Below are 288,358 nucleotides of genomic sequence, written 5' to 3'. Positions count from 1 at the left end.
AGTTAACATTGATTTTATGTTATAACATTTTTATTTTTAATGAATACATTGGTTTTGCTGTCCTTTACATGCCAACGAAGGAAATTACTAATGTAGACTGAATATGCTATTTTTTGTGAGATTAGGTATGATTAAAGTTAAGGAAGCATTTATTAAAACAAGCTAAAAATTACACTTGAGTAAAAAAGGTTAGAAAAACTGTTACTGTTTAAAAAATCACCCATACGAAATACTGATAGGTCAGCACGAACTAAAAAGGAAATTAGTGCCTCCTTAAACTAGACTAAAACTTAATAGAAATATTAATAACTAAAGTGGAATTTAAATGATGAAATGATGGTGAGAAAAAAATATTACCATCAAATTTTATCTGAGTCAGTATAGCTTAATTGTTTAACAGTAAATAGTAAAAAAAAAAATTAAATAGGAATGATTTAATTCTCAGCTGTCAGCAATGAGCTAGGACTTAGGAAATATATGACAAAGTAAATAATCATTGTTAAAAAAATATATATTCGACTAATTGGAGAAATACAACTATTCTCATTTTTTTTAGTTCATTAAGTATAAAAATTAGTTACATAAGTACCTATACGAAAATTGTGTTTTATGTACATATTAGAATTTTAATTCTTAATTGACCGAAATACTAATTGGCCTGAAACTTAGCCTGATCTATTTAGTTATTGTATATTTTTTGTTAGTACTAATACAGTTATGATATATTTTTTTTTGTTTAATAAGACTGAATATTTGATTACGACTCTGCAAATGACATAAGCTTACACCATTATTACCTGTGATTGTAAAATATATTTTTTTTAGCCAGGTTAATTTTACTTTCATTTTATGCTTTAGATTGAGAGAATGATGTGAGATATTGTAAATCAAAAATTGTCTGTTGATTAAATTAGTTTATAATTTTATTTCTCGTTTTCTTTTTCTTCCCATATATCCTATTTTTATTATTTTGTACTTTAATTTGCGGTATTTCAGTCATTTTTTATGTTTACTGTCTATACCTTGTGTCGTAATATCTACTAATAACCTAAGATATTGTCATAGCCTAACTCTATGGAAAAAATCTCATAAAACATGCACAAATGCAGACCAAATTCTCATACCGAGTTATGAGAGTCTATGAGATCTTATAGATAGGATTCGAATTTAAAGTCAGTGGCTCTTCACTCATCTGTTTAATTGATAAAAATATTTTATACCTATTTTGGTAAATAAAAAATTAAATCGCAAACGGGTTGGCTCAAAAATTCCAGGCCAGGCAATAATTAATTAAAAATTTAAAAATTATATTACTTTTTATTTAACATTGATGAGTTTAAAGAGTTCATTTAATACTAAATAAATTAAAAATAGTAAATTTAATACTGTAAATAATTTGAATCCTGTAGAAAATTCTAACGTTTGGGTTCGGGGACTTATAACCAAATAGGAAATGAATTTTAGCTACTGTGTGTGTGAACTAGTTGTGTGATTACGACAGTAAAGATCAGATGAAGATATGGCCACCCCCTTTTTCCGCGGGTGTCGTAAGAGGCGATTATGGGATAACACAGTTCCACTACCACCTTGGAACTAAAAAGCCGACCGATGGTGGGATAACCATCCAACTGCTGGCTTTGTAATACACTAGCTGAAGACGGGCAGCAGCGTCTTCGGTGCGACAAAGCCAGCCCTACGGTCGCCAACCCGCCTGCCCAGCGTGGTGACTATGGGCAACACATATGAGTTCACGCCATTTTTGGCGCGAACTTGTGGAGGCCTATGTCCAGCTTCGCATGTTCGCTGTTCTCCATGTCCATAAATGCAACGAAGACCGTAATTCTAGCGCAGGGCTACACCTACCAGCCTTCTATTTTGCTGGAAGGCGAACCCTTGAAAGTAGTCGACAAGTTCTGTTACTTCGGGTCAACTGTGTCGAACAATCTTTCCGTTGACGGAGAGATTGATATCCGCATCGGCAAAGCGGCTACGACGTTCGGCAGGCTGCGTACAAGAGTATGGAATAACAAACACCTTACCACAAAGACTAAGATGTGATGTGATACTCTTGTACGGAGCCGAAACCTGGACGTCGTACGCTAAACAAAAGTGAAGACTTAACACTTTTCACATGCGCTGTCTCCGTAGCATACTTAACATCACGTGGAAGGAAAGAGTAACAAATGAGAGAGTTTTGGGGATTGCACAGCTTCCTAGCGTTGTCGCTCTCCTCAAACAGAGACGCCTGAGATGGCTGGGGCATGTGCACCGAATGAACAGTGCGCGTTTGCCCAGACAAACCTTATTGGGCCAAATTGCGTTTGCAAACCGTAACGTGGGGCGACCTGTGCTGCGTTTCAAAGATTGCGCTAAACGAGGACATGGTTGCATTTAGCATTGATCGCAACTCTTGGGAAGACCTAGCATCGAACCGCAATGAGTGGCGGAAGACCGTCTTCACGGGTTGCAAAACCCACGATAGCACCTGGTTCGAAGACCTGGCTCAAAAGCGTGCCAAGAGACACAATCGCGAGGGGGCTCCTCCACCGATGAATCCCCAATACGCGTGTCCAAAGTGTGGACGAATGTGTCGTTCACGGATTGGTTTATTCAGCCACGAACGGCGTTGTCGCATATTTATGCGACGAACACAGACACTGTTTAAATCATCTGTCAAGATGTTACAGGCCTTATGATGATGGACTGTGATAGGCTGAAGTGATTAAACGAATTTTAATTTTTTTTTTTTTTTTGATAGTACACAATAGGCTTAAGTAATATGTATGTCGCAATTAACTGATATCATATCAGATAAATATTTACCGGATTTTTTAATTTGCTTAAGCTCAAATGAATTAAAATTGCGTCATCTAGATGTATTGTTTGGTACTTTATTCAACCAGTCCGCTTAAAAATATTATTCATTTGGTTGGCTAGTAGATGAGCCTGTTTCATCAGTAGTGGATAACGCTATTTGACGTTGACAGTATCCGAATTTTTTTTTTGATAAATTATTCTTTTCTACCATCCAATTCCACTACATTTATGAGATATTTCTATTCGTGAATCATCATTCCAGCCTATTGCAGTCCACTGCTGGACATAGGCCTCCACAAGTTCGCGCCAAAAATGCGTGAACTCATGTGTGTTGCCTATAGTCACCACGCTGGGCAGGCGGGTTGGTGACCGCAGGCTGGCTTTGTCGCACCTAAGATGCTGCTGCCCGTCTTCGGCCTGTGTGTTTCAAAGCCAGCGGTTAGATGGTTATCCCGCCATCGGTCGGCTTCTTAAGTTCCAAGGTGGTAGTGGAGCCTTGTTATCCCTTAGTCGCCTCTTACGACACCCACGGGAAGGGAGGGGGTGGCTATATTCTTTAGTAAATTTAAAACTTGTAGTTTATCAATCGAGGCGAAACAGGTCGAAATGGTCAATGGCCTATTTTGAGGTAGAATAGGCCAGACTGTTTACCTGTAGTGTGCAACAACAACAACAAGCCGACTGCTCTGATGTAATGGTGCATGTGCCGTGTCGGCGGCGCCTAAAACACCGTCGGTCGCGGGTTCGATTCCCGTTCGGAGTGGACATTTTTGTTTATACCAATATTAATTTCCGGTCTGGTTGTTAGTCCATGTGGGTCTCCCCACCGTGCCACCTTGCATTATTATAATGTACATCTCATAGAGATCGTTACTCATAGTAGGGAATATATCCGACACCCGCATTGGAACAGCGTGGTGGATTAAACTCTGATTCTTCTCCTACATGGGGAAAGAGACCTATGCCCAAAATATCCCATATATTACAGGCTGAAACGAGCGATCTACAACAAGCATTTACTATTATTTTTTATAGTTTTCAAGATTGGATGGCTTAGATAAATCCGTTTAAACAAATGTAAAATTTTATCTTTTTATCTAAATATTGTTTAATGTGAATATAAATGAAATTCACTCATGAATTGTGTTCGCGTTGCTAAGGAGAATTTCAGGGTATTAACTATAAGTACCTCCTATAAGTATACGGGTAAAAACTTAAAAAGTTGCTCACAAGTAATTTTAGTTTTAAATTAACACTATTTCTATAAATATCATTAAAGTTTTTGATATATTTTGAAAAAATGAATTGGTTCTTAATTCTATTGTATTTTTTATGTGTGTTTACCTCTTAACTTTTTACTGAATACCGATTTTGATTTGATGTAATTAGACGAAAGATAGTCAAGTAAATAAATACGCGTTATTAGAGATAACCCAGTAAGTACTCGTCAGATCTCGATAAAATTTAAATAGGACCACAATGCAAGCACTAGCTTTCGATTAAGATTCGAAAAAAGAAACATCAAAATCGGTACACCCAGTAAAAAGTTATAATGTAACAAAAAAAATTACATCGCCAAGTTAGCAAAAATGCCCATAATTGTGTTTGCTCGCAAACGAAAAAAAACCGACTTCAATTACATCGACGAGTAATACAACGTAGATCGACGAAAAAATAGTCAAGTAACAACGCGTTATCAAAGATTATTCAAAAAGTAGTTATCAGATCTCAATAAAATTTATGTGACCACATGACAAACATCAGCTTTCGATTAAATTAAAAATTATTAAAATCGGTACATCCAGTAAAAAGTTATTGCGGATTTTCAAGAGTTTCCCTCGATTTCTCTAGGATACCATCATCAGATCTTGGTTTCCTTATCATGGTACTAAACTAGGAATATCTATCCCCTTTCCAACAAAAAAATTATCAAAATCGGTACATCCAGTAGAAAGTTATGCGGTATAATACAACGTAGGTCGACGAAAAAAGCGTCAAGTAAAAACGCATTATTAGATATAACTCGAAAAGTAGTTGTTAGATCTCAAATAAATTTAAATGGGACCAATTGACACACACCACCTTTCGATTAAAACAAAATTTGTCGAAATCGGTCTAAGCGGTCAAAAGTTCTGATGTAACATACATAAAAAAAATACAGTCGAATTGAGAACCTCCTCCTTTTTTGGAAGTCGGTTAAAAAGTATATCTCGATCAAATTTATATGGGACTACAAGACAAGCACCAGCTTTCGATTAACAATAAAAAATAAAATAAATTTTATTCGTAAAAACACTGCTTACATAACATAAAATTCAACAATATTCGATCCTAATACTAAATTACAAAGCTATATACAAAAATATTAATACAAGAATCATCAAAATTATTTATAAACATTAAACTGCTACTGCCCTCTAGTGGATAATATACCTCACTGCGTTACACTAGATCTGGCCGTGTAATATCATTTCATTGATAGACCGAACCGAAGTAGTTTTATTCGGTTCCGATAGATGGCGTCACGACATCGACGCGTAGGTACGCACCGTCACAAATACGCGTCATCAAAGATTACTCGAAACGTACAATCAAAGTTATATACAATGGTACATCAAATTTAAATGCAACTACATGACAAACATCAGCTTTCGATTAAAACAAGAATCATCGAAATCGGTATACCTACCCAGTAAAAAGTTCCTTAGGTAACATACATAAAAAGTACAGTCAAATTGAGAAGCTCCTTTGTCGGAAGTCGGTTAAAAAATAAAAACTACAGAGCCGAACTAAATCAAATTTTTATGTGACCAAATATCAGCTAATTTACATTAATCGAAAAAGAATTACGTAAATCGGATCAAAAATCTTGGCATATATAAAAAAATAAAATGCCAACTGAATTGAAAACCTCCTCCTTATTGAAGTCGAAAATAATTGTTGTTGAAGTTGAAAATAATTTTGACTGGTAAAAAAAATGTAAGGTAACATAACAATTTTTCGATTGTATTTTTGCGAGTCTTACCTTATAACGTTTTACTAAGTTTACCGATTTTGATAATTCTTTCTTTAATCGAAACCGAGGTAAGTATATTGGGGATTAAAAAAAAGAATTATCAAAATCGGTACACTATATTAGTAACAAGACTGCTTTTGCACTTTTTAGATTACAATATTGTTATTTTACTTATGGCCAGTTTCAATACTCTATCTATCTCTAAATTTGCTTACTAGAGATAGAATTTTGACGTTAACTCCATATAAATTGTGTCAAAAATCTATCGCTAGTAAGCAAATTTAGAGATAGATAGAGTATTGAAACTGGCCATTAATGTATTGAACTTAAACTTCAATATTTATACATAGGTAATTGATACTGTTAAAAATTTACTATTTATATATTTTTTTTGTCTGACTAGGCATGTCTAAACGTGCTGACGAAGCAAGAGGCGTCCCCGTGCGTCGAGAAGGAGGAGGTCAAGGTCGAAGTCGAGAGGTTCATCGACCTCGCGAGGCAGATGGAGGCGTTCTTCTTGCAAAAGAGGTGGGTTCTTTTGTACACTACGAAGTTTGTTTTTTTTGGTACGTAAATTTAGAATTAATTGTTATCTTTTCTATTCTTGTTCTCTCCTAGTAGTTTTGGCTAAAAAATTGAAGAATCTGTTTGTTAATTTTTAATTCTAATTTATAATCTAATTAAAATTAAAATTTAACTTTATTCCTAAATGAAATAATTGTCAAAAACAATACACAGTCTTCTTTGAGATTTTTAATTTTGTTTAGAAAATTAAATAATAATAATAATAGTGTGTGTCATCTCCTACGCGCGACTGGAAACCTCCACTAGTCGTGGATAGCGCTATTTGACGGCAGCTATATGACACCTAGACAGTACGCTTGTTTATAACCTAGTCGTATAAATCCTAGTATCGATTGCTTTAGGTTTCTGCTGTCAGCGATGAAGCCAGAACTGCTCGTGAAGGAGGACAACAACGAGCTCAAGTGTGAGCTTCAGCGCAAGGAGGAATTGCTCCGAAGACACTACGACAAGATCAGCCAGTGGCAGAACCTGCTTGCTGATTTGCAGGTAAGATACACACATACATACACATTGTCTGTATTATTGGTCTATTATGTTGTTTATCTGTGTCGTAATGTGAGATTTGACGCCAAAAGAAGAAAAAGTTGAATGGAGTTATAACCCCGCTAGTTAATTGTTCTTGGTTTTCCCGGAAAAGTATGACAAATTTGACAATATCAAAATGAAAAATAGTCAAAATTTCAACAAATTAAAATTTCTGTTAGTTAGTTTCTGTTAGTTTCTGTTAGACTCCTTTGATTTCTGATCTACATTTTAATCTATAGCTATTAAGATTCAAGAAAGATTAATATTTTTGTGTTTTTGACTGTTTGTTAACTGTTGATAAACTGAAAAACTATCCTCACTGAGTGGCATAAGCTGTTTTAAAGTGATAAAATGGACCAGCCGAAATTGTGTAATCCACATGGGTAAATATTCGAGGGGAAAACTAGTTGCTTGAAAAAAAAAAAAAAAACTGTACTTACCTTAAATATGAATGATTGCTTCTTTCGCGTCTTAATAAGAAGGTTTGGAGCCTTAATCCACCACACTGCCCCACTGCGGTTTGGTAGATAACTTCCCTCCAACGTAACGATTTCTATCAGGTGTGAAGTGTGATGACAACCGGAACCGATAGCTTTACGTGCTTTCCTAGGCCCATTGGGAACACACATATACCGTAAACAACAACACCTAATATGTAACCAATAATCGAAATTAAGTTATCTGTCAAAGTTGATAAGTGACAAGTTCAGCGCAGTGTGACCCTGATTTTCGCTCAGGAGTTTGTGGCTGGGATTTCAACTTCGAGTTATGTATGTAATATTTATATGTTTACTCATTGAAAAGAAGAAGATCTATATATGAATATGCCTATGTCTGGCCAGGGCCACACCCAGTACAACAAGTGCCAGCAACAAACCCCTCAACCGGCCCTACAGCAAGCCGCGTCCCCCATGCAGCAACCCTGCAGCGTCCAGCAGAGCGTACAGGTAACGTAGACGAAACTTATTGACAGAATTTAACATATACGTGAAAAAAAAAATACGATTCAGCCCGTAACATTTTTTTTGAGAGATAAGAATCTAGGAGAAGGGTCTGAGCTTGATTCACCACGCTGCTCAGCTGCGGGTTGACGGATACATTCCTTACAATGAGTAACGATCGCTATTAGGTATCTATGATAACAACCGAGTCTGACCGCTTACCGTTCTCTCGAAAACACGGCAGGGAGACCCACAAAGCCAGACATCCAAACCGGAAAGAAATATGTATAAATATCTATCCCGAGTGGGAATCGAACCTGCAAAGCGCCACTACAAACATCTATATGGTCAATACAAATGTCTGCCGTGACCGGGAATCGAATCCACCACAGCCAGCGCAACAGCCAGTGCTGTAAAAAAGTCAAGTAAAAGTCGTTGGCAATATACCAAGATAAAAACTTGAAACCACTGGAAACCTCCAGGCGCAGCAAATGGCCGCCGCTGCAGCACAGCAGGCGCTGCAGCAACAAGCGCTGCAGCAACAGCAGGTAGCGACCCCGCGCCCGCCGCCTCCGCCCGCCTACCCTGCCTCCGTGCAGCGGCGGTAGGCGGGGGAGTGGGGGCACGTCATTAGCATTAGATGATGTTGATAGTAGTTCTTGTTATGGGGGGGGGGGTGGAATTGAAGGCACGTTGTTAAGAGTAGTATGAGCTCGTTCCAATATTTTTAATAATAGTTTTATATCGATAATGTCACTAAATACTTGAATGGGTTGTGAAGCAGGAGAGTAGTAACATGGGTGGGTTGCGAAGTAGGGGGGGAGTAGCACGTCGTAGACCGAAGCCTCGCCTCGGAGTCTTAGTAATGTGCATATTAGCTTTGTATTGACACTAAATACTTGGATGGGTTATGAAATAGGGGAGGTGAGTGTGTATGGAGGGGAGGACACATCGTTGACGCTAATTTCACCTCGTTATGATATTGTTGATAATACTTCTATATTGTTTGTAAATACATAGGGAAGTAGGGGAGGGGGATTAGAGGTAGCCAGTACTGTGTCAAAAGTTATATGTTATAGAATAGTATAAATAGTGACATGAGCAGATATCATTATAACTTGGAGTATTTTTATATAATGACTTTTAGGAAATCATCTCAATGAAAAGAAAAAATGTTTGGTTTTGCAGTTCTTTTTTTAAGAATTAAGTGAAATAAACGATAATTGATTTTATTTAATCATATTGTTGTGCCAAATGTTATATGACATAGAGTGGGGAGGCTTTATATTATTTACTCATTAACTTGTATTAATACTTCATATGGCGTGTTTTACAGGTTACTCTGGATACAATCATATGTCGGATAATGCTATACGACATATCGCTGTCCCCGGGCAATAAAGCGGTAATATCAAAAATAAAATTTTACAGGAGAAATAAAAGAAGCTAATTTGTTTATAGTGCAGTGTACAGTGATCCAAAACAGACGTTCAATATGTCAAATGAAAGCTATTTTTTTTACCAATTTAAGCTTTTAAAAATAATTTTTTAAAAACAAATCGTATAATTTTTTAATGAAATAATTAAAAAAATGTATAATACAATTCATAGATGATACTATTTTTAATTGCAAGATCATTAACAATTACTGTAAAGATGTTCACCGGTTGTTTGTGTTATTTTTCTTAGAGTAATGCAAATAATACATAGCTTAGTCGTAAGAGAATTATCCATGCAATAAAACGGTTATTGTCATTTATTCTAACGAAATATTAATAAAAAAAAACTGAAAAAAATAAGAGTGATAGATTGATACTCAGAGAAGCCAAAAATTAAATAACATTAAAAAGGGTGTAACCGGCGTATACCGCTTTATTGCCCGGGGCCAGCGATATGATTGTATCCAACAGATAAAAAATTATAATACATGCATTCGACTTGACTATCTCAATAAAATATTTCTCTATTTAAAACCTGTGATATCCATAAAGATATGTTTTATCTCCTGATAAATCCTATCAGTTACTTGAGTGGGAGATTAAATTTATCAGTAATCGGTGAACAAGCCCTATGCAAGTGACGTAAAATATTTCAAACAAAATGAATCTTTATTAATTATTAGTATTTTAATTTTATTATATTTTAGTTCTGCGTAACTTAATTTTAGTTTTAAATTTAGTTATTGTTTAGGATTACAGGTTTTTTTTTTTTGATATAGAGCTTAGTTTGTATGCTGTAAAATTTTGAAAAGCACATTTTCTTAATATTTTCATTTCAAATACAATTTTTTTTTATGAGTGTGTTTTATTTGAATACCCCGCACTTTAATAGTATTAGAATGCTTTTGCACAATTTGAAAGTATTATAAATGGTAAGTTTGTTTTTTTTTTTGGTTATCTGTTACTTTATTTTGGAGTTACCGGCCATAGCTTGCTTCGTAAAGAATGATTTTAAATTGTTTTTAATTATATATGCTCGTTGATGATTTTTTTTAATTTTTTTTTTTTTTATTAGAAAAAAGTACTTTTTTATTTTTGATTTTTGTAGTTGCTACACTTTTTTATGTGTTTTAAAGAAAATAAGTTATTTTTCTTTCGAAAAGATGCAAAACATGTTTATGGCGGGCGGGAGAGGCAGCTACGCTGGCGCCACTCTGCAAGGGCCCCTGGCTTACTTGGAGAAGACGGCTACTAATATAGGTGATATTAGTTTAATTATTTGGTCGTAATATCCCACAGCTGGCTTTCCCCATATAGGAGAAGGATCAGAACTTAATCCACCACGCTGCTCCAATACGTGTTGGCGGATATATTCCCTACTATGAGTAACGATCGCTATCAGGTGTAGACGATAACAACCGGGACCGACAGCTTAACGTGCTCTCCGAGGCACGGTGGGGAGACCCACAAAGACAAACAATCAGACCGAAAACAAATATTTGTAGAAACACATATCACCTCCGAGCTGGAATCGAGCTTGCGATTGCGACCGTCGCGTCGGTGTTGAAGGTGCCGGTAACGCGGCATACATTTTATACATTGTAAATTGTATAAACGATAATAATAATATTTAAAAAAAAGAAAAAAAATGTGTGGCTTAATTTTAGTTGTTTGTCAAGTGTTTTATTTCCTGCAAGCGTAAAACTATGAAATATATGCTTTTGATATTCTGACAATGGTTGTATAATACTGCGGTCAGTGACCAGCTGAAAACGGTATTAAAATTCGGGCAGTTCTTTTGTTTGACGACGCGTTAGCGTAACAGTCACAACTCACAGCCCTGGCTCAGGGCCTTTAACTGAGGTAGGGCACAGCAGGAATTTCCTGCTCAAAATATGGAGCAGCCCGACTGGGGTAGTACCTCGACCTTACAGAAGATCACAGCAAAGTAATACTGTGTTCAAGCAGTATTGTGTTCCTGTTGGTGAGTAACGTGACCAGAGCTCCTCGGGGATTGGGGATTGGGTCTATACTTCTATAATAATAAACAAGAGTATATAATTATTGTGTGTCATATACGTGTTAGTGTGTGTAATGTTTTATTTATGCATAGGTACCTAAATAATTGTGTTTGCTCGCAAACGAAAAAAAAACCGACTTCAATTACATCGACAAGTAATACAACGTAGATCGACGAAAAAATAGTCAAGCAACTACGCGTTATCAAAGATTACTCAAAAAGTCGTTATCAGATCTCGATAAAATTTATATGTGACCACATGATAAACATCAGCTTTCGATTAAATTAAAAATTATCAAAATCGGTACACCCAGTAAAAAGTTATTGCGGATTTTCGAGAGTTTCCCTCGATTTCTCTGGGATCCCACCATCAGATACTGGTTTCCTTATCATGGTACCAAACTAAAGATATCCGCTTTCCAACAAAAAAAGAATTATCAAAATCGGTACATCCAGTAGAAAGTTATGCGGTATAATACAACGTAGGTCGACGAAAAAAGCGTCAAGTAAAAACGCATTATTAGATATAGCTCGAAAAGTAGTTGTTAGATCTCAAATAAATTTAAATGGGACCAATTGGCACACACCACCTTTCGATTAAAAGAAAATTTGTCGAAATCGCTCCACCCAGTCAAAAGTTCTGATGTAACATACATAAAAAAAAAATACAGTCGAATTGAGAACCTCCTCCTTTTTTGGAAGTCTCTTCTATATAAACTATAAGTGTATTAAGGAAAAAAAAGAAAAGTAAAGAAGGTCAACCTTTGATAAAACGGACATAGGAGACGAAATGTCATATCGGGGGGGGGGGGGTATGTGTTTTTTTTGTTAACGTGTTTGTGTGTGCGCAGACATGGTGGGTCTGGGTGACGGGCGCAGGTGACGCGGCCGCGGGAGGGGCAGGGGCCGGGGCCGCGGCAGAGGCCGAGGTGAGTGTGGCAGACATACATTTGGCAGAGAATTTGACTGACTTACTTCAAAAATGTATTTAATTTCCTCTAGTAAATAAATATTTCCTAAAAACATATGACATTACAATTGTTGAGGTCAAAACTGTCTTCTTCCTGGTATTTCTAAATAAACAATATTTTTGTTTATCGAAATCTATATATGATACACATGTTGAATGATTGAGTGATTCAGCCTCTAGCATCCCACTGCTGGGCATAGGCCTCTTTCTCCATGTAGGAAAGGGCTCGGAGCTTTATCCACCACCTGCTCCACTGGGGCCCGGATGATATATTTCCTAGTAGAGTAACGATCGCTATCAGGTGTGTATGATTACAACCGGAACCGACGGCTTTATGTGTTCAATATTTCGTTTTGATCTCAATAATGGTAATTTTACTCGCATGGTGTTTAATGTCTGATGGTGTCTTATGGTTTCTGATCGTGTCTCATGGTGTAGGTCGCGGTGCGTCCCCTGAGTATGGTGGCAGTATGACGCCGCCGTAGCGCCCCCTCCCGGCGCGATCCGCGCACACACTCACTGACCCCAGCACCAACACTTACCACCACAGCCATCTTTGTACATAACACGGTACAGTTATGAGCGCTCTAAAAATATATACAAACGATACGACGGTAAAGATTCAGGTATAACTCAGCTTACCTACTGATGATATTGTAATGACGTATAAAATGTACCAAATAACTTGGAAACTCGGCTAATGAAAATCTCTATTCTGATTCTATGTCTTCAAAATTCTTTTAAGGTTGTAACTTGTAATATATAAAGAGGACGGGTACAGAGAAAACGGATCGGTGTAGTCGACATTACAACCTTAATATTCAGTAATATTTTTTTTTTAATAAAATATCAAAACGACAAATGCAGTAAGTTAATAAAAAACCTAAATATACATTCAAAACTAACGATGTTTTAATTTTATTTCATTTGACTTAAAGATTAAGATAAAGTTTTTTCTGACAATCAAGAGTTAATACTAAATTTCATATATTTTATGAATTTACGAAGTAAAACTTCTTTACGCAAGCTTGACTTGGGGAGTAAGATGGTGAATGCGTGACGAAAGCGTTGCGAAAATTGTGATCGGTCAAGGCGAACGGAAGTTGAGATGGAGATATAAGTTAGATGGAGTTAAAGAAGTTTTATTTTAGTCGTGTGGTCTAAAGCACATTCGTTTTTTTTTTTAATATCTGTAAGCTGAGTTTTATTTGGTAACAAAATAATTTCTACACATTAGTTAGAGAATGATTCACCAATGTGACAAAAGAACTATCCAACAGTAATAATAATAGTGTTTATTAATACAACAATTATTGTTACAAATAAAGATGTACAAAGGAGGTTGTATTCCTAGAAAAGCGATTTCTTCCACACTATTCTGGGACAGATTACAGTACAGCAGATTGGGAGCAGAGTAAAGAAAAGGAGTTAATAGAAAAGATATTTTATAAAATTCCTCAATTATTGTTGAATTGTAACCATTACTGGCTAAAAATAATTTAAGTATTTAATGTATTTTCTGTTTTATGAAGAGGTTTCCATAGTCAATAAACAGTAAATTTGCTTAAAATTTATGTATAATAATAATAACACAGGGGGTCTTGGTTTTACTAAATGAGTAAACTGTAAATAAATATATGTTTTAATTTCTTTAAAGTGGGTTTTAATTATTGATTAAATACTTTTTTTTAGGTCGTTTAATAATTTATTTAAAAAAAAATATCCAGATCCAATTGACCTCATTCGGCAATAGTAAAATATTGCGCAACGAAATAACTAGGCATTTTAAGTAAAAAATAACCGAAATAAAAAAGCCGACATAAAAAATAACCGACATTGTTTTGAATTATACTTTTGAAATAATTAACAGTGACAGGATACCTTAGAGTATATTATTGTCCTAAGTCCCATTAATTTTTTTTCGTTAAAAAAATTCTGAAGCCATTCTTGAAATATTTAAAAAAAGATCAGTGAGTGTGAATATCCACTAGAATTCTATTCCAAAAATTAATAATTAAATATTAAAATAAATAAAATAAATATTAAAAATTAAAATACATGCGTAATAAAACTAATTTTATGAAAGTTTTATTTTGATAACATAGAAACGATGCGTAGTTCAAAATAAAATGTTAGTGTAGTTGATTTTATTTGATATATATATTATTAAATATTACTTTTTGACAAACATGTTTGCGGATGTACTTTATTTTTTTTATTCTGTCAAGACACGCAGAAAAGCGATAATTAATATGTGATCAACAGAAATTTGTTTTTAATCATACCGCCAAAATCGTGTTATAGCTACTTATGTCTGACTTTAAGAGCCTGTTTCACATTCAGCCTGTAACAAAGTTTCTTCGTTTAAGAGAAGGATTGGAGCTTAATCCACGCTGCTCCACTGCGGGTTGACAGATATATTCCCTACTATGAATAACGATCGCTATCAGATATTTATGATAACAACCGAGACCGACAGCTTAACGTTCTCTCTGAGGCACGCTGAGGAGACCCACAAGGACAGACATCCAAACTGGAACGAGATATTTGTACAAATACAAATATCCGTCCCGAGCGGGAGTCGAACCCGCAAACCGTCGCTGTTTTAAGCGATTATTTATACCAAAATACAGGAGCGATGGTAGTAGGGTTGGCAACACGTTTGCTATGCTCCTGGTGTTGCAGACGTCTAAAAGTTACTGTAATCGCATAACATGAGCCGTATGCACGTTCGGCGACCTAGTTCTATGAAAAAAAAAAATGTTATCAGATAATATTTACCAGTAATCGGCGAAACAGGCTCTTTACATATACACCAGGTGGTCTCTTTAAGGTTTTGTTTTTCTAATATTTCATTGGACCTTGAATAATTTTATGAAATCATTAATTTATTAATTTTTGTATCTAAATAATCACATATATAAAATGTAAAATAATTAAAAAAAGTATATTATTATTAATAAAATGAAATTTATAAATAAAGTCTCAAAATATCTCGACCGAAGTATTTCTATAAAAGTACATTGTGTCATGTGTATTAGATATAAGGAAATAATGTACTAGTCGTGTAATAAATGAAAATCTAATAAATTCGTTGTTTTATTTCATTACGTAGGGTTTACCTACATTATATATGTATATGATTACATACGATCTCGCTACGTGTGGAAAAGTAAGCAACCTCTTTTGACAACCAAATTTTAAATATTGTTTTAAAATTAATATAAGACTCTGAGATAAGACTTTTCTAATGTCATTTAAATTTTGTATATATAGTCATAAGTTTTTAAAATAAATAGATTCCGATCTGAACAGCAAAAGTGTTATTTCTCTCCAACTATAAAAAGAAGAAGTCTACAGTTAGAATAGTTAGGGACAACGCCCTTACAATTAAATTACAATTTTAAAACCAATAACAGCACGGTCAATAAGCTCTATCTCTTTATAAAAACAGTTCAAAAAGGTTTTCAGGCGATGGTAATCATAATAACCATAAAAAACTTAAGCCAATAAAAAAACGTGTTTACTTATGTACGAATGTAAGAAATTATACTTCATTGACTAGCTAACTGCACGTTGCTAACTTCTTCTTCGTTGACTAGCTAACTTCAGGGTGTCGTGTTTTAGTGACGGTGTGCGCGCGCATTGTAAAAATTTACCCTTATCATTTTTTCCTAACGCGTCAAAAGAATTATAACTTCAATAACAAATCTTAAACTATTAATACCCGTTTGCTTCTGAAAAGATGTATCTACAAGCCATGGGCGTATCCAGTTTTCTGTAAATGGTGAGGCAGAATCAAATAAGCATAAAAATTAAATAATCGGCGTGCATTTAGCCTGTGACATTCCACTACTGGGCATATGCCTCTCTCCTATATATGAATTAGGACAGAATAAAAAAAGTAAAAATTAAAGAAGTATTTTCATAATAGAAAATAAAACAATTCTTTTTTTAACCGTCACTCAGTACGCTATTTCAAAAACAGTTTGGCAACGTTTCGGCTAATCTAAAATTTAAATTATAAATACAAAATTTCTGTTATTAGCTTCAAGTCAGTGTGGGGCAAATTCCCTATCTTGCCCCGTGTTACAAGCGCGACATCTCGATGGCAAAGGCTTTGCATAAGATGCTGGGGGGTAGGGCTGCCATCTCTAAAACCTGCCCTCCAGGACCGTAAGCGCAAGTTCCCCGGATTTTCGAGCTTACACCCCATTTAAAACAGATATTTCAATACTTTTTGCATTCCTTACATCTTGATTAAAATATATTTTACTCCGTACTTGACTTTAATTTTATTTTTTTAATTTTGTAATTCTGAAAATGAATGGGCATTTGGTGTTCTAAAAAATTGTAACTATAGTTGATTAGCATTTAAAAGCTTATCTTCTGCGCTGAGATTTTGGCAAAAAAAGATTTTAAAATCACTCATCTATCAATTTCGTGTCGTCAATTCCTATATTCGTTGTCTTTCGAAAATGCAACAGTATCTTCGATAACAGCCCATTGAGTCTTTTCATTTATATTCGGCAAAAACATACAGTCAAATTTATCAAATTGTTGAAGATGCTGATTCTTCAATGTGCATTTTTATCTATACATATAATAAAATGGTAGGAAAGTCGAAACTGTACATTGAATATTTTTTTTAAAAGAATACTTGTGGTGTGATCTACAATCGACACCGAAGCCAAAAATATAGTTTTTAAACGGTTTTATTTAGCTCACCCCGTTTGTTTTTTTATTTTTTTATTTTTTATTTATTATTTATTCTTGGGTCAAATTTAGTAATTCAAATTTCACCCTCTTCCTGTCATACACTTTGGATTTTGGTGGCAATACAATTATGTTTATTCATTATCATTATAAATTCAAGATGGCCGCCGCTACAAAATGGCGGATAATTTATGTTTTATTAATCCCATCAATATGGGTATCAAATGAAAGGGCTCAACAAGCAGAATACAATATACTATAAAAAATTGAAATCCAAGATGGCGGCCGCTACAAAATGGCGGATAACGTAGGTTTTATCAATCCCATCAATATGGGTATCAAATGAAAGGGCTCAACAAGCAGAATACAATATACTATAAAAAATTGAAATACAAGATGGCGGCCGCTACAAAATGGCGGATAACGTAGGTTTTATCGATCCCATCAATATGGGTATCAAATGAAAGTACTCAACCAGTATAATCAATGTACTATATAAAATTAAAATCCAAGATGGCGGCCTCTACAAAATGGCGGATAACTTAGGTTTTATCAATCCCATCAACATGGGTATCAAATGAAAGGTCTCAACAAGTAGAATACAATTTACTATGCAAAATTGAAATCTAAGCTGGCCGCCGCTACCAAATGTCTGATAACAATTTTTTATCAATCCCACCAATATGGGTATCAAATAAAAGGGCTTGACAAGAAGAATACAGTGCACTATACAACCTCAATATTTAAGATGGGCCTTGCAATAATGAAGCACTAAATGAATTAAACAGAATGCGAAATAAAAACTAAAAACTAGAAAATAAAAATAGGTAAAAAAACTTTTTAAGTTAAACGGTTTTATGTTAAACATACATTGCAATGTTTAAGATAAATGTACTAAAAACGAAAAAATAATAAAATAGATACAGTCGTGGGAATTATAAACATATGCATAGACTAGACTAAAATAAAACCGTGGGGCACGTCAATTGTCTACAATCGTTGATTAAAATGTTTGTTTTGTAATGTTACACTATAATTAGGCAGTTGTTCAACCGACATTTTTTTTTATTTTAGTCTAGTCTATGCATATGTTTATAATTCCCACGACTGTATCTATTTTATTATTTTTTCGTTTTTAGTACATTTATCTTAAACATTGCAATGTATGTTTAACATAAAACCGTTTAACTTAAAAAGTTTTTTTACCTATTTTTATTAGAATTTTTGTCTGTTTGTCTGTATGTATGTCCGGGATAAACTCAAAAAGTACCGCATGGATTTACTTCAAATTTGGCACGAATATTATTAAGAAGTCGAGTCAACATATAGGCTACATAGCATATTTGAATGTTCTTGTTATTATGTTAATAACCATGCTATATAAGCTAGCTTCAAACCATAAAAATCACGCAATATAACTAACTAAGCCGATAAACATAATTAAATAAATATAAGTAGACAAGACAATTTTAAAGCAGCGCCATCTATGAGATTGTTCTGTGGATATGAAATGTAAAGAAGTAACGGGTAAATGAATGTTATTTTAAAAGGTATAATCATAGGTATTTTGGTGCTGTATAGCGTTAACGCAGACGACGTCGCGGGCAGCAGCTAGTTTCATTATAGAAACTCAGAGTACAGTTTTTGAACTCTTGTTTTATCTTCTCGTCGTGTTTGTTTAAAATGATTTTGATACTTAAGGACACGAATGGTCTAAGCTTTTTTTTGTTGTAGATCCAAGAATGTTTCGAGTTTCAAAGACGGAAATGTCGCTTTTTTCTTATTTTTCTGTTTTTCTATGCAAAATATGATTAATGAATTGGACTAGAAGCAAATAAACCTCAGACAGCGGATTTTGGAAAAAAAATCTTTGATTACGACAGGTGGTTTTTGTATGTTTTTGAATAAATAAAATAGAAATAAAGTAGCCTTTCAGTGCAGTGAAGAGGTTGAGAAGGCTTTCTATTGCAGGAAACAGACTAAGCCATCTAGTTTTGGAATTATATGGAAGCTGTTTGTATTCAACATCAACTGTCTCACAGAACTCTGAGGTATTCGGTTCGAACTGTGTATATAGCAAAATAATTGTAAATTTTCAAGACGAAATTGCGGCCGGGTTGCACCCGGACTACGATTTAAACCACGCCCAGACGCTCCACGGACGTCTTCCAAACTAGGGCAAATCCGAGGAAACCCGGATGGCAGTCCTACTGGGGGGTGATGCGAAGTGCAGGCTTTCTTTGACAGTAATGGCTCGAACCGGTAGTGTACACAATAAAAATATGCATATATGTTTTAGATCAAATAAGTGGAAAAAGGTAAAAATATATATATTAATTAAATTGTGTATGTGTTATGTTTGTGCCTGTGAGTATATATAACGAAAACTAAAACATGCTAAAAAAAACAGTAGGAACTATACGCCTATATATTGCTTAGGCTATACGCAAAAGAAAATTTAGAAATGTATAGAAAAAAAAAATAACGACATTGTAATAGAAAAATACCGTCAGCGTCGAACCACGTCCTAGGTTTACAAGGCCCAGGACTGTCGGTCTGCAGTTTTAAGTAATGAACAGCCTGTAGGATACGCACAATGCATTATAATTTAAAAAAAAAAAAAACGTTTTACGGCTTAGAATCTGTGGATATAAAAAAAAACTCGGCGTATTCAGAAAAAGGTTTGTATTGTTAACCATTCATTAAATTTAGAATAAGAAAGATTCAAAAGAGTAATTAGCTGAGTATCTTGCCGATTCATTCCAGAATCTGCATTCCGAATCGGTGGTAGCTTCACTTTTAAAAATAATAATCACTAATTTGTAAAAGGACGATCCGAAGGTGCTTTTGAAGCCTACTTAAATAAAGTTGTTTTTGATTTTGATTTCATATCTAGTTACGAGGTTTAAAAGAGCTCTCGCCACGATCGAATATTTTGCTTTTATTAAGTGTACAGGAATTATTCATGACTTACAAGATATCTAATACGTTGAAAAATTACAAGACTGATTTTATGAATTCCTTTAGAATGCTACGTTATCACTGTGCAACAATGGGCCATCCATAACTTGCGTTACACGTAAGAATCGACAGTGTGACATTGTGTGACAAGGGGGCCAAAATATGTGAAATTAAGTTTCAAAATAAATTTATCTAATTTTTAATAATAATAATAGATAAAGACGTTTATTCACCAAGCAAAACAAAAGATTTCTTAGTCTAATTTACAGAGATATAATAAAAAAATCTCTGTAATTTATAAGTATCTCTCTAATTATATCTCTGTAATTTAGATTATAAAAAAATTAGTATAAAAGGGTATTTTAATTACATATCTATTAACAGTTAACTAAGAACTAAGACAAATAATTGTTTTTTTAGCGAATTGACACTCTCTGTATTAGTTTATTACGTGGGGAAAATCCACCATGGACTTCCTTCGCCGCGGAGGCGCGGGGCAGGGGGGGGGCAGAGGGTTATGTCAGACTCCTACTGACTAAAAAACCACCACGTGTGAGCAGTCATCCGCCTGGGTGGGGCGAGATGGGGTCGCACTAGCATTCGCAACCTCGCCCCAGATAAATTGTCATACCTATGCTAGGCCTATACAGCCAAAATCGTAGTCGACGCGAATGAAACGCTGTTCTTCAAAATGAAATACAATAAAATACTAATATAATTTATTATCAATTAATAAAACAGGGAATACATTATTATTCTTACAACTATTCGATTCCACGATCGGACACAAATCTAATAACATTTATACAACATATGTAAATGCTACAACACATACATATGGAATGGACTTGTTCAAGTAAAAAATAAAATCTTTTATACAAGAAAAAACATTTATGATTAAAAATATTAATTTTTTACTACTGAATATGTGTGTGTAAATAAATGTATTTTATAACCGACTTCAAAAAAGAGGAAGTTCTCAATTCGACGCTATTTTTACACATTATCTAGATATATAAATAAAAATGAATGTTGCTAAGCGCATAACTCGAGAATGGCTCGACCCGTTCGGCTAATTTATTTTATTGTATGTTCCTTAAGGTTCACGGAAGGTTTGTAATACAAAAAAAAAAAAATTACTATTAACTTTTAACAGAACGAAGTCTGACCAGGCTGACCAGGCAAGCTAGTTTATTAATAAAAACAAATATAAATCAAATTGGCCAAACGACGAAACATTTAAACACGCAGAAGTGGTTTTGAAGCTTGGATATAGTTTTTTTTTATTTGGATTATTTTTTTTTCTTAATCACTTTCCAACCTCTGCTATATCGTGCCCTATGCCCAAAGGTTGTTTTGGAGAAATTGAACTTTTTGTTATATTAAAGATTGCCTTTGACTTCTATTTTTTTTGTGTTTTTATTCTGGTGTACCATAAATAAATAAAAGTATTTTTAACAACTTATTGAAATAATTGTACTAATAATAAAAAATTGTATTAATCAAATCAATAATTCTCTAAAATCTCGGCGTAATCGGTGTACATACATAAAAATAAAATACTAACCGAATCGAGAACCTCCTCCTTATTGAAGTCGGTTAAAAGGATCATTTATATGTAAAAAGGTATATTTTCACTGAGAAATTGGCACAAAATATCGGGTATATAAAATGACCAACAGCGATTGTAGTACATATTTCATTTTACATAATTATAAATTTTATTTCTTAAAGATTATAATTTTTATACATTATAATTTTATTTTCTACTCCATAAATGTCCATTCCATACAAACACTTAAATTAATAAGTACAAAACGACTCACTATGATTCATAATTTATATTACTTCTCTGACATATTAAATGTTATAAAAAACTTTTGAAATGTAAGGAGCGTTCAAATTGTACGTATTTTTATTATAAAACTAGCTTCTGCCTACGACTTCATCCGTGTGGAACAGTTTCTTTGGGTTAGCTTTCAAAAGGAAAAAAAAAAAACGATTTTGAAACATTCTTTATTGGTGGTGGTGTCATGATATATAGCCTATAGCCTTCCTCCATAAATGGGCTATTTAACACTGAAAGAATTTTTCAAATCGGACCAGTTGCCTGAGATTAGCGCGTTCAAAAAAAAAAAAAAAAAAAACAATAAACTCTTCAGCTTTACAATATTAGTATAGATAAAAAATATGTAAATATATTATAAATAATTAGTCGATTAAAACTGCACCTAATATGCTATGTAAAATAATCTTCATTTTAATGACAAAAACTTCAAAATTAAATCCCAAATTACCTTTTGGTGATTACAATATGCATTTCTTTATTCCAAGGTAAAAAATAAATCGTATACCTAATTTTAAATACTTGACCGTTCCTTAAATTTCACAAACATTTTATTTGTAAATTAATTTAAAAAAATTAGATCCCAATATATCACAATATACATGTGTATTTACAATCTTATAACAAACAAAAAAAAAAAAAAATGAATTCGTTAAATGATAAAACAAAAAAAGAAATCAATATTATTGTCTCTTGTTCAATTTATGAATATTTTTAGGCCGTTTATAGCAAAAGCTGCCGTTATGGTGATGTAATACAATATACAAAATAAGTGCAAAGCAAAAAATTATCATGCTTTCTCATGCAAAAATGAAGGAGAAAATTTTAGTTAAGTTATTAACAACATTCGTTGATTCTTGTTTTGTTACATTAATAATATTTTTATGTATATTTATAATTTTTAACAAATATTTCAATCTTGCATATAAATACTAATTTCTAATTCACATAAATTGTATAATCCACATTTGTATGTATGTACGAAAAATCATTTTTAAAATCCATATTTTTGAGAGAAATTTCAGTAATAGCTGAAAAAAAAATTGAAGAAAAATATATTAATAATCATTATAAATTATAGGAACAATTTGAATCACGAACATAAAGTACCGTTAACGAAATAAGTACGAAATAAACTTGACAATGTACTGTCAACATAAAACTATTAAAATTACAAATGTTGTTGTCATTTCTTAAAATAAAAAAAGAAAATTTGACAAAAAAAAAATATAAAAAACCCCTAATACTTAATGAATTCATATTTAAGTGACAGATAAGACCACTGATAAACGTATACATCTATGTAAATAAATACAATCACGTATTTCAATTTTTACGTTTAGTAGGTAGCATAGGTAATTAATTAATTTTTCTGTACATTATTTTTAGTGCAATAAAGTATATAATAATAATAGGTAGTTTATCTAGCATATAAGTTATTGATAGGGTTTATAAGCTGGAGGTAAAAAAGAACATTAGGGTCTATCCGTCTCACTTAACTAATAAATTACAACTTTTGGATTCCAGGGGTGAATAGAACCTAACAAAGTTGATTTTGATGATGTTAAAATGAAAATATGTTAAACTTTTATCTGTCGAATATCGTTATATGTCAGATATCTTTATCAGCGGCAGATGCAACTGTCCCTTAATTATTTATGATTTTTTTAATCTAATGCTATTTTTAATTGTATTTTGTGATTTACAAACATACAAATACTGTATTTTTATATATTTTCGATTGAATTAAATTTTGTTTATTAACATTAAAAACTTTGTAAGATAAATATTTTCAAATTGGGACATTATGTACTTTGCAAATGATTAACATACATATGTAGTGTATCCCTTATATAAACCAAATATTAGCTTCTGTGTATATAGTTTATATAAGGCCGAGATATTTTAGTTTATAGTCTAAGAACCGAACTAGAAACGATCTTGACCCGTCTGTTTAATGGATACAAATTATTTTATATTTACTTAAGCATATCAAAAACATAAATCACGAACGGATTGTCTTAAAAATCTTACATCATTATTGTGCTCGCTTGCAAACGAAAAAAAAAAAAAAAACGATTTTAATTTACATCGACAAATAATGCAACGTAGGTAATTGAAAAATATAATCAATGAAAGTCCTATCAAAATCGGTTCAGCCGTTTCAGAGATTAGCCGGAACAAAAAGACAGACAGACAAAAATTGTTAAAAATGTTATTTTGGTATATATACCGTGTATACATCCATATGCATTTTGTGAAAAGCGGTTATTTTAACATTACAAACAGACACTCCAATTTTATTTATTTGTATAGATTAAATACGCATTATTAGAGAACTCAAAAAGTACGCGTCGGATCTTGATCAAATTTAAATGGGACCACATTACAAGCACCAGCTTTCGATAAACAAATAAGTATCACCAAAATCGGTATACCACGTAAAAAGTTATGAGGTAACAAATATACAAAAAATATAGTCGAATTGAGAACCTTAATTTTTAAATCCGTTAAAAATCTACCTTGACCTACTCCTAACCTAAATACAAACTCTAACCTAACATACAAAATAATAATCTACCTACTATTGGCGAATTTTTAAAAGCCTGGTCAGGAATTTTTCACTTAATCCGTTCGCGTTTTATTTTTTTTAACCGACTTCAAAAAAGGAAAAAAAGGTCTGAATTTAACCGTATTTGTTTCCGATTCTGATGATTCTTTCTTTGATAGAAAGCTGGTGCTTTTAGTGTGGTCCTATTGTTAGCATTTAAATTTGTAATTCTGACAATTATTAAAATATTGGATTTACATTAGTTTAATACCGGAACAGTACAAAGATGGTGACACCATCTTTTGAAAACTAAATAATAATTTTCTGATTGGTCAGTCGCCATCTTTGTAATCTATTGGCGGGATTGTTGTCCTGTAAATATGATAATTTGTAAGTGAAGAGGCAATTATTATTTAATTATTGTGCGGTAACGTTGCTACTCGATAAGTGGGATATAAGAGATTAGTGTGATATATTCAATGTAGTTGAAAGTGTGCATTGTGAATGAATAACTATAGAGTTAAAGTGAGAAATAAATGTTATATCGAGTGTTTTCAGTCGTATTCTACACTATTTAAATTTGATCAAGATCAGACAAACACTTTTTGAGTTATCTCTATAACTTGACTATTTTTTTGTATTTATTTGTATTACTGTGCGATGCAATTGAAGTCGTTTTTTTTTCTCGTTCGTACACAATTATAATATATCGAAGTAGAAAAAAAAATTATAACCATTAAACAGATGGTAGTTTCTAGTTCGGATCTTAGACTTTTATTTAACCTTGTACGTAAGATAAAAGCACGTGAATAAACAACGAGCATTATTTTATTACTAACTTACTTATTAATATTCTAATAATTCATATTTTGGCTATTATGACGTTTCGACGCGTGTTTCTTCTTCATTTCATCATGTGTCCCCACATTCTCAATCATAAAATCTTTTAAAATATTATTTCAAAGAAGTAAAAACGCGTGGAAACGCATGTATTTTACATCAAGTGCGTTACTAGAACTATAAAATCCAGTGCATCTTTCTAATTCCTTGTTTTTTTTACTTAAAATAGACATAGATAGGTATATTTTATTTTATATTTCGTATTTTAAACTACGTGACGGATCAATTTACCCATTGAGAAGTTATCATAGGATAAGGCATTTTGTGTTATTAAGGGGGCATTAATAGGCCCCTTTTCTGAATCACTGGTGTTTAATTTGGCTTTTCTTGATTAGGTAAAAGTACTTAGGCCCTGTGGATGTAGGGGGCCTTGTAATAAATTTGATGTGTAAGTGAAGTAAGTTTCCTGCTTATAAGGGGCCTGGTATGAAAATAAACATAATTATGCCTTGATATTTTAAGTTAATATTAGGCTGACTTAGTACGATTTTCGTTTTTCTTTATCACTTCAGCCTATCGCAGTTCACTGCTGGACATAGGCTTCCTCTAGTTCGCGCAAGACATTATGGCGCGAACTCATGTGTTTTGCCCACAGTCACCACGCTGGGCAGGCGGGTTGGTGACCGCAGGGCTGGCTTTGTCGCACCGAAGACGCTGTTGCCCGTTTTCGACCTGCGTATTTGAAAGCAGTTGGACGGTTATCCCGCCATCGGTCGGCTATATAAGTTCCAAGCTGGTAGTGCTGGTCAAGTTCTATTATTATTCTAAGCCTTTAGTGATTCAAAATAGTCACTCTAGGCCACTTATAAACAAGAAACGTGCTTATCGAGGCCCCTTACCTCTACTTTTGTGTCATTTATTAAAATTTGTGGAACAAATAATTTTTCTAATATCATTTTATTTTTATTTTTCACATACATTTATATTTATGTATTGTAATTTAATTATTTAATGTTTTTTTTTGGTCGAATATTAAAACTTTTTAATACTGATAGCCATTTGTGATATCACTTTTTTTTTTAATTATTTATTTATAGTCATAATTTAAAACGATATATAGGACAGAGACAACAAATACACTATTCATATTATATAGCAACACAGAATCAGTGTTACTAGATACAAAAAAGTAAGTATATCTTAAAATAACTACATTTACGATTTTTTGACGTAACATCTATTTAGCGACCATCATCGCTATTATAATTTTAACAATTAATTTTGTTAATAGATAAAAATCGTTATTAAATAAAAATAATTTAAAATTGTACTTAATGTTTTATAATAAATTAAGTATTCGATTAATGAGATTTAATTTTTAATAAATAAATTATTAAGTACATTGATATTTGTAAGTAATTATCGATTTGTATGAAACGTAAATCTCTTACTTCAAATTGCCAAGTTATATATAAGTAATATAGGTGGGAGGGCGGGATGGGTTATCCCCTTTAAGTATTGTCCAAGCTAGTTTCATATATCAAATTATACTCATTCAATACTAAAATCAAGTTCCTATATTCATAAAACGGATAGTTTTCGTTACGAACGGTTCAATTTCGAACTCCCACTATTCAAGTGAAGAATGTTATTTTTGTAAGAAATAAAGAAGTTTCCCATTGCTTGAATGCTTGAAATAATATCATTAGTACATAATGAATATCTGAAAAAGAATGTCTTGAAGAAATTGGCAATAAATTTTTGGCCCGAAATTGGAAGATCATAAAACAATCGCGTATTTTCTTCGTTTTTATTTTCGTGTTAATCGAATTTGTATAAAAAATATTGCTGTAAATATTTTGGTAAATAAACAAGATGTATAGGCGTGTTTCTAGGGAGATGGGGTTGTATCATAGACTAGTAAAACAACTTCTATAGACAAGTTAGTTCTTACTTTTTACTAATTTTTACACCCATTTATACGACATTTTCAATGTTTGAATTGTCCTTTTCACTGGAATTTTTGCTAAAACCCACCCAAAAATCAAGTGGTACTTCTCCCCCAAAACTACCCCTTCTATATACTAAATCCTAGAACATAATTTATTCTTCATAAACCAATTTGCCAAAACTCTATCCCAATCTTGTATTTTCAGACAAAATGGTATAAAGTCCCCGTTTAGGCAAAATTACTACTAAAGTGTCACAAACTACCCTCGAACCCCAATTTCTCTTGTAACACTTCTGCGCTCAAATTTAGATGAAAAACAATGTTTAAATTTAAGTAAAAGTTAGTTTTTCAGTAACTTCTCTTGCTCATCCTTGGCAGCGAAGATATCTCCGTTCCGTTCTGGTGACGTTCGCGACGCGAACGATGCTCGTGTTAAGGGGGATGCCGACACTGGTGGGTTTGGGGATACCTGGGGATACGAAATACATTATATATTTAATTGCAATCTGGTCTAGAACATAAGTACACCTTATTGTCTCTTATTTTGTAATGTAAAATGCGTAAAAAATTTGGTCTTTACTGTCAATGAAGGATTATTTTTAATTTTTTATAGTGTCAGTTCTTCAATTATCAAAAACTAGATAGTGAAATAGTATTACTTAGTATATTACTGAAAGGATCAAAATTAATCTAAAAAATATTCCAATACCTCCAGTTTTAATTAAGCTTATTTTACTAATATAATAATAAATAGGTGATTATCTATTATATATTATAAAAGACATATATTGGTTAAACACACATAGAACCACAAAATACTACGAATCACATATTAACTTAGACAATAATTAATAGTAAATATGTTCTATGATAACTGCAAAAATAAGTTACGAATTAGGAAAAGTTATACCTATAAACAGATGTCTTATTGTTAGATAATATATATTTTTTTTGAGGTAGGGGGTATAGCAGGATATTTCGGTCCAAATCTGGAGCAGCCCGCCCGGAGAAGTACCTCGACCTTACAGAAGATTACAGCTAAATACAGCAGTAGCTCTGCAGTAGCAGCAGTAGTCCTGTGGTATGGTGTCTGGTGCTACTGGGGGTGTTGAGGGTTGGGTCGGCGGTCTTGCGATGCTTCTGTTATTGCAGACAGATAAGCTACGGTAATCGCTTGCCATCAGGCGAGCCGTACGCTTGTTTGCCGACCTACTTGTATGTAAAATTATTGAATTTTACTTTTACCTGTCTCGACGGTGTCTTGTGTTCGCCGCCGATGCTTATATCTTCGTCCACAGACTGTAACAGCTAGAATGAAAATAAATAAATTCATATTAAGTAACGCACCTAATTAAATAACACACGTATTTTTTTCTTCTTCTATAAAATGAAAATTACTGATAAAATATATATTATGATAAAAATGGCATAAGTTTGTAGGTTTAGTAAATCTGGCTCCACCACGAGGCTTTTGACAATTTTAAAAATAATATGAGGAGAGGGAGAGGGGGCGGTTTGAAATATAGCTGTGCAGCTTGTATAATATGACAAGTAAAATTAATTTAAATGGCCTAAATACTCTAATGGCCTAAGCTGTGTGGCTACGGCATTCAAGAATATAGCCACCTCATATAATATATAGCCAGCCTCTTCTGGTTGTCGTAAGAGGCGAGTAAGGGATAACACAGTTCCACTACCACCTTGGAACTTAAAAAGCTGACCGATGGCGGGATAACCATTCAACTGCGAAGACGGGCAGCAGCGTCTTCGGTGCGACAAAGCCAGCCCTGCGGTCACCAACCCGCCTACCCAGCGTGGTGACTATGGCCAACACACATCACGCCATTTTTGGCGTGAACTTGTAGAGGCCTATGTCCAGCAGTGGACTGCAATAGGCTGAAGTGATGATGATGATGATGATGATGATGATGATGATGATGATGATGATGATGATGACTAGGCATTTCAATTTAAGCTTAGGCATCTAGGATCTACAAATTCGATGTGTTTTTTGTAGTTAAGAATATACATTTATTGAACTTGTGAAGCCTATGTCCAGTAGTGGACTGCGAAAGGCTGCTGTAATGATATACATTTATTACAAAAAATTTACTAACAATCACCACTCAAGTATCATCTCGCTTTTCCAATAATCTTACAATCTTTGATAATTGCATCAAAATTTGTTCAGAATTATCCATAACATCCAAATCGGTACATTCGCAACGAGCGTATGTTTTATGTTTGATAAACTTATCATTTTCCTTGGAATTAAGATAATTTATATCTTTGAGACATATTGATTCTTCCCTTTGACTATCTATTCTTAATACACATTTATCAATATCGTGACAGCCACAAATTAGTTCTCGCTTTTTAAATTTCTCTCGTTTATCTGATTTTGTTTTTTGTTTTTCAGATACTTTGTCGTCTTTGGAACTTCCATTTTTATATTTATCGATTTCGTTTTGAGTATCTGCTTGTATATGGGATCCGTGGAACGTAAGCAGCGATTTGTCTGAATGAAATTGAGTTTTCTTTGCACCATCTGGATTCATTAAATTTATTTTTAGGTTTAATCGTAACACTACTTCAAAATATTATCTATACAAATAAATAAAATAGGGGTGTCTGTTTAAGATATTAAAATAACTGCTTTTTGTTAAATGCATATGGACGAATATACGATACATATACCAAAATAACATATTTTAGAATTTTTGTCTGTTTGTTCCGGCTAATCTCTGAAAGGGCTGAACCGATTTTGACGGTACTTTCACTGACACTTCAGATAGCTGATGTAATATCCATATTATTTCATTATAAAATCCTTTTTTTATTTTATAGCTCGGCGAACTGAAATACTTTTTATTAAATCCACGCGGACGAAGTCGCGGGCACAGCTAGTGTTATAATAAAATGATCTAATAAACGTACATTATCATAACTGAAAAGATTCTTAAGCAAATTGAAGTTGAAGTTCGAAGCATTATTTTTATTGAAGCAAGGCATAAGAGAAAATATCTTGGTTGAATTCTGGAGCAGTCCGTCTAGGGGAATCGCTCGTTACAGCCTGTAATATCCCACTGCTGGGTGTAAGCCTCTTTTTTCCCATATAGGTGAAGGATCAGACCTTAATCAACCACGCTGCTCCAATGCGGGTTGGTGGATATCTTCCCTACTATGAGTAACGATCGCTATCAGGTATTTGTGATAACAACCTGGACCGCCGGCTTAACGTGCTCTCCGAGGCACGGTGGGAAGACCCACAAGGACAGACATCCGAACCGAAGAGAATAATTTGTACAAATACAAATATCCCGAGCGGGAATCGAACCCGAAACCTGTTGGTGTTTTAGGCGACTACTCGCACCGCTACACCTATAAATTATTTTTGAATAGCGAACCTCTTCTCCCTTCATCCCTACTTGAATATGGCGATCTTAATATAATATCGGGTTGGTTCACAGTCGGGGACATGTGCGAGGACTTATATTTCGACGTGCTTGGCAAAAATTTCAAATCAGATCTACTCGAATCTTTCCTCGAATCATCTTGCTCGTTCGTAAGTATCTTTTTATAAGTTTTCGCATAAAAATTCTTTTGCTTAAAATCGTCTGAGTTCAAACGCTTCCTAGCTGTGTTGTCTGTGTAAGTTTTCGTTGTAAAATCTGGTATATAATCCGACATATTGGACCCAATATAATTTCTGTCAGTTTTATGCGTCTCATCGATTGACTTTTTTGGTTCATTAATTTGTTCTGCATCACTTAAATCTTTTGGCAACTCTTGGGACAAATGTTTGGTTGTTGTTGACTGAACTTGGTCCAAATATTTCGATGATGTTGGCTCATTTTGGGCATTTGTTTGAAAGTTTGGCCAACTTGATGCGTTTGGCTTTATCGATATATTATCATTTTGGAGAGTCGGAGAAGCTTTTGAGACGCTTTTTAAAGATATAGACGAGCTTTTGTTGGAAGGGCTTAGAGTATCATCGTTTTTAGTTTGCATAAGTTCTATGACTTTGTAACATTGTTTTTCCTGTAATTTTGGTTTTAGTTATAACAATTACAATTTACTAATTGATATAAATAATTACTTTTTCTAGGAATTCCTTTTCAATTTGATTCTACATTTCAAGAGTAATATGACAGTACTAACAGAAGTTTCCAGATTGTCCTGCGCGATCGAAGTGCTGGATCTAGATAGTTTTATCGGTAATTGGCTAGCGCTGGCAGATATACGTAAGGGCTGGGGAAAGAGGTAGAATGAGAAAGAGGGAGAGAGAAAGGGCAATAAAATAACACACTTAGCGGATTCCAGAAGCGTAAGATAATGGTATTCACAGCAAATATAGACAGTTGACAAATAAGTATAATAATATTATCGATTGCTTTTCCTATTAACTATCCTTTTGAACAAATGGCTAGCTGTCGCTAATTAGCGGTCGGGGGTTCGGTTCGTCTCGACAAATATTTGCATTGATAAAAAAAATCGATTACAGGATATCTCAAGTAAACTATAACGCTTGTTTGAAACCCTGTTCCTAAAGGACAATGGCAGATCCCCTAACAAATTTTTGTTGGCATAAATTTTTAGCGTCTACTAATGAAAAATATGTAGTAAAATAGTACTTAAATTCCTAATCACTTTTGCTTAAAGAAGCACCACCGAAAGAAGTAATGAATTGAAGATATTCCAGGTTGAACATTTAGAGGTTATGTGTCAACAACTTGTTGGTACCTGATCAAAAACTTAGTCAAATATATGTTAAATATAGTCCGAAACTACATTTTTAATAACTAGATAGATTGATTACAAAACCTTGTAGTAGATATATTTAGACTATCGACGCACTTACAGCAAAATAATAAATGGCTAATTAGCCATAAGTCCGCCCATTGTACTTCACTGTCTGTAACTATCTTTATGCTTTGTTTGTAATATATTTGTGGTGTACAATAAAGTATAAAATAAAAATAAAATAAAGAAAAATATTTTTCTTAGACGCTTGTTTTAAACCTTAGGACTAAAATACTTCATATTCGGGGATTTTCTTTGTTACCTGTCCTTAGGTATTTCCTACGTAGGTACATCAGCGTTAGCTGTAGGTGATATAAAATCGACGATCGACAAAGATGTTCATCTTCTTAAATCATGAGCGCTGTATGTCAACAGATCTAATAAACCCTGCTCTTAGAATTTCTAGACCACGCTTCTGATTAGATTTTTCTTTAATGATAATCACCATAGATAGTTACCAGGACCATCCACTTATCGTGCCCTTTGCAGCATGGGATCATCTTTTTATCAGATAATCAGATGAGCAGCCTGCAAGGTCTTAACCAAATAAGAAACAGTTTACAATGGCACACAAAATGGTTATTCCCTGCAAAAAATGAAAGTGCGGCCTCTAGGTTAAAAAGCAAACTCTAGAAACCACTTATATACAGATGCGTGGCATAAAGACAGTGGTCCTCTACAGTCAGTCAGAGTATCTGCTCATTTTTTCTAATAGAAGAAAGTCCTGTTTATAAAATAAAACAACATTATTTTCTTATTACGTATATTCTACATCGTCCCTAATAACAATGTCACCCAGATACCCTGCCGGTGCTGTGATATTTTGTTGATGTCTCGCCCAACCAAGGTACCATACCAAAGTCATTGTATGCGCGCAACATCCAACAGTCCTTCCTCCAACTAAACAACTACAACAGTACTCTACTATTCCTGCTCGACCGGGTACATTATTTTTATAATTATATATTTTATTAAAAGCTGGATTCTAGTCCTTCGCTCAATTATGACAGTTATGATTTTCAAGTGTTGTCATGGCTATCATACTATTTTACCTTTGCCATTCTCGAATTATTATTGTATTTATGAAATAATTGGGCTTAGCAAATAAATAAATAACGCGTTATTCTTTGTAATAAAACAATGTTTCGGGTTTATACAATATAAATCGTGTAACTTGATGCAATATAATACGTGTAAAGTGTATTATTTATTTAAAGGCAAAAAGTTCATTTATGTTACTAAGAGAAGATTTATTACCATGTGGCAACATTCAACGGAACTATCGCTAGGTACCTCATATTCCAATGACATGTCAAATCATTTTTACAATAATCAAATGTTCTTTTCATTAAAAATGATATTTTTCCTAGACTTACACAGATCTTAAAAATATATTGAAAAAACGTAAGAAATTATTTTATTGACATTTGACATTAAGACATTTATAGACGCTTAGGAATTCTATCAACAACTTTTTCGCCATTGTTCTTTAAGACGAACCGTTTAATTTCGAATGTAATTTGATGAAAATTATTCTATTTTTTGGGTAAAGAAACCGTGTTTATATCCACACATTGCATAGTAACAAACACCTAAATAAAGAAACCTTCTTACATTTTGTATTACACTAGTAAATATTACATTATTTGAGGAAAGTTACCAAACGATGCTTGAGATGGTGACATACACTTTAAGCAGATGTTTGGAAAATGGAACAATTTATTTTTCATTTCTTATTATTTCTCCTTTCCTACCTTATCGACTTCTGTGTCGAACTGTTCGTTCGTGGCGCCCTTCGACAGCGCCCCCTTCTCCATGAGGGTGGCCCTCTTAGCCGCTAGGTACAGGGACCTGGTGAATAATTAGGAATATACTTTTTTTATACATATGCTAATACTACTATATACTTTATTGTTACGTAAATGTGACACACAGCTACAGAGACGCACCTGCGCACGGCGAGGTAGTAGAGGTCGGCCACGGCGCGCACGGAGTAGTCGGGCACGAAGGTGGGCCGCAGCATGGCCTCCATGGAGATGTTCTGGAGCGAGCCCATCGCCGACGCCGTGGGGGACTCCGCTGGACACGGGCACGCGGTTCTTTTTATTTTTTTATTTATTTAAGTTAACAAACAGTGTTCACAATAATGTTTTACATAACACACTTACAATACAAACATTATTAATCGTGACACCAACACCGTCAACTCCAGATTACAATTTTATAATAGTAAAAAATGCACATCAAGGAAAAGAAACGGTAGGTATCTAATATACATAATACACCACAAATACATCTTTTCCCTAAATACCATCAACCAAACACTAGTGATTATTATTGTTATTATTACTCAGCTATAAATACATACTAAGCAGACAACTTATATATCTTTCTATCTCTTAAACATTAACTGTACATTGCACAGCCGAAGTACATTTTTGTCGGTTTCCGATAATTACACTAGGAAAGCTGGTAGCCACAGATCTGTTTCCCCCATTCTTACTTACAAGTAACTTCAGTCTAGCCATATATTTTCATTCCTCGAGTTTCAAATCACAAAGATTCTAAAGAAGTTTTAAGTTGGGAGTCATACCAGAAAAGAAACTGAGTGAAGTACTATTAAGTCACCGAAACAACTTGACCGATTTAAAAATAGAAAGGGTTATGGCCGTCCACTCACCAACTCCGAGGTTCTGCGCCAGGGCCTGCACCCCGAAGTAGGTGAAGGGCCCCGCCTCGAAGACCAGGTTCTCGCGACCCACCGTCACCTCCACGCGCCCCTCCAGCACCAGCACGAAGTAGTCCACCTGGGGAGGGGGGACTTAATTAACAAATATAAAAACAGTAACTTTTAAAAATCAAACCACGTCAAACGGAACTGTTTCAAGGTTATGTCAATTGTTTGTTTTTGTAGCGATGTGACAAAATAACGAGGTAATTGTAATCGAATATTTTTGTAATCTATAATATATATAAACGCGAAAGGTCATTCATCACGAAATCTCCGAAACTATAACACCTACGAACTTGAAATTTGGCAGGTAGGCTCCTTATAGGACGCAGGCATCCGCTAAGAACGGATTTTACGAAACTCGACCCCTAAGGGGGTGAAATGGTGGTTGCAAGTTCGTATGAACGTCCTATGATTTTGAAGTAAGAGACTTGAAATTTAAAATGTATGCTCATAGATGATGAGAAGGTGTTCAAATAATATATATTTAGAAATCAACTCCCTTTTGGGGTTGAATCGGGGGATGGTAGGTTGACTCACTCATCACGAAATCTCCAAAACTATAACACTTACAAACTTGAAATTTAGCAGGTAGGCTCCTTATAGATCGCAGACATCCGCTAAGAACGGATTTTACGAAACTCGACCCCTAAGGGAGTAAAACGGGGGTTGGAAGTTTGTATGAAAGTCCTATGTTTTTGAAGTAAGCTACTTGAAATTTAAAATGTATATTCTATAGATGGTGAGGAGGTGTCCAAATAATGTATATTTAGAAATCAACTCCTTTTTGGGGTTAAAACGGGGGTTCGTAGGTTGACTCACTGATCACGAAATTTTCAAAACTATAACAGCTATAAATTTGACTTTTGGCAGGTTGGTTTCTTATAGGGCGTAGACACCCGCTAAGAACGGATTTTACGAAACTCGACCCCTAAGGGAGTAAAACGGGGGTTGGAAGTTTGTATGAAAGTCCTATGTTTTTGAAGTAAACGACTTGAAGTTTAAAATGTATGCTCTATAGATGGTGAGGAGGTGTCCAAACAATGTATCTTTAGAAATCAACTCCTTTTTGGGGTTAACACGGGGGATGGTAGATTGACTCATTCATCACGAAATCTCCGAAACTATAACAGCTACAAATTTGACATTTGATAGGTAGGTTTCTTATAGGGCTTAAACATCTGCTAAGAACAAATTTTACGAAACTCGACCCCTAAGGGGGTGAAATGGGGGTTGCAAGTTTGTATGAACGTCCTATGATTTTGAAGTAAGAGACTTGAAATTTAAAATGTATGCTCCATAGATGGTGAAGAGGTCTCTAAACAATGTATCTTTAGAAATCAACTCCCTTTCGGGGTTAAAACGGGGGATGGTACATTGACTCATTCATCACGAAATCCCCGAAACTATAACAGCTACAAATTTGACATTTGATAGGTAGGTTCCTTATAGAGCGTAAACATCCGCTAAGCACAAATTTTACGAAACTCGACCCCTAAGGGGATAAAACGGGGGTTGGAAATTTGTATGAAAGTTCTATGTCTTTGAAGTAAGAGACTTGAAATTTAAAATATATGCCCTATAGATGGTGAGGAGGTGTCCAAATAATACATCGTAATCTATATATATATAAGAGAAAGGTCACTGACTCACTCATCACGAGAACCCAAAAACAGCTGGAAGATCCATCCGTAGATTATAGTTAGTAGATAATAGTAGTAGAGTAGAGAGATTTAACGATATTCCACCGCTTAGGGGGTTTAATTATTAGAGGGGGGGGGGTTAAGCATTTCAAGTGACTGAAATAAAAAAAAATGCGTTAAACATCTTAATAGTAATGCATATTTTCATAACCACGCGGATGTAGTCGCGGGCAACAGTTAGTGTATTATAAAACAAAGTCCCCAAAAGTGTATGTGATCGATTTCCTCAAAATCTACTGAACGGATTTTCATGCGGTTCAAGAGGAACGTTTACGGAACGGCTAAGCCGATTATATTGAGAGTTTAACTGGAAGAGTGCCGGGAAAACTTTGTGACACACTGATTTCAACGCGGGCGAAGCCGCGGGCACAGCTAGTCTTAATATAATCTTTCAGTATGACATAAAATAAAACGTTATAATTTTATAATATATAATAGTTAGTTAATAATATAATAAACCTGGTACGTTCAAACAAAACTTAAGAAAATAGTAGTGTCATAATATCAGACAGATTAATTTAAAAAAAAAACACTGAAAATAAAATTACTTACTACTTTGATTTTGAAAAAGATGAAGATGCTTTTAAAAGAAGCACGCGAAAAAGTCACAAGAGATGACTGGATGAAAGTGGTTGAAAAAACTAAAAAGATTATATTTGATGACTTTGACCGCGATATCCGTATAGATACTGTGAATGATAATAATTTGATTATACACGATTTTGACGGGACTTTCACTGGCAGATAGCTGATGTAATAAGGACTACTTTTATTTTAGAAATTTATTCATTTTATAACTGCGAACTGAACAATAACTTTTTGTTAAATTCTACGCGGGCGAAGTCGCGCGCAAAGCTAGTAACATATATGCATATACGGTCGGTCTCAGTTGGAGATATTTTTCTCAAAATATGGAGCTGGAACTAGACTGGGAAAGTACTTAAGCTGCTAACTGAGGTAGGGCACAGCAGGAATTTCCTGCTCAAAATATGGAGCAGCCCAACTGGGGTAGTACCTCGACCTTACAGAAGATCACAGCAAAATAATACTGTTTTCAAGCAGTATTGTGTTCCTGTTGGTGAGTAAGGTGACCAGAGCTCCTGGGGGGATTGGGGATTGGGTCGGCAACGCGCTTGCGATGCTTCTGGTGTTGCAGGTGTATAAGCTACGGTAATCGCTTACCATCCGGTGAGCCGTACGCTTGTTTGCTGACCTAGTGACATAAAAAAAAAAACTTAAGCTTAACAGAAGATCACAGCTAAATAATACGAGGTACCGCTCTCAAATAGTGCTGGGTTCCTATGGTGAGTAAGGGACCAGAGTGTTTAGGAAAGATGGTCCTGGTGTTGCATTCATAGGCTACGGTGACCGCTTACCATCAAGGACGCTTATTTACTACCATATAGTTCTATAAAATAAGTTAGTTGATAATTTATTTAGCTATAGGGAACATTTCGACACCAAAAATTTATACTACGCCAACTCGACTTTTCGATATGTTGGTTTTTTTAATGGTAACTTGATAAAATGTGTTTTTATATGTAATGAAAATATTGTGCAATTGCAATGAATAAATTAACTATTGAAATACCAAATTTCAAATAAGTTTCTTAATTAATATAAAAGGTTTTCACGTTTTTCCCTTTTATAAGCCTCTATTGTAAAGTTCACTTTTAAGAGTTAGCTTAGTATAAATTGCTGGTGTCGATTTGTCAGCCGGTGTCTAAGTATACGGCCTTTTTAGTCCGTGACGTTCAAAAGGCAAAATGACCCAACAGCGGTAGACATTTCGAAAAGAGTATAGGCTGTATTACCGCCTTTCCTTGCTGGTAGACGTATGTGCTGAGCTCCTTCTTACTTTTGCCCTTGATCTTGATGTAGTGTATGACGTCTTGCCTTAACAGCCTACGGAGGACCGTCTCTGATACCGACTCTGGCTTGAAAGCGTCCACGCCTGCAAAATGTGAATACTATAGCAAAAAATCATATTAGTGTGTAAGTTTGTGGGGATTTACGCTTTAACGCAGAAACTTCTCAGCTAATTGTAATGAACTTTGATACCTAGATGGAACAAACATAGAAATAACATAACATAGTCTACACAGGGATTTCAAAAATATTTTAGACAGGAGACTATATTTCTTAAATGAACTGGATATCGCAGACGCTCACGGCTAAATTACTTTATAAATCTTTGCAGTTTTCGTTTATGCCAAATCCTGAAAAAGCGATACGATCCCTCGGGACTCGGGTTTTCTCAGTACCAGTCCACGACTGGGGAAGAATATATATAGAAGTAACAGTCAAACCAGAATATCAGTTCCTCTCCCCCCAATGACAAAGATAATTTTAATAAATAAATATATTTTACCGACGACGCCTAAACACCGTCGATCTCGGGTTCGATTCCCACTCGGAGTTGATATTTGTGTTTATACAAATATTTATTTCCGGTCTAGTTATTAGTACTCGAGGGTCCCCACCGTGCCTCGGAGAGCACGTCAGTCGTCGGTCCCGGTTGTTATCACGTACGCCTGATAGCGATCGTTACTCATAGTAGGGATAATATCCGCCAACCCGCAGTTGAGCAGCGTGGTGGATTAAACTCTGATCCTTTTCTTACATTAGGAAAGTGGGCCATGCCCAGCAGTGAGATATCACAGCCTGAAGCGTAAATAAATAAATATATAAATATCTTATAACATACACACACGGCCGTCTGTTCATGTGATAAGCAACTTAATGCTTGTGTTATAAGTAACACTTGAATAATAAATAAGAGAAGAAAAATATGAATGGTGTTATCACCCCCCCCCCCCTACGTACTGGTGCTGAGAAACTGGAAGGTGGCCAGCGTGAGCTGTGGAGATATGTGGATGCGTTGATTCTCATGTCTCTCAGCGAACGCCGCGAAGTCCTGCAACTTGTTCTGGGGACGATTCCGCCGACGCTTCGTACGATTGTCCACTGGAAATTAAGGAAAACTCATTTTATTTACCCAAATAAAGTGGCTACCGATTTGGACTGCGTTAACAATTTTAATTAGCTGTTTATCTTGAACCGGGGTGATTGAAACAAACAAAAAATAAACAGCAAAATTAAATAATATGTGCTTCAAAATTCATGTCAATACGAATATCAACAATAGACCCAAGTGACTGTTAGCTGATTTGTTGAATATTTCGGTACATTTTTAGTAAATCGTGGTTTAGTAGTATGGAGTACTCACTGAAGACGTCGGTCTCGTCCACGATCTCCGCTTGGATCATCTCCTCGATGACATCCTCGAGGGTCACCAGCCCCATGGTCTCGTAGAAGGGGTCCCCCTCGCCTTCGTTGTTGATGCGGTGGACGAACGCCATGTGGCCCTTATTACCTGCACGTTACAACAACATTTATGGGGTGGACACATAGAAGGGCGTGTATGGGGGTTTAAATAGGGATTTTAATGGATAATTACAGCAAAAAAATCAGTACAATGATATTGATACGTTACGCCGTGAAAGACGTATATTTATAATCAATATCTACCTGCTGTGTGGCTACAGCAGTAAGGAATATAGCCACCCCCTTCCTGCCCACGGGTGTCGTAAGAGGCGACTAAGAGATAACACAGTTTCTTTACCACCTTGGAACTTATAAAGCCAACCGATGGCGGGATAACCAGCCAATTGCTAGCTTTGAAATACACAGACCAAAGACGGGCAGCAGCGTCTTCGGTGCGACAAAGCCAGCCCTGCGGTCACAAACCCGCCTGCCCAGCGTGGTGACTATGGGCAAAACACATGAGTTCACTGGAAGCCTATGTCCAGCAGTGGACTGCGATAGGCTAAAGTGATGTGATGTGATGATGTGATCTACTTTCATTTATTTGACTGTATCTTTAAGTGCCTAACAAAATATTTTTTTGGCAGTTCTTTAAACTGGGGAATATTTTATCAGGTGCTAGAATTATTGTCTTTATTCAAACTTAAAATACGCTGATGATTTGATATTGTCTTTTTAATAAACACATGCAATTTTTATTGAGGTAGGGTCCAGCACGAAATATCTTGTATAAAATTTGGAGTGGCCAAAGTCCAAACTGGAGAAAAACTTCAACCTTAAAGAAGATCACAGACAAATAGCAGTACTATCCAGTACTAGTAGTAGCAGCTAGGAGCTCCTGGGGAGGGTCGAGAAAAAGGTTAGCAACATACTTGCAATTCTTCTGGTGTTACTGGCGTCTAAACACTATGGCATCAACATGCCGCCAGAACATCGGCTTACCACCAGACGGACCGTACGCTTGTTTTTCACTTTTTGAGTAAAAACCAGACCTAAACAACATACCTTCCTCAAAACACCCACCTTCTTTAAACTGCTTGAACATGACGTCGAGGGTGACGTCCTCGAAGACGAAGTTGCAGGGGTTCTGGTAGTACTGGCAGAGCGTGCGCAGCGGCGTGTTGTCGTCGGGGTCCACGAAGGCCAGGTCCTTGATGAACAGCACCGTCACTATGTTGCCGCGGTTCCCCTCGTACACCGGGATGCGGGAGTAGCCTGGGAGGCAATTTCATGTGTTTTTAGTTTATTTATTTACTATTACTTGATTGCATAAGACATAGTAAAACACATTCACATAGTAAAAAAAAAACATAGTGGTACAAAAAAAAAGTTTATTGTTAATATATTATTAATTTTATAGACTACCCTCAATATTTATTTTCAAAATATGTTACTACAATTTAAAGAAATTAACGACTGCCAATTATAATTATATATATGTATGTAAAACACTTCTGCGACGTAACTTTGGGGGAATGGATAGAAGTAAACTCTGCGACGATGCTTGTCACATAGATTGGTCATCAGTTTTTGACGCTGACACTATAGACAAGAAAGTGGACTTATTTAATACGCAGCTCATTCAACATCCACGCGCCAATTAGGCCGATTAAATTTAAGCACCTTCCAGCTCCTTGGTTATCTGAAGATCTAAAGGAGCTAATTAATAAAAAGAACAAAGCCAAATCTCGATTCAAGTCCAATGACACTGAACATAACCGCGAAATTTATAGAAAAATTCGAAATCGCTGCAATGCATGTTGTAGGGACGCTCAACGACGTTACATCCAAAAATCAGTCGAAAACGGCGACCCTGGTAAGACTTGGAAATTTCTCGAAACACTTGGAGTTGGTAAAGCATCTCGTAAAACTTCTATTAATATCGACATTGAACTTTTAAATATTTTTCCTCTTCTACTTTACTCGATAATACTGAAAAACAACGAACGCTAAATTTTCTTTCTTCGCTTCCAACTTTTAATTTTTCACCGTTTACCTTCTCTTCTTTTACCGAATGTGATGTTAGAAGGAGCGTATTGTCCGTGGCTTCGAATGCTGTTAGTACCGACTATATAAGCCGTAATATGATCATTCCTATCCTAAATATTATTATTCCCGTTCTAGTTCACATTCTAAATTATTCTATCACTAGTTGTAAATTCCCTGACGCGTGGAAGGAGGCTCAAATTATCCCGCTTCCTAAAAAAGCTAATGCTTCCAAGCTTTGTGACTTCCGACCAATCTCCATCCTCCCTTTCCTTTCAAAAATTCTCGAAAAGCTAGTTTTTCACCAGTTAAACCTTTTCCTCAACAAAAACTTGCTTCTCAGTCCTCTCCAATCTGGCTTCCGCAAAGGTCATAGTACGGTTTCAGCTCTAGTCAAAGTTACTGATGATATTCGATTAGCTATGGACAATAAACAACTCACAATTTTGACTCTACTTGATTTCAGTAATGCATTCAATTGTGTTGATTATGACATCCTACTGAGTGTGTTGCGTTCCTTCAACATATCTCCATCGGTGACAGATTGGTTTCTGAGTTATCTCAGGGGGCGTCGTCAACGCATATGTCTTGATGAGGCTTTCTCCTCATGGTGCGACGTCCAATCTGGGGTACCTCAAGGCGGCGTTTTATCTCCTTTGCTTTTTTCAATTTTTATTAATTCAATTACTCACTATATTTCTTCTCACTACCACATGTATGCAGACGATATTCAGATTTATCGCCATTCCACGCCTGAGGATGTTGTGAGTGCAATCAACTTAATTAATATGGGCCTTAAAAAAATTTCTGATTGGAGCAAGCGATATGAGCTTAGTATCAACCCTGGCAAGTCGGAAGTCATTGTTATAGGCAGTCCTGGCATGATCGCAAAAATAAATAATTTACCACCTATTACCTATAATGATACTAGCTTGCCTTACTGCTCCACTGTCAGAGATCTCGGCATTCACTTAGACAAGACGCTGTCATGGTCGGATCATTTAAAGGTCTAAATTACTAAGAAAACTTTTGCGACACTGAGTTCGTTACGTCGCCTTAAATCCGTTCTGCCAATCCCTACAAAAATTATGTTAGCAAACTCTCTTCTCTTATCCATTCTAGATTATGCAGATGCGAGCTACACTAATTTGACCGAGGACCAACTTAATAGGCTTGAGCGACTTCAAAATCTTGCCATTCGGTTCATATTTTGCCTACGTAAATTTGACCATGTTTCGGAGTTTCGTTCCAAGCTCAAGTGGCTTCCTATACGCCTTCGCCGGAACCTACATATTCTTTCTCTGTTGTACTGTGTGCTATTTAATCCAAATTCTCCTTCTTATTTAAAAGATAAATTTATATATCTCGGCGAAGCTTCAGAATTAAGAACATCTCGAAGACTTATGCTGAAGCTACCCGTACATAAGTCCAAGTACTTTAGTCAGTCTTTTACTGTTCAGGCTATTAAATTGTGGAATAGTCTGCCCTTAGCCATAAGGGAGGCTAAATCACTGTTAACTTTTAAAAAAAACGTTAAGGATTATTATCTTAAGACGGAGACGATTTAGTGTATATATGGTGCAATCTCTTTTCTTTTTTTTTTTCTCTTCTCATTTTGTTTATAATATATGTATATTTGTATTTATATCATTTCACTTATTACTTTATTCTTCTTTTTATTTATTTATGTATTTTTTATGATAGTGCTAATGATAATAATAAATTCTTTATTTTATTATAAGTATTTGAATGTAGACATTTGTATGTAAGTTTATTATACATCTACATCACCTACCCAATTTAGATAATAAGTTTCCTTTCTATGTATGGGTTGTCTGGAAGAAATGGCTAATTAGCCATAAGTCCGCCCATTGTACTTCACTGTCTGTAACTATCTTTATGCTTTTTTTGTAATATATTTGTGGTGTACAATAAAGTATAAAATAAATAATGTGTACACCTGGTAGCGATCGTTACTCATAGTAGGGAATATATCTGCTAACCCGCATTGGAGCAGCGTGGTGGATTAAGCTCTGATTCTTCTCCTACATGGGGAAAGAGGCCATGTATAGTATGCCCAGTAGTGGGATATTACGGGCTGAAGCGATGAATTATAATTTACAGATTTATTACAAACTGACACGGCTCTGAGCTTGTGAAGTGTGTGTATACAATTCACACACGGCAGAAGTGAAACTTCTGAAAAATACCGTACGAGAGTGAGATGGCTATATGTGATTGCTTCTTTATCGTGACGCATTTACGTTTCATCGAGTTGCAAATCACATCGATTCTAGAGAAGTTTCAATTCAAAAAGAATTATACAATTCGGTGGTATTGTTTGGAAGTTACCACGTACCTAAACTTCGGGGAAACATTTTTGTATATTTATGTACATATATAGATATATATTTAGGATATAATATATCTTAAGTTTTTGTAGCACGCGGGAAATTAATACAAGTAAATAAGATTACCCTGAATAAATCGACTTCAATTACATCGACCAGTACAAGTAAGTAGTAGTAAGTTACAACGTATACGAATAATTGTGTATGCAGGCAAACGAGGAAAAACCGACTTCAATTATATCGACAAGTAATAACTTAAGTAGACGAAAAAATAGTCAAGTAAATACGTATTACCAAATATTACTCCAAAAGTTGTAATCAGATCTCGATGGTATTTAAATGTGACCAAATGGTAAACATCGGCTTCCGATTAAATTAAAAATCATCAAAATCGGTACACCCAGTAAAAAGTTATGCGGCTTTTCGAGAGTGTCCCTCGATTTCTCTGGGATCCCATAATCAGATCCTGGTTTCCTTATCATGGTACCAAACTAGAGATATCTCCTATCTAATAAAAAAAGAATTATCAAAATCGGTTCATAAACGACGGAGTTATCGCCGAACATACATAATATATATACGGTCGAATTGAGTAACCTCCTCTATTTTTTGGAGTCGGTTAAAAAATAGATGAGCAAATACGCACTATTAGGGATAACGTATAACTTGTTGTATGTTCAATGCGGTGTGCCTGAGGGTCGATGTTGATCTCTTTAGCACTAAAAAGAGCGATGCGTAACGATTTTTTCCCACGTCAAAGCTAGTCTATTTATTTCAAAAGTGGTGTGTTCTCGGCTTTTGTTTAGAATTATTTGGATAATTATTGTTTTCGATCTTATACTAAATTAATTTTATTCCATATATCCATTAATACTATTTTGTGAAAACTTGTCATTGGCCGTAAATCACTGTTTTTTTTTTTTTTTTATTGTAATTTAGCTGTAAGTTTTCGAAATTTGAAAATAAAATAAAATAAACTCAAAAAGTACTCGTCGAATCTCGATTAAATTTAAATGAAATCACACGACAAGCAGAATCATCGTTCATTAAAATTTATGAAGTAACACACAAAAAATACGACGGATTGAGTACCTCCTATTTTTTTAAGTCGGATAAATATTGTTGAAACTAAGGTTTAAAAGCTCCATTGCATATACATACATACATGATTACAGGCAGTCAGGTTAATAAAGGCGTGTTCACAAGTAAAACCACGAGAGCAGAGATGTACAGTTCCATAATAAAATTGGCATCAAATTTTATATCATTACACAAGACGGCTATATATAGAAAATTGTTTACGTTATTGCCTTGGACGGCGCCCAGCTGCGAGCCAATATTATACCACCATTGATTCATGGGTTTATGACATGGCTCGAGTGGAAATATTTAAAATATAAACTTCATCAGTACAGTGATATCACAATGGATGAGATGGGAAGCTGACTTTATGGTGTTTATACCCTTCAAAATATTTCCATCGAACGGCCAGTAGTTTTCGAAAAAAGGCGCCTTTGAATTTTTCACATACTATTGTTCTACATCTTTTTTACGCACGCTTGACTGGAGAGTAAGCTGGTGAATGCGTGACGGGAGCGTAACAAAAAATGTGATCGGGCGAGGTGGACGGAGCAAGAGAGAGATGCGAGCATACATTTTTTTTCTCTTTCTCTCATAGACAGTTACGTTTCGTATATCTAAGACAAAGTTCAGGTTTATTGCTAAAGAAGTTTTACTTCAGTCGTGTGGTCTAAAGTTAATTTGTATTTCTTCGTTTGTATCAATGCCACAGACAGAAACACAGACACGTCTAAACCCCTCCTTCTTGGCTTAGGATTAAAAACGCTTTCGCTTCAGCCTATATTATCCCACTACTGCGCATAGGCCTCTTTCCCCATGTAGGAGAAAGATCAGAGCTTAATGCACCACGCTGTTCCAATGCGGGTTGGCGGATATATTCCCTACTATGAGTAACGATCGCTATCAGGTGTCCATGATAAAAACGCTTTGAGAGTTTTAAGCAAAAATTATAAAATATTTCCTTAGGTCCAATAAACTAATAAAGAAAAATAAGACCCTCAATCCCCAACTCACCAGACTTGATGATCTCCGACATGGTCTCGAAGTCCAGCACCGAGGTGATGGGCAGCATGAACACATCCTCGAGCTTCGTCATCACGTCGGAGACCGTCTTCTTGCGGAGCTCCAGCGCTCCGGATATTATGTTCACCTCGTCCTTGTCCAGGTCGTTTACGCCTGTCGTCACCTGGGTAGAGGGGGGGGGGGTTATATTAAAGGCCTGTTTCGTCAGTTGACTTCACTATCTGATAAATATTTTTATCATATCCATAAGTATTTATTAAGTAATGGCTTCTTTACAAAAGAAATATGATTTGATGACTCAGGTTTAAGATATTGTTCGTACAAAACAAGTTCATAATACCTATCTGGTACGTACTTATGTATGTTACCAGTAAAGTGTACAATCCGGCGATCTATACAATGTCTAAACTGTTCAGACAAGTATGGATTAAAAATTATTTGTATCTTTATTTTTTTTAAGCGACTTAAATAGAAAGAAGATTCTCAATTCGGCTGTATTTTTAACGTGTGTTACCGCATAAGCCTTTACTAGGGCGTACCAATTTCGATATTCTGATGAAGATCTTAGGAGTTAAGTCGTTTTTGAATTGAAATGGTTTATACACTATAAAAACCAGCCCTAGACGATATTCAGGCTACACTCAAATTAATTTGATTTAAGAAGGATTGACAGTCAATCACACGATTAAGCTGCTTGTACAGAAAAGTGATTCCATGAGCCTGATTGCCATTATGGACGGTAACTGAAATAACGTAACCGGTTCGTAATACAGTGTATTTATCACTTCAAGACATTGACACAAACATAGACACTTCAGCCTATTGCAGTCCACTGCTGGACAAAGGCCTGCCTAAGTTCACGCCAGACATCCCGGTTTTCCGCAAATTATTTAAAAAACTTTTAGTACCCATATTTGCTAACATATATTATGGACGAGCCCTAAACAAGCTAGGCGTTTTATAGAATGTCTGGTTTACACACTTTGCCGACACAATAATTAAGAATTATTTACATAATTATCTTAGACGCACACCTGCGTTGTTTCCGTTGTGTCTAAGAATACATTAGGAAAGGACAGGAACATTTAGTAGTTACGAGTGCCAAGTACTAACATTAAACATTTTAAACATAATTATTTAAAGGCATTCTTCGCCGTCATATCGTGGTAATATTACCAAATTTTAGACACCAAAAAGGAGTGAAAGAAAAAAAAAAACGTGTGTGTACTTATGTACGCACGTAAGAAGTAATACTTCATTAGCTAGCTAACCGCACGTTGCTAACTTCTTCTTCGTTGACTAGCTAACTTCAGGGTGTCGTGTTTTAGTGACGGTGTGCGGGCTAATCGTAAAAATTTACTCCCATCATTTTTCCCTAACGCGCTACTAGAAGTGTGACTTCAAAAACTTTTGCCATTTAAGTTTTGTACTTCAGGACATGTACATCGACCCGACAGAAGGCATCATTTTTCCCTAACGCGCTACTAGAAGTGTGTCTTCAAAAACTTTTGCCATTTAAGTTCTGTACTTAAGGACATGTACCTCGACCCGATAGAAGATCACAGCTAAACAATACTGCTCTCAAATCAGTGTCACGTTCCTCTGTAAGGTGGTCCAAGCTCTCGTACGATTGGTAGCGTACCAATCAATCTATGAACTTATCCATCCAATGTCCGTCACCCCATTTATTATTATCAAAATTATGTCCAAATTGAAATAGATCAAATACAAGTAAAAAATTTAAATTTATACTGCTGTGTGGTTACGGCATAAATATAGCCACCCCCTCTCTTTCCGTGGGTGTCGTAAGAGGCGACTAAGGGATAACAAGGTTCCACTACCACCTTGGAATTTATAAATACGACTGATGGCGGGATGACCATCCAACTGCTGGCTTTGAAATACACAGGCTGATAGCGGGCAGCAGCGTCTTCGGTGCGACAAAGCCAGCCCTGCGGTCACCAACCCCAGCGTGGTGACTATGGGACTCTAACACACATAAGTTCACACCATTTTTGGCATGAACTTGTGGAGGCCTATGTCCAGCAGTGGACTGTGATAGGCTGAAATGATGAAATACAAGTAGCACTGCTCATTAGTAATTTTGTATTCCTGTGGTAAGGTGGCTAGAACTCCTGGGGAGAAAAATGGGGTAGGATCGGCAACGCGCTTGCAATTCTCCTCTTGTCACATACGTCCATAGGCTATGGTAAGCGCTTACCATCATTTTAAAATAAACGAAAAAAAGAAAAAAATATTTATTTCAGTAACATCGAGTTATTTTATACATTGTGATAAAAAATGATAATTACCTTCACGAGTTCCTTCAGCCTTTCTCTATTGTACACGTTTCCTATCTCCTCACCCAGAAAGTAGTCGAGCAGCTTGCTAACTGGAAACGCTAACGGCGCGGTCAGAGCCATCACAGCCTGGAATATTTTTTTTTAATAATTTTAATTTTTCTGCAATACATATAAGTTAAATTTTAATAAATTCTTTATGGAAGAACAGCGCTGCATTCTAACAGGGGGTCGGGGTCTAGTAGTTTAGATATAAGTCGTATTCTTCCGTTACTTTATCATTGTAATATTTGTAATACTAGTACCGAAATAAACATTTTTTTTATTTTCTTTTCTTTTCAAAATTGATATACATTAATTTAGTAAAACTAATGAAATTATAAATTTATTAATAAATAAATTTATTATACACCACTCTGGTGTAATGGTCCTTGTGCAGTGTCGATAGTGCCTAAACACCGACGGTGGCGCGTTCGACTTCCGCTTCCGTAATGGATATTTGTTTATACAAACATTAATTTTCGGTCCGGTTGTTAGTCCTTGTGGGTCTCCCCACCGTGCCTCGGAGAGCACGTTAAGGCGCCAGTCCCGGTTGTTATCATGTACACCTGATAGCGATTTACTCATGGTATATCCGCTAATCCGTATTGGAGCAGCGTGGTGGATCAAACTTTGATCCTTCTCCTACATAGGGAAAGAAGCCTATGCCCAGCAGTGGGATATTACAGGCTGAAGCGTAAATTTATTTACTACAATTTGCGTTAAAATATAATAGGAAATAATGTTCAAAAATAGTCAAAATCACTTTAGCACAATTCAACCAAAAACATTTGAACGCTATTTTTTAAAATAGGGACACACATAAAATTATGTACAAGTCATTTTAGTTTTACGACTTCATTTGATATGAATCAAATTGATTAAGCATCCAAAATCATGTGCAATGAATTTGCAAATTCGCAAATAAAAAAACCGACTTCAATTTCTATTGATAAGTATAAGTACACAGACCTAGCTCAAATTTAAAAAGGGATCACAAGACAAACGACAGCATTCGAATGTAAAAGGAATCAACATAATCGATAAACCCGGTAGAAAATTATTTTTTATTAATTTTAGAAAGTTTCTTTATTATAAATTTACCTTCAAATTTACGCAGAAAATCGAATAATTTTATACACAAAGATTATTCGTATAAAACTGAGTCACTGGACTCTGCGTAATATACTACTCACTTTCGTAATCATGATGCTCTTCGCCCCTACCATCAGTCCGTGTCTCGAACATATCGCTTGCGGCGTTATCTCGCCCAACAGTACGATGGCCAACGTCGAAAATATAACCGCAAACAAACCGGACGTCAATTCGTCCAACAATATCGTAAACGTCGAGTTCACAGCCACGTTACCCAACAAAATACTGCACAGCAAGTAGTTGCCATGATCTCGTACTGGCATTATTGCCCTTGCGTACTTTCGCTCCTGCTCAGTTCCCGTGTTTGATATAATCTTTAGTTCAGTCCGATCCAACGACATAAGACCTAGGTTTAGGCCGGAAAATAGCGCAGAAAACGTTAGACAGATTAAGATTAATATCAACGTAACCCACAGCGGTAGTAATTTATTGTGTGTAGCCAAGATCTTCCAGTGTTCCGTGCCCTGGTGTATATACTTATCTTCGTCCTGCGAAGGGTCTTCGATTCCCGGTTTTAAATTCTTGGCGCAAATGTATAGTTTTGATGCTACTAGTGGTGATGGTGCCGTTATTTCGAATAGTGCTGAGGTTTTAGTGATGGATCCTTCCTTTGCCTGAAAACGAGTTTCGAGTGAGTTCGAGAACAAATGGTACGGATTTTTTTTTTAGGTCATAAATTTACTTTTCATATTAAAAAATCTTTTGTTTGATGTTCTATCATATCGTTTTAGTATAATAAAGTCTTTAGTACTAATAAAAGTTCTTTGTTAAATGTTTATAATAAAGTCGGAGATAAAACGTTATTTGTATTATTTTAAGAAAAAACTTTCAGGAAACATTTTTACTTATTAATTATATTATTTTATGATTTCTATTCAAAACTTTTATGAATAAAGCTTCAAGCCACTTTTGTATCGTAATTTTACACAACATGTAATTAAAAATAATAATATTAATTAATTAACATTTAAATGTCATCCATTAGGGCAATTTGTGTTTTGTATCGAGTGGGATTTGAAATGAAACTGTCTGTGTAGGTGTGTGTGTGTGTGTGTGTGTGTGTGTGTGTGTGTGTGTGTGTGTGTGTGTTAATTTATTATTCGAAACGCAGATGTACAACATAAATAATGAAATAAATAATAATAAATAAATAAATAAACGCTTCTTATTCACAACGATTTTCTCCTGGTCCGAAAACCCACAATACTGTTTACTGTGTCTGTTACAATACAATTTTAACTAAGGTAGGGCACAGCAGGAATTTTCTACTCAAAATATGGAGCAGCCCGACTGGGGTAGTACCTCGACCTTACAGAAGATCACAGCTAAATAATACTGTTTTCAAGCAGTATTGTGTTCCTGTTGGTGAGTAAGGTGACCAGAGCTCCTGGGGGGATTGGGGATTGGGTCGGCTACGCGCTTGCGATGCTTCTGGTGTTGCAGGTGTCTATAAGCTACGGTAATCGCTTACCATCAGGTGAGCCGTACGCTTGTTTGCCGACCTAGTGACATAAAAAAAATACAGAAGTACAAACGCCCAGACCACGATAAACATTTATATGGCCAATATGTGTCGTGTCGTGTGTGTAATTGGATTAATTTAGCGGAAAAGCTTTTATTTCATACGTAGAACATGAAGAGGCAACGTTAAACTGTATTTGGAAAAATGGCAAGAAAATAAATGAAAAAATATATTCTAGGAAAAATTGAAAAGTTCGTCTGTTTAAAGGCGCTTATCTCAGGAACTACTAATTAAAAAAATATATATATATATTTAGAAAAAACGTTTACATAACATTATACCGTTGTTGGGACATCCTTTTAAGTAAGTGTTTTACCTGTGTCAGGATGTCCCGCTCTTCCATATTCATACTTATAAAATAAATTCGAATTGAAGTAAAAATCTAAAACTATAGGCTATTTTGCACATGAAATGAACCCGTTGTTAATATACTGACTCAAATAAATAATATCTTTACATACGTACCATGTACTCGCCCTTCAGAAGGAATTTACAAGGCTGTCCGTAGGGCAGAGGGTCATGCGTGAAGGCTATCACTGTTCTTTCGCTCAGACCCTGACCGAAGAGCCTGAAATTAGCACCGAAACTCAATACAGTTACATATTTCACTCATCTTTATAAAACGTGAAGCAACAATTTTGTACACCTTTTTACGAAAATTGCGCGGACGGAGGAGTATGAAATTAATATTTGACACACACACACACACACACACGCATATTATAGTCTTTTGTTGATTGTCAAAGTCTGTAGTCAAATTGAAATTTTTAGAAAAAGGTTCTTTATTTCCATTATTTTTTGTCTTTCTTTGATATAAATTTTTAATTATGGTCGAATTTCAACCTCTGGGCGACCACTAGTATATATAAATGTATAAATTAGCAGATTAGTTACGAAAAGCATTTAATTAAGAAACATATACCAAATACACAATTGTAAAATTATTTAGTATAATATAACTATCAAATAGGAGCTGTAGTTTAGACACAAAATAAGCAAACAACTAAACGTTTCCTTTCTGGGTCACGGTATTCGCATGTATAATACCACAAACGATTTTGGAATTGTCTCAACATAAATTTAAAGTTTTTATTTAAAAAAAATTAATAGATAAAGCTTTATTACTCGGTGCAGGATTACATAGTTGATAAAGATGTGTGGACTTAGTGACGCTGTATTTCATGCAACATGTCTCTAATTTTGTACTAAAACACAGTTTATATATTATTTTCAAAAGAGTAACTGCGGAGTTTCTTGCCGATCCTTCTCTGCAGAATCTACATTCCGAATCGGTGGTAGCTTCACTTTTACAAAAATAATAAATTATTTTTAAAGTTTTAATTTGTAAAATGATGATTCGAAAGTGCTCTTGGAGCCTATTTGAATAAAGCTATTTTTGATTGATTGATTGATTGACTGAATTTAAAGTACTATTTCCATTTTACTGATTTTATTGTGTATAAGTACCAATTAAAAAAATGGTATTGGATAGCCTATTAAACGAAGAAGACTACAGGCATTATAAGATTATTTGACGACCAATAGGAAAGAAGCATCACCGAAACATGTTGGTTAAAACAAAAATATATTCCCTTCGATATCATAATATACGGGATAATATAAAAATTGCTATACGAACCAAGTCACGGGAAACTTAAAGTGTAACAGTTCTTAGTATAAAATTTAAAGTTACTAACCTGAGTACAACTTTACTATCCGCTAGAACACTCGGTATACCATCCTCGATAATTTTAGGCTCCTTATCTGAATCTTCAACTCTGATACCATCTAAATCAATGGGTATCTGAGTACTCCTCACTATGGAGAGATCGCCGATCTGTGGACTAGCGATTATATCATCGCCATCATTCTTAAGCACATCGTTACCAATACTTCCATCCTTGTCTTTCTCATTTACATTAACATCTCTTATAATTTCCCGTTTCTTTCTATCGTTCAACAGTTCCGTATTGCCCATATCATTAATATCATTAAGTTCATTAAATTTATACGTATTTTTTGTTATATCTCTATATTGTAAAGTGTTTAGAGGTACATATCTGCTATCATTAAATACTTCGATATCATTCGCTTCATCTCTACTTGGTCGGTTCGTTTGTATATAATTGACATCGGTATCGTGGGACAGATCGACCCAACTTTCTCTGGATTCTTTTAAACTATTTTCTTCTTTATTCACTTCTAATCTGTGGACAAAATATTTATTATTAGTAAATCTATACTATTTTTAAAAAAAGCTGAAAACTTTGTTTCTTTAAACAGAATTATTTCATGAACTATTGCTTCGAATTGAAAATTCTTTTCGCGTTGGATAACCCATGTACCGTGGAAGGCTAAAGGCTACTTTTTCTTTAAATCAATCCGCGTAAAGCCGCGGGGCAAAGTTATTATAAATAGTATTATAAATAGTTTAGTTTATAATATGTCAATAAGCACATGATACATTGGTTAATTGATAAGTAGAATGAAGGAGCAAATTAATAATACTATTTTGTAAGAGTAACTTATTTTACCGAACAGCAACAGATTTTTGATGCAATTCATATTAAATACTCATAAATAGTGCTGTGTGGCTACGGCACTAAAGAATTTAGCCACCCTCTCTCTTCCCGTGGGTGTCGTAAGAGGCGACTAAGGGATAACAAGGTTCCACAACCACCTTGGAACTTAAGAAGCCGACCGATGGCGGGATAACCATCCAACTGCTGGCTTTGAAATACACAGGCCGAAGACGGGCAGCAGCGTATTCGGTGCGACAAAGCCAGTACTGCGGTCACCAACCCGCCTGCCCAGCGTGGTGACTATGGGCAAAACACATGAGTTCACGTTATTTTTGGCGTAAACTTGTGGAGGCCTATGTCCAGCAGTGGACTGTATAGGCTGTAATGATGATATTAAATACTCACTAGTAAATAATTGGATTATTGATTGTTGAGATCGGGCGTTAGGAGAATTATAATTTATTTATTTAGGGTCCATTTTATCAGTCGTTTATGAAGATTATATTATTTACGATATCGATAGGTTTTATCTACCCTTAGGTCCTGTTTAATGTCATCATATATATATATATGATGACATTAAATATATATATATATATATATATATATATATATATATATATATATACATATATATATATCGTGTCACGATGTTTGTTAGCGATAAACTCCGAAACTACTGAACCAATTTTTATCAAATTTTACAAACATCTGCAAAATTGACAACTTGGGAGATAGGGTAGTTTTTATCTCTACTATTGATCTCAATATTTGTTATTGCAAAATTAAATGTTTATTATTTATCGGTTAGTTATATAAAATCCTAATAGATGGTGGTTTCAGATCTGGTAGATTGCGCCGTATTTCTATTTCTAAATTATAGATGGCGCGTTTGAATATAGAATTTACAAATATTTTAATCCCACATGAATGAATCTATTTTTAATTTTTTTTTAAATAATATTAATCCGTATGAAAAGAATTAGTAAAAAATGGATTCAATCTATTATAATTACTGAGCCACAGCAACGCGTGGCTGGGTCAGCTAGTAAAATATTAATTCACGAGTTGCAAATATAAATATATGTGTATAAGTGGGTATTTATCGTGAATTGTATTTGCAAACGAAAAAAAAACCGACTTCAATTATATCGACAAGTAATACAACGTAGTAGACGAAAAAATAGTCAAGTGAATATGCATTATCAAAGATTACTCCAAAAGTTGTAATCAGATCTCGATGAAATTTAAATTTGACTACATGATAAATATCGGATTTCGATTAAATTAAATATGATCAAAATCGATACACCCAGTAAAAAAGTTATACGGATTTTCGAGGGTTTCCCTCGATTTCTCTGATATCCCATTATCAGATCCTGGTTTCCTTATCATGGTACCACACTTAGGATATCTCCTTTCCAACAAAAAAAAAAAAAAATCAAAATCGGTTCATAACCGACGAAGTTATCCCCGAATATACATTAAAAAATATATATATATTTTTTTAATGTATATTATGTTATACAGTCGAATTGAGTAACCTCCTCCTTTTTTGATTTCGATTAAAAAATCATCGTGATACGGCCGCTGCCGTTTACATAACTTCGCGTTAGATAACTCATCATGCGAAATAGTAATTATTCTAAAATATTTATCCTCACCGCAATCTTAGGCACAATGCCAATTTTATTTTACGCGGTCGAATCGGAGGAAACTCAGTGCATGTTACATTTAACGCGATTTATCAGACGTGCGGTTAGACAACGTTGCATAAGATGTAATGTCGGGTTCAGACTGGTCGTGTAAAGCGAGCGATGTAATCATGTAACATGTGCGATCCCCCGGATTTATCTCTAATGATACGTATTTGATTGCCTATTTTTTCGACTACCAACGTTGTATCACTGCCGATATAAATTGAAGTCAAAGTTTTTTTCGTTTTTAAGCAAACTGTTATTAGACATCAAGGAGAGGTTGTATAAAGTTAAATCCAAGTTTGTGACGCTGAAACCCTTGTCGTTGGGTCTCTAAAAAAAAGGTTAAACTAAATTACACTAGTCTGTCCCCAGCATATGTCCTACTTCATTCACGATGTGTGACGCACTTGGCGCTGAAACGTTGTCAGACAAGTCCACGTGGTCGGTTCAATTAGACTACATTGTAATTATTTTTAACCGATTTAGGTGATGTTAATGAGAGTAATGTTTTTATTTTAATATGATATTATGGTTTTATGCAGATTTTTTTCGAACGGTCTTTTGTTTAGGTTGTCTATTATTTTTTTTTCGATCGGTCTTTTGTTTTTCTCTGGATTTGAAATACAACGTAGTAGGTAGATGAAAAAATAGTCAAGTAAATACGGATAATCAAAGATTACCCCAAAAGTTGTAATCAGATCTCGATGAAATTTAAATGTGAATATCGGCTTTCGATTAAATTAAAAATCATTAAAATCGGTACACCCAGTAAAACGTTATGCCGATTTTCCAGTTTTCCTCGATTTCTCTGAGATCCCTTATTATATTAATATCTTCTTTCCAACAAAAAAAGAATTATTAAAATCTGTTCATAAACGACGAAGTTATCCACGAACATATATATATATATATATATATATATATATACGGTCGAATGTATGCTTAGATCTTTAAAACTACGCAACGGATTTTAATACGGTTTTCTTTAGTCAATAGAGTGATTCCAGAAGAAGGTTTATATGTATAATACATGCATAATAGGTATAGTAGAGGAACACTGATAGTTTTAGAGGTTTCTAATGTGATGTCGTATATAAACACTTTTTTGCGCTTACATTGCAAATATTTACTTTATATTTTATATCTAGTATCAGCACTGCACCTGTCGAAAGCCGGGGCGGGTCGCTAATTATCTATAAAAATAAAACGCTAAAAAGTTGTTGCTAAGCGCAAAAATCGTTAGTGAGAGATTCTGTATAAGGAATATGTACTCTAATGTGTTCAATCGTAATGATTCAGTAAATATGAAAGACAATACATATATCATACATATCTGCTAATATGCCTAATGAATTCTTGTCCAGACTTCGATTATTAATTAATGAAGTAATAATTGTGTTTGCTCGCAAACGAAAAAAAAACCGACTTCAATTACATCGACGAGTATACAACGTAGATCGACGAGAAAATAGTCAAGTAACTACGCGTTATCAAAGATTACCCAAAAAATAGTTATCAGATCTCGATAAAATTTATATGTGACCACATGATAAACATCAGCTTTCGATTAAATCAAAAATTATCAAAATCGGTATACCCAGTAAAAAGTTATTGCGGATTTTCGAGAGTTTCCCTCGATTTCTCTGGGATCCCATCATCAAATCATGGTTTTCTTATCATGGTACCAAACTAGGGATATCCTGTTTCCAACAAAAAAAGAATTATCAAAATCGGTACATCTAAGTAGTAGAAAGTTATGCGGTATAATACAACGTAGGTCGACGAAAAAAGCGTCAAGTAGAAACGCATTATTAGATATAACTCGAAAAGTAGTTGTTAGATCTCAAATAAATTTAAATGGGACCAATTGGCACACACCACCTTTCGATTAAAACAAAATTTGTCGAAATCGGTCCACCCGGTCAAAAGCTCTGATGTAACATACATAAAAAAAAAAGAAAAAAAAATACAGTCGAATAGAGAACCTCCTCCTTTTTTGGAAGTCGGTTAAAAACCTAAGGTAAGTTATAGCACGTAAGCACGATTATAATTTACAATGAAAGGATGTAATTATTAACTTCAATCTGTCGTCTGTAGGCTCAGTTAAACAGTTATTATATATAAAAATATTATTGTCACTGCGTCCTTTGAGAGTAGTTAGCACATTACTTCGCGTTGTTCTAACTAACCAAACACTGTGTGTCAAAGTAATTAAGATGTTTCGGAGAAGTGTCCTAAATCCACAATTATAAAACCTTAAACCAAAAAATACTATATTAGTTCCATAGATTTCTTAAGTTTTAATTTTTTTTTTTTTTTTTTTGAATATCATATCAAAAATTGACCGCTCCAGTGGGGTTCGAACCCGCGTCTCCGACTGACCGTGTCGGCGCTCTAGCCAATTAAGCTATGGAACGATGTACCCGCTAGAGCGATATTTTTGATATGATGATTTTTATTTTCGGTTTAAGCGAACCGTGGCGTGGCGTGTCAATTTTTGATTGAACCAGCAACCCGCGGATTAGAAAGCAGGGCCACTTGAAACTGCGCCAACGGGCTAGTGTATCTTTCGACGATATAAAATGTATTTGACGAGGAGTTAGCGTAGTTGTCACAGCAACTGGCTGATACACTAGAGACCGCGAGTTTAATAACCGCATATGACTAGAATATTACTGGTACACTCCAAACAGATGTTATGCGTAGGACTTTTGTGATTCTATTGTGTATCTGGATCCCAAAATTCATATTCTACTGGGGGCCGTCGAGTTGGAGGCATTTATTTAGTTTAATATTAGTTCCTAGTGGGAATCGAACTGCGACTGCTGGTAAAATCAATAAACAATAGTGGTGTATGTCTGTAGTAAGGTAGCCAGAGCTCCTGGATAGAGTTGGGAGTGGGATCGGCAACGCGCTCATAATACTCATAGCGTTCTAGGTGTCCATGGGCAACGGTATTTCGCTTACCATCAAGCGATATAGAAATAATGATAACGTTCACATATCCAGGGCCGGATTTAGAGATCAGGAGGCCTCGGGGAAACAAAGGAGTGGAGGCCCCTTGGACCCAAATTTTTCTCAAAATAAAATGGACATTTTTTTTAAAAGGCAAAACGAAATAGGAAAATAAAATATGAAAGAAAAAGTTGTTACTAGTGTTTACTAATCTGAATTTGAATTCTTTTTTCGAAGTCTTTATTGCGGGGGGGGGGGGGTTTTTTGTGGAGGCCCCAGGGCTGTAGCCCCGGTTGCCTTCCCTTAAATCCGGACCTGCACTTATCGTAGACGTCCACCGATAGAAATACAAAGCGAGCGAATCCGATAGGAACGCCTAGTCATATAACAGTGAAATGTGCAGTCAATGTCTTGCTAGTTACTGGCACAATGCCAAGGCAATTTCAAACTGTAGGTGTAAACAGAGCGTTGTATAGCGAAGGTCGCGATAACATGATGCACTTGAAAAATTATGATTATGTACATACAATGATAAATCGCTTACGGTGATAAGAATTTTAATTTTATATGTTATAAAATCTTTCTTATCTACGATACAAATAAAAATGAATCGATAAATTTGTTGCTAAGGGTTCGCCAATTAATCACGATTACAATTGTGTAAACAATTTGATATTTAAATTGTTTTTTTTAAATGTTTCTAACTAATTTTTACAATAAATGAAAAAAAGAGAGAAAAAATTATTTTTGTTCAATATTCAGCTGTTCTGGGGCACCTCTAAACGTTATGACTGGTGGGTGAAATTTTGTACTTTTGTTTTATATATTACAAGACAACTTTTTATCGCTATGCCATTGAAATAAAAAAATAATTTTTTAAAACCCCATACATTATCGCTCCACCCTACTGCCCATTATCTTAAAAATATGTCTAGTATGTGTGGATTCTAAAAAGGTATGATAAAGTGTACCTAAACAAGCGATACTAGCTCCAGGAGCAAAATAACTAAGTCAGGCCGGGATTTTAATTTTTCAAGTAATGTCGTAATTTTTATGATTTAAGCTAAAATACTTCAAGACATGATTTTATTCCATTAACATTACAATTTTAAACTAAATAGTATCTCATTATCTTTATTTTGCATTGCATTGCATTTATTTGCATTGTTTTATTGCGAATACGATGACATAGGGGTGTTAAAAGTCTGGTTTTAATAGAGGTTGCCGAATAAAAATAGCGTGGCCAGGAATTTCTCAGCCAACCCTTTCGCAATTTATCTTTAACTATAAGAGAAGTAGATGTGACTCCGTCCACAGCATGTGTAACAACGGGAACTATAAATATCGTAATAAAAGTAGGTATGTCACAACTTTTTTTATCTACGCTTTGGAGACAAGTTGGCGCCATTTGATTAGTTTTTATCTCGACGGTCGGATGTACGGACGACGAATTTATACGTTCTAATAATAATAAAAAATTTCCGATGAGTAAAAGGCCGATCCCCGCCCCGAGTCTGGGGCATATATTCTTATATATAAAATTCTCGTGTCACAATGTTAGTTGCCATACTCCTCGGAAACGGCTGGACCAATTATTATGAAGTTTTGTGTGCATATCAGGTAGGTCTAAGAATCGGCCAACATCTATTTTTCATACCGCTATGTTATAGTGTGGTTACGGCATCAAAGAATATAGCCAGTCCCTCTCTTCCCGTGGGTGTCGTAAGAGGCGACTAAGGGATAACACAGTTCCTATATCACCTTGGAACTTATAAAGCCGACCGATGGCGGGATAACCATCTAACTGCTGACTTTGAAATACACAGGCCGAAAACAAGCAGCAGCGTCTTAGGTGCGACAAAGCCAGCCCTGCCCTGCGGTCACCAACCCGCCTGCCCAGCGTGGTGACTATGGGCAACACACATGAGTTCACGCCATTTTTGGCGCGAACTTGTGGAAGCCTATGTCCAGCAGTGGACTGCAATAGGCTGAAATGATGATAATGATGATAAGTCACCGATAGACTATCAGAGACTTGAGAAGCTGGACATAATCTCGGCTAATAAACAATACAAGAGTTTTCAATCATTACTAAAGCCTACCACAGTCCACTGCTGGACATTGGCCTTCTAAAGTTCGCGGCAGTCATTATGGCGCAAACTCATCTATTTTCAATCAATTTAATTTAATAATGTGATATTGAGGGTAAGCATCGCGTGTCATACATGGTTCATTTTAAATATTGGGTTATTTATTAATTTTACATTGAAATTTACTTCAACAAATTCAAGTACTTAAGAAAATTGATTTATTTATTTATGCTTCATTGCACATTTTTAAATTAAGTATAAAATGCGGGCTTTTATATTCTAAAAAATAAATAGCTAATATCGGTTTAAAATTTACTGGCACGTTAATGCCGTTGCCCGCTAGTTGGTAATAATTCAGTCACGACCCGCATGCAATACAGCGCAACTAAAATCACACATCTTTATTGTTAAAATAATCATGAACCATGTAAGTAATAAGCTTATTAATAATTTAATAGGCTATTATAAAAAAAATATATAATCTTCTAATGTCTCTGTTTTGTTTTCCTGCTAATCTGTTACAACGCTTTCCATAAATTTTGTATACAGAACTAATAGAATGCGACATATCATGTTTCGTATCAAACAAAAAAATCAACTTCATTTAAATCACACAGGCTGGAGTGTGTGTGAGCGAAGAAAAAGAAGAAGAAGATAGACAAGTAATTAAATGAGAATTGACGATGTTCTTAGTTGTTTGTAGTTGCAAAAATTATCAAGTATTAGCGGTAGCTCAAATTTAAATGGGACCACACGACAAGCACCAGATTTTTAATAAAACAAGAATAATCCAAATCTGTATAACTGGTAAAAAGTTATGAGGTAGAACAAATTAAAAAAAAGCAGGCGAAGTGAAATTGCCTCCTATTTTTTGAAGTAGACTAAAAAACTGTAGCTCTTAACTTCAAACTCAAATCTGAATAATTGTGTTTGCAGGAAAACGAAGAAAAACCGACTTCAATTATCGATATAATGACATGACGTCAAGTAATACAATGTAGGTAGACAAAAAAAGAATGTCGAGTAAATACGCATTATCAAAGATTACTCCTTTCTACGTGACATTAGCGAAATCATCTGTGCTCATTTGGCACTACTGAAAGCCATTTTAAGAAATGCCTTAAATACATTGTTGATTTAATGTAGATCTGTATGGCCCTTTACGTCGGAGGATCCTCCCTTTGCGATGGGGGATGAGAGACATTTTAAACAGGGTAGGCAGTCAAAAAAAAAAATATGATCAGCCACACTGGACCTACTTTCATCATTTTTTTCCTAATTTATTTCAATTTTGTTGGGCTTTTAGATAATTTCAAGAACAGACAAGTAAATTATTGGACACTTGAAGTGCATTTATACTTATAATAATGCAGGCATCACAACAAATCAGTTACTGAATAGAATGTGACCTAATAAGGTCGGTACTCTGATAATTTCGCTTGTGTCAAACATAGGAAATCATTGATAACACTATTAATTAGTTACGAAATTGTATGCTTAATGAAAGTACTTGTTTATTTATTAATAAATGAAAAATTATAACGTCATTGTTATTTATATGTTAAATCGATACGCCTGAAGAATTTTTAATTTATCCGTAAAATCGAACGTGTTGAATTTGGGTGCACTGTTTACGTTCATCAAAGATACATCTCCGTTATATATTTCACAAGTAAACTTATTCATCACTAATATATTAATATTTTCAGTAATAAAAAGAACGCACAAACGAAAAATTCAAAACGAATTACTAATATTACGAAATTACTCTGTGGAATGTTGCGATTATGCGACCGTGTCAAAAATCATAATTATTGTTATAAACGGTATCGAATTCAAGAAAATTTGATTTGACAGGTTATTCTTAGGCTATGCCTACTGTCATTGTTAAACCGACCAATGTTAAAAACACAATACTTTGTTCGTATTCCATATGACAGGCAGTGCCTTTCTGCCTATATGGAATGCATGCTACGGTCTGTCCATCACACACCTCCGAAGCGTGAACTCACATGTTTTGCCCATATTAGTCACCACGCTGGGCAGGCGGGTCGGTGACCGCATGGCTGGCTTTGTCGCACTGAAGACGCTGCTGCCCGTCTTCGGCCTGTGTATTTTAAAGCCAGCGGTTGGATGGTTATCCCGCCATCGGTTGGCTTTTTAAGTTCCAAGGTGGTAGTGGAACGGTGTTATCGGATAACAAATTCAGTCTTGGTCTTGCAGTCTTGGTCTTGTTCTTGCGTTTTTGCAAGACCAAGACCAAGAACAAGACCGCGTATTTTTAGCAAGACCAAGACCAAGACTGACCGTGCAAGACTTGAGCAAGAACAAGACATAGCCTGCAAGACTCTTGCGTCTTGCAGCTAGGACTTAGCGCTATTTCACTGAGTAGTTAGGTGTAACAGTTCGGTGTATAGGTAGGTACGCTTAGGAATTCTATGAGACGCAAAAAACTGTATCAAAGAATATGAAAAACTGGACCTATGCGCATTACGACTAATACCATAAACATAGCGAATAAAAAAATATCTATTAAAATCAAACTGAGTGCATGCATAGTTATGTTTTAACCATCGGCACTTTGATAATGCGGCATCAAAGGTTTTGTACTTACTTCTCAAAGAAATTAGCCGCTTTTCGGAAGTACATGGTTATGATACACGCGCCGGCGGCTTCTTTTGAAATCTAAAACAATCGTTGCCGCCACGCCGAAATCATAACATTTGACACTATTTGATTGCCGCCATAGGGCGTAGGTATACTCATGCAAAATAATTTCGAATTTTAAGAGTACCTACAGGTGTTCCAAAGAATAAATAAGTTTCAGAGTGCTTAGAATGAAAATGAATACATTATACTGATCACGCAAGTAGTATTATGATTAGGATAAAATGGTAAGGATAGGTAGTAGATGTCATATTAATTCATTCTAGTAAGTATATATTATAATATTGATTATTTATATGGTTTTAAACTAATTACTTAGGTACTATTATTGTACATTTAGTCATTATATTTCTTAAGTTTTTACAAGAAAAAATAGCAAAAAGTGTTCAAATATCACCCGTTTAATAAATATTGTAGCCACTTTTAAATATACTTGAAACGTGTAAAAAATTTCTAAAAAACTAATAAAATAATATAAAAAGCGTAGGAACTTACCTACTAATAAAATAAAAAGCCTGCGATAAGAGTTTTGTATTACTTACCAGCCCGAATATCTCTGAGAGAGATGATGAGAGTAAGTATTTACTAGCTGTGCCCGCGACTTCGTCCACGAGGAATAGTAACTTTGGAGGTATAGTGACGTTCAGGATTTATTTATTTATTTTAAAACTTCTGTCATCAAACATACAAACGAACTCTTCAGCTTTATAATATTAGTATAGATGTACGCCAAAACATTCACTTATATGTAAAGAATAGTGATTGGCACTAATTCTTCTTTTATTAAATTTCTTATAAGTTGAGGGTTCAATCTCTTTCTAGACAGATAAGTATTGTTCTTTAAAATACAGTCAAGTTATTGTAATTAATTTGTTTTTTTACATGTTTTAGCAAATGTAAGCTTATAAATCATAAATGTTTATTAAGAAACAGTTACTTCCATGGAAAACGACATATAGGTCAGTTGATTTTTCGAATTTCTTATCAAATCTTCAGTTATTTATTAATCTGCTTGATCTTTACTATGGCTATGTTAATTCAAGCTCACAATGTTCCAATTCTAATACGTTTTTCTAAGATTTAAAGTAAACTTTAATAAATAGTAATAGACTAATAGGTAATTGCAAGACTTGCAAGACTCTTGCTGCAAGACCAAGACCAAGACCAAGACCAAGACCAAGACCAAGACCAGGTGTATTGGCGCAAGACCAAGACCAAGACTGGCTAAGTCTCGTCTTGTTCTTGCATTTGGGCAACACTATGTTATCCCCTAGTCGCCTCTTATGACACCCACGGTAAGAACGGGGGTGGCTATATTCTTTAGTGCCGTAACCTCACAGCAAATATAGTATAGACATCAGTAATATGAAATGATTTCGCCATAAGGTGATATACCTACAAGCTTAATGAAAGTCAAAAATAACCAAGTAGCCTATGTTTTATTCTAGATCTCCAGCTATCTACGTACCAAGTTTCATTAAAATCGGTCCAATAGTTTTTGCGTGAAAGAGAAACATACATACATAAATACATACATCCACACAAACTTTCGAATTGATAATATTAGCAGGATTTGCAAAACAGTAGTCGAAAATATCTCTCGAGTAAAACCACGCGAACCGTTCAGTTCTTACTAACGATAAACATGGATGGAATTTTTTTTTATTCAAGTATTCGTTCGAGTATTATTTCCATTGAGAGCTCTCGAGCCTATGAGGGTTGATTATTTACATCGTGACCTTGAACTTTGCTGTTTTTTTTCAACGGCTAAAGGCGAAAAACACGAGGCATAGAGGTCAAACGGGTCAATATATAATCGAAATGAAATAATATCTTTAAAATATATATATCTAGTCTAGACTATATCTATTTTTTTGTGTGGGCTACACACAAAAATACAGTCGAATAACATTTGCTGGGTGTAGCTAACTTTATAATTCGTAGTTTTTAATTGAAAGCCAGTGCTTGTGTTGTAGTCTCCTTCCAATTTGATCGAGATATATAATGCGTATTTATATATATAATGCGTATTTCGTTAATTTTTTTTTTTTTTGACAACCTACGTAGTTATTTGTCAATGGCACTTGAAGGATAATTGTATTTTAGATTTTTTTTTTTAAGTAATACTTCTTTACGCACGCGTGACTTGGAGAGTTAGCTGGTGAATGCGCGACGAGAGCATTACGCAAAGTGTGATCGGACAAGACGAACGGAAGTTGAGAGGGAGATATAAGTTAGTGAAGATAGTAGTGACTGTATGGGCAACTAAAGTTTTACTTCAGTCGCGTGGTCTAAAGCACGATCGTTTTTTATTTATTTTTTTATAAGTAGCTAAATAAAAGGAACCATATATATAAATTTTATAACAAAACTAGTTCTAGTTTTTTTTTTCGCTGTAATTCAATAGTTATATGAAATTAAAAATAAACTTCTGAATCTAGTACCGAAAACATGCCGATAGTTTCCGAATAAACCCGAGTGAGTGTGACGTCACAATGTTGATTTCTATTCACTGTAACATACAGCCTAAGGGATGGTTTTGACTTTTGGCTGATAAAGTCTTGAAATTATCGTCAATATTTTGATAAATGTACCAAAAATGTCGAGCTTTAAAAGTTACCGTGCTTGCTTCGTATCATTATGAACGAATACTACAAAAGCAAATCTCCAAAAATGTAATAAATTTTTTAAATGCTTTTTTTTTGTTTCGTTTTCCCATTCATTTCTTTTTAATTACCATTGTCTTAGTTGTGTTAGCAGTGTGTATCATATGTATGTCTCAAACGAAAATAAATTAATTTCATTTCATATATTTAATTGGTCTCTCAACACAGACAGATATTTAGCAAATGTCGAATTCGTTTGTTGACGCATCAAAAAGGCATGACAAGTATTCGAAAGGGCAAGCGATAGTTCTTAAATATTTCCATATTTATTTGTCTCGTCTACAGACAAGTATTTGTGTCAATGGCACGACAATTTGTCTCGCTTCCTAATCGCATTACAATCTTGCATACATTCTAGGTATTTCTCTGTACCAGTTACTATGTCGATTTATACCACACTTGCTGACCCAATGAACACTGTACAAGTGTACAGTCATATTTTTTGTATGTATTTTGGAGTGGATATTTGTGTTTATACAAATATTTATTTCCGGTCTGGTTTTGTTTGGTCTCCCCGCTGTACCTCGGAGAGCACGTTAAGCCGTCGGTCGCGGTTGTTATCGTGTACACCTGATAGCGATCGTTACTCATAGTAGGGAATATACCCGCAGTGTAGCCGCGTGGTGGATTAAAGCTCTGACGCTCAGTGTTGCAAAAGTGTAAAATAAAAAATCGGTATATTTGGCTCCGAAAAATCGGTAGAAATCGGTAGATTTTCACTCGGAGTAAAACAAAAGTATTTTAAGTCAATAATGAACGCATTTATTTAAATTTGTTCCGTTAAATTAAATCAAATTCTTAATTTCCATGAATATAATTAACTAGCGACCCGCTCCGGCTTCGCACGGGTATAAAATATAATTATAGCCTATGTCATTCACTGAAAAAATGATTAAAATCGATCCAGTAGTTTTGATTTATTCATTACTGCCCGTGGCCCGCACGCGTTAACTTAGAGTAAAAGCCGGCCGGAACCGCCGCAAACGCTACGTACCGCGATTTTTAAATCTGTAATATCTTCGAAAATATTTATTTAAATCATATGCTGTAAAGGGCCATATAGATCTATATTAAATAAAAAATATATTTAAGGTATTTAATTGGATAAGGATTAATGCTGTATTGGTTAAAATGGCTTCGAAAATTAGCCATTATTTGTCGTAAAAAGTAAATGACAAAAAAATGTTATTGTGGGATATCCATAAGAGATAGGTATATACCATCGCGGAGTTTTCTGTAGACATTTTCAATGTGTACAATACTTAGTACATTATTTTGATAAATCTCGTCGGATTCAGCCTGCGTTTGCAATTTAAGCGAAAAAAAATAATAATTATTTACGACATAACATTAGAAAACTCAAAAATAACAGTATTTCTCCACTATTTAATGGATGTTATTATACATATAAACCTTCCTCTTGAATCAATATATCTATTAAAAAGAACCGCATCAAAATCCGTTGCGTAGTTTTAAAGATTTAAGCGTACATACATGTACAGGGACAGAGAAAGCGACTTTGTTTTATACTATGTAGTGATACATAAGGTGTTATTAGTTACAATGTCTCATATAATCTACGTTAAATGGCGTGCAAATTTTTGTTCCATTTATAATTATAATTATTTTACATTACAGAAAAAGAAAGTACTCAAAAGCAATACGTTGTATCACTAAGAAACATTAATTATAGAAGTAGTCCATACAATGGAGACAAAAAGAAGTCATTTATTTATTTTATTTATTTATTTTGTTAACAAAACCAACAGCCTTATATACTAAACATATAACTCCTCTCACTCACACACTCACTCTACAATCTTATAGTAACCTAATAACAGGTTTTCCTTAATTATCTGAGCATGTAATATTAACATGCCCTTTGATATATGCGAGCAGAACTCTGTTATATGACGTGTTAGTCCAATTTGTTTTAACACACCGCGGATTTGAACGGTCATATTCGACGTGGTGGGAAGAATTTCGGGAAGTCCCCGTGCATTGATTTTGTGTTACCGTTTTCTTTTAGTGTTACCGTATTAAGAATATTATTTTACCTTTTTTTTATAAAATTATTTTACATTAGTTGAAAATTCAAAAATTCGGTAGATAGCACTGCTAAATCGGTATATCGGTAGACAAGGGCCAAAATCGGTAGATCTACCGATAAATCGGTAGCTTTTGCAACGCTGCTGACGCATCTTCTGCGTGGAGAAAGAGCCCAATGCAGCGGAGGGATGTCACAGGCTGAAACGTATTTTTGCACGCCACCAAGAAGGTTGTGTTTTATTCTCACAAAATGAAAAGTACGGGAAGCGCTTACTTTACACTTTTATAGTAGCGAGCTCTCTCCGCCCATATTTTTTTACACGATAAGTGTGTCACCAACATATCATATACTAAAACCTTCTCCGAAACACGCTGCATCTTGTGTTATAAGTATTATTCCGATCGGTTCAGTAGTTTTCGCAGTATAACCGAACTAAAAAACCGACTCTTCATTTATCATTACATAGTATAAAACAAAATCGCTTTCCGCTGTCTGTATGCTTAGATCTTTAAAACTACGCAACGGACTGCGATGAACGCTGATAGTTTTTGCGACCGTGCGAAGCCGGGGCCGCTGGTTCGTAAGTAGATAAGATATAATTTAATATATTTAATAGAAGATGATTTTTTTTTTCATATTTCTTAAGAAGCAAATATCAGTCGCGTGTCGGAGCCGATATACACATTGTTTTTATTTACGTTATTTATGTATAAAAAAAGTTTTACCAGTAACTGTGGCCTTCTGTGAGTCCTGAGAAACTGTTCTACGTAGAGCTAATTGTGTAGTAATAGTAAACATCGCGTGTAAACAAGGAAAATAAAGTTGCATCGACTAACAAAAGAAAAATAAATTAGACTATTGGGGCGGTTTGTAGTGACCCTGCTTTCTGCTCCGGGGTTTGTGGGTTCTATTCCCGACTCAAATCTGGGTTTGATATGTATTTATTTATATACTAGCTGCCCGAACAGACTTCGTTCTGTCAAAAGTTTATAATAAAAATTAACTTTTTTTTTTCATTTTTTTTTTATTTTTTTATATAATTAATCCACGAGGTTTTGAAACCCATGCCCTTTTTTGTTTCTAAAACATTCTATTTTTTTTTTAAATCAAAGTAGGCGTTATTCAACAACATTATTGTTTAAGTTTTTTTTTTTTTTTTTTTTTTATTCGGTTCACAAATTGAATGATACAATATAAAAAAGGTTTGTGTATGTAACAATTTGAAAGGTGTACAATGTTCATTCTAATTACAGTGAACACAGCATGCAATTTTGACATGTTCAGCTTAAACTAATCACAAAATAAATATTAAAAACTATTTTTAAAAAAACTATTTAACCAATCTATGAACGATATTCTTGGCCGTGGCCAAGGAGTTAGTAAGTAGTTTGGCGTGGGCAAGGAGTAAGTTTGATTAAGTACGCCGAGTTGCACGAAAAGAAATTAAAATTTAAGTAGTGATTAAACTAATTTAATCGCAAGAATTGTATCAAATTGTTATGATTAAATTAGTTTAATCTCTACTTAAATTTTAATTTTGTTTAGTGCAACTCGGCGTTAATGTCTCTAACAGAGACGTGAGTCAACCGACCGATTCTAATTTTTAACCGACTTCCAAAAGAAGAGGAGGTTCTCAATTCGACTGTTTTTTTTTTATGTATGTTACATCAGAACTTTTGACTGGGTAGAGCGATTTCGACAAATTTTCTTTTGATCGAAAGGTGGTGTGTGTCATTTGGTCCCGTTTAAATTTATTTGAGATCTAACGACTACTTTTCGAGTTGTATCTAATAATGCGTTTTTACTTGACGCTTTTTTCGTCGACCTACATTGTATTATACCGCATAACTTTCTACTGGATGTACCAATTTTGATAATTCTTTTTTTGTTGGAAAGGGGATATCCCTAGTTTGGTACCATGATAAGGAAACCAGGATCTGATGATGTGATTCCAGAGAAATCGAGGGAAACTCTCGAAAATCCGCAATAACTTTTTACTGGGTTTACCGATTTTAATAATTTTTAATTTAATCGAAAGCTGATGTTTATCATGTGGTTACATATAAATTTTATCGAGATCAGATTACTACTTTTTGAGTAATCTTTGATAACGCGTAGTTACTTGACTATTTTTTCGTCGATCTACGTTGTATTACTCGTAGATGTAATTGAAGTCGGTTCTTTTTTCGTTTGCGAGCAAACACAATTATTATTGATTTAATATATTTATATGTATATTTAAAAAAAATATTAGCATTCTGCACTCTTCCATATAAACTATTAGTGTACGAAATTTCATACTCCTCCGTACGCACAATTTTCGTAAAAAGGGGATACAAAGTTTTTGCTTCACGTATTAATATATAGATATTATCATTTCATTATAAGTCGAATAATTTCTAAAAACATTGAAAGTCGAAATATACTTTTAAAATATACACAGTAGTTTTATGATCACTCATAAAGTTGGAAGTTTGCCATTTATGAGCCTATGGACGTTTAATAAAAAATGTTTTAAAACTATTAAAGTTTTACTCATATATCGTAAAAGCTAAAGAGCTCAATAGACAATCAGTACGGCGGCGGTTTCTGCCTTTTTCGTCATTCCTATAGTTTCATATAAATTTTTTTATTTCACAATGAAATAAATAAACGCCTCACAGTCAACTGCGCTAAGTACAATTTACTCCTGTATCAGTAGCAGTACATAGTAAATGTCTTTACCACGAAATACGTCTGCATCAGTTAGTGCAGTCAGTCAGTTCAGATCTACACAGGCCTTCCCAAGTTCGCGCCAGATATCCCGATTTTCCTCTGCATGTCTTGTACAAATATTTCTCGCCTTTGTCACGAGAATGAATCGAACCCGCAGCCGCTAACAAAATATCTGTGGCGCTAACGCGTCGTTAAATGGTGGCAGGCGTCCATCGTCTACAGTAAGTCAGTAACCGATTACAATTAAACAGACTGTATTTTTTTTTGTCATCCTAGTAATATCAAAAATATATTGACACATACCGCATAAAATTGACGTGAAAATTTTCTAGTTAGGAAATCAGACACACAACATTTCCATCTCCAGTATAAAAAAATAGATAAATATTTCATCATCATCATTTCAGCCTATCACAGTCAACTGCTGGACATAGGCCTCCAACAAGTTCACGCCAAAAGTGGCGTGAAGTCGTGTTTTGCCCATAGTCACCACGCTGGGCAGGCGGGTTGCTGACCGCAGGGCTGGCTTTGTCGCACCGAAGACGCTGCTGCCCGTCTTCGACCTGTGTATTTCAAAGCTAGCGGTTAAACGGTTAACCCGCCATCGGTCGGCTTTTTAAGTTCCAAGGTTGTAACTGTGATATCCCTTAGTCACCTCTTACGACACCCACGCGAAGAGGTGGCTATATTCTTTACTACCGTAGCCACACAGAAGATAAATATCTATATAGATAAAAATAAATCTTCAAAATGCACATAGCACGCATAGTTTCAGAACGACTGCAAAAAAAAATTGAAATATAAAAAAAAAACGAGTGTGCTTTAGACCACACGACTAAAGTAAAACTTCTTTAGCTCTATCGAACTTATATCTCCATCTCAACATCCGTTCGCCTCGCCCGATCACACTTTTCGTAACGCTCTCGTCACGCATGCACCAGCTTAATCCCCAAGTAAAGCGTGAGTAAAGATTTTTTACTTCAAAAAATTTGGCGGTGGCGGTATGAAGATCTAGTAGGTTATAGCTAGCCAGTTATGAAACCGCGTGACGCTCCGTGTGTACACATCTTAACACACAGATGCTAATGCAAGATTTACGACTCATTTTGATGGTCACTTCGTTTTCAATACTTTTCGATCCCGATATACACCGATTGAATTTGACCTTGTTCAATATTTTATTAGTCCACATCCTATACGTACTGGTTCTGAGAAGACCCTTCGCATTTTCACACCCGCTAAATTATAACATGTTTAGACATATGAACTTTTATTATTATTGCTCCGATTGTAGATGTCGTAACGTCATTTTTATATTTAACCATTTTGTTATACCCACAGTATTGTAACAGATACTCGTGATTGAAGCACAAGCATACATTGAAATGAAGTGAAATGAAAAATCCATTTAATGTCACAAAAATACATAAAATATAACAAATAAAAAAAAACGAGTTTGTGGCGACACGACTGAAGTAAAACTTATAAAACGTAACTCTCTCTCTTTCTATCGTCAAGTTTGCGTGCAGAAGTTTTACTTCAAAAGTAAATAAATGAGAGAAGTTAACAAAATGATCGTGGATATAATATGTGTCAAAAAGAGGTGTCTCAGCATAATCTGACATGAGGTCATGACCCCATACAGATCTGTTTTTCAGTGACCCTCCTCCCTGAGATGTCGGCGGGAGTGGACGTTAAGATCTTCCGAATATCGTCGGGGATAGTGCAAATCCGCGTATCTGCTACAGGTAGGGAGCTCGTATCTGCACTAGATGTAACTTTACAGGGGAAGGTTAAAACTTTATAAGTTTTTTATTAAAACGAATTTTGAGCTCATTTTTACACAGAGAGTAATTATTTATGTGTTCTATCTTTTGGTAGGAAAAGTATTCCCTTAAAGTAAATCACTTAGGCCCTACGTCAATTACGCGGATTTGATTTGAACCAACATTGGAACCTAAGAGTAAGTTACGCGGTTTTGAAATGAAACAAAACTAACTAAAAAATCTAATTCCTCTACGTTTTTCGATCTTTGCCCAATACCCATTCTCGCTTTCCTGTCCAAAGTTATAGAGAGTTTTTCCTATCAACAGCTAACTTCATTTCTTTCCTCTAATGATATCCTAAATCCTTATCAGTCCGGTTTCCGTAAAGGTCATAGTACGGCTACGGCCCTTGTAAAAATGTGATGATCTTCAAATTTATTCTCACGCTAAACTGACAGATTTACCAACAACAATAAACAATTTAAAAATGACTTAAAGAACTTAAATAGATGGAAAAACTCCTACAGATTTAATATTAATCCCACAAAATGTCAAGTCATTATTATCAGTAGTCCTAAACTTGTGTCGAATAGACTGGTTGCTTATCACCAGTCGTTTATAACAACGCTGTAATCAGTTACAACGGCAATGTGAAAAATCTCGGAGTTATCTTCGATAGATATCTTCATTGGGCACCTCAGCTGAGTGAGCCGTAAACTATTTGCAGCTATCGGATCACTGCGATAACTGTAATATCCTCCTCCCTTTGTCTACCAAAATTACTTTAGCACAGTCACTCCTTCTTCCAATTCTTGACTATGCTGACACTTGCTATCGTGATCTTAAAGAGGAGTAATTAAATAAGCTTGAACGTCTTCACAATTTTTGCATACGGTTCATATTTGGTCTTCGCAAAAATGATCATTGTTTCCGAATTTTGCAATCGTCTCAAGTGGCTCGCGATTCGCTTTCGCAGGAGTACTCACATACTCTCGTTACTATATTGTATACTTTTTCATTCTAATACACCTCTGTACGTTAAGTAGCGTTTCAAGTATCTTTTTAATACGCACGACTGCACCCTTAGATCCGGGTCTACTTTAATGCTCGAAACTCCAGCCCACACTACTTATTTTTACTCTTAACTCTTTTTCAGTTGAAGCTGTTCAACTTTGGAATTCTCTACTTCTTCCTATAAATCAAGCCCAATCCCAGTCTTGCTTCAAATAATACCTCAAGGCGCACTATTTCTCACTTAATACATTATAATTGTTTTTAATATCTGCATAATATCATATACGGTATAGTTCACGTTTAGATTGTATTATTGGCTCGAACTATAATTTCGTACTTTCTTTTCTGCAGTAGTAAGAAGGCATTATGGGCATATTCCTTAAAAATGTACAGTTTTATAGCAAAAATAAACCACAAACGCGCTTCCGGTGTCATCAAATCACTTACGCGGTATCGACGCTTATCGGCCGAAGATACGCGGTATTGTTATTTGGCGATTTCTGGCTTTCTATTTGTCGAAATAAACTCACATCAAAGTGGCAGTAAATCAAGATTTTGCGTTAATTGCACGCGAAAACTTAAATTAGCTACATTTGTCAGATACGCGGTATTAACCAATGCTAGTTACGCGGTTTTGCACTATCCGCCGATATAGTGCGTACCTGAGACATGTGTATATGTAATCTGTGTCCGTTATGTATGTGTTTGTGTATATGGATGAATGTATAAAATAATGAATAATACACACTTCACACTCAAAGGCCCTTATTGGGATTTTCTCCTGTGTCGGAGGTTTGAAAATACACACAATACACAAGCAAAACATTTTAGAATGCTTTAATTTAATTATAATAATAATAATCTTTATTGACGTTGATGATGCGTTGTCGCAGCGGTCACAGAACTGGCTGTTGTGCTGACGGTTGCGGGGTTGATGAAAAACATTTGTACGGGCCATATCGATGTGTCGTGGTCTTGTCGTTTGTGCTTGTGTATTGTGAGTTTCCGGACCCCCCCACACAGAACAAAATCCTACTATGGGCAATTGAGTTTGAAGTGATTATTATTATTATTGGACACAATCAGTTTTTCTTTACAAACTCTGATATTATTTGATTTTTAATTATTATTCATTGATAAAAAGATTACCCTGACGCCTGCACTAGCAGAACTGTGCTGCAGAAGTCAATTAAATATTAATTTGTAGTTTTAGATTAATATGACATTTTACATATTTACTGTATATAATATTATCACCCAAATGTTTAAGATCACTATGTGCGCCACGCGGTTTTACCCGCGTAATTTCCAATCTCGTAGGAATACCGAGATAAAAAGTAGCCTATGTGTTATTCTAGATATCAAGCTATCTACGTACCAAGTTTCATTAAAATCGGTCCAGTAGTTTTTGCGTGAATGTATGTTACATCCGTGATCACAAAATTACGCATTTATAACGTAAGTAGGATTACAATAAAGTCTAGAGAAAAAAAGAGAAGCATTTATTACAAGCATCAACCACAGTACTTATAAGCAAGTTATATTTTTTTTTTATTCTGATAAATTAAATATTATACTTAAATTTAATTTTTATGTAGTAAAATATTTGGCTAAGATTTAGATTAGGTAAAATCGAATTTCGGGACCGTGGGGGGATGGGGGGTGGGTGGGTGGGGAACACTACCCCTGGTACCACTATCCCACCTCGGAACCCCATGGTTATGGAGATATCGATGGTTAAAGTTTTGAGGTTAGAAGAAGAATTTAAAGCTATTATTATACCTTTGAGCTCCGCGTCTGACTTCACCTTAGCTCCAACGCTGCGGGCAGTGCAATTCATGCGCCGTTTTGCAACTTTATAAGTTATTTTCGAACAGAAGTACGTAAAAATAATCTCGATTTCAAGATCAACAAACGATACAACTTGCGGTAACTATGCTTCGATCCGTAGCTTTAAGATGTTATATTCACATTTCGCACTTGATATTAGCATTTTAAACGTTAAGTTATTGTTTTTACACGATTTTTTTTAACAACTGAGAAATAGATGTTTTAATAAAAAATGACAGGCCACTTATCGTTTCGTTCTAAAACAATATACATTGTTTTTGTTTAAATAACTGTAAAGGCAAAAGTCTTACACCATACAGCCTTGTTTCATATTATATTTTTTAATTAAATATATTTTATTTTTAATTATTTACTGTTATAAACGAAAAATACTCAATATTTTAGTTCATTTTATATGACAATAAATAAATATAAAAATATGTTGAATATAGGTGTGTGGTGGTGTGTGTGTGGTAAAATTTTTTTTTATTATTTAAATACATACTTTTACTCTTTAAGTTATCATTCTTTTGAAATATACAATCTCAACAAACAATTGTGTAAAATATTCTATAGAACTAAAATAAATTTATAAATACCTATGTAGTTAATTTTCAAAATTTATGGTCTATAATTTTAAATTATAGTATCAAAATTAATTTATATTTAGTAACATTGCGTGCTAGAATATAGGTTTAGAAATTCGAAAAATACCCAAAACCGAATCGGAGCATCCCACTGTCCACGTGGTCTTGGTCTGTCCTACCCCTAGAGTGTTTTTTTTGTGTCGCGGAGGCGCGGAGGGAGGGCAGCCCTCGCCCGCCGTGCGAAAGCGCGCGAACGAATGCGTAGAGGAGCGGCTGAGGCTGGTCGCCGAAGGCGACCAGCCTCCGCTGCGGAACGGAGCATGAGTGCTTTCGCACGCAAGGGCGGAAGGGCTGCACTTCCCGCAGCGCCGGAGCCAAGCGTTCCTCTAACTTTAAAGGTGGTAGATTATTTTTTTTTTGTAACAAAACTGTCTATAAACGATATAATTTTTAAATTAGATAGGTTAGGGTTATTTTTTTTTTTTTTAGTAACAAAATTGTCGATAAACGGTGTAACTTTTAAATTAGATAGGTTAGGGTTATTTTTTTTTTTTTTTTGTAACAAAACTATGTTTATAAACGATATAATTTTTAAATTAGATAGGTTAGGGTTATTTTTTTTTTTTTTTTGTAACAAAATTGTCGATAAACGGTGTAACTTTTAAATTAGATAGGTTAGGGTTATTTTTTTTTTTTTGTAACAAAACTATGTTTATAAACGATATAATTTTTAAATTAGATAGGTTAGGGTTATTTTTTTTTTTTTTTTGTAACAAAACTATGTTTATAAACGATATAATTTTTAAATTAGATAGGTTAGGGTTTTTTTTTTGTAACAAAACTATGTCTACAAACGGTGTAATTTTTAAATTAGATAGGTATGGGTTTCTTTCGGTCTTTTTCTGAAGTCAGATTATTGTAAAAAAAAAATTATTCATGTCATGTTTTTTACTTCATTATATTTTATTTATTTAATTAAAAAATATAATATGAAACAAGGCTGTATGATGTAAGACTTTTGCCTTTACAGTTATTTAAACAAAAACAATGTATATTGTTTTAGAACGAAACGATAAGTGGCCTGTCATTTTTTATTAAAACATCTATTTCTCAGTTGTTAAAAAAAATCGTGTAAAAACAATAACTTAACGTTTAAAATGCTAATATCAAGTGCGAAATGTGAATATAACATCTTAAAGCTACGGATCGAAGCATAGTTACCGTAAGTTGTATCGTTTGTTGATCAATCAACCTCAAAACTTTAACCATGGATATCTCTATAACTATGGGGTTTTGAAGTGTGAAAACCGTGTGAAACCGTGTGAAAACGTTAAATTAACGTGTGGAATGTTATAATTAAGTGCGAAATGTGAAAATAAGATGTGAAAACTATAGAATGGAGCATGAGTATCGAAGTTGTATTGTTTGTTGATTTTGGAGTCGAATTCGTTTTTATTTTTAAAATAGCTTATAAAATGTGAAAATAATGTGTGAAATGTGAAAATAATGTGTGAAATGTGAAAAAACGCGTGTGAAATGTGAAAATAACGTGTGAAAGGTACGAAATTCTTCTTCTAACCTCAAAACTTTAACCATCGATATCTCCATAACTATGGGGTTCCGAGGTGTGATAGTGGTACCAGGGGTAGTGTTCCCCACCCTCCCCCCCCCTTCCCCCCACGATCCCGAAATTCGATTTTACCTAATCTAAAGCTTTACCAAATATTTTATTTAATTACACGGTTAATTATAAAATAAGCCGTTTCTAATAAAATACGCGGTAGACAATTATTATCTATTAAAAGTATGAATCAATAATTATAAAACAAAATAATAAAGTGGGTATTCTAAAAAAAATTGAACAATCTAAACACGCATCAGTGCATAATATAAATTGCACACAGATGATTCATTAGTTCGAAGTAATTTCTAATATAAGGTATAAAATGAGAACTTACCTATTAGCACCGTTTAAGGATGAACGACTGTCGATTTCCGGATGCAAAAATAATTTAACACCTTGATGGATACACTTTGCACCGACTGGAGTATTCCTTTGATCAGTGTACCGCAAACAAAAATATAATTTCTCGTTAACTTTAGGTACAAATATTTCCACTTTAGTTAACCACTGCGACGTTTCGATTTCTCTTAATTCGTAATTAGGGTATATCTTATCACAATTACTACCTCTAGCGCCTTCACTGGACGTTAATCTCAACGAATAATGCCCGAGAAACTCACCACCGTTCACTAATAACAAATATTTACATCGAATATCAACACACGATTTCGATTCAACTTGGAAAGACTGTATCCATGGCTCAACAGTAAAATTCTCAGTAGCTTGCACTTGTAAAATAATAAGAACTAATATCCCACAAGTCCGTGAAACGAAAGACACTGGTGCCATTTTAATATCACGGAACGATAAAAAGAAAACAAGATATCACGCATAATCCAACGACATCGACATGTTTTTCTCCATTGACAGTTAGGCGGCAATTGTTGCCGGAACTGCAGTAGTTTCGTAAAAAATGTTGTCACATCCGGGTGAAATATTGCTACTGTAAAGATTTAAAAACCCAATACTTTGAAATCATATCTCGATCTTCAATCAAACAAATTTGGTGATTTACTAATTCTTGCGCGTGTTTTAACTAAAAAAGTGTGGTTGAGAAGGAAATGTAACTTAGTGTTAAATATTTACAGATAAATATTTTTTTTTGATGTTATCAGCTGTGTTTGACATTTCAATATTATCTGTACGCAATGGGCGGAATATGCTACCATCTGTGCTATTTGGCATGAAAAGTCAAAAAGCAGTGTGTTGGCTCGATTTAGACAAATATTCTTAATTATCACGTAATTACTTATTATAATGAGACCGAAATAATACATTTAGCCATGAAATTAGTTAAAATATATTAAACAAGTATACACGAATGCACTTATACATCCTTAGATAAATGTCGATAGTCGTCATGAAAGGAGGTTTTCGTTGAGTACTTTTTTTTATGGAAACCTTAAATATGGAGTTAAGGGAGGCTGGAGATGGAGCCTCGGCGGCGGATTGTGACACACCGAGGAAATACAGTTGGGCAGAGGTGCGGCAGGCGGTTCATGATTTACGGAAAGAGTTATCATCTTTGTCGACAATGGTACCAATGGCAATTTCGTTCAGAAAACTTGCTAACGGAAAAACAAGAATATATTTTTTGAGGACTCCTCAAAACGGGTGGGAGATAACGCTCCTGTACACGGATATCAGTCCTACCCAACAGATTAGTAATGCAAGGTAGGTGATAAAAACATTTACAAAAGAAAGTGAAAATGTTACAAAAGTTTTTTAAATTAAAATTCTGACATAAAGCGTTATGCGAACGTAATTTATATGCATAAGGGTATTAACACACATTTTATATATTAATAAAATTATTTAAAAAATAAAAAAGACTGCTTTAGGCCACACGACTGAAGTAAAACTTTTTTAGTTGCCCCTAGAGTAATATACGAAAAGTAACTCTCTCTCTTTCTATCTTCACCAACTTATATCTCCCTCTCAACATCCATTAGCCTTGCCGGATCACACTTACTCATTCTCCAGCTTATTTCCCAAGTCAAGTGTGCGTAAAGAAGTTTACTTCAAAAAGATTTTTATTATTAAAAAAAATAACCATTTTTGTAACAATTATACATACTAGTGGGCGTCCTGAGGTCCAAATTCGATCATAATTAAAAAATTAAATTTAAAAAAAATAATGAAAATAAAGAATCTTTTTTTTTTTAAATTTTCAATTTGATTACAGACTGACAATCAACAAAAGAGTATAATATGTATGTGTGAATGTGTAAAATACATGGTAGTTTGTGTAATGTTTTTTTTTATTGATTTAAATATATTTTTATGCATAATGAAAAAAAATATTACCATTCTGCACTCCTTCTCTATATAAACTATAAGTGTACAAAATTTCATACTCCTCCGTCCGTGCAATTTTCTTAAAAAAGGGTACAAAGTTTTTGCTTCACGTAATAATAATATATAGATATAATAATATATAGATATAATAATATATAGATATACTTATATGCCATTTGCAAGGACTGATACTCATTAAAGATAATAACACTGTTAATTTTAGATTTATATTTTCTGAGTTAAACCCAATCTGGGTCTCATTGTCTTATCAGAATATGTTATAATTACATAATTATATATTATTTATTATAAAATGGCATCATAATGTGGAAATAAACAATTACAGTTTTCATACTCTATTGATTATTATAGACAAAAATAATTTATTATTTACCCTAAATATGTATGTGTAGCCTAGAAACTAAAAATAAAGTAAACAAACAGTATTGTCTTAGAACTTGAGAATAGCTAGAATTTTCTTAGGTTAGCTGTCCTAGGTTTAAAAAGAAAAAATGGCTGAAAAACTTTATTATTTTTATTTTAAATGAATGGCCAAAACTTAAAATTTATAAACAAAGTATTGAATAGCTAATTCAATGTTGGTAGACCTTTCTTTGGGGGCTAAGAATAATTTATAAATAAAATCAATCATCTTTTCATCAATAATATTGTTAAATAGAATCATATCTTTCAGAACTAGTATTTGTAATTTTTTTTATACATTGAGATGTTAAAAGATAATTCAAACATGAATTAAAAATTTACAGAACTTCAATTAAAAAAAAAAAAAAAAAAAAAAAAAAATTAATCATAAATGTAGCAACATTGTTCGTTTTCACACTCCTATTATTTTAAACTGTCAACATGTTACCATGTCCATCTTCTAATAGAAAGGAAATTAGTGTATTTTTTTAAGTTTATTTTGAATCCTACAGGAAATACCTACTTGGATAAAAAAAATTTACATTGTAATGAGTAATAATCATTATTAGCTTTCTATCATAACAACAGGGATCAACAGCTTTACATACTTTCAGATTTTTTTTTGAATCAGTCTATAATTGTGTTTGCTCACAACCAAAAAAAAAAACCGACTTCAATTACATAGACAAGTAATACAACGAAAGTGGAGGAAAAAACTTAACAAATGCACTAGTCGTCACTACGATTTTCGAGGGTTTCCCTTGATTTCTCTAGGATTCTATCATCAGATCCTGGTTTCCTTACCATGGTACTACTCCTAAGATATCTACTTTCCAACAAAAGAAGAAATATCAAAATCAGTTCATAAATGACGCAGTTATTCCCAAACATACATTAAAAAAATATATATACGGTTGAATTGAGTTACCTCCTCCTTTTTTGAAGTCGGTTAAAAATTTAGTTCAATTATTATTCAATAACTTAAAATTTAATAACTTTGAAACATTGTATTTGAATGTATAAGTGTTAAATTGTTTTTTAGAAATATGAGGAATTTTTTTTAATTATCTTTTTAATTGCAACAGTTGATAATTAATCTAACTATTGTGTTATTGAATAATTATATCAATTATAAGTTGAATTTTACAATGTCATGCAAGATAATTTAATGAAAAATGCAATTAAATATATCTGCATAATTATAATGAAGCAACTTTTTCCTCCAGTCTCACAGGCCTCCCGTATCCATGGTTGCTGTAAAGTTTCAGAAACGTCGGGCATTTAAAAAAACCTAATAATCCGCGATAAAATCCGAAAAAGTAGTATAATTTTTTTCCATACTTTAATAATTGTCTTTTTTTTTTGTTTTCAAATTTTGTATTTATAATTTTTGTTTTATTATCGTGTTGTTGTCATCTTTGTCTACAGACTAGTTATGTTGGACCAAAGCATGAGAACAATACAAGTAAATGCTTAATCAGCGGAATAGGAATAACAAATGATATCTCACGTTGTCTCATGCTTTGGGATCATATGTCTTGAGAAAGTTTAATTAGAATTAAATCAACGATTAATCCAGAGCATGTAATTCTGCTCGGACGTGTCCACTGTAATTTTAATTAATTTTTAATTAAATAGTTTTAGTTTAATTAATGTAATATTTTTTAAAAAGCCCTTTCGCGCTCCCGTAAACTTGTCTGGCGCAGCCGGTAGGATTGTTTCAAAATAATTACAGCCTTCGTTCTTAAGAATTCGTCTTCAAAATCAGCGAATAATTGGGCTTTCGAAGGTCTGTAAGAAACAATCCCGAACCAAATAAATAAGACAGTGATCGAGGAGTCCAGGAGCTGGCGATGCTGGTGACCGGTTGGTGAGTAGAACTTTTCACCTTCCTTCTGTCTCTTGTTATTTTGGGATAAGACTTCTCCTATTATAACGTTTTCTGGTTTTCTTATGTATTTTTGTTAATAATTAATTTAAATATTAAAAATTGTACTTGTGATAAAAATAATGTGAATAAATTGTTTAATATATTAATTTAATATTTCAATTCAAAATCATTGAAATATTGTTAACATAATTTGTGTGTAAAATTAATAATTTTAGTTGTAAAATTTTTCATTAACAATAAAAAAAAAATGGAACAAATAACTCTGATTCCAAACGAAATATTAAAATTGATTCCTCTTTTTGGTGGCGATAAACGTCAATTAAACTTATTTATAAGAAAATGTGAATATGTAATTAATAAATTTCAAGGCAGTGAGGAGCAAAATGTCTATATTATGCATAGTATCACGAGTCGCTTAGTCGATGACGCTGCCGCGCTTATCAGTGAGCGTGAGGATATTGTTTCATGGAATGAATTTAAAGATTTATTAATACAACATTTTGGAGATCCGCGAAGCGAAGAATGTATCGCAATAGAATTAGAAAATTTAAAAATAAAATCGGGAGAAAGTTACCTTGATTTCTGTAATAGAATCCAATCGGTGCGTTCTGTTTTATTATCCAAGGTTAATCAAATATTAAACGAGGATATTAGGCAAAGTAAAATAGTTATTTACAATAATACATCCCTTAACGTTTTTCTTTATAATTTACCCGAAAATATGGTTAGAATAGTTAGATTAAAGTCAGCGACATCATTAGAATCTGCGTTGAGCATTGTTTTAGAAGAAGTAAACTTTCACGAACAGTATAATCAGCGTAATAAAATTTCAAATTTACCGAATTCAAAATTAAATTTTGCGAATAAGTCTAATCTACCTATGACATTTAATTCATACAATAAACAACCTCAATATAAATTTGGAATACCTCAAGCAAATCAAAAGGCACCTATGCCTATGCCTACAGGTTTTAGACCAAATTTTTCTCAATTTAAATATGGAATTCCGAAGGGACCACAAATACCACCACCGAGAATTAATCCTCAGTACGGACACCGTCCTGTACAACAATTAGGGTATCGACCTCCATTTAATTATAATAATTATAAACCCCCGACACAATTTGGTTATAAGCCTAATTTTAGACCAGACGGACAAGGACTAAATGACGTGTCGATGAGAACGATAACTAATAATAAACCGAGTTTCCCGATTAATAAAACATATATTCATGATTATAACTACAACATGTATGACGTAACATACAATATAGAACAAATAGACGAGCTGACTGACGAAGGAAATTCTAGTGACCTTGATAATGATGAACAGGAAGAAAATTTTTCCATATGTATAAACTTAAATGCAATAGAGTCAGATGATAATACTTCTTTGTCAGTAAATGTTGATGATAGAGAGTCTCAACTCCAAGAACACTTACGTAACGTGACAGAGACAGACACAATGTTAGAATTATCCCCAAAATGTAATACAGACGATTCTAGAACTTTAACTGTAACTGACTCGGAGGCGACAATATCAGCAAGTCCTAGAGATTTATCTGAAATCGAACCTCCAGATAATTCGGATTCTAGCACTAGTATTGAGACAGTCCACTCAAATGTAGAACGTGATTCTTCTAGTATTCCAATTTTACATGAAGCTATCAATACTAAGCCTAATCGGATATTAGTATTTTCGTGGCTTAAAAACGAAAGTCAGGTTAAAGATTTAACAAGGTCAAAACGGAAAATCCTTGAAGTTTTCTTACCCTTAAATAATTTACAATTAATAAAACAATTCCTTAAAGAGTATATCCGGCCCAAAATTAAATATGTTATATATTTTGAACACCAGAAACATAGGAAAGATTTCGCAAATATAATAATTTCCTTATTTAAGAAAGGCACTATTAATATAAAAGAATGTACCAGACGTAAAATGAATCGTAATGAAGTGCCCGTAAATATTAGAAAGCGGAGAACTAAGGTTCCATTAAAAAATATAAAACGACCTCCACAGGTGGTGTTTAATCGCCCTAGCGATGATGAAGGAGACCCAATCCCTTCAACTTCAAAAGATTGAAGGTAACCCAGGCCTGTTACCTGTCAAACAAGGTCAGGCCTATAAACAAAAAATAAGTGGTTAATTATAAAAGTATTAGATTTAAGTTCTATATTTGTCGATTTAGAGTTTAATATAAATAAGTATAGTGATTTTAATAGAGTAATAAATATAGATAAACCTTATATGTATGAATTTAGTAATATGAAAATGCAAGTAGAATATTTAAAAGATATAACTATAGAAAAGGCAAAACAGATAGCACCAACAAAAAGATTTCGAAGAGGTTTGCTTAATCCCGTAGGTTCTATTATAAAATCGATAACTGGTAACTTAGATCACGAAGACGCGCTTTACTATGATAATCTTATTAACAAATTATATAACAAACAAAATTTAATCGATAATAAAATTACCCTGGTTTCCAAAATGTTGGATTATTCTATTAATAGTACAGAAATTTTATATAACAACTCTTTAATTATTAATGAACGTTTAAAACGCGTAGAAAGTATGTTGAAAGACATGGTGACAAAAGAAGAAAACTCAATATATTCCACTTATGTTTTGAGTATATATAGTACGTTTATTAATAATTTCCGTTCAATATATATAACACTCAGTGAAATTGAGACAGCCTTAGCCTTTAGTAAAATTTCTGTGCTACAACAATCAATAATTAATTCTACTGAATTGTTTTACATATTTTCTTCTATAGAAAAATATCATAGTTTATTGTATCCTGTAACAGAAAGTAATATAATTAAAATAGAGCGAACATTGTCTGTTAAGGCGTATGTAAAAGGAAACCAGATAACATTTATAATAGAAGTTCCCCTTACAGATAATAATACGTATAATTATTATAAAATTTATTCATTGCCTATTTTTGATCAAATTAAAAACAAAACTTTCATTATTATTCCCGAATATCCCTTCCTTATGGTGAAAGGTTCGAAGTACTTGCCGGTCGCGTCTCCGTGTCAACATGTGTTCGGCGATAATCAGTACATATGCACTGAACATAATTTTATCCCTTACTCAACGATAACGTGTATGGAACAATTGATGCAATTTCACAATGACTTAACTCAATGTCATAGACGAGTAGTTCATATCGAAGAAGTTAAAGCACAACGTCTTTCTTCTGCCCGTTGGATAATATATTCACGAAATAAGGAAGTAATGTCTTACAAATGTGAAAACGATATAACAAAAACATCTATGATGGGAACTTATCTCGTTCAAATAGATCCTGGCTGCGAGATTCTACTTAATGATCTTCATTTATATTATCTTCAACACACATTGGAAAAATTTGAATACAAGGTGACACCTATTATTAATTTACCTCAGCCAAAGAAGGAAATCCCTATTCCTGTCGATCCGATTGATATTAAGGGAATTAATTTGGATGACATAAAGTATCTATCTGCGGCCTTAAAAATGAAAAGTTCAAGTGAAAGTGAAAGTGAAAGTGAAATTAAATCAATAATAAAAGTTAACAGTGTCAGTGTAGGAACTCTAATTTTATATCTTATATTAATTACTATTTGTTTAATTTTAGTTATAAAAAGTGTTAAGAATAAAATTTTAAGCAAGGGTCGAAACCTTCAGAAGTCAAATTCTTCCGACGGTTTCGAACTTAAGGGGGGAAGAGTTATGTTGGACCAAAGCATGAGAACAATACAAGTAAATGCTTAATCAGCGGAATAGGAATAACAAATGATATCTCACGTTGTCTCATGCTTTGGGATCATATGTCTTGAGAAAGTTTAATTAGAATTAAATCAACGATTAATCCAGAGCATGTAATTCTGCTCGGACGTGTCCACTGTAATTTTAATTAATTTTTAATTAAATAGTTTTAGTTTAATTAATGTAATATTTTTTAAAAAGCCCTTTCGCGCTCCCGTAAACTTGTCTGACTAGTTTCATTTATGTTTTCGCTATCCGAATGCAAAGTCTGATTATGTAACAATAAACTAGTTTTTGGGGAAGACACTGTGGCCTGTAACACAGCTTTTTTTAAGCTAGCACGGGTCGCAGGTCTTCTAGATAATGTAAACTACATAATTTGAGCAAAATAAAAACTATTTTATTATTATTATTATTATTATTATTATAATGAGTGAAATCCTCGTAAACATTATGCATTAACTTAATTGATAATTAACTTTTTATTGACACTGGTTCGTATTTTTGTGGTGTGCAATATTCTTTATTATAATAAGCCATAGTCATTATTATTTTATAGTCATTTATTTGATACCTCTCTTACATTGAAATATAAATGCAATGCTATATGTATGTAATTCTTCCTTCTTAATCCTTCCTTTCCTTCTCCGAGAGCGCCTCGAGAGTATGTTAAGCTGTCAGTCTCAGTTGTTATATAAACTTGGTAACGATTACTCATATTAGGGGATATATTCGCCATCCAGCAGTGGAGCAACATGGTGGATTGTTCCAATCCTTCTCTTACATGTAGAAAGAGGTTTATGCCCAACACAGGGATGTTACAGGCTGAATTGTGATGTAAATAATAAATTTCCTTCTATAAGAAATTCACTTCACGTTTGCCGACTGTCACTGGTGGTCTAAAACTTGTCTACTTGTTTTTTGCATATTGGAGATTTAAATCAAATAAGTAATCAAGTCCATTTTCGTGACTATTTTTGTTCCGACCTTTTGTGATGGGTTCTTATTTTACTCGAGTCGCGTCAAAAAATATTTTCCAAATGCGAAGCCATCTGGACTTTCCGCTTCGGGTAATTTAATTTATAGCCAAGCCCTACATGTGATATAAATTTCAGCGAAATCAACGATGACGGGTAGGCGGCCTCCCTTTGTTAGATTTTAATAAATAATAATAATAATCGCGGAATAAATAAAATATCATATAGTATAGTTTAGTTGTAGGTGATGACGGGACTAGTCTGATTCGAACCCCCGCTTCACCCCTCACTGTGGCTAAAATTTTTGTATGCTTCTCATGTGAAGGCCGGGCTACTAGTTACGTATATAAAGAAATATATAAAGAAATATGTACAAAGGCCTTATCCTTAAGAGTTTTTTTTTAATATTATAAAGGTGTTGAACAAGCGCAAGTATTTTTGACACTGCTCTTTAGACTTTCTAATCTCAACTAGGTTGTTTATTAAAATCTTAAGCTAAATAATTGTGTTTGCTCGCAAACGAAAAAAAAACCGACTTCAATTACATCGACGAGTAATACAACGTAGATCGACGAAAAAATAGTCAAGTAACTACGCGTTATCAAAGATTACTCAAAAAGTAGTTATCAGATCTCAATAAAATTTATATGTGACCACATGACAAACATCAGCTTTCGATTAAATTAAAAATTATTAAAATCGGTACACCCAGTAAAATGTTATTGCGGATTTTTAAGAGTTTCCCTCGATTTCTCTGGGATTCCATCATCAGATCCTGGTTTCCTTATCATGGTACTAAACTAGGGATATCTCCTTTCCAACAAAAAAAGAACTATCAAAATCGGTATATCCAGTAGAAAGTTATGTGGTATAATACAACGTAGGTCGACGAAAAAAGCGTCAAGTAAAAACGCATTATTAGATATAACTCGAAAAGTAGTTGTTAGATCTCAAATAAATTTAAATGCGACCAATTGACACACACCACCTTTCGATTTAAAGAAAATTTGTCGAAATCGGTCCACACGGTCAAAAGTTCTAATGTAACATACATAAAAAAAAAATACAGTCGAATTGAAAATCTCCTCCTTTTTTGGAAGTCGGTTAAAAATCGTACTAAGGTGCCGCGCTTGTAGGTAAATGTAATAGTGTTTTGGCGATGGTGGCAAAACAAGTGTATACACAGCCTACTTAAAGGTGAGAGAGACAGTAGCCGATATACTTTGGCAACATCTGCTTCTTACCCCCGCTATCTATACAGTATACAGAATACCTATCACCAGGAGTTCCGACTACCTTAATCATACAAAAACAATTTAACTTGAAAGCCGTACTATTTATCTGTGATCTTCTGTAAGGCTGAGGTACTTCCTCACTCGAACTCCCATTTTGTCATTATTGGTTCTGTGACCTGCCTCAATAAATTCTGCTAATTTGTTTGGAGTAAACCAAGATATTCTAGGGGTAGTTGGATATCTTCAGCTTTATTATTCCATCTCTGACAGTAAATTTATGTTTTCAGATTGGATTGGAAGCCTTTGATAGAATCAAACGTTGCGCTCGGCGTGTCATCAGGCAAGTGGTCGCGAGAGGAACAGTTGTTATGGGAACGGCAGAGGGTGGCCGGTTGGGGTATAGCTTCCTACGAACTTCACCAGAAGACTGGGAGGGTGCTGTTTCCGTGTGCATCGTCGCTATTTGTAGCTGAGGAAGGACCTAATCAGGTAATGTTCATAGACTTTATGTTATCACATCTATTACAACTGTAAACTGCATATTTAATTATCTACAACTAGCGACCTCTATCCGTCCATATATTTTTTTAACGTTAAGTAATCGCCAACATATCTTATAGTATAACTGTATAAGTATTATTCCGATCGGTTTAGTAATTTTCGCAGTATAATCGAACAAAAAAACCGGCTCTCAATTTATTAGTATAGATTATTGCAAAGTAAGTTCGTCTTCTAAAATCTTTTTCAACTTGTCAATATGAACATGGTTCTTGCTTTTAGACTTTGATTTTTGGATTGTCTGCCTTCTCTGTGGGAGATTTTATGACTTTTAATATCATTAAACTGTTAGTTATTTGTATTTTTATTAAAAGTAACAGATTAAAGTATCTTCTTCTTTATATTAATACTTGAAACAATTTTTTTTTACCCCTTTTTACTAATCTTGCGCGGACGGAGGAGCATGAAATTTCGCATACTTGTAGTTTATATAGAGAAGGAGTGCAGAATAAAATCTAATATATAAAATTCTCGTGTCATGGTGTTAAACATTGAACTCCTCCGAAACGGCTCGACCGATTTTAATAAAATTTTGTGGGCATATCGGGTAGGTCTGAGAATCGGCCAACATCTATTTTTCATACCCCTAAGTTATAAGGGGGGGGGGGATTAAGCGGGTTAATAACATATATGGCAAAGAAACGTTTGCGGGGTCAGCTAGTAAATAAATAAATATTTACACAATACACACACGGTCGTCTGTTCCTAAAGTAAGCAATTTTGCTTGTGTTATAGTAAAAGCCGACTGGTATATAGCTACATTTTTTTTTTCGATAAACATACTTATAAATAATACATTTATAAATATACGAGTATAAATATTTATATTACACCCAGACTCGGGGTGGGAATCGAACCCACAACCCTCGGAGCAGAAAGCAGGGTCAGTACAAACTGCGCCAACGGGCTAGTCAATGCTAACATTTTCTTTAAATTATGCATAAAAAGTATATTAAATCAATAAATAATAATCATGATATACCTTTTTAAAATCCTTGTATTGTGCCCTTCAATTTGATACCCATATTGTAGTATTCGAGAAAAAAAATTTTTTTTCATTAACTACAATGGCTTCGCGCAGCCGCCATGTTTGATTTTTTTAACGCCACCTATCTAAGAACACTTGGGCAGCTAAGACGAACCTAACGATACCTCAATTATGTAAATCCGTTCAGTGGTTCTGGAAATATGAGGTAGTAAAGAATATTACATACATACATACATACATACATACATACAAGATACGCGCGAAAAACATAACCCTTCCTTGGCAGTCGGGTAATAAAAACATTACACACACTGCCATGTATTTGACACACGCATAATTCTATACTCTTTTGTTTATTGTTAAAGTTCGTGGTTAAATTATGGTTGAATTTCGACACACTCCTATAGTCTGTTCCTAAGGTAAGCCATTTAATTCCTGTGTTATAGGTAACAGCCGACAGATATATATACATGTGTTACACATAGACTGGGGTGGGGGATCGACCTCATAAACCCGAAACAGAAAGCAGGGTACACTGCGGTCTAGTCATAACTTAAGTCTTGTTATTCCAGTCACCACCCCTAGTCCCGCGGTCACTTAGCACGGGGTGGGGTGCCCCACTGACCCCTGCCATGTGCCCCTCCATGCCCTCGCTGGTGGCACACACCGCTCGAGGAGACATATGGCTGGCGGGAGATAATCTAAAGCGACCGGCGAGACTGACGTACGCTTGTAAAGGAAGGGATGAGCGGTGAGTTAAGTTATATCATAGCTTTGCCGTGTTCTGGTAAAAGGCTGTATAACGTATAAAAGACGTAATCTCAGATTTAACTTGTTAACATTTAGAATTTAACGTTTTAGGTTTGTTTGAATGAAATAAATGTTATTGTAATAATAATATAGTTGTAATCAAATAGGTTTAATGATTTAAGACAGAAATGTAATGGCGTAAAAAATTTAAAAATGCAAAAAAGTAAAAGAAGGTAAACTGCCTTTTACTTAACCACGGCGCAGCTGTGCCCCGCGATTTGACACGTGTGATATGATTACCATATAGTCAAAGTCACAGCAAAATGTGTAATTAATGTGTGTGTAATTAATGTTATAATTTATTATCCGTGCCTCGGAGAGCACGTTAAGTCGTCGGTCCCGGTTGTTATCATGTACACCTGATAGCGATCGTTACTCATAGTAGGGAACATATCCGCCAACCCGCAGTAGAGTAGCGTGGTGGATTAAGCGCCAATCCTCTTACGCGGAGAAAGGGGATTGGGCATAGACTTCTTTCGTAGTGGTATGATAGAGAGCATGATGCATGCATTATAATTTTGATTTAATTATAACTTTTACAAAATTATTGTATTTCTTTAGGTTAGCAGACGACCCTCGTCAAGCTGGTGTGCCATGTTACGTCACGCAAGAGGAGTTCTCCAGGTACACCGGTATTTGGTGGCAGCCGAAGAGAGACGGTGAGCATATGCGATGGGTATTGCGATGCGTTTGGTGTTGCAGCCGTCTATTAGGCTTTGGTAATCACTTATCATCATGCGGTGCATACTCTTATTTGCCACCCTAGTGGTATAAAAAAGTAAATGCTCTGAGACTCTTTCTTTTAAAGTAATAGTAGGTAAGGACACCTACACTTAATCGTCAGTCTGTATTAAGACTAGGTTTTTTTTTTATAACTGGGTCGGCAAACAAGCGGATGGCTCTCCTGATGGTTAGCGATTGCAAGCTTGTTGCCGACCTTATTCTGATTCCCCCCATTAGCTCTCGTCATCCTACTCACCAACAGGAACACAACACTGCTTTAAAGCAGTATTATTTAGTTGTTCTGCTGTGGGCTGCTCCATATTTGACCAGGAAATTTCCTGCTGTGCCCTACACCAGTTATTTATTATAGAGCCTAGAATCCACATTAAAACTTTGAAATGAAATTTAAACTATAATAAAGCTGTTGATTCCTACAAAACGAAAAATCAACTATCCATAACCGCGAGGCGCAACTATATAAAACTGCCATATCTGTAACAATTCTGTCAGACGTGATAATTGTTCAATTGGATCATGTGTCCCCAGACGACGTGTTCCGGATAGCTTACGAGGAAGTGGATGAGAGCGACGTCAAGATCTTCAGCTTTCCGTCCTCACAGAGCTGCAGTGGAGAGGTTGAGGAGTTCAGGTGAGCACAACGACCCGCAGAACACGCTGTACCGCTGTGTCTCATACCATCATAATGAAATGCAAAATTATCCATTGAATTTATTTTATTTATGCAAACAAACAGTAGGTACATAATAAATATTATATATTTAAAAATCATTACGGGAACAGTTTCCAATCATTATAATATCGTATATATTATGAATATCGTAAAATTTTAAAAGGTCCAAATTGGTATCAAGTTTTGACGTGATTCAATTGTTTGAAACTCGAAGAAAGAAAGCTGATTTATGGATTGAATCAAAAATCAAGTGATTGCCTTTTGATTTTCTGTATTCAAGTAGCCTTCAAACACTGCATTTTTATTTTTTATTTTCATTTTGTATCAGACGTGCAAAACTTTTAATTTTATTTATTTATAAGGCTAGCGAATAGTTGTTTACACTAATTTATAAATATTTAACATTGAAAAATATATAACATTAAAAAAGGTATTGTGCCCCGGGCGCGAATTAAGCTCGCTACGTCACTGTTCGGAAATTTTATGCAACATCATACATAAAATTGGATAGGCACATGGTATCCCTGTCCTACATGGGGAAAGAGGCCCATAGGCCTATGGGTATACCCACCAGTGGGATATTACAGGCTGAAGTGAGAAGACATTTGTATTGTCCATACAGATGTTTGGTGTTATCTGGGCGTTTGTGCTTATGCATTATGTGTTTTCGGACCCCCTACTGGGGTTAATGTAGAGGTTAAATGTAGAGCGAATTGTTTATATATTTATTATTTAAAACTGTATATAAATCAATGGATATTATGTACAATCGAGGAGTGTAATTTATGGATAGGTTAGGGTTATTATTTTTTTTTTTTTTTTGTATAAAGAAACTGTCGTTTAACGTTGTACTTTTTAAGTTAGATAGGTTAGGGTTATTTTTGTTTTTTTTTTTTTTGTTAAACGAAACTGTCGTTAAAAGTTTTACATCTTAAGTTAGATAGGTTAGGGTTAAATTACACTCCTCGATTGTACATAATTACCAAATCAATAAATAAACGCATATTATATTCCAGATTTCCTCGCGCCGGCACACCAAACGCCAAATCTGTCCTGAAAATGGTGACCTTCAGGCTTCAGAAGGCGACCCCCACCACCGTCTTGGACTACTACCAGGAAGGTCACTCTGATCACATAATACAAGGTAGGTTGATTTAAAACGCTTCAAAAAACTTTTGTCGAGGTAGAGCATGGCAGGTAATATCTTATTCAAAATTTGGAACAGCCAGACTGGGAAAGAACTTCTTCAACCTTACTGAAGAACTTTTAAAACTACATTTTTTTTTACAAGTTTATCTACTTACGCCGGTAGCGATTAAATTTATCTGACGTATGAGGGTATCCAACAGATACAAGTTTGTTTATAATTCTTTTTCATCGTTGCGTGCCAATTTAGTTATGAGATATTTTTATTTGCTGTGAATAAGGACGCTCCGAGAAGCCTGTGAACGCCCCAGGAAGCTTCTGAGCTTCTGGAAGGAGCTGGGCTGGCTGAATTAGTGAGCCCTCTTTTCACGTACAACGGAAAACCTCTGTGTCTAAATGCGGAAAATCGAGCCCACAACAATACAATACAATACAATTTGCTGTGAATCTAGAAATTGTAGTTTATTAATTGAGTTGATACAGCCAGCCTATTTTACCTCTTGCTGTTAACGTTTATCCGTTACTTATCTGCAGAATAAATTTTATCCACAACCGGTGAGATTGACTCAAAAATAAAATTTCATAAAGTAACAATATACAGATAAGATTAAAATATTCTAATAAGGCAATTTTCCCCCAGCATCCGACTCGAACAACTCAATGGAGGTCACAGATATCAGATGGTACGAACTGAGGCAATCTCTCAAGGAAACCTTTCCGTGGTTTGAGTACCTGGCCAGGGTCGACTGGACGCCCTGCGGTAATTAGTAAGTTATTGTTGATTTCTTTATGTTAATTGATTACCCGTGCTGCTTCACTGCACTTTTGTGGTAAATCAAAATCTTTATCAAAATCTTAATTTAATTAGTTTTTAAAATTGAAGCAACCGCCGATTCGGAATGCAGATTCTGCAGAGAAGAATCGGCAAGAAACTCCGCAGTTACACTTAAAAATAAATAAACTGTGAACCAACATAATACAAAATTGCTAATTTCTTGCATGAAATACAGCGTCACTAAGTCCACATATGTATTATTTATTGTAATTTACATATAATGAGTAATGATTACTATTTGGTGTTTTAATTGTTTATGATGACAATCAGAACTGACAGCTTTATTAGCTGTGCGAGGCATGGTTCAAAGACCTTAGTGTATCCGCCCTAGATGACAATTTAATAAGGTGACGTAATAGAAAATTGCTTGCTTTATTTTCGTTTGGCGGAGCTATATCGAGTTGAAACATTTAAAATAAAAAATATGGTAAATATTCCGTTTTTGAATAATTTTAGCGATTTTCTATTACTTTAATATCCGTTTCTGAACAATTTTAGCAATAAAACTAACCATGTTAATTTAATATCCTATATGTAATGGAAATTTTTTGAAAAATAATGCTTTCTTCATTAAGTGTTTCTTTTTTATCTCAATCGCTGGAGGGTGGGTCGTCACTGTATAATGTTTCTGGCACTGTTTAAGGTAAAAAAAAATCTGGAGTGACAAGTATTGGTTTTCAGGCAATTGGGCAGATAAAAACAACAAATACAAGAATCATTTTTGCGCAAACACGCAAGACTTAAATAAATAGGAACGCGTGGTACTGTTTAAAAATTGTTTTCACTATTATGACAATTGCTCCACTGGCTTTAGAAGTGTACTAAAGAAAATTAAATTATAATTTATGGGGATCTTAAAAAAAAAAGATTATTAAGATATTCATCTTGTCCCCCCCCCAGTGTGTGGGTACAACTGCTGGACCGCAAGCAGCAGCGTCTAGATCTGGCCTTGATACCTCTCAGCGAGTTCAGTGTCCGTACTGGCTATGAAAACTCACCAACTGGACCCTCGCCCATCTCCCACCTGCCCACCGGAGACCAGGTCAGCACATTTTAGCTTTTTTTCTTTTAAACAACTAGGTCGGCAAACAAGCCTACATCTACCCTGATGATCCATAGGAAGCTTGTTCATATCCGGCTCGAAGGACCAAAAAGATGTAAGTTACACCTGACTTGCTACTGCTGATTATGGTAGATAAAAGATATAAAAATGAAAGTTAAAATAGAAATACATTTTGTACTATTTAATTGCTATAAATGAGCTCACGAACGCGCTGTGCGATGATGATATGTGAACGTGAACTGGTGTACGTAGCTAATGAATCGTGCAACTGACGTAAACTGCTGATCGGGCGATATGTATGTGCGGCTGAACCGTACAGGTACCGTAATACCGCTAACCGTGGTCTCGCAAGTGCGTTGTAGACCTTATCCCCCCAGGAGCTCCCCACCTCACAACAACACACAGCACCTCTTGAGACCAGTGTTATTAAGCAGTGATCTTCTGTAACGTCGAGGTACTTCCCCAGTCGGGCTGGCACAGTATTTTGAGCAGGATATTTTCTGCTGTGCACTATTTTGACTATTTCGTCTACCTATGTAGTATTAATTTATTGATGTAAATTATTTAAGACAGCGGTGTATAGTTTGCGTCATGTAAAAAGAACGCTGGCCTTGAAGCTGCGCAGAAGCGATTTATCGGTCTATTTGGTGGTATGGGGTAGCGGGACGGGAGTGTTTATCACGTGTCGCATGCTTGCCGGTGTGCTATTGGTTGGACAATTGTGTCCAACCAATAGCACACCGGCAAGCATGCGACACGTGATATGTCGACACAAAATACTATCGCGCACAAAAGTCGAAGAAAAATGAGAAAAATTATTTATAACATATAATTCGCGTCGTGTAAAAAGAACGCTGGTTGTTAAAATGCGTAAAGGCGATTTACAGTGTTGCCAACTCTTGAAAAAACTTTTTCGTACTGTCCATTTTTTGGAACAGTCTTATTTGGTAAACAAAACACTGTCAATCGTAATTCACGTTTTTTCCGCATTTATCACTCGCTTTTACAACACATTAGCCTACGGACACTTGTAAAACTCCATTTACTATTTATTTCACTAAAAAGCAAATACCAATTTATCATTTTAAACACATAAAAACCATTAAGATACAGACTACTGAAGATAATATCGAGAGTTCAGATAATTACTATTTTTGAATACGACATTTCAATAACTAAAAAATTTGTTATTGCTTTTGTTTGAAAAAAAATTGTAATTTTGTAAAGTGATAATTATTATACTTATTTAGTCCGAATTATTCACACTGGTATTTCTAGTATTTTTTAATGTACCTACCAATAACTATTATACGAAGCAGCAAGTGAAAGCCTAATTAAAATATAAAACAGTTGTACTTTTGTGCGCGAGTATACCCATGCGCAAACGCACCCCCTCCAGTTTCTTTCAGCGTTCTTTTTACATGACGCGAACTATACAGATCTACAATATCAAAATTATAAAAAAAAGAAATTACACTGTCCCGAGTTTAAATCAATTATTATGCTTGCTGTGTTGTTTTCGTCATAAAAGTGAATGTTCGATATAATATTTCAGCAGATACAAGTCCTCGTATCGGAGACGGCTCCAGACGCCTGGGTAAACGTCCACGACATCCTCTACTTCCTGCCGTCTGCGCCCGGAACTATGAGGTTCATCTGGGCTTCTGAGGAAACGGGGCACCTGCACTTGTATCTCGTGACCTGTGCCGTGCCCGCGAAGAGGGCCACTTGTGAGTACTGTGTACTAGCTAGCTATTTCTATTTACTATATTTTATTGTTAGCTATTTATATTCTACTTATATGTAGAATAGTCCTGGAGAATGAAAACTTCATTTGAAACCCGGAATGGGGTCTCCGTCAAGCATTCGTGGCATAGCTTAAAAATGCGAAAGACTCCTGCAGCCGAACTGCTTCACACCTATCGACTTAGGCAACTCTGCGTTTTCCTGAAGAGTGTCCTAGGTTACACAGTGTCTGTCTGACACTGTCTAAATCGTCTGCAATAGACGGACTAAGGCCAATGATGAGTAAACTTCATTTGTTAGATTTGTAAAGAGTGAACTATAACTTAAATAAATTTTTAATATTTTATTTTACAGCTGTAATAGACATGATAACAGAGGACGAGTCGAATGCGCTCGGGCCCAGCGTGGTCAGCAAGCAAGCGATCACCACCGGGGAATGGGAGGTCATGGGCAGGAAGATTTGGGTACGTTTGTCTAATAATACATTATAATTTTTTTTCATACTACAATAGTGGCAAACGAGTACACGGTCTGCCAGATGGGAAAAAGATACCGGCGCATGTAATTCCAGAAGCGTTACAAGCGCGTTGCCGATATTAACCCCCATGTTTTTTCTACTTTGCTGACCAACAGGAACACAATACTACTTGAGGGAGAAGTGTTGGCTGTGTATCTTATGTAAGGTTCTTCTGTAAGGTTGAGTGAGGTAATGTCGTATGTTTTTTTGTATATTTTGTCTTGAAACTCAAAACTAGTAGTAGTTTTGCAATTGTCTATAGGCTATGGTAACCGCTTACCACCAGGTGAAGCGTACATATGTTTGATACTAGACTAAAAACAATTTAGACATTAGCAGTGATACGCAGCAGCCTATCGCAGTCCACTGCTGGATACGGGCTTCCCCAAATTCGCGCCAAACATCCCGGTATTCCGCAATCCTCATTAAGCCACCACAGGCAATCTTGTCTAGATCGTCGGTCCAGAGGGCCAGAGGGCGTCCCACACTGCGATTGCCAACTACATAATGATTACTAATATAAAATTTCAATGTTGCAGGTGGACGAAGCACGGGGGCTGGTGTACTTTGTGGGGCTCCGCGAGACGCCGCTAGAGCGCCACCTATATGTGACGTCATACGACCCCCCCGCGCCGCAACGGGTCACTCTGCTTACCACTGTAGGCCACTCGCACTCCGTCGATATGGATGAGGTAGGATATTACATATTATCACGATACAGCATGTAACGTCCCACTGTTGGGCCTTTTTCTCCATTTAGGAGCTTAATTGATCTACCTGCTCCAGTGTGGGTTGGCTTATCTTCCCTGCTATGAGTAACGATCACTATCACGTGTCTATGATAACAACCGCAACCGACAGCTTACATAATTTTGTAAGTCGAGACAGTTGATGTAATAGGTAATAATTGAAATAATTTGGAAGTATTATAATAGAGGTTTTTTATTCCAAAACTGTTATTAGATTATTAGCTCATACTCATAATTGTTTGTCTTTGATCCATCAGATCTCGTTGAAATTTAGTTTTTGGACTAAAAAAAGATTCATTAAAATCGTTACATCTAGTAAAAAGTATAAAGGGTGTTAGGTTCCTACATAAAAAAACATTGAGAACCTCTTTATGAAGTCTGTCAAAAAGCAAACATTTCCCCGCAGGAGTGTTCGATAGCGGTGGTGACGTCGTCCAACATCAGCACGGCGCCGAGCACGCGCGTGTACCACGTGGCGCACGGGGCGGCCGTCGCGCTGCGGCCCGCCGGCGCGCTGGCCGAGCGCGCGCACGGTGAGTCGGACCTGGCGCGCGGGGCGTGTCACTGTGTGGAGTGTTCGATAGCGGTGGTGACGTCGTCCAACATCAGCACGGGGCGGCCGTCGCGCTGCGGCCCGCCGGCGCGCTGGCCGAGCGCGCGCACGGTGAGTCGGACCTGGCGCGCGGGGCGTGTCACTGTGTGGAGTGTTCGATAGCGGTGGTGACGTCGTCCAACATCAGCACGGGGCGGCCGTCGCGCTGCGGCCCGCCGGCGCGCTGGCCGAGCGCGCGCACGGTGAGTCGGACCTGGCGCGCGGGGCGTGTCACTGTGTGGAGTGTTCGATAGCGGTGGTGACGTCGTCCAACATCAGCACGGGGCGGCCGTCGCGCTGCGGCCCGCCGGCGCGCTGGCCGAGCGCGCGCACGGTGAGTCGGACCTGGCGCGCGGGGCGTGTCACTGTGTGGAGTGTTCGATAGCGGTGGTGACGTCGTCCAACATCAGCACGGGGCGGCCGTCGCGCTGCGGCCCGCCGGCGCGCTGGCCGAGCGCGCGCACGGTGAGTCGGACCTGGCGCGCGGGGCGTGTCACTGTGTGGAGTGTTCGATAGCGGTGGTGACGTCGTCCAACATCAGCACGGGGCGGCCGTCGCGCTGCGGCCCGCCGGCGCGCTGGCCGAGCGCGCGCACGGTGAGTCGGACCTGGCGCGCGGGGCGTGTCACTGTGTGGAGTGTTCGATAGCGGTGGTGACGTCGTCCAACATCAGCACGGGGCGGCCGTCGCGCTGCGGCCCGCCGGCGCGCTGGCCGAGCGCGCGCACGGTGAGTCGGACCTGGCGCGCGGGGCGTGTCACTGTGTGGAGTGTTCGATAGCGGTGGTGACGTCGTCCAACATCAGCACGGGGCGGCCGTCGCGCTGCGGCCCGCCGGCGCGCTGGCCGAGCGCGCGCACGGTGAGTCGGACCTGGCGCGCGGGGCGTGTCACTGTGTGGAGTGTTCGATAGCGGTGGTGACGTCGTCCAACATCAGCACGGGGCGGCCGTCGCGCTGCGGCCCGCCGGCGCGCTGGCCGAGCGCGCGCACGGTGAGTCGGACCTGGCGCGCGGGGCGTGTCACTGTGTGGAGTGTTCGATAGCGGTGGTGACGTCGTCCAACATCAGCACGGGGCGGCCGTCGCGCTGCGGCCCGCCGGCGCGCTGGCCGAGCGCGCGCACGGTGAGTCGGACCTGGCGCGCGGGGCGTGTCACTGTGTGGAGTGTTCGATAGCGGTGGTGACGTCGTCCAACATCAGCACGGGGCGGCCGTCGCGCTGCGGCCCGCCGGCGCGCTGGCCGAGCGCGCGCACGGTGAGTCGGACCTGGCGCGCGGGGCGTGTCACTGTGTGGAGTGTTCGATAGCGGTGGTGACGTCGTCCAACATCAGCACGGGGCGGCCGTCGCGCTGCGGCCCGCCGGCGCGCTGGCCGAGCGCGCGCACGGTGAGTCGGACCTGGCGCGCGGGGCGTGTCACTGTGTGGAGTGTTCGATAGCGGTGGTGACGTCGTCCAACATCAGCACGGGGCGGCCGTCGCGCTGCGGCCCGCCGGCGCGCTAGCCGAGCGCGCGCACGGTGAGTCGGACCTGGCGCGCGGGGCGTGTCACTGTGTGGAGTGTTCGATAGCGGTGGTGACGTCGTCCAACATCAGCACGGGGTGGCCGTCGCGCTGCGGCCCGCCGGCGCGCTGGCCGAGCGCGCGCACGGTGAGTCGGACCTGGCGCGCGGGGCGTGTCACTGTGTGGAGTGTTCGATAGCGGTGGTGACGTCGTCCAACATCAGCACGGGGCGGCCGTCGCGCTGCGGCCCGCCGGCGCGCTGGCCGAGCGCGCGCACGGTGAGTCGGACCTGGCGCGCGGGGCGTGTCACTGTGTGGAGTGTTCGATAGCGGTGGTGACGTCGTCCAACATCAGCACGGGGCGGCCGTCGCGCTGCGGCCCGCCGGCGCGCTGGCCGAGCGCGCGCACGGTGAGTCGGACCTGGCGCGCGGGGCGTGTCACTGTGTGGAGTGTTCGATAGCGGTGGTGACGTCGTCCAACATCAGCACGGGGCGGCCGTCGCGCTGCGGCCCGCCGGCGCGCTGGCCGAGCGCGCGCACGGTGAGTCGGACCTGGCGCGCGGGGCGTGTCACTGTGTGGAGTGTTCGATAGCGGTGGTGACGTCGTCCAACATCAGCACGGGGCGGCCGTCGCGCTGCGGCCCGCCGGCGCGCTGGCCGAGCGCGCGCACGGTGAGTCGGACCTGGCGCGCGGGGCGTGTCACTGTGTGGAGTGTTCGATAGCGGTGGTGACGTCGTCCAACATCAGCACGGGGCGGCCGTCGCGCTGCGGCCCGCCGGCGCGCTGGCCGAGCGCGCGCACGGTGAGTCGGACCTGGCGCGCGGGGCGTGTCACTGTGTGGAGTGTTCGATAGCGGTGGTGACGTCGTCCAACATCAGCACGGGGCGGCCGTCGCGCTGCGGCCCGCCGGCGCGCTGGCCGAGCGCGCGCACGGTGAGTCGGACCTGGCGCGCGGGGCGTGTCACTGTGTGGAGTGTTCGATAGCGGTGGTGACGTCGTCCAACATCAGCACGGGGCGGCCGTCGCGCTGCGGCCCGCCGGCGCGCTGGCCGAGCGCGCGCACGGTGAGTCGGACCTGGCGCGCGGGGCGTGTCACTGTGTGGAGTGTTCGATAGCGGTGGTGACGTCGTCCAACATCAGCACGGGGCGGCCGTCACGCTGCGGCCCGCCGGCGCGCTGGCCGAGCGCGCGCACGGTGAGTCGGACCTGGCGCGCGGGGCGTGTCACTGTGTGGAGTGTTCGATAGCGGTGGTGACGTCGTCCAACATCAGCACGGGGCGGCCGTCGCGCTGCGGCCCGCCGGCGCGCTGGCCGAGCGCGCGCACGGTGAGTCGGACCTGGCGCGCGGGGCGTGTCACTGTGTGGAGTGTTCGATAGCAGTGGTGACGTCGTCCAACATCAGCACGGGGCGGCCGTCGCGCTGCGGCCCGCCGGCGCGCTGGCCGAGCGCGCGCACGGTGAGTCGGACCTGGCGCGCGGGGCGTGTCACTGTGTGGAGTGTTCGATAGCGGTGGTGACGTCGTCCAACATCAGCACGGGGCGGCGTATCGTTGTGTAAATGTGGGCACATGTGACGTGTCTTATGTGGGGATTTGGGTACGTGCAGCGTGTCGCTGTGTGAATGTAGGCACGTGACGCGTGTCACACTGTATGGGTGTTGGCACGAGCGACGTGTCGCTGTGTGGATGTGGACCAGTGCTGTATGTCATTGTGTAGATGTGTGTTTATGATTGACCTTTGGCATTGATTCGTGTCTGTCATAGAAAGTTTTACGTGACGATTTTATAACGAATATTTTGTATTCCAGAATCGTTAGAGACGAGGTCGTTCAACGGGTCGTGGGACAGCAGGGCGGGCGATGGCGACGAAGGAAACGTATCGCTACTCGTTAAAGGTGAGTAATTGTTCGTTCACGATTACATCGTTCTGTTTGTCGTCTCTGTGTTTACGTCTATCCATCTCCAGTCGCCAATGTACGTCGTTCGTTCCAGAGCGAATGTTATCGGCCGCGCCCGCGCCGCAGATCCTGAGCACGCGCCTGTCGTGTGGACTGACGGCCTACTGCACGCTGTGGCGCGCCGGGGGGCCCGGGGGGGCCGGCCGCCGCCCCACCGTGCTGCACGTGTACGGCGGGCCAGAGGTGCAGACCGTCACCAACAGCTACCGGGTGAGTGAGCGAGACCGTCCCTACTGCACGCTGTAGTGCTAGGAGACCTCATGACCGAGAGGGGGGGGGGGTCCGGTTACTAATACATTTCTTTTTTCACAACAACATTACATAGATGACTGGCAAGCGGAAGGTAAATAATACTGATTAGTTCGTTAGAGCTTCCTTCAAGCATTATACTTTCTTAAGATGTATTTATCGTTCCCTATACGAGCACGCCAGTTCTGTACTGTAGTAGACGAAGTATAAAGGGCCCGCGGCGCAGGGTATCCGGCAGCTGCGCATGCACATGCTGGCGGCGCGCGGGTTCAACGTGGTGGCGGTGGACTCGCGCGGCTCCAAGCACCGCGGCCGCGCCTGGGAGGCCGCCATCCGCGGCAAGCTGGGCCAGGTGGAGCTGGACGACCAGGTGCGTCGCTCCGTGCCGACCGTGCGTGGAGTTTTACTAAAAAAGCTATTGTTCAGTTTGCAGGGTTGTAAAGTAAATAAATTTTTAAAATAAGAGTAGTCTAACTTAGGTTGCTCCTTATTACATCAGCTATCTGCCAGTGAAAGTCCCGTCAAAATCGGTCCAGCCGTTTCAGAGATTAGTCGGAACAAATAGACAGACAGACAAAAGTTGTGAAAAATGTTATAAATAATATGCATTTAGTAAAAAGTGGTCATTTTGATATTACAAACAGACTCCAATTTTATTTATTTGTATAGATAAGCTTTGAAAAGGTCTCGTTTAGGTTTTTAAGGTGTGCTACCTCATAGCTTTACTGGATGTACCGATTTTAATGATCCTTTTGTTTTATTCGAAAGCCGGTGCTCGGCACGTGGTCTGGTTTAAATTTTAGCGAGATCTGTTGAGTAGTTTTTGAGTTATTCCTAACTAGCATTCCGCCCAGCTTCGCACGGGTATGTAACAAAAATTTCAAAATATTTTTTTTTCAAATTTTTTGAAAATATAATATGGCTTATGTCAACCGCGGACAGTATAGCTTCCCAACACTCAAAGAATTTTTCTAATCGGTTCAGTAGTTTCGGAGCCTAATTCAATGCAAACAAACAAACAAATATTTCCTCTTTGTAATATTAGTATAGATAACGCGTATTTCATTGACTATTTTTTCGACTACATACGGCGATGATCTTATTTGATTACTCATGGATGGAGTCACTAAATTGTGTCGTACACTATTATATTATGTACAATAATTGTGTTTGTATGTAAATATGTATTATAAAAATAGAAATAGGTCAACTATTTCGATCTAACGTCCGTCGGTAGCGTGGCCGAGCGGTCTAAGGCGCTGGTTTAAGGCACCAGTCTCTTCGGAGGCGTGGGTTCGAATCCCACCGCTGCCAAGAATTTTTTTTTCATTTTTTCCTATTTAAATATTTTCTTTTTAACGATTTGACGATTTTCAATAAATTTTTTTCGTACCAGGAGTGATTTGTATATTTAGAAAGTTTTTTTTTTTCCATTGGATTTTTGCTCCTTGATGGTGGTTCGGTTTGACTCGAGTCTGAATGTAATTTATATATCTACATTAATAATATAAAGCTGAAGAGTTTGTTTGTTTGTTTCTTTTAACGCGCTAATCTCAGGAACTAATTCGAAATGAAAAATTATTTTCGTGTTGGATAGTTCATTTACCGAGAAGGCTAGCAGCCTAGCAGAAATTCTGACTCACTATGCGTCGCCGTGTGGCGCGTACTGGACTTTTGTATGAAACCGAATGCAGCAGAAATTACGCGACTGACAACTCACAAAATTACGCCTATTTGGCCTCACCATTACGTAATATTTATGTTTGCAATTATTATAAATATATATTCATATCAGCCAAGTGCTACGTTAAAATATAGACATTATAATGAATCAACTTTTTCAGATTTTATCGCGGTATATTAAGTTTTTTAGATGTTTTTTTTTATTTATTTTTTATTTTTATTTATTTATTTTTTATTATTTTTTTTTATTTTTTTTTATATATCACTAGGTCGCCAAACAAGCGTACGGCTCACCTGATGGTATGCGATTACCGTAGCTTATAGACACCTACAACACCAGAAGCATCGCAAGCGCGTTGCCGACCCAATCCCCAATCCCCCCCAGGAGCTCTGGTCACCTTACTCACCAACAGGAACACAATACTGCTTGAAAACAGTATTATTTAGCTGTGATCTTCTGTACTACCCCAGAAGATTCTACTGGATTAGACCAGTATCAGCTATACGCTAATTACTTGGCAGGCAAATTTAGGGGTTATTCCAAGCAAACCTACATGACTGTGGAACATCAAGTAAACAACATCCTATATAACGCTGATTGTGGACAATATGAATATCAGCGCGGGTACTCCACTCCGGCATCTACATATCCCATGGCTGAGACTACAATTCCACAAATCTCTATAAATTCTTCTTATTCGGTCGGGCTGCTCCATATTTTGAGCAGGAAATTCCTGCTGTGCCCTACCTCAGTTAATCAGATGTCCGAAGTTTCGGATACTCAACAGCAACCATGGTCACGGGAGGACCGAAAAAGTTGTTTCATTATAATGAGTGAAATTCGCGTTGACATTAGAAAACAACACACTCGTTAAATTGCCTTCCTTAGGAACAGATGGCCGTGTGTGTGTGTGTTAAACAATTTTTTTTTTATCATCAATAATCCGTTGTAGGTGGAAGTATTACAGTGGCTAGCGAAAGAAACTGGCTGCATTGACATGGAGAGAGTCGCGATACATGGCTGGAGTTACGGTGAGTGTTGTTATTTATTTATTTATTTATTTATTATTTATTATTTATTTATTACTTCTTGCATAAATATAACCAAACACTTTTACGTGGTAAAAAAAAAAGAAAAAAAAATAACAGCAGTACAGAAATAAAATTAAACAAAAAGTAGTTACAATGATAGCATGCAAAGGCGGTATTGCTTTAAGCAATCTCTTCCAGACAACCTCAATATGTACTATATGTATATGAACTGCTCGATATATGTTGTTTGATATTATCTGCTTCTGCCTGTAATATTCCACTGCCGGGCATAGGCCTCTTAGTATGTGTATAGAATACGCTTCAGCCTGTAATATCCCACTACTGGGCATAGGCCTCTTTCCCCATGTAGGATAAGGATCGGAGCTTAATCCACCACGCTGCTCCAATGCGGGTTGGCGGATATATTCCCTACTATGAGTAACGATCGCTATCAGGTGTACATGATAACAACCGGGACCGACGGGTTAACGTACTCTCCGAGGCACGGTGGGGAGACCCACAAGGACTGCACAAACACCCAGACCACGGCAAACACCTGTATAGCTAATACAAATGTTTGTCATGTACGGGGATTGAACCCGCAACTGTGACCGTTGCGCTATCGCGGCGTCGTATGTATATAGAATGGATACTGTTAATGTATCAACTAGTTAACTTGTAAAACAATTGTTGTAGTTGGTCGATGTCTGTATATGAGAAATATTTACAAAAAAGAAATAATATAAAAATCTCCTTTATAAGACCATTAGAAGCCATAATTATTATTTTTAACCGATTTCAAAAAGAGAAGAAGGTTACTCAATTCGACCGTATATATATATAAATTTTAATGTATGTTCGGGGATTCATTTATGAACCGATTTTGACCTTTGTTGGAAAGGAGATATCCCTAGCTTGGTACCATGATAAGGAAACCAGGATCTGATGATGGGATCCCAGAGAAATCGAGGGAAACTCTCGAAAAGCCGCATAACTTTTTACTGGGTGTACCGATTTTGATGATTTTTAATTTAATCGAAAGCCGATGTTTATCATGTAAATTTCATCGAGATCTGATTACAACTTTTGAAGTAATCTTTAAAAATGCGTATTTACTTGACTTTTTTTCGTCTACCTACGTTGTATTACTTGTCGATATAACTAAAGTCGGTTTTTCTTCGTTTGCCTGCAAACACAAATATTATTAGGTTTTATCTGCTTGTGTATTTGGTAACGCATCACACATCATCTCACGGTTTTAATAATCTGATAACTTAGTGTAGGTTTCATCTTGACACACTATCTATACTAATAATAATAATAATAGATAGCTGCTGCTCGTGACGTTGTCTGCGTGAACGCTAAACAGCACCATAAATACCTACGATTATACCTTTTAAAATAACATTAATTTACCCGTTTCTTCTTTACATTTCATATCTACAGAAAAATCTCATAGATGGCGCTGCTTTAAAATTGTCTTGTCTACTTATATTCATTTAATTATGTTTATCGACCTAAGTTACTTATATTGCTTGATATTTATAGTGTGAAGCTAGCTTATAGCATGGTTATTATTAACATAATAACGACAACATTCAAACTTGCGTCGTTAGATTACGCGTTGTTACAGAATGCGTTGAAGAAATAAAGGTTCACTGCTCGTTCCCAGTAGGTGATAGCGCGATATTATGTAGCCTATATGTTGACCCGACTTCTTAACAATATTCGACTTCTTAATTTGAAGTAAATCCATGCAGTACTTTTTGAGTTTATCCCGGACATACATACAGACAAACAGACAAAAATTCTAAAAACCATATGTATTCTTCCAAGCATTCTTTTAAAAAAATATTCAATGTACAATTTTGACTTTCCTACCATTTTATTATATGTATAGATAATAACTCTATTGTACACCAGTGCTGCTGTGTGGCTACGGCACTAAAGAATTTAGCCACCCCCTCTCTTCCCGTAGGTGTCGTAAGAGGCGACTAAGGGATAACACAGTTCCGCTACCACCTTGGAACTTAAAAAGCCGACCGATGGTGGGTTAACCATCCAACTGCTGGCTTTGAAATACACAGGCCGAAGACGGGCAGCAGCGTCTTCGGTGCGACAAAGCCAGTACTGCGGTCACCAACCCGCCTGCCCAGCGTGGTGACTATGGGCAAAACACATGAGTTCACGTTATTTTTGGCGTAAACTTATGGAGGCCTATGTCCAGCAGTGGACGGTATAGGCTGTAATGATGATAATGATGTACACCAGTAGTGAGCAAAATTACAAAAATAAAAATAGGAGATAGTACAAAAGGTGGCCGTATCGCTAATGAGCGATCTCTTCCAGGCAAGCTTTGGGCAGAGGAAATGGTATATATGTAAATGGTTTAGTTGTACAGTTTTATCTAAACACATATACTATAAGAGGAGTAATAAAAATCCCATATCATTTCCCAACCGCAGCCGAAACCTTATTATAACATAACATAACAATACACTTTATTGTACACCAAAACGCAAATAATACTGTATGGAACAGTCTATGTTTGAGTGAGAGATGACATGTGAGGGAAGGTTATGAGGGAAACCAAACCCAATGAAAGTCGATCTAACACTAAATTTATTCAGATTATTTTGAGTATATATAGGCAGAAGTACAGACGTCATTTGACGTCAATCGTAGCAAACAAATATCAATTTCATTAGAAATCTGCATAAGAAAAATAACAATTTCGTAATAAATCAGCTAAATTAAAGAGGTTACTAATTAGCAAAACAATCATATTGCTCAATGTGCGTTGACCCGTACATCCTGCCGACTCAAAGAAGAAAGATAATTTTGATATTAAAATCTACAATAACAATAATAACAATACAATTAAAATTTAAGTACCTAGATTTAAATAACTTATATAATAATCATCACTGCACTACTCTTTAATTGGTATGTCCAGTCGAACGAATCGCGGTCGCGCGCTCGGGGGAGCAGGGGCCTCCTGGTCTTCGTTCTTATCTGTTGCAACTGGAACTGCGGTCGTGGAGACGTCTTTCACAGCACTGCGCTGTATAATTTTGTTTCTGCGATATCGCATGGTACCGTAGAGACATCCCGCAACAATGATAGACCCTAAGATTATATACAAGACAGAGTACTGATGTATATCGTGTATACTGAGTGATGCGTTTTCCTGCTCCTTGAGGTTAATGATCTGAGACTTCATCCGGCGCCACAAGTCTTCATGATCCTCGGGTGTGAATAGTTGGAAATCCGAAGTATTTATTATGGAATTTAATATTGAATAATCGGCTGGGATCGGTATGTTTTCTTGGACCTTAACTTGGCTCATATAACTATTTTGAGTGAATATAGAGAAGGTGTCACCTTTTATTGTACAACCTTGACCGATTTGTAAAAGGCCATTCCCGGTCAGTGTTGTCAATACAACTCCAGTGTCAATGCAAAATATGCGCACTGTGCATTTCCCACAGCAGGAATAAAGCCACATGTTATTGTTATGTAACTTGACCCAGCGCACGCGACATGGTGCCTCCTTTGTTTTACATATTGTTGTATTGTGTATACTCAAGTTACACATTCCGCTGGTTATTTGTAATTCGTATATCGGCTTATCGAGAGCGCATAATAATTTGTTTGTCTGTATGTGGACACAATTTTCTACATCTGATTCTGTCAAGATGAGTAGTAAGTCCTTTTGTAGATTGAATGCAATGTATGGTGCGATAAATTCTACGTTATAATGCTGCTGAGGAAGGGTTATTACTCTATCCAGTTCAAAATTTTCCTTAATTACCAAAGGAATCTTGATTTCGATTATCAAATAAGAAGAACCAATGTCGCCGTTGACCTTCATTAACTTATAAAGTTCTTTAAAATCGTTTTTATCGGCAGGCAAAGTCAGGTCATTCGGTATATGTCGGTATATGATATTTAATTGTTCTTCCAATTGTTCAGGCAGCAAAAATAATCGTCTAAATGACCGTTTGCGAGGCTTGTTAAAGTGTTTATAACGCTTTCTTGCAAGTGTCGTAGGTTTGATATAATCATAGCTGAGACTGAGGATGACAAAATGTGTAATTCATTGTTAGCTATCTTCTCAGTTCGATTACTAGCAAAAGAAAGATTCGTTAGACATTTCTGTAGTATTCCGAATTGCTTGTTTAATATTTCTTCATTCCTCTGAAGAATGTTATATTGCGCTTCTATGACACTTGTTTGATTTTTTAATAAGAATCGTAGATGGTTCTCATTTACAGAAATTTTTTCTATATCCTTTTCATATTTTTTAGCGAAACGCTCATCCAAGACACCAAATAGTGAGTTCGCTACATAGCCTACACCGTTAATCAGTCCTCGTTTTTGTCTTTTATATATATGTTTTTTGAAAATTGCGTTATAATGTTCGATTTCCGATATTTCGTGTTGTAATTGATATATGATACTCCTGTATTGTGTTGGAAGTAGATCGAGGCTTAAGTATGATTCTTCCAAATGACCGACATAATCTTTCACATGACGTAATGCCGACCAATAGGTACTCATATTGTAGTAAGCGATTAGTTTCCATTCATCGCGTATTATGTGTACGTCATACATTTTATCGAAATAAATGTTTTGATTACTGTTCAGAGCTGTAACGTTGTATGAACATTCAGTTGGTTTAAATAGAAATAGAATTAGCATCAATATCATAGTAAAGAATGTTCCGAGAGGCCTTCTTAATTGTCTACCCCTTCGTTGCCTCTGTTGCGAGTCGACGCCTGTGTCGTCGCCGCATGTCGTTGTTGAAATGTTATCGATACGGTTCTGTGCTTGAGTTCCGGTACCTTCTTCTCTTACGGGTAGAACTGACAGTTTTAAAACGGGTCTTTGTATAACGCCATTCTTAGTTTTGACGGATACAACTCGTACGTATCCATCTTTGCCAGGGTGGACTTTAACCACTCTACCCATGGACCATTTGCCGGGACTCAGGTTTTCGTCTTTGATTAAGACAATATCGTTAACCTCGACGTTTTTAGAGGGTGTTCTCCACTTGGTACGAACTTGTAACTGTTGTAAGTAGTCAGATGACCACCTTTTCCAGAACTGTTTATTCATTGCTTGAATAGTCTGCCATCTTGTTTTTAAGTTCATGTGGTTAGAGTCGGTTTGTGGTCTTGCTATCAGGGATCCTCCAACCAAGAAATGCCCAGGTGTTAGATACTCATCTTCTGGATTTTCAGTCAAGGCGAGTAAAGGTCTAGAGTTAAGACATGCCTCGATCTGGTACAAGAGCGTTGTGAATTCTTCATAAGTTAACTTTTGCTCACCTATTACACGACGTAGGTGGTGTTTAAAACTCTTGACGGCAGCTTCCCATAGCCCTCCGGCTGAGGGATAGGCTGGTGCATTAAAATGCCATTGAATGTCATAGTCATTGATCTTATTCATCACGTCTGTATTTATAGCAACGAGAATGTTATATTCCTTCTTCAGTTCTTTGGATGCCCCAATAAAATTCCTTCCTTGATCGCTGTACATGTGTTTCGGGGTGGATCTTCTGGCACAAAAACGTCGGAATGCTGCCAAAAATCCTGGTGTGCTTATATCAGACACTAGCTCTAGGTGAACGGCCTTTGTCGAGAGGCAAACGAAGACTGCAACATAGGCCTTCTGTGTTCGTATTCCACGGCCTTTGTTTGATTTGATATCGAAGGATCCAGTGAAATCAACGCCACAATGATAGAATGCGCGTGAAGGAGTAACTCGAGGCTCGGGTAAATCAGCCATAATCTGCGTTATCTTCTCTGCCTTGAAACGTCGACATTTGACACACTTTCGAAGTTCTCTTTTTACTGTTCTAAGCCCACTGATAACCCAATAGTTTTCTCGTATATAAGACAAAGTCAGGCTTGGTCCACCGTGAAGCGTGGTGTAATGAGCGTGTCGTACAATAAGTTCAGTGAGTTTGCCGTGACTGGGTAGTATTACGGGGTGCTTAGCTGAGTGACTAAGATAGGAATTGTTTAATCTCCCCCCAACTCTAAGTAACCCATCACATGGGTCTAGATAAGGTAGTAAACTTAGCAGTTTACTAGATTTACTTAAACCTTGTTGTTTTTGTAGTCGTTCAATTTCCTCCTCAAATTCAATTGTTTGTATTGTCTTAATAATTAAGTTCATCGCGTTTTTTCTTTCTGATGACGAAAGATAATTTTGTTGAAGTATTTGTTTACGTCGCAACCATTGTGTATAACGTGTGAGCCAGCCGATTATAGTGATTAAGCGCTCTATTGAGCTACATTCATTTAATAATTGCAATACTAAAGCATTTTTATAAGATAAGGCTGCGGTCACACTGGATGCTTTTATTTCTAAGCGTGGTGGTTGATATTTTTCTTCCTTCATTGTACTCGAATTAAATGTTAACAACCACTGCGGGCCGTGCCACCATAAATGATGCTCCAATAACTGCTGTGTTGACAGTCCTCTCGAGGCGCAGTCTGCAGGGTTATCTTCAGATTTAACATGATGCCATGACGATGATGGAATTATATTGAGGATAGTTCGAACTCTGTTAGCCACGAACTGTTTCCACCTATTGACATCTCCATATAACCAACCAAGAACCACCATGGAGTCGGTCCAGGCAAATACTTGTAGATTATCAGGCAAGGTTTGAATTACTTTTTTTATAAGCCGTGATAGTAGCAGTGCTCCACATAGCTCAAGTTTTGGCAAGGATAGTTTTTTCTTCAAGGGTGCTAATTTTGTCTTAGCAGTCACAAGCGTCGATGTGTACTTGCCCTTAGAATTTATCGTGACGGCATAAATAGCGCAAGCATATGCTTTTTCGGATGCGTCACAAAATCCATGAATTGTATAATGATTTTTATCGCCTATGTATCTAGGAATTTTAAACTGGTCTATTTGTTGATAGTCACGTTTCAGCTTTATCCATTCATTCGTTATGGTATTCGACAATTGTGTATCCCAATCCGTGGTTTCTTCAGACCAAGTTTGTTGGAATAAAAGCTTTGCCCGAACTGAAAGGGGGCTGAGAAATCCCATGGGATCATATACCTTGGAAATGTTCGAAAGGAGTTGTCTTTTAGTTATGACGTCATCACTGTTTTCATCTTCGAATATATTTTTGAATACGAAAATATCTGACGACGGAATCCAGCGTAAGCCTAAGGTTTTTCGGTTTTCTAGGCCCTTAAAATCTAACGGAGTGTCTAATTGATTAGCGGATAGCCCTTCAATCAGTTCCTTTGCATTGCTGGACCACTTCCGAATATTCATGCCGGCTCCCTTCAGGATATCGATGATCTCTCTTTGTAACTGTTTTGCTTGAGAGATATTATCACAACCTTCGAGCAGATCATCCATGTATAATGACGTCATTAGCGCTTTAGCTGCCAGGGGAAACTTGTGTGCGTCATCCATAGCTAGCTGCTTTATAGTACGCATAGCGAGATAAGGGGCCGCCTTTGTACCATACGTGACCGTAGTCAATTGGTACTCCCTTAAGGGGGCTTCTTGTATGCTTCTCCAGACAATACGTTGCAGATGTTGATCGGTTTCTCGAACCATTATTTGACGAAACATTTTCTCTATGTCAGCAGTAACGACATACTTATGTTGTCGCCATACTAAGATGAGATGCTGTAAATCCTTTTGCAAATTCGGACCACGCTCCATCAAGTCATTTAAGCTGAATCCACTTGATGTTTTTGATGATCCATTGAATACCGTTCGTAGTTTAGTTGTTGTAGAGTCGTTTTTTTGTACACCGTGATGAGGAAGATAGTGTACAAATGAACTACATTTTGTAACGGGAGACATGTGACCACTTTGTTCGTATTCTTGCATAAAATTTCTGTAGCTTTCCGAGAAGCAATCGTTTTTATTCATCTTCTTTTCTAAGTTGTAGAACTGAGCAATTGCCTTTGTTTTCGATTCACCGAGGTCCTTTTCAAATCCCGGTTTCATGGGGAGGGCCACTTCATATCGTCCGTTTGATAAACGTTTTGTTGTTGATTGATAGAATTGCTCACAATACTCTTCGTCTGGAGTCATTTCGATAGACGAATCATTGACTTCTTCTAGCTCCCAATATTGAGAAATCGCTGACAGGTCTGTAGTAATCACGTGACATTTAAACGTTTTCACGCTACCCGATAGTATCCAGCCTAACTTTGTTTGTTGGGCTATTGGAGCCATGTTCGGACCTTTGATCAGGCCGCTCATTATAATTTCTGAATATATGCTTGCGTCTAGTAATAGATCGATAGGCCTAGATACGTTGTATTCCGGGTCGGCTAGTTGTATGTGTTGTATATGAGGCCACGATTCTTTCTTGAAGGATATGTTTGGTAAATTGTTAATGACGTGATTGATGACTAATGCTTGCGTCGTAAACGCGTAATCTTGGTAAATAGACTGACACTCGAGCTTGACGACTCCTTTGCTATGTTTCGATCCGTTACCAATACCAGATACCGAAGCATGGTACCGTTGCCGCGGCAAGCCCAGCATCTGAGCGGCGTTTTCCGATATTAGGGAAATCTGAGAGCCTTGGTCGAGCAGACATCTCAATGTCATATATGTGCCATCAAGGGCCTTAACTCTGATAGACAAGGTAGTCAGTAAAATCTCTTCTTCATCCGTAGCGACGTGATTGACGCAATGTTGCTTAGCATCTTGTTGCAACGAGACTTGATATTTTTGCCGAGTTGGAGTATTCAGTTGGGTTGATGACCCACTAGACATGTCAGTCAGCGAGTTTGTAGACTGCTTATTAATGTTTATAGTATAGGCGTCATGTAACATTGTGTTATGACTCTTTTTACATAGTTTGCATTTTTTCATTGACGTACATAAATTCTTGTTATGTGTGTACAAGCAATTATGACAAAGGTTAAAATCTTCGATAATTCGATAACGTTCGCCCGGTGTTAATTTGATAAACTTCTCGCATTTGTATAAGGGATGTTTCTTGTTACAAATCGGGCAATTTGACATGTATGTCGCAACGCTTTGATATTCTTTATTTATTAATTTTCCATACCGATGTTCCTTTTGAAATTGAGGCTTGTAAGTCTTGTTATTAACTGATTTTTGTTGATTATATTTTTTGAATGATGACGACATTTCTCTATCTCTTATGCCGCTTGGTTCTAAAGCGATGAATTTGCTCTCTAAGAAGTCCATTAGCTCCGAGAGTGAAGGTAATTCTCGTGGCATTTTCCGGGCTTCCTTGTAGTCGTTATAGGTGACTGTATCCAGCTTTTTTGTAATAATATGAACTAGTAATGGGTCCCAGGTACTTGTATCGATACCCAGGTTTTTAATAGCGTAGATACATTCCATTGACGTGTCGTAAATACGTCTAATCTCGTACGCTGATTGTTTTTGAGCGGCTGGCTGATTAATAAAGATTTCGATTTGTTTAGTAAATAACAATTGTGGATTGTTATATCTGTGTGTCAACAATTCCCACGCTGTGTCGTAGTTGTCCGCTGAGATAGTTAGATGTTGGATGATTCGTTCAGCATCTCCTCGTAATTTGCTCTTTAGGTGTTGCATCTTCTGAGTTTTTGTAATCAAATTGTTATTATGAATACTTTCTACGTATAAGTCATAAAACGTAGGCCATTGCGTATATTTGCCTGTAAATGTAGGCAAGTCGATCTGTGGTGTCGATTTTTCATGATGAATGGTCGATGTGAGTTTAAGATTCAACGCCCTTTTGATTGACTTATATGAATCTTCGTAGGCGTAAAACTCACTATCGTACTGGGTATCCGATCCTTGTAGGATATTATCTATTTGCAAGTGCAAAGCGTCTATTGCGTTCCAGCGCGTTTGTATGTTGCGTAACTCGTCTTCCAGCTCCCATTTGTCTTGGATTTCATTTATTTTCAAGCGATTTATTTGTCGATGAAAAGCTCGGAAGTTTGTTCTTTGGAGTGACATCAATTCTGTTGCCTGACCTCGATCCGTTGGTGAGGTCTTAGTGGCGTTTGAAATTTGAAGTGATCCCTCCATTTTCATCATTTTTTAATGCTGACGTTGATGTATAATTGATAGGACCGTCTTCAGAGGTCCAGGCCAGTCTCTCAGTGGATAGTGCGACCTTGTTTGCGCCTTCTCAATTTAACTGGTGGAACCCGCTTCTGGGAAGCCAGTCAACCGATTCGCAGTCACACAAATTCCACGTGAGCGTTGTGGCCACTGTATGTGGATTCTCCAAATGTCGATGGAAATCCGTAGAGTTTATAGTCTTGATTGACCGTTTTCTTGAGTGATTTCTCGAAGAAATATTTATTTTTTCTCGAAGGATCAACGACTATATACATATATACGATATCAATTATTATATATTAAAATACACATTCTTATAAAGTAGCGAGTTTTTTTCCTGAGCATCCATTTATGATACGTTCATTGGTGGTCGTTCTTGAGTGTTACATCATTTGAGGCATTTCGATCACTGCTACTAACAAATAAATGCCTCATCATCATCATTATCATCATCATTCCAGCCTATTGCAGTCCACTGCTGGACATAGGCCTCCACAAGTTCGCGCCGAAAATGCGTGAACTCATGTGTTGCCCATAGTCACCACGCTGGGCAGGCGGGTTGTTGCCTATTTTTCCGTATTTACATTATATTTTCGTTGATAAACTGTGATGCAAAGGTCAGGATGTTGATCTCTAAACTTCTCTCTCAGTTATTCTCTACATCCCTATAAGAAACGGATAGCCCTATTCTGTAAATTGATAATAGCATTAATACCAGCCGCATTGTCCCATACCAAAATGCCACAGCACATTATTTTACGGAAGTAGTTCAAATAAACTAAGGTACCTGTATCGACATCCGTTAGTAACCGTATTCTTTTAACCACGTATGCTGCGCAGTCTATCCGTCAATCGACAGATATGTGGTCCCATTATTTTTCAAAAAAGGATTCCAAGAAAAACGGCTGAGTTAACAAGTTTAGTTTATCATCGTTGAGTTCTGGTTGCATATCGACTGGTCTTACATTTGGAGCACAAAATTTGATACAGTTAGTTTTTACTATTGAGAAGTAAGTTATTCACTTAACGCAATTTAAATATTAATGAAGTATCATCAGCAAACAATGCAATCTCATGATTCTTCTCTACTAACTATGGGACGTCGTTTATGTATATTAAAAATAAGAAGGCACCCAGAATCGAGCCTCCTGGGACCATCTTTACAACAGACCCAGACGACGTCACATATCATTTTCAACTGAGTTTTATGACTAAGATAGGAACTCAGATGTTTTAACGCGGTATTTTTAATGCCATTGCGACGGTTTCCCGATTAACGTATAATGATGAACACAGTCAAATACCTTATATTAATCACAGAATACTCCTAAAGCATCTCGCGACCCCTCACCCGCATCGACTACCGCAGTACCGACCCAAGCTTGTCTAAACCCCCTGGCCCGTGCAGGCGGGTACCTGGCGCTGCTGGGGCTGGCGACGCGGCCCACCGTGTTCAAGGTGTGCGTGGCGGGCGCGCCCGTGACGTGCTGGCGGCTGTACGACAGCGCCTACACCGAGCGCTACATGGGCGCGCCGGCGCGCGCGCCGCACGCCTACAGCCGCGCCAGCGTGCTGGCGCACGCGCCCTTCTTCCCTGACACGTGAGCCTCTGTACTGTTGCTGGTGCTGTGTACCGTGTACCGTGACGTGCCGGCGGCTGTACGACAGCGCCTACACCGAGCGCTACATGGGCGCGCCGGCGCGCGCGCCGCACGCCTACAGCCGCGCCAGCGTGCTGGCGCACGCGCCCTTCTTCCCCGACACGTGAGCCTCTGTACTGTTGCTGGTGCTGTGTACCGTGTACCGTGACGTGCCGGCGGCTGTACGACAGCGCCTACACCGAGCGCTACATGGGCGCGCCGGCGCGCGCGCCGCACGCCTACAGCCGCGCCAGCGTGCTGGCGCACGCGCCCTTCTTCCCTGACACGTGAGCCTCTGTACTGTTGCTGGTGCTGTGTACCGTGTACCGTGACGTGCCGGCGGCTGTACGACAGCGCCTACACCGAGCGCTACATGGGCGCGCCGGCGCGCGCGCCGCACGCCTACAGCCGCGCCAGCGTGCTGGCGCACGCGCCCTTCTTCCCCGACACGTGAGCCTCTGTACTGTTGCTGGTGCTGTGTACCGTGTACCGTGACGTGCCGGCGGCTGTACGACAGCGCCTACACCGAGCGCTACATGGGCGCGCCGGCGCGCGCGCCGCACGCCTACAGCCGCGCCAGCGTGCTGGCGCACGCGCCCTTCTTCCCTGACACGTGAGCCTCTGTACTGTTGCTGGTGCTGTGTACCGTGTACCGTGACGTGCCGGCGGCTGTACGACAGCGCCTACACCGAGCGCTACATGGGCGCGCCGGCGCGCGCGCCGCACGCCTACAGCCGCGCCAGCGTGCTGGCGCACGCGCCCTTCTTCCCCGACACGTGAGCCTCTGTACTGTTGCTGGTGCTGTGTACCGTGTACCGTGACGTGCCGGCGGCTGTATGCACGCGCCCTTCTTCCCCGACACGTGAGCCTCTGTACTGTTGCTGGTGCTGTGTACCGTGTACCGTGACGTGCTGGCGGCTGTACGCACGCGACCTTCTTCCCCGACACGTGAGCCTCTACTGTGTGCCGATGTACTGGTGTATTGGTGACAACTAACTGAGGTAGGGCACAGCAGGAAACTTCCTGCTCAAAATATGGAGCAGCCCGACTGGGGAAGTACCTCGACCTTGCAAACGATCACAGCTTTCAAACAGTATTGTGTTCCTGCTGGTGAGTAAGTTGACCTGAGGGGAATAGGGATAGGGTTGGCAACGCGCTTGCGATGCGTCTAGTGTTGCGGACGTCTATAAGCTATGGTACTCGCTTACCATCAGATGAGCCGTACGCTTGTTTGCTGACCTATATGTATGTATATATATATATAAAAAAAACTTTATAATTAAAGTTTTAAATCAGTTGTAAACTTATTACTGTTTTTATTTGACTGACGTATTCAGTACATGTGGTTCAGTTTAATGCCTCTCGCTTGCATCCGTCTTATATATTTCTAACAGTTAAAACTTAAGACACTCGCTATAACTATTTCGTCGTTATAAATTTCATAAATTGTGTTTGCTTACAGAGAAGGAAGACTACTCATAATCCACGGCCTGGCGGACGAGAACGTCCACTTCTGTCACACGGCTGCGCTTCTCTCCGAGCTGATAAGACTTGGGAAACCGCACAGAGTACAGGTACAGAAATTATTATTATTATTTTATACCATAATTCTGGAAAACTAGAATGTAAATAAAATACATTGACCTTACAGAGGATCACAGCTAAATAATACTCGTCTGAAGCAGTGTTGTTATCCTTTATCCTTAGTGTAGTTTCCCAGTTGGCTTGCTCCAAATTTCATAGAAGAGATTTCCTATAGTTTTCTACCTTTGTAAATTTTTTGGTTTCCAGTTGGTCTGTTTTATTATTAGTAGATGAATGATGAATTAACACATTTTATCACTACACAGTATAAAACAAAGTCGCTTCCAGCTATCTGTATGCTTAGATCTTTAAAACTACGCAACGAATTTTGATGCGGTTTTCTTAAGTAAATGGAGTGATTCCAGAGGAGGGTTTATATGTATAATACATGCATAATATAGTAGAGAAATACTGATAGTTTTCGAGGTTTCTAATGTCATGTCGTATATAAACCCTTTTTTTGCTTACATTGCAAATATTTATTTGATTAAAACGCTTAATCTGTTAATGCTTTTTTGTGTTGTTATTTTACTATACATGCGAATACCACAACCCTGAAAGGAGACGTTTAGTTTTTTGTTTTGTTTGTGAATACAATTATTATAGATTCGTTCGGGTGCTTACCACGTTGTCGATACTTACGTACGGTACTTGTAGATGGCGACAGATCAAAAAATCTGTGTCTACCCTCTTTCTTCTTCGTTTTGGACGACTAGTTTCGGCACGGGGAAACACTTGTTCACTACGATACACTGACAGTGTCTTTCTTGGGCTTTGAGCACCGATAGCGTGCACATGAACTAATCACCGGATTCCACAAGCTCGGTATTCTGAACCCTTCTTCCCTATTGAAATTCGGATATTTTTTTTTATATTTCAATTATTAGAACAATAAACGTGGTAAGCGCCCGAACAAATATACATTTAAATATGAAAAGTGATCGCTTTAGCTTAAAACAATAAATTATTAATGATGTTATTGTATGTTGATATTTCAGATATATCCAGGTGAAAGGCACTCGCTACGAGCGATGCACGCTTCTAAACACTACGAGGCGACCCTACTCCACTTCCTACACGAAAACCTCTAAAGCCACAACACTTGGCAGTTGGCACCACGTTCGGTCGAGCTGCCAATCGTCAAAATATACAAACAGTATTATGTGATAATGAGTCAACGAATTAAAAAAGAATTTATTCAAGTGCTTTTTTAATCTGTTAAACTATTTTGAAATTAAAAAAAATGTTCAGTTCATAGTAATCATGGTGTATGTAATATGTATAATATTATTATACTAAATAATCGCACAATATATAGTCGAAAACCGGATAAAACTCGAAATGTAACTTGTTTGAACCGGTTATAACCGGTTTAAACTAGATCTAACTGAATAATTATTTTTTGATATCTTGTCTGTTTATTCATTTGCATATGTTCAGCAATTTATTTACAATAGTTGGTCGGTTTATTATTGTTTTTATAGAGAGTTAAGTATTAAATACCGTTCTAGAGGTAGCACTGTTCGTGAAATATTGAAATATTATTTTTGTAATAATATGACTGAATTTTTATACTTACGACATAATATTAAAGATTTAATATTTTATTATTTAATATTGATTTTAGAAACTTTAAAAAACACCAAAAGCTCTTTTTTTCATGTATTGTTTCATACGTCACAAGAATAAAGTTCTAGTATAGATAAAATCCTCTTTTACAATGAAAGGACGGACAATTACATTAGTATACATACATAGTGTGTAAAATAATTAAGATCTCCGAACAAAATTTCTAATTCCAGTAAATACTAAATAAATAAATATTCTTACTTAACTTATATGAATATACGTTTTTTTTTAAATCGGTTATTTAATAATATATTTTGTACAAGGGTAATACATACATATAATCACGCCTCTTTCCCGTAGGGGTAGGCAGAGACCGCTTCTTTTCACTTGCTACGATCCTTACGTACTTCTTTCGCTACAAGGGTAATGATAGAGAAAATATCCTGGTTAAAATCTGGAGCAGATTAACCTTAAAATCTGGAGCAGATTAACCTTATAGAAAATCACAGCTAAATAAAGCTCACAAATATTGTTGTGTACCTGTGTAAGGTGACCAGAGCTCCTGGGGGGAGATGGGGGGTAGGGTCGGCAACGCGCTTGCGATGCTTCTGGTGTTGCAGACATAAGCTACGGTAACCGCTTACTGTTAGGTGAGCCGTACGCTTGTTAGACGACCTAGTTTTATATAAAAAGAGGGTGATGGGTATGGAGGATATTCAAATTGCATTAGAGCTAGTGTAACTTGTTAGAAGTTTTTGTCGGAGATGTTCTAACGCATATTTTCAGAAATTGTATTAGGAAATTGACAATGGAAAATGAATGGCATAGCGAAGTTAGACACACGTCTACACAGTTAGGAGTTTTCTATTAAAATTTGGCAAAGGCTTCATGATCAACGTCCTGTAAGAATTAAAATAAAAAATGAGAATTAGTTTGTCCAAAAAAAATACAGTCAATTAACAACTTGAAATGAAAAAAAAAAATACGATTTAGGAACCCTGACTGGTCACTGATAATGTTTTTCTCACACATTAGTTACCGATAGGATTTATGAGAAGGTAAATTTATATAGTCTGGCTAATGAAAGTAGGTACTAACGCGGTATATTTAAAAAAAAACCACACCTTGGCAACTTCAAAGACGCGTCTTCTTGTTTATTTGTTTTTTTTTTTTAAAGTATTACCATACTCTGATTCCGATTCTTCCCAATCTCTGTTGAAATCGCCGAAATTTGTTTTTGTTTATAACAAGATTTATGTTTCTGAGTATTTATATTGTTCTAAATTCTAATTGTGTTTTCAGACGTAGTAATTGGATTAATTAAGGTTTTGAATTGGTGTTAATATTATTGATATTTAAATATTAGTAGGTTTCCGCTAGATATTCTTCAATTAAAGAAATAATATACCCGATGGTGGGAACCCTACAGACACTACAGTGTTGTCATTTAAAAAGTATGCAAAAAATCGAGTATCTACTTTAGTTAGCCAGACTAAATGCGAAAAATATTTGGCGGATAAGTTTGATGAAGAATAATATATATCATAAGATTTTATCTATTCGATACTGTTATACTTCAGATAGTTTTATCTACAGGAGAAACAGGCTTTTAAGTTTTATATTCTTTTTTTTTTGGTTTCTTAGCTGTTAATAGCAAAACAATGGTCGTGTCTACTTATCTTTAAAATAATGTGGCATATTTTAAAATTATGAACAATCTGTTATTTAAATATATCTAGGTAATCTAGAGAGGATCCCTATGTTAGTATTCACAACAATACTAATACAAGGCCTAGACACGATTCATTTAAATGTAATTTAAACAAGCGCTCATTGTGGTGCATGTAGTCGCCTAAAATGCCGACGGTTTGCGGCATCGATTGCCGGTATTCGTACAAATACTTTTTTTCTGGTCTGGATGTTAGTCTTTTTGGTTCTCCCCACCGTGCCTCGGATAGCACGTTAAGCCGTCGGTCCCGTTTGTTATCATGTACACCTGATAGCAATCCTTACACATATAAATAGGAGAAATAGGTCTATGACCAGCAGTGGGATGATACAGCCCGAATCTTGATCGTAATTTGCACTACACAAAATAGAAAAAAAAAATCAGAATTACTTTTTGAAGTAATATTTCTTTTTTGTTACTGATAATTTTGTTGTATACCGAATATGAAAACGAGAAGATTCTCAATTATTGTTAACGCTAGGCGGTATTTACGCCTAGTGTGAGTTTACGATAAAAATTGGACATTCCCATGTTATTAATATTATGAAATAACTAAACCTATATAGATTCCGGTATTTAAGGAACTATTCTTTTTTTTTTACGAAAACGTACGTTATGAAAACGGATGGGTTTTATGAAAATGAAATAAAAAAATCTAAAGATCGAAGTATTAATGGTATTAAAGTCGGTGTATGTTATATTTTGTTAAATTTTGACAAGTTTCATTGTTTTTTTTTTGTTATTTTAATCAACTACGCAGCGATTTGTGATCTCGTCTTAATATTTATTATGAATTCATTAACATCAAATTGTGACGTAATACAATTTTAAGTATAGACAAACTTTGTCAAACGTTAAATAAATTTGTCAAATGCTTAAACAAATTTTTTTCTTCAAGCATATTCACAAATTTCCATGTTTCACAAATTCGCTTTCGTTAATTTTTCAGTGATTATAATATTAATTGACATTCATGTTTTGAGTCGTAACGCGCTGTTATATAGCCTATAACCTTCCACGTATATACTGTATAACGATGATATACATAACAACAAATTAAAATCTCAATCGCTTATTTCCTTGAAGCCTGTTTCAATAAACAAAAAACGGTTTGTTTTATTTTACGAACGCAAAACGGATCGTTATGCTCACGAACCGTTCGTAGTACGTTTGTTAGTAAAACTAGCTTTTTTTGAATATAGAAACGGGCTTAAGCGTATGAAGAACCAGTATTGACGTGGGAAAAAAATAATTTAAAATAAATTTATATGTATATATTGTACACAGCGTGTTATAAAACTGGCGTCCTTCTGTTTAGCGCCATAGAGATGCATGGAAGTATGCTTTCATGTATCTCTATGGTATGCCATAACCGAATGTATTCGTGTCACACAGTAAGTACAGCTTATTACTACGTAACTTAAAATCGACAAATTAAAAAAAATGTGTGTGTCAGCTCCGACGCACGACTGGAGTTTACTCCTTCAGATCGACAATTTAAATAGGCACAAGTACAAAAAAGGCTTGCTAGTCTAAGAAAAAGATTAATACCATATCAAATGTTTAAAAAAAAACGAATCAAATAACGCCATCTATCGGAACCCTATTGGGTTACGTCGTTTACTTTACGCGATAGATGGCGTTGCGAGAAACGTAACGAGGTCACTTGTTGAGTTCACTCCTCATATGTTGTTCATACCGGTTGCCTTATATGAAAATCGATTCTAAAGGAGTGAGCTGCAAATAATGTGAGGAAAACATGGTAACATTGGCTAACCGACTTAAATATCAGGTGATCGAGTCGACATGACACTAACGTACACGCGACGGTAATTTTTGTAAACATTAATTATTTAATAATTTATTTTTATTAAAGGGTTACGTCCAGTAAGATGCATATTTAGATTATAATGTGGATTCTGATATTGCAGTTAAATGGAAGAACGCCAGTTTTATAATTACACGTATGGTTTTGTTTTTGTTTGATTCACATCTCAATATATATATTTACATATTCTGTTAGAAATGTATTACAAAGACGCATTATCGCATAATACTCGTATTTACAGAATAGTAAATAGTCATCGATATTTTAAGTTTCTCAACTGTTATTATGAAATAAAATATTTTAATGAAATTTTTATGTTGTTTTATTTTATCAAACCGTTGTAGTGTAATGGATGCATGTAATCGCCTAAACTTTGGTTTTCGTGGTTATGTGCATCGTATTTTTAAAAAAATTCTTTTTGAAAACGTCATCCTGACATAAACAGACACAAATAAATATATTAACACATTATCTTATATATAAAATTCTCGTGTCACAATTTTAGTTACAATACTACAAGAAATTTTGTGTGCATATCGGGTAGGTCTGGGAATCACCCAACATCTATTTTTCATACACCTAATATAATAATATAAAGAGGGTGGAGGGATTAAGGGGGCTAATAACATTATTATATGGCAAAACAACGTTTGGGGGGTCAGTTAGTAATCTATACATATAATAAAATGGTAGGAAAGTCAAAACTGAACATTAAATATTTTTTTTAAAGAATACTTGGGGTGTACTACAATCGATACCGAAGCCAAAAATATAGTTTTTAGAATTTTTGCCTGTTTGTCTGTACGTATGTCCGGGATAAACTGAAAAAGTACCGCATGGATTTACTTCAAATTTGGCACGAATATTATTAAGAAGTCGGGTCAACATATAGGCTACATATTATCATGCTATCACCTATCGGGAACGAGCAGTGAACCTTTATTTCCTCAACGCATTCTGTAACAACGTGTAATCTAACGACGCATATTTGAATGTTGTTGTTATTATGTTAATAACCATGCTATATAAGTTAGCTTCACACTGTAAAAATCACGCAATATAAGTAACTAAGCCGATAAACATATTAAATGAATACCTATAAGAAGACAAGACAATTTTAAAGCAGCGCCATCTATGAGATTTTTCTGTAGATATGAAATGTAAAGAAGAAACGGGTAAATGAATGTTATTTTAAAAGGTATAATCGTAGGTATTTTTGGTGCTGTTTAGCGTTCACGCAGACGACGTCACGGGCAGCAGCTAGTATTATATAAGTACCATACCGTTACCATTTTGGAAATTCGTTCTTATTTATATTTGCATATTATTAATATTTGTTTCTGGTCTGAGGGTTTTGTTTGTACAGTAAACAAAAACATGAATGTGGAATGGTATTTTGTCTAGGATTACAGGAGATACCTTCCGTGGTACAAAAAAAATTAAAATTAATTGAAATCAACTAAATGCATTTATTATCAGGCTTAGGTAAGGGCTTCAAAAATGTGTAGTTTTTACTTTTTTTGCCGCTTTTAAAATGGTCTTTGAATTCTGATTGATATTTAGCTGTGGCATTAATAATGGCATCATTTCATCGAACGGTTGTTTTTCGTTAACAATTCATTTTAAACTGAGGTAGGTAGGACATAGCAGAAAATTTCCTGCTCAAAATATGTAGCAGCCCGACTTCTGGTGTTGTAGGCGTCTACAAGCTACGGTAATGGCTTTACAGACACTGATGATAATGTCATAGTATTATCTAATATTTAGAAGGTATAATTAAATAACATGTAACCTTCATGCTTAACAAGATCACATCATGCTTACCATCAGCGGAGCCGTACGCTTGCTTGCCGACCAAGCTGCATTAAAAAAAATGTGTCGAAATTTTTCTAGCATTGCAAAACATTTGTATCAGGATCTAACTCTGTACGTCCAAGACGCCTAATCTTTTTGCTTCAACCGACTACGTCCGCGAATAAAAATTTTTTTAGTTGCGAATACTGAAAACGCAAATGTGGGAACCGTGAATAAGGAACTTTTACTGTATGTCTTCGGATCGCTCAGATCGGACACAGGTCCAGGTCCTAGTGGGAGTTGAGTGTGCGGCGTTTATTCATGACTAGCTGCGCCGCACGGTTTTACTTGCGTGATTTCCGATTTCGTGCAAATGTCGAGATCTAGCTATCTATGTACGAGTTTATAACGAATCAATTCAGTTATTTTGCATTAAAGTAACAAACATGTTGAGTTGTCTGGAAGAAATGGATAAATAGCCTTAAGTCCGCCCATTGTGCTTCACAGTCTGTAACTGTCTTTAAATATGTTTAATGTTTAAGATGTAGTTGTGGTTGTGGTGTATAATAACGTATAAATAAAAAATAAACATCCATCATCATAAACTTTCTCATTTATAATATTAGTCGAATCACTACATAGTATAAAACGAAGTCGCTTCCCGCTATCTATATGCTTAGATCTTTAAAACTAGGCAACGGATTTTGATACGGTTTTCTTTAATTAATAGAATGATTCCAGAGGAAGGATTATATGTATAATACATGCATAATATAGCAGAGGAACTGTCCAGAGGGTGGGGCCACTAGATATCTATCCGATAACTGGTTGGAACCGCTACGGGTACGCGACCCCGGACTACTCTAGCTGCTAGTGTCACACACCCCTCCCCGTGATCCGTGGCACTGGTATCCGTAACCCCAGATCCTTCTCTCACATAAATCCTTCTCACCTATCCTTCTTCTTACCTCAAATTTCCCAAGGAGGGTTGATGTCAGGCAGGCGGCCGGTCGTAAAATATACAAGCCAAATCACATTACAACATGAGCTTGGGAATTAGAGTATCATGTTGTGCCGACCCTACATAAGTGGGATAAGGGCAGGAAGATGATGATGATGATGATGAATATAGCAGAGGAACACTGATAGTTTTAGAGGTTTCTAATGTGATGTCAAAAACGTGACGATAAAAAAGTTGTGACCGTTGTATATAAAGACATTGTATAGTATATTCATGTAGGATAATATAAAAAGATTACCGCTTATTTGCCGTTTAATTTCTCGTTCGAGGTTTTATATGATTTAAAAACGAATATTTTTTTTGAATAGCAACCGAACTCAAGATGATAGATATGGCTTGTATTCGCTAGCGCACCAGTCACTGTAATGCCAATGTACTCTGTACACTGCAATGACCACAGCAGCTCTGCACGGATACTGAGTGATGACCTTCGACTTTCGCATAAACCAATTTTTGGGTCTCTGGTATTTTAAATAAAAAAAAAATATCATTCGCTAAACTACAATATAATTTTATTCACATACCTTTTTTAATATGAGAAGTATTACTAAGAAATCATTACAAACTCAATTTTGTTCTGTAGTTCGAAACGTACCACGCTTTAATTAAAATAGTTAAGGTTTATTTGTTATTTGTTGTTATAGTAAAAAACCTTTAACTAAAAAAGTTTTATCTGCTAAGACTTACGTTTCGGAAAAAATGTAGTTCCATCAACACAACATACACACATGGTCGTGTGTTCCTAAAATAAGCAACTTAATGCTTGTGTTATAGGTAACAGCCGACTGGTAGATATAGTTACATTTTTTTTTCGATAAAAATAGTTATAAATATCTAATACATATATAAATAAATGTATAGACTCAGACTCGGGGTGGGAATCGAACCTACAACCCCGGAGCAGAAAGCAGGGTCACTAGAAACTGCGCCAACGGGCTCTAGTCAAAAAAAATTCATCCACTCTTAACAATTCACTTAAAATAAAACAACTGCTCTTAAAAATTATCACTTTATTACTACAAAATCAATAATTATCTATTCATTTATTGTATACGATGAAGTTGGGTATCCCCAAGAGTTCATGACGTCATCTACCCAGTTCCTGAACATGGAAACCCGGGCATACACGGCTGGTACGTCTTTTTGCCCACAACCTACTCCCCATGCGACTAATCCGGCTAATTTATAACGATCATTGCCGACGGGACAGGCGAGGGGGGCGCCACCGTCACCCTGAAAAAAATTAAATTAATATTAAAAAATAGAAAAAAATACAGAACAACTTTATTGAGATTTCCATCTTGATAAGTAAAATATATTTAAAAAGCCGATTTATAATTAGAAAGATATGACAAAAAGCGACAAAACAAGTAATGAAATGATTATGTGACCTTTAAAATTGTTAACAATAATTGTTAAATATAATAATAATAGTTCTTCGTTCACGGCTTCATCCGCATGCATTCAAAAATTTGTTCTGTTTTCTCCTATTAATTAACATGGCCAAATAGCACAGTGATATAATAAAATTCTACTAATAAAAGTTTTTTCAAAAATCGCCCAGTAGTTTTTGAACTTATCTTAATTAGTTATCCGAAAAGTATACGAACGAAGAAAGAAAGAATTGGTTATTTGTAAAGTTGGTTTACGGACGATAGTTTAACGTGATAACGTCTTAATAAAACATCTCCTCGGACGCACAGTCCAATCGAATGGAAGAGAGATAGATGCGACGCAAGCGTACAATGAGCGTAACGGGACAATAAATCATCCTTTTTCATGCATGCCGGCGTTCATCGATTTATTAGACGTCACGTCAAAAAATACTTATTCAAATGCCATTCAAATTATGGATAAAGAAGAGAAAAATACTCATTAAATAATTAAACAAACTAAGTCTAATTAACAAAAATATAATCTCGCGGTTCATTGAATTTGTTGTGTGGCTCATCAACACTGTTGTGGTTCATTAAAACTTACTTGACAGGTGTCCTTTCCTTCCTCCCCACCAGCGCATACGAAGCTACGATCAAGTTTGAACCTTCTTCCGAGACGCGTCCGTTTGAGGAGTTCGCCGCAGCGGTCGAACGGTACCATGTCTACCTCTATCTTCTTGAGGATCACAGCGTATCTACCTTTTTGACCTGGAGACATTTGAAATTATATTTTTAATTATTTTTGGCATTTTTGTAATTTGATGAATTCATATTTAAACTCAATTTTAAATTTTTTGTTATATTTAACTAAAAATATACAGTTTCAATGACCATATCTTATCTATAAATTTCTCGTGTCACAATATTAGTTGCAATACTCCGAAACGGCTGGACCGATTTTTATGGAATTTTGTGTGTATATCGGGTCGGTCTGAGAATCGGCCAACGTCTATTGTTCATACCCCTAAGTTATAAAGTGGGGAATTAAGGGGGTTAATAACATAAATGGCAAAACGTTTGCGGGGTCAGCAAGTTTCTATATATATTTCATCAATGTTGGCTTGCTCATGCAAATAAAATTGTCTAAGTTACTGCTATCAGATTAGTAAGTATATCATAAGGCTTAACTTTTTACTTTTTCATACATAACCATTTAAATGAACGCCATTTTTTTTGTCTCAATGTGTAGTTAATTGAAATTGTTGACTTGCTCTCATGGCTTAGTGTACGTAACCTATTAGGGACGAGAAAAGGAAAAAAATGGAAATATTAAACTTCTTTTTTACCGTAGAAAATATGAATGATGAAATATCACAAGAACCAAACTGTTATTAAATTTGAAATTAAATAAATAAATATAACATTCAAATACAGCCGCCATTCTTAAGGTAGGCAACTTATTGTAACAGCCGGCTGATATAGCTAGATATTTTTTTATAAATACACATACATACACATATAACCATACAAATAATACATATAACACATATAAACATAGAAATAATACATATATAAATACAAATATTACACCTAGAATCAGGCGGGAATCGAACTCACAACCCGCGCAACAAAACTGCGCCAACGGGCTAGTCAATATTAAGAAACTGTCATTATTTCTGTAGTAGTATATTGTATTAGTAGATTGCAAATATTTAAGTATTTTGAACATTATAATTGCAAATTACCGAATGCGGTCTTTCCCCATCCATTAGCGACGCAGTTCTTGTAGCTGTCGAAGTCCTCGTCGGGTTCTGGCAGGCACAACGTGTTGATGTGCTCCGCTAGTTGGAAGGGTTCGTCTAATTGGAGCAGGGCGATGTCGTTTCTTAAACTCTTTTCGTGGAAATCTAAAAATTAATAATTAAAAAAAAAAAACTGTCAATGAAAAAAAAAAAAAAAAACTGGCAATGTCTTTATACCATTCGTACTCATGGTAAAACTATGTGTGTGCGTTCCGATTATCTATAATATAAAGTCCGATTATTTTTAGCGTAAACTTGTGGAGGCCTATGTCCAGCAGTGGACTGTATAGGCTGTAATGATGATAATGATGATAATATAAAAATGAGTCGCTGAATGTGTTGCTAAGCGCAAAACTCGTGAACGGTTGGACCGATTTCGCTAATTCTTTTTTTTAAATATTCCTTGAAGTACGAGGATGGTTCTTACGGAGAGAAAAATTCAAAAAAAAAAAATTAAAATTTCCTGAAAAAGTCTAAAAACAACACTTTGCTATACTCCCATACAAAAGATTTGTGATAATACTTAAAAGTCAATTTGAACTTTAATACCATACGATAAAGTTTTTGTTAGGCGATACGAAATTCGCCAGGTCAGCTAGTGTTAAATAAACGTAGGGGATATTTAAACATAGACTCAAGACAGGTGTTGTGTACTAACACAAATAGGTGACCAAAAACATTGCTAAAGAGACATTTTGTAGACTTTTTCATGTTTAAAATATCTGTGTCATACCGATATCATGTAATGCAATTAAATTCGTATTTAGTTAATTTTATATTTACTTTTATTATGTAATTATTGCCTCCACTGGTGACAAGAGGACTGGTGCATAGTGATTGAACGGGGAAATGATGTTAGCGTTCTTTGCACCATTCCACGTGGATATGATTTATATCGGATTGATTTGTAAATATTTACTTATTAAGTTCTGAATCGGAAATATATATGTATAATATTATAAAAAAAATTTAAGGAACAAAAAATAAATAAATTAGTAAATTACAAAATTATTTAAATGGTTAAAATCTCAATGCTGAAAGATTGATTTGCTTAATGTCATCTCTGATGACATGAGTTAGAACAGAAGTCTTTGCGTACTAAATAATAAATCTAAATACAAACTGGCATTCAAGTACAATACTCTCATTTTATGATATAAGAGATAACAATAGTTTATTAAACATTATACATATTTACAATTCACAACTTAAGAACTAAATATTTACAGATAGTTTTGGTATAAATGGAGTGGACATGTACACGTGGAATTATGGCAAGAATGCTGACAGCATTTCCCCGTTGAATCGCTATGCCGATTCTCTGGGCAAAAAATGCACCAGCGCTATTGTCACCAGTGGAGGCAATAAGTCGAGGAGTTATCTCATTTTAAATTTTTTTTAGCACTGCTACTCCAAGGTCCAAGTGTTTCGACTGCAAACTGGAATTAGTGACGAATATTTGTGTGACGATTGGCAAGTAATTGATATAATATTAATTATACCAATTACTTGCCAATCTTTCGTTCAAGTTGTATGGTTCGTGATAGCCTGATTTCTGTCTTTAATACCTAAAGAATAAGATATTAATGCTTTCCAGCAGTATTGTGTTCCTGCGGTAAGGCGACCAGAGCTCCTGAGGGGATTCGGGATAGGGTCGGCCACACGCTTACGATGCTTCTGGTGTTGCAGGCGTCTATAGGCTACACTAATCATTTACCTTTTGAGTAATAATGAACAAATTCTAGACGTAAGGTAATACGCGTTTCAGGAATTGTAGACTTAAATTGGGTACATGCTACATATACCAAGTTAATTTAAACTGACCTTCACGTATGACGATATCTTTAGCGATGCGCTCTTGAGACTTTAGCCTTTCCTTGTTGGTTTGAGTGTCCCATTCACCAGCGCGAGCCACCACCTTGCCGGGGGCGAATCTGAAGTAAATACATTATAATTTTATTGTCAATATAAAAATACTTGTATTAAAATATTTAATCTAATAGTCTAAGTAGTCTTTTTTGAAATCAAATATAATTATTACAATTATTTTAATAGTAATTTTTAATTTTAATTTTAGTTAATAATCCAAATCTAATATTTATTGATACAATTGTTATTTATCATTGTTTTTAAACTAAATCGTTAATTTGAATAATTTAACCATATCTTGGTAATCTATATTAAATTAAATTATAATAAAATTATATTAAGTTAAATTAAAGGAATTCGCCAAAATTTTATATTACTTCGTTTATCAAAACATGTCTTTTTAAAAATAATTTAAAGTCTTTTGGTCGATTTTGAAACTACCCGTAGTTTACTATGTGTTAGTAAAGTACGGGTAGTAGTCATTGGAAACAGTTTTTGTAATGATATTTAAATATGTGCTATGTATAAAATTAATTATATATTGTTTGTTTCCATAAAAAAAATACACAACCAGATTAGTAAATGAATAAAATATTCTTACTTGTAAACCACATGGGCGCCGGTCATGACAACTTGAGGGTGTATTAGAACACCGACTCCGACGTAGGCTAAATTATCTGCGTTCAAAAGCGCCACGACCCACGGGAACTCTCCGAAGAACGCCTCATTGCCCTGAAGACGATAAAAAGCCTTGAAAGCACGTAATTTATAAATAAGAATTAATGTCTTATAGCAGTTTAGAATCAGGAATCATTGCCTCTATAATTTATATTTACTTATTTATTTACTACTGTAAAAAATGTTATTATATTATGCATTATTATTGTACCAAAATAAGTATAATGGCCCTGACATATGCTGACCTGCAAACGTTGTTTTGCAATATATGTTATTAACCCCCTTAATCCCGCCCATCACTATAACTTAGGGGAATTTAAAAAATAGATGTTGTTCGATTCTCAGAGCTACCCAATATGCTCACAAAATTTCATGAGAATCAGTCAAGCTGTTTCGGAGGAGTTTAACTACAAACACCGCGACACGAGAATTTTATATATTAGATAAAGTTTCGAAATAAAATATTATTTTTTATTTTATTATTTTCTCTTTTTCTACACGCATATAATTGTGTCTGTTGCGAGCAAACGAAAAAAACCTGACTTCAATTGACATCGAAAAATAATTAATGCAATGTCGAAAAAATATTTAATGAAATACGCATTATAAGGGATAGCTCTTAATCAAATTTAAATGCGTCCATACGACGAGCCCTAGCTTTTGATTAAAAATTACAAATATGAAAATCGGTACACCCAGTAAAAGTAATGAAGTAACACAGATAAAACAATACAGTTGAGTTAAAAAGAAACAAAATAGCAAATACGGCACTAAAGAATTTAGCCACCCCCTCTCTTCCCGTGGGTGTCGTAAGAGGCGACTAAGGGATAACAAGGTTCCACAACCACCTTGGAACTTAAGAAGCCGACCGATGGCGGGATAACCATCCAACTGCTGGCTTTGAAATACACAGGCCAAAGACGGGCAGCAGCATCTTCGGTGCGACAAAGCCAAGTACTGCGGTCACCAACCCGCCTGCCCAGCGTGGTGACTAAGGGCAAAACACATGAGTTCACGTTATTTTTGGCGTAAACTTGTGGAGGCCTATGTCCAGCAGTGGACTGTATAGGCTGTAATGATGAAAATAGCAAATATCATTTATAGAAAAAAAATTACAATTTATGTGATAAACAGTGCAGCATAATTTATTAAAAGTTTCACATTGCACTGTGTTTCTAAAGTAATAATACGAAAGTATAAATATATTATAAAATATTAAAAAAATATGCCATTAAACTACACAAATAATTATAATCTATCCTAATATTATTAAAGAGGAAAGATTTGATTGTTTGTTTGCATTGAATGGGCTCCGAAACTATTGAACCGATTTGAAAAATTCATTCACTCTTTGTAAGCTACACTATCCGCGGGTGACAATTAGAGAAAAAAATTTGGCGCCTTTTGTTAAATTAACGTACGAAGCCGGTGCGGAATGCTAGTCGATTATAATAATGATTTTTTTCTTTTAAATCCGTTGGCAGATTATTATTGATAACAACAGCAAAACAAGGAGACGACAGAGAGCAATGTACAAGTGGCAGTGTTATTGTTAACAGATAACATTAACAGTGCATTGCATATAATATATTATCCATCCTTATCAATTGTACGGGTTTCCCGAGCTATACAATCAGAACGTATACACCTATTGTTACTAATTAATCTTGTTTTGTTTTATTTATAAAGATAAATATAATTACGAGTATCTTTGGGTTTTACCATTCAGTAAAAACGCAAGGAGGTACCTACTTATGGATAAAAAAACGAGTGTGCTTTACACCACACGACTGAAGCAAAACTTCTTTATAATTCTATCTAACTTATATCTATCCCTCAACTTCCGTTCGCCTTCCCGATCATACTTTTCGTAACGCTCTAGTCACGCATTCACCAGCTTATTCCCCGAGTCAAGCGTGCGTTTTGCAAAGTTTTACTTCAACATTATAATTTTTGTTTTGGATTTTCCTCAGATAATGAAGACCACCCAAATATTTTTAAGCGATTTCAAAAAAGGAGGATGTTCTTAATTCTACTTTTTTAAATCGAAAGATAGTGCTTAATTTAGTACAACAAAAGCGTAATATGCCAATGTATTGTTCGTGCCTGATTTAATTTACCAGTAAGTCGTGTTTAAATTGTGAACTTTTAATTCCGATATGTCATGAACGTGAATCTTTCAATTTACGACTGTAATTGCGCAAATAGTTGAAAGTTTGTGGGTTTACTTGTCACATTTAAATTTGATCAAGATTTGACGAATACTTTTTTAGTAATTTTCTATGATGCTTGATTTTGTCTACTACGTAGTGGACGTTGTATCACATATCGATGTCCATCGAAGTCAGTTTTTGTCACGCAAAACACAATTATAAAATGTAGCAACTATCTGCATAATCATCTTTACTGTCCTTGCTGTAAAGTCTAAACTTAATGTTCTTAGTGAGATATAAAGGGCAGAATTTGTGCCTATTTTTCTATTTTATTCTACGCTGGTATTCTTGTAATTGTTACTGTACTGTTCTCCGAAGAAAGCAATAAATAACTAATGAATTGTGTGTTAATTTAGGTATCACGATATATTGTTACATATTGAAAGGGGAGATTTATCTGACTTTCGTTAAGTGTGGCATACCTTATGGCATTACCTTATGGCGAAATAAACATTTTAATTTGATTTCATTTTAGCAAATACTTACATTTCCTCCAAGGAGTGCGAAGTCCAATCCTAATGGGTTGCGGTATCCGCAGGCCTTGAGTTTTGTTGGGTCTGGAATCTCGGGTTCCGGTTCAGGTTTGGGCACTTTGCAACAACGCTCCACACTTTCCTGACAGTCATCTTTTTCTCCAAATCTAAAAACAAACGAATACAAAATATATTTAGTTGTTTTTTTTCCTTTCCTGCACTACTTTGTCCTGCCCTGCTGTGAGATCTCTTGTAGAGACAAGTTCCCTCTTGCCAACTTCCCTTGTAACCATAATTTGTTATATAGATTAGAGCAAAAATGAAAATAAAATTAGTTGTAGTAGTAAAAAGTTGGCAATTTGGGTGATATGGGGACTTTTATTAACCAAGAATAATGATCGTAATCAAGTATTTGTGATGGCAATTGAGGTTAAGGGTCATTTGACGCCCAGAAAGACCCATAGAGACACAAACCCAGACCAGAAAAAAAATTGCTGTGTGATCTTCTGTAAGGTTGAGGTACTTTCACAGTCGGGCTGTACTTTATTTTATGCAAGATTTTACCTGCAGTGCGCTATCTCATTTAAAAATTATTATCAGACTATGTATTAGGCTATGTACTATGCGTTTTCGAAATTATCAGTTAACTTCTACTAACATTTTTGTATAGACTTATATCTATAATGATGCTGAAATTAGCGTGTTTTAGGAATTTTGTCGTTTCTCATATTTTTAGATAGATTTAAGTATCCTAAAATTAGCAAATTGTATCAAATTCTTCCAATTTATAATATAAGTACTTACCTAATATCCAAAACTCCATAGCCGTGAATGCTAGAGTTAGTCAAGTAGACTGCATTCAGGTCACTATCACACAGGTAATATGGCACACATTGGCACTGCTCCCCATCTTTGTCAACAAAGGTTTGACCAGCTTGAGTTGGGCGGACAGTTATCTGTAGTTTTAGAAAAAACAACGTCTATATAATTACATTTGTGATACACACAAGGTCATCTATTCCTAGATTAGGCAACTTATTGCCTGTATTTTAGGTAGCAGTCGACTGTTACAATTACATATACCTATTTCTTTCTATTAGTTATTTAAAAAGTCAGAAGTATGATCTTACATCTTCAAGCTTTGGAGGTAAGTTTGTAGGGTTAGGGAGTGGCGTCGGTGGCGTGCCGAAGATGTCGGTCAGGAGCGTGGGGTCCAGGGTAGACTGGGGGTACGCCACTGCCATCGCCAGGATCGAGAACAGAGGAAGCAACATCTGAAATTTAATAATAACATATTTGTAGTGATATTTTTACCAAAAAACCTAGCTTTCTGCTCGCGGCGTTGCCCGTGTGAATTATCCGATTATGGCTGTTCTGTTTTCTTTGATAGCGTAGGATTCCACTGTTCAAATTAGTTTAATTTTCATTATTAGTTCTATAGTTTTTAAGTCTATCCTTCACAAAATTAAAAATTGTATAACATTTAGTATAGAACCACATAATACTAGCTGACCCAGATAACGTCTTGTCGCTAAACGCTATTAAAATTAGGGGATGGTGGTAGAAGGGTTTTAGGGTTTGTTTTATCAGTTTTCAAACTTAGGGTTGTAGGTATTTGTCAATGCTAAATCTTAATAAAATCTTATATATTAATTATTTTTTTTATCAAACGTCGTTTAACGATAAACTCCGAAACAACTGAGCCAGTTTTTATCTTTTAAGCATCTAAAATTTGGTCCAACTTGGAAGATAGGGTAGTTTTTATCTCAATTGGACCCGGTAGGTGGCGCTGCTATCGGACAACGTCTGCCGGGTCCGCCAGTAAAAATATAAAACTTTGTCAAAAAAAATAATTAAAAAATATATTTAGGTGTACCCTCACCGTTATAATTTAGGGGTATTAAAAATAGGTGTTGGCAGATTCTCAGACCTACCCCAATATGCACACAAAATTTCATAAAAATTGGTCCAGCTGTTTCGGAGGAGTTTGACAACAAACATTGCGACACGAGAATTTTATATATAAGATGTTGATTATATATTTATACTAACTGACCCCGCAAACGTTGTTTTGCCATATATTTTATTAACCTTCTCAGTCCCCCCTTATAACTTAGGGGTATGAAAAATAGATGTTGTTCGATTCTCAGACCTACCCGATATGCACACAAAGTTTTATAAGAATCTGTCAAGCCGTTTCGGAGGAGTTTAACTACAAACACCGCGACACGAGAATTTTATATATTAGATTATATATGAAAATTAATCACTTAAATGAATGTACGAGCATAATTTTTGAACGATTGAGTAATTCTTTATTGTATTCGTTATTCTCACGACAAAATTCGTGTTTTAAGAAAATTAAAAACAATTGACTTATTCATAAGTTCGCCGAATCAGCTACTGTATTTTCAAAAACATATTAGGAGGAGATAAAAGCCAGAGACGAACTTCACCAATCTATTTAATAGATATTTTTTTTAGTATAAAAAATTAATGAAAAAAATATTTTTCTTTAAAAATACACATAGGAGTTTAATGAATAAATTTAATATTTACCGATAGTATAAAGCATATAGAAAATGCAAACGTTCGATAGTATATAATTTTTCTGGCATAAATACTGGGCGGCGGATATAAACAGGTATTAAATATAATCATTACAACCTATACAGTCCACTGCTGGACATAGGCCTCCACAAGCTTACGCCAAAAATAGCGTGAACTCATGTGTTTTGCCCATAGTCACCACGCTGGGCAGGCGGGTTGGTGACCGCAGGGCTGGCTTTATCGCACCTAAGACGCTTATTAAATATAATATTGTTACTTAATTAAGTTACTTTCACCCACATGTTCAATAAATAAATCTTTCATCAAAATGAGTGCTATTTCATCGCAAATACGATAACATAGAGTTGCCTGCTAAAAGTCAGATTTGAATGGTGGTTGCCGAATACAATATAGCCTGGACAGGAATTTTCCAGCCAATTTTTTCGCGAATTATCATTAACACACTAAAGAAGATAATTATTTAATTTTTATTCACTAAGCAGATGCGTAACGCGTAAACGTTAAGCAGATCGGTGAAAATAAGGTCTAGTTCGTATCTAAGATCAGAATAAACTAGCTGCGCCCCACGGCTTCACACGTGTTAATTTGAGGAAACAAGCCTATAGCCTTTCTCGGTAGATGAACTAATCACATTTGTTTCTTTTACTTGATCATTATTTTGCTGAGATGTTATTTTAAAACTACGATATCTCCTAGGATATTTATTGAAATCGAATGATGTAAAGGGCAATTTAGTTTTAAATTAATTGATTGTGGTGAATAACGTTTTTATTTGAATAAGGATTAATATCACGTTCGTAAAAACAAGTTCGCAAATAATGCATTATTTTAAAACTAATTTGTTTAGGGTAAAAAATATAACATTAAAACATAGATATATGCTGTCCTGGACTTTCTTTTAGAACTTTTAAAGGGGAGCAATTCTGTCATGAATAATTTTTGCGAAACTTATACTGTTTACGCGGCGCACGCAGCGGAAGCTCTCAAAAAGGGGGAAAACCCGATTTCGAAACATTCTTCATTGGTGCTCTGCTCCTATTGACTTAAGCCTGATGATATATAGCCTATAGCCTTCCTCGTATAGGCAATCTAACATTGAAAGAAATTTTTAAATCGGACCGGTACCTCTTGAGATTAGCGCGTTCAAGCAAACAAACAAACCAACTGCAGCTTTATAATGTTAGTATAGATAGTATCTAGTTATGAATAACGTTTCTCGTGCAAAAAATACGGGTTTATGAGTCATTAAATTAAATCTGAGTAAAAAACGCACATATGAAACAATGATAGCTATACAAGTACCTATACTTATTCACGTAAACAATGTTGAAATTATTGTAATTATACCGGACGCTAAGACCAGCTTTTTTTTGCTAACAATTCACATGCTACCACATTAAATTTTTGACATTTTGTAACTAAATTAGTTTTAAATATTATTCAAGATTACTGCTCATCTTAGAGTATAAATAAGCTGTAGTGTGATATAATATAATAATATGGTCTAACATCTTTAACTATTAGACCATAAAAATGTTTATTTTATGCTTTATTACGTATTTAGAAACACATTAAAGAAAATAACGATATTTTAAGTTAAAAAAAATGAAAAGGCGGTCTTATCACTAACAATGATTACTTACATACAGCCCCTGTAAATAGAGGAAATATTGACGACATGACACAACTAAATATAAGGAGCAAATAGCTTAGAATCTTATTGGATAATATTAAATATGAAAAGTAAAAATTAATTTATGGCTTTCGAACCTGCAACCGCTGGCGCAACAGTCAGTGCTGTGACTGTTGCGCCAACGTGTCATAAAATCTTAAGACTATTGGATTTTGAAGATATTGATTGCCAACCCGCAGTGGAGCAGCGTGATGGATTAAGCTGAAGCCTTCACCAACATGGACAAAGAAGCCTATGCCAATCAGTGGAATATTACAGGCGGAATCGTATCGTAATTATATATATCGATATCGATATTTCGATATCAATGACAAATTTCACTTAAACGGAAACTTGGCAATAATAATTTTGAAATTCCCGCTATTTCGAGACGGTTACGAGATAAGTATCAAAATCATGTCCCTGTAAGATTGGTTTAAATAAAGGGACAGAAGAACGGCACTCCATAACCGTACTAATAATTGTGTTTGATCGCAAACGAAAAAAAAAACCGACTTCAATTACATCGACGAGTAAAACAACGTAGATCGACGAAAAAATAGTCAAGTAACTACGCGTTATCAAAGATTACTCAAAAAGTAGTTATCAGATCTCCAAAAAATTATTAAAATCGGTACACCCAGTAAAAAGTTATTTCGGATTTTCAAGAAGTTCCCTCGATTTCTCTGGGATCCCATCATCAGATCTTGGTTTCCTTATCATGGCACTAAACTAGAGATATCTTCTTTCCAACAAAAAAAGAATTATCAAAATCGGTACACCCAGTAGAAAGTTATGCGGTATAATACAACGTAGGTCGACGAAAAAAGCGTCAAGTAAAAACGCATTATTAGATATAACTCGACAAGTAGTTGTTAGATCTCAAATAAATTTAAATGAGACCAATTGACGCACACCACCTTTCGATTAAAAAAAAATTGTCGAAATCGGTCCACACAGTCAAAAGTTCTGATGTAACATACATAAAAAAAATACAGTCGAATTGAGAACCTCCTTTTTTTGAAAGTCGGTTAAAAATTATCCCTACGCTAAATTTTTACTTAAACTTTCGTAAATCATCGGAAAATTTTCGCAAATTTATCCAAACATACAGACTAAAAATGATATTAAATAAAAACTTACAATAATAAGCAAAACATTTTAAAAAACTTTATAAAAATAGTCAAATTAATATTACTAAAAGTAAATTTATTATCTATATATATTTCTAACGAAGTAATAATAAAAATCAACGTAATTAGGATGATAAGAAGACGCTCGGGATTCCCAATCAGCGGTTTAAGGTTCTATTCAACGTAATTTACGTAAATACGTTAAATTTTTGTTCCGTTGTAGGTATATACATATAATTACTACCTACATAATAACATTCGTTCACGATTATCCAAATGGATTCGGAATGACACCGCATTTCTAATGTTTTTTATTTTTATACCATACTAGCGATCTGCCCCGGCTTCGCAACGCAAAATCACACACCCGACCCTCCTAAGGAGTTGTACCTTAATCACCACAGGAACACAACAGTGCTTATGAGCAGTACCCACTAAGCCGTTATTGTATACTTTTTATAAGTATACTTCTCTAGTTGAGCTGGTCCAAATTTTGGAACACGGGATTACTATTGGCGAAAATAATACCGGAAGTATCCTAAGTGCATGGTGACCCTACTTTTATTCGAAAGATATTTATTAACTAGCTGTGCTAGCGACTTCGTCCGCGTGGAATATTAAGAAAAAATATTGTTCAGCTCTCAGAGTTACAAAATAAAAATATTTCTAAAATAAAAGTAGTCTATGTTATTCCTTAGTACATAAGCTATCTGCCAGTGAAAGTCCCGTCAAAATCGGTCCAGCTATTTCAGAGATTAGCCGGAACAAACAGACAGACAGACAGACAGACCAAAATTGTAAATAATGATATTTTGGTGTATGTACGTGTACACATCCATATGCATTTAGTAATAAGCTGTTATTTTAATATTACAAACAGACACTCCAATTTTATTTATTTTTATAGATTATATTGTATAGGTGCAGATTGAGCTATTACGTGAAGACATTAATCTGACGAAACTTGACAGCTTTTAAAAGAAAATCAACAAACAAAACCATTAGTGGGCCGATGCCCTAAAACACAATTTTTATTATTACTGTCTTGGTTCAGAATGAAAATTCTTTGATCTGTTTTTTTATTTTATTTTTTATTTATAACATACAGACACACGGTCATCTATTCCTAAAGTAAGCAACTTAATGTTTGTATTATAGGTAACAGCCGGCTGGTATAGTTTAGCTACATTTTTTTTCGATAAATGTACTTATAAATTGTAAATAATACATATATAAATATATATATTACATTCAGACTCGGTGTAGGAATCGAACCCACAACCCCCGGAGCAGAAAGCAGGTTCACTACAAACTGCGCCAACGGGCTATTCATGGCTAAATTCATATTCAGATATAAATGTAGTCTTATTGCATATAATATTTTTATTATTCAATAATTATATGTTGTTTCATTACTTCGGCCCTGAAGCGAAGTTGATAACCTTACAACCGAGATTAACATCGACGATTGATCGTAATACAATTGTGCATATTGAAAAACTGACACTAAATGATCGATTATTCATTATTCACAATTAGGACACAGCAGGTATTTCTCAAAATTTGGAGCGGCCTGACTGGGGAAGCACGTCAACCTTGCAGATGATCACGGCTAAATAACACTTGTCTGCAGTAGAGTTTTGTTCCTATGAAGAGTAAGATAGTCAGAGCTTCGTGGGAGGGTAAAGGTCCACAAAGCGCTGGAATTACTTCTGGTGTTGCAAGCGTCTATAAGCTATATAATCCGCTTACCATCAGGCTGACAGTATGCTTGTTAGCTACTCTTGTAGTACAACAATACTATCAACAAATTTCTCTAGTTTATTCTGATGTTATACGTAATTCCATACGGCCTCTAAAACGGAAACGCTATTCTTAGAAGTAGTTTTGATCGTGTAGTATTATGTATTAACACGGAGTTTTCCTTTAACTGTAATAAATAATAATTGAATAAAAAATTCAACATATATTATACAATTGTTATTAATAAATGTTGAAATATTAATTTTGTTACAATATAATTACATACAGAGTTAGTCCTGAGAATAACGAGTCCAAAAACCTAGATCAATCGTTATTCGCTTTTTTGTCGTTATAAAAAAAATGATGATTTTTTGCCGAGGTTGAGAGAAACAAAGAACATAATATGCACTGACATAGGTTTTGTGGGTAACAGGAATCGTATATACTTTAATGACCACCTAACTATTTCCAATAAAATGCTTTTCCGCAAAACAAAGGAGCTAGCTCGAGATAAAAATTATAGATATGTATGTTTGACGATGGCACGTAAAAATGACTCGAGTTCTGTACTGCATCTTCAGACCGAAAAAGATTTAAAAAAAGATGTAATAGGTATTGATAATGTATACATTTATGTTATTTCATATTATTGTATTTTTTGTTATTCGATAAGTATTATTGATAAACGTTTTAATTTTTTGTTTAATTTTTTTGAGAGAGGAAGAATTTATTTAATTTTATTATTTATTTAACTTTGTCTGTCGATTGTTCCTGCACAGGACTAGCTTGGCATAAAAGATATTGTTTAATCTTTTTACTTGATTTCCATATTTATTCAATTAATTATTGGGAAGTTCTATTTTACTTCAGGAAAAGGAATGAATAATTTGGTGGACAATATTTTAATAAAGAAAAATTGTAGTTTTAATGCATATACGTTATTTATTTTTTTATAGTTCTTTTATTGTTCTTATAGATTCTAAAATTCTTGTATATTATCAAAATGGACTTCGTTCAAAAACCACTTGCTTTTTTTCCCATGTGCTTAATGTCGAATACGATGTTATTTGCCTGGCTGAAACATGGTTGTTGCTCGGTGTGTATGATTCCGAGCTCTTTGACTTTAGATATTCAGTGTATCGTTGTGATCGTAATTATGAATCTCGAAATGACAAACTGGGAGGTGGTGTACTGATTGCTGTGCGAAAGGGACTGACTGTTAAGGATGTTGTTGTCCAACCGTCTACTAAAACTTGTTCATCGGACGTAATTTCCATTTTTACTGGCGTTAAATCTAATAATAAGCCTGTAGGCTTTCAAGTATATTGCTGCTACTTCCCGCAGTGCTCGTTACAACGCGACGACCAAATTAAGTTTTACCAACAGGTGTCTGAATCAATCATTTTGCACCCTAAAGATCTTTGTCTTTTAGTCGGTGATTTTAATATTTCAATCGCTAATGGGTCTCAGGTTGATCATACAGGCGCTACTAAACTAAGTCACTGGACAAAAGGTTCACACGTTCAGTTAAACTCGCTGTCGACTTTTTTGCACATAAATAATCTTAACCAATTTAACATAGTTCCTAATTCTAACAATTGTTATCTGGATTTGGTAATAAGTAATGCTAACAGTGTTTTAGTGAAACAGTGTGAGTTTCCACTAGTTAAAGAAGATTCACATCCCCCGGCTCTGGATATTGATTTTACTTATTTAAGGTCTAACTATCTTACGGGTGTTCCGAGGGTTGTTAAGCTTTTTAACAAAGCTGACTACAGTATTATTAATAAAAAGTTGTCTGAGGTTAATTTGCTGGAATGTTTGAATTGTTTGGATATGGAAAGTGCTGTTGAAGTTTTTTATAATATCATTAATTAAGTTATTGATACGTTTGTTCCTACTAAGGTTGTGCTTGAGCATAGAAAATATCCTATCTGGTATTCTTCTTCTCTCGTCAAGGTTATAAAGTAAAAGTTAAAATTTCATAAAAAATGGAAAATCTACCGTAACTATAGGTACTATTATACGTTTAGGATGCTGCGTAAAAGACAAAAAATGGTTGATAACGATTGCTATAAGAAATACATAAATCATGCTGAGAATACCATTGCTAAAAATTCTAAATATTTTTGGACATTTGTAAAATCTAAACGCCAAAATACTGAATTGTCTGATATGTTTTATCTGGATACATATTTTACAAGTGATGGACAAGAGATTACTAATCTCTTTAACAGGTATTTTTATTCATCGTTTGAGCAAAATTCTGGTATTTCTTCGTCTAATAGTAATGACTATACGCTATTCATACTTGCAACAACACTATAAACCTGTTTTCAGAACGAAGTTCCTTACGGCAGGCTTGACATTTGGCTGGGCGAGCGAACTGAAAAAAATGTGATACTAAAACCGTAAGAAAAATATATAACGGTAGTGACGTAATATCAGTCACACGACTGTATAATGACATTTGTGAAACTAAAATATTACTAGTATTTTTTTTTTTATTATTTATGTAATTTTATACTGTCGACAAAAATAAATAAAGACATATGTTTTTTATATTTCACTTAATAGTTTGAATTATTATTATTATTTTGTTTGATTTATTTTATTTTACGGTATTGCTTGAAGACAAAAGTTTTCGAGCAATGCGTCCTGCCTGTGTGTTTCCATACGGAGCCGAGACGTGGACATGACGAAGGGACTGGTCCACAAGTTTAAAGTCGCTCAACGTGCAATGGAACGGGCTATGCTTGGGGTCTCTCTCAAAGATAGGATTAGAAATGAGACCTGTGTAGCCAACCCTACAGTTTTAACTGTAGATCTACAGTTTTTTGGAAATTCTCTCAGTTTTTAGTTTAGGCCTTAAAATCTACAGTTTTTTGCTTAAGATGCTAGCGCCATCCATTTTGTTCCATCCATTCGTGCACTAAGTCAGCTTAAGTAAAACCTACTATCATCGAACCGGAGGTAATGGTCATCAATCAATTTAATAGATGGCGTTATTAGTAGACAGTCTTAGATTGTTTCGGTCGATGTTAGTTTTACCGACATTTTGTTTTTCTTACTGGGAAATCCCCGCGAAAGCTTTGACTGTCGAGATATATGTACTTGACCGTGTATTCAGTCATTCGTCTGATTGTTCGGTTAACGTTGTGAGTAGAGCAAAAAGTTACGAATATGCATAGCTGTAGTAGTGATAGTGACTCAGATGTTGACAAATCCCCAGCAAGAAAGAATAAAACAGTGAGATACGAGCAAAAATTTATTGACTCTTGGCTCAACGATGAAAAGTTTAGCGGATGGCTTGCAAAAAGTAAAAAAGGCAACACATATTTTTATTGCTCTGCATGCGACTGTGATCGTAAATGCGCGAAGAGAGAATGATTTGACTTATCCTTCAATTTCATGCCTCCGACTGCATATTATCTACGACGTTGCATAAAGTTTCGAAGGACTACCGTATTAATATATTTTAAATGTACAGCACAAAATGTTTGATATTGTTTCTATTTATTTCGCTGACTTTGTGTGCATATTGAATTTTTATCTTGTTCCAGCTTTTTCAGTTGATTTTCTATTAGTTGTTCTTCACGCAGGCGGGTTTTTTGTTTTTTTTTTTAATTATTATTTTATTTATGTCTTTTTAGTCAGAAAAATTACGTAATCGGTTAAATTCATTAAAACAGTTTACATCATGTGGTTGATTAAGTAATTTTTTAGGGTCAAGAGAACTGATAACAAGCCCGGAGAAAGATCTCACTCTGCTCAAAGCAACGTAAGACTGACCTTTAGCAAATAGGTGACTGCTTAAGTCAACAACTATTAGTTTTAATATAATGAAATTATTATTAAAATTATTTGTTTGTATTTGGTATTATGTATTTGTTATTGATTTTATTAATGTAATTGTAAATTGGTGTGACATTTATTAATTTTTATTTGTAATTTTAATTGTATGTTTTTTTTAACCATTGTATTTTATTGGAAAGGCACCCTGAAGTTGATCGTCGCCTACAAGGCGAGTTTGGCATGGCATAGGCGTGGGAAAGAGCAAAGTCCACATTTTTTAAACTTTAATATTGTATTTCTTTATTAGTATTACGGTAATAATAATCATGATATACCTTTTTAAAATACTTGTATTGTGCCCTTCAATTTGATACCCATATTGTAGTATTCAAGAAAAAAAAAATTTTTCATTAATGGCTTCGCGCAGCCGCCATGTTTGATTTTTTTTAATGTCACATAACTAAGAACACTTGGGCAGCTAAGACGAACCTAACGATACCTCAATTATGTAAATCCGTTCAGTGGTTCTGGAAATATGAGGTAGTAAAGAATATTACATACATACAAGATACGCACGAAAAACATAACCCTTCCTTGGCAGTCGGGTAACAAAAAGACAAAGCTGTAGATTTACTGTTTTTTAATTTGATATTTACAGTTTTCTACAGTTTTTTTCTGGCATATCTACAGTTTAACTCTATGCTGGGGTTGGCAACACTGAATGAGACTATCCGCGAGATAATGAAAGTAACCGACATAGCCGCAGGACGTGTCGCAGGACCGATGGCCGTTGGAGTAGACGGGTCCGGGAGTGGATACCGCGTCTTGGCAAACGTAGTGTGGGACGTCCTCCAGCCCGTTGGACCGACGATCTACGTAAGATTGCCGGTGTAGGCTGGATGAGGATTGCGGAAGATCGGGATGTCTGGCGCGAACTTGGGGAGGCCTATGTCCAGCAGTGGACTGCCATAGGCTAAAGTGATGATGATGATGATGATGAGTGATTTTTTGTATGTTCTCTGAGGCCCACGGAAGGTTTAGTATTAAAAAAAAATAATAACAAAAATTTAAAAAATAAAATACTTTTTACTTTTTATAATTATATACTTATTACATTTCTACTTTTGACAGAACGAAGTCTGTCCGGGCCCCTAGTTAAATAGTAAATATCAATCATTTAATTTAGTCATGTCTTGCAAATACAACGCCACTAAACTAACACACCTTCAGAAGCTCTGGCCGAATAGTACTTTAAAACAGTGTTATTTTCTGCGACCTGTCTATCTATGCTTTTATTATCCACCGAGATATATTTTTATCAAGGTTATTACCCGGAACAGTGATCAGTAAAAAGTATTTATTTATTTACATTATTCATTAATAAAAAAAATATTTCATATTAACTACATTATAATCTATTGTGATGTATTCTAATTTCTATAACAATTATTTGTACACTTCCTAACCGCTTTTCTATGCGCTGTCCTATACCCAAAGGTTGTCTGGAAGAAATCGCTCTTTTAGCGATAAGACCGCCATTGTACATCTTCCTCTAATTATACTACTTTTGTTTGTATCTTTTAATGGTGTGCAATAAAGAATATTATTATTATTATTATTACATTGTTATCTCCTTCTGTGATAATGTTACATTAATTTTAGTCTTCGATTGACGTCCTGTTTTGCAAACTTTTAAGCGTGAACAATTGATATAATCGTTACATCTCCAAATCGATTACACATTAATTTACATTACCAAATCTGCAAAATTGTTTTAAAATTTTTCATTTCGTGAGAACTTTCTACAAAGTGTTAGAAAAGCTTGGGAAGAGTTCGGCAAGAAGCGGTCAGCCATTGTTTAGATTATCGCTTACTGACTCATTTAGCGATTCATATTTATTTCATTATTTATTTGAAGATTTTTTTATACAACTAGGTAGGTCGGCAAACAAGCGTACGGCTCACCTGATCGTTACCGTAGCCCACTGACGTCTGCAACATCAGCAACATCGCAAGCGCGTTGCCGACCCTACCCACAAGGAGCTCTGGCCAGCCTACTCACCATAGGAGAACAACACTATTTGAGAGCAGTGTTACTATTTAGCTGTGATCTTCTGTGAGCTTGGGGAATTTTCCCAGACCGATTCCAGATTCTTCCCAGTCCAGATTTTGAGCAAAATATTTCTTGCCCTACTTCAATGAAATTGGTTACATAGGTTTTTAATACTCATAACATACATCTCTCAAAAGATTCTTAGAGATTATTTACATAGTCATAATACGGATCTTAGTCATTACTTTACGTATTTATGACGTCATACATGTTATTAACATGGCTGCCATATTTCATCTAACGATGCTAACTTAACGATGTAATTACTTAAACATGATTTTTATGTAATCTATATACAAATATTATAAATCTGAAGAGTTTGTTTGTTTAAACGCGCGAAACTCTTTTTTGATATGGATAGTCAACTTGCTGAGGAGACCGCAGTCTATATAATATTTTAATAAGTTTTTCCTAAAAATGTACTTCAATTACATCGACAAGTAATACGACGCTGGTCAAACAGTCGATTAAATACGAATTATTATGGATAACTCTAAAAGTACTCGTCAAATCTAGACCAAATTTTAATACCAGCTTTCGATTAAAAAAGAATTATCAAAATCGCTACACAAAAATAGTCGAAATGAGAATCTCCACCTTTTTCTGGGGTCCTGTTAAAAAATTGAACCAATACGTACAAGTTTTAAAACAGTTGTTTGTAATGAATAAATATATAAAACTAAAAGTCAATGTTTAAAATAAAGTCTCTATATATATCTACTTTTTAACCGACTTCCAAAAAAGGAGGATGTTCTCAATTCGACTGTATTTTTTTAAATGTATGTTACATCAGAACTTTTGACCGGGTGGACCGATTTCGACATTTTTTTTTAATCGAAAGGTGGTGTGTGTCGATTGGTTCCATTTAAATTTATTTGAGATCTAACAACTAGTTTTCGAGTTATATCTAATAATGCGTTTTTACTTGACGCTTTTTTCGTCGACCTACGTTGTATTATACCGCACAACTTTCTACTGGATTTACCGATTTTGATAATTCTTTTTTTGTTGGAAAGAGGATATCCCTAGTTTGGTACCATGATAAGGAAACCAGGATCTGATGATGGGACCCCTGAGAAATCGAGGGAAACTCTCGAAAATCCGCAATAACTTTTTACTGGGTATTTCGATTTTGATAATTTTTAATTTAATGAAAAGCTGATGTTCATCATGTGGTCACATTTAAATTTTATCCAGAGCTGATAACTACTTTTTGAGTAATCTTTGATAACGCTTAGTTACTTGACTATTTTTTCGTCGATCTACGTACGTTGTATTACTCTTCGATGTAATTGAAGTCAGTTTTTTTTTTCGTTTGCGAGCAAACACAATTATTTGTACTAAATTCTGCAAGTTTTAACAGTTTTCCCGCGAAGTTTATTAACAAGTTAGATATTTGTATACTATAACCTTGCTCAAATGCTCATGTTATCCGTATTTATAGTATTAGTAATACATTATTATATTGATCTAGGGAGACCTTGTGGTCCCATCCGTTTTGAATTCGGATTTACCTCAAACTCAAAGCTAACTTTCAATTTGGATATATATATTTTTAAGTAGGCTAAGAACTCTTTAACAGTTTATATTTCTTGTATAATATTTTTATTATTATATTTAATTGCCTTCAAAAAAGGTGGTGGTTTCCCAATTTGACCGTATTGTATTTTTTATGTATGTTCCCGGATAACTTCGTTGTTTATGAACCGATTATGATAATTCTTTTTTTGTTGGAAAGGAGATATCCCAAGGGTTGTACCATAATAAGAAAATTAGGATCTGATGATGGCATCCCGGAGAAATAGAGGGGAACCTTCGAAAATCGTAGTGACGACTAGTGCGTTTGTTAATTTTTTTCTTCTACTTACGTTGTATTATTTATTTTATTTATTTACACTTTCGCACAACAATACAAGGTTTTAACAGTATTACAAATGATATATAAAAATAGAATTTGCAACAGTACACTTGTCGATGTAATTGAAGTCGGTTTTTTTGATTTGCTAGCAAACGCAATTTTTATTATACTTTATTATATCTATAATCTATATCTATAATATATATAAAAGCGAAAGGTCACTCACTCATCACGAAATCTCCGAAACTATAACACCTACAAACTTGAAATTTGGCAGGTAGGCTCCTTATAGGACGTAGACATCCGCTAAGAAAGGATTTTACGAAACTCGACCCCTAAGGGGGTAAAACGGGGGTTGGAAATTTGTATGAAAATCCTATGTTTTCGGAGTAAGAGACTTGAAATTTAAAATGTACCCTCTTTAGATGGTGAGAAGGTGTCCAAATAATGTATCTTTAGAAATTAACTCTTTTTTGGGGTTAAAACGGAGGATGGTAGGTTGATTCACTCATCAAGAAACCTCCGAAACTGTAACAGCTACAAACTTGAAATTTGGCAGGTAGGTTTCTTATAGGGCGTAAACATCCGCTAAGAACCGATTTTACGAAAATCGATACCTAAGGGGATAAAACGGGGGTCGGAAGTTTGTATGAAAGTCTTATGTTTCTGAAGTAAGAGACTTGAAATTTAAAATATATGCTGTATAGATGGTGAGGAGGTGTCCAAATCATTACAGCCTATACAGTCCACTGCTGGACATAGGCCTCCACAAGTTTACGCCAAAAATAACGTGAATTCATGTGCTTTGCCCATAGTCACCACGCTGGGCAGGCGGGTTGGTGACCGCAGGGCTGGCTTTTTTGCACCGAAGACGCTGCTGCCCGTCTTCGGCCTGTGTATTTCAAAGCCAGCAGTTGGATGGTTATCCCGCCACCGGTCGGCTTTTTAAGTTCCAAGGTGCTAGTGGAACTGTGTTATCCCTTAGTCGCCTCTTACGACATCCACGGGAAGAGATGGGGTGGCTATATTCTTTAGTACCGTAGCCACACAGTACAGGTACAGGTGTTTAAATAATGCATCGTAATCTATATATATAAAAGAGAAAGGTCACTAACTCACTCATCACGAGAACTCAAAAACCGCTGGATCCGTCCAGGTTGGACAAAGATAAAATTTGGCAGGGAGGTAGATTATAGTTAGCAGACGTCCGCTAAGAACGGATTTTACGATATTTCACCGCTATGGGGGTTTAATTGGGGTTGATAGTTTGTATGAAACATATACAGCCTGAAAATAAAACTAAAAATGTGATGTATAGAGAGGTTTTATAAAATAACTATTAAATTATACAAATTTGTGCCTTTTAAAAAGTTACTCAGTTTGATAAGCATTTCAAGTGACTAAAATAAAAAAAAAATAATTTGCGTTAAACATCTTAATAGTAATGCATATCTTCATAACCACGCGGACGTAGTCACGGGCAACAGTTAGTGTATTATGAAACAAAGTCCCCAAAAGTGTATGTGATCGATTCGCTCAAAATCTACTGAACGGATTTTCATGCGGTTTCGCCATTGGAGAGAGGGCTCCACCATTTGCAACAGGAAGGTTTACGGAACGGCTAAGCCGATTTTGATGAGAGTTTCAATGGAAGTTTGCCGGGAAAATATTATGACAGACTAATTTCAACGCGGGCGAAGCCGCGGGCACAGCTAGTATACATATATTTCTAATAAGCATTCAGCTGAACTCTGTTATACGTCATTAATAATACCAGTGTTCGCCTAGTGGTCGAAATTAGACCAAAACTAATTTAAATTATAAGTTTGAACATTATTAAAGTTCTGTTGTCAAAGACTAAACTTCTATAATAGAAAATAAATAAAAATAAAATACAGTCGAATTGAGAACCTCCTCCTTTTTGGAAGTCGGTTAATAAACAAATGAGAATATTTGTGTGTTAAATACGTGGTAGTGTTACATAAAAAATAGTGTAATATAAAGCCAAATTAATAAGAAAACTTTTTTATATTTAATATTTGTTCATTGTTTATGTACTTTTGCTTCTTTTTTGTTTAGAGATAATAATTTAAAAAAAAACATCACAGTCAGAATAATCAGAAAAAAATTATCCTATGTCCGCCAAATTCAGGGGAAAAACAAACTTTTTAAATCACACGACTCAATTAAACTTCTGCAAAATAGACATCAGTGTGTCTTAGATATACGAAACGTGCTATGAGATGAACTGGCTATGAGAGAAAGAAAACGTGTGCTCTCTCTTGCTCCGTTCGCCTCGCTCGATCACAGTTTTAGTAACGCTCTAGTCACGCATTCACCAGCTTACTCCCCAAGTCAAGCGTGCGTAAAAAAGTTTTACTGCAAAAAATTTTCCTCTATAGTATTATTCATAGTTATAATAAAAATCAATGTCATCGTGTCTCGTAGTCCATTAATTACGTACATAATATCGGACTCTGCGAATAATTCTTTCTGTGTCACGGTCGATGTTACGATGATCTCTGAATTAAAATTACAAAACATGTTTACGATTAAAAAATTTACGTCGAATCAAATAAATTAATAATCATAAAAAAATGTATTTTTAATTCCAAGCTTTTATTTCAATGCACTTTAATCTACTACAGTGTCAAAAAGGTTCTATAATATTCTTATAAGGTCCAGTGTTACCCGTAGATTACAATTATCTTTTATATATTATACGCGAAGCCATAGCTGTGTACCCCATTTTATGAAAATCGCGCCGACGGAGGAGTATGAAATTTCGCACACTTACCATGCTAATTTAATTTTTCTAAAATTATGTATAGAAATAAATTAAATCAATAAAAAAAAAAACATGACACATACTACCTACCATGTATTTGACGCACACACGTATGTATACTCTTTTGTTTATTATTATAGAAGTATAGTCTGACAACAGAACCTTAAGAATGTTCAAACTTATAATTTAAATTAATTAGGGTCGAATTTCGACAACTGAGCAACCACTAGTAGACATAACTATGTAGATTAAGATGTTATTACAATTTTTTATCCGACTACCCAAGGAATTAATTTTTGTATGACTACGTTAAAACCGTGTTTTTTTCAAAACAACTTTAAATGTTTTAATTAAAACAATGTTTTTGCTATTTGTTATTTAGGTAATATTATTAAGGAAGTAGGATGTTAAATTTATAGTAAGTATGTTTCATTTTGTTTTTATTATAAAGATAAACAGGACACATGTAATAAATGAACTTACGATAACTAAGTAATGTTATTGTAATTATTTGCACACATATAACTGGCGCAAAATAATTAATTAAATATTAAAATTAATAGTTATAGTATTATATTATAAAGTGCAGTCTCTCGTTTTTCCTTCTATCTGTTTGTTGGTGTCTTTAAGATAAGCTCAAAAAATAGTAATAAAATGAAGCTCCTTTTCACAGGCAAAAGTTTTAAATAAATCCAATTAGGTAGGTATATGTTTTCACATTCAGTTGTTTTTTGCAGTAATGATAAATTGTAATATAATAACAACAAGGAAAATAATTATTTAAATTATAATAATAAGTATAATAATACTTACTGCGAAAATTACACTAAGTCAATCTTGTTTTAATCTCAAATAATTCTTACTTTAATCGAGACATTTTACAAAACCTTCAATTAGCATCTTCGTAACTTTTAAGAGAACATGTTTTTTAAATATCAAATGTCATTATACTCACTGACCTTGAAATATCCTAAAGATTAAGTAGCACACAGCACAGAACTATTAATTTTTGTTTTTTGTCATTGAAAAAAGTATTAGAAAAAACGAATTTTTAACGTATATTTCAGCGACACAAGCATTCGCTGTCGCGTTCCTCGTCGACTGATTGGATTGAATCTCATAATATGTTTTTTACTGTCCTCAAGCCACGAGTTTGATCATTGTGTGTGTGCAATATTTATATGGACAAACCGAACGATAATTAATAGTATACATTCATATTTAAACTGAACTTGCTACCCCAGTTGTTTGTTTTGGATTTCGTAATAGCAATAAAAAAAAAAACATTGAATATTCACATACTTTTTTACGTTTGTTAGTGGTTACCTTATGTTAGATTTTTATTTTTTGACAAAGCGATCTTGATAAAATTTTCCTGATTTTGACCAAACATACATAGGTAATATATAAATAAATAAATAATAAATAAATTAACGCTTCATACTTAACAGCCCAGGTAGGGGTTTCTCTCATGTTGATGTTCCTAAAACAATATACAAGCACCGACGCCCAGAACAATACAGATGTTTCTTGTGAGCGGGGTCGAACCCGCGAGCTAGACAAGAGCTAGTGCTGTGACTGCTGCGCCAACGCGACTTCAAAGAAAAATAAATATCTGTGACATCCGTATGTGTGACATAGGGTATTCATTGCTTATTTGGATTTTTAGCCGACTCAAATAAAGGAGGTTATCAATTCGTCATTCTTTATGTTTCCCCATAGCTTTTTACTGGTTACGTATTTATTTGTTTACTTTTTCGACTATTTACGTTGTATTATTAGTCGATGTAAAATGAAATCGGTTTTATTTACCTAGAGAGCAAACACAATTATATTACAAACAGTAGGTACACATTGCCCTTTTTTCAAACTATGTAGGTACAAAGTTTCGTTGCATGTTTTTACGCTGCACTAGGTATGTCACGTGCGCGAGGTGGTGATTGCTGGCGCGACTGTTCACACGTAGTGGTTCTTTAGCCAGTAGGAGTCTGACATATCTGGCGCCCCCGCGCTGGAGGGTATCCATGAAGGATTTTCTCCACGTAAAAAAAGGCGGTTTGGTGACCACAGGGCTGGCTTTGTTGCACTGAAGTCGCTGTTCCCGTCTTCGGCCTGTGTATTTCAAAGCCCAGCATTCGGATTGTTGTGTTCCGGTTACCAACGCGCTTGCGATGCTTCTGGTGTTACAGATATGTACTAGTTACCTAATGTAGTTAACCTAATTTGATTAAAAAAAGGTTGTCTGTAATGTTAGTTTACAGACGATAGTTTTACGTGACGTCATAAAAAAAAAAACATCTCCTTGAACACATAGGCCAATGGAGTGGAAGATTTTCGGAATAATAAATAAAAAATAAATAGGTGGATGCAGCGCAAGCGTACAATGAGCGTAACGGGATAATGAGTCATCCTTTTTCGTGCATGCAGCCGGTGCTCATCGATTTATTAGACGTTTTCACGTCAAAAAATTATTAAAGGAACAATGATTACAATTATATAAGGAAAAAAAAATCATTATATATTTAATTTATAGTTACTAAAACAATAACTCAAGTTAATCATTAGGCATTACCAATTGCAATAAATAAGTTGTTATCTTTTCAGGCAGGTCTTTCCAAGGCGCGGCTGGGTCTGCGGTCAGCGTCTATATTTGTATTATAATCACGCAAAATTTCCCTTTTGTATATTGTCAGAATTATTTATATAGTATCCAAAATAAATTGACTCTGAAATAATTTGAACTTGAAAAAATTTGGACATTACTTGGGAAAAAAAATGGGTTCTTCTAGCACGGGACCACAGTGGGGCAAGTTGGGGCATGTGCCCCACTGACTCGAAGCTAAAATAATTAAATAAGTAAATTTTAACTAAATTTAGTCAAAACCTCCGTAAGCTACTATTAAAGTGGTGTAGACAGTAAAGGTAAATTAAAATTTGCAGTAAATAAAAAGCATTATTGTGCTGTGTGGCTACGGCACTAAAGAATTTAGCCACCCCCTCTCTTCCCGTGGGTGTCGTAAGAGGCGACTAAGGGATAACAAGGTTCCACAACCACCTTGGAACTTAAGAAGCCGACCGATGGCGGGATAACCATCCAACTGCTGGCTTTGAAATACACAGGCCGAAGACGGGCAGCAGCGTCTTCGGTGCGACAAAGCCAGTACTGCGGTCACCAACCCGCCTGCCCAGCGTGGTGACTATGGGCAAAACACATGAGTTCACGTTATTTTTGGCGTAAACTTGTGGAGGCCTATGTCCAGTAGTGGACTGTATAGGCTGTAATGATGAAAAAGCATTAGATATTTATTTCAACCTTAACAAGATTCTGGGTACGCCCATGTTTTCTAGTTGTGAAATTTGTGGTATTGAAGAAGATATCCAACGATTTTAGTGGAATGTGTTTGAAACGGAGAAAAGAGAAAGGAAGCAACAGAAAAATTTAATTTAGGTATATTGGTGACTCCATTGTTAGAGGCAACCAAGAGAATTTATAGTTTTAAATTAGAATATAAATTAAGAATAGAATTTATTGCCCTAATTCGTTTTTTTTTGTTAGGAGTCGATTAGATTTAGGTTCTTATGAGTGTTTTTGCGATTGTACGGTGTTACACACAACTTTAAATGATACAAGAAATGATATATATACAAAATGTTTATTGATAAATGATAGTTAAAAAATGATAAAATTGCTACTGAGTGCACACGCCCTCGAGGTTATATGTGAACTGAACTTATTGCTTAACATACAAAAAAATTAATAAATTTAATTATAATATAAAATGCCGAGTTGGCGCAAATGTACGGTCGTTCACCGTACAGCGATCTTCAAATTTATAGCAATTTGTACACACTTCAACCTATCGCACCCTACTGCTAGACATAGCCCCCCCCCCCCCCAAGCTTGCATCAAACATTCCGGTTCTCCGCAATCCTCATCCAAAGGTATCTTTTTAAGTAACTTTAGTATTACGGCGTTAATGGTGAAGATCTTAATCTAATTGCTTCATATCTAATAGAATTCAACACATCAATAAACGGAACGAGATCTTCTGGATCTGTGCTAAAAATGGGCGTTCCACAGGGGTCGATTCTGGGTCCATTTCTTTTTTTAATATATATAAATGATCTGCCATTTTATGTTAAGTATACTATCCTTTCATCAATTTTTTCTATTCTACTATGCCTATACAATAGTGTATTATTACATGACGTATATTTGGCATTAAGCTGTACGAGTGGAGCGCAAGTGATTGCGTGCCAATGAAACGAAGTTTAGTACAAGTCCTAGCACTGTATTCAATGAGTGCGAGCGAGACAGGACGACGAGTGAAATAGTAGATTAAAATAATTGTGTTTGCTCGCAAACGAAAAAAAAACCGACTTCAATTACATCGACAAGTAATACAACGTAGATCGACGAAAAAATAGTCAAGCAACTACGCGTTATCCAAGATTACTCAAAAAGTAGTTATCAGATCTCGATAAAATTTATATGTGACCAAATGATAAACATCAGCTTTTGATTAAATTAAAAATTATCAAAATCGGTACACCCAGTAAAAAGTTATTGCGGATTTTCAAGAATTTCCCTCGATTTCTCTGGGATCCCATCATCAGATCCTGGTTTTCTTATCATGGTACTAAACTAGGGATATCCCCTTTCCAACAAAAAAAAGAATTATCAAAATCGGTACATCCAGTAGAAAGTTATGCAATATAATACAACGTAGGTCGACGAAAAAAGCGTCAAGTAAAAACACATTATTAGATATAACTCGAAAAGTAGTTGTTAGATCTCAAATAAATTTAAATGGGACCAATTGGCACACACCACCTTTCGATTAAAACAAAATTTGTCGAAATCGGTCTACCCGGTCAAAAGTTCTGATGTAACATACATTAAAAAAAAAAAAAAAAAAAAATACAGTCGAATTGAGAACCTCCTCCTTTTTTGGAAGTCGGTTAATAAAATAAATGATAAGCTAAAATTTTTCGTTTATTTTTTTGTGACCCTCCATCAAAAAATGTCACGGAACCACTTCTGCGTATAAATAAAACACTTAAAAGATAACAAAATATATATTTTAATACAATTAATCAACAATTTTAGTCTATTTAATCTTAACAGTCGGCAAAGCGGTTGCACAATTTGCTTTTTCAAGTTCGGTGTGAAGTTGCTTCAGCCTGGCCCTCGCTAGAGTCAAGTTGGCATTTGTTGATCTCATACACTCCTGCAGAATTTTATTTATTTTAATATTATTAATAATCATTTACTCTTTATTGTACACATAAAAAGTTTACAATTTATTAAACAATACACAAAAATAAACGTACAACAGGCGGTCTTATCGCTAAACAGCGATCTCTTTATTCTGATTCTGATTTTAGTGAGAATATTTTTATTATTTCTGCTGTGTGGCTACGGCACTAAAGAATTTAGCCACCCCCTCTCTTCCCGTGGGTGTCGTAAGAGGCGACTAAGGGATAACAAGGTTCCACAACCACCTTGGAACTTAAGAAGCCGACCGATGGCGGGATAACCATCCAACTGCTGGCTTTGAAATACACAGGCCGAAGACGGGCAGCAGCGTCTTCGGTGCGACAAAGCCAGTACTGCGGTCACCAACCCGCCTGCCCAGCGTGGTGACTATGGGCAAAACAGATGAGTTCACGTTATTTTTGGCGTGAACTTGTGGAGGCCTATGTCCAGCAGTGGACTGTATAGGCTGTAATGATGATGATGATGATGATGATTTTTATTATTTCACATCTACTATACTAAAATCTTAGCTGAAAAGTTTTTTCATTTAACGCGCTAATCTCAGGAACGATTAGTCCGAATTGTATAATTCTTTTTGTGTTCGATAGCCCATTTACCGAGGAAGGTTTTAGGATATTTTTTTCTTTAAATTAAGACGCGTGAAACCGCGGGGATCAGGCACTTTTCCATAGTTCCACCTAGAGACCATCTATAATATACGCACTCTTACTTAAAGTGCTCTCCGATACACGGTGGGGAGACCCAAAAAGACTGTACAAACACTCAAACCACGGCAAACACCCGCATGGCCAATACAAATGTTTTTCATGTGCGGGGATCGAACCCACAAGCGCCAGCGCAACAGGTACAATCCATAGCTGAGACCGTTGCGCTGATGCGGTGTCATGTTATATATTAATATTTATTATATTACTAGCCGTACCCTGCGCGCGTTGCTACGTTTTTTTTAATTTTATTTTTTTGGTCGTACCCGCTCAGAATCCTTTGTGGGCTCATGCACAACACTTTGGTGAAGATCATGACATGATCAAATGCATAGTTTACGATTCTATAAAAGAAATACAAACAAACATTCATATTTTTATATATATATATATATACTAGCTGACCCCGCAAACCCCCCTTATAATTTATGGGTATGAAAAATAGATGTCGACCGATTTTCGGACCCACCCGATATGCATACAAAATTTCATAAAAATCGGTCCAGATGTTTCGGAGGAGTATGGTAACTAACACTGTGACACGAGAATTTTATCTATAAGATTATAGTATAAATAAAATGAAATAAACGAGAAAGTGTAATTACTATACCAATATCCAATCTACAATTCTGATGTATATGTAATGTATATGTAAGTAAATGTATTTGGTGTACATGTACGTTTGTGACTATGTTCATATGTATGTTACATAACATTTTTGCGCCCCATCTCACACTTCTTATTTAGTCCTCTGCCCAAAGGTTGCCTGGAAGAGATCGCTGTATTAGCGATAAGGCCGCCTGTTGCAGCTGATGCAAATTTTATTTTTATATTCCATTTGTTATGCTGTTAAAACCTTGTATTAGTGTGCGAAAGTGTAAATAAATAAATAAATCGTAAGAGTACACTAGCAACACTAGACTAGCCTCTAAGACACGTTACGCACCTGTACACTTAGCAGAGTCTTGTCAGCCCTCGTCAGCTTCTCAACACAAATGTCAGTTGTGTGTTTGGCTAGTCCTTCGATTGTAGCTCGAAGCGAGACATTGCATTCCCCTAAAATCATATTTAAAATTCAATTTCAAAAACAAATTTAAAAAAAAAGTAATCTTTACACTATGAATGATACCTATTAATTTAAATAAATTAATAATAAATAATTTAGTTAATATTGTTTGTAGTATGTAGTATGTGTATATGTATGCATGTATGTGTGTATATTTGATTTTATTCTTGTTTTCTTTTATTTAAAGTCTGTACACCCTTTCCGCTTGTTTCACATTATCTCCTCCAAGCTGGTTGTCTGGAAAAGATCGCTGTTAAGCGATAAGACCGCCTGTTGTACATTTCTTTTCTTGAATGGTAATAAATTGTAAACTTCTTTTTATGTTTACAATAAAGAGTAAATTATTATTATTATTATTAAATATTTCTTAAGAAAGTTAAAATCGTTGTGATTTGAAACTCGATGAAACGGAAATGCGTCACGATAAAGAAAGAAAGCATAAATGTATAGGAGAGAATGAGATAGAATATATTACTGCTTAAAATGCGTAAGCGACGCGTTTTGCATGCCGCTTACGACCTTTTTCACGAGGTCATGATCGTCGTCAATAGAAGGAATCGTAACGTCTTACCTTCCTACGACTTTTCAGAAATTTCACTTCTGCCGGCAAACTTGACAACTCTTAAAACTTTATCATGATTAGGAGGTTACTGAAAGTGTGACTGATAGCATGACGATGAGAGGACTCTACATTGGTAAAATTTAGTGTTAAGTATTATACGGATGTCTCCTAATATATTGTATTGTTTTAAATAATTTATTCTATAAGAAATATGCAATGGAAGTTGTGTTAAAATTAGACTTGAGAGTTATTTAACACCCACACACGCACGCACGCACGCACGCACGCACGCACGCACGCACGCACGCACGCACATACACACACAAGCATGTACACGTACACATGGTATGAAATAGTGAAAACGAAACAAACATGGATAATTTTAGTTTAAATTTTTTATAATATTAGCTCTTTCTTGTACCATTAAATTAATAATAATTAATTCCTAAGGGCATAAGTTGTTGTTACATGTAATCAAGGGGAGGATACTGGCTTTTGCAACACTGTACTACTAGTACAGGAATGAGGGTAATCTATTTATTGTATGAATTATGATTGTGTCCAATAAATATTATTATTATTATTATTATTTAAATCTTAATTTGATTTTGTTGTTGATTTATTTAGCATGTAACATACCATTCCCATTGCAAGGAATTGGTATCTTTTTCGATGTAGAGGGCCCTCTACTAGGATTTACACATGTGTGTGGGGGGTTCAGTAACACAATACACAAGAACAAGCGCTTAGACCATGACAAACATCTAGATGGCCGATACAAATGTTTGCCATGAGTGGGGATCCAACTGCGACTGTAAGTGCAACAGTCAGTGCTGTGATCACTGCACCAATGCATGGTCAAAAGAATAATAACTTACATAATTTTTGATGCAACAATGAGTTATGTATCAATTTGGTGGGTGATGTCGGGATCATTGATGTGTGCAGAGGAGCATCTATCTCATTTATATCCGGCGATTGTACTTTAGTCTCTGAAAATTAAAAATATTTATACTTTTATAATATTAAAATAAATAATGAGAATATGATATGTGAAAATTAAATAAAATAATAAATTGATGACAGGATTCACCGGTGTGGATATAGTTTATCTTCCAAATAACTTATGAATAGATTTTGATAACAGGAGGTAGAATAGGCCATTATGATCTGTTCTCCTAAATTAATAACTACAAGTGTTATATTGATAACATAATTTATCAAGTATTTTTTTTTTAATTTTTAATATCATATCAATAGTCAATCGCTCTAGCGGGGATTGAACCCGCTTCTCCGACTGACCGTGTCGACGCTCTAGCCAATTAAGCTATAGAACAATGTACTCGCTAGATCAAAATTTTTGATATGATGATTTTGTATACGGTTCTAAGAGATTGATTGATATGATATTAAAAATGTTTAGAATTCCCTAATGTGTGGGTAACAAAAAAATAAATAATACAAATTTATGAAATAGTCCATCCATATCCACAAGAGGTGAAACAGATAATACTTATAAAATTCATATTATTTTTCTGTCAATTATTTAAGTTGTGTTTTTATTTAAATAAGATTAAAAATATTACCATCATCAGATTCCGGTGCTTCACCAGATATGACACAGGTCTGTGAGAATGATGATATATCCTGAAATTTATTTATTTAAGCTTTATTGAATACAGACAATCTTCTTTAGTCTTTAGTCTTGAAAATAGAAAATTGTTTAGCATGACGACCTGCGCTCAGAAGTCTGTTTCATACTTCACGGGATTTAATTAATAAGATAATTTACGTATTACCTTATATTTATGTTCAAGAAACTTATAAATACACAAAAACTTAAAAATCTGTCATTATTTTTTATAACATGGTTTTATTTAGATAAACACCTGTTTAACTTAAAATTTATTGTCTTAAAGTTTACTTACTGGCGATTTACCAATCTCAATTTCTGAATCGGATTCTGATGCTTCTCCATCTACTACGTGTGCTGTTTTCGACATTTTCCTATATTTATTAATATATTCTAGTAAATTAAAACAAATAAAAGTTTGTATGCAGACTTTAAGACTTTTTTTCTTTTGACAGCTATTTGTTGACATGTACCATGGAGCATAGAGAGCCTCTCTATGACATGTACTAAAGTGCCATTAACAAAAATTAATGTTGCAGGGAAAAAATAATGGTCTTACAACGAAATAAACAAAAAGGTGTTTTAAATATCTTCAACACTTCAACTGTAAAAAATTTACCTAAGATTTGTTGACTATACCTTATCCAACTGTTTATTTTCTTTTTGACAGCTCATGCCTATAAAGAATAATTTTTTTAGGAATAATGTGCTAAAAAATTCTACAGTAATGACATACTTTATAGACGGATAGTGAAGTCATTGTTAATTTAATAGTTTTTTTTTATATCACTAGGTCGGCAAACAAGCGTACGGCTTACCTAATGGTAAGAGATTACCGTAGCTTATAAACGCCTGCAAAACCAGAAACATCGCAAGCGTGTTGCCGACCCAATCCCCCCAGGAGCTCTGATCACCTTACTCACCAACAGGAACACAATACTGCTTGAAAACAGTATTATTTAGCTGTGATCTTCTGTAAAAGGTCTAAAGGTCAGGCCCAGTCGGGCTGCTCCATATTTTGAGCATCAAATTCCTGCTGCGCCCTACCATTTATTATTATATTATAAATTGATTGCGATTCCCAATGAAGTTTTCATTTCTGCCGTCTGGTCTTAAGCTCACACTCAAAATTTTTTAGAATGATTTTTGTTCGTTTGTTTGTATTAAAAAGTTGAGAAGATATCGTAATAATTATTTGCTTGCAAACGAATAAACCGACCTCAATTACATCGACAAGTAATAAAGAAAAAAATTAACATACGCACAAGTCGTCACTACGATTTTAGGTTTCCCTCGATTTCGATTCTGGTTTCCTTATCATGGTACCACCACCCTTAGGATATTTTCGAAAATACGGTCGAATTAAGTAACCCCCTCCTTTTTCGAAGTCGGTTAAAAAGTTATTTTGTTTAAATGTCAAATAGCTACAATTTAAAATTATCTATCTCATTAATTTATCAATCTTTCTCCATGAAGATTTTTGACTATTATAATATTTTTATTTTTAATAGTGGTACACTTATTGTCGCTGCTACTGTATCATATAGTGTACTATGTGCAGCGGTTGTCTGGAAGAAATCGTTCTTTTAAGATCGCCTTTTTATCTTTTTCTGTATTTTTACTGTACAAGTTTGTATTATGTTGTACAGTGACGGGGAAGCGCAGTAATAAAATTTAAGCGAGGAAAACCGCACATGTACATATTAAATAAAACAACTCAAAACATGAAGAACTGTTTACTATCAGTAGGTATTAACATGGACGTATTGACACAGCGACAATTATTTACAATAATATTACACACAACACAACGTCTCGTGTATATTTCTTTTACCGTCACAAAAGCCGAAGGAATAATTAAAAGATCTTTTAATTATTCTTTTCTTTTATATAACGGTAAAGTCTCTCGTTCCAGACGAAACAACACGCCACGTCATTTACAGACATACTTGACATTATAAATTGATAAAATTATATAATTTAACAGTAGACATATTTCATTTTATACATATATATTTTATATAAAGTTTGTGATAATAAATAAAATTTAATATAATATACGTTATAGGACAGTCAGCTGAAAATAGTTATTCTGATTATATATTTCGATTTTTATAAATAAAAATATGATAAAATTTATAATTATTCCATTTTAGAAGTTTATTTTTTCAATATATTTTTATTGTTAAATAATTGACATTAAATTAGTGATACGATTATTATGACATTTAAAAAAATGAACTATAACTTTGTCAATGTTAACGTAAATTACTTATTTATCATTAACATAACATAAAATAACATTTTTCAACAGTAAATTTATTCTGTACTAATTAAATTTCTTAAATTGTCATTATTAATCTTTATAAATTAAAATAAGAAGCAGTCATAATATAAATAACAATGCTTGGCTTACTTTTGTCTAATTTATGTTAAGCAATATGATGTGAGAACTTTAAAAATTATTTTTAAGGAATTAATAATCTATTTTAACATTTAGTCGCTACTAATGTATTTTATGTCCGTCGCTCGTCCTTATTATATGAAGATATATCTAACAAAGTACCTGATTCTAGTTTTATTATATATTAAACAAATTTAATAAAATCTATATTAAAGCACACCTTTAATACAGTTTCTATAATTTTTTTTAACAATTTAGGCAAAAACTGTAACATTAAAGATTTTTTTAGAATATGAAATTAAAAATTCAATAGGTGTAGATCAAATTTGTACAATATATAAATAGTTTATTTATAATACAAAAACTTAGTTATGTAAACAAAACTGGGTAATTTTAGTTTATTTAATTTATTTATGAAAAAAAAAACGTTATTATGCCCCGTTTACAATTTCTGAATGGTCTTGGATTATACGACCTCGAAGGTGATTAAAAAAACTCACAACGGAACGTAAAATGCACTTAATATAAAATAATAAAATAAAATGTACTCGATATTCATATTATAAATCAATATTAATATAATAATTATAAACGTTAAAAATTTTCATAATTTTGTCACGACTATAGTTTTTTGTTTTATATTTTGTACAAATTATTTAGTTTTACTCAAAAAAAAAAAAAAAATCAAACTTACAAAAAAAAACAGTATTGGTTATGACATATTGAAACAATAATTATGATATACAGTTCCTTAGTAAATTTTTAATTTTCAGTCGTAGGTAGGTAATATTAACATCAAATTATAATCTTTTACTGGATATAATTCATAAGATAAGACAATTATTTAGAGTCTGTTAAACAGGTTGTGGTTATATGAATCAAAAACTTTTTACGGTGGGATACTGTTATCCGTCAAATAGCGTTATCCACAACCGATTAAACAGGCCCTAAGCATCCACTTCGCTTATTATCTAGGAAAAGCTTAAAGATTTATTTAAAATTTAAAACAATCAACGGAATCCATCTGGAATATAATTAATAATTAAATTGGTACAACAATGACCAAGTTATCAAACATTTTGTGAGTAGTTGTAAGTACGATTGTTAGACTTAAAAGAAATGTCAGAACCAAGGAAATTTACAAGTTTCTTGGTCAGAACACATTTGCCGTTTGTTGCATTGATGTCTTTGTCAGATAATAATAATAATAAATAAATAAATATCTACACAATACACACACGGTCATGTGTTCCTAAAGTAAGCAACTTAATGCTTGTGTTATAGGTAACAGCCGACTGGTATAGCTACTTTTTTTTTCGATAAACATACTTATAAATAATACATATATAAATAAACATTTATATTAAACCCAGACTCGGGGTGGGAATCGAACCCACAACCCTCGGAGCAAAAAGCAGGGTCACTACAAACTGCGCCAACGGGTTAGTCAAAAAGATTTTTTTGTATAAAAGACAGCAATACTTAAAATTAAATGTTTGAGAATTTGGTCATAATTAATTTTTATATTAAAAAATAAATAAATTTATGTTCCGTTTTATTTAAATATTTTCGCACTGATATTTATATTATTAATTTCTTTTTACTATGTTTCGTTTTAGGAGAATTTTATTTCTATTTATTAGCAATATTTCGATTCAATGTTATCCCATTGTTTACCTATGTCTTTAAATCTAAGAAGTAGAATCGATTTTGGTGGAATTTGACATATTTAGACCTTGCCAAATAATATGCTACCCCAAAAAAGTCTTGAACGAAGTTCATCATTATCGAAAATTACATTTTATATTTAAGTAATTGATAATATGAAAAAATCCTAATATTATTTATTCTAAAAATTAATAATCATGCAAGTAAATACAAAATAGTTTTTCGTACGAAGTCACGGACAAATACTAGTGAATAAAGAACGTTTCACAGTCATCATTTTCAGAAGATCCTTGTGTGGTTCCAGAGGCGCCTTAAAGTGGGTCCTGCATGAGAGGGTCGGCGACAGATAACATAATTACAAACACCCAGAAAACGATAAACATCTGTATGTATGTAAAACAATTTTACAAAATAATCGCTGGAGCAACTCTTTTCCGGAAATATCGATTTTTTTCAATTTCGAATGAAAACTTTGTCTCAAAAATAGCGAACACAAAAAAGTGTGTGTGCAATTCACACACGACAGAAGTGAGACTTGAAAGTCGTAGGAAGGTAGGCCGCTGAGATTTGTTCTATCGACGACGATGACTCTGTCACGATATTTTATCTCTATTTCTCCTATACATTAATGTGTTTCTATCTTTATCATGACACATTTTTGTTTCATCGAGTTTCAAATCACGCTACTCTCGAACTCTCACTTCAAAAAAGGAGTAATTGAATTCGGTGCATCATCGGAGGTTATGCGCGTACATTCACTACGCTGTTACATTTTTATTTACACCGAATAATATTTACAAAATAAATTTAGTTAAGGATTTACTATTCGTATTATTTATTTTTGTGTTATCCACACATGAGGGAATTCTAACCATTTTTATTTTAGCGGTCGCTTAGAACCACATATAAAATCATCATATAGTTCTATAGTTTAATTGGCTAGAGCACCGACTCGGTGAGTCGGAGCTGCAGGTTCTACACCCGCGGGAACGGTCGATTTTTGATATGATATTAAAAATGTTATCATTTTATGTTCGAAATTGAATCGAAATATCACATTTAATTTGTCAAACTCTTTAATCTGTTATATGTAACATAGGAGTATAATTTATTTAATATTTTACAAACGGGTAAATTACACATTTTTGTATATATATCAATGTGGTTAAATAAACATTTGAGGTATCGTGAGAGCTACTGTGAGAATATTTTGTACAAATTAATGGACTAAAGATTGGTCGGTGATAAGCATCTTAAAATTTAAGCGCCATTGATGGGCTTTAAGCTTATAACAATAAATAAATAGTTTAATTATAATAATAATATTTTACATAAAGGATTATTAAATATAATTATATAAATTATGATATGATTTCTAGAATTGCTTTTAAAGTGTAAATAATATAATACATACGCAATATGATATTTTTTTTTTCGGATTAGCTCATGTTATTTATTTACAGATAGAAAAGAAATTTAGATTGGTAACAATCAAAAGTAGATGCGTGTAGTAAAATAATATAAATAAATATAATGCTTCAACTGAATAATATTATTTTATGACGTCATAAGTAATTAATTAATTTATTAAATGTTTAGAATTAAAGAGCGCTCCGTTCAAAATTGAATATTTCTATAAAATATATTTTAAAGAGCTATAGAGTAATTTTTCGGACACTAACTTTTTTTTTTTAATGTTTTAAATTATATTTATCTTTAATTTTTTCTCACTTTTAAAAATTTCATGATCGACATAATTCATGAAAATATTCGTTCAGCTAACGAACAGTATAATTTCGAATAAATGAAGTTAGACGATAAATTCGAAATTAAGCTGTTCGTGATCAAAACGAACCATCTTTTCAATATAGGAACAGGACTTCAGGTCATGTGACAACTGTATTTTGATAGTGATTTGAAAACAGATTAAATGTATTTAGAAATTGAAAAAAAATATATATTCAGCCTGTAACATCCTACTGGTAGGCTGGTAGGTACATCCTATAGGTCTCTTTTTGCGGACATTTTTCTATAGGAGAAGAGTCAGAGCATAATTAACTACGTGGCAATACTGCAGGTTGGTGGATGCATTTTATACTATGAGTAACAATTGTGAGTAGCAATCGCTATCACACGCCTATCTGAATCTGATCTCCGAAACTGGATAGGGGAAAAAATATTTGAATGCAAAGGTAACGCTCTTTTGAATCTATAGTATCGTAACATATATATGCAGATAAATTTAGTCGTGGAATAAATGGCTTAAGTTAATAGAAATGTTAACACAAAAAGATTTTGGTCTTAAAAATAGGTAATTCGGTAGAGACGAAACTTAACAAACCATTTAAAACTATCCATCGAAAAATATGATAAGCTTATCAAATAAATTTTCGTTCGTTTGTATGGCTCTCAAAGAGATTTATTTACCCTGTTGATTTATTTGTAAATTATAATTTTAAACAGTTTTTGCCGTTACACAATGATATATCGAAATTAATGTTGAAAAAATCATGATTTTTAATATTACATCCTAAATTTCTAGTTGTAAAAACAATTTAAGCTTCTGGAACTATAACAGATGCTACCTAGGCTATGGAAGTTAGAGAAGGAAGATATATCATTAGTCTTACTCAATCTCTTTCATAGATCAAACTTACAGTTTTAGCCACTAGCGGCGCTAGCGTCGACTGCACTTTTTTGGATTACTAAAGAAACGCCAGGAGATAATTTTCAAAACTAATCAAGTCTCCTTTTACACAATTGCTCCTTAATACGATCTATTATTATTATTTTTGATTTAATTTCATAAATATAAGCAGGTAGGTACGTGTTCGTTATTATTTCAAAAGTAGGTAAGTAAAAGTACAAAGAGAGAAAGAAAATAATTTGTTTTGGTAATGATATGTAATAAAAAGAGACGTCTTAGATCGATAGAAACGAGCTAACGTTCAATCGAGCGTATGTGAAGGAATCATGTGCGGCCCTGAAAAGGGCCTTTTTTTTATTGAAATCATTCGTATTTCAAGTAATAAGAAATACGAATAATAGTATTTAGTCGTCAGTCTAACCGCCGAAACCGTAGAGGGTGCGACCCTGACGTTTAAGGGCGTAAACGACGTCCATAGCGGTCACGGTCTTCCTCTTAGCGTGATCGGTGTAGGTGACGGCGTCACGGATGACGTTCTCGAGGAACACTTTGAGCACGCCGCGGGTCTCTTCGTATATCAATAACATTTGAAAGTAAACTGGTAATTGGCTATTTTTTGAAATAGGAATATTCCTTAAATTTATTTGTAAAAAATTTACTTTATATTAGACCTGATTTAAAGTGAATTAAACGGGTTGCTGGCCTCAGTATTTATTCATTTAGTCAAGTATTTTTAAGCATTTTAAAATTTTGTACAAAAAAAAATTAAACATTTCTTTTTTCAAATATGGAAAAGTATAAACTATTAATGAATGAATATTAATGGAATTTATTTTATATTAGACTTGGTTTTTTGAAAGGAACTAAATTGGTTCCAGTTCTCAGTATAGGCATCCGGTAAAAGTAATAAATAAATTTAGGGATGATGTGTTTTGAAAATTAGCTTCTGATGGTATTAGAGTCAGTTATGATAAATAATTAGGATTAAGGATACTGGCCAAAATGATCCTCACGGTAAAAGCCAATCTCAACACGATTAAAAGGTATATAGCTATGAGCCCTGACCTTCAACTTTACATCAACATTTTATTCATATTTAATGATTACTGAATACCATTGATGCGAAAAGATCCTCATTCTGTCAACGAGCGCTCAATTTCCGCGCCGATACTTGTACCTACAGTAATGTTAGCTGATTTTAAATAGGTTTGCTAGAGTATTGCTGTTATTCTTCTTTATAACATTACACTTTTCTAGTATGTCGATTTTCTTATACAAACTGGGACGCTATTGATAAAATTCTTTTTTCTCTAACTTTCATATATTATACATACTAAGAATCACAGACAGAGAAGGTTGTTGCGATCATAATAACAATATAAAGAATGTTCTTTATGTCTACGGTGTTACCGTATCTGAACAGAACAGAAAAAAGTACCTGTTCTTAGATAAAAGATCAACCACCGTAATCGACAGCTTTACGTGCTCTCTGAGGGACGGTGAGGAGACCAATATTATAGGCTATATTTTATCCCGATATTCCTGCAGACGCAAAAGTGAGGCGGCCAAAACTGCGAGGAGTGACTATTTCTTATTATTAAGATCGCAAAACCATCCCGTCTATGCTAAGAACATCCCAATCTATTATTCTACCTGAAAGATTTAAGTAACTTCATTTATCTAACGGTTTAGTTTCAGTTATTATTTATCTAAAACTTAATCTGTCCAAATCTTCAAGTCTTTAACGTACAGAAGTTGTTGAATTCTATAAATTTTTCTTCTTTTATTATATAAACTAAAATTCTTCTGTACTTAACTGATCCAATTTGTCATAAAATTGTTTAAATGACGACAAAACTTTTTATAATATTTAATTCTTAAGCCTTGTTGAAAGTAAAAAGAAATATAGGATATTATTTGAATGAATATTTTTAATTAATTTTTAGTCAAATTGGTCTAATATTTATAAATTTAAAAAATAACCGTAAACGTGACTGCAAGTTAAGGAAATCAAAACATTTACACATTTACACACATTGTCTTGTCTGCTTTGGTCAATATCATAGATTTTTGACATTAGCATTTAATTAATAATAATAAAAATCATGATTTAGTAAAAAAAAATTAATACGGAATCGAAACGTGATTTTACTTCAATTTACAAGACAGGTGAATATTTTGTATAAATAAAGCGTAGAAGTACACACAGTATAATAAAAAAATACAACCACTTTTTTAATTCCAACAAGAATCAACACAAATAAACTACAACATGGAAAAAGTGAACGTAATTAATAATTTAAAAAATTACTTCAAACAGGACTTAATACAGATAATCTAGAAAAAAAAACACAAAGAATAACAAAAAAAAAAAATTATTTCCAACAAGATCCAACACAGAAAATAGGTTTTCTTCTTTAAAAGAAAAAAAAAGAAAAAAAAGTTACAACGACAATACTTTTTTTTACTTCCAACAAGATCCAACACAGACAATCTAGAAATGGAAAAAGAGAACGCTCCTGATCCTCGGCTTTACAATGCGCCGGTAGAAGTTCTCGAAGGATGCGATATAGCGCGCGTAATTCGCGCGGGAAACCCACTCCGCCGCCATGTTGTACAGCCCGTGACACTGACATGTGTGGTACGACGTCCGTTTTATGACGACCCTAAGAGGACACTGAGTGAATATTATTATTGCAAACTAGCAAGACTTCACATGGAACATTTAACTGAGGTAGGGCACAGCAGGAATTTCCTGCTCAAAATATGGAGCAGCCCGACTGGGGTAGACCTTACAGAAGATCACAGCAAAATAATGCTGTTTTCAAGCAGTGTTGTGTTCCTGTTGGTGAGTAAGGTGACCTGAGCTCCTGGGGGGACTGGGGATTGGGTCAGCAACGCGCTTGCGATGCTTCTGGTGTTGCAGGCGTCTATAAGCTACGGTAATCGCTTACCATCAGGTGAGCCGTACGCTTGTTTGCCGACTTAGTGACATTAAAAAAAAATAAAAAAAAAAATGGAAATCGAGTTTTTTTTTGTAACAGGAAGGTAGGACAAGAAATATCCTGTTCAAAATTGGGAGAAGACTGGTGAATTACCTCAACCTTAAAGAAGGTTAGAGCCAAATAACACTACTTTCAAGTAGTCTTGTATTGCTGTGGTGAGTAAAGTGGCTAGAGCTCTTACGAAGGGTCAGGGGAAGGGTCGGCAATGCGCTTGTGATTCTTCTGTCATTTTACGCGTTCATACGCTATAGCAACAGCTTACTATCAGGTGGGACGTGCGCTTGTTTACCACCCTAGCAGGTAAGGTGGCTAGAGCTCCTGGAGAGGGTAGGGAGTAGAGGCAGCAACTTGCTTGTGATGCTTTGGTGTTATAGGCTACGGTAATCACTTACGATCAAGTGGACCGTAGACTTGTATGCCACCATTTTGATAAGGTAGCTAGAGTTGCTGGGTAGAGATGATGTTTACCTGGTTTCGCGCTCGTGCGCCGCGTCAGTCTGCCGTCATAGCACCGTGTCGAACATCTGAAGAGAGCGTGTGATCACATCGTCCTTCAGGCATGACTCCAGGAACTCCTCGATTGTTATAACGCCGTCCTGGTTCAGGTCCAGCTTCCTGAACACGCGGTCCACCTGCAATTTTATTCGAACGACGTTTTTAATCCGCCGAGCTGCAGTGGAGCAGAGTAGTAGGCTCTGATCCTTTACCTACATGCAGAAAAACTATGCCCAGCTCTCCTACTGGACGTTTCAGGCCGAATACTTTTACTCTTATTTATTTTATTTCTATACTTTATTGTACACCGCAAATACATTACAAAGTACAAACAATGCATAAAGATAGTTACAGACTGTGAACTACAATGGGTGGACTTATGGCTAATTTAGCCATTTCTTCCAGACAACCCAGACATAAAAAAAACCTAAAAAAATCTAAATTGGGTAGGTGGTGTAGATGTATAATAAACTTACATACAAATGTCTACATTCTAATACTTATAGAAAATACATAAATAAATAAAAAGAAGAGTAAAACTATATTCATCACTTCAGCCTATCGTAGCCCACTGCTGGACATAGGCCTCCACAAGTTTGCGCCAAAAATGGCGCGAGCTCTTGTGTGTTACCCGTAGTCACCACGCTGGGCAGGCGGGTTGGTGACCGCAGGAATTGTATTATGGATTGTTCTTGTCAACATTGTCCTTTATGGTTTGGTGTTGTGTTTACAGTATTCAGCTCCTAAAATTCTTGTATTGACGATACAGATGACCATTGATTCAGATGGCATTCTCTTTTTCATATTATTTTAATTTACAATGACGGTTTGAAGAATCGTTTTATTCAAAAAGTGTAATTATAAAATTCTAACGACTCAAATAACAATGATTTTATTACATACTAGCTGTGCCCGCGGCTTCGCCCGCGTTGAAATCAGTTTGTCACAAAGTTTTCCCGGCAAACATCCAGTGAAACTCTCATTGAAATCGGCTTAGCCGTTCCGTAAACCTTCCTCTTGAAGCCCTCTCTCCATTAGTGAAACCGCATGAAAATCCGTTCAGTAGATTTTGAGGGAATCGATCACATACGCTTTTGGGGACTTTGTTTTATAATACACTAACTGTTGCCTGCGACTACGTCCGCGTGGTTATAAAGATATGCATTACTATTAAGTTGCTTAACGCAAATTATTTTTTTATTTCAGTCACTTGAAATGCTTATCACTCTAACTTTTTCAAACGCACAATTTAGTATAATTTAATATTTATTTTTATAAAACCTCTCTATAGACCAAATTTTTAGTTTTATTTTCAGGCTGCAGTATAAATAGCCTTTCAGGCGAACTGATAGCTGCTGTATATGTTTCATACAAACTATCAACCCCAATTAAACCCCTTTAGCGGTGGAATATCGCAAAATCCGTTCTTAGCGGACGTCTACTAACTATAATCTACCTCCCTGCTAAATTTGTATGGATGGACCATCCAGCGGTTTTTGAGTTCTCGTGATGAGTGAGTCAGTGACCTTTCTCTTTTATATATATAGATTACGATGTATTATTTGGACACTTCCTCACCATCTATAGAGCATACATTTTAAATTTCAAGTCTCTTACCTTAATAACATAGGACTTTCATACAAACTTCCAACCCCCGTTTTATTCCTTTAAAGGTCGAGTTTCGTAAAATCCGTTCTTGGCGGATGTTAACGCCCTATAAGGAACCTATCTGGGAAATTTCAAGTTTGAAGCTGTTATAGTTTCGGAGATTTCGTGATGAGTGAGTCAACCTACCATCCCCCGTTTTAACCCCAAAAGGGAGTTGATTTCTAAAGATACATTATTTGAACTCCTTCTCACTATCTATAAAGCATACATTTCAAATTTCAAGTCTCTTACTTCAAAAACATAGGACTTTCATAGAAACTTCCAACTCCCGTTTTATCCCCTTAGGGGACGAGTTTCGTAAAATCCGTTCTTGGCGGATTTTTACGCCCTATAAGAAACCTATCTGCAAAATTTCAAGTTTGTAGCTGTTATAGTTTCGGAGATTTCATGATTAGTGAGTCAACATACTATCCCCCGTTTTAACCCCAAAAGGGAGTTGATTTCTAAAGATACATTATTTGAGCACCTTCTCACTATCTATAAAGCATACATTTCAAATTTCAAGTCTCTTACTTCAAAAACATAGGACTTTCATAGAAACTTCCAACTCCCGTTTTATCCCCTTAGGGGTCGAGATTCATAAAATTCGTTCTTAACAAATGTCTACGCCCTATAAGAAACGTACCTGCCAAATTTCAAGTTTGAAGCTGTTATAGTTTCGGAGATTTCGTGATGAGTGAGTCAACCTACCATCCCCCGTTTTAACCCCAAAAGGGAGTTGATTTCTAAAGATACATCATTTGGACACCTTCTCATCATCAATAGAGCATACTTTTTAAATTTAAAGTGTCTTACTTCAAAAACATAGGACTTTCATACAAATTTCTAACCCCCGTTTTACCCCCTTAGGGGTCGAGTTTCGTAAAGTCCGTTCTTAGCGGATGCTTACGTCTTATAAGAAACCTACCTGCCAAATTTCAAGTTTGAAGCTGTTATAGTTTCGGAGATTTCGTGATGAGTGAGTCAACCTACAATCCCCCGTTTTAACCCCAAAAGGGAGTTGATTTCTAAAGATACATTATTTGAACACCTTCTCACTATCTAAAGAGCATACATTTTAAATTTCAAGTCTCTTCCTTCAGAAACATAAGACTTTCATACAAACTTCCAACCCCCGTTTTACCCCCTTAAGGATCGAGTTTCGTAAAATCCATTCTTAGCGGATGTCTACGCTCTATAAGAAAAGTACCTGCCAAATTTCAAGTTTCTAGGTGTTATAGTTTCGGAGATTTCGTGATGAGTGGGTCAACCTAACATCCCCCGTTTTAACCCCAAATGGGACTTGATTTCTAAAGATATATTATTTGAACACCTTCTCACTATCTATAGAGCATACATTTTAAATTTCAAGTCTCTTACGTCAAAAACATGGGACTCTCATACAAACTTCCAACCCCCATTTTACCCCCTTAGGGGTTGAGTTTCGTAAAATCCGTTCTTAGCGGATGTCTACTTCCTATAAGGAGCCTACCTGCCAAATTTCAAGTTTGTAGGTGTTATAGTTTCGGAGATTTCGTGATGAATGACCTTTCGCGTTTATATATATTATAGACTAGCTGTGCCCGCGGCTTCGCCCGCGTTGAAATTAGTGTATCACAAAGTTTTCCCGGCAAACTTCCAGTGAAACTCTCATCAAAATCGGCTTAGCCGTTCCGTAAACCTTCCTCTTGCCAATGGTGGAGCCCTTTCTCGAATGGTGAAACCGCGTGAAAATCCGTTAGTAGATTTTGAGCGAATCGATCACATACACTTTTGGGGACTTTGTTTTATAATACACTAACTGTTACCCGCGACTACGTCCGCGTGGTTATGAAGATATGCATTACTATTAAAATGTTTAACGCAAATTATTTTTTTATTTCAGTCACTTATCGAAACGCTTATCAAACTGAGTAACTTTTTAAAAGGCACAATTTAGTATAATTTAATAGTTATTTTTATAAAACCTCTATACACCACATTTTTAGTTTTATTTTCAGGCTGTTTAAGTTTCATACAAACTATCAACCCCAATTAAACCTCCTTAGCGGTGGAATATCGTAAAATCCGTTCTTAGCGGACGTCTGCTGACTATACCTCCCTGCCAAATTTTATCTTTGTACAACCTGGATGGATAGACCATCCAGCGGTTTTTCAGTTCTCGTGATGAGTGAGTTAGTGACCTTTCTCTTTTATATATATATAGATTACGATGCATTTTTTGGACACCTCCTCACCATCTATAGAGCATATATTGTACATTTCAAGTCTCTTACTTCAAAAACATAAGACTTTCATACAAACTTTCGACCCCCGTTTTTTGGATCGATCCCCCCTTAGGGGTCGATTTTCGTAAAATTAATTCGTAGCTGTTTACACTCTATAAGAAACCTACCTGCCAAATTTCAAGTTTGTAGGTGTTATAGTTCCCGAGATTTCGTGATGAGTGAGTTAATCTACCATCCCCCGTTTTAACCCCAAAAGGGAGTTACTTTCTAAAGATACATTATTTGGTCACCTTTTTACCATCTATAGAGCATAAATTTTAAATTTCAAGTATCTTACTTCAAAAACATAGGACTTTCATACAAACTTCCAACCCCCGTTTTACCCCTTTAGGGGTCGAGTTTCGTAAAATCCGTTCTTAAAAGATGTCTACACTCTATAAGGAAATTATCTATCAAATTTCAAGTTTGTAGCTGTTATAGTTCCGGAGATTTCGTGATGAGCGAGTCAACCTATCATCCCCCGTTTTAACCCCATAAGGGAGTTGATTTCTAAAGATACATTATTTAGACTCTTTCTCATCATCTATAGAGCACACGTTTTAAATTTCAAGTCTCTTACTTCAAAAACATGGGACTTTCACACAAACTTCCAACCCCCGTTTTACCCCCTTAGGGGTCGAATTTCATAAAATCCGTTCTTAGCGGATGTCTACGACCTATAATGAGCCTATTTGCCAAATTTCAAGTTTTTAGGTGTCATAGTTTCGGAGGTTTCGCGATAAGTGAGTCAACCTACTATCCCCCGTTTTAGCCCCAAAAAGGAGTTGATTTCTAAAGATACATTATTTGGACACCTTTTCATCATCTATAGAGCTTACATTTTAAATTTCAAGTCTCTTACTGCAAAAACATAGGACTTTCATACAAACTTCCAACCCCCGTTTTACCCCCTTAGGGGTCGAGTTTTGTAAAACTCGTTCTTAACGAATGTCTACGCCTTCTAAGGAGCCTATCTGCCAAATTTCAAGTTTGTAGGTGTTATAGTTTCGGAGATTTCGTGATGAGTGAGTAAACCTACCATCCCCCGTTTTAACCCCAAAAGCGAGTTGATTTCTAAAGATTCATTATTTGGACACCTTCTCATCATCTATAAGGTATACATTTTAAATTTCAAGTCTCTTACTTCAAAAACATGGGATTTTCACACAAACTTCCAACCCCCGTTTTACCCCCTTAAGGGTCGAATTTCATAAAATTCGTTCTTAGCGGATGTCTACGCTCTATAAGGAGCCTTTCTGCCGAATTTCAAGTTTGTAGGTGTTATAGTTTCGGAGATTTCGTGACCAGTGAGCCAACCTACTATCCCCCGTTTTAACCCCAAAAACGGGTTGATTTCTAAAGATACGACTATGAAGTGAAGAAGTCTACGACAGCTCGATTCTTGCGCCATTTTCTGCCACGCACGACCCCTCTGTGGAACCAGCTGCCACCTACGGTATTTCCGAAACAATACGACCTAGGGACCTTCAAAAGAAGAGCATATTCCTTTTTGAAAGGCCGGCAACGCGCCTGCTAATATTTTATGTAGCGGGTGTCTGTGGATGTTGTTTTTCACTTACCATCAGGTGAGACAACTGTCCGTTTGCCCCCTCTTCTATAAAAAAAAAAAAAAAAAAAAAAAAAAAAGATACATTATTTGGACACCTTTTCACCATCTATAGAACTTACATTTGAAATTTCAAGTCTCTTACTTCAAAAAACATAGGACTTTCACACAAACTTCCAACCCCCGTTTTACCCCCTTAGGGGTCGTTTCTCTTAAAATCCGTTCTTAGCGGATGTCTACGTCTTATAAGGAGCCTACCTGCCAAATTTCAAGTTTTTAAGTGTTATAGTTTCGGAGATTTCGTGATCAGTGAGTCAACCTACCATCCCCGTTTTAACCCCAAAAAGGGGTGTATTTCTAAAGATACATTATTTGGACGCCTTCTCATCATCTATAGAGCATACATTTTAAATTTCAAGTCTTTTACTTCTAAAACATAGGACTTTCATACAAACTTCCAACCCCCCGTTTTACCCCCTTAGGGGTCGAGTTTCGTAAAATCCGTTCTTAGCGGATGTCTACGCCCTATAAGGAGCCTTTCTGCCAAATTTCAAGTTTGTAGGTGTTATAGTTTCGGAGATTTCGTGATCAGTGAGTCAACGTACCATCCCCCGTTTCAACCCCAAAAAGGGGTTGATTTCTAAAGATACATTATTTGGACACTTTTTTACCATCTATAGAACTTACATTTGAAATTTCAAGTCTCTTACTTCAAAAACATAGGACTTTCATACAAACTTCCAACCCCTATTTCACCCCCTTAGGGGTCGAGTTTCGTAAAATCCGTTCTTAGCGGATGTTTACGTCCTATAAGGAGCCTACCTGCCAAATTTCAAGTTTGTAGGTGTTATAGTTTCGGAGATTTCGTGATCAGTGAGTCAACGTACCATCCCCCGTTTCAACCCCAAAAAGGGGTTGATTTCTAAAGATACATTATTTGGACACTTTTTTACCATCTATAGAGCATACATTTTAAATTTCAGGTCTCTTACTTCAAAAACATAGGACTTTCATACAAACTTCCAACCCCCATTTCACCCCCTTAGGGGTCGAGTTTCGTAAAATCCGTTCTTAGCGGATGTCTACGTCCTATAAGGAGCCTACCTGCCAAATTTCAAGTTTGTAGGTGTTATAGTTTCGGAGATTTCGTGATGAGTGAGTGACCTTTCGCTTTTATATATATTATTATTATTATTATAGATTATAGATTATAGATTATAGACTAGGTGTGTTTGGATAAACAAACACTCAAACTTTTCAGCTTTTGTAATATTAGTATAGATATTAAGTTGAGCTTACATACTTGTGTTCGACAACGAAGAACAAATAAGGGAACCAGAAACTACATCTAAGGAATGATCTTGCTGAGCTGATGACAGCTACCTGTTCATTAGCCTTCGCATCGTCGAGCCTGGCAGCCGGTGACCCAGGAGGCGCCCGTCTCCCCAACAGTTCGTGAACTGCCACCACCACCTCAGCTAGCTCTTGCCTCGTGATGGCACCGTCACCGTCCACGTCGTACAAACGGAAGGCCCAACGGAGACGCTCGTAGACTGAGCCGCGGAGAAGAGTCGATAGGGTCACGAGCAACTCCTGGAATTTTATTAATTTATATTTTTTAGTCTTTAGTTCCTAATTATTTTTTACTGAAGTAGAACTTCTTTACGCACGCTTGACTTAGGGAGTGGGCTGGTGAATGTGTGACGAGAGCGTTACGGAAAGTGTGATCGGGCGAGGCGAAAGTTGAGAGAGAGATATATGAAAGTGAAGATAGAAAGAGAGTTACGTTTCGTATATTATTGTAGGGACAACTAAAGAAGTTATACTTCAGTCGTGTGGTCTAAAGGACCTTAGTACCTTTTTTTTCTCCTATAAAAAAGTAGACTCAAATAAAAAGCCTACGAGGCGTCGTTCAAAATCGTTCCGATTAAAGAACCATTCCCATTCGTAGACTGTACTAGTATCACTAAATGGCGAAGCCTTTAAGCGACTGAAGGGTTAGATCATAGATAAGTCAGTAACTTTTTATTTCTATACAATAAATGTCGTAATATTATCTGTTGACGAATCAAATGCTTAAATATCGCTAGCAACGCGGCGTACTTTGTACAACCTTTTTTTTTTGTGAATATATATGTCAGCGCAAGACGCTCTCTAATGTCAAAAACCGTATAAACGTTAGAATTTGTGAAGAAGGGTACAAATAAATAAAATAAAGAAATTCCTATAGAATCTCTTTAGTTAAATTATGCCACCGCTGGCTGGCTGTCGTTGATGTTTAAATAAAGAGATAAGACGATGTCAGAAGGAATGTTAGTTTTGGTGTCAATTGAAAATATGGCTATCGAGTGTAAAGTTTAAGTTATTGATAAAAGTGTTGTGAAATTAAAGTCGTTGTTTTTATCGAAAACAGTTTTTTGTTATTAAACGAATTATCACGACGTTATAGCACGAACATTATTATATTGAAAATAGTGACGTCATATTGCTGCCGTCAATTTATTAAGAAACCATTTTTATAGAACCTTCTTCGTTAGATACATTTTTTAATAATATATATTTTGAAAATGAAATGAATGAATGAAATAATATATATTCATTTTTTTAACCGACTTCCAAAAAAGGAGGAGGCTCTCAATTCGACTGCATTTTTTTTAATGTATGTTACATCAGAACTTTTGACCGGGTAGACCGATTTCGACAAATTTTGTTTTAATCGAAAGGTGGTGTGTACCAATTGGTCCCATTTAAATTTATTTGAGATCTAACAACTACTTTTCGAGTTATATCTAATAATGCGTTTTTACTTGACGCTTTTTTCGTCGACCTACGTTGTATTATACCGCATAACTTTCTACTGGATGTACCGATTTTGATAATTCTTTTTTTGTTGGAAAGGGGATATCTCTAGTTTGGTACCGTGATAAGTAAACCAGGATCTGATGATGGGATCCCAGAGAAATCGAAGGCAACTCTCGAAAATCCGTAATAACTTTTTACTGGGTGTACCAATTTTGATAATTTTTAATTTAATCGAAAGCTGATGTTTATCATGTGGTCACATATAAATTTTATCGAGATCTGATTACTACTTTTTGAGTAATCTTTGATAACGCGTAGTTGCTTGACTATTTTTTCGTCGATCTACGTTGTATTACTTGTCGATGTAATTGAAGTCGGTTTTTTTTTTCGTTTGCGAGCAAACACAATTATTTAATATATAATAAAAGAGATTTTACGACCGTTGTCCTAACAATAATGAAGACAAAAATAAGAATTATTCGAAACGGCGCAGTGTTCGAAATTCAGAGACATATACATATGCTTACATACATTTTTATATGAGTTTCTTTTTTATATTTTGACTTGTTTATGAAGGATTTTGTCAATTGTTAGTATACAAAGGACTTAGTTACTTAAAGGGCTTGTAACATGAAACGTTAAAGTTCACTCACCAGAAGAAACTAAATTATTTTTAACCGACTTCAAAAAAGGAGGAGGTTACTCAATTCGACCGTATATATATTGTTTTATGTATACTTCGTCGCTTATGAACCGATTTTGAAAATTCTTTTTTTGTTGAAAAGGAGATATCCCGAGGATGGTACCATGATAAAAAAACAGGATCTGATGATGGAGTCCCAGAAAAATCGAGAGGAACCCTTGAAAATCATAGTGACGACTAGTGCGTTTGTTCATTTTTTTCGTCTACTTACGTTGTAGACGAAAAAAATTGTAAATACTTGTCGATGTAATTGAAGTCGGTTTTTTCGTTCGCTAGCAAACACAATTTATACCAATACCAACTTTTAATTGTTACTCTGAATAATTCGATTTAATCGAAACTATTTTGTCCCGGATAAATTGAAAATAGTCATTCACAAACTCATCGACAAATCAAACGAAACAAAAATTTCTATATCCAATGAGACTTTAAAGGCACTTTTAAAGTGTCTTTGCACAAAATAATAGGTCGAGCAAAAAGTCTTTTTGTATTTTCCAGTAAAAAATTGCAATAAAATCTTTTTGGTTGTATTGTTTGTAACTGGCTGGTTTTGATATCACGAAAAGATGCCATTTTAAAAATGAAATTAAAAAACAATTTCGCGCCACTTTTTATTTGTTTTTCTGTGCGCCAAAATGGGTGAATCCAACGAATTCCATTTAGATTTCGATCTGTTTCAGAGTCTTCAGAAAGTCTTTAGGCAATGTTAATTAAGTTAACATCGAAAAAGGACGATCAAAATGGTACAGATTTGTAAAATCTTACTTTACATTTCCGTATAAAATAAGTAAACTTTTTTTTTCCGACCGACGAATAAACATATTATATTTTTAATCTCTATATTATAGTCAAGGTGAAGCTACCACTGATCCGGAATATAGATCCAACAAAGAAGAAATAGTGACACTTAACTGAAACGTCGTGGTATAATCTTAACATTGGACCGACGTAAGCAATTATTTACACACGCATAAAAACACGTAAATATTTCTACTGTATACATTTACAAACTTCTGTAAAATAATTGCTATTAATCCTATTTAAATAAGGTGATATTGACCAGATCAGAGCGTGGGCGTGTCAGAGCTGTTGATACGAGAAATATCTTATAAGAATATTCGCTAATTCAATGACATTCATTTCTAAAGAAACCAAATCGTTCGCTCCGTAATTCTTACTATGAAACTGTTCTTGATAAAATCCAAACAAAAGCTGAATACCCTCTGATCTCTCTGTTACAAGCAAGTCTTTGTATAAGTTGAGTCAAATCAACAACATATTAACAAGATCCGTTTTAACAAAAATCAAAAAGCGAACACTCGTATTTGTTGTTTTATGAAAACGTTTAGTTTACATTTACGTGTATTTATACTATAATAGTAAAGCTGAAGAGTTTGTTTGTTTGTCGGCGCTAATCTCAGGAACAACTGGTTCGAATTAAAAAAATCCTTTTGTGTTTGATAGTCCATTTAACGAAAACGGCTATAGGCTGTATAATGTTTTAATATATACGATTTTTTTTTGAAAATTGACGCGTTTTAACGGTTAGTGTATTTATACTTTATAATTTTATCTTTATTTATTTATATCCATAAATATATTACCATTACAGGCTTATAACCTAATGCGATAGTACATATAATACTAAAATATTGTAACCAAAAACAACCACTAACCATAACATATAATAAATAAAGCAGCTCTTGTGAATTCATTCAGAGTACAACAAAATATGTCCACCTGATCTGACAACTGATTCAGAAGGCGTATGGCGCGAGTGTATATCTTTTAAAGCTCTTTCCAAAATCAATATTATCGAAAATTAATTTGTAAATTTTCGCAAGACAAATGTTACTAGCACATTTCTTACTCTATGAAGCAGCGTGAATTGTAAAAAAAAAATGCAAAATTTTAACCTAACCCCGCGCAAAAACCAAAACATTATAAAACAGGGTCACTATCAATTGTGCCAACCGACAATAGGTCTGATAGACTCGTTGGATTTGGTCGACATTTAAAGTTACTATATTCCCTAGTCGAGCTTCTTTATAGCCAATAACTTTCCTCAGTAACTGGCTTACTAAAAGTTAAGTGCCTAATACTCAAATTGGACCAGTAGTAGTAGAACATCTAAACCTTTATTTTTTATATTAAGATAGGTTTGCGTTTGACCACTATTTCACCTGATGTTAAGTGAAAATGCGGTCTAGGATGGACAACGCTTACCTAGAAGTAACGTATTCACTCTTGACTTAAAGATCCTAGCGTTGTAGTTATTCGGAAACAAAGACGCTGGTAGAGAGTTTCATTCTTTGGCCGTACGTATCAAGAATGTAGGCTTATTTGCAATCGTAGTCCTATAAAAAGACTATAATAAAACTAATACTAAATTGACACAAATGAAATCTTGATTAAACGAATGCTTAAACAATCAAATTCAGACGTATGCACAGACTTGGCACTTCGATTAACACAAAATAATCTTGAGATCTCGAAATCTAGGAATCTTAGAATTTAGAGAGCTTGGCGTCAGTCCAATATCTCAAACACGTTCTAAATGTCGCGACAATCTGACGATGTGGCGTGCGTTGAAATAAATTAAATAGCATGAAAATAAATGAGCTATTTTCACATTACTTGTTACAATCTTAATAACTGTACTTAACTATGTTTTATAAATTTTTCGGCGCTGTAGTATTCCAAAATCACACATTTCTTAATATAAGGAAGCTTTTAAAGTACTTGTGAATCGTCATTTTACAAATATTAACTTTTACAAATAATTAGACTTTGGTAAATTAGTTATTTTGTTAATAATACGCTACAAACGTGTCAAAGTGTAGATTATGCTTAGAAATATCGTCGAGAAATATTAATTGAACAAAATGCAGCGCCACTAAGCACACGCAGCATTATATAATTCAAAATTAATAACATGCTCAAGCTTTCATTTAGTGTGTTCTTTTTGTTGTGTTCAGTTGTGTAGTTTAGATAATAAAATGCAAAAAACAGAAAAATAGTTACCGTTATTCCAAGGTATTATTTAAAAAAAAGTATGCACATACTTCTCTCGAGTTTTGGGATAGCTTGACAAGACTTACTTGTCAAGCTGTCCTAATTTTAGAAAATTTCCAAAGTTTGAGTACTATCAGTGTGACATGTCACGACAAATTATTTTAGAAATCCTATCACGTATATATATTCTATATCTACACCTAACTAAGGCTAGCTAATAACTAAATATTTTTACCGGAACAAAAGATGTTGCGATTGAAGTGATAGCGATCTTACGTTGAATGTCTATTCGAAAATATTTTTATACAGATTACAATGAATTCTTTTGTTTTATTTATTTTCCTTATATTTTATACAATTCTTAATCTCATAATTTGATTTAGTTACTAAAGTTTTAAGAACAAAAGGATTTTACATAAAGACTAGCTGACTCGGCAAACGTTGTCTTGCCGCTAAACGCTGTATAAAAATAGGGGTTGGTGGTAGAAGGGTGAAAATTTAGAGTTGTATGTATTTTTCAACACCAAATCATAATAAAATAAATAATAAATAATTTATCTAAAAATAAAAAAAATATATATTTAGGGGTGGACTACCCTTAATATATAGGGGGATGATAAATAGATATTGTTCGATTATCAGACCTACCCAATATGCACACAAAATTTCATGAGAATCGGTCAAGCCGTTTCGGAGGAGTTTAACTACAAACACCGCGACACGAGAATTTTATATATTAGACTAGCTGACCTGGCGAACTTCATATCAACTTTTTTTTCTGAAATATAATAATAACATAATATATCAAAATAAAATATAGCCTATTTTTTAAGTTGGATCGAACTGCACATGGTGTGCGAATTTTATTATAATCGGTTAAGTGGTTTAGGAGTCCATTGAGGACAAACATTGTGACACGAGATTTATATATATTAAGATAGATAAGCAATTTACACTTTTGCATGAAATCTTTATGATGTTACTTCTCAGCACGTAGAAATCGTTGTAAGTAGGATAAGAAGACACGAATATTATTTGATCAGCAATAATTGTTCAATTCTTGCTACCGATACAATCATAACACGACTCAGCAGATTTGATTGGTAAACACAATAACTTAAAAGAATAGAAAGGGGAGAAGAGGGTAAGAAATATCTAACTAGCACGTTCTTGTTTATTTGGACCCAAATGTTTTGGGAATAATTCGTAACCTAAGAACAGAGAGTAGTGGAAATAGCACACAAATCAATATTCATTATTACATATAACAATTATTAAAGTTCTTTTGAAATTGGTAAAATATAAATTACTAGCTGTGTCCCATCGTTTTAATCGCGTTAATTGAAGAAACAACGTACTAAAATTATATATAGCCTATAAGTCTTCATCGGTTTATGGACTATCAGACAAAAATAATTTTTCAATAATGCAGTTCCTGAAATTAGCGCGCTTAAACAAATAAACAAACAAACTCTTCAATTCCATAATATTAGTGTAAATGTACCCACAATAATAAAAATAAATTAAGCACATGGATTTTAAATTATAATCCTATCTTTGAGAGAGACCCCAAGCATAGCCCGTTCCATTGCACGTTGAGCGACTTTAAACTTGTGGACCAGTCCTTTCGTCAGTGTCCACGTCTCGGCTCCGTATGTATGTAACACAGGCAGGACGCATTGCTCGTTGGAGTTCCTAGGTCCTAGGGTGGAGACCGCGTCTTGGTAAACGCAGTGTGGGACGCCCTCCGGCCCGTTGGACCTACGATCTACGTAAGATTGCCGGTGTAGGCTGGATGAGGGTTGCGGAAAACTGGGATGTCTGGCGCGAACTTCGGGAGGCCTATGTCCAGCAGTGGACTGCCATAGGCTGAAGTGATGAGTGTGATGATGATTTTTTTATAAATCTTTCTATAATAATAAATGCGAAAGTTTGCATGGTTTACTTACTCACTTCAGCCTGCAATAGTCACCACGCTGGGCAGGCGTGTTGGTGACCATAGAGCTGGCCCTGTCGCACCGAAGACGCTCTTCCCAGTCTTCGGCCTGTGTATGTCATATCCAGCAAAGGAAGCCTATGTCCAGCAGTTGACTGCAATAGGCTGAACTTACTGACTGACTGAGCTGATTTTAAATTATTAGAGAAGTGATTTGACTATCTAAGCAAGTGAATTTGTTACTTATCGATGAAGGATAAATACTGTTGCACTTTATTCATCAGGCAGTCATATAGTGTAGGATAAACTTTGTTATATTTTATTCTTCTTCTAGTAAGCATTAGTAGATGACATTTCCAAGCAACCTTTGTTCCAAGTTCGACTCTGTTTGGCATAACTGTCATTTTACTACCGAAGTTACACAAGTGTTTGGAACTTTGCGTCTTATTTTATTTACTAAGTTTGTATATCGAAACTGTATCGTTACTCTTAATACTTGGCTTTGTTGCGAGTCTGATGTGGATTTTATTTAGCATGAGGAGACTGGATGTCTATTGACTTTTTACTTTTCATATTTTTAAATATTTTGACACATTTTTGAAGTATTACAGTTTAGTTTATATTTAGCTATTTGATAGAGACGTGAAAATCACGAGAGAGAAGAAAAGATAATCCCAGTATCGAAGTTGCGAATTCAAACTTTATGACCAACATTAAGGGCGGTAACTGAGGTGGGGTATAGCAGGAAATTTCCTGCTCAAAATCTGGAGTTGTCCGACTGGGGATGTACCTCGACTTTACATAAGATCACAGTTAACTAATACTGCTTTCAAGTAGTGTTGTGTTCCTGCTGGTGAGTAAGGTAACTAGGTTCCTGGGATGGAAATTGCTGATAAGGTCGGCAATGATTGCGATGTTTCTGGTGTTGTAGACGTCTATATATCAGTTGATCCGGACGCTTGTTTGTCATCCTTGTTGTATTAAAGCAAAAAATTAAAGTTCTATACGAATTTTTTTTAATACTTAACTCAAATATTTTACTCACCCTGAAGCTGATGGCGCCACTGCAGTTGACATCGAAGGCTTTGAACACATAGTGCGCGTACAACGCTGAATCTGAAAATGGATTTATTCAATTTTAATTTATTTTAGCTGAGGTATGCCGTTTTTAGCGAGTAAATCGCTACGCTACAGCCTGTAATACCCCACTGCTGGGCATAGAAATCTATAATCATATAGAAGATCAGAGATTAATCCACAACGCTGCTCCATGCGGGTTGGCGGATATATTCCCTACTATGAGTAACGATCGGTATCAACTGTACATGATAACAATCGGGACAATCTTTATAATATTAGTATAGATAATGCGATATGCAGATCAAAAATATGGTACAGTAATATCTTGCATGAAATACAGCGCCATTTTTTTTTATGTCACTAGGTCAACAAACAAGCGTACGGCTCACCTGATGGTAAGTGATTACCGTAGCTTATAGACGCCTGCAATACCAGAAGCATCGCAAGCGCGTTGCCGACCCAATCCCCAATCCCCCCAGGAGCTCTGGTCACCTTACTCACCAACAGGAACACAATACTGTATTATTTAGCTGTGATCTTCTGTAAGGTCGAGGTACTACCCCAGTCGGGCTGCTCCATATTTTGAGCAGGAAATTCCTGCTGTGCCCTACCTCAGTTAACCATTAAATCCACTCATCTTTATCAATTATGTAATCCTGCACCGAATAATACGCTTTATCTATTAATTTTTTTTTAATACAAACTTTAAATTTATGTTGAGACGTTTACATCGCGCAGTCAGAAATTTGGAATTACAATTTGGTTATTCCTTATCGTTTTTATACTGCGATTAATCTATACAAATAAATAAAGTTGGAGTGTCTGTTTGTATCCGCTTTTTACTAAATGCATATGGATGTATACACGGTACATATACCAAAAATACATTTTTTAACAATATTTGTCTGTCTGTTTGTTCCGGGTAATCTCTGAAACAGCTGACCGATTTTGACAGGGCTTTCACTGGCAGATAGCTGATGAAATAAGGAGTAACATAGGCTACTTTTATTTTAGAAATATATTTATTTTATCGCTCTTCGAACTGAACGACAACTTTTTTTGTTAAATGCCACGCGGATGAAGTCGCGGGCACAGCTAAATATATAAAAGTATTCAACTAGCTACGCCCCCCCCCCCCGAATTATTTCTGATCCCGTGGGAATGTCAGATAAAAAGTAGCCTGTGCGTTACTCTAGATCACCAGCTATTTACGCATCGAGTTTGATTACACTCTGTTAAATAAATAAATAAATATCTTATAACATACACACTCGGTCGTCTGTTCCCATGTTAAGCAACTTAATGCTTGTATTATAGGTAACAGCCGACTGCTATAGCTAAATATTCTTCTTACATATATGGAAATAAGATTATAAGACATATATAAATACAAATATTACATTGAAACTCAGGAGGAAATCGAAATCCACAGCCCGCGGAGCAGAAAGCACGGACGGTACAAAGTGCGTCAATGGGCTAGTCAAATTTAATTTCAGTAGTTTTCGCGTAGATGAGTAACAAACATCCATTCTCACAAATTTTTGTATTTATATATTTATTAGTACATACGAATGTACAATCAAAAAACATTAACCAATTGAACACTTAAAGACAATACAGTTTTATATAAAACTAAAATCTATAATTGAAGTTTTGGGTAACATTTGTCAAAGAAACTGGCTTCCTTTACCCTAAACCATTGTAATGCTAAAGAAAATATTGCAAATTTTATACAGCAAAATTTGGCAATTATATTTTTAAATAATAATAATAATAATAATAATAATAATAATAATAATAATAATATTTCTTTATTTCAGGCAACGATTTGACCCATAAAACAATTTGACTCTCTTCAATTCTTATAATGAAATACAACTAAAAAAAAAATTAATAATTATATAAATAATAAATTTTTGTATTTAAAACATTATTATTATATAAAGATATATAAAAAAAGGAAAAATTAAACTTACTGCCGTGTGGGAAGAACTTAGCGTAGATGTCTTTGAAGGAGTCTTCGTGCACCACGCCCTCCGGACATTCCTGAAAATATTTTTATTTATTAATTAATAATTTTCTACGTTTATTTTCCATACCCTACGTCGGGAGATAATTTTTAAAAGCGATTTTTTTAACAGAGTCCCGCGTAATGGTAAAAGAATGCGCTTGCAACACCTACTGGTATAGCTTGCATTGCAAGCGCATTGCCGACCCAAACACTAATCTTCCCAACGGCTCTGGCCACCATTCCCACCACAGGAGTACAACACTACTTGACTGCAGTATTATTTAGCTGGGATTTTCTGTAAAGGTGCTTCCCTAGTCGGGCTGCTACAAATTTTAAGCAGATATTTCCTGCTGTTTCCTATCTCAGTATTAGTGTGTAGTTTAGAGGACAGAGGGCGGTGTAGACAACAGAGCAAAAATAATATCGATCCCTCCATCTGAGAAAAACTAAAAAACTATCGTATTCTCACATATATTGTATATTTTTAAATAAACAAAAGGAAAAAAAAACGATTGTACCATTGGAAACTATAACTTATCTCAAGATCCGTTCAGCTAGTTTGACTTGATTATGTAACAAATAACCATGCTTGATGCTGTTCGGTTAAAGTATTAAAGAATATAGCCACCCCCTCTTTTCTAGTGGGTGTCGTAAGAGGCGACTAAGGGATAACACAGTTCCACTACTACCTTGGAACTTAAAAGTCGACCGATGACGGGAAAATCATACAACTGCTGGATATGAAATAACCGAAGACTGGCAGCAGCGTCTTCGGTGCGACAGGGCCAGCCCTGTGGTCCACCAAACACGCCTGCCTAGCGTGGTGACTATTGCAGGCTGAAGTGAGTGAGTAAACCATGCAAACTTTCGCATTTATTATTATAGAAAGATTTATAAAAAAATCATCATCACACTCATCACTTCAGCCTATGGCAGTCCACTGCTGGACATAGGCCTCCCCAAGTTCGCGCCAGTCATCCCGGTTTTCCGCAATCCTCATCCAGCCTACACCGGCAATCTTACGTAGATTGTCGGTCCAACGGGTCGGAGAACGTCCCACACTGCGTTTGCCAAGACGCGGTCTCCACTCCAGGACCCGTCTACTCCAACGGCCATCGGTCCTGCGACACAGATGACCAGCCCACTGCCACTTCAACTTGCTAATTCTGTGGGCTATGTCGGTTACTTTCGTTCTCACGGATAGTCTCATTTCTAATCCTATCTTTGTTTGTTGTTGTTGTTTGTTTTATATTTTTCTAATTTTATCTTTTTATAAAAAAATAAACAATAATAATAAATAAACGCAGAAAAAGTTCCGGCCATTAGGTTGTATAATTCAAAATCTGATTCCATTACAAAGAACATAAATTGTTTAGGCAAGCAAAAATTTCCCGCAATGACCATTACAGATTAAATATGGCGTGAGACCGCGCTAATACTAGCAACAATCGTTAGACACGAAAATAAACTGAGCCATGAAAAAAAAAATGTATTTTTTGTTTGATAATGGCAACAATCACGCGCTGGAAGGGCTTAGACGCAATTATTTATTTGATTTTTTACTGTTATATATGACAAATTTTTGTATAGACTATACAGATATTTGCCGTTGTCTGGACACAGAATTTAAATCTTGATATTATTTTTCTTAATATGGTAATGTTTGGCACTAAAAAAAAAAAATAACCCCATCTTTCAGTTCTATGTTTTATTTTCTTCTGAGTTTTTGCTACTGTTTTATCAAGTTTTCTAGTATTACATTAACAGGATAACTTTGCATGTCGTGTTTGCTTTAATATGGTTGTACATTTAGGAATGTAGTCTTTAATTGAATTAAAATTGTAATGTATCACAAATGTACCAACTACAAGGTGCTAGCAAACCTTAAATAAATAAATAGTATATTTAAATATATATAAACTCAATTACACACAAATATTAGGTTCATTCGCACTGTATTTAAAATAAATACATTAAATGTAAAAAAAAATATTTATCAGACTGAGTTGATATTGAAAAATATTGGCTAGCGTAAATATAACACCTTCATTATCATAATCATCATCAGTTCAGCCTAATACAGAACACTGTTGGGCATAGGCTTCCACAAGTTCGCACCAAAAATGGAGTGAACTCATGCATTTTGCCCATAGTCACCACGCAAATATAACACCTTATCGGGGTATTATTTATGAATACAACACGATATTTAAAAAATAAACTAAGTGAGTACGGCTCACCTGATGATATAATCGCTTGCAACCCCCAATCTACCCCAGGAGCTCTGGTCACCTTACTCAAAACAGGGACACAACACTGCTTGAAAGCAGTATTATTTAGCTGTGATATTCTGTAAGGTCGCGGTACTTCCCCAGTGGGGCTGCTTCGGATTTTTGAGCAGAACGTTCAACTATCACAGTAATAGGATTTTTTCTTTTTATAATAGCAATCAAAATCAGAGAAAACTATTGGGTAAGCTATTAATCAAATATAATAAAAACAGCAAAAGATACACAATTTAAACATCAACAATAAGTTTGTTACCGATGTCTGTCAAACTCGAAGCTCATTCTCGAACAATATCACGCAAACTCGCGTGTTCGACAAATATGCAAGCGTAGCCTTGGAAATGATTTTCCCGTAAATTTGGCGTTGAATTTTCGGTTATTGTGAATATAGAATAGTTTTACCTGGGATTGATAATATTTATTTTTGTAGATAATGTATTTAATATCTTGATGTATAAACATTACGAGTCACGTTGTTTGTACGCGATGAACTCTTAAGCTACTTAGCTGAATTTAATCAAATTTGCACACCTTGAATTGAACTTGAAAGATAGGCTATATTTTATTTTGATATATGTAATTATTAACTTATATATTATTATTATATTTAAGAAAAAAATTTAGGCGGTACAAAGTTCGTCAGTCTGTGTGATTACGGTAGTAAAGAATGTAGAATCTTCCATTGAGTGTCGTAAGAGGCGACTAAGGGATAACACAGTTCCACTACCACCTTGGAACTTAAAAAGCCAACCGATGGCGGGATAACCATCCAACCGCTGGCTTTGAAATACACAGGCCGAAGACGGGCAGCAGCGTCTTCGGTGCGACAAAGCCAGCCCTGCGGTCACCAACCCACCTGCCCAGCGTGGTGACTATGGGCAAACACGAGTTCACGCTATTTTTAGCTCGTTTTTTTTTTAAGTTTTTCAAAAATTGTCGAAGGTTTATGCTTATGAAATAAAAAAAAAAATAAAGAAAATTGCATAGAGAAAGAAAATTTTCAAAAAACGCAATTCGCTAGATACGACAAAGCCGGGCTGGTCATTTAGTTATGAATATTTATTTGTATTTTTAACCGACTTCCAAAAAAGGAGGAGGTTCTCAATTCGACTGTATTTTTTTTTTTTTTTTTTATGTATGTTACATCAGAACTTTTGACCAGATAGACCGATTTCGACAAATTTTGTTTTAATCGAAAGGTGGTGTGTGCCGATTGGTCCCATTTAAATTTATTTGAGATCTAAAAACTACTTTTCGAATTATATCTAATAATGCGTTTTTACTTGACGCTTTTTTCGTCGACCTACGTTGTATTATACCACATAACTTTCTACTGGGTGTACCGATTTTGATAATTCTTTTTTTGTTGGAAAGGAGATATCCCTAGTTTGGTACCATGATAAGGAAACCAGGATCTGATGATGGGATCCTAGAGAAATCGAGGGAAACTCTTGAAAATCCGCAATAACTTTTTACTGGGTGTATCGATTTTGATAATTTTTACTTTAATCAAAAGCTGATATTTATCATGTGGTCACATATAAATTTTATCGAGATCTGATAACTACTTTTTGATTAATCTTTGATAACGCGTATTTACTTGACATTATTTTCGTCACCTTACGTTGTATTATACCTCATAACTTTTTACTGGGTGCACCGATTTTGACGTTTCTTATATAAATTAAAAGCTACTATTCGTCACGTGGTCCCATTCAAATTTAATTGAGATTTGATTAGTAATTTGTGAGTTATATCTAATATTACGTATTTACTTGACGGTTTTTTCGTCACCCTACGTTGTATTATACGTTATATCTTTTTACTGGGTGCACTGATTTTGATCTTTTTTGTATAAATCAAAAGCTAATACTTGTCATGTCGTCCGTTTTAAATATGATTGAGATATAATGAGCAATTTTTGAGTAATCTTTGATGACACGTATTTACATGACGATGTTAAGACGACTGTGGTCATGTTCAATACTTTGCCACAACGCCATCTATCAAAATTTAATGAAATTACTTCGTTCACTATCGATCAAATTACAATATTCCACTAGAGTAGAGAGTAGCAGTTTATTCGTTATAAATATATTTGAGCTTTTAATTTTTGAGTTATCGCTAATACTGGGTATTTACTTGGCTATTTTACGTCGACCGATGTTATATTAACCTCATTACTATTTTACTGGGTGGACCGATATCGATGATTCTTTTTTTAATCGATAGGTGGTGCTTGTCATGTGGTCCCATTTAAATATAATTGAGATTTGACTCGAACTTTTTGAGCTATATCTGATATAGCGTATTTACTTGACTATTTTTGGAGTTTTCTCCTTAAGAATCGATTTTCATTTAAGGCCCCGGAATGAAAAAATTGAACAGTAAAATCTACTGAACGAATGACCTTGTTAGAGATGGCGTTCAGACGTTTTCTAATAACGCAATTAGGTTCCGATAGATGGCGTTATTGGATTCATTTATTTACAATTTGATATAGTAATAATATATTTCTTAGACTAGTAAGCCTTTTTTTGCCTATTTAGACAGTTGATCTGAAGGGGTAAACTCCAGTCGTGCATCGGAGCTGTGTGAAAACATGAACAGTACATATTTTTAATAAAAAAGACATAAACCGTAATTCAATATAAATCCGCTTCAACTAAAAAGCCCGCCGTAATAAGCGATGTCAGCGCGAATCGACGACGGGCCTTTTATGAAATTTCTGCTGCTACGTGTTAGAAAATTGCTTGCTGGATTAGAGAGTCACCCACAACTCCTAACACGAGACACAAGAGAGAGAGTAAAAAAAATCCTACAGAAACTTAATCTTCTTTTTCAACAACTCACAAAATCAACTTACACTTCAGCAAAGCTTAAACCTATAAGAACTACAATGACTCACCCACAATAAATTGCACTCAGCTCTTAAGACGGCGAGAGAATCTAACCCAAAAAAAGAAAAGAGCAAAAAGCAAAAGCAAAAGGGCCCGCAACACACGTCCTGAGCCTTATATACAGCAAACCCAGTGTGTCGCGACACAACTACCCCCTAAGGTGCACCGCAACGTAATACGATACGAGGGTATTCCAAAAAATTAAATCAGTCGCCTAGAAAAAGTAAATAGCAACGCTAGTGCATAACTGTGCTATTATACATCAGCAGGAACGAAACTACGTGCTAATAAAAATATATGCTACACTGCCTACAATCGCTAACAAAATGTTAGAAATAACAGTAGAACATTATATAATTCTACAATTTTATAAAGTCGCGTTATATGGAATACGAACAAAGTATTACTATTTTTTCGTCGATCTACGTTGTATTACTCTTCGATGTAATTGAAGTCGGTTTTTTTTTCGTTTGCGAGCAAACACAATTATTGTTATATTAGTTTGGTATAAGGTCTTCTAGCTCTATAGTACTGTTTACTTACGCTATCTGTGAAAATATTAGAAAATGTTATAATGTAGCTGTATAATATATGCTATCATCATATACATATATTAATACGCTTAAGATGTTTGCCTCCCTTTTTAGAAAAAAACCTCACAATTACTCCACATAAATTATATATTATTTTATAGATAATTGCTTGCTCTACCGGCATCAACAACTAAGAAAATGATTATTGCTTTTGTTTTTGTAAATTAATTAATTATTAAAATTATATACAAAGATATACATTGAGACATAATAACATCGATGCTGCCATCTGTCGGCTTTAATTTTGAAACAACGTCAACATGATTGACGTTCGGTAAATTTTTTGTTCAATTTCAAATCAACTCGCGTATAAAACTTTTGTGTAATTTTTAACCAACTTCAAAAAAGGAGCAGGTTATTCAATTTGACCGTATATATACATATATATTTTTTAATGTATGTTCGGGGATAACTTCGTCGTTTCTTAAACGATTTTGATAATTCTTTTTTTTTGTGTTGGAAATGAGATATCCCAGGTGTGAAAGAAAGTGAGAAGAAAACCAGGATCTTATGATGGGATCCTAGAGAAATCGGGAGAAACCCTTGAAGATCTGCATAACTTATAACTGTGTGAACCGATTTTGATGATTTTTAATTGAATCAAAAGCCGATGTTTTTCATGTGGTCACATTTAAATTTCACCGAGATCTGATTACAACTTTTGGAGTAATCTTTGATAATGCGTATTTGACTATTTTTTCTTCTACCTACGTTGTATTACTTGTCGATGTAATTGAAGTCGGCTTTTTTCGTTTGCCAGCAAACACAATTATGTAAAGTGATAATTACTATACTTATTTTTCTATATATTAGTAACATATATAATGTATATATAACGTAACCATGTTTAGTATTTTAAGTTAATTCCTGTGTGTCTGTGTCTGTAACAATTGCGATGTTTTTTGCGTCTTCTTCTCGGACTTTTTTCCTAAACTACTATCAATGCTTTAATCAAGTCAACCCATGCCTGGCATACATCGCTATAACCGAAAGGCCGCCTTTACATACTTATGTCTTCTTTTTCTAAATTATATCATTATTTTTGTGTGCAATACAATTTTAAATAAGTAAAATAAATTAATAAGTATACATTTACTAGCGTTAGCTCTGTAAAAACCAATCAACCCCCATATCTTCTAATATTATAATCATGTAGCGTCAGGAAGTGGGGTTTGCCCTAAAGGCCTTAACGCACTGGTTCACTTCCATCTGATAAACTTATCAGCAACTTATGTACCCGGTAAACCACGTACTTATATTTTATTTTAACAATTAAATTAAAAAATTTAATTTACAATTTTGGTCTTTGGTATTATACTGGGGTATTACCTCGACCTTGCAGAAGATCACAGCAAAATAATACTGTTTTCAAGCAGTATTGTGTTCCTGTTGGTGAGTAAGGTGACCAGAGCTCCTGGGGGGATTGGGGATTGGGTCGGCAACGCGCTTGCGATGCTTCTGGTGTTGCAGGTGTCTATAAGCTACGGTAATCGCTTACCATCAGGTGAGCCGTACGCTTGTTTGCCGACCTAGTGTCATAAAAAAAAAATACTTTAGTGTTGGATATATTTTGGTATTAATCACTTAATAAGAAATTTAGAAAATTTGGTAAATTAAAAAAAAGAAGCTTAAAGTAGACTTATAAATAACGTGTGGTATACGTACAAAAATACCTTACCATTGTCTACATCCTTGATATCCGACCTTGGCTGTGGGGTCAGATATAATATTTCTAGCTACTACGTGCGTTTACTAATAAAATAACAGGATTTATGTCATAAGGATTCCCATTCGGTTGCCTAGCTTTTTGACGTAACATTTACTTATTCCGGTCCAATTCTTTTTATACAGTTTATAGCCTTATTGTTATTATTATTATTATTAACCGTTCGCTGCTTTATCATCCTTTTTCACCATCACGGGTAGACTGGTAGAGATCTCTTATATATATGTTCGCCCTTGCCAACATTTTTTATAAACATGATGTATAATTATATTTTTAAAGTGCAATAAAGGATATATATACTTGAAGATATTTAAAACAATTATTACGGAAGAATTTAAAATCGATACTGAAGACAAAAAAAAGTTTTAAAAGACGTAAAAGGAAGAGGTTGTAATATAGCTTATAATGCTATTTTACTGGTTGTACCCATTTTAAAGATTCTTTAAAAAAAATAAAGCTAGTGTTTTTCGTCACATTTAAGTTTCATCGAGAATTAACAAGTAACTTTTGAGTTATCCCAAAATGTTTGTTTGATTGACTATTTTTTGAGAACCTACGTTGATGATTTATTTATTAATTTTTCTAGACATACAAGTTTATAGAGCTTTGGAGACACAAGTAAATCAATCAGAAAAAAAGGAAAAACAAGTTTCAACCTGTAATATCCCACTGTTGGGCATATGCCTCTATCCCCAAGTAATAGAAGTGTCAGAGTTAAATCCACTACAGAGCTCCAATGCGGGTTGGCGGATATATCCCTACTATAAGTAACAATCGCTATCTGGTGTACAAGATAACAACCGGGGACTGACAGCTTAACGTGCTCTCCGAGGTACGGTGGGGAGACCCACGAGGGCTAAAAATCAGACCGGAAATAAATATTTGTATAAACACAAATATCAACTCCGAGTGGGGAACGACGCTGCTTAGGCGCCGTCGAAACAGCACACGCCAGAGCGGTCTTTGAAAAAAAGGAAAAACACAGATTTGTCAAAATTACGAAAATAATGATGTTCTCATTTAATTATATATATGATACGAAACGTTACGAGAATGGACGGATGTTTCTTTTACGAAAACACCAGGTGATGATAATGGATTTGGTACGTAGATAGATATAAATCCAGAACATCGCATAGGATACTTTTTACCCCAACATCTTACAGGGTCGGAAATTACGTGGGTGGAACCGCGATGCACAGCTAATCTTATACACATTTAACTGACTAAAAATACTTGCAAATACTTCTAGAGCTAATGCACAAGTGTGATAGCACTATATTATTCATATGTCTGAAAGAGATAGATATAGAATAGCTTCTTACTAAAAGGTCACTGGGTAATGTCAATGGCCGTAAGCGCCAAAATCGAACTGTCAAATTGACAGCGTTAGCCATTTTTAAAATGTCTGAACTAGATTTTTAAAAAAGATTCGCTAGTTTTATATTATGTTATTTTATTAGTAATGTTTTGAAATAAAAAGTAAATATTTACGATTATTATATTAATTTTGGTCCTTCTCAGATTATATTATGTTTTGGATGATAAGGAAACCAATTTCAATTTAAATTGACAAGTAATAAAATAGTAATATCACCAACGTAATCGAAGTCAATTAATTGCTGTATACACCTTAAAAGACAAATCATACTGTATTGTACCTTTGTCTAGCTTTGTATTTTTATTTGCAATGTTTTTATGATGTGTCGATGGTGTGTCTATTAAATAAATAAAAAAAATAAATAAATAAAGTCAATTAAATACGCGTCGTTAGGGATATCTCAAAACTGCCAATCAGATCTCGCTCAAATCGGACCACACGATAAGCATCATCTTTCGAATGCGAAATTAATAACACATAAATAATACATAAAAATACAGTCGAATAGAAAACCTCCTCCATTTTTTTAAGTCATTTAAAATCATCTATCAACACAAGTCACTCGTCTGTTAGTCTGTTACCTATAATAGGCATGCATTATGTTTCCTTTTTTTTGGTATCGCAGGGGAACCCTTTTACGGGTGATATCCAGGATGCCCGGGTAGGCATTCCTAGACCGTATATCGGCTTCAGCACTTGGGGGTGGAATACCGACCAAAACCCCTGCGGGAGCCTTCAGCCGCTTTAATTGGAGGGTTCCTGATCTGCAGGCAACAGGATCCCTCCAGCCGGCCTGGCTTCGGCGAAAAGACCAGACTTCTCCTCCATGGGAGACTATCCGGCTCAGGCATTATGTTTCCTACCTTAGGAACAGACGACCGTGAGTTTATTTTAAAAAAAAAAAAACAAACAATATAACGTTATGGAGGATTCAGTACAATCACTTCTCGCAAATATTTCACTTGTTTACTATAAACTAGATTTGTATATTTTCACGCTTCATATTTGAAATTTATCTTTAGAAAAAACATTAAATTTATTATCCGAAAACAAACTTATTAGGTACACGACTGGAATCGATTCTTGGGCGGTGCCAACTACGTATTTTATGTAACGTTCATTGTTTATGAGTCTTGCCACTTTGTATTTTTATCTTTTACTATGCGTTACTGTTAGTCAACTTCATAAAAAGAAGGTTCTTAATTCGAATGTTTTTCACCTCATAACTTTTACTGGGTTTACCGATTTTGATGATACTTTTTCTATCGAAAACTAATGCTATGGTGTGGTCGCATTTAAATTAGGCGAGATCTAACGAACAACGAGTTATCTCTTCTTCTATCTTTTTTTTATATTGGATAATTTTATCAGAAGCCAGTGAAACGATCCATATTTGATAAAACTATAATAAAATAATCGACTTACGAAAAAAAGTTTTGTAATTTGATGTGTTTGTATGTTATTCAAAAGTGCTTTTGCAACCGACTTTAATGAAGATATTAATTTATTTTCCTGAAACGTAATTAACTAGCCTCTTAGTATTTATACTAGCGACCTCTGTCCGTCCATATGGACGATAGATTTACACGATAAGTAATCACCAACATATCATTTACTAAAACCTTCTCCGAAACACGCTGCATCTTAGGGTATATAGGTATTATTCCGATCGGTTTTGTAGTTTTTGCAAGGTAACCGAACAAAAAAAAAACCAGCTCTCCATTTATTAGCATAGATAAAAGATATATATATATATATATATATATATATATATATATATAATAAAATGGTAGGTAAGTCAAAACTGTACATTGAATATTTTTTTAAAAGAATACTTGGGGTGTGATCTACAATCGATACCGAAGCCAAAAATATAGTTTTTAGAATTTTTGTCTGTTTGTCTGTATGTATGTCCGGGATAAACTCAAAAAGTACTGCATGGATTTACTTCAAATTTGGCAACAATATTATTAAGAAGTCGGGTCAACATATAGGCTACATATAATTACGCTATCACCTACGGGGAACGAGCAGTGAACCTTTATTTCTTCAACGCATTCTGTAACAACGTGTAATCTAACGACGCATATTTGAATGTTGTTGTTATTATGTTAATAACCATGTCATAAGCTAGCTTCACACTATAAATAAAGGCATTCTGTAGTATATTTAGTATCAGCATTGCACCCGTGCGAAGCCGGGGCGGGTCGCTAGTATATATATATATAGTTGCCTGATTCTGCTTTGTTTCTAGTTATAAAGGATCAAGCGATATGACGGACGAAAGTTAGCGATGGCCATCAAGTGTTTGGCAGCGTCGTATCAAACTTTCAAACTTGCTCTGAACTACCAAATTGAAACGCCATTTTGATTTTAATCTATGTAGTTTGCTTACATCAATAAATATAATATAAATGTAACGGGTCGCTGTCTGTACATTTAAGATATAATATATTATGAGAAAAAATATTATTGGGACCTTTACCAACGCAAATAGCATCCAAAACAATGATTGTCAGAATTTTTGTCTGTTTGTCGTTGTCGATTTAGATGTGGTTTTTACTAAAATATTGTGGTAATCTTAACTTAACATTTAGTGTTTGTTTCATGTCAATCGGTTCATAAATAAAAAAGTTATGCCAATTTAAACATTTAAAGAATCACATTGCACATGTAATGTCACTATTCCACGCGGACGAAGTCGCGAGCACAGCTAGTGTGTATTATATTAATTTATTATAATTGATAACTATTCGTGTGGCCAAAATATCACGGACAATTTCGGCCATGTCACGTAGCATAAAGTCACTAAAAATATTGTTCAATGTGATCGAGATTACAACGTCAATAGGATTTTAAAGACTAGGAGTATTGATATAGTTATTACCTTAACCTAAAATCTTTCTTTTCTCATAAAGATGCTAACAACAATTCTAAAATATTAACTATAATGGGTGTTTATCTACAAAACTATGCTTGTTATATAAACCTACTTCTGTGTTGCTACATTTCTCTACCTAACCCATTGTCACAATTGCAATGAACATGTTTTCTGCTCTCGTGATTGTTGATTTAATTCGGCCAGACCCCGGGTGTCATATACAAGTATGGATTGATTACATACATATATATAAAAAATTTACTATGTTAGGCGGGCTCTTACCTAATATTAAATGTATGTAAATACTAGCTGCACGGACAGACTTCATTCTGTCAAAAGTTAATAGTAATTTTTTTTTGTATTAACCTTCCGTGGGACTTAAGGAACATACAAAAAAATAATTAGCTGAATATAATGACGCCGTGTTGGCGCAACGGTCACAGCCATGGATTGTACCTGTTGCGCTGGCGGTTGCGGGTTCGATCCCCGCACATGACAAATATTTGTATTGGCTATACAGGTGTTTGCCGTCGTCTGGGTGTATTAGTGTAGTATATTTAGTATCAGCATGGCACCCGTACGAAACCGGGGCGGGTCGCTAGTTATAGTTATAAAATCTAACTTACCGTTTTGAAACCCCGATACATAACTCTGATTTCCTGTTTCGAAAACTTCGTCTGTCTGCATAGTTCTTCCAAAGCTACTGGGATCGGTTTTGGGGTCCTATTAGGTTCTAGTTCATACGCGTGCTCCTCGACAGGAGACTCCGGCGGTGTTGCCATTATTCACTTTTTTTTATTACTCACACATGTCACTTTGGCAATTATTTTTTATCTTAGGTCAACACATTTTTGAAATTGACACTTATTTTTTAATCTTCAGTGAGTTCTTTCTAACGTCGGATGGCAGGATATCTGTAATAAAATATATATATATTTTAAATTTATTTATTATGATATATTAGAGTAATCATAAGCACATACACAAAAAAATTTCGAAATTGACTTTCCAAAATTGACACTCCAACTAGCATGTCCAATTTTAAAGAAAACCCGAACATAATAAGAGTTTTCTTTTGGGTATATTACTAGATAACCTGGCGAACTTCATACCGATACATAATTATTTTTTTTGAGTTACATACACACACAAACACACACATATATATCATTTTATAAAAACCTATCCTAGACAATAAAGAGTACAAAAAATAATAATTGTGCAGCAGTTCGAACGACATGCGCAAAAAAATTTTTCCGGTTCATTTCTATATATATAGATAAATATACAAATATTCTTTATGTAATTTATCGCTTGCAATAAAAATATATCATTGAAAACGTTCGACGACGTGATAAATAACCTACGTCGAGTAATTCAATTGGTTACCTCGATTCGCGCGCAAAATTGGCAAGCCGCCATTACGTTGCTGGTATAAGTTGTCAAAAAGTGTTAACTTTGTTTTTTTTTCAGGATTTTATTTCTATTTCCTGGTACACGAAGGTGTAATTTAATCCATAAACTCAGCCGATTATTTTGCGTAGTTTAAAATGAAAGATTTATAAATAAATTATATTTTGTACAAAATGTACATCTAAAAAAATTGAACTCAATACATTTTTTTCTTTCTTTAGGATTCAATTTTTTTCACAAAAATTTATATGGCTCCAAAATTTTTCTTGTTAATGTTGTGTAAAAATAAAATGGAATTACGAATCTGTAAGGATTTTCCCCCTTTTTTAACCCTGAAGTGAACGAGTTAAAATAAAGATCGAATTGTTAAACTTTTATTTCGTGGTACGGTTGTATATATATATGTTTGTATGTATGTATCTATGTATGTATGTATGTATTGTGCTGTATATGTATGTGTATTTGTACTTGATAGTTGATATTGTTCTAGGTGACACTAATTGTTACTTCTCTGTATACACTTCCCTACCGCTTTTTCACTACGCTGTGTCCTATATGCCCAAAGGTTGTCTGGAAGAGATCGCTACTCTAGCGATAAGACCGCCTTTGTACACTGTTTTATTTTTATTTTTTTATTTGTAATATGTTATTGTGTTGATTGTTGTTGTGTACAATAAAGAGTATCTATCTATCTACTATTTAAGCATTTTCTATTAGTATATAATTCGTCCATGACTATTTATATATTATGTTTAATATTATTAATAGCCGGTATTTAATGTGTAAAATGAGAAAAGTCACTTTTTCCATTTTTAACGGGTTAAGACTAATAGGTACTGATTTGACAACTAAATAATATATGCATAAAATAAAAAAATTCTCTTCAGCTGATGATAGACTTGGTTATTTGGGAACGTTTTATGAAATAAACAAAAAAATGCGATTTTGCAGTTCCGACGATGTTAATAGTCACTAGCGAGTTAAGAAATGGCTAGTAAAAATCTTTTATTCCTTTCTTTCTTTCCTATCACATGTACAGTAATAATACACGTAAAACCTCTTTAAAATAACCTGTTAAGCTAATTACGATAAAATATATAATTGAAGTAAAAGTAGAAGGCTAGGTAAACTATATTGAGACCAACAATACTTAGAAAGGTTGAATCACGAATCATCGAATGTTGAATCAGAATCATACTGTTTGTTTCATTAAAAATTTAGTTTGACAGTTACTATTTCATTTATATGTCATATTTACATCATATGAGTTAGACGTCAAAATATTTTTACCGATACAATGTGTCCACACGCGAGTGGAAATCTAATCATTGAGTGTGGCTAATTAGAACTAGCAAGCAGCTAGCTTTTTATTTTATATACTTTTTATATTTTGTATATATTATGTTTATATATATTTGATGTATATATGTATATGTATGTATATTTACGTATTATATGTATATATTATGTATCTACATCTCCATGCCGTCTAATTCTTTTGTTTGTGTTTGTTCTTGTGGTTTTTAGCGATAAGACCGCCTTTTGTACATGTCTATATTTTCTTTTCGGTGTAAAATTTTTTCTCTGATAGTGTACAATAAAGAGTATTTGTATTGTATTGTATTGTACCTTTCAATATAATTTTTTTACCTGATTTCATATGTAAGGATTATTTTTGCCCATTGGTTATCCATAATCAGAATTATTGATACAGATAGTGTGCAGAAAGAATCTTGCTATCAGAAGATCACTGATTCCAGATAAATAGCACAGGTCTCAAGTAGTAATTTTTGTGTTCCTGTGTTGAGGTGGCCAGAGCTCTTGGAGAGCGTCAGGGCTGGGGTTTTATTTTGTATTTATTTATTTATTTATACTTAATTGCAAAATACATTAAAGAATTTTATGAAAGGTGGGCTTAATGCTAAAAACATTCTCTACCAGCCAACCTTAGGACGTAAAAGAGCAGACGTTTGTAGGTGTGCAAAATCGTGTATTAGTAAAATTCAGATAAAGAAGGAAAAAGCGAGGAAATATAAAATTGGCTTAGTATGTGTGTCGTGTGTGGCGTATGTGTGTGTATTGTGGCGTATACCATTTGCACACAGGGTTAGTTCTCTTTTACTTTTAGGCCTAACTCTGGCAACCTTTACTTTATTTTAAATAATAAACACAAGGGTAATGAAACAATGGTAGAGACTTTTCTATATTTGAAAAGGTTGGTTTTTATGTTATAATATGGGATAGGGTTGAAAACAGGCTTGTAATAGTCCTAGTGTTGATTGGATAAGAAAATATACATTATGAAATATTTAATTATATAGGCAGCATAAGAAGGTGCTCTTGGGGCCTATTTGAATAAAGTTATTTTTGATTTTGATAAAAGGTTTAGGTATATCTGAGTTATAAACAGGTCTCATTACAATAATATCGTGATACGCACAAATGATATTGATAACATATTACTTTAGTCCCAATTCGGGCGCCACTCGTACGTACAAAACGCTTCCAGCGGTTTCAAACACATTAATTTGAGGAAAAAAATAGCCTAAAAGCTATAAATTAGCTCGGTAAATGGGCTATCGAACACAAATATAATTTTTAAATTTAGACCAGTAGTTCCTAAGATAAGCGTGTTTAAACAAACAATTAAACTATTCAGCTTTAAATATAAACCTTGGTTAACTTCTTTGATATAAATCTTTGAGCCCGTCTTATAGATGTCAAGTAGTACCATTTAAATTATGGATATCTGGCGAGTACTCTTTCAGTTATCTCTAACCATTTCTTTCACTAAATGGGATAACAGTCTGTACGTTAATAATTAAAACGCTGTATTAATTATCGATGTAATTGAAGTACAACTGTTCTGGTGTCTCTGGTGTTGCGGTACGAGTAGTCGTCTAATACAGCGACGATTCACGGGTTCGGTTCTCGCTCGGGATGAATGTTTGTATTTATAGAAATATTCCTTTCCAGTTTCGACGTCTGTCCTTGTGGGTCTACCAACGTGCCTCGGGACGTTAAGCCGTCGGTCCCGGTTGTTATCATAAATACCTGATAACGATCGTTACTCATAGTAGGAAACATATCCGCCAGCCCGTAGTGGAGCAGTGTTGTTGATTAAGCTCCAATCCTTCTCCTACATGGAGAGGCCTATGCCCAGCAGTGGGATGTTACAGGCTGAATGCGTGCGTGCTGAAATAGATTTATTTCGTTTGCAAGAAATCAAAATTATTTATTAATATTTCACAAGAAAATTAAAACAAAAATTATGAATACTATATCATTTTATAACTCAAGTAAAAGGTTTATGTGACAAAGTTCCACATAAACATAAATTAAATGAAAGTTAGTACTTTGCCCCGTTAGAAAGAGATTTTATCTAGAAGTTTCGTATCGCGATCGCAATAATGACCGCGACCTCGCGTGACTGTTATAATTGTTTTATTATATTATAAAGGTTTGCGGTAAGTTCATTAATTAATCATAAACTAGCTGGTACCCGCGACGTTGTCTGCATTTTAGGACTTTTTCTCTGTACTTTAATCATTTATTTACGTATGGCACAGCCTACTGTGTATGTAATGTATCCTGCTTAGAATCTGGAGCTGCCAAACTGGGGAAGTACCTCGATCTTACAAAAGATCACAGCCAAATAACACTAGTGTCAATTAGTTTTTTGAAGTAAGGTAGTCAGAGCTCTTGGGGAGGTTCGGGGGGAGAGTCGCCAACGCGCTTAAAATGCTTCTGGTTTTGCAGGCGTTCGTAATTTATATGCCGCGGTAACCGCTTATCATCAATCAATCGGTCATCAATCAGGTGACCGTACGTTTGTTTCTTACCCTAGTCACTACTAACTGACTCGGCAAACGTTGTCTTGCCGCTAAACGCTATTTAAAAATAGGGGTTGATTGTAGAGGGCTGAAAATTTAGGGTTGTATGTATTTTTTAATGTTGCCTCATAAAAAAATAAAAAATAAATAATTTATCTAAAAATTAAAGAAAAACTTAGAATGGACTACCCTTAACATTTAGGGGGATGAAAAATAGATGTTGTTCGATTCTTAGACCTACCCAATACACACACAAAATTTCATGAGAATCGATCAAGCCGTTTCGGAGGAGTTTAACTACAAACACCGCGATACGAGAATTTTATATATTAGATATATATATTTCATTTTTTATTTATTTAAAAAGTCTACGTTTGACATTGTCAATAATAACTTACATAATGAAGAACTCCCGTATAAAATTTTATACCCTATTTCACCCACCTTTTGCCTTTATTCGCAAAAAAAGATAGCCTTTGTGTTTTCTCCAGGGCTAATCTATCCTTGCGCCTATTATAATCCGTTTAGTGGCTTAAGCGTAAAAGTGTAACAGACAGACAGAGCTACTTTCGTATTCATAATATTAGTATGGATATTTATATATATATGTTGCAGTCAAAACTCTTAACCAGTCAAAAGCACTATTGACTAGCAAAATCAGTCAGAAGTACTTTTGACCGTTTGCTTTAGTCAATAATACTTTTGACTAAAATAACAGTTAAAAGTACTTTTGCCCAATGGAGCTGGTTAAAAGTACTTTTGACTAAATGAGTCCGTCAAAAGTGGTTTTGACTGGTTGTATCAGTCAAAACTCTTCTCAAAAGTTAAGGTGTGGTCGATAAAAATAACGACAAACGCACATATAAACTTTTATATTACTCATTATTAGTGGAGAACGTGCTGATATTAGAACAAAAATGAGTGACTACGAAAAGAAAGAAGGCTTTAGCAAAGAAAAATTTGAAAAGTTTGCAATGGATGTGGAAGACGCGAAATTTAATGAAAAGGAAACACCCTTGCAGTACAGTAGACTACAACGCTTTAACACATTGAAGTTTGTGGTATAAAAAAATTAGTTACAAACACAGAACCTGTCAAATATTTTTGCCGGCTGAGGAAATCTACGACATTGTTGATGCTGCTCAAATTTCTATAGGGCATGGTGGTCGCGATAGACTTAAGAATGAAACAGCAAAAAAGTACGCTAATGTTACAAAAGAAATGATTAATATATATTTATCAATGTGCGAAGTATGCCAAAGAAAGAAAAGCAAGAAAAGGATGGGCCAGGTTTAGAAACCGATCCTGCACACTGAAATGAACAGCCGCTGCCAAGTCGATCTGATTGACATGCAGTCGCAAGAAGATCGCGGGCATAAATTTATTATGGTTTATCAGGATCATTTGACTAAATTTATTCACATCTAACGAGTTAATAGTGCTTTTGACTGACGCTTTTTTGCAGTTAAAACTACTTTTGACGGAGAGCGTCAGTCAAAAGTATTTTTAACCGCGAATTTGCAGTCAAAAGTACTAATAACCAATAATTTTCAGTCAAAACCACTTTTGACCAACTTGTCCAGTCAAAAGTACTTTTGACTGATTTCGCTAGTCAATAGTACTTTTGACTGGTTAAGAGTTCTGACTGCAACATATATAAGTTCATTATTTTAGCGGTTAATTTTGGATTAATAATAGTTTTTATCAGATCTAGAAACTAATTATTGAAAATGAAAACGGGTGTGCTTTAAACCAAACGACTGAAGTAAAACTTACGAAACGTATATCTTTCACTCCACTTCCATTCGCATCGTCTAACCCCCGAGTTAAGCGTGCGTAAACATATTTTACTTCCAAACGAGTGTGCATCTAATATCTCCTTCTCAACTTCCGTTCGCCTCGCCTGATCACACTTTTCGTAACGCTCTTGTAACGCATTCACTAGCTTTGCGTAAAGAAGCTTTACTTCAAAAATACTACTAATATTTTAAGTGCAGGAGTTTGGTTAAATGGATGTTTCTTACACTTTCAGGTAAAAAGTACCGATGTCTACGAAACTCGGTACTCAGGTAACTGGAGGTCCAGAATAACGCATAGGCTATTTTTTATCTAAAAGTGCTCACGGAACGGATCGTCCATTATAATCACGTAATGTGATATAGGTATAATGAGGTTTTAGATACAACAGAATAATAGTTTGCATCATAAAGAACCTAATTTAAAAACAATCTCTGCGTCATAAAGAACCTCTTTTTTATAAAATGTCAGCTGTCACGATATGTTTTTCGCGCTCAAATTAATTTTGACACTAAAATAAAGATTCCATTTAGTCTTTTTTTAACAAAGCAATGATTTCACTTCTTAAACTGATGAGTTTTTAAAGTTAATATTTGTTTTACATCTCAACTGCATTGGTTACGTAAATAGCAATAGTATTAAGAATTACAAGAGTATGTAGAATTTTTTTTATTTCTGATCTGATGATGAATCTATATAAAAAAATTGAGACAATTTCTCACAGGACTACATTTTTTAAATTAAATTATAATTAATTATAGAATACAAAAAAATACTTTTTTTTTTAATTTCAATTTCAGAATTTACATTTTTGCGTTAATAAGTGATTTTAAAATTAATCAGACAAAAATGAAACTAAAGGTTGGTGAAAACACATAGAGCGACTAGTACGAATGTAATAATCGTAAATAACGCGCTACATGCTGATTTCAAAGTAATATATGAAGCACATTTAAAAGGCTCTTTGCTTTTGTCCTTTGCCCTTTCAAGCTTAAGGGTAGGACGAATAAAAAAAAATGGAATAATAAAGTAAGTTTGTAAGCAATCTCACAAACATTCAGATTTATTATAATAACATTATTTAAATAAAATTTAATAAGGCCCTCTTTCGCTAGTTGGGGATAACACTATTAGACGAATGAGTGATTTTTTTTTAATGTAACTAGATCGATACGATTACCGTAGCATATAGACATCTGCAACACCATAAGCATCGCAGGCGCGTTGCCGACCTCATCCCCAGTACCCCTCGGGAATACAACACTGCTTGAAAAGAGTATTATTTAGCTGTGATCTTCTATAAGATCGAGGTTTTACCCCAGTCGAGCTGCTCCATATTTTGAACAGGAAATTTCCAGCTGTATTTACAGCCCTACCTCAGTTAAATGTTGTGTATCTGACAGTAAAAAGTTTTTTTGTTTTAATTTGCAATATAATGTATCACACAGTAAACGTGTTAGTATAGATTTCAGAAAGCTTAAAGTATATCATTAGCTGTTTATACATTTTAATTGTAGCTTCTTAAATCTCACGAGAACCATACATTTGAAGTAAAACTTCTTTACGCTCGCTTGACTTGGGGAGTAAGTTGTTGAATGCGTGATGAGTGCGTTACGAAATGTGTGATCGGGCGAGGCGAACGGAGCAAGAGAGAGAGGTGCGAGCACACATTTTCTTTCTCTCTTTCTTTCATAGCCTGTGTCGTATACAGTGCAGGCTTATTACCAAAGAAGTTTTACTTCAATCGTGTAGTCGAAAGCACACTCGTTTCTTACATTAATATTTTAACTGTGTATTCTTTAAGATTTCAAATACTACACATCCGTCTTTAAAATACTCGTAATAATAACATTACACAGACTGTAACATCCCATACATCTTTCTCCATATAGGACCTACAAATATCACCAAATAACTATTTTATTATCTGTATATGCTTAGACCTGTATTAGCATAGACCTGTTTATCATCAACTGTCTGTACTATTTTTTATTGAATGAAAATACCACTTGACTTGTACATTCCATATGCTTTTCATAGATCGCTTATAATGCAATATATCTCATAGTATTACGAATAATATCATGTTATCTAATTATATTATAATTTTATATTGCTTTGTCTGTTTATTTGATTTAAATTAATTAACTTTAAGTGATTTTTTTTATGATAGTATAGGTTAAACAACCGCTATATAAGTCTAGTCAATAAGCTCAAAAACGTGTTAAAGAGATATAAGGCTCCTAATAATATGAGCCATAGTTCATAGTCATAGAGCCATTATTCGATCCGGAAAGACGTCTAGAAAAGTGGGTCAAAAGGATTTTCTAGCACGCAAAAAATTGCATAAGTTATTGACAAATTAAGTTCCAAAAGAATTTTGTTTCAAATACGTATAAAATCAAATTCAAATTCAAATTTCGTATATTTTGACTATAATATTTTTTTTAATAACCATGTTTTAAATAAATAAATAATACATATAAATAAATAAATAATACATATAAATAAATAATGAGTTTCATTGACGTGCCTTAAAGAGCACGAAAAGACGTCGGTCGCGGTTATTATGATAACCACCTGATAGCGATCATTACTCTTAATAGGGAATATATCCGTCAAACGACAATGGGTCAGCGTGGTGGATTAAGCTTCAACCCTTCTCCTACATGGAGAAAGAAGCTAATGCCCAGCAGTGGGACGTTACAGGCTGGCTGATCGATCGATAGAATAGAACTTTAAAAAATATATAAAATATCTCTGTGATAGCTATTAAACTTGAAGCCGAGTATATAGAGCCTACAATTATTAAATCATAAAAAAAAAAATTGTCGGGGTTTTCAAAAAATATCCCTCAAGGCTGTTCAATAAAAAATAATTTATCATGAAGTAAATAGTTTACTGTAAGTAACACAATAAAAAATCACGCCAATAATAATTTAGCCCTCCAAGGTCCTGGCTACCAACAAAACCAACTTTTTTTGTGTATGGTACATAAAAATTATTAAGTAAAGAAAATACATTATCATATTACATCGTGCTGATTTCGATGATTCTTTTTTTAATCGAAAGGTGATGCCTGTTGCGTAGCCCTGTTTAAATTTAATCGATATCTAACGAGTACTTTTTAACCGACTTCCAAAAAAGGAGGAGGTTCTCAATTCGACTGTATTTTTTTTTTTTTTTTTTTTTTTTATGTATGTTACATCAGAACTTTTGCCCGTGTGGACTGATTTCGACAAATTTTGATTTAATCGAAAGGTGGTGTGTGCCAATTGGTCCCATTTAAATTTATTTGAGATCTAACAACTACTTTTCGAGCTATATCTAATAATGTGTTTTTACTTGACGCTTTTTTCGTCGACCTACGTTGTATTATACCGCATAACTTTCTACTGGATGTACCGATTTTGATAATTATTTTTTTGTTGGAAAGGAGATATCCCTAGTTTAGTACCATGATAAGGAAACCAGGATCTGATGATGGGATCCCAGAGAAATCGAGGAAAACTCTTAAAAATCCGCAATAACTTTTTACTGGGTGTACCGATTTTAATAATTTTTAATTTAATCGAAAGATGATGTTTGTCATGTGGTCACATATAAATTTTATTGAGATCTGATAACTACTTTTTGAGTACTCTTTGATAACGCGTAGTTACTTGACTATTTTTTCGTCGATCTACGTTGTATTACTCGTCGATGTAATTGAAGTCGGTTTTTTTTTTCGTTTGCGAGCAAACACAATTATTTAAGTATCCTTAATAATGAGTATTTACTTTTTGTCAATCTACGCTGTTATATACCTCGTTACTTTGTGGTGGGTGTACTCTGATTAAGATCGTTCTTTTCTTAATCGAAAGCTGGTTTTAGTGATTTAGTACTGTTTAAATTTGAGTGACATCTGACAAGTTTTATTTGAGCTATTTCTCATGTGTTATACGTCTTTGTTGATGTTAGTTAAAGTCTGTTTTCTTTTGTTTGGGAACAAAAGGACACGAAAAAATATAATTGAGAATCTACTCATCTTTTCCAATCGATTAAAAAAAATAAAACCATTTATTTTCACTAATAAATTAAAAATACCTGTTAATCGAAAGATCGTGACGCATTATCCAAAGGAAATGTGTAAACAATTGATAAAAATCTAAAACATGTCTACTCTGTTTCCAGAAAAGTCTTAATGTCAATAAGGCGGCATCAAAGCGAATTTACGATCAAAAACCATCTGAAATACAAGCGAATTCTTGACTTGATGCGTGTTTACGATACGCGTAGAGTAGGATGTGTATGATTTACGATCTATGTACCTATTCTCATTTAAAACTGAGAAAATACATATGAGTTCATCATAACTATAGACCAACAGTTGAATATCAAATAAAATGCAAAAAAATTAGCCTTTAAGGAAGTTATTCCTTATGAAAACTGTTAAATTGTTAACCTTTTGAATAACACGTTCATCCGTCTCGGTAAAATCCGCCATAGCTGTTTTTTTTTTTTTTGTTTCAGTGCTGTTAGCAGCCAATTTTAAATATACTATACATTAATCACAGAACCATCTAGTAAATACTAATCGAACTAGAATGATTCAAAGATAGCACATGAGAATATTTTTCTTAAAGCGGGCGATCACTGTCAGTGGGCAATTACTCTCTGGTTACCCTATGTATGCTGTGTGGTTACGGCATCAAAGAATATAGCCACTCCCTCACTTCTCGTGGGTGTCGTAAGAGGAGACTAAGAAATAACGCAGTTCCACTATCACCTTGGAACTTAAAAAGCCGACCGATGGCGGGATAACCATCCAACTGCTGGCTTTGAAATACACAGGCCGAAGATGGGCAGCAGCGTTTTCGGTGCGACAATGCCAGCCCTGCGATCACCAACCCGCCTGCCAGCGTGGTGACTATTTGCAAAAAACATGAGTTCACGCCATTTTTGGCGTGAATTTGTGGAGGCCTATGTCCAGTAGTGGACTGCGAAAGACTGCTGTGATGATAATTGTATTTGCTCGCAAACGAAAACAACCGACTTCAATTACATCGACAAGTAATACAACGTAGGTCGACGAAAAATAGTCAAGTAGAAACGCATTATTAGATATAACTCGAAAAGTAGTTGTTAAATCTCAAATAAATTTAAGTGGGACCCAATGACATACACCACCTTTCGATCAAATAATAATTGTGTTTGCTCGCAAACGAAAAAAAAACCGACTTCAATTACATCGAAGAGTAATACAACGTAAATCGACGAAAAAATAGTAATACTTTGTTCGTGTTCCATATAACGCGACATTATAAAATTGTAGAATTATATAATGTTCTACTGTTATTTCTAACATTTTGTTAGCGATTGTAGGCAGAAATTTCATAAAAGGCCCGTCGTCGATTCGCGCGAAGCGCTGACATCGCTAATTACGGCGGGTTTTTTAGTTGAAGCGGATTTATATTGAATTACGGTTTATGTCTTTTTTATTAAAAATATGTAATGTTCATGTTTTCACACAGCTCCGATGCACGACTGAAGTTTACCCCTTCAGATCAACTGTCTAAATAGGCACAAAAAGGCTTACTAGTCTAAGAAATATATTATTACTATATCAAATTGTAAATAAATGAATCAAATAACGCCATCTATCAGAACCTAATTGCGTTATTAGAAAACGTCTGAACGCCATCTCTAACAAGGTCATTCGTTCAGTAGATTTTACTGTTCAATTTTTTCATTCCGGGGCCTTAAATAAAAATCGATTCTTAAGCAGAAAACTCCAAAAAAAGTCAAGTAAATACGCCATATCAGATATAGCTTAAAAAGTTCGAGTCAAATCTCAATTATATTTAAATGGGACCACATGACAAGCACCACCTATCGATTAAAAAAAGAATCATCGATATCAGTAAAATAGTAATGAGGTTAATATAACGTTGGTCGACGTAAAATAGCCAAGTAAATACCCAGTATTAGCGATAACTCAAATATTAAAAGCTCAAATATATTTATAACGAATAAACTGCTACTCTCTACTCTAGTGGAATATTGTAATTTGATCGATAGTGAACGAAGTAGTTTCATTAAATTTTGATAGATGGCGTTGTGGCAAAGTATTGAACATGACCACAGTCGTCTTAACATCGTCATGTAAATACGTGTCATCAAAGATTACTCGAAAATTGCTCATTATATCTCAAACATATTTAAAACGGACGACATGACAAGTATTAGCTTTTGATTTATACAAAAAAGATCAAAATCAGTGCACCCAGTAAAAAGATATAACATATAATACAACGTAGGGTGACGAAAAAACCGTCATGTAATTACGCAATATTAGATATAACTCACAAATTACTAATCAAATCTCAATCAAATTTGAATGGGACCACGTAACGAATAGTAGCTTTTAATTTATATAAGAAACGTCAAAATCGGTGCACCCAGTAAAAAGTTATGAGGTATAATACAACGTAAGGTGACGAAAATAATGTCAAGTAAATACGCGTTATCAAAGATTAATCAAAAAGTAGTTATCATATCTCGATATAATTTATATGTAACCACATGATAAACATCAGCTTTCGATTAAAGTAAAAATTATCAAAATCGATACACCCAGTAAAAAGTTATTGCGGATTTTCAAGAGTTTCCCTCGATTTCTCTGGGATCCCATCATCAGATCCTGGTTTCCTTATCATGGTACCAAACTAGGGATATCCCCTTTCGAACAAAAAAAGAATTATCAAAATCGGTACACCCAGTAGATAGTTATGTGGTATAATACAACGTAGGTCGACGAAAAAAGCGTCAAGTAAAAACGCATTATTAGATATAATTCGAAAAGTAGTTGTTAGATCTCAAATAAATTTAAATGGGACCAATCGGCACACACCACCTTTCGATTAAAACAAAATTTGTCGAAATCGGTCTACCTGGTCAAAAGTTCTGATGTAACATACATAAAAAAAAAAAAAAAAAAAAAAAAAAAAAAAAAAAATACAGTCGAATTGAGAACCTCCTCCTTTTTTGGAAGTCGGTTAAAAAAAAAAATTGTCGAATTGAGACCTCCTCCTTTTTTTCGGTTTCGGAAGTCAGTTAATGATGATATGATGATGTGATTACCCTATGTAAATAAAAATTAATCTCGGAAATCCACGTACACGTATAACCAATAGGTGGACCGTACGTTTGTTTGTCGCCCTGGTCGTATAAAAAAAGTAATAAAAATTTAAGAAAAAAAGCTTTAAAAAAACCTAATAAAACCGCGATAAAGTCCAAAAAAGATTAGTTATAATGAGCGAAATTCGCTTTAACATTAGAAAACAATATTATAATTAAGTTAATTCGACTTTCTTACTCATTTCTGGTCACCCTATTCCACGAATTAAAACTTCAGCCTCTTTGAAGCGCTGTACGAATCAAACATGAACGTCTAATGTGAAAGACTACGGGTATAATATTGCAGTAAACGTTTTTAAAACTTTGTTTCGTGAACTAAGCTTTCAACACGGTTTTGTCTGTTTTATTTTAGACATTTATTTAAATAATAACGGACGGATCCATAATAAAGTATTGGATCACCATGCATGTGATACCGTCGGACCTAGCCGCTAAATAAATTAATAACATTAGCATTATAGGTACATACGATATGGATGAAAGCGACGAAGAGTGAATGGAGGAATGAATAACATTGATTACTTTGATATTTTTTCTTATAATGTTTATTTTGTATTTTGTGTCTTGATTTTTTGTATTTAACTCCTTAATTACAAATTATTAATAATAATAATGAAATATTAAATAAATAAATTAATTAATATTTAAATTATAATTCACATTAATATAATATATTGGAAAAAAAAATAATGAACATTTTAGTTGATTTAAAATTATTATTATTAATAATAAACATTATTATAGTTATTGTTATTTTGAAATTTGTTAAAATGTAATTATTTAAGGTTTGTAATTGTACTAACATTACTAAATAATAACACTATATAGGCTAGTCCCGACATAAAGATAATAATATTATTATTATTATAATTTATAGCACATTTAGGTAACTTAACTGAGGTAGTGCATAGAAGGAAATTTCTTCCCAGTTTGGATGTCTGTCCTTATCTGTGTCCGTGCTTCTGAGAGCACGTTAAGCTCTTTGTCCCGGTTGTCATAAATACCTGATCTTTACTCATAGTAAGAAACATATTCGGCAAACCGCAGTGGGGCAGCGTGGTGGATTCAGAGGCCTATGCCCAGCAGTGAGATGTTACAGGCTAAATGCGAATGCATACCGTATGTGTATACCTAATCTATATCATTTTCATATTTTAAATGTTTCGCACCTGCTGACTTCACACCTGCTAACCTTTAAATACAACTGTCATTGGTAATTTTGGCATTAGTAACGCTGCGTTCCATGCAGGTCGTATAACTAAAATAATTCATCTATATATTAAAAGAGGTTATATTTCTGAGAAGATCAAAGGAGTAACTTCTGAGTAAAATTAAGGGCACGTAGATAAATCGGTCGAATATATGTAACTAGCGGACCCGGCAGACGTTGTCCCGCCCGGAAAACGACAACCAAATTTGATAGCTTACATACCGATAGCAGCGCCACCTACCAGGTCCAATTGAGACAAAAACTACCCTATCTCCCAAGTTGGACCAAATTACAGATGCCTAGAAAATTTAATAAAAATTGGTTAAGTAATTTCGGAGTTACATACCAATAGCAGCGCCACCTGCTAGGTTTGATTAAGATAAAAACTACCCTATCTCCGAAGTTAGACCAAATGACAGATGCTTACAAAATTTGATAAAAATTGGTTCAGTAGTTTCGGAGTTTCATACATTTAAAATTTTCATTCTTAACGCCCACCCCAGAAATTCTTATTGGGTATGAGATAATGAAATCCACTCATTGATCATTTCTACATCATATATAAGAGTAATACATTAATAAAAAGTAGTCGAATTGAGAGCCTCCCCCTTTTAACCGACTCAAAAAAGGAAGAAGATATATTTTTTATGTATTCGCGAATAACTCCGTCGTTTATGAATCGAATTTGATTATTATTTTTTGGTGTAAAAGAGATATCCCGATGGTGTTATCATGATAAGGAAAGCAGGATCTGATGATGGAATCCCAGAGAAATCGAGGGGAACCTTCGAAAATCGTAGTGACGACTAGTGCGTTTGTTAGTTTTTTACGTCTACTTACATTGTATTTGTATATTGTCGATGTACTTTTTTTTTCGTTTGCTAGCAACCAAAATTATTTAATTCAATTAAAAATTATGATTTTAAAGTACTTTTGACATTAAAATAAAGCTAATTTTAATTGATACAATTTAAAAAAAACGCTTCACACGCAATTTCTATAGAATTTTCTTACGTATTAGAATTTTAATTAATTTTTGATTTGTGTTTAGTGTAACAAAATTAATAATTCACATACAGACAAATACGCGGGAAAGAACAAAGTAAATGAAATAATTTTATGCGCCATTCAAAATGGCAGCCGGCCAGTTCTGGCGGTGCTTTGTTTAATATCACATTAACAATGCCATTCATACATACATGTATATACTTATGAGTAAATATTTACCTGAACTTGGAATTTTATCTAACACTAGACGATTCTCCCTGTTCCGTTTGCAATTAAACTTTTGTAAAATTGCTTGACATTTAGACTTTATTCGGTTACAGATTAAAAATATTAACTGCTTTTTATTTTAAAATTTCTTGACAGTACCTTTTGTAAAGGTTACTAATGAAGCTATCTGGCATACAACGGTATCTAGTAGATAAACGTTAATCATATTGATATATTCAGTTTTTCTTATACGTACTCGTACCATCAAACTGTAAATACCTCAACTCTAAGATTATTCTATTCGCAAATTGTAAATCCAAAATTCATAGCTTATTTGCCGATCTGAAAACGACTCTAAAATGCTTCCTGCTGATAAAGCCTATTAGTAACTTATTTGCCAGATACACTATAGCAACTGGTGAAGCCTTTACGTTTCTCTTATCATTATATTTATGATTATTATATTTCTTGATAGTGTTTATTGAACATTTAGAGGTGATTAGCTGTTATAGGTGATTCTTAACGCTACAAAATGTGGGATAGTGGCGTTTCGAATGATAACATATATAATATTAAACAGATTTTTTTAATGCATATCGAACCATCGAAAGCGCTTTGTTAACCCTACCCCCAATACCCAAGGAGCTCTGGTCACCTCACTCACAAAAGGAACACATCACTGCTTGAAAGCAGTATTATTTAGCTGATATCTTCTGTAAGATCGAGGTAGGAGGTCGATCCAGACGGGTTGCTCCAGATTTAGAGCAGAACATTTCCTGTTGTGTTAGCTGAGGTAGGGCACAGCAGGAAACCGCCGGGGTGAGATGGCGAATGCTAACGCGACCCCATCTCGCCCCACCCAGGCGGACGACTGCTCACACGTGGTGGTAGTCAGTAGGAGTCTGACATAACCCTCTGGCGCCCCCGTGCTGGAGGGTATCCATGATGGATTTTCCCCACGTAAAAAAAAAAAAAAAGGGCACAGCAGGAAATTCCATCAAAGCACGTTGTACTTCTTCTCGATTACACGCTTTACAATTTGGTAAGTTTATTTTTTTATTAATTTTTCAATTTTTTTTTAAAGGAAAGTAAAGTAGATTAATCGATAAAAAAATTTTTCCCAAATGAAAAAGTTATAGTAGTATATGTATTATAATTGTGATTACTTATAATTCTGTCATACTGTCTGTTTACCTTAATAAACAATAACATAATTGAATATACAAGATATGTTTTAAAAGATTTCATTCATATAGTAATTAATGTTTAATTTCTGGTCCTGAATGTAAAAAAGTACCGACAAAATAACCAGCATTTCCCACTCAATTAACTCGGTATTAAAATACAAACGCTATGCAAAGCGTACTTGAATTTGTAGAAAAAAATCACTTACTGAACAAACAGAATATCCAAAACGACTGTATATATTTTTATATCTCGCACATAGAGTACCTACCCGTAAAAAAAACATTAGAAAAAACACGTGTTATTGTGATGACGACTTTTGGATATTATACGCATATATAGAGAGTAAAAAAATTTCAGTTATCCACAATCCACAGATCCACAGCTTAAAGTATTCTCCGAGACACGGCGGGGAGACCCACAAGAATAGACATCTAAACCGGAAAGAAATATTGGTATAAATACAAATACGCATCATTAGTAGGAATCGAATCCGCAAACCGTCGGTGATTAGACGACTACACCTAGCACTACACCATATCAGTAGTTATCTACTATAAACAGCTCCTTAGTCGTTCACTCTTGACAGAGTGGACGTGGTTGATGACGATTCATTGGCTAAAGCAGCCTCCGCTATACGCCTCCAACTGATGCGGTTTTTCGGAAAATCGCTATAAACATACTAGCAGACTCGGCAAACATTGTCTTGCCTCTGAACGCTTTTTTAAAATAGGGGTTGGTGGTAGAAGGGTGAAAATTTGGGTTGTATGTATTTTTCAACGCCAAATCATAGTAAAATAAAAAATAAATAATTTATCTAAAAATTAATAATTAAAAAAATAGGGGTGGACTACCCTTAACATTTAGGGGATAAAAAATAGATGTTGTTCGATTCTCAGACCTACCTAATATGCACACAAAATTTCATGAGAATCGGTCAAGCCGTTTCGGAGGAGTTTAACTACAAACACCGCGACACGAGAATTTTATATATTAGATTAGGTGCTTATTTATGTATTCATATTGTGTATATACACGATACAAATGTTCATATTAATTCTGTCAAAATGAATTATATTTTCCTGGCACGCTGTGTATTTTAATTTTTCAAATGAACTTAAAGGGCCAAGACGTGCAGTATATGGAAAGTGTTTGATGGTAATTATGATATAATGTAACAGAGAATATCAAAGATGAATAAAGTAACTGAAACAGTATTTAAGGGTTTTACTGCTAAGCATTATTTTTCCCATATGGGCCTTTCTATAGCACAGGCTGTTTCGTTGGTTTTCGTGCTCGCTCATGGCAAACAGGTATACAGGGCTGGGCGTTTGTGCTTGTACCCCTTTGTGTTGTGTTCCGGACACAGGAATAAATACTACTGGGAGTATGCGGAGTTCTTGCCGATTCTTCTCTGCAGAATCTACATTCCAGATCGGTGGTAGCTTTACTTTTACAAAAGTAATAATTTATTTTTAAAGTTTTAATTTGTAAAATGACGATTCGAAAGTGCTCTAGACGCGAGCAAATTTGAATAAAACTGTTTTTGATTTTGATTTCGATTTTGATAAGTGTACGGCGTTTATTTATTTTTTTCTTGAAGCGAAATAATCTCAAAATCACCAAATCATTCTAAGAAGTATTTTCGTTTTAATAAGCATGTTAATTTTGGAACTTTATCAGTCATAACGTCTCATTACGACTCAAAAACAAATCGACGTTCATGAACGAGAAGGAATAATGCAAAGTATCTAGTACGAGTACGTAAAGTTTTATATTCAAACCAGACGAAATATTCATTGATCGGCTGATCGTGGTTAGGGGACGAATATAATGAAAAACATCCCTAAATAAAATATTTATTGTGGTAGGGCTCAGCAGGAAACATCACATGCAGAAGATCACAGCAACATAATACAGCTTTCAAGGAGTGTTGTGTTCCCGTGGTGAGCAAGTCTACCAGAGCTCCTGGGGGGGGGGGGGCTACGCGCTTGTGATGCTTTTGGTGTTGCCAGCATCAGGCTACGGTAACCACTTACCATCAGTATCGCAAAATATATATTATTATTTTTATTATACACCACATAAGCCTATATCTGAGTCCAAAGTCTAATCTATAATACATAATTTATGTAAAAAATTACCATAATTACATACGCGGCTAAGCCGTAAAACCGCGATAAACAGAAATAGCTTTTTTCTATTTCTTGTTTGTATGAATTTATTTTAGTTTATAAAGATTAAACTGTTGTAAAATCATTTTCATTTCCCGAGCACCAGTCGTCATCCGAACTGAAAGCCATTTTGTTATTAAAATAAAACTTACAATAGAATAAACCTGAGTTTCGACTAAAATATAGCTTCATATCGCTTTAATTATTTTTTAATACTATTTAGGCTGGTTGGAAAACGTTATGATTTAAAAATGCGTTAGTTGTTTTAATTATCTGATATTGATAATTAAAACAACTAGATATAATATTTTTGTTTAAAATTGCTAATAATCACACGGACTCTCATTTTTACTTAGCAATCTACTTTGGAACTGTCCACGGTCTGGTTCACGTCATCCGAGGTGTTTTCATACTCCAACTTGTCATACATCCTATAACGGTAATTCGTTTTTGATCAGAGCTTGTCGTGAATAAAGTGAGCCTTTTGAGAATTTTGGTTTATTTCATTTATCTTTGCCTGAATATAGAATGCAGTTGTCGAATTTCATTAAAACAATTTATTGTGGAATGAATTTTATATCGATGATTTTTGCTTTTTTTGAGTTTTTGATGTTGATTAATTTATTATAGCTTATCATTACTTTGGAGTGCTTTTATAAAATAATAATTGGTGGAAACTTTGCTGGATTTTGTAAAATTTATTTGTGTTAATATTTTTATTATGTATATCTGTTTGTTTCCCAAATATTAAATAAATAAATAAAAATAAATTGATCCTACTAATATAATAAACTCTGTTACTCTTTCAGGAAAAAACTGCGAGACTGATTTTAATGAAACTGGATGGCACAAAGATAGCTGGAGATCTAGAATAACATAAAAGCTACTTTTAATCCAGACGTTTCTACGGGATTGGAAACCGCATGGTGAATTTAGTAGTATATCATAACAGAATTAGAATGAGTTCTTGTTGAAATAGAATGGCAATTATGTTAGATGAGTAATTACAGTTATAATGAAGATTTATTAGATTGTACCTGTTGCGCTGGCGGTTGCGGGTTCGATACCCGCACATGACAAACATTTGTATTGGCCATACAGGCGTTTGCAGAGGTCTAGGTATTTGTGTAGTTTTTCTGGGTCTCCCCACCGTGCCTCGAAAAGCACGTTAAGCTGTCGGTCCCGGTTGTTATCATGTACACCTGATAGCGATCGTTACTCATAGTAGGGAATATATCCGCCAATCCGCATTGGAGCAGCGTGGTGGATTAAGCTCTGATCCTTCTGCTACATGGGGAAAGAGGCTATGCCCAGTAGTGGGATATTACAGGCTGAAGCGTTTATTAGATAACTAAATCAAAAATAGCAGTAGCAAAGTTACAAAATTGATAGTTTACGATGGGTGTATTGCAACGATCTAATCTTTAGACTACCTATCGTTAGGTAAAGGCCATCCATATATTCTAATATTATAAAACTGAAAGGTTTGTTTGTTTAAACGCGGTAATTTCGGGAAATAATTGTTCGAAATGAAAAATTCTTTTTATGTTGGATCGAGGAAGGCTATGCTATTTTTCCCTCACATTAACGCGTGCAAACTCATGAGAAGCAGCTAGTATAGCATTTAGTTCAAAGCAATACAATGTTCTACTTTGGCTTGGCAAATAATCGCATTACATTTTTAATTACACACTCTCTCCTAAGGGAACCGTGCTGATTTCATGATTATTAGTGCAGTATACTAGCTTAAAGCGTGCTTAAATTGAAATTTTATTAAAATTTACCCAGTGGCAGCGTATCGTCCGCCTAATAGTAAGCAAACTGTATCCCAGAAATCACCTGAACACAGCGCATTCTTGTAAACTCTGGCTATATTATCCGCTGGCGGTCTGATCCAGGTTTTAATTGAGTTATGTTTTGCGAAGCCTTATTTCATACAAATGAAGAACATAATTTACAACACCTATATAAATATATAAATCAACTACTGTGTTAATGGGTCTACAGATCATTTAACTTGTCCAAAAGAAAAAGTGTATCTTGCTCATCAATACCCGTACAACATGTAAAGTATAAAGCGATTCCGTAACGCCTTTTTTTATCGCCATGGATATTGAGCGCTGAAACTTCATTTCGACATTTTGTGGACTGATATATAGATATTTAATTAATTCCGATTTTATATCATTTAATTTTATTTATTTATTTTATTTAATAATTTTCATACGTACAAAATTATATACATAATATATTTGTCATAGAGACTCACGTAAATTTTGGTACTCAACAAGACTATTTTCTGTTCGCGAACCCTGCACGACGCGCAGAGTGGGGACTCTGTCATCGAGCGTTCAATATCCGCCGATACCTATAACTTAGGCCAAAAATATTCTATATTAAAAATACATATGTACTTGAACTGTTCTGTTACTATGAGTGTGATCCAGTTCCATAAAGCGATAACAGATCAGCAATCGACCTATATGTGTATCCTTGGCACTAAAATATTAGATTGGAGTACGAATTTTCTTACACCCAGAGTTTTATTTCGAGAGAAAAATACGTTTGATAAATATTATTCCATGAGTTTAGTTCATTTTTTGGCCTGTATGTGTGTCTTGTTTATATTGTCTATATGGACCCTTTCATGAATGAATCATTTCTAATCCTTCTACTACATGGGGAAAGAGGCCTATGCCCAGTAGTGGGATATTACAGGCTGAAGCGATATGGACCTTTCAATATACACTTACGTTACATATAATTTATATAAGTAAAAATGAATCCGGAATGGTAATACTAAGCGCATAACTCAAAAATCGCTGGATCAATTCGACTATTTTCTTGTTTATAAAATAATAATGAACATAACACAATACATAAGCATAAACATTCAGAGCATGTCACGCTACTACTATATGGCCATGACAAATGTTTGTAATATGTGGGGATCAAACCCGCAATCGCAAGCGCAACAACCAGTGCTATGACCGCTACACCAATCGTAGGCAAAACTATGCAACAAGATGGATTTGAATAAATCTTAGCACGAGTTAAGCCCTACTATTACTAGGATACTACATTTATTACGATAAAAATCAAGGTTCCCTAGGGAGGTTTCCCTATGTCATCGCAATCGATGCCACGAGTAACTCTTGTAGTGTACAAAACTATTTTGAACTGCTTGGTATCCCATAGCTTTAACAAACAAATCAAACTTATATTTAAAATTAATGTTTTAAAACAATTTGTTTGCAAGTTCTATTAAGGCATTTTTAATCAAATGAGCGACTTTTAACTCGTTATATTATAATAGCACTATAGATCACTATATAGCGGTAAATAGTCAATGAAACGACAACTTTACGAGCTAATAAAGACAGCGGACATTTGCAGTTGGCTGGCCATTTATAAAAATGTTTTCAAGTGACATTTACTTTGTTTTGTCTTTGCTATTTTAAAAATATTTTTTTCATTTACTGTTTATAATCCTATTAGGGTTTTTTTAGTTATTTCCGTATTTATTAAATGCTTTGATATAAACGACATATCTGTAGAATAATTAAACTGATAATTGTTGCCGATATGTTCTTCTGTTTCACTATCCAATTTTACTTTATCTGTCAGATATTTTTCTACTTACAACTAGTAAAAAACAGGTGTAATTTATTCCTTGAATTAAATCAAGCCATAAAAATAATTTAAGTATAAAACGAATAGTTATTTAAAACTAGTACATAACAAGACACGTAAAGTTTAAACGATCGTAATGTTTCCAAACGTTTTCTCGTATTTTACTTTATTTCTTAAGAATGTTCTAGAAGTATTAGACAAACTTAAAAAAATAAACCGAATTGATAACACATTTTTTTTAACAGAAAGTTAACCATAAAGACAGAAATATAAAAAATGTTTCTCTTACAAAAAAAACCAAGTCGTTTTTCGCGCTAAAAATAGCTTACATTTTTTAATGTTTAACTGCAGGCCAAAGATCTCCGCATAATGCCTAGCAAATGAGACTGGCCGTAGTGAATACTTTCTTCGCGATTCACCTTGGTAGGCGATGTTTTCTTATTAATATTAAACGAGTTTGAATTAAAACTTTTTCTTGTATTATTTAGCGCGAATTTTCGTTTTCCCTTTTTTTTCTAAACTGCGTGAAGTTTTCATTATCTGGCTAAACTTATTAAAAAAGTACATAAATTATGAAAATTTGAACTATAAAAATTATTTATTTTCATCGTGTTTTTTAAGCTTATTTTACATTTTTTTTCTCTCGAAGTTTTAGGAGCGTTCGCATTTATTGCTACCGTTTTTATTAAGAGTTATAGAATAATGTTTCACAACCTAATTTACTTCTGGATAATGTAAGATACATTGATCTTTATTTAAGAAAAAAAAATGACTAAGACTTTTAATGGATAACTTTCTGTACCCGCGATTTAATCTGCATTGAATTTAACAAAAAAGTTCAGTTCGCAGATTTAAAAAATAAATAAATTACTAAAATAAAAATAGCCCAAGTTACTTCTTATTCCATCAGTTATCTGCCAGTGAAATTCTCGTCAAAATCGATCTAGCCGTTTCAGAGATTGGCCGGAACAGTGTAACAAAAATTGTAAAAAATGTTATTTTGATATGTGTACCGTGTATACAAGCATATGCATTTAGTAAAAAGCGGTTATTTTATATTACAAATAGACACTCTAATTTTATTTATTTGTATAGATTTATAACGGCTATTTTTTCCTTAGGCAGACAACTTGATACCTAAGTTTTAGGTGACAGCCGAATGATGTCAAGAAAAATCAAATATTTCCACTTTATAATATTAGTTAGAATTATATAACTATAAAAAATTTGAAACTGGTGTAAACTAGTTCAAAACTAGTATAAAACTTGATTTTTTTGTTTTACAAATTTAATGTTAAAAATAACAAGCGCACTCACAAAACTCAACTAGTCCAAAACAAATAGTAAAATCTCTACCCTGCTGCGTTATTGAAAATAAAAATATTAATAAAATACTCCTTTGCCTACATTTGGAACACTTCAGGTCTTTAATCCGACAGAGACAGAAATACAAACATTAGTTATAGTATGAGTTAGAAAGAAATCGAAAGCCTTTGATATTTTGGCTGGGAAAGGGTGTAAGTTTTCCCATTTTAATTTCGCAAGGAATTTTCAACTTTACCGCTTAAAGTTTGTTATATTAACAAGTTAGAAAATCGCGTACGAGCTTTCTGAAAATTTTGCGCTATAATGCAAACTATTCATGAGGTTTTGCTGGATTTTTACCGAACCTTATACCTTTGAGATAAGGGTGTTTTTCCTGTAATTTTAAGCATTATGTTATCTTCCAGACATTATTTAAGCTTTTTAAAATTGATAAACATTTTGAATTGCTGCTTGTTTTCTAGATAGTGATGTGGTTTATACAGCTATATTGGTAAAGAAGCTTTTTTTATATAACTAAATCGACAAACATGTGTACAGCTCACCTGATTGTAAGCGATTACCGTATCTTTTAGACGTCTGCACCAAAAGCATGGCAAGCGCGTTGCCAAACCCACCCCTAATTCCCCCAGGAGCTTTGGTCACCTTACTCACCAACAGGAACACAACACTGCTTAAAAACAACTGTCATTCAGCTGTGATATTCTGTAAAGTCGAGGTACTAACCCAGTCGGGCTGCTCCATATTTTGAGCAGGAAATTTTCTGCTATCCTACCTCAGTTAGCAAGTTATTATCAAAAACCTAGGAAAAGGATGGCTTCACAGACTTGATCGCAAAACTATCATCCAATAAGGAAGAAACTCTTGTTTTTGGTCTAAATAGTGAAGAGACTTGCCCAACAGCTATAGGGGTCTGTTCTAAATGGACTGTAGAATATTTACAAGCTGACCCAGTTCTCAAACATAACTCATGGCTACGTCTACCATTGCTAAATGAGGTTATTAACTATTTATAATTAATCTGATACATGTGCGGCTTCTCTGTCATACCTTATCTTCATTTGTTTTCACTAATTAATTGAAAGTTTGACTATTAATATATAACCAAGCTTGCAAACCCATAGTATATACCAACCCAGTTCTATTATATTTATTACGATTTGTTAGCTGATAGTGTGAACTTTGTGACACCATTTTTTTTCTTGTAAATGCACCGATTTTTTACTTCATAATGTTTTAACTACAGTTGATCAACATTGTAATTAAAATAAGACTTTTAGACGGTGTGACAATGAAATATTATTTTAATTTAGCCATTCAGGATTAAAACTGAGAAAACCATGCACAATTTTTGTGCTATATGTTAATTATACATATGTATGGATTTAGTGACGCTGTATTTTATGCAAGATTTTACAAATTTTACGTTAAAACTGTCCTTGTGGGTCTCCCCACCGTGCCTCGGAGAGCTCGTTAAGCCGTCGGTCCCGGTTGTTATCATATACACCTGATAGCGATCGTTATTCATAGTAGGGAATATATCCGCCAACGCGCATTGGAGTAGCGTGGTGGATTAAGCTCTGATCCTTCTCCTAAATGGGGAAAGAGGCTTATGCCCAGTAGTGGAATATTACAGGCTGAAGCGATATTAAAACAGTTTTTTTTTTCAAGAGAAACTGCGGAGTTTCTTGCTGATTCTCGGTGGTAGCTTTACTTTTAACGATAGTAAAATTTTAATTTAAAAAATGACGATTCGATGGTGCTTTTTAAAGCCAATGCGAATTAATTTATTTTTAAGGAATTCTTATAGGACCACTTTATGTCCGTATGTCTGACACGACTCTTTTTCTCAAGGACGCGGAGGTATCAAGCCAAAATTTATATCGAATACTCAGGTCTACTGTCCCTTGTAGGTGTGGAATTCTTTTGATTGCGTAAACTAAAAAGTTTATGCTGCAAATTTTCGACACTCGCAGGGAATCAAAACCTACAGGGTACTTCCCGTGAAATCTGAATATTGAAATTTGATACGAAGCAACGTCTTATAGCACAGATAAAGGAAAAATTACGAAAAGAACAAAAACATTTACTTCCACCATACATTAAATAATTTTTAATAATTTTTATTAATTTGTTTGTACGGAACCCTGTGCGCAAGTCCGACTCGCACACGGCCTTTTTTATTTTGATTAGGATTTTTTCTGATTTTACGTGATGCAGAAACAAACATTTTAAATATATTTATTTTAACTTTGATTGCTCTATAGTTCATTTTTCCTTAAATGTCTCTGATGTCGTCGTCTGGTTGCAATATTATAACATATATTTATTTATTTATTTATTTATTTAAACTTTATTACACAACTCCAAAAAAAAAAAAACAACAAAACAACACATCAAGATAACACGTTGCGCAAAAGGCGGACTTAAGGACTTATACATAGTTATATAGATTAAATAAAGAGTAGACAGAAATACACTGAACTGAAAGACTTTTCAAAATCGTATTTCGTAATAGCAGTCAAGATGATGAGTGATCAATCTCTGTCACGAGTGTGAGGACAGACTCTTTTTACGTGTTTCGTGCAGCGATTTCACGTCGTATTGTCGTGCACTTACTCTGTGACTGTTTTTGTTATATACCATTATATGTATGCCACATGTGTACGGTTCGCTTGATGGTGATGATTAAACTTGTACCGTAATCTAAAACGCCTGCAACACCAGGTGCGTTAGAAATGCATTGCCAATGCTACATTCGCTGACTACCTATATATTGGCTGCCTAGCTACTACCCACTAGATCACATGACGATTTTTTAAGCTATTACTAGCGGGTCCAGCAAACGTTGTTCTGTCACGCCTACGACCTTACAGCCTACGACCTATTTTCAGACATACCAAATATAAACAAAATATTTCATAAAGATCGGTCAAGCGTTTCGGAGGAGCTTTTTATATATTCGAAGATGGCAAACAAGCGAACAGTCCACTTTTTTTTTTTTTTTTAATTCTTTAATTTTTTTTAGGGACTTTTGTCTACACAGACATGCCAGCCCCATCATACCCTAATTCTCACTATGTCTAAGAAATGGAGAAAGAATCATTGATGATGTAAGATCATATTAACTAGCAAATTTGCTGCATCAGACAAAGGTTCTGTTAACACAGAAAAAAAGTACCCATATCAAATTTATTTATATTAAATCGTTTCATCAATAATTCTCTCTCCGTTTCGTATTTACAACATTCAACAGTCCACTTTATGGTAACCTATTATTGTAGCCTGTAGACGCTTGGAGCTACAGGAGCTCACAAGCAAGTGCTGACCTTATTACTAATATTTCCCAAGAACTGGATACAGCCGTATAACCGTAGTAACCACAGGAACAAAAAAAAAACTACTTGAAAACAGTATTATTTTTTATTTTATTTATAATTATGCATAAAAATACATTAAATAAAATAAAAAAACATTACCCATATTGCCATGTATTTGACACACACGCAAATATACGCTTTTGTTTAATGTTCAAACTTATAATTTAAGTCAATTATGGTCGAATTTCGACCACTGGGCGACTACTAGTATATGTATATTATTTGTTATTTTTGAATAATAAATTAATAGTAAAACAAATGCCGTGTGGTAATTATCCGCTTTCAGTTACGTACTTACTTAGGATTAAAGTTTACGGTTGCTGCACCGCTTCTTGAACTTTGAGCATAATTTACGACAGCATATAAAGCTCCGTATTACGCAAGCTTTTTACTGCAAATAGCAAATTTCCAGAACTTTTCTTGCTTTTTCAATGACATTATTTTATTATCTACTTAAATAAAAAAAACTAATTTTAGATAGTTTAGATATTTTTATTCCGCTGTCTGTTTACGACATTAAAGAATATAGCCACCCGCTCTCTTCCCGTGGGTGTCGTAAGAGGCGACTAAGGGATAACACAGTTCCACTACCATCTTGGAACTTATAAATCCAACCGATGGAAGGATAACCTTCCAACTGCTGGCTTTCAAATACACAGGCGAAAGACGGGCTGTAGCGTCTTCGGTGCGACAAAGCCAGCCCTGCGGTCACCAACCCGCCAGCCCAGCGTGATGACTATGTGCAACACGCACGAGTTCACGCCATTATTGGTGCGAACTTGTGGAGCCTATGCCAGCAGTGGACTGCGATAGGCTGGTGTGTGTGAGTGTGTGTGTGTGTGTGTGTTTGTGTGTGTGTGTGTGTGTGTGTGTGTGTGCGTGTGATAGTTTTAGTATGAATCATGTCCATGCCGAATGGTAATGCTACGTATAAGATTTAGTGGTTGCTATATCAGTCACCTGTTAAGTATAACACAAGTATTGACCTACGTACCTTAGGAACAGACAATGAGTATGCTTAAGATCATATGAAATAATTTATAATATTATAAAACAGTTTAAGCAAAAGTTTATTCTTTCCCAAAATAAAAAAGAGAGACAGGTTAAAGCAAAATCTGATAATGCAGATGTATAAACCATCACCTGGAGATGCTGATACACAGATATTTGCGTCCGACGATTTCCTCTCGAGACGTGTAGGATTTTTATTTATTTATACTTTATTGTACACCACAACTACATTTTAAACAATAAACACACTTAAAAAAATATTTACAGACTGTGAAGTACAGTGGGCGGACTTATGGCTATTTAGCCATTTCTTCCAGACAACCCAAATTAAGATTTTTCTTAACTATTCTCTTTACTGCCAAACAGGAGATGATTTTTTAACAAAGTTAGTACCTGAAAATTACGGTTTGAGATTCACGAGTACTGTACAAGAACCCTTTCTCTCGAAGTTCAACAATATAAGTTGTCAGTCAGTCAGTCAGTTCAGCCTATTGCAGTCCAGTACTGGACATGAGCTCCCCGAGTTTACGCGAGACATCTCGGTTTTCCGGAATCCTCATCCAATCTACACCGGCAGTGTTACGTACCTTATATAACAATATAAGGTGTATATTATATACATAGAACGGTATCTTAGTTGGAACGAAGTTCCTTACATTGGCTTGACATTTGGCTGGGCGAGCCAAATGAAAAAAATGTGATACTAAAACCGTAAGAAAAATATATAACGGAAGTGACGTAATATCAGTCACACGACTGTATAATATGACGTTTGTAAAACTAAAATATTACTAGTAAACTTTTGTTTAAATTATTTATGTAATTTTATACTGTCAACAAAAATAAATAAAGACATGTTTGAATTATTATTATTTTTAACCGACTTCCAAAAAAGGAGGAGGTTCTCAATTCGACTGTATTTTTTTTTTTTATGTATGTTACATCAGAACTTTTGACCGGGTAGACCGATTTCGACAAATTTTGTTTTAATCGAAAGGTGGTGTGTGCCAATTGGTCCCATTTAAATTTATTTGAGATCTAACAACTACTTTTCGAGTTATATCTAATAATGCGTTTTTACTTGACGCTTTTTTCGTCGACCTACGTTTTATTATACCGCATAACTTTTTACTGGATGTACCGATTTTGATAATTCTTTTTTTGATGGAAGGGGGATATCCCTAGTTTTGTACCATGATAAGGAAACCAGGATCTGATGATGGAATCCCAGAGAAATCGAGGGAAACTCTCGAAAATCCGTAATAACTTTTTACTGGGTGTACCGATTTTAATAATTTTTAATTTAATCAAAAGCTGATGTTTATCATGTGGTTACATATAAATTTTATCGAGATCTGATAACTACTTTTTGAGTAATCTTTGATAACGCATAGTTACTTGATTATTTTTTCGTCGATCTACGTTGTATTACTCTTCGATGTAATTGAAGTCGGTTTTTTTCGTTTGCGAGCAAACACAATTATGTTTGATTTATTTTATTTTACGGTATTTGTTATTTTCTAAAATACTAAATTTCCTAAATGCTTTTATATACTTAATTAAAAACCAATCAACAAAATTAAAAAAAAATCAAGAACTAGAAAATATATATAAAATTCAACATTTTTTTTTTCAAATTGTGTTGCTTCTATACTATTTTTTTAAGAAAATAATTTAGTCCAACCTTTTGGAAGTTATGCGCGACAGTAGTTACCTACATTTTCGCGATATATTTTTATTAATTATTATATTAATTATTATTAACTTGATTTGCCTGTCGTTTTTTTGATTAATCAATTAGGCTTTTTTAAGAGTTTTACAGAAGTAATTACCGCCATACTTTACTAATGACTTGAGTTTTCGATCAAAATAAATATTGAAATAAGAAATTTCTGAAAACTTGTTCTACCCGGCTTCGTAAGTATAGATAACTGCAAAAAAATATATTATAATAAATAAATAAAATACATTTATTATAATCTGTTCCTGTATTCACAAATAAATATTAGCCTGTAACATCCCACAGCTGGGCAAAAGCCTCTATCTCCATGCAAGAGAGGGGACGGAGCTTAAACCACCACGCTGCTCTAATGCGGGTTGGTGGATATATTCCCTACAATAAGTAACGATCTCCATCAGGTGTATTTGATAACGACTCGGATCGATAGCTTTCAGGCACGATTGGGAGACTCACAACCGACAGACCGGAAATAAATACTTGTACAATTACAAATATCCACTTCGAGTTTGAATTTAATTCACAGCCATGGATATTTTTTTTTTTTATGTCACTAGGTCGGCAAACAAGCGTACGGCTCACCTGATGGTAAGAGATTACCGTAGCTTATAGACACCTGCAACACCAGAAGCATCGCAAGCGCGTTGCCGACCCAATCCCCCCATGAGCTCTGGTCACCTTACTCACCAACAGGAACACAACACACCTTGAAAACAGTATTATTTAGCTGTGATCTTCTGTAAGGTCGAGGTACTACCCCAGTCGGGCTGCTCCATATTTTGAGCAGGAAATTCCTGCTGTGCCCTACCTCAGTAAAAGTCCTCAGTATTTACGCGCCTATACGGCACACGCACCATTACATCAAAGAGGTCCGCTTAATACAGATAGCGTAATTAATTAGAATTTACGGTAAGTACTGAGAAAATTCTAATTTATAAACTAACTATACCGTACCTTAATAAAACCTTATACTCCTTTGAGTATAATAACACAAATCTGTGTTAAACACACAACTGCCCGCCGGGAATATTTAAGCAAAACTTCTGCAACGTAAAGTAGGCCTTATTTCGTACAGGTTGATGGTTAATTTGATACAACAGTGTATTAAGTGGTCTACAACTCGAGTCAGTCTCAGACCAATGATTACTTAAACATTTTATAGAGGATTTAAAACGCTATGTATTGCAATTTAGTTAGGCTATACTGGTGACCAAGTTTTAGTTTATTTATCATTATCATTACAGCCTATACAGTCCACTACTGGACATAGGCCTCCACAAGTTTACGCCAAAAATAGCGTGAACTCATGTGTTTTGCCCATAGTCACCACGCTGGTCGGGTCAGTGACCGCAGGGCTGGCTTTGTCGCACCGAAGACGCTGCTGCCCGTCTTCGGCCTGTGTATTTCAAAGCCAGCAGTTTAGTTTATTTATTCAAGAAGAATCTTAGCGATTATGTTTGATGCATTCTTCGGCGTTTGTGCATCTAAAAATAGGTAGTTTAACTGAGGTAGGGCACAGCAGGAATTTCCTGCTCAAAATATGGAGCAGCCCGACTGGGGTAGTACCTCGACCTTACAGAAGATCACAGCAAAATAATACTGTTTTCAAGCAGTATTGTGTTCCTGTTGGTGAGTAAGGTGACCAGAGCTCTTGGGGGGATTGGGGATTGGGTCGGCAACGCGCTTGCGATGCTTCTGGTGTTGCAGGTGTCTATAAGCTACGGTAATCGCTTACCATCAGGTGAGCCGTGCGCTTGTTTGCCGACCTAGTGACATAAAAAAAAAAAAAAAAGGTAAAAAAAAAAACGAAAAAAGTCTGTGTTTACTTATGTACTCACGTAAGAAGTTATTCATATATATATATATATATATATACCCACGGTTATCTGTTCCTAGGGTAAGATACTTAACAGTGTTAGGAGCCAAGCTCTTCTAAAACGACTTGATCGGTTCTTATGAAAATTTTTGTACATATTTTGTTGGTCTGAGAATTGGTCGTAAAATATTTTTTTAAACCTAATATAATAAGGGTGGCCCACGCCAAAATATGATTTTTAATTATTTTTTTACAATTTTTTTATTTTTATTTTATTATGATTTGGTATTTAAAATGCATATTAAAATCCAGTAATATGACATTTTTTTACAAACATTTAAAACAATAAGTCATAGTCATTTATTTGTAATAAGAAAATATTATACAAATAATAATTATAACATATTCAAAGCAAAGAAATCTAATACTATTAAACGGGTAATTCTTGTATACATATATATAATCTGAATCTCGACAAACAGCTCCAACGATTTTCATGAAATTTAGTATGTAGGGGATTTCGGGGGCGATAAATCGATATAGCTAGGGTTCATTTTTAGAAAATGGCGTTTTATCCCTGTTTTTAGGCAATGAAAAAAATTGCTACAATATCGTTAGAATACGAAGGTAAATTTAGCTCTATCTAATTGCACTCATGAATTTTTTATTTAAATAAAAAATCGGTAATTCGGTCGGTAAAATTGAAAAATATTATTCATATTTTATCAATATGTAATTCGTATTTAAATATAATTTCCAAAAAACACGATTTACTAAAAATACCGAGCTAAGCTCTGTCACCCTGGTACTATATATACATAAAAATAAATGTCAGATATAACTTCTTTAAAAAAAAAGTTTGTCCATATATCCGATTGACATAAAAATTTATCACCGCGTATCCGAACGCTTCAATTGAAAAACTAAAACCGGAACAAACCGTTCACAAATAGAAAAATATTTTTAAAAATAAAATCCAAACAAGTTAAACACGCCTTACTCTTATTCAACACACGTAAAGCTTTCGAATCATTTATTTGTACGAGACGAAAATCGAACTCGTGTCCGTTCATCCGGAAGACACCTTTTACATTGTATTTTTAGAAAAAAAACAACTATTAACGTCTTATTGAATATCTTTAAGAAAGTTGTTTCTTTTCAATAAACGAAGTTTTTATTCTCTGTGCTATTTGGCTGAATGTTTTGCGACTTACGGCATCTTGTAGAATAAATTAGAAAGAGGCAATCCCCGTGAATATTCGATTTAATTTCATATGAAAGAAAAGGTCAAGCTTTTATAGATTTTACATTCAATTTGTATTATTTACTAGCTGCCCGGATAGACTTCGTTCTATTAAAAGTTAATAGTAAAAATATATATTTTTTTAATTTTTTCTAAATTTTTTTTTTAGTATCTTACGTGGGCTTTAGGAAACATACAGAAAAATGAATCAGGCGAATTAGTCGAGGCATTCTCGACTTATGTGCTTAGCAACATTCATTTTTATACATCCTATAAGAAAAAGCTTTTGTGGAACAAACACCACTTCTCGGAATAAGAGGACGATTGGAAATTAACCCATAACGATATTTTATAGCGAGCATTAGCACTGGATGGCGTATATACATAGTATTACCGAAAAAAAAAAAAACGATTTTAATTCAAATCGTCAAGTAATAACGACGTTGGTAGTTGAAAAAGTAACTGAATACATACTACTAGGTATAACTCAAAATGTACTCGTCAGATATCGATCAAATTTAAATAAAAACACATGACAAGCATCAACTTCTAATTAAAGAAAGAATCTTCAAAATCGGTACACCGAGTAAAAGGTTAACATAAAAAATCCAGTCGAATTGAGAACATCCTTTTAAAATTAAGTTGAACATTTTTTTTTTTTTTTTTTTTAATATGTACGATTTTATTTTTGTGTTACCCACACATTAGGAATTCTAAACATTTTTGAATATCATATCAAAAATTGACCGCTCCAGCGGGGTTCGAACCCGCGTCTCCGACTGAAAAAAAAAAATGTTTTGAACATTTATTTTGAAGTCGGTTGAAGATAATCAAAATTCTTTCACAATACGTTACATTACTTTTAGATTTATTATCTACACTCCGACAGAAGCTTTGAAAGCATTAAAAGCATTTAATACGACCATAAAAAAGTTAAATTACTATTAAACGTTAAGCCCGGGCATACACTGGGTTATTACTGGGTCGTTACACATAAACATCGTCCAAATATCTGCGCAATTACTAGAATTTATCAAACGTAATATAAAGGGTTTCTCGGTGTCTAAAGTTACCCTCTATTATGCCTTTGTAAGGAGCCGCCTAGAGTTTTCAAGTCTGGTTCTGGAATCTTCATTATAATTCACAATCTCAGCGCATTGAAAACTTACAAAGATCCTTCAGTAGATACCTAGCATTCCACACTTCTGGTATCTCACACAGGCAACCATATTTTATACCATATCATATACTATCAACGACTAGCTGTTAAGATAATGTATGTAACTATAATATAAATGATGTCTTTCTTTATGAAATTATGGACTGAAGTAAAACTTCTTTCACTTGATCTAACTTATCTCCCTCTCAACTTACGTTCACCTCGCCCGATCACTCTTTTCGTAACGATCTCGTCACGAATTCACCAGCTTACTCCCCAAGTCGAGTGAGCGTAAGGAATTCGTACTAATTTATTTTTGTGTTACCCACACATTAGGGTATTCTAAACATTTTTTAATATCATATCAAAAATCGACCTTTCCAGCGGGGATCGAACTTGCATCTCCAACTGACCGTATCGGTGCTCTAGCCAATTAAGCTATGGAACGATGTACCCGTTAAGTCGAAATTTTTGATACGATGATTTTATATTCGATTCTAAGCGACCGCGGCGCCATCTATAGTGAGTTATTTTATGAGTTGTTTTTGATATGATATTTAAAACATGTTTAGAATTCCCTAATGTGTGGGTAGCACAAAAATAAATAATAAGAATTAAAAATAGCCGGGTGTCGTCTCCTGTCAAAGGTTTTCATTGTAATATGAAACCTCGAATAGTTACGGGCTCTGTAAGCAGTAGTTTTACTTCAACTGTAAACCATCTCGTAACTAAAATGCTACTTCTATGTAGCTCAGAAAAAATACGTAGTATACTTGAGTACCTCACAGACATATCTTCTATATTTTAAAATGTGAAGCAAAAACTTTGTACCCCTTTTTACGGAAATTGCGCGAACGGAGGAGTATGAAATTTCGCACACTACATCTAAACATACATATAATAAAATGGTAGGAAAGTCAAAACTGTACATTGAATATTTTTTTTTAAAAGAATACTTGGGGTGTGATCTACAATCGATACCGAAGCCTAAAATATAGATTTTAGAATTTTTGTCTGTTTGTCTGTATGTATGTCCGGAATAAACTCAAAAAGTACTGCATGGATTTACTTCAAATTTGGCACGAATATTATTAAAAAGTCGGGTCAACATATAGGCTACATATCATCACGCTACCACCTAGGGGGAACGAGCAGTGAATCTTCAACGCATTCTGTAACAACGTGTGATCTAACGACGCATATTTGAATGTTGTTGTTATTATGTTAATAATCATGCTACAAGGTAGCTTCATACTATGAATAAGGACATTCTGTAGTATATTTAGTATCAGCATTCTACCCGTGCGAAGCCGGGCCGGTCACTAGTAGTTTATATAGAGAAGGAGTGCATATTTTTTTAAATTATGCATAAAAAATACATAAAATTATTAAAGAAAACATTACACACACTACCATGTATTTGACACACACACGTATATATACTATTTTGTTTATTTTATAAAAGAATAGTCTTTGACAACAAAACCTTAATAATGTTCAAACTTATAATTTAAATTAATTATGGTCGAAATTTGACCACTGGGGGACCACAAGTTCTATTTGTTAAGCCATATATCCTGCATATAACCAGGATTTACTAAACCCATGTCTTTTATATAATCTTGTACTGGATAAAATACCTATGATGTGCTTCGCTGTTAACCGCTTTTTACTATACACCACAAAATGTATTTATTGGCAACCATAAAATAGTTTGTGGGATTTTATTACACACACAAATTATTTTGCCCTAGAAAACTTTGCTACTTGTGTAACATTATGGGCTATCAGATTAGCATATTTGTTTATTACTAGCTATGAACCGCGTTTTTACCTGCGATAATTTGACTTTCAGTCAGTTCAGCCTATTTCAGTCCACTGCTGGACATAGGCCTCCCAAAGTTCGCCCCAGACATCCCGGTTTTTCGCAATCCTCATCCAGCCTACACCGGCAAGTTTACGTAGATGACGACCTACACTGCGTTTACCAAGACCCCATCCCCACTCCAGGTAAAGGTCTGCTCCAACGGCCATCGGTCCTACGATACAAGTGACCAGCCCACTGCAACTTAAACGTGCTAATTCTGAGGGCTATGCCAGTTACTTGCGTTCTCTCTTGGATAGTTTCATTTCTAATCCTATTTTTGAGAGAAATCCCAAGCATAGCCCGTTTCATTGCACGTCGAGAGGCTATAAGCTTGTTGATCAGTCCCTTCGCCATTCTCCACGTCTCGGTTCCGTATGTCAATACAGGCAGGGTGCATTGGTCGAAGAGTTTTTGGCTTCAAGTATTGCGGAATATTGGAAGTTATGACTCGACGAATTCGTTAGTACTGAATGATGTTGAAGCTGTGCCCGCGACTTTGTCCACATGTAATTTAACAAAATAATTATTGTTTAGTCCGCAAAAAATCTAAAAAAGTAGCCTAAGTTACTCCTTATTACCTCATCTGCCAATGAAAGTCCTGTCAAAATCGGTCTAGCCGTTTCAGATATTAGCCGAAACAAACAGATAGACAGACAGACAGAAATTATAAAAAATGTTGCGGCGAAATTCTGTCACTACTAATATACTAATCCAACATACGTTATTCTGTCTCAGGATATACTCGTAGTTTAAAAGATGACTACATTTTTTTAAAATTATCGAATTTTGCTTAGTTTTCTTTAACTACTTAAAAACCTTCTCCAAGGTTAGAAAATGAAATTTAAAAAAAAAGTCAAACTCTTTCGATTGGTCCGGCCTTTCTCGAATGCTTAGCGACATATTTAGCGGTTCATTTCATTTCATTGGTATAGATGTATTGATTCCAGTAACAGTCTAATATTTATATCGAATTAGTTTCAAAACCTATAGCCTTGCCTGGAAGACCTGCGTCTTATGTTAATTCGTAGCTATTAAGTGTTATATAATAATGTGTATTACATAAAGAACGGCAAAATAAACATGGCAGACAAGCGGCTACCTGATACGGCTCACTTGATGGTAAGCAATTACCGTAGTTTATAGACGCCTGCAACACTACAACAGAGGGTATTTTCTACTGTACCCCTACCTCAGTGAGTTTTCTTCTAATTCATACAGTCAAAAATAACGTCCTTGACCTTGTAAAATGACTTTAATCGTTTATTTATATTTTTATTTATTTATAAGATTATCATAACCATCACTTTTTGTGAGTATTTTCCAATATCATAACTTAAATCACACATAAATGTGTATTATCTCAATAATATTCCACAAACAGATCGACTAATGTGAAAAATATACAGAAATTTGTATAAATTTTTTAGCTTTTCATTTATTTATTTTTCATGCCACTACACTTTGACTGGAGCATTTGAATCGTTCAGCGCCAACACCGATCTAGAACACCTATTAAAAGCGAGCTAAAAATTTATCAGTTACTAGAAGATAAAAAAATTAAACGGCTTTTTTAAAAGTTTATATTAATACACACATATTAGACATGTCACAAGTGTGTTTTAGTATGTAGTCATAGGGATTTTTTTTTATAAAATATATTAAAGTAAGGCGATAATTGTATACTTATGTTTGTAAGGAGACGTAAATTTTGTTTGAAAAATACCATGATCTATTTCATAGATAGACCTAGGAATCTACTTTAGGTTATAGAGATTCAAGAGCGGATCCGGCCTTGGCGCAAGGGAGGGGGGGGGGATTTACATGGTCGTAATCGTCACATGAAGCTATAATTTAATTTTGATGACTAATGGATTCACGTAAAAAGTAGGTATTTTATATATGTAAGTACTGTACTTTTAAATATTCATATTTTGATATAAAACATATAAAAATATTATGTTTAACCATTTTAATTAGTTGTCCACCTAGGTCCTGGACCCAGCCCAGAGGGAGGTCATGAACCCCATGACTCCCCCCCTGGATCAGCCCTTGTAATAGATAGCTTTTATTGTAAAATTGAAGTCTAAAATTGAAGTTATTTTGAAATATGAATCCGTAGTAAAATTAGAAAAGAAGTCCTGTAAAGTTATTTTATGCATATTCAACTTTAAACTCATAAATACATTTATGCACTTCTTTTGTCTAGAAGATATCGCTATTTAGCAATAAAACCGCACTTTGTACATTTTTTTTCTTGCATATTACTGTTACATGTACTGTTTGAGGGTTGTTTAATAAATTATATTTGTATCTGTATATAAGAATGAATGAAAAGGTAAATATCGAAATTTCTTACACTCACACATAAATGTCAACCCTAAGGTAGATTTAATATCTATTAAAGCGAACAAAATCACATGCTAGAGCTAGTTTACTCTATATTATTCATTAACTTGTTTTACATGTGTAGCGCGGGTCCAATCTAATCAATCATTCCCGTATTATCTGTGACACTAATGTCGTGGCGCCTGAAATGCACTACGCGTTAAAATTTATATGAAAAAAAAAAACCTTTTATGAGTTCATATTTAGGACTGTTTTAATGTATACATAAAGAAATAAAATTGTATTAAGGTCGATGTCTGTTCATGAGATAGTTTTTTTATTTTTTTATTTACATAAGTGGCAAAAAAGTGCGTTGTCCGTCGTATGGTAAGCGGAAACCCTAGCCTTAGAACGCCAGCCACATCAAAAGCATCGTACGTGCCTTGCTGACCCTACACCGTACCATCCCCAAGAGCTCTGAGACCACAGAAAGACAAAACTGCTTAAACGCGGTATTATTTAATTTTTTTATATATAACCAGGTCAGCGAATAGTGTACGGCTCACCTTATTGTAAGCGATTACCGTAGCTTATAGACGTCTGCAACACCAGAAGCATCGCAAGCGCTTTGCCGACCCTATCTCCAACTCCCCCCAGGAGCTTTGGTCACCTTACTCACCAACAGGAAAACAACACTGCTTGGAAGCAGTATTATTTAGCTGTGATCTACTGTAAGGTCGAGGTACTACCCCAGTCGGACTGCTCCATATTTTGAGCAGGAAATTTCATGCTGTGCCCTACCTCAGTTAAAGCGGTAGCTGCTTATCTTCTGTAAACTCGAGGTACTTCCCAATCACTAGTGAGGATGCTCCAGATTTTGAGCAAGATATTTCCTGCTTTGCTACCTCAATCAAATTATAAGAATGTTTATGAGAACAGTAGCAGTAGAAAAAATTGTTTTTGGATTTTGGTATTTTTGTGTTTGTTCTAGTATCGCACAAAATCAGCCTACCTAACCTGCATGAAATAGAATGTAGGTTCCACAGTTATGATTATAGAGATATAACTTCGAATGTGGTGAAGATTTATGGCAGTTTTGGTAATCCTTAATACACGATATAAGGTGCGCAGTATATAAGAAACATGATAAATAAATAAATACCTAATAAATTATTTATTTGGACCAAATGCTTTATAATTTCTTAACCCGACAACTGCGTGACAGTTTATCGGCAAATATACACTTCACAGCGCTCTTAAATGTAGCAAGATTGAGTATAATGTATCCAGCATTTACCGTACTAATACATTATACCACGCGTCATTTTATGCTTTGATTTTAGACTTTTATTGTTTTAATTAATTTAATACTAAATTTAAAAAAAAAATGTAAACAAAAAAGAGTAAAATTTTTCTACAGATAAAACTATTTCATAAAAGTTTTGGCTGCATAATAATAACCCTTGTCGAAACTGGGTTAGATTAAAAAAATGGCGGGAAAGAACGTGTTTTTCTTACGGCGGGACCTCTCTAGCTGAATAGTCATAACCTCTCGTTTTAAGAGCTGTTGTGGAAAAACGAGGTAAAACTATTTTTTCCCCACTTTTGCTTTAATTCTTTTATATTTATCACTGGCAAAATTTTAAATTTTCTTACAGTTTTTATAACATAAATGTTTTTTTAAACGATAAACCAAGACGCCATTTTTATGGTTAGTAAAACTTTCATAGGTATTTTATTTGCTTAATAGAAAAAACAACCATCTGTGATTTATTGTAGTATTATACATATTTACACTACACTACTACACAATGAATAGACGCATTAATACATGGTCCTCATAATCTTTTCCTTCCACTTAACAAGAGACGAACACACACACACACACAAAAACGCTAATCTTACAAGAGTAATTTGTATACGGACTAGCCATATTCAAATCAGCCACTGGCATATATTTTGTTGTATCCATTAGGCCAGCACAGTTAACATAGATTCAAATGGCAAAAGTACATGTATCTATGTATGTATGTATCTTCTTACAAGGAAACAAAGCAACACTAATAATCGATTTTCGCTTGAATATTGTATAAGACTCGACGAACGATATGCGATTTCCCGTCGTAAATATTACATGGACAGCTTATAAGTCAAATGATGAATAAATTGTATTATCAATTAATATAGGAAATTTTAAAATGTATGGTATTACAAAGGAAAAAATGTCATGCTCAAAATTTTTAGCACTCGATTAAGCTGTGTTGTGTTCCTGTAGTAATAGCCACTTCAGGGGATGCACTGTGTCTACAGCGGGGGTAGGAACAATAACTGGCTTGGTGTTCCAGACACCCATAGATAATGGCTTGTCATTAGGCAAACCGTATGTTTGTTTGCCACCATAGTAATATTTTAAAAAATCATAATTTTGAACGCTACTTTACTAGGCGGATAATTAGCCGATATTAAAAAAGTAGGAGGTTCTCAAGTCGGTTGGTATCTTTTAATATATGTAAACCGATTAAGCCAAAATTTGTTATCCGATTTACATGTTTTTTTTTTTTTTTGATGCGGAATAGTTGCCATTTGGTCTCATAGAATTTGAGTCACTGTGATGATGTAATTTCTGTGTGTTACCTCATAAGTTTTTCCTGGATGAACCGATTTTGATAATTCCATTTTTGTTTGAAAGTGCTTGTCATGTTGTCTCGTTTAACGTAATAAAGCATTTTTGAGCTAACCCTACTAATATCATAAATGTGAATGTAAATTTGTTTGTTACGCTTTCACTCGAAAACTACTTAACCGATTATCATGAAACTTTGTTCACATGTTTTTCAAGGTATTACAATTAACATAAGATACTTTTTTATTTTTAAAAAAAATTAATGCGAGCGAAGCCACGGGTAGAAGCTAGTCTCAAATAATGGCTGTTTACTTGACTATTTTTTTTGTACACCTACTTCACATTACTTGTCAATCTAATTAAATTCGGTTTTTTTTTTCGTATTCGAGCAAACACCATTATTTTCCTATTTTCAGGTACTTGGATGGCTTGTATTACGTCTATCGTCAATATCAAACCTACTATAGGGCTTTATTACCTATATCAAGAGTATAGACAACATAACACCTATAATGTACTTGTAACGTACTCAACAGCCTTGTAAACTGCTAATTGGTGATATCCCTGCCTTTGAAACTACTAGAGGGGAATCGCTTCGATGCGATACTCAGAATTGCTTTGTTGGCTCAACGCCAAATAGTACCGCTGGTGCCAGACTGTACGCTGTAATATAAAAAGATAAGGACTTTTTTTTATTAATTATTTAATACGCAAATTACAAATCAATAGATGTTGGTTTTTTTAACTTCAGCTAATGGCAGTGTACTGCTGAACATAGTCCTTCACAAGTTCGTGCCAAAAATGACGTGAACTCATGTGTAATGCCCATAGTCACCTCGCTGGGAGGTTGGTGACCGCAGGGCTGGCTTTGTCGCACCGAAGACGCTGCTGCCCGTCTGTATTTCAAAGCCAGCAGTTCGATGGTTATCCCGCCGACGGTCGGCTTTATAAGTTCCAAGGTCGTAGTGGAACTGTGTTATCTCTTAGTCGCCTTTTACGACACCCTTGGAAAATAGGGGGTGGCTATATTGTTTACTATCGTAACTACACAGCTAACTGCTTTTTTAACTGGTTGTTAAACTGTTTTTTTTTTTTTAATTAGTAAATTAGACATTTCAAATAGTCATATTTGAGTTAGTTTGGTGTCAATATACTTTGCCTAAAATGAAAGACTATATTTTAAAGTTAATATATTATCGTATCTTATAGCAAATATATTCAGACTTAAAGGAAAATCAGCTGCTTCTAACACATTACAGAACATTATATAAAATGCACCTTATTCTCTGTTACTTGGATTTCAAAATCGTTAAGTCAAACTTGAGGAAGCAAGTTTGTGATTAAAAAAAATTTACCTCCAAGAGGTTTCAAAGGTCGAGCAAAATGTGTTAATTTTGTTCGATTTTTTAATGGCTTCTGCAGCCATTTCCGATTGCTCGTAGCTTTCATTTTATTCCAGTTAAATTTATATGAAATATAAAACTGAAAGTTAATGTTTTCATAAAATTTGGCTACGGCGATCTGTATATCTAAAGATTTACTAGAAATCTGGTTATCATTCATCTAAAGAAACTTTGGTAAACATTCCGGTATCACGTATTTTCTTCAAATTTTAAAAACAAGTTAAGAACTAAATATTCACAGATAGTTATGGTATAAATCATGTCCGCGTAGAATGGTGCCAAGAATATTGGCAGCATTTTCCCGTTTCATCGCTATGCTGCTTCTCTGGGACAAAACTGCCTCAGCCCTCGTATCACCAGGGGAGGCAATAAGCAAGTTCTTTTTTAAAAAAAATTAGCACTGCTACTTCAAGGTCCAAGAGTTTCGACTGCAAATGGAACAAAGATGTAATTTGGATACTTCGGTAATCGGTAAATAAAATTGGAGTGTCTGTTTGTAATATTAAAATAACCGTTTTTTACTAAATGCATGTGTATACGGTACATAGGATTTTTATTGACAGATAGCTGATGTAATAAGGAGTAACTACGGTGGAGTCTTGAGTCGGTTATTTTCTACCGTTATACTGTGAAAAATTTTGAACCCATCGGAACAATACTTATACCATAAGTTGCGGTGTGTTTTGGAAATGATTTTATTATATGATATGTTGGACGGACAAAGGTTTACCATAAAAAAGACGCAATGGAAATTTTTAGTTTAATTAATTTGGTTTCCTTTCTCAACTTCAAGCTAAAGGTAAATGTCCAATAGGGCAGACTAAAGTCATTCTTGAAGGCGTTTGATCTTTATAGGTTAGCTAGAAAGGTTTGTAGGGTGGTTATTATATACCTTCACCATATAGCTACGGAAACTATCTAAGAATATTTATGATGAAATAATTGTGTTTGCTCGCAAACGAAAGAAGAACCGACTTCAATTACATCGACAAGTAATACCTACAACGTAAGTTGACGAAAAAAATTAACAAACGCACTAGTCGTCACTACGATTTTAGAGGGTTTCCTTCGATTTCTCTGGGATTCCATCATCAGATCCTGATTTCTTTATCATGGTACCACCCTTGGAATATCTTCTTTCCAACAAAAAAATATTTGAAATCGGTTCATAAACGACGAAGTTAACCTCCTCTTTTTTTGAAGTCCGTTAATAAATTAAGCATTCTAGCATTAGTAGGTAAATATTTAATAAATAATACAAGTTAGAAAATAATAGCACCGAATGAAAGAGTTTTTACACTATCATAAAAGGAAAGCCCTTTGTAGAGAAATATTTTAAGCAGCTATAAGCTTGTCGCCTTAGGGCTTTTGGAAAAAAAATCAAAATAAACAACAACAAAATATAAAGAAAAAATGCAACTCTTTTCCACTGTTGTGGCTCATAAACTTACCATATCTCGCCTTGGGGCTCTTGGGGTAAATAGGTCTAAGTAAACAGCAAAAAATACAAAAAAAGATGTACTTTTTCTTCACTGATGTACTAGTTGTTTATGGGTATCAATTTTATAACAAGTTTCTTATTTTAAAGAATAGTAAACGACTTGATGTTCCACTAATGACTAGCCATAATAAATGTTAGATCAGTACCTAAGATTTGATGAATTTTCATCCAGATGCGCAGTTTGTGTTACGATCTTTATTTTCAACAAATCAAAATCAAGAATTATTTTATTCAAGAAGGCTGCAAAGCACTTTTGAATCGTCGTTAAAATTAATTAATTTTAATAAATTAATTATAGTTACATGTGATCTACGACCGATTCGGAATGTAGATTACGCTGAGAAGAATAGGCAAGAAACTCCGAAATTAAATAATACTTCAAAAAAAATGTTTATAAAATAGTAAAACCCTTTATGAAATACATCGCCACTAAATCCACACATATCATATATATTAGGCTATATACGCTAAGGTTAAGATGTTTGCCTCCTTTTTGGTAAAAAGCTCACAATTACTCCTCATAAATTATATATCATTTTATAGATAATTGCTTGCTTCACTGGCATCAACAATTAAAAAAAAATGTTTTTGTAAATTAATTAATTATTAAAATTATATATATGACGGCTTTAATTTTGAAATAACGTCAATATGATTGACGGTCGGTAAGCTTGTGTTCAATTTCAGATGAACTTATGTATAAATACTTTTTTGTCATATTGTAAAGTGATACTTATTTCTTGCGAATTATTCGCACGGTTATAGTTAGTTTATCATTAATATACTCTTGAACTGAATAATATGCTGTAGTTATTAAATTCTTTTTGATATCAATTTTAAATTATTTTCCCTTCCAAATCAATTGAAGATTCAGTATTTCAGTTTACAGTTTAGTGGATTTAATAATGACATTTTCAAGTATCACCTAATTTTTTTTTCATCTTAAATTGCTTCAACGATAAGACAATTTAGAAAAAAAAATCTAGATACGCCATCAATTAGAAAAACTTTGTCATACTCTGCATACATTTAACAGAGTGACAAAAAAAAAAACAAAGATTCAGAAAAAGCGCAATACTGACACAAAAGTTTTGTAAAACTAGCGTGAAATATCAACGCTTTGCAGTTCTTTTGTATTCAGAGCAGACTCTTGACACTTTCGGATATTTGAATATTCTGCATAAAATATCCACGAGAATATAACTAAGATAAATATATTGAAGAATATTCAAATTTAGATTTTTTTTTTATATATAAAAAGAGAGTAGAGTTAGAAAGACAATGAAAATAATTGCTTCAGCCTGTAATATCCCACTATTGGGCATAGCCCTCTTTCCCCATGTAGAAGGATCAGAGCTTAATCCACCACGCTGCTCCAATGCGGGTTGGCGGATATATTCCCTACTATGAGTAACGATCACTATCAGGTGTACACAATAACAACTGGGACCGACGGCTTAACGTGCTCTCCGATGCACGGTGGGACGGTATGGAAATAATATCAAATAGTAATCTTTGCTCTAGAAAATCACTCATAAGATCTTAATATGGCACGTTATGAGTCACGTTATTGAGAAAAAAAAAATGTTGATAATTTACTAGAACTGTATGTGAATTAGGACTGATAGTCGCGATTTTGAATTTAGACAAGCGATGCTTTAAGTCTCATCAAAATCTCATGCTCAACCAGCAGCTACAGAATCGTTCTTTTGCTAAACTGGTACATAGCAGTGTGACGGGATTTAGGCACATTTTTTACTTAAACAGAAGAAGAAGAGGGCTTAAGAGTTAAAAGAAACTCAACATAATACATTTGGACTTTTTAATTGAAATTAGTTGTTTTAATTAGGTCAGGTTCTGATTTCACGTGTAATGCTATCGCTTATCTGCATCCTCGCCTTGCTGCCCATCAATCGTACTGCGTTACCTCGTTTTAAATGCAGGGACTGTTCAACCCGTTCAAGGCACGCCGTTAAAAGGTACAATTTAATATGCATTTTATCTGTAAATTAAATTCAACTACCTTACTGCGCTGTAAGTATTAAAAATACTATGGTAAAAAGGGGGGATGATGAATACAATACGACAAAACACCGCACAGTAAATTGTTGTTTTATTAAGTTTCACCCTTCTGTACAGAATAATGTATTTGCTTACCAGTGGGATTGAAGGATGAGTTAGCTTCTTTTTGTATAACTAGGTCGATAAAAAAGCGTACGACTCACCTGATGGTAAGCGATTACCGTAGCTTATAGACGCGTGCTGTGTGTGTACTGTGTGGCTACGGTACTAAAGAATATAGCCAACCACCCTCTCTTCCCGTGGGTGTCGTAAGAGGCGGCTAAGGGATAACACAGTTCCGCTACCACCTTGGGACTTAAAAAGCCGACCGGTGGCGGGATAACCATCCAACTGCTAGCTTTGAAATACACAGGCCGAAGACGGGCAGCAGCGTCTTCGGTGCGACAAAGCCAGTAATAGTTAGTACTGCGGTCACCAACCCGCCTGCCCAGCGTGGTGACTATGGGCAAAACACATGAGTTCACGTTATTTTTAGCGTAAACTTGTGGAGGCCTATGTCCAGCAGTGGACTGTATAGGCTGTAATAATGATGATGATGATAGACGCGTGCAACACCAGAAGCATCGCAAGCGCGTTGCCGACCCTATGAACCCTATCCCCAATCCCCCTCCCCCCCCCCTAGAAACTCTGGTCACCTTATTCACCAACAGGAACACAGTACTATTTAAAAATAGTATTATTTAGCTGTAGTCTTCTGTAAGGTCGGGGTACTACCCCAGTCATACTGCGCGATATTTTATTTAGACGGTGGGTGCTAGTCAGTATTTGAAATTACCACCTTTTGATTGAGATCCACATGTTTAGTCACAATACTCTATTTTTTCATTCCACTAGGGTTGCACACTGTCCTGGTGGTAAGAGATTAACTTAAACTATGGACACCTGTATCAGGAGTATTAACAGAGCATTACAGACCTTACACACTTTACATCGTACACACCACAGGAACAAAACACATTAACAGCAGTAATCTATACTAACATAATTAAGCTGAAGTGTTTGTTTGTTTGCGCTAATCTCAGAAACTACTGGTCCGATTTGAAACATCCTTTCAGTACTAGATAGCCAATTTATCGAGGAAGTATATGGGCTATATAATATTTTAGTAAAATAAACGTGGATGAATCCGCGGGGCACATCTAGTAGAAAATAAAATACTGCAAATTTGTTTATAAAACAAAAAAAAACATAAATCTCTTGACATTATTCACTTCCTTTAAAGATTAACTAAGCCTTCGCTATACGGTACTCGTATAAGTTTTTATGACACGGCACAAATTAGTATGTCGAAATAATCATACTTTATAGCAGAAAATTACGAATTAAAATAATTTCAGCGAAGTTATGGATCCTTATCGCAAGCCCTGCTATTAAAGACGCCTAAGAATGTTACGACAAAGCGACAAAGTAGTAAATTTGTAATTAGGGTTGCCTCTTGTAATAATTAAGTAAACTCGAAATGTTTTCTCGAATTTCTAGAGTTTTGTACGTTTTGTGGGAAATATCTATATACACGTACGATTTTATTTTTGTGTTACCTACACATTAAGAATTCTAAACATTTTTGAATATCATATCAATAATTGACCGCTCCAGCGGGGATCGAATTTTTGATATGATATTCAAAAATATTTATATACACAGCCAAATATACATGCATATACTTTTTGTCGTTTACTTAGTACTTGCTTTAGGCATAAACAAACAATTTTAACTGAGATGGACCACAGCAGAATATACCCTGTTCAAAATCTTTAGCAGCCCGACTGGGGAAACTTTCAAGCAGTGAGAGTATTCCTGTGGTACCATACTAACTTCTTTTGTATACATACAAAAAAAACACTCAAATATTTACAAATATCTTAATATATATAAATCTCGTGTCACAATGTTTGTCCTCAATGGACTCCTAAACCACTTAAGCGATTATAATAAAATTCGCACACCATGTGCAGTTCGATCCAACTTAAAAGATAGGCTATATTTTATTTTGATATATTATGTTATTATTATATTTCAGAAAAAAATAAGGTGATACGAAGTTCGCCAGGTCAGCTAGTATGTATATATATACGGTCGAATTGAGTAACCTCCTCCTTTTTCGAAGTCGGTTAAAAAAATAAACAAGTACCTAACAACCATAAAAAGAACAGTCAAAACATGTTATTTTTGAAACAAAAGAGATTGACGGCATTTGATCGATATGAAGCGAGCTTAAATGAGTATTGCAAAAATTTTACATTAAAAGGAAATATTGTCGAAATCATAAGGACCGGAAAAATGTTATTTTCAATCTGAAAAATCAAACAAAAGGCAAATAAGTTTTAAATATCAAGAGGGTGTGGGCGAGTACCGCTGCTTTGTGACTTTATGTCGAGTATTTTTGTTTAATAGTAGGCACGTGCAAGGCTATTGTACACATTTACCCTAAATGTGTACGGCCAAAATTATAAATTATTGTTCGAGCAGATAAAACGTTAGATTTTAGCGTAAATTTTATCATTATCTACTTCCATTACTATTGGGGATGGAACAGTCTGCATAAATAGTGCGGGGCAACGGTTTTTTTATATATATATATAACTACGAGTAGGTCGGCCAGCAAGCGTACGGCTCACCTGATGGTAAGCGATTACCGTAGCTTATAGACGCCTAAAACACCAGAAGCATCGCAAGCGCGTTGCCGACCCTATCCCCAATCTCCCCAGGAGCTCTGGTGACCTTGAAACTATTGAACTTTCTATGAAATTTAGAATCTCAACCAATATGTTAAATATGTCGATAACCTCAAAACATTATAAGCCGGTTTATGCAAATATATTTCTCTTCGTAAGCAGTTAACCATAGCATTGTAGTTAGTTTGTTGAAGTGAAACAAATCCTTATAATCTGTTTTATCCTCACAGATAGTTAGGCCTATCAGTAAGTTAAGTGCAAGATAAACTTAATCAACAAACGGCAAAATAGACCTAATACTATGTATTTAAAATTGGACTTTACTTATAATTACTTATATACTAAATGTTGAAACGTAGCCACATTATATCTAGGAATCCAGGTCATGTAGAGGATATTAGGAATCCAATGACCTACATAGGCTACCTAAGTTTTAACCGAGTGAGCTTGATCGCTCACGTTCGCTGGCTATCAAAGTTTTATAATAAACTTTATTTTTATATTTATTAGTTGGTCTGAAGTTTTGAAAGAGAATTTAGTGATTCAATCTGGTTCAACCTTAAACTTATATAATGAAGAGGTAAGTTTTATTTGTGTATATAAATCTAAATCACCCAAACCGCGTGTTAACAAACGCAGTGTGGGACACCCTCCGGCCTGCTGGACCGACAATCTACGTAAGATCGCCATGGCGCTAGATGAGGACAGCGGAGAACCGTAAATTTTGGCGACATCTTGGGGAGGCCTAAGCTCAGTGGGCTGTGATGACTTGAAGCCTTGAAACGAGTTGAGCTAGTTTCAATATTTTTCAGTCGGAGATAATGAATTTATAAGAATGTATTAAACAAATACAGAGTCAACAATACAGAGAGAGCGCCGACACGGTCAGTCGGAGAGGCGGGTTCGAACCCCGCTGGAGCGTTCAATTTTTGAGATGATGCTAAATGCATTTTCTTCAACTGTTATAAGGTTGTCTCTCTACGAGATTGGAATGATGTATCGAACTGTTGAAAACCTGTCACCGCTGTCACCGGCTTTGTTGTTTATAAGTTGTTTCGATTTTCAAAGTTGTTTCTTTACAACATTTTGCGATAGCATAAAAAATTCAGTATTATATGATTTTCATTTTGAACAATAAAATTAAGGTTTTATTACAAAAATCTTTACAGTTATTAATTCAAATATTGATAACAAAATGACCCTTTGTACCTTATGATACTCTGTTAAAATCAATCTGATGTGTATTATTTCTGTTTTGGTTACAATAAAGTGTATTGTTATGTTATAACAAAATGATATTTAAACATGAAAATGATCTTTTGTATTAAACCAATCAAATTATAAAGTATTATGCATATATTATATCTAATATATAAAATTCTCGTGTCGCGGTGTTTGTAGTTAAACTCCTCCGAAACGGCTTGACCGATTCTCATGAAATTTTGTGTGCATATCGGGTAGGTCTGAGAATCGAACGATATCTATTTTTCATACCCCTAAGTTATAGGAGGAGGAGGATTTATAAAATATTATGAAATTTTGTGTGCATATCGGGTAAGTCTGAGAAACGGCCAACATCTATTTTTCATTCCCCTAAGTCATAAGGGGGAGGGGGAGATTGAGAAGGTTTATAAAATATATGGCAAAACAACGTTTGCGGGGTCAGCTAGTATACATATAAATCTTAATCTGGAATCACTCTATTTACTAAAGAAAACTGCATCAAAATTTGTTACATACAGACAGCGAGCAGCGACTTTGTTTCATACTATATAATGATTAAAACTATAACATCGATACATAAATCGACGCTAGGTACTTGTACCGGAACAATAAATGCGGGTATACCTACTGTTATACATATATCTCGATACAGCTAAATTATTTGATAGCATCACTTTCAGCGATTCCCCCTCCCCCATATAATTCAAACCACGCGCCTTATATCGTATGCTCTTATGCTCATATCTCGCTAGAAATAAAAGCGCTGTAAAGACAGCTAAAAGCCCTTTAAATCGCTGTAATATATCGTTTCTTAAGGCGATCGAATTAAAAAATATATATAAATATTTGGTGGTATGATGTCAGCTAATTACTAATAAACTAAAAATGTTCGACACGCACGAAACTAAACGGCGTTTAATTCCCAACGGTCAAACGTACAAAAACATTCGGTTATATATAGAAACACGAAAATAACAGGAATTAGACATGGGATAGCGCCAGTTGCGTGTTCGTTGGTTGCAAAAATATACCGCTGTATATTTGTACCTTCTGCACAATTTTAAATGTCTAGTATATTAGTTAATACTTATTATACTATATAGTTTGAATGATATTTTGACGTTTTATAGCCTAAAGTTATAGTAAACTCGCAATTCAGCCTGTAACATCCCACTGATGGGCATAGGCCTCTTTTTCCATGTAGAAGAAGGATCGCAGCTCAACCCACCACGCTGCTCCAGCGGGATGATGGATATACTTATATCCTATAATGAGCAACTTTGTTTAGTATTAGGCATTTATGATAATAACAGGGACCGACAGCCTAACGTGCTCTCCGAGGCATGGTGGGGAGACCCATAAGGACAGACATCCGAACCGGAAACAAATACATACATATAATCACGCCTCTTTCCCGTAGGCATAGACCACTTCTTTCCACTTGCTACGATCCTTACATACTTCTTTCGCTTCGTCCACTTTCATTATTCCCTTCATACATGCTCTTCGGTTTAGGGTACTCTTGACCTGGCCTTTTTTTTAAGGCCAAGAAACAAATATTTGTAGTACATACGAAATCTATTTATCAGTATACGAATATACATATATATATATTACGCCCAGACTCGGGGTGGGAATCGAACCCACAACCCCCCGGAGCAGTAAGCAGGGTTACTACAAACTACGCCAACGAGCTAGTCAATATATAACATAGTAGAAATACAAATATTTGTATAAATATAAATATATACCCCGAGTGGTAATCGGTGGTAATCTCTACATTTAGCAGTCGTTGATCCTTTCAAAGTAATAATGTTAGGTTGGTCATACGTTTGTTACTCTTTCACGCAAAAATTACTGAACTTATTGTAATTAAACTTGGTACGTAGATAGTTGAAGGCTTAAAATAATATTTAGACTACTTTTTATCCCAACATTACGACACAATCGGAAATTACGCGAATGAAACCGCAAGATGTAGCTAGTATATATAATGTACATATATAAGTTAATATAAAATATAGACGTGGCCACGTTACAAGAGATTTCTATGTTACCAGTAATCTAATAATAAATATATTTATTCACGTGTAAATTAGCTCGTTATATTTCACTATACTCTTGAGTTGTGCTAGAAATTTTCTGACATCAGAAAACTGTGACATTCGAGATTAGAAATAAATAAGTAAGCTTATTAACGTGCGTGCGTGTACTTGCGTGCGTAAGTGCGTGCGTGCTTGTGTGTGTGTGTGTGTGTGTGTGTGTGTGTGTGTGTGTGTGTGTGTGTGTGTGTGTGTGTATGTGCGTGTGTGTATGTGTGTCAAATACATGGCAGTGTATATAATGTTTTTTTTATTACTTTAATGTAATTTTTATGCATAATAAAAAAAATATTAGCATTCTACACTCCTTCACTATATAAACTATTAAAAAATAAAATCATCGAAATCGGTCCACCAAGTCAAAAGTTCTCAGGTAACATACATAAAAAAATAAAATTGAATCGAGAAACTTCTCCTTTTTGGAAGTCGGTTAAGAAGAAGATTATGGCAGTTACGATGTAGTTTCTTTGTTCGATTATTATTATTCTCTATCTTCGATAATAAAATATATATATATATTGTTGTAGTATGTAACAGAAACTTCCCAGGGTGTGTACAGACAACATTGAATGATATCCGCGTTCCCTAACATAACCATACAAAAATTCATTCACGCGACATCAACAAACGCGTACATTTCTTCGATGGCGAGGTTCCAAAAAAAAAATTTTTTTCAGTCTCAAGCATATCTTGCATATGATTACATTGATGTATTAAGACAAAAATTTATTTTGTATAAAATATTACATGAGTTTATTAGCTCTAAGATTATGAGATATATATTTTAAATTTTCTGAATTTATTTTTTGTAGACATAGTTTTTCTAGATATCATTTTGCAATAAAAGATGAAAGTAAAAAAGAATCAAAAAAATGTCTAGTTAATAATGATTATTACTTTACTATTTTATTACCAATGCAATAGGTAAGCTTCATTTTAAACCTAAATCGAATTTTTTTAAAAACCAGTTTGTATACATTTGTTATTACTTCCTTAGAAGTTTACGAACAATCAAAAAGTTAACTTTAAATTACTAAGTTAGGTCCAAAATTAATTATAAATGAAATCTAGAATTTACAAAACACATTCACAACATACATTATATATTTAATTTAGACAGTGCACTGTGAAACTGCTACACAGTGCACTGTTAAACTGCTAATTGTTTTTGCTGCAGTGTTTATCACATAAATTTTATTTATTTATTTTTTCTGTAAATAAATAAATAACAATTTAATTATTAATAATTATTTAGGTTGATTTTCAATAGTTGCTTTTTGAATGTTCGTTGGAGATTGCTTTTAACGATGAGTGATTAAAACCACGTGTAATTTTATGAAATGATTTGCGTTTATAAGTTTTTAAATAATAATAATAATAATAATAATAATAATAATAATATTTATTTAGATGAAGATTACATTATGAGGAAAATAAGTTATAAGTAATTTTTACACAAAGTTTTTTACACAAAGTTTAACAACACGATTAGCGAAGGACTGGTGCTCAAAAAAGGTATAAAATACCTGTACTATAAGTCACCAGGTCCCCCCCCCCAAAGTTAAGAATACAGGATCATGTGCTCAACTTGTCCAAATGGAGACAAGCCTCGCAGATGAAGGTATATGTAAACTTGTTTTACCAATTTATAATAATTGCCAACAAAGACCCAAAAGGTCAACAAGAAAATTTAGGTAATTAGAAAGAAAAATAATAATAATAATAATAATAGTAATAATAAAATACAAACAATTATATACCCAGAGTCAGCTGCTAGTGAACAAGTAGGTTTTCGGTATCATCGTATGTGAAAGATTTGAGCCAGTTGGTAATAGTGAATTTACATTTCAGTCTTGGAAGGTGATAAATGGGTATACGGGAGTTAACCCTGTTATAAAGAAAGTTTCCCAAGTAATAGTACTGTCTCCGAGCTAGAGCCGTTGAAACCTTGATAGAGGGGCATACTTTGTTTTTACGTCTTTTGTCTTGATTAATTTTAGGGTCGAATGGGAGCTGAGAATGCTTTTTTAACAGAATACGAGTTATAAACAATTTCCTCACCGATAGGACATCCCAGGATTTATAAAGATCGTCGGTCGGATATCTAAAAGGAAGTGACGCTGCTGTTTTAAGGATTGCTCGCTGGGCTCTCTCTACACCAATAAGGGCTGACTTACACGAACCACCCCATACAGTGATGCAGTATGTTATAAGGGATTGGCAGAGCGCATAGTAGACAGATTTGATAGTATTCCGATCAGCTACATGTCTTAAGCATTTGAAAATGTAGATGAGTTTCCTTAGTTTAGCTACGAGAGACAAAATATGGGGCTTGAAGGTGAACGCAGAGTCAATAATGACCCCCAAGTATCTGATATTGTCCACTCTTTCAAGAACCGGACATACACAACTGGTGTATGAAGCTGGGTTGCAAACATGTGCTCGAATGATGCCAAAAGATGGTAAACCCTTTTTAGTGGCGGAGAAAGCCAGGTACTTGGTCTTAGTTGCATTTAAAGTCAGGATGTTATTTTTTAACCATGCCGATACACTGTCAAATCCACGCTGTGCAGCATCATACACGTCCTCCCACGTACTGCCGTCAAACAGTAAAGCAGTATCATCTGCGAAGGAAATAATTTTTCCTTGTGGGATCTTCATTCGACAAAGTTCGTTTATGTACACTAGAAACAACGTGGGACCAAGAACGCTACCCTGAGGCACCCCATATGAGATGGGTACAGTGTCGCTTGTTGTTTGACCGATCCTGACTCTTTGCCTTCGGTTTTGCAGGTAGTTTTTAAAAAGCAGAAGAGATAAGCCTCTCACACCAACCTCCTCCAACCTATCAATTAGTATAGAGATAGCAACCGTGTCAAAAGCCTTGGCAAGATCTAGAAAAATTACGAGAAGTTTCCGTTTATTCTCAATTCCAGACATTAATGTGTTTGTCATCTCGATCACTGCGTCCTCCGTTGATCTACCAGCACGGAATCCAAATTGTGAGTCAGATAATATATGGTTGGACTCAAGAAAAGAAACTAACCTTTTATTCATAAGTTTCTCTAAAATTTTGGAGAGAACTGGCAGAATCGAAATGGGCCTATAGTTGCTGACGCTGGACTCATCACCCCCCTTGTGGATTGGCTTGACAGTAGATATTTTAAATTGCTCAGGGAAGCAACCCGTGCTTAGTGCAACATTACAAAGATGGGTGATGGGTGCAACGAGCAAATTACAGTTGCGCCTAATAAGCCAGGCGGGGATATTATCAACTCCAGCGGCACAGCCATCTTTCAGAGACATGATAATAAACTTTATCTCTCCAGGATCAGTGGGCCAAAGCAGCAGAGAGTTGGGAGACCTGGGGAAATCATGCTTACTTTGAGCAGGTGTGACACACGGCTGAATGAGCTTCTCAGCCAATGACTGTCCGATTTCGCAAAAATATTTGTTGACAGAATTAGCATTAGCAACAGGATCGTCACCACAGAGTAGGCTCGTAGATTTGTCCACCTTATTGCAAGTATAAGTAATGTTTCTTACTGCGTTCCAAAGTTTCTTTTTATCTGAACCAGCTTCACAAATCAGGGATCTTTCATATTGCCTTTTGAGTTTATGAAGTAGGTCGGTACAGTAGTTCCTATATCGCTTATATGTGCACTTTAAACTATCGTTATTAGGAGCCAGTTTAACTTTTTTATTTAGTCTATCGCGGTTTTTTAGGCAGCGTAACAGATCAGGTGTAACCCATGGTTTTGCTATTCTTTTTCTTTTTGACACAATGACCTCTCTTGTGTTGGAATTCAAAGCATTCTGCAATACATTAACTATAAATTTTGTAATATCATTAGCATCATTCATAGTGAATACGGAACTAAAGTCAACGTTATTTAAGTAGTCACTAGCACCACCTCTATCAACGATCCTTCTGCTATAAGGACCATAGTTATAGTTCTGGGATTTAATATTAACGCTCACGGCGACACTCTCATGATCAGTTATATCAGATTTGATAATAAAACAGTAGGATGATTCTTTAGTTTTCATCATGGCATGATCCAAGCAAGTTCGACCATGCGTAGGTATATTATGGGCTGCTAAAATGCCGTAGCTAGCAAGGAAGTCAAGATATTCATTGTGTCTGTTGTCAGATGAGAGTGGCGAAATATCAATATTAATATCACCCATGATAATAATGTTCCTGAATTGAGTATGATCTCTAAGAAGCAAATCAAAGGAGTCAATAAAATTAGAAATATTTTTATAGCTTGGTGGGCGGTAGATAGCAATAATGCAAGTAGTTGAATTTATTTTTAGAATGAGACAGTTTGCATCACTGAGAGACGGCTCCTCATGTCGTACATTTATAAAAGTTTTGTAATATATGACTACCCCTTCGTTTTGTGTTAAATTATTGAGGGTGTGGATTGAGCTATAACCATCCAACACAGGAATAGGCTTGGGGTCATGCAACCAACATTCAGTTAGGATGATAATATCCCAATCAACCTGAGATCTTAGGAGAATGGTATAAAAGTGGTCAAAATTGCGAGAAATACTTCTAATATTTTGCGATATTATAGAAAGGTTGCCTAAGCCCGTGGGCATAAGATTACTCACGTCGTCCACGCCACACCTTATAGCCTTAGCAATTTCAAAAGACTCCAGCTCGGAAGAGATAATATTATTTTTCCCGTCCACAGTCATCACTAATCGAAGTAATAATATCGCAAATAATCTATTTAGTAGTGGTAGCGAATATACAGTAATTTTGAAGCCCACATTCACCTTCCATAAGATGTACATTAAACTTAAGACACAAGATCGATTGGAAGAAAATACGGTTACACAGTAATAAGTGATATACCGAAAACATGTTATTTTTATTTCATGCACATTGACATAATAGAACAAATTAAATTTACAAAGCAGCAGAGTACCACGATCAGCTGACTCATACCTACAATATAATATTTTCATTTTATTAACCCTGCCGTAATAACAAAAATTAGGTGTAAAGAATATAAGAAAACCACCATAATCAAGTGACTCATACAAACAATATAACATTTCTATTTTATGTACTTTGGCGCAATAATACAAATTAAATTTAAAAAATAATAGATAACTACGGTCAGCCGACTCATACCCACCATATAATATTATTATATATAATAATCATTTAAAATTTTTTCACTAATTACTGTAACAAAATATTCGTATTAAAACCATTGATTAAAAACTATTGTAAAGAAGCAACATGGTGAGAGGCCACCACGTTGTTGATTTACCTTTCACACGAAGTCTGCTGAGAACGGTAGTTTGGTGAGTGCTATTTGAAATATTGTATTCTGAATTATTTTTACTGTGCTATTGGAGTTATTGTTACTTTTGTTTAGTACGTGTCGACTTAAGATTTTAGCACAAAACGACTGTAACAAAGAGTTTATTTTAAGTGTATAGTTGTTTTATTTCGTTATCTGCTGATTATGAGCGACGTGAATAATGGTGACGTCAGCAATACTGACGTCACGCTTTCTAAAAACTTACACGATAATAATGCTCTATTATATATAGCTGTGTGGCTACGGCACTAAAGAATTTAGCCACCCCCTCTCTTCCCGTGGGTGTCGTAAGAGGCGACTAAGGGATAACAAGGTTCCACAACCACCTTGGAACTTAAGAAGCCGACCGATGGCGGGATAACCATCCAACTGCTGGCTTAGAAATACACAGGCCGAAGACGGGCAGCAGCGTCTTTGGTGCGACAAAGCCAGTACTGCGGTCACCAACCCGCCTGCCCAGCGTGGTGACTATGGGCAAAACACATGAGTTCACGTTATTTTTGACGTAAACTTGTGGAGGCCTATGTCCAGCAGTGGACTGTATAGGCTGTAATGATGATGATGATAATGATGATATATATATATGTATATATATATGTGGTCATGTGGTCGTGTTTTAATTTGACGAGTATTTTTTGAGTTGTTTGTAACAAGAATTTTTATATTATATTTATAGATTGAGAGCGAACACAATTCTTCTATTTAAAATAATAATTGACCATAAAATACGCACAATTTCTACTGTCCTCGAAATCCTATTGAGTTTGCGATCTCGCCCACAACGATTAATCTCATTCATGTCTTTTCCATTCTACGTGACATTCGCGAAATTAACACTGCTATTATGGTACGATTGAATGCTTTTAATCCAGATAAATAAGAACCACTAACTTGTAGCAGGCAGAAGTAGGCGAGTGAGAAAAATAGTTATTTTTTTCTGATATCTAATGCACATATTTACATCAAAAAAGTGTACTCGAAAAAAATAACTCGACTTATATCACTTATCACAAGAGGCATAGAATTAATATCTACGTTTTTTCTTTTCAACTTTTTCATTTGACAGGTGTATATAATATGTAAAGATCAGGCACATCTGTTAAGAACAGATTTAATGATACTCATAATCTAAACGACATATCTTCAAAAAACCGGCCAAGTGAGAATCGGACTCGCACACCGAGGGTTCCGTACAAACAATTATTAAAAATATTTTTATTCTATGGTGTAAACATTTTTGAATATCATATCAAAAATTGACCGCTCCTCGCTCTCTGAATGACTTTCTCGCTGACTCGCTTTGAAAAATGAAATCGTACATATTCTATGGTGTAACTAAAAATTTATGCTTCTCGCAAATTTTCTTTTATCTGTGCTAATAATAATATAAAGCTGCTTTGTACAAAATTTGGCTTGATTGCGTTGGCTTAGATGTTTGATTTTTTCACAGCTCCATGGGACATTAGACTTTAGTATTTGATATGAATTTTCGCTTGATATCTCAAGGCGTTCCAGAGAAAAGGGTTCTTGACAGACAAACGGACAAAATGATCCTATAAGGGTTCCGTTTTTTCATTTTGAGGTACGGAACCCTAAAACAAAGAGAGATAAAACATAAAAATGTATTTTTCATTTCTTGAATGTATTGTCGCGTAATCATATAGTTTGTCAGATTTTTTTTTTTTATATCACTAGGTCGGCAAACAAGCGTACGGCTCACCTGATGATAAGAGATTATTTTCGATATAATGAAAATCCTAGTGTGGTGTGGTGATCAAAGTCTCATCAACATTAATTATCGCAGATAGGATATGTTTGTGTAACTCTTGCGGGTCTTCTCATCTTACCTTTGGGAGCTCATGTAGTCATAGTGGTCATGTGACAAAACGAACTACTGGTAATAAAAATATGTCTTGTTAGCAGCAGGGCGTTTTGAAATCAATTCTTTAAATACGTAGTACAATAATCAATAATAGGCTTTAAAGTTTCTTCAATACGGAGACGAGACCTTTGACAGCAGTGTAATGTTCACAAACTGAATCAACTAAGACTTCGCTGTTTGTCCGTCCGTCTGTCCGTCCGTCTGTCTGTCACCAGGCTGTACGCCAAGAACCGCGATAGCTAGGCAGTTGATTTTTTTTTACATGTTATGTATTTCTGATGCCGCTATAACAATAAATAATAAATAAAAAAATATAAAATTAAGGAGGGCTCCCGTACAGCAGGTAGGTACTTGAAATATTCACAAAATACTTGATTGTATTTTTACTTTAATAATAAATAGTAAAATTATAGTAAAATAAATATTTAGGGGGCTCTCATACAACAAAAGAGTTTTCTTACCGTTTTTTGCCCTATATTAAAATCAGCACTAGGTAAACGACTGAAATATTCACAAAATATTTAGTTTTATATAAAAATTAAATATTTTAACAGAACATATTTTTTATATTTAGTTTAGTCGATGGTACGGAACCCTTCGTGCGCGAGTTCGACTCGCACTTGACTTCGATCACATTTATTTCTATTTATTGAAGGAAACCAAAAATATTACGATCGGTAAACATTTTATAAACAAAAATACTTAAAGTAATACCAAAACCGTTTACCACAGATTACTACAAATATAAAAAAAACAGTAGTGGCACAAAAGGTGAATTTTTTTTCAAAGTACAAAACTCAAATAAGTATCAAGATTACCTGTTATTTAAAGTTGAGGACGCCACAGTGCTTAACTAACTCAAAAGCTATTACGTTGTTATCAGCGGAAGTTCCAATCATGTCCTCGATCAGAAGGCGTCTTAACTCGGTTATACAAATTTTAAATTGACTCTGTTACGTCCTTGCAAGAATTTTTAATCTATTTAAAAATGTAGGGTACGATAATTGTGTTTTAGTGCCAACCGATGTATGTAAAACTCAAACTCCAAAATTATCTTTATTTCAAGTAGGCTTTAAGCTGATTTTTAATTGAGGTAGGCTACAGCAGGAAATTTCCTGCTCAAAATATGGAGCAGCTCGACTGGGGTATGGGGTAACCTTATGCCATGAAAAAAAACTATAGCCAATCACCTACAGCTATCACTGAAGTATACAAAATCGTGAAGAGGATAAAGTTGATTATACCAGCAATAAATATTTCAAAATCAAAATACAAAAATACTTTATACCTACAAATGGGCTGCCAAAGTAATTTTCTACTCATTTTAAAAATCCAAATTATTTAAAACTTTGAATAGTTACGGGTCTCTGTAAAGAACTCACTATAGACGGTGCCACGGTTCGCTTAAACCGAAAATAAAAATCATCATATCAAGAATTTCGCTCTGGCGGGTACATCGTTCCTAGCGTCCATAGCTTAATTGGCTAGAGCGCCGACACGGTCAGTCGGAGACGCGGGTTCGAATCCCGCTGGAGCGGTCAATTTTTGATATGACACACAGTACATATACCAAAATAACATTATTTATAATTTTTGTCTGTCTGTCTATCTGTCTGTCTGTTTGTTTGTTTGTTCCGGCTAATCTGTGATATGGTTCGACCGATTTTGACGGGACATTCACTGGCAGATGGCTGGTTCAATAAGGAGTTACTGCCTAATTTAAGAGTTACTAAGAGCTACTTTTATTTTAGGATCATGTTTATTTTATAACTGTGAACTCAACAATTATTAATTTGTTGAATTCCACGCGGACGAAGTCGCGGGCACAGGTAGTAATTTAATAAAACAATATATTTACAAGTTTAATATAAACTTCACTGTAAAATCAGTTTAGGAATACAAGCTTGAGTTTCGACAAGTAGGTACTTAATCAAAAGGTCGGTTAAACTAACTGGGCTTATAATAACGTTAGCGAGCGTAATTAAGAAGCAGCTTAATATTTTAACAGCAATTATAATGACGCCGCGTTGGCGCAACGGTTAGAGCCATGGATTGTATCTGATGCGCTGGCGGTTGCGGGTTCGATCCCCGCACATGACAAACATTAGTATCGGCCATACAGGTGTTTGCTGCGGTCTGGGTGTTTGTGCAGTCCTTGTGGGTCTCACCACCGTGCCTCGGTTAGCCGTCGGTCCCGGTTGTTATCATGTACACCTGATAGCGATCGTTACTCATAGTAGGGAATATATCCGCCAACCCGCATTGGAGCAGCGTGGTGGATTAAGCTCTGATCCTTCTCCTACATGGGAAAAGAGGCCTATGCCCAGAAGTGGGATATTACAGGCTGAAGCGAATTTTAATGATGAAAAAAATTCTAAAAGCGTAGGTTATAATTCCAACAATGTGTTAACTCAATATTAGTAGTTAGCAACACAAAAGTGTCGAATGTGTGAGCATAACAATTAAAGGCTAACTTAACATGCAAGATATACTTTCTGTGGTTATTGCTCACTGTTGTTCCAAAAAAAAACTAGATATTGTGATTGTGATTTTATATATATTGTCATGAGATATGTAATATTTTTTCAAAATGTTGTCATTGACTAGCCCATTGGCGCAGTTTGTAGTGACCCTGCCTTCTGCTACGAGGGTCGTGGGTTCGATTCCCACCCCGAGTCTGGGTGTAATATAAATATTTATTTATATATTTATATATGTATGTTTATCGACAAAAAAATATAACTATACCAGTCTGCTGTTATATAACACAAGCATTAAGTTGCTTACTTTAGGAACAGACGACTGTGTGTGTATTGTGTAGATATTTATTTATTATTGATTTTTAGGATGGACTATGACAATTACGGTATAGGCACCGCCCCATACCTCTTTCAACTTACGCCAGACGTACCAAATTAGAAGTGACGATATGTCTACATATATCTATAGACATAATTGTCACTTCTATATTGTTTATTTATTAAGTTATCAGTTCGATTAACAAATATAAATAAAAATGCTTAGAACTGATATATATAGAAGTTCCTTTAAAATGGCTGTAATAGAGAAACTTGCTAGCACATATGAATAATCTACACAGTCACTTACCTATACCCACACCCACTTACATACAAATACACAGGTATACACACTCACAAAATTACACACACATTATTGATACACACATTATTGACTATGGATATTTTACATTTTATATATTTCTAATTTGTATTGTAACTGTGTTTTACTACCTCAAATCAACTTTGTCTACCTTAACTGTGTAACTTGAATAATGTAAAACTTTAAGAAACATAAAATGTAGCTGTAGATTTTTGTTCAAATAAATAAATAAATAACAGCATTCGAATAAGTTATAATAACAGCTGGCTGTTTTTCATCACCTTAAATCACCCGCAGTCAGTTCAGCCTATTGCTGGACATACGCCTCCCCAAGTTCGCGCCAGACAATCGTCCAAAAGTGTACTAAAACATAAAAAAACAAAAGACTTTCGCGTTACGCAAACATGAAATAAAATTATTATTTAACCCTTAGTACTTTGTGACGGCGACTTAATCCAAAATAATTATTTAAAAAGCATACTCTTCCATAAACATAACTAGTAAAATCGATTTCATTTAGAGAAAATACAAATAGTGCCGGTTTACAACTTCAATTACGTAACAACGGTAGATAAGCGATTAATCACTGAAATTACAATAATTTTGACGATTCACATTTCAGTTCACATACGAGTTATATACCATTGCGCCTAGTAACAGTCGAAACACTGTGATGAGGTACCCTTTTGTGGAACACTGATTTAGGTCACATACTCAATTTAGCATCAGTTCAATCAACAGCGTTGTTGTCACAATGATGTCACATTGATTTATTAGACTAAATAGTTCAAATTTCCTGTCAATTACCAGCTAAACCCAGTCACGATGTTTAATTAGGAGTCTGAATGACAACGAATGACAGAAAACCAAATGTTGAAATACATACGGTGTCATTAACACTACATAACTTCAGGTAATTAATAATGAAAAGGCTTGGCTATAGTTACTGTTAGATTTTTTAACGCAATCGAATGGAAGCCAGCGACGAGAGTCAGATTCTTACTTATTGAATAAATCATATTATTATTAACTAGCGACCCGCCCCGGCTTCGCACGGGTGCAATGCTGATACTAAGTATACTACAGAATGTCTTTATTTATTGTGTGAAGCTAGCTTATATAGCATGGTTATTACCATAATAACAACAACATTCAAATATACGTCGTTAGATTACGTGTTGTTACAGAATGCGTTGAAGAAATAAAGGTTCACTGCTAGTTCCCCGTAGGTGATAGCGTGATAATATGTTTTTTTTTTTTTTTTTTTTTATAAAGAGAGGAGGTAAATCTTCAAAAAACACCTTTTGGCTATTGTTGGTAGGTAGTGTAGGATTTTTACCCACTAAAACCCTCCTCTCTTGCTTTAGTAACCAACACCCCGGAACCGCGTTAGCATTACTTCGAGGTGTTTGGTACTCCACCCTGCCGGTTTTATAACGGCATGTCCCCCGATTCCTATTTCTCCTCTTTTTTCTTCTCCTGCAGGACCACTCTCACATACTCCGACATTCTTTGCCAATTGTCACTCGTCGCCATCATCCATGGAATGACTACTTCTAGCGTGATAATATGTAGCCTATAATATGTTGAGCCAACTTCTTAATAATATTCGTGCCAAATTTGAAGTAAATCCATGCAGTACTTTTTGAGTTTATCCCGGACATACATACAGACAAACAGACAAAAATTCTAAAAACTATATTTTTGGTTTCGGTATTGATTGTAGATCACGCCCCAAGTATTCTTTTCAAAAAATATTCGATGTACAGTTTTGACTTTCCTACCATTTTATTATAAATATAGATTTATTATTCATGATTCATTTATTATCGTTTATACAATGTCCAATACGTACAATAACAAAAAATAGCAAAAATAAACCACTAAGATTTCAACCTGTGCTATCGTAGTCTACGTATTTATATTCGTTATTTATTAATGGTCACAGATAATGTACGACTTCTCTTTATAGCTAGCTAGCTCTTTGAATTTACTGTTAAAAACGTGTTAAATAGAAACAAAGCTCCTAAAAATATTATCGCTCATTCGATTCAGAATGACGTCTAGAGAAATGTTTTTAAGGGTTTATTGACACATAAAAATTGCGATCGTTATTGACAAAATAAGATTTTAAAAAAAGGTATTTAGTTTTTCGTTAATAATTTCTAAAATATATTTTTTTTTAATTTGTGTTTTTTTAGAATAGTTCATTTTTGAACTTCTTGACTATTTAACTAAGGTAGGGCACAGCAGGAATTTCCTGCTCAAAATATGGAGCAGCCCGACTGGGGTAGTACCTCGACCTTACAGAAGATCACAGCTAAATAATACTGTTTTCAAGCAGTATTGTGTTCCTGTTGGTGAGTAAGGTGACCAGAGCTCCTGGGGGGATTGGGGATTGGGTCGGCAACGCGCTTGCGATGCTTCTGGTGTTGCAGGCGTCTATAAGCTACGGTAATCGCTCACCATCAGGTGAGCCGTACGCTTGTTTGCTGACCTAGTGATAAAAAAAAAGACTAGACTATTATATACTTGTTGACAAGTTTAAATTATACTAAACTAAAAAAAAATCTAACTTCTCTTCACACAAAAATTGTAAAAAAAAAATTATTTTGTTATACGTACCGGATATACATCGAACTCCAATTTTATTTTATTTTTTGTCTAGATTAATTAATAGAATAGAATAGAGAAGAGAGTAGAGTAAAGTAGAAAATCGAATAGGAAAGTGAATAGAAAATCGAGTAGAAAATCAAATATAAATTGGATAGAATCGAAAATAAATTTCTAATAAAAAAGTAGCTTTAGTTACTCCTTATTACATCAACTATGTACCAGTGAAAGTCCCATTAAAATCGATCCAGTCGTTTCAGGAATTAGCCGAAACAAACAGACAAGCAGACAAATTAAAAAATGTTATTTTGGTATATATATGAAGCGTATATACATCTATATGCATCTAGTAAAAGTTGCTATTTTACAAACAGACACTCCAATTTTATTTATTTGTATAGACAAGTTGTGTAGAAAGTGTTTCTGACTTGGGATTGATATTTTTGTTTGTAATAGTTGATTAAGTATTTTGTATTAGTAATAATTGATTGCGAGTGTACTGTTCAAGATGAACGAAAAAAAAACCATTTTATTTATTAGTACCTATAGTAACATAATATTGGTTTGTTTATTTCTATTGTATATTATATTTCAGGATATAACTTGAAGAAGAAAATTATATATTTTGTCAATATCCCATAAAGCATAGAAAAACTTGGAAACAATTGAAATAGTTACTCAATAATTACTCATATGTAGCCGAGCCCGTCACAGTGCTGTATCAATCTATATAAATATAAAAATGAATGGCCACAATGTACGCCCAAAGGTTCCGAAGATTGCCTAAAATTATCATCATTACAGCCTATACAGTCCACTGCTGGACATAGGCCTCCACAAGTTTACGCCAAAAATAACGTGAACTCATGTGTTTTGCCCATAGTCACCACGCTGGGCAGGCGGGTTGGTGACCGCAGGGCTAGCTTTGTCGCACCGAAGACGCTGCTGCCCGTCTTCGGCCTGTGTATTTCAAAGCCAGCAGTCGGATGGTTATCCCGCCATCGGTCGGCTTTTTAAGTTCCAAGGTGGTAGTCGAACCGTGTTATCCCTCAGTCGCCTCTTACGACACCCACGGGAAGAGAGGGGGTGGCCATATTCTTTAGTACCGTAGCCACACAGCCTAAAATTAGATATATTCTTATTTTTTGGTCGGTATTGTAGCAGATATAGTGTGTATAAATGAAAATATAATAAGAAAATCGATATATACACCAAAACATATAATGGTAAGAATTCGCAGTCAGCTAGCTGTGATTACCCGACAACCCGCATTGGATCAGCGTGGCGGAAAAAGCTCTGATCCTTCTCCTACATGGGGAAAGAGGCCTATATCCAGCAGTCGGATATTACAGGCTGAAGGTTTTTAGCTGTGATTAATTTTAAAATTTTTTTAAACTGTTTGTTTATATAAATTTTAACATTTCTTTTAGTTTCGTAGAATACATATTCTAGTAATAGAACGTGATGCAGAGTACCAATTTTGTTAGGAAAAAAATAATATTTGAACCACACGACACCGCCTTTATTGTATCCAAGGAAGCAATATTATGTATCTGGCACGCATCACGTTGAATATATTGGATAAATTTTAATAAAATTCGGCATTTTCATAATAACTTGGAGAAATATGTAAGATATTATCGTCCTGAAAAAAAGGTTCTAAAGAAGAATGTTTATAAGCGTTCGGTAAAGAAAAATGGGAGCGATATTCATTTATATAAAGATGAAATACTGTTCCTTGGTAAGTGCGATACTTTTGGGAGGCTTAAGAAAAACAAATATTTAAACAAAAATGACTTTCTTATCTTGAAAGTTCAAATTGGTTAAGGCTATTATATTACTCAGACCCAATACGAGAAAAGACGTCTACCTTCTTTAATTTCTGTATGTAGCCGTTCCTTTTTGGGTATGCTGGAATAAATCTCTTATACGGGGATAAGCACATCCATTATAGGTAAGTCTCAATGACAAATATATTATGTATATAGTTTTATACGTATAATAAATTGTTAAATAAATAATAAAAGTGTGGGTCCCCAGTTATCTGTTACAAAGTGGCGACTTATACATAATCTAAATGTATATTTATTGTTTTTTTAACCATTGAGTGGGGGAAAAAGACTTACGGTTCTACACATGGTAAGTAGATTTTTTTTACGTGGGCAAAATCCATCATGGATACCCTCCGGCGCGGGGGCGCCAGAGGGTTATGTCAGACCCCTACTGACTAAAAAACCACCACGTGTGAGCAGTCGTCCACTTGGGTGGGGCGAGATGGGGTCGCGATAGCATTCGCCACCTCGCTCCGGCGGTAGGCCCGGACGAATCTCCAGGCACAAAGGTGCGTGTGGCCTTGCTCACAACAGGGCCACCCCTCAGACATGTGGGGTCGTGTCGTCCGGTCAGCTGAAGTCCCCCACTATCGACCGGCGACCCCACTATTACGAGGGGGGGGAGGAGTGGTTCCCAGGAGCTTTGGCTACCTTACTCACCACAGAAACACAGCACTACTTGAGAGTAATATCACTTAGACGTGATCTTCTGAAAAGTCAGTCAGGCTGTTCAAGGGACTTTAATTGTCTATACAAATATTATAAAGAGAAAGATTTGATTGTCTGATTGTTTACATTGAATAGGCCCCGAAACTACTGAACCGATTAGAAAAAAATCTTTCAGTGTTGGGAAGCTACACTATCCGTGGGCGACATAGGCTATTTTATATTTTCAAAAAAATTAGGGAAAAAATATTTTGAAATTTTTGTTAAATATCCGTGTGAAGCCGGGGTGGGGTGCTAGTTTTACATTAATTCAGGACTACATCATGTGTATATTACTAGTATGTTACATACAGAGTGGGTTCAAGCGATGCATAGAATGTCGATAATTATGTGACATTTATCCTTCGGTGACAATAAATATTTTAATTTCATATCATAAAATTAAACCATTACATATAATATCTTAGATATATATATATATATATATATATATATATATATATACAAAAAATAGGATTTGTGATCATGATGCCTGCAATAGTCTCGAATTATTGGGAAATTTAAAATGACAAATAACAGAAATAGTAAAAAAAGCATTTTATACAGTAAATCTTAGTTTTAGTCATAACGAAAGCTTTTAAAACTTATATAGAAAAAAAAAGATTTTTTACTGCATTATTTATGATTCTTTTTGTTTTGCGGAGACCTAAAATACACACACACACACACACACACACACACACACACACACACACTACAGCCTACTGTCCACTGCTGGACATAGGCCTCCTCAAATTCGCGCCAAAAATGGCATGAAATCATGTGTGTTGCCCATAGTCACCACGCTGGGCAGGCGGGTTAGTGACCACAGGGTTGGCTTTGTCACACCGAAGACGCTGCTGCCCATCTTCGGTCTGTGTATTTCAAAGCCAGCAGCTGGATGATTATCCCGCCATCGGTTGGCTTTTTAAGTTCCAAGGTATAGTGGAACCGTGTTATCCCTTAGTCGCCTCTTACGACACCCACGAGATGAGAGGGGGTGGCTATATTCTGTACTGCCGTAATCACACAGCCTAAAATATATAATGCAACATCTGTAGAGTCAACCAATTTTTAACAAAACAGTGTTTATAAGACAAGAAAATTTTAGTATGTATTATCTAAATCAGGTTTTAAAAGGGGATTGATAGAGATAAAGCGGACAAAAAATTGACCAAGAGCGATTTGAATTATATTCAAGAGGTTTCGTAACATAATGTTTGACGATATACGTATATTTCTATATTTGGTAAGAACCTCTGGATATAAAAGATATGGATGGAAAAAAATTCAAATTTATATGGAAATACCCTCATTTTCAATTTCTTTTTTTTTTAATTCAACTTATGAAATTTATCTTCTATAAAAATTATAATTCTAAATCTGAATTATAATTTTTAAGGTTATAAGCTCACAGAATTAGTAAGTTGAAATGGCATTGGGCTGGTCACTTGTGTCACAGGACCGATGGCTATAGGAGCAAACGTGTCCTGGAGTAGAGACCGCAGCTTGGCAAACATAGTGTGGGACGTCTTCTGGTCCGCTTGACTGACTATCTACATAAGACGGTGTAGACTGGATGAAGATTGCGAAAAACCGGGTCTGGCACCGGGTCTGGCCGGTGTCTGGCACGAACTAGGAGAGGCTTATTTCCAGCAGTCGACGGTTATAGACTGGACTGATACTGATACTGACTACTGACTGAAAAATTATAAGCATGTTCATACGTTTATAAGACGGACGAAAAGACGAATGAATGCCCTATGTTATAATAAAAGTCTTATTGACACTATTTGAATATTGAAACCAAAATATATATTTTATTCCAATTTAATTTTTTTAATAGTATAGAAAAATTTTATTTATCTGTATTGCTAATGGCTAGATTCGTTTTGCAATATTTTTCATTGATGCTCACTGATGCATTGCATTGATGCTGCTATTGGTCGTAGCGTGGTCTTTTATAGGTCTTCCATAGAAATAGGGCTGTCCAACAATAAAAGTATTTTTAAAATCGTACTAGCAGTTCCTTACACGTGCGTCCATATAACAACTTTCTACGCAAATGCAATCAATCTAAAATAACTTTATTTAAATAACCTTCAAAAGCATCTTCGAATTGTCGTTATACAAATTATAATTTCAATTACGATTAAAAGTAAAACTACCTTCGACTCGGGATGTAGATTATGCAGAGAAGTATTGAAAAAAAAATCCACAGCTACTTAAAAAAAAATGTATCTTAATACAATATTGTTAACACCTTGCATGACATACAGTGTCACTAAATTCATAATAAGGTAGGCTTTGAGCAATAACCTAAAATACTGACGAAATCACACAGATCGTACTATAATTAAATAATACTAATCTTAAGTACGGGTTTGTTTGAATGAAATAACTAGAGGCGTTGTAGCGAGGGGGTGTCCGCAGGGGGGGGTCCTTTCCCCACTTCTGTGGAACATAATGATCGACGAACTGATCACCTTGCTCAACGACCGCAGATTTCTAACAGTGGGCTATGCAGACGACTTAACTGTACTCATCAGTGGACCATCTGAGAGGACAGTTTGCGACCAAATGAGGGCCGCACTAAAAGTCGTTGAACAGTGGTGTACGGACCACGAACTAACAGTGAACCCCGCAAAGACGGAACTTGTGATGTTCACAAATAAACGGAATTTAGGAGACCTTAAACTCCCTAAATTATTTGGCACCAGTCTTGCCCTAACCAAGGAGGTCAAATATCTTGGAGTAATCCTAGATAGTAAGCTTCTTTGGAACAGGCATTTAGACTCAAAAATCAACAAAGCCAGCATAATCCTCTGCCAATGCAAAAGGCTCCTCGGCAAAAGCTGGGGCATATCACCTAAAATTACTCTATGGCTTTACAAAACTATTGTCAGGCCTATAATCACCTACGGTGCGGTAATCTGGTGGCAGAGAACAGAACTAACAACCGTTAGAAACAAACTCCAGCGGTTTCAGAGAATAGCATGCTCTGCAATCACTGGCTGTATGCGTACCGCTCCCACAGCAGCTCTTGAGGTTATGCTTGACCTGGCACCGCTTGACTTGTTCATACAACAGGAGGCGGCTATGTCAGCTATCAGGCTGAAACACTTGGGCTTGTGGTGCAACCAGGAGGGACCACACAATAGACTTTGGAGCAACCTTGTGAGCTATGAGCCACTACTTGCTGCTCCTTGTGATAGGATTCCCAAACAACATATTTTCGAAAGAAAGTACCATATACAACCGTTTGAGGCTGAAAGAGACCAATCTGGCATACGCGAGGTCCGCATCTACACGGATGGCTCCAAAATGGGGTCTGGCACCGGTGCCGGAGTGTACTCACAAGACCTCAATATCAACTTATCACTAACGCTGGGCCAACACAGCTCCATCTTTCAATGTGAGTGTGTTGCGATAACCCATGCAGCCACCGCCGTCCTGTCAAAAGGCATTAGGGATTGCAATATCCGTATTCTGTCGGACAGCATGGCCGTACTTAAAGCGCTAGAGAGCAGTTCGACTAACTCTAGTCTTATATACGAATGTCATCAAACCCTGGAAGTATTAGCCTCACACAATGAGGTAATCCTCCAGTGGATAAAAGGACATAGTGGATCGCACGGAAACGATGCTGCCGACGAGCTTGCAAGACAGGGGTCCAGTACAAAGGTTGCCGGCCCAACCATCCTATTGCCGCTACCTTTTGGACGACTGCGCTCGTGGGTAAGGCAACGTACACGTGCAAATCACAATGCCCTTTGGGCAAACCAAACCGGCTGTAGACAGTCCAAATTGATACTCACGGAAGTATCACCGCACCTAGCGTGCCGACTGCTCAGTCTCAACCGCCTGGACATCAGAATAGTTGTTGGCACGATTACAGGCCACATGGCACTCAACCACCAACTATTCATCATGAATGCAACAGATAGCCCTCTTTGCAGGGGCTGTCTGGCTGCTGAAGAAACAGCCGCCCACGTAATCCTGGAATGCGAGGGAGTGGCCGCACACCGGGCTACCATCCTTAAGGATATAAGGACGCTCCGAGAAGCCTGTGAACGCCCCAGGAGGCTTCTGAGCTTCTGGAAGGAGCTGGGCTGGCTGAACTAGTCAGCCCACTTTTTCACGCATAATGGACCACCTTTGCGTCTAAATGCGGAAAATCGAGCCCAACACAAATACAAATAAAAAATACGGTTTTGTTCCTGTAGCAAGGTAACCTGAGTTCCTGGGGAGAATTGCGGTTAGGGTCGGCAACGCACTTACTACGTGCACGCTTGTTTTAAACATTTTAACCATCTTATTTACAAAATCGTGAGATATGTCAAACGACTAAAACACCCGTATGTTAATAGGAAAAACTAAACGAAAACAAAAACATTTATAGCTCGATAAGTACCCGCATGACCTACATATTTCGCAGGCTCGGATAGAAACCGCGACCGCTACCACAGAAGCTGGAAGTATTGACCGTTGAACTGATGAGAAGTCGAATTTCAAGATATCTTTACAATAAAAATTGATGAATAATATTGATGGATACCCAAAAATGTATTATAATTAATACATCATTGTAGATATTCCAGATATAGTTTTCAGCGATAATGAATCAATAAACCGGCCAGGAGATGTTATAAGTTTAGACACTGTTACTACGAGACTAACTTTTATATAACAGTAAACTTGGTCATCCAAGCCAAAAGTCAGATTTACTCGTAGTCTTCAAAAGAGACCTCTATAACGCATACTGACAAAAGGGTTTTGTAAATACTCAGTCGTCCATACGATCTAATTGATGTACCCTTTGCGTCTGTATCGTTAGGTATTTGTTGAATATTTCCTTATCGATTGGAAATACCGATATTTATTTGATCAAAGCGATATGTTTTGATATAGTATTTTTAAATTATTGATTAATTTTGAGTTTCTTACCGATTTTTCTCGGCAGAATCTACATTCAGAATCGGTAGTGGCTTTACATTCATTGCGACTATACTATAATTGAATTATCAAGTAAGCTTCACGTTATACTACAATCGCTAAATGCATTGCTAACCTTTAAACCCGAGAATGGCTGGACCAATTCGTCTATTTTTTTTAAGTTTTTCCTAATACTTTCCAAATCATTTTTATAGAAAAAAAAGATTGCGGAGGAAATTCATTTTTTTTTAGAAATTAACTATTATTCGAATTACCAGAGTTCGCAAGACAGGGTCTGTCCCAATTTGTGAGTCCTAATTGCTAAATGTATTACCTACTAAAGTATATCTCAAGCAAATTTAATAAATAATGTATTGGTTTTGATTTAACGTCAACATAAAAACGCAAGTTATATTTTTGCAACCGTATATTTCTCACATCTTCAAAAAATTTAAATAAAAGGTATAAAATTAAATTATTATCCATATATCAAACATAATTAGGTGCGGCAATGATAATGGACACCGTACCAATATTTTTAATTCCTAGCGCTTTTTCAGTTTCAGCCTTCTCGTGTAATAACAATGTCCAATTAATCTTTGTACGGTTTGCAGGGCAAAGAGGGTCGACGGAATTTACCCTGTCAGGTATCATTAGATCCTATAGGGCAGGTATTCAATTAAAATTTGTTATTTTTATATCATAACAGATAGTTTTTATTCATATGAAATTCTTAGTACAAATATATTTATCTACGATATGTGTATAACTGATGTAAGTACGTCCCGATTCATCGGTGTCTGATATCGTAAAAGTGGAATTTCGAGTAGGAAATTTTCTGGTAAAAATATAGAGCAACCCGACTGGGGTAGTACCTCGACCTTACAGAAAATCACAGCTAAATAATTGCTCATAAGCAGTGTTATGTTCCTGTGGTACCATATTTACTACTTTTGTATTCATACAAAAAACACTCAAATATATACAAATCAACTTAAATTACTGAATCTAATGATTTTTTTTAAGGAATAGTGTATATGTTCCAATTTTTTGACAATTGCGCGATCACGATTGACGATCAAGGGTACACCAACAAAAATGACCAGCAATAAACATTATTTTGTAAAAAAGGTAAGTCAGAGCTCCTGTGCATGGTTGGGGACAGGACACGCGCTTACGATGCTTCTAGTATTTCATACGTCTATAATCTACGGTAATGGCTTACATCAGGCGAGAAGTACGCTTGTCTGCCGACCTAGTTATATAAAAAATAACCATAAGCCGACTACAAGCGATCTCTTTCGATCACCTATCTGTATTATACACAATCTTATATACCGTAATATATACACAATTACATATTCATGAAACATGATACAGCACTATTACATAACCGATTCTATGGATAGTTTATCATCGAACATTATTACTATTCAGCGTTTTAGTTGAATCATTTAGAGAATAGTTTTGTGTAGTGCTTGCTTGTTTAGTTACCGAGCCTACCCTTAAAGCCCCCAGCAGCTTTGATTGCCTTACTGACGACAACACTGCTTGAAAGCTGCATTATTTAGCTGTGATCTTCTGTAAGGTCGAAGTACTTCAAAGTTTAGTCATAGAATATAAAAATGTAGTAATTTTTTTTTCAATAAATTTCGATAATATCCATATTAAAGGTTTTTATCATTATATAAAGATACCAATAATAATCTTAATCGAATTTTCCAAATACATCCAAAATCCAAGTCACGTAAAATTAGACTACCTGCCCTAGCCCTAGCTAGTTTTGCTTCATTGAGTTAGGACTTGATGTATTGTATATAGACCATTTATATAGACTATGTTCCTTGATAATTTTGTTTTTCAGTTGTTTAAGGATTATTAAAATCTTTTAAGTAGTTTGTTCATCGATTACGAGTAAAAAAAATAAGTCACGTAAAAGAGGTTATTGAAGAAAGAAAAAGAATATAATGTAATTAAGATAGATATAATTTTAATTATAGGCGACATTAATCTGAAAAAGAATTTATGTTTTACATACATTGTAGGTTACAAATGCATTCTTTCCATATTTTCAAGAAATAATTTATAGTTTATTGTTTCATTTTATCTGTATTTATTTCCGTAGTTACCACTTAAAAAGTATTCTTATTTATTCATATAAATTGCTACTTATATTAAAAGTTCACGATTTATCCCACTGCTGGGCAGAGGCTTCTGTCTCCTTGTAAGAGAAAGATTGAAACGTAAGTCACAACGCCGCTCCACTGCTGGTTGGCGGATATGTTTCCTACTATGAGTAACGATCGCTATCATGTATTTATAATAACAACCGGGAACGACAACTTAACGTAATTAAAAGTTAATCTAGTTAAAATACATTAAAAATAAAAAATAAAACAAAATAACAATAAATATTTAATATTAGAATCACAAAAACCACAAAATCAAATTATTATTATTATTAAAACTAGTAAAAAAAAGCAAAAATAAAGCCAACAAAATTATTAAGCGTTTGAAAATAAAATGGAAGCAAAAGCTTTTAAAAAAAAACATTTGTTAAAAAAATGTGTACTTACATGAAGGGCCTTATTTAGCACAACGTTTTCAAACAGAAACACACTGGCCACAAATTTATAAGGTAACGATTTTTCAAAAATGGAACGCGATTTAAAAAAAACGGATTTTCAATTACAATTTTAATTATGACATGAAAACGTTTCGCGGATCTGCCTATCCTTTTTCCGAGCGACCCTCTCCCTCTTATCCTTGTTCACGATAGTCCGGGATTTAGGCAACGTATTTAACACTATACGTACCATTTATAACGTTATTAACATCTTATTTTCATTTTTTTATTCATTTCGTAAACATTTACAAATTGTTTGGTACGCGTTTTGTGATTTTGGTGCGATTTCGTCCCGTTTAAAATAAAATCATCACACCCCCACACACGTCCGATTCAGCCCGGGCACGGGCGGTAACTGAGGTCTGATATAAGTGCTGCCCTCTAAAATATATCGACTGACAGATTGGTATGCACTTAATAGTTGTTAATGCTTTCCCCTATCTATTGTTTTGTGTTTAAATTAAAAAACCTTTTTATATATCGATATTTTTTTATTACTATCGAAAATACGAATATCACACACCTTTCTGTTAGATTAATAAATAAAAGAATCAAATATAATATTATATATACTAAACGTGTTTTCATTTATGATTATTTTTCTTTCTTGATAATGAAAAATTACATTAAGCAATATGATACAAAGCAATAGGTATATATATTGCTATTGTTAACAGAATCAAGCGTAATTATTTTTAAAGTTTAAGTTTAAAGTGTTTACGCTAGGGCTGCCAGGTGCACAAAAAGTGTGATCGTACGTCAACTACAAAAAAAATCGTACGCCAAGGAAATTTTGAAATAAAAAGATCGTACAGCCCTTTAAGACTAAGTACTAATTTTTTATTATAAATTATCAAAATTCGTTTAGTTTTTGAAAATAAATGCAATAAAACTATTTGTTACACTCATACAAAATTTTCTGTGGTCAATTTTTTAATAAAAGAATTTGTTGGGTTAAACTTCGTAAAATTTTCGTTTCTTCTTAAGTGATTGCTTAGCTAATAATTTGCACTTACGTGTATCATTGGATAAACTGTTTCTATGTTTTGTTTTGATTAAATAAACTTCGCTGAATACTCGTTCACTATCTGCACTGTAGTGGGGAAAACATATCAAATTTAAAGCAAATTGAGCCAGTGTTTTATAATTTTCAAATAGTTTTTTATTTCAAGTCGCAATTAATACCGAAAGAGAAAATATCTATATTATATATATTAGTTTTGTTAGAAAGTAAACAAATACAGCTCTTATATGATTATTCAAAGAGACTTCATTCAAGTAAAAGATCTAGGCACGCGTTAGGTAGTTGGGGTAGTTCTCCTAAATTCATGCTTGCCGGTGGATGACGTTTTTTTAATTACGAAATGCTTCCAGGTAATAGTAGTATAAAAATCGTACATTTTGTGTATGATCTTGGTCTAGCGATCGTACATGAGTAAAAATGCAAAAAAAATCGTATGATACGATTTAAATCGTACATCTGGCAGCCCTGGTTTACGCCCTTAAATTTAATAATTTTAAAAGGCATTGGTTTCCAATATAGCTCCATATTGGTTCATATTTAAAATATATTCATACAAATGACGTATTTAACTAATTGGTGCATATCTTGGAATGATAAAATTGAGAGCTCGTTGAAATGAACTCGAGTTTTGAAAACAAACATAGGTATCTAAGTTATTCGATTTATTGACGAAATTAGTAGCCTATTTAACTCTATGACATATTGGGAATGTACTAGTAATGATACTTATGCTTATCTAAGGTAAAAGCACAGCAGTAAATTTCCTGCTCAAAATCTCGAGCAGCCCGACTTTAATACCTCGACCTTACAGAAGATCACAGCTGAATAATACTATTTTTAAGCAGTGTTGTGTTCCTGTTTGTGAGTAAGGTGACCGGGGCTCCTGGCGGGGATTGGGAATAAGTAGGAGTATAATCGAATATTCGACAAAAAATTCTGCAGTTACGTGTTAAAAAAAACTATGTTTTATTATAAAATTGCTTATATCTTACATGAAACACAGCGTTACTAAATCTTAACACCTTTATTATTAATATAATGCTGCACCGAATAATAAGCTTTAGCTGCTAATTTGCCTAAGTAAAAACTTTAAATCTATATAAATAAAAATGTATGTTGCTAATCGTATAACTCGAGAATGGCTCGACCGATTTGGCTAATTTATTTTTTATTCCTTAAAGCCCACGGAAGGTTTTAATACAAAAAAAAAAAACTATTAACTTTTGACAGAACGAAGTCGGTCCGGGCAGCTACTTTATATACTACTAGCTGACCCGGCGAACTTCGTATCGCCTAACAGTCGATTCTTTAATTTTATTAATTTTTTTTTTTAGCATTTTTCTCTCCGTAAGAACCATCCTCGTACTTCAAGGAATATTTTAAAAAAAGAATTAGCGAAATCGGTCAAACCGTTCTCGAGTTTTGCGCTTAGCAACACATTCAGCGACTCATTTTTATATTATAGATATAACCCGGGGCGCTAAATTTTAAAATGTGTAACCTGAAAAAACCTTCAAATTAAGAAATAGTAAATAAATATTTCCCGCTGTAATTTTCTCGTATGTCAAGTGTGTAAGAGATATATTAATAGATAATAGTAATGTATACAGACATAAAATTTAAATGTAAGGATATCAAAACAACAGCATGGATGCGTGCGCTTGCGTGCAAGTGTACGTAGGTTTGTATGTGTGCGTCTGTTATATAAGTAATGATAACTTTTTAGTTTAAGATATTCATTTGTGAAACAGGAAAAGGTACTACTGCGCCGGTTTTTTTTATGTTGACGTAATGGCAAGTAAAACGTTAGTAACATGAAGGTACTACAATTAATAATGTTAGTCTTTAGCAGTTCTAAAGAATCGCTAACTTAACTATCTCTCACAGAAAGGCCGCAGTATTTTTAACCGACTTCTAAAAAAGGAGGAGGTTCTCAATTGGACTGTATTATTTTTTTATGTATGTTACTTCAGAACGTTTGACTTGGTGAACCGATTTCGACAAATTTTTGGTTAATCGATAAGTAGTGTGTGTCATTTGGTCCCATTTAAATTTATTTGAGATCTAACAACTACTTTTCGAGTTATATCTAATTATGCGTTTTTACTTGACGCTTTTTTCGTCGAGCTACGTCGTTTTATAACACATAACTTGCTACTGAATGTACCGATTTTGATAATTCTTTTTTTTTTTTGTTGGAAAGAAGATATCCCTAGTTTGGTACCATTATAAGGAAACCAGGATCTGATGATGGAATCTCAGAGAAATCGGGGGAAACTCTCGAAAATCCGCAATAACTTTTTACTGGATGTACCGATTTTGATGATTTTTAATTTAATCGAAATCTGATGTTTATCTTGTGGTCATATATAAATTTTATCGAGATCTGATAACAACTTTTTGAGTAATCTTTGATAACGCGTATTTACTTGACTATATTTTCGTCTTCCTACGTTGTATTACTTGTCGATGTAATTGAAGTCGGTTTTTTTCGTTTGCGAGCAAATACAATTATGTGTTATAAATTAATTAAAATTATTAAACTGACGTATAAGATCCAATGTGAACAAAAGTAACTTCATAATCACGACTATTTTACAAACTATGTCTTGAATATTATGTCGTTTCGATGCATAGTTTTAGAAATACGGGTAAGGTTTAGCGTTGATTACGCTGCCACGGGGCGGGATTTATAGTTGTCGATAAACTCAACAACCACCCATCTAGAATTAGAAATTTGCAACCAACTCTAAATTAACATAAGATAAACTTTATACATATAAATACATCAACCCGCAGCGGAGCAGCGTGATGGATTAAGCTACAATCCTTCTCTTACATTGAGATAGAGGAGTATGCCCAGCTGTGGGATGTTATAGGCTGAATCAATTTTTTTTAACCGACTTCAATCCTCCTCAGATCCAGGATCCTCGAGCCAGACGGGTGTTGTGTCTGGTGGGCTAACGCCCCAACAGTTATTGTCAGGTTCTTGTATATATACTCAATCACTTTGATAACTTTGATAGCGCGATGTAGGATACGTCAGTTTTTCTCTAGTTTTATATGTCGCGAGATAGATGTCGCTACACCATCATCAGATCCTGGTTTCCTTGTCGTGGTACCAACCTTGGGATATCCATTTTCTAACAAAAAAAAAAGAATAAGCAAAATCAGTTCATAAACGACGAAGTTATTTGCGAATACGTATAAAAAATATACGACCGAATTGAGAAACTTCCTTCCTTTTTGAAGTCGGCTAATAAGCAAGAACTTGCTTGAAATGCGCTTACACAACACGACAATATGGAGGGTAAAATGACAAACTCTTTAGTTACATTAAAATTAATATTACTCCCTTGTTAACATTTGAAGATAATTAAATGTGATGAATATTTAAACGTGATCGGATCTCATTTAAATAAACAATCCACAGGTCATATCGCTTGCATATGTTTAATACTTGACCCAAATTGAAACTATAGCATTCTTACGGGCAAGAAACTTCCACGAACTTACCAAAGCGGCTAATTCGTATTATATTTATCCAATTTTAGGGTCGTCCATAAATCACGTGAGGCTTGAAAGGGCGGGGGGTTGGTCGGAAAAAACACAAAACATCAGCAGGGGGGGCTGTAATGAGATATCACATTTACATGGGTGTATTTACCCTAGAGCCAATAGGGACAAGGCCCGGGGGGCATTCTGCGACGGTAGGCACCGAAAATAATCGATTACTTACTAACACATGACTAATATATTATATACACGAGTTGCTTTTATCTTTTTCCCTTAACTTACGGAGCGGCAAATCAAAATAGCCCGGGGCGCTAAATTTTAAAATGTGTAACCTGAAAAAACCTTCAAATTAAGAAATAGTAAATAAATAAATATTTACAACATACTTTTGGTTTCGGAGCGTTTTGAAAACTATTTAAAGTAATTAACTATTAACTAACTTAATTTAAATCAAATAAAATGAAAGACATGTAACCGATTTGGAGGCTTTAATGTCTCTGCTTAACTACTACAGTCTTGGGGGCCCAGCTGATGTCAGGGGGGGCCGACCAGACGCTGAGTTTGCGTCTCTTGCTTATTCTATGAATTATTTTATATATCTTATTCTATGTACCTTATTCTATGTATCTTAGTCTATGTATAATATATAAGGCGGATGGACGAGTCGTAATTATAACCACATACACACACGGTCGTCTGTTCCTAAAGTAAGCAACTTAGTGCTTATGTTATAGATAACAGCCGACTGGTATAGCTACTTTTTTTTTTTGATAAACATACATATAAATAATGCATATACGAGTATAAATAAATATATATACTACACCCAGAATCGGGTGGGAATCGGACCTACAATCCCAGGAGCAGAAAGCAGGTTCACTACAAACTGCATCAACGGGCTATTTTAATTTAAATATTTTAAAATTATTGAAAGTTTCAAATTAACAAGAGTAGGCTGTATTTGTTATACGTATTATAAACTAACTAAATCAGACTAAATCAGGATGTTTTGCATAACGTTTTTTATGAACTCATATAATCAAATATCTATATATATATATAATCTGAATCTCGGAAACAGCTCCAACGATTTGCATGAAATTTAATATGCCGGGGATTTCGGGGGAGGTAAATAATCTAGCTAGGATTCATTTTTAGAAAATGTCGTTTTATTCCAGTTCTTAGACAGTAAAAATGGCTACAATATCGTTAGAATACGAAGGTAAATTTCGCCCATGTCAATAAAGATGTAATAGCTCAGGTCGGAAATCGGCTCAAATTTCCAGATCGATTATTTTTTTTTCTTTTTTTTTTTCTTATTACACTCATTATTTTTTATTTAAATATAGCCAGTACTTATTTTTTATTATTATGTCGGTAAAATCGAAAAATATTATTCATATTTTATAATTATGTAATTCGTATTTAAATATGATTTCCAAAAACCACGATTTGTTGGAGCGCCTATCAGTTTTTGAGAAGCAATTACTCTCAATCTTGTAATTTGTATTAATTTTTAATTTACAGTCATTTTTTATTTTTTATTTTATACATTGCCTTTGTTACACGTCGTGCGTTAATTCATTATTAGAAAAGACTTCATCCAAACTGGCAGCAAATCATTTAAACTCTCTCTTCTACTAATCCTTCACGATTTACTAATTACTGTGTTAGCAGGCAAACGAAAAAAAAACCGACTTCAATTATATCGACAAGAATACAACGTAGGTAGACGAAAAAATAGTCAAGTAAATACGCATTATCAAAGAATACTCCAAAAGTTGTAATCAGATCTTGATGAAATTTAAATGTGACCACATGATAAACATCGGCTTTCGGTATCAGTACACCCAGTTAAAATTTACCTCCTTTTTTCCTTTCCAACAAAAAAATAATTATCAAAATCGGTTCATCATAAACGACGAAGTTATCCCCGAACATACATAAATATATATATATATATATATATATATATATATATATATATAATATATATTATATATATATATATATATAAACGGTCGAATTGAGTAACCATCCTTTTTTGAAGTCGGTTAAAAAATACCGAGCTAAGCTCGGTCGCGCAGGTACTAATTTTTAAAATATTCCAAACATTCACATAGTAACATTTTATTATTTGTCTCTAAGGGCCGTTCATAAAAGACGTTTCGCGGGATTTAACCGTTTTGGACCGCTCTTTCCCGTTGGTCACGTTAAGTCACTCTTACAAATAGTATCACAAGTACACCTATTAATGAAGTTTTATCGTCATAAAAAAAAAATAATGAATTGCGTACGTCACATTTCCGTCAACACCCCTCCTTTTTGTCATCACACTAAGCGAAGCCTCCCCTTATTTGGGAACATATTTCTTGGACGAGGACATACTCGAATATTGATTTTCCATTGATTGACCATTTAGATCTAAGTTAGAAACGGATTAAATAATTAAATAAATAAAGCCTTCATTCACTGACCATTTTGTTTAAACTTCATTATTACAATAGTAAAATGGATATCAAGTAAATACAGTAACAAGTAGCACTACACAATTACAGTTTTTTACTATGTTAGAAAAGGATAAAGCATTTCCAAAATTTCAAAACTATTACCATACAGTAACCACCCAACGAATCGGGGATTCGAAAAATGTAAAAGTCCAGTACTCGCTGACTGTCCGCCTGCTACATTCCGAATTATAAATATCTACCTAAATATAAATCCTTAATATAAGTCCTCGTGGGTCTCCCCACCGTGCCTCGGAGAGCACGTTAAGCCGTCAGTCCCGGTTGTTATCATGTACACCTGATAGCGATCGTTACTCATAGTAGGGAATATATCCGCCAACCCGCATTGGAGCAGCGTGGTGGATTAAGCTCTGATCCTTCTCCTACATGGGGAAAGAGGCCTATGCCCAGGAGTGGGATATTACAGGCTGAAACCTAAATATAAATAAACGCTTACTCTCAACGGCCCTCAGTAGAATTTTGTTCTGTTTCATGGGTATATATGGGTGTATCAAGGGCAAATGCCCGGACCACGGTAAACATATTTGTGGCTAATAAAAATGTTTCTTTGGTACGGGGATCAAACCCGCGACTGCCAAACGTAATAGCCAATGCTCTAACCGCTGCACCAACATTTCTGTATGTATGAAGTATTTAGTGGTAGCTAGTATTAGTATAATTTTATTACAAGCTGGGGAGTGATAGTAATGACATCGGACGAGCGACCAGTGTCTGGTGGTTTTAGACTTTAAGAAATGGAAGTTACTCAATTCGACATTATTTTTTGTAGCAGTGTGTTACCATTACTTTTTACTGAGCGGTCCCCGCTTTTGATGATTCTTTTTAATCCAAAGCTGGTGTTTCTCAATTAATTATGATCAAACACTTATGAGTGATTCATCTTTATGCGTATTTTCTTGACTTTTTTTATCGACTACCTAGCTACGTTTGTATTACTTGTTGACGTAATTTAGTCATTTTGTTTTCGTTTGCGAGCAAACACAATTAGGTATGAAAAAGACGGTCAACCCAGTCATAGTTTTATAAAGTCCCAATCGTAAATCTCATCGCTAATTTCATCAAGTAAGGGATTTTTACAAAGTAATTTTATATTACGTTTCTCGTACGACCATTATTCATAATCGCTGACCCAACATTTGAGAATAAATGACGATCCTTTATGATAAAATTAATTTCTGGAACTTTTGAGGAATCTTAATGGATGTTTGTTTTTTAGGTTTGCTTATATAACAACAAATAAACACATACGTTAAATATTAACACATGCTCATCTGTTCCTAAAGGCTAGTTTACACTTTGATTAGTGCGAGTGCAGGTGTTTAGCGCAGGTGCTTAGGGCCCGGCCCCATGTCCACGGCACCGTTACACGGCGTCGCCGTAACACGGCACGGCGCCGTGGAATTTTACGGCGACGGCGTCGTGCCGTAACATTTCACGGCGTCGTGCCGTAGCTGTGTGTACCGTAGGTGCTGTGGACGGCGCGCACTAGGTGCGCCGCGCGCAACTTGACAGTTGATATGTCGCAGTTTGTGTGCTCGGGCGTGTTTGTCTGGATATGGAGCGCAAAAAAGTTATTCTACTTTATAAAAAATAACAAGAACCGTGTGATGTAATATTTAACAAAATAATTTTCAGCCCTTTACATTCCTGAATTCAAATTCCATCAAGCCGTTGTTGTCACATAATTTAAACAATATTCAAAAATACTCTACTAATCTCTTGCAGGAAAACGAAAAAAACCGACTTCAATTCTATCGACAAGTAATACAACGTAGGTAGACGAAAAAAATAGTCAAGTAAATACGCATTATCAAAGATTACTCCAAAAGTTGTTATCAGATCTCGAGGAAAATTAAATGTGACCACATGATAAACATTTATTTTTAGTTCGCAGAGTTATAAAAAAAAAAAAAAATCTAAAATAAAAGTAACCTATGTTACTCCTTATTACATCAGCTATCTGTCAGTGAAAGCCCCATCAAAATCGGTCTAGCCGTTTCAGAGATTAGCCGGAACAAAAAGACAGACAGACAGACAAAAATTGTAAAAATGTTATTTTGGTATATGTACCGTGTATACATCCATATGCATTTAGAAAAAAGCGGTTATTTTAATGTTACAGACACTCCAATTTTATTTATTTAACCGACTTCAAAAAAAGACGAGGTAACTCAATTTGACCGTCTATATGTATATAGATATATTTTTTAATGTATGTTTGGGGATAAGTTCGTCGTTTATGAACCGATTTTGATAATTCTTTTTTTTTGTTGGAAAGGAGATATCCTAAGTGTTGTACCATGACAAGGAAGCCAGGATCTGATGATGGGATCCCAGAGAAAACCATCCATAATCCAGAGGAAACCATCGAAAATCCGTATAACTTTATGCTGGGTGTAGCGATTTTGATGATTTTGAATTCAATCGAAAGCCGGTGTTTATCATGTCACATTTAAATTTCATCGGGATCTGATAACAACTTTTGGAGTAATCTTTAATAATGCGTATTTACTTGATTATTTTTTCGTCTACCTAGGTTGCATTACTTGTCGATGTGATTGTTTGAAGTCGGTTTTTTTTCGTTTGCCAGCAACACAATAATTATGTTATTTAGGAACAAGATGCAGTTAGTTCTGAAAAGAACTGCTTCGTTAGCAAAAAAACGGGACATGCGCTCAGCTCTGACATGAACTACTGTGAATCATTTTCTTCATGTCAGGGTCGGGGTTTACAGTGCTGCTGCTCCATTTTGAGTTCGTGGATATATTCCCTACTATGTATAACGATTTCTATCAGGAGTCTATGATAACAACCGGGACCAACCGCTTAACGCGCTCTTTAAGGCACGGCGAGGAGACATAAGGGCACATACACACTGGAAAGAAATATTTGTACAAATACGAATATCAATCTGATCGTGAGCGCTTACGTGGTACAAGCGACTCTATACCTGAGGATGGGCGTATCCAGCCCTCAAAAAAAATTTGTGGTCTCAGGCACCTAAAAATCAGCAAGGTTCTATAGTCGGAGTACGAATTCGCTCATAAACAATCGTGACTATTGACTGTGACTATTGATTGAACGACAATTGACTTTGATTATTTCCTCTTTACCGCCAATCTAAGGTATGGAAGTAATCATTGGAAGAAGTCAGACCTGACTTTGGTTTGTGGGCAGCCCGGGCCATTTTAATTTACCGCCCCACGAATTAAGGGAAAAAGTAATATAAAAATTCATGTTGGTTGTAGATTTATTATCGCTTTATCTATATTCAATTTGTATTCTTAAAACAGACTATAGCAAGCCGGGATCTGGCTCAAGTAGTGCCTAGGTGCAAATAATATATAGAGCCGCCTTGTGGAGAACACCCGCCAGCCCAAAAACGTACCGCTTAAATTGATGTCGATATTTCTTGTGGTTAATAATAATATTAAAAAAAAACTAATGTTTTAGACCACACGACTGAAGTAAAGCTTCTGCACAATAGGCCTCCACTCACCACCAAAAAGGCCTGTAACATCTTGACAGATGATTTAAACATGTCTGTGTTATTTATGCGACAACGCCGTTCGTGGCTGAATAAGCCAATCCGTGAACGACACATTCGTCCACACTTTGGACACGCGTAAGGCCTAATAGGCCTCCACTGCCTTAGATATACGAAATGTAACTGCCTATGAGAGAAAAAATGAAAATGTGTGCTCGCACCTCTCTGTCTTGCTCCGCCTCGCCCGATCACACTTTTCGTAACGCTCTCGTCACGCATTCACCACCTTACTCCCCAAGTCAAGCGTGTGTAAAGAAGTATTACGTCAAAAAGTAATAAAATTCAAACAACCAAAAACGAATTCCATATCGATACTTCGAGCTCTTGTATGTGGTTCACAGCGCACTCTGCCACACGGTGCCCGGGTGCGCCTCCTTCACTATATAATAAATAATAAGAATTGATAAACGCTTCACACTCAACGGATCCTAGTAGGATTTTCGTCTGTATTGGGGGTCCGCAAACACACACAGTACACAAACACAACGCCCAGACCACGATTTACTCTATATGGTCGATATGTCTGTCATAAGCGGGAATCGAACCCGCGACCGCCAACGCGCCGTCAAACTATAGACAAAGATGCCCCTGATAGTAGACACAGTATTAGTGTAAAGTTCGCCTACCAGCTATAAGGCCAAAGCAAGGCCTTAATGTGACCAAATTTTAATGCATTAAATTATCAAAGATTGCTCAAAAGTTGTAATCAGATCTCGATGAAAATAAAATGTGATCACATGATAAACATCGGCTTTCGATTAAATTAAAAATCATCTAAATCGATCCACCCAGTAAAAAGTTATGCGGATTTTCGAGTTCCCCTCGATTTCTCTAGGATCCCATCATCAAATCCTGGTTTCCTTATCATGGTACCAAACTAGGAATATCTCCTTTCCAACGAAAAAAGAACTATCAAAATCGGTTCATAAACGACGAAGTTATCCCCGAACATACATAATATATATAGTCGGTTAAAAAGGACATGAATTATTTATTCAAACTATGGAGTTTAGAAGAAAGGAGCACCATCTTCCAAGAGAATACAGCTGAAAAAGTGTCCGCTAATAAACGACAAATTATTTCGACCGAAATGGTACGAAGTGAGCAATTACAGAGAACGTGAAGTATGCAGAGTTCGAAAAACATTTCGCATATATTACC

At 35.3% G+C, this 288,358-nt stretch overlaps 7 protein-coding genes, 1 long non-coding RNA gene and 1 other non-coding gene across 10 annotated transcripts in view; 5 read left to right on the top strand and 4 right to left on the bottom strand.

The window, feature by feature from the left end:
- LOC123666820 (probable lysine-specific demethylase 4B) overlaps positions 1 to 926 on the top strand; it is a 4,160-nt gene extending 3,234 nt beyond the window's left edge. Inside the window, exon 1 of the mRNA XM_045600845.1 lies at positions 1 to 926. This exon is cut by the window's left edge and continues 3,234 nt beyond it. The gene's annotated coding sequence lies outside the window, so the exon portion shown is untranslated.
- LOC123667005 (mediator of RNA polymerase II transcription subunit 28) overlaps positions 1 to 8,492 on the top strand; it is a 12,118-nt gene extending 3,626 nt beyond the window's left edge. The window contains exons 2-5 of the mRNA XM_045601012.1: positions 6,237 to 6,361; positions 6,760 to 6,904; positions 7,786 to 7,890; positions 8,367 to 8,492. Of these exons, the coding sequence (XP_045456968.1) occupies positions 6,237 to 6,361; positions 6,760 to 6,904; positions 7,786 to 7,890; positions 8,367 to 8,492 (501 nt within the window). The remainder of the gene's footprint in view (positions 1 to 6,236; positions 6,362 to 6,759; positions 6,905 to 7,785; positions 7,891 to 8,366) is intronic.
- Positions 8,493 to 26,583: 18,091 nt separating this feature from the next.
- LOC123667153 (unextended protein-like) lies at positions 26,584 to 78,273 on the bottom strand. The gene is made up of 15 exons (XM_045601123.1): positions 77,719 to 78,273; positions 52,896 to 53,405; positions 51,664 to 51,766; positions 49,718 to 50,290; positions 48,495 to 48,611; positions 46,174 to 46,345; positions 40,766 to 40,957; positions 39,645 to 39,791; positions 39,242 to 39,382; positions 38,230 to 38,369; positions 34,662 to 34,788; positions 33,931 to 34,060; positions 33,736 to 33,832; positions 28,424 to 28,486; positions 26,584 to 27,647 (listed from the first exon to the last, which is right to left on the bottom strand). Exons 1-15 carry the CDS (start codon positions 78,171 to 78,173, stop codon positions 27,519 to 27,521), a joined length of 3,096 nt encoding a protein of 1,031 aa, XP_045457079.1. The 5' UTR covers positions 78,174 to 78,273; the 3' UTR covers positions 26,584 to 27,518.
- A 278-nt stretch (positions 78,274 to 78,551) lies between these two features.
- On the top strand, positions 78,552 to 119,961 carry LOC123667154 (dipeptidyl peptidase 9). Its single transcript, XM_045601124.1, has 19 exons — positions 78,552 to 79,058; positions 88,259 to 88,460; positions 90,090 to 90,268; positions 90,889 to 90,986; positions 91,597 to 91,699; positions 92,758 to 92,885; positions 93,528 to 93,654; positions 94,623 to 94,764; positions 96,341 to 96,524; positions 96,886 to 96,995; positions 97,588 to 97,740; positions 98,204 to 98,330; positions 101,694 to 101,780; positions 101,878 to 102,053; positions 102,319 to 102,462; positions 104,729 to 104,807; positions 116,308 to 116,500; positions 118,002 to 118,113; positions 119,122 to 119,961. Exons 1-19 carry the CDS (start codon positions 78,778 to 78,780, stop codon positions 119,212 to 119,214), a joined length of 2,718 nt encoding a protein of 905 aa, XP_045457080.1. The 5' UTR covers positions 78,552 to 78,777; the 3' UTR covers positions 119,215 to 119,961.
- Positions 103,325 to 103,406, top strand: Trnal-aag. The gene has a single exon. It is a non-coding gene; the product is annotated as a tRNA-Leu (tRNA).
- Positions 119,962 to 127,057: 7,096 nt separating the features above from the next.
- LOC123666844 (phenoloxidase-activating factor 2-like) lies at positions 127,058 to 135,749 on the bottom strand. Its single transcript, XM_045600867.1, has 8 exons — positions 135,606 to 135,749; positions 135,280 to 135,431; positions 134,489 to 134,642; positions 131,713 to 131,843; positions 131,067 to 131,176; positions 129,186 to 129,347; positions 128,045 to 128,208; positions 127,058 to 127,297 (listed from the first exon to the last, which is right to left on the bottom strand). Exons 1-8 carry the CDS (start codon positions 135,747 to 135,749, stop codon positions 127,100 to 127,102), a joined length of 1,215 nt encoding a protein of 404 aa, XP_045456823.1. The 3' UTR covers positions 127,058 to 127,099.
- A 21,463-nt stretch (positions 135,750 to 157,212) lies between these two features.
- LOC123666704 lies at positions 157,213 to 161,880 on the bottom strand. The gene is made up of 5 exons (XM_045600769.1): positions 161,690 to 161,880; positions 161,348 to 161,408; positions 160,640 to 160,753; positions 159,080 to 159,189; positions 157,213 to 157,379 (listed from the first exon to the last, which is right to left on the bottom strand). Exons 1-5 carry the CDS (start codon positions 161,861 to 161,863, stop codon positions 157,260 to 157,262), a joined length of 579 nt encoding a protein of 192 aa, XP_045456725.1. The 5' UTR covers positions 161,864 to 161,880; the 3' UTR covers positions 157,213 to 157,259.
- An 8,433-nt stretch (positions 161,881 to 170,313) lies between these two features.
- LOC123667216 (Kv channel-interacting protein 1) lies at positions 170,314 to 276,975 on the bottom strand. Of its 2 annotated transcripts, none has more exons than XM_045601173.1 (7): positions 276,533 to 276,975; positions 201,037 to 201,324; positions 188,607 to 188,676; positions 186,596 to 186,666; positions 178,478 to 178,687; positions 171,587 to 171,750; positions 170,314 to 170,790 (listed from the first exon to the last, which is right to left on the bottom strand). In XM_045601173.1, exons 2-6 carry the CDS (start codon positions 201,190 to 201,192, stop codon positions 171,622 to 171,624), a joined length of 636 nt encoding a protein of 211 aa, XP_045457129.1. In that variant the 5' UTR covers positions 201,193 to 201,324; positions 276,533 to 276,975; the 3' UTR covers positions 170,314 to 170,790; positions 171,587 to 171,621. The 2 variants fall into 2 exon arrangements, with proteins under 2 accessions (XP_045457129.1, XP_045457128.1); XM_045601172.1 differs by having other exon boundaries at positions 170,314 to 170,779; positions 276,533 to 276,972.
- On the top strand, positions 197,776 to 224,147 carry LOC123667218. The gene is made up of 3 exons (XR_006745417.1): positions 197,776 to 197,860; positions 206,481 to 206,487; positions 224,137 to 224,147. It is a non-coding gene; the product is annotated as an uncharacterized LOC123667218 (long non-coding RNA).
- Positions 276,976 to 288,358: the final 11,383 nt, after the last annotated feature.

This window comes from Melitaea cinxia, chromosome 27 (genome assembly GCF_905220565.1).
Source record: "Melitaea cinxia chromosome 27, ilMelCinx1.1, whole genome shotgun sequence".
Lineage (NCBI taxonomy): Eukaryota > Metazoa > Arthropoda > Insecta > Lepidoptera > Nymphalidae > Melitaea > Melitaea cinxia.
This window is presented reverse-complemented; position numbering and strand designations above follow the sequence as displayed.

Excerpts from the sequence above, each read along its gene's own strand:
- LOC123667154 (XM_045601124.1), top strand. The coding sequence starts at position 78,778 with ATGGAAACCTTAAATATGGAGTTAAGGGAGGCTGGAGATGGAGCCTCG. Across the intron at positions 90,269-90,888 it reads TGTAAAGGAAGGGATGAGCG|GTTAGCAGACGACCCTCGTC; the intron begins GTGAGTTAAGTT and ends GTATTTCTTTAG. Across the intron at positions 90,987-91,596 it reads GTGGCAGCCGAAGAGAGACG|ACGACGTGTTCCGGATAGCT; the intron begins GTGAGCATATGC and ends ATGTGTCCCCAG.
- LOC123666844 (XM_045600867.1), bottom strand. The coding sequence starts at position 135,749 with ATGTTGCTTCCTCTGTTCTCGATCCTGGCGATGGCAGTGGCGTACCCC. Across the intron at positions 134,643-135,279 it reads TATGGAGTTTTGGATATTAG|ATTTGGAGAAAAAGATGACT; the intron begins GTAAGTACTTAT and ends GTTTGTTTTTAG. Across the intron at positions 131,177-131,712 it reads GGCGCCCATGTGGTTTACAA|ATTCGCCCCCGGCAAGGTGG; the intron begins GTAAGAATATTT and ends TATTTACTTCAG.
- LOC123666704 (XM_045600769.1), bottom strand. The coding sequence starts at position 161,863 with ATGTCAACAAATAGCTGTCAAAAGAAAAAAAGTCTTAAAGTCTGCATA. Across the intron at positions 159,190-160,639 it reads ATTGTTGCATCAAAAATTAT|GGGAATGCAATGTCTCGCTT; the intron begins GTAAGTTATTAT and ends ATATGATTTTAG. Across the intron at positions 157,380-159,079 it reads AGACTCTGCTAAGTGTACAG|GAGTGTATGAGATCAACAAA; the intron begins GTGCGTAACGTG and ends AAAATTCTGCAG.
- LOC123667216 (XM_045601173.1), bottom strand. The coding sequence starts at position 201,192 with ATGGCAACACCGCCGGAGTCTCCTGTCGAGGAGCACGCGTATGAACTA. Across the intron at positions 188,677-201,036 it reads TGTATCGGGGTTTCAAAACG|GAATGTCCGGAGGGCGTGGT; the intron begins GTAAGTTAGATT and ends AAATATTTTCAG. Across the intron at positions 186,667-188,606 it reads TAAGTTCTTCCCACACGGCA|ATTCAGCGTTGTACGCGCAC; the intron begins GTAAGTTTAATT and ends ATCCATTTTCAG.
- LOC123667153 (XM_045601123.1), bottom strand. The coding sequence starts at position 78,173 with ATGGCACCAGTGTCTTTCGTTTCACGGACTTGTGGGATATTAGTTCTT. Across the intron at positions 53,406-77,718 it reads TCCTTAAACGGTGCTAATAG|ATTAGAAGTGAATAAAGAAG; the intron begins GTAAGTTCTCAT and ends TTTTGTCCACAG. Across the intron at positions 48,612-49,717 it reads AGAGCATCATGATTACGAAA|GCTGTGATGGCTCTGACCGC; the intron begins GTGAGTAGTATA and ends AAAATATTCCAG.